Source organism: Myxine glutinosa, chromosome 8 (assembly GCF_964187855.1).
Source record: "Myxine glutinosa chromosome 8, kmMyxGlut1.1, whole genome shotgun sequence".
Taxonomy (NCBI): Eukaryota; Metazoa; Chordata; class Myxini; order Myxiniformes; family Myxinidae; genus Myxine; species Myxine glutinosa.
The window spans coordinates 64,084,178-64,372,535 of record NC_136268.1 but is presented as its reverse complement, the minus strand read 5'-3'; the positions used below and the strand labels follow the sequence as shown (position 1 = coordinate 64,372,535).

The following is a 288,358-nucleotide window of genomic DNA, read 5'->3' as shown; positions in this document are numbered from 1 at the left end:
AGGCTACCTCATGGCCACTTAGTATACCTATTGACAATAAGTCATAACAATATCGAATAATCATTGAACAATTAAAAAATCGCTTCCACTGCTCCAGCCGCAGCATTCGTCATTTTGTCTGCTCATCCGCGTGACCAAAACGAAATAAAGGGAGCTCAACCATTACACAGCGCTTTTAATGGCGCATGCCATAGGAACTCAACGCAATTTCGACTCGGCCAGCAAACGAGCAAATTTTGCAGGATGTTAACTGGAATTAGTCGTGAAAATATATCCAAAATACACAAAAATACACACCCACACAAATAAACAACATTTATTCCGTTCAACAGAACAAACATTTCCTATATCATGACATGCATGTCTTCAAAATTATATGACCAAGAGAAAAAGTAAAACTAATTAAAACTGCGGGCAGTGATAATCCGGGGACCATACCGCTCCATCCTGATTGGACGGGTGCGTGCTAGAGTCGTTAACAACGACAGTCCAGATCCGATTGTTCAAAATTTCAACTCAATCGATCGAAAAATGAACGCAGGGATGCATTTTAAAGGTGCAGTGGCACTAACTGAGTTGCCACGAATATGGCCACGAAATTGCCAATATAGCCATCACAAAATATTTTCCTTAATCAATTGGCTCATAGCATAACCAATCTGCAAGTATTTCATCCGAAGATGTATCTCTGAGGAATTTTAATTAAATAAGTCATTTATAAATCAACGAGTTAATTTATTAAATGATTAATCAATAAATCAAAATTTTCCTTGACAGCCACATCACTTGGTCAGTGTCATGTCCAAATATCAGCTTCCTTACTCAAAAGGTGCCTGAGTTAATGTAATGTAATTACTGTAATAAGATTACTGCAATTACTGTAATGATTACTGTAATTACTGTAATTACCGGAACTGTAATTACTGTAATTACCTCAGGTAATTACTGTAATGTAATTACTGTAATGTAATAAAAAATGTAATTAATTAAATAAGTACTTCATTAATCGCTAATAATTAAATAACTCGTGAATTCTTATCCGATTTACTTAACATTTGAGTGTCCCCAAAACGTTGGAGCAAAACGTTGCAACAACGAAAGTGAAACGTTGTAGCGACGTTGTGGAAACGTCTTACAACAACATTATTTCAATGTTGTAGGAAACTAATGTGAAAAACGTTGAAACAACGTTGTGGAAACGTCAGCAAAACCCAACAAACAAGAACAGTACACATTTCCTGTAATTATCTCTCATAATCACCAAACAAGAACAGTACACATTTCCTGTAATTATCTCTCATAATCAACCAACAAGAACAGTACACATTTCCTGTAATTATCTCTCATAATCACCAAACAAGAACAGTACACATTTCCTGTAATTATCTCTCATAATCACCAAACAAGAACAGTACACATTTCCTGTAATTATCTCTCATAATCACCAAACAAGAACAGTACACATTTCCTGTAATTATCTCTCATACTCACCAAACAAGAACAGTACACATTTCCTGTAATTATCTCTCATAATCAACCAACAAGAACAGTACACATTTCCTGTAATTATCTCTCATACTCAACAAACAAGAACAGTACACATTTCCTGTAATTATCTCTCATACTCAACAAACAAGAACAGTACACATTTCCTGTAATTATCTCTCATACTCAACAAACAAGAACAGTACACATTTCCTGTAATTATCTCTCATAATCACCAAACAAGAACAGTACACATTTCCTGTAATTATCTCTCATAATCACCAAACAAGAACAGTACACATTTCCTGTAATTATCTCTCATACTCACCAAACAAGAACAGTACACATTTCCTGTAATTATCTCTCATAATCACCAAACAAGAACAGTACACATTTCCTGTAATTATCTCTCATAATCACCAAACAAGAACAGTACACATTTCCTGTAATTATCTCTCATACTCAACAAACAAGAACAGTACACATTTCCTGTAATTATCTCTCATACTCAACAAACAAGAACAGTACACATTTCCTGTAATTATCTCTCATAATCAACCAACAAGAACAGTACACATTTCCTGTAATTATCTCTCATACTCAACAAACAAGAACAGTACACATTTCCTGTAATTATCTCTCATAATCACCAAACAAGAACAGTACACATTTCCTGTAATTATCTCTCATAATCACCAAACAAGAACAGTACACATTTCCTGTAATTATCTCTCATACTCAACAAACAAGAACAGTACACATTTCCTGTAATTATCTCTCATACTCAACAAACAAGAACAGTACACATTTCCTGTAATTATCTCTCATAATCAACCAACAAGAACAGTACACATTTCCTGTAATTATCTCTCATACTCAACAAACAAGAACAGTACACATTTCCTGTAATTATCTCTCATACTCAACAAACAAGAACAGTACACATTTCCTGTAATTAGCTCTCATAATCACCAAACAAGAACAGTACACATTTCCTGTAATTATCTCTCATAATCACCAAACAAGAACAGTACACATTTCCTGTAATTATCTCTCATACTCACCAAACAAGAACAGTACACATTTCCTGTAATTATCTCTCATAATCACCAAACAAGAACAGTACACATTTCCTGTAATTATCTCTCATAATCACCAAACAAGAACAGTACACATTTCCTGTAATTATCTCTCATACTCAACAAACAAGAACAGTACACATTTCCTGTAATTATCTCTCATACTCAACAAACAAGAACAGTACACATTTCCTGTAATTATCTCTCATACTCAACAAACAAGAACAGTACACATTTCCTGTAATTATCTCTCATACTCAACAAACAAGAACAGTACACATTTCCTGTAATTATCTCTCATACTCAACAAACAAGAACAGTACACATTTCCTGTAATTATCTCTCATACTCAACAAACAAGAACAGTACACATTTCCTGTAATTATCTCTCATACTCAACAAACAAGAACAGTAAACATTTCTTCAACATAGGCCAAAGTCAACAACAATTTCAAAAAATCCTTAATTTTCATTTGATCGCCATCTTTCATATTAATTCTGGACCGGCATGAGATGGCGTTGTCTGTCATTAATTTATATGTTGATCGAACGATTTTTTTATTTTTTTATTTAGGTGTTATAAAAATGGCGGGAAAAAATTGGCGAAAATTTTTCCTCTCCTCCACCCTTTTTTTTTTTTTTTCTTTCTTACTTTGGACCCACGGCTTTTGTCCTACACAATTCCGTTTAATTTGTCTAAATCCGACCAGTCGTTCCAAAGATATAAGCCGTTTTGTCGCAATACCATCAATTGGAATGAGGTAAAATATATATATATATATAAATATAACTCCATTTCCCGGCTCCCTGTCGCACGCCGAGCAAGTCGCGTGCTTTGAGCAAGTGCAAAAAAACAAGTGTAAACTACTTTACACGTGTACGGGTGTGTAAACGAGTGTACCGGCCTTACACGACTTGGAAGCAGATGGTCTCATGGTGCACTCACGGGCCATCCGCTCCCAGTTCACAGCAAGGCCCTTAATAACCAGCGTATTCGTGTGACTATGCACTAATCTTCGCAAAGACGCAGTCTCAATCACACAGGCGAATGCAGGCAGACATTCGTTCGCTTCGCGCACATCAGTGGCGCGTGTCAGAAGAATTACACAGCGCAGGAAAAATACGTATTTTACAGAAATCATGAGAAAAAAACACGAATAATAGCTACAATCGTTTAAAACGTTCCATCCGTGACTTTGTCCGCTTATTCACTATTCCTGATTTGCCATCAAGGACCTCGATCATTCCCCGGCGTACTAACTTCCGCTTTTGTAAATGAGATTTCAACAGGATTACGACTCAAAGGAAAAAGAACGAGCAGACATTTTGTAGGACGTTACCTCGGACGATCGTTAAGATCGTTACATCTTAATCATACAAAAAATGGTTCTTTGGGTAGTAGCCACAGCACCCGGGAGTACCAGCTCAGCAATGGTTCTTTGTGATCCACTACCCAGCACCCTAGACCAACTCAAATGGATCTCTGTGTCGCGAGCACATCACCTGAGCCAAAAGGTCTCATCTATATCTTCCTTCTGAGGGCTCTCCTGCACCAATAGTGCGTGGAGAAGCCCAAACACCACTTTCTCCATATACATACAAAATAACTATACACAGGTTCGTATATCATAATGGACAATCCACAAGAAGCCATGCTTACCTTGGCGATGTCCACTTGATCCACGTACGGTAGCCACCAAGTTGTCCGGGAATAACGGACAATCTACAAGACGCCGATGACTGAGACAGTTTTTACAAAGTAAGGATTTATTAACTAATAATTCACTTGTTTCAATATATTGTTGCGGATATGGGATTTGGCCTCCATCCATATCCGCTTGTAAATATTCCCCTATTTCCCCAATACTCCCCAACTATCCCCAATCCCCCATTCCCTAGTCCCATTGTCTGTAAACAACACTCTGTAGCCCCGACCTTCCCCTTTTTCCCCCATTAAATGTCGTGCCCAGGTTCACCGCATCTCACGTAGACAACTATAGGACATCTTGCTAGTTATTCTTAGTCTATGTCAGTTAAGGACTCGTTTCCATTAATTCTGACTCTTCGTTGCACCAGAATGTGATTGTATGGCACCAGTAGTAAGTTTAGGACCTCCCAATACCTCCCCGCATCTCTTCCTCATGAAACAACAACACCAACAACAACAACAGCGGCGCGGGGAGTGCGCGTCCTCACTCCGGCTTGGTTAGCCGCCATTGACCATGTGCTCCGACGGGGTTACCACGCAGGGGCTCACTGTCAGCTCCTCGTCAAGGGCGGAGCCCGGTAACCCCCCGCACCCAATAAGAAGCGGCGGACCGATTCCATCTGGGGCGGAGCTAACGAGCCGAGGGCGTGTCACTCCCCGCTGGACATGCGCAGGAAGACGGAGGTGACGTCAGATGCGCCTGAGCTTGAAGAGAAACGGACGCCACCTCCAGCGCTGAGAAAATACCTCCCCGCCTCTCTGGACCGGACCGGGTCGATTCTGCCCCTGAGCCAAGGTGCACCTTGAGCTATCGACTACCTGCCCTCCCTTGCCATCAATCCCTGTGTGAGTCAGTCTTGTCCCGTTTGTCTGTGGTCTGTCGGGGCTAAGATAAGACCGTGTCTAAGTGCCCATCTTTCTGTGCTGTACCTCTGTGCCGTGTAATCTAAACGTTCTGCATAACCCTTATTATATCCTCCTCCGGAGGTCTTGAGAACTGTACCCCTGGTGTCGTGTCATTTAACCCAGCCGTTGTGTCCTTTCCTTCATTGATTTAGCATAGCGCGATTCGGCCAACGTTCGAGTGTAATCGGGTAACTTGTGCGAACACGGCGGCCATTCCGCTCGGTCAAGCAACATCTAAGTCGTGTCCGTAACAATTGGTGTCGGGAAGTGGGATCGGTCCCGGAGCGCGTTTCACGCGCTCGAAATTATAACGGCGAAATTTGATTGTGTTTTACAAAAAAAATAAAAACCCGAATTTTGAAAGTCGCGCTATGGCAAATCAAGACGGCTGGGTTCCGGTAGAGGAGAGTGAGGCAGGGTCGATCCAGGACCAAAATGAGGGACATGAGGAGGGCGAAGCAGTGAGGGTAGCAGGGTCGCAAAATGGCGTCGTCGCGCACGAGGTTACGGGCGCGCAAAATGGCGCCTCGCACATGGCCACGGCGACCGCGCCCGCGACCGTGGTAGCGCCACCGGTGGATTTGAACCTGTTTTTAATACAAATGAAGGCCCTTATGGCCCAGAATAGTGAGCAAATGAGGGCTGATAGTAAGCGATTGGGTGAGCGATTGGAGGGCCAAATGGGGGTAATGAGGGACGAAGCGAGGGCTCAGAGTGAGCAATTGGGGGTAATGGGAAACCAAATGGGGGTAATGAGTGTTGTGAAAATCAAGATACAACAGCAACCCAAAGTAGGTTTAATCGTAATTCGTTCTCAACATGATCTAGAGAGAAACCAATAAACATGGTATTAATAATACATACAGGTGAATACAGGTGCGGACAGGCTGTATGACTATAAAAGCTTTGATACATATTGCAGACACGTTACCTTTCTATGGGAAGCCCAGAGAAGCTCTAAAGGTACATCGCTAGGGTTACATCGTGGTGATGGATCTACATCGCCTGTCCGCGCTGATATATATATAGGAACCGAGAAAGGGTCGCGTAGCGGCCATGAGGCGAATAACATCAGTGTCGTAATTTGGATGACGATTTCATTACATTCTCCCCGCGCTTAGATCCAAACTCGGCGGTGAAGAACAGCAGACACATACAGAGGAATACATAGGAATGCAAAGAACGAAATACATTGGAAAGATGTCTGCCGGTCGAACGTCCAAGGGGCCATCAATCCCGATGGCAGGGTTACTGCATTTCAGCCTGTTAGCCTGGTTAGCAATCAATCTCCAGCTATAGATATATCGAGGAGGAAGTCCCAGTCAAGAAGATATCGGACCGAGCAAGCAGTGGTCATCCCAGGGAGAAGACGTTGAGCCCGTGGGTAGTAGTAGTCTTCCTGTGGGGTAGTCTGAGTAGATAAGTGTACCTCGTTGAACAGTGAGAAACGGCACAGTAGCTAGATGGATAAGGTGTACCTTTGAGATTCGCAACTCATTACATAAGGTGTGCCATGACGAAGAGCGACTGTCCATACGACGCAAAGCAACGCATTACAGGCAGATGTCGGTGTGGCAGATGTGTAATTCAGTAAACCATAACAGTAAGTAAGAAGACCATTACAGGCAGATGTGTCGGTGTGGCAGACGTGTAATTCAGTAAACCATAACAGTAAGTAAGAAGACCATTACAGTAGGTCTGTACCCGCCCTGGCTCCCAAGGGTACATACGCAGTACAAGCGCATGTAGCGGCATGCGAATCTACCGTTGGCAGCGATCGCACGAGACACGAGCGGCCTCTGAAGGCTGCCTGGACGACCGGCATGGCCGATTACGACGACGCACAAACGGTCGAAACGCGCCTCTCCAGCGAAGCGCGCAGGACCGCCGGGATGCATATGGCAAGCTTGTCCATCTGCACCGCGCGCGGAGGAACGGAGAAGATCGGCAGACCGAGAGAGTCCCGGCTGGACAAACCATGTTTGTCCCAGCGTCGTCCCGGATCGTTATGATTGATTGCCATGATTGTCACGCCAGATGGCCCGGATGGATTGGCCATCCCGGATGTCCGACCGATCCATCCAGTTAACGCCATCGTTGCATGGCACGGATCCAGCCGGACCGCGGATGGATCGACCATCCACGGACGCAATGGCACAGAGATGGCCCGGATGGATTGGCCATCCCGGATGTCCGACCGATCCATCCAGTTAACGCCAACGTGGCATGGCACGGATCCAGCCGGACCGCGGTTGGATCGTCCATCCACGGACGCAATACCGCAGTGCAGCTCATTGAGGCTGCATTGGGAGGGAGAGGTGTACACTAATTGATTGATTAATTGTATATTTAAAATCAATAAAAGATTATCACAAAATATTTTCATAATCAATTGGCTCATCGCATAACTAAACCACAAGGGGCGAGGAGGGAGTCGCCACCCGGGCGAGCAACAAGAACCTCCCGGGTCCCCACAAGAGTCGAGGTGGCCCGATCACAGGGAGGGGCCATGTCGAGAAAAGGTCGCAGGGGCCATGGGTCACGGTGTACCCCAGAAAACTATCCATCGTGCGTAGGGAGTATGTGCACGTATCCTCGTGCATAGTTAAGTGAGGCCAGCGCGACCTCAAGGAAGCGCGACAGATTAGCTACATAGTAAAGTGAGACCAGCGCGACCTCAAGGAAGCGCGACAGATTAACTACATAGTAAAGTGAGACCAGCGCGACCTCAAGGAAGCGCGACAGATTAGCTACATAGTAAAGTGAGACCAGCGCGACCTCAAGGAAGCGCGGCAGATTAGCAACATGGTCATATCCCTTGGACATACTATCCACAAACCGCAAGAATATCGTGGTAGACTAAACATCTGTTAAGGAGGTGGCTGCAGCGCGCTGCATACCGAAGACAGACGACCTTCACAGTCTGGGTCAGGCTGAGTCACAGTCAGACTGGGGCAGAGGGAAATGGAATCAGACGAGGCGTCTCGCAGTCTCGAAATGTACGAGGCAAGAGCTCTGTCCGATAACAACGAGCCCAGAGTCAAGGGCTAGCAGGCAGTACGGTGTCACCGTGTACTCCCTAAACGGTGCTGGCGCTCGACCCTGAGGTCACGTCGTTACGTAAAGGTCAATTGGTACGTAGTTATCAAGGTACATTGAAAGGTAAACGAATCCCCGATGAGATCGCGGGAAGCACGCCATTACGTTATTGACGCTGTAAAGCGAACGCGTGATATAGTCGATGACGTCATCAATTAGGTCGGGCGGGTTTAACGGCGAGTTCTAGCTGAGCGGTATCCCCCAGACGGAGTACAGTAGCACACCGAAATCTAACGTCTCGCGTGCAGCAGCATTCGAGCGAGCTCGAGATCGGCATACGAACCCGGCCGACGGTGAAAGTAACAGTAACATCTAGGGCGCACCGCGTACGAGGGAAACCGAAAGTTGAGCTCGGCCTGTTGATCCGGTGCGGGTGAGCCCGCCGAGTCGAGGGGCGAGCACGCTTGGCAGCGATAGACTGCACGACGAAGGAGCGAATACATATAACGCCCTGAAGTAGCATCTCATTTGAGGTGCATTGAGCATGAAGGATGAAGAGGGGCCTTTCGGTCCGTCAAGCCTGCTCTACATCACATTAACTCACATTAACATTAACATCACATTAACACCACATTAACTCAATCCAACAGCTTATCAAATTAAATTAATTGGGTGAAACGCGGGGTGTGTAAAAAGGAACGATAGCATTCGGTCAACATACATTCCATGCACAGCATGTTTACAATGGTCGCAGGTGTTTAACGAGAACGCCGTTTGAGAGCGGGAACACGAAATCAAGTAAAACAAAGGACGAAGACGAACGAAGAAGAACGAACGAAGAACTACACATGGTAGCCAGGTATACGAACAACCATCATAAGCAGAACCCGAGTGCCGTGAAAGGCTATGAAGGTCCCGCTCGACGTCCTTAGAAATTCATCCGTGCTGCGACGAGTCCTCGCATGGTGCCAAGCGAGCCTCCATTGAGGCGATTCCGGGCAGCGGTCCGTAGAAATTCATCCGTGCTGCAACGAGTCCTCGCATGGTGCCAAGCGAGCCTCCATTGAGGTGATTCCGGGCAGCGGAGTTCGTCGGCCTCGGGAAGTAGCCACATGCAGGTGGGACTGCGACGGCCGCGATCAGAATCACCGGCCTCACAGAGTAGGGCCCGCGAGAGGAACCGCATGCAAAGGGGTTCATCCAGCGAAGATGCGGCGCGCGCAACTGGCGCGTCGTGCATTGTAGTGATTCCATCCAGCGAAGGTGCGGCGCGTGACTCGCGCGTAAGAGGGGTTCCGTCGATCGGCGATAGGAATCGCCGGTGTTGGGCCGCAGAGAGGGCCGCGATGGGTTTTGGAACGTGCCACACGTCGCCACGTGTGGCTTCTTTTGATCCACGCGTAGCAACGTTCGGATTCGCGGCGAGGAGGTGCTCGGAAGCAGGATGGGATCGCGGGCCTCCCAGAGTATTGGCACACGATGGGTGCAGTGCACGACGATTCGCGTGGAGGAGGTGGTTCCACCGAGTATCGAGTGGTCGGAGTGAGCCGGTCGTGACGGCGTGATTCCGACGAGCAGTGCGCGCTTCGCGCGGAGGAGATGGGCCACCGAGTAGCGAGTGGTCGGAGTGAGCCGGTCGTGACGGCGTGAGTCCGACGAGCGGTGCGCGATTCGCGCGGAGGTGATGGTTCCACCGAGTAGCGAGTGGTCGGAGTGTGCCGGCCGTGTGGAGGCATGGCCGACATGGGAGACGTGATCACTCGCGTGGGAATCTCAACTCGGGCCGAGGCACGCATATCTAGGATGAATCCCTCGGACGGAGCCGTTAGCGCTTCCGAGCTGCGATCGGACGGGTAGGCCGGCGGCTCCAAGCGGGTCCGCCGTTCCGACGGGGTTTCAGCCGCAGGACGTTGCCCAGTAGCATCGTGCTCCAGGCATCGAGCCGGAGTCCGTCATGCCTGCTCTGGCGTTCGGGTCTCATGAGAGCAGGTCGCTTTTTGACGACGCGGTCCCGCGAAAAGGCTTGCGACGTCCCGTCTTTCGAGGCAGGCCGGCAGCGAGAGTAGTCGGAGCTCCGTTGCTGGAGCTAGCTCGACGGGTCCTCCGCTGGGCATTCTTCTCCGAGGCGAGCAGTGCAGGAGCGATGTCAGGAGAGGAATTACGATTAAGTGTTGTGAAAATCAAGATACAACAGCAACCCAAAGTAGGTTTAATCGTAATTCGTTCTCAACATCATCTAGAGAGAAACCAATAAACATGGTATTAATAATACATACAGGTGAATACAGGTGCGGACAGGCTGTATGACTATAAAAGCTTTGATACATATTGCAGACACGTTACCTTTCTATGGGAAGCCCAGAGAAGCTCTAAAGGTACATCGCTAGGGTTACATCGTGGTGATGGATCTACATCGCCTGTCCGCGCTGATATATATATAGGAACCGAGAAAGGGTCGCGTAGCGGCCATGAGGCGAATAACATCAGTGTCGTAATTTGGATGACGATTTCATTACATTCTCCCCGCGCTTAGATCCAAACTCGGCGGTGAAGAACAGCAGACACATACAGAGGAATACATAGGAATGCAAAGAACGAAATACATTGGAAAGATGTCTGCCGGTCGAACGTCCAAGGGGCCATCAATCCCGATGGCAGGGTTACTGCATTTCAGCCTGTTAGCCTGGTTAGCAATCAATCTCCAGCTATAGATATATCGAGGAGGAAGTCCCAGTCAAGAAGATATCGGACCGAGCAAGCAGTGGTCATCCCAGGGAGAAGACGTTGAGCCCGTGGGTAGTAGTAGTCTTCCTGTGGGGTAGTCTGAGTAGATAAGTGTACCTCGTTGAACAGTGAGAAACGGCACAGTAGCTAGATGGATAAGGTGTACCTTTGAGATTCGCAACTCATTACATAAGGTGTGCCATGACGAAGAGCGACTGTCCATACGACGCAAAGCAATGCATTACAGGCAGATGTCGGTGTGGCAGATGTGTAATTCAGTAAACCATAACAGTAAGTAAGAAGACCATTACAGGCAGATGTGTCGGTGTGGCAGACGTGTAATTCAGTAAACCATAACAGTAAGTAAGAAGACCATTACAGTAGGTCTGTACCCGCCCTGGCTCCCAAGGGTACATACGCAGTACAAGCGCATGTAGCGGCATGCGAATCTACCGTTGGCAGCGATCGCACGAGACACGAGCGGCCTCTGAAGGCTGCCTGGACGACCGGCATGGCCGATTACGACGACGCACAAACGGTCGAAACGCGCCTCTCCAGCGAAGCGCGCAGGACCGCCGGGATGCATATGGCAAGCTTGTCCATCTGCACCGCGCGCGGAGGAACGGAGAAGATCGGCAGACCGAGAGAGTCCCGGCTGGACAAACCATGTTTGTCCCAGCGTCGTCCCAGATCGTTATGATTGATTGCCATGATTGTCACGCCAGATGGCCCGGATGGATTGGCCATCCCGGATGTCCGACCGATCCATCCAGTTAACGCCATCGTTGCATGGCACGGATCCAGCCGGACCGCGGATGGATCGACCATCCACGGACGCAATGGCACAGAGATGGCCCGGATGGATTGGCCATCCCGGATGTCCGACCGATCCATCCAGTTAACGCCAACGTGGCATGGCACGGATCCAGCCGGACCGCGGTTGGATCGTCCATCCACGGACGCAATACCGCAGTGCAGCTCATTGAGGCTGCATTGGGAGGGAGAGGTGTACACTAATTGATTGATTAATTGTATATTTAAAATCAATAAAAGATTATCACAAAATATTTTCATAATCAATTGGCTCATCGCATAACTAAACCACAAGGGGCGAGGAGGGAGTCGCCACCCGGGCGAGCAACAAGAACCTCCCGGGTCCCCACAAGAGTCGAGGTGGCCCGATCACAGGGAGGGGCCATGTCGAGAAAAGGTCGCAGGGGCCATGGGTCACGGTGTACCCCAGAAAACTATCCATCGTGCGTAGGGAGTATGTGCACGTATCCTCGTGCATAGTTAAGTGAGGCCAGCGCGACCTCAAGGAAGCGCGACAGATTAGCTACATAGTAAAGTGAGACCAGCGCGACCTCAAGGAAGCGCGACAGATTAACTACATAGTAAAGTGAGACCAGCGCGACCTCAAGGAAGCGCGACAGATTAGCTACATAGTAAAGTGAGACCAGCGCGACCTCAAGGAAGCGCGGCAGATTAGCAACATGGTCATATCCCTTGGACATACTATCCACAAACCGCAAGAATATCGTGGTAGACTAAACATCTGTTAAGGAGGTGGCTGCAGCGCGCTGCATACCGAAGACAGACGACCTTCACAGTCTGGGTCAGGCTGAGTCACAGTCAGACTGGGGCAGAGGGAAATGGAATCAGACGAGGCGTCTCGCAGTCTCGAAATGTACGAGGCAAGAGCTCTGTCCGATAACAACGAGCCCAGAGTCAAGGGCTAGCAGGCAGTACGGTGTCACCGTGTACTCCCTAAACGGTGCTGGCGCTCGACCCTGAGGTCACGTCGTTACGTAAAGGTCAATTGGTACGTAGTTATCAAGGTACATTGAAAGGTAAACGAATCCCCGATGAGATCGCGGGAAGCACGCCATTACGTTATTGACGCTGTAAAGCGAACGCGTGATATAGTCGATGACGTCATCAATTAGGTCGGGCGGGTTTAACGGCGAGTTCTAGCTGAGCGGTATCCCCCAGACGGAGTACAGTAGCACACCGAAATCTAACGTCTCGCGTGCAGCAGCATTCGAGCGAGCTCGAGATCGGCATACGAACCCGGCCGACGGTGAAAGTAACAGTAACATCTAGGGCGCACCGCGTACGAGGGAAACCGAAAGTTGAGCTCGGCCTGTTGATCCGGTGCGGGTGAGCCCGCCGAGTCGAGGGGCGAGCACGCTTGGCAGCGATAGACTGCACGACGAAGGAGCGAATACATATAACGCCCTGAAGTAGCATCTCATTTGAGGTGCATTGAGCATGAAGGATGAAGAGGGGCCTTTCGGTCCGTCAAGCCTGCTCTACATCACATTAACTCACATTAACATTAACATCACATTAACACCACATTAACTCAATCCAACAGCTTATCAAATTAAATTAATTGGGTGAAACGCGGGGTGTGTAAAAAGGAACGATAGCATTCGGTCAACATACATTCCATGCACAGCATGTTTACAATGGTCGCAGGTGTTTAACGAGAACGCCGTTTGAGAGCGGGAACACGAAATCAAGTAAAACAAAGGACGAAGACGAACGAAGAAGAACGAACGAAGAACTACACATGGTAGCCAGGTATACGAACAACCATCATAAGCAGAACCCGAGTGCCGTGAAAGGCTATGAAGGTCCCGCTCGACGTCCTTAGAAATTCATCCGTGCTGCGACGAGTCCTCGCATGGTGCCAAGCGAGCCTCCATTGAGGCGATTCCGGGCAGCGGTCCGTAGAAATTCATCCGTGCTGCGACGAGTCCTCGCATGGTGCCAAGCGAGCCTCCATTGAGGCGATTCCGGGCAGCGGAGTTCGTCGGCCTCGGGAAGTAGCCACATGCAGGTGGGACTGCGACGGCCGCGATCAGAATGAGTGGTCGGAGTGAGCCGGTCGTGACGGCGTGAGTCCGACGAGCGGTGCGCGATTCGCGCGGAGGTGATGGTTCCACCGAGTAGCGAGTGGTCGGAGTGTGCCGGCCGTGTGGAGGCATGGCCGACATGGGAGACGTGATCACTCGCGTGGGAATCTCAACTCGGGCCGAGGCACGCATATCTAGGATGAATCCCTCGGACGGAGCCGTTAGCGCTTCCGAGCTGCGATCGGACGGGTAGGCCGGCGGCTCCAAGCGGGTCCGCCGTTCCGACGGGGTTTCAGCCGCAGGACGTTGCCCAGTAGCATCGTGCTCCAGGCATCGAGCCGGAGTCCGTCACGCCTGCTCTGGCGTTCGGGTCTCATGAGAGCAGGTCGCTTTTTGACGACGCGGTCCCGCGAAAAGGCTTGCGACGTCCCGTCTTTCGAGGCAGGCCGGCAGCGAGAGTAGTCGGAGCTCCGTTGCTGGAGCTAGCTCGACGGGTCCTCCGCTGGGCATTCTTCTCCGAGGCGAGCAGTGCAGGAGCGATGTCAGGAGAGGAATTACGATTAAGTGTTGTGAAAATCAAGATACAACAGCAACCCAAAGTAGGTTTAATCGTAATTCGTTCTCAACATCATCTAGAGAGAAACCAATAAACATGGTATTAATAATACATACAGGTGAATACAGGTGCGGACAGGCTGTATGACTATAAAAGCTTTGATACATATTGCAGACACGTTACCTTTCTATGGGAAGCCCAGAGAAGCTCTAAAGGTACATCGCTAGGGTTACATCGTGGTGATGGATCTACATCGCCTGTCCGCGCTGATATATATATAGGAACCGAGAAAGGGTCGCGTAGCGGCCATGAGGCGAATAACATCAGTGTCGTAATTTGGATGACGATTTCATTACAATGAGGGACGAAGCGAGCTGTACCGGTGAGGGATTAGACAAGAAATTAGAGGGGTTAGACAATGGGATAGAAGGGGTGAAACATGGGTTAATGGGGGTGGAAAATAGAATGGCTGCCCAGGAGAATCAGATAGAGGGAATGAAAGAGGGGTTAGAGGGGTTAGAAAACAGTATGGAAAGCAAATTGAGGGACATGAGGGACCAAGCAGAAAGGGAAGTTAAACAAATGGGGCAGCAGATAGAGGGGGTTAGAATGGGGGTAGAAACTAAACTGGATGCTCACAGGGAGGAAATGGAGCAGATGAGGGTGGCATCTGGGCAGGAGATGCAAGTGATGGGAGAGGAGATCAGAAGAGGAGTGAGTGAGGAGGTGAGGCACTGTAAGGAGCGCATGGAGAAGGAGGTGAGAAAGGGGACTGTAAAATTGCAAGGTGGTATAGAGGAGTTGACGCTGGGAGTAGAACAACTGACAGTGGGACAAAAGGAGTTGGGGGACCAGGTAAAGAAGAACACAGCGGTAATAGAGGGTTTAAAATCGACACAGAAGGAGATGAAAAAGGACGTAGGGGTAATTAAAAAAGAGTGTCAGACGGTACATGAGGACCTGACGAGGAAAATGGACAAGGTGGTAGAGGTGATGGAGGTTAAAGAGCGGGAGGTGCGGCAGCACATAGAAAAAAATAAAGTGGAGTTAGAGGAAGAACTTAAAGGGGCGCACGAGGAGATGAAGGAGGTGAAGCAGAAATTAGAAGACGTGGAAGAAGGGGTGAGCGAAATTAAGAAGCGACGGAGAGAGGATAAGAAAGAGATAAAGGAGGAAGTAAAAGAATTGGTCCAAAGTCTGTGTTCGGATCGTGATGATGTGCTCATTAACCGGATGAGGGATTCGCAGGTGATGGAGGAGAAGCGAAGAGAAAGAGGACCCGGTGTAAGTGGTGACCAATATGGTCGTGCGTATGATGCGCCAGGTGATTTAATAAGCTTGGGGGTCGAGATAGACCCGGATGTTCGTGAGAGGCCAAGAGTGAGGTGTATGGCTGGTCCGGAGGGTATGGAACGAGAGGTGCGAGGTGTGGGTGAGCAAGGTTGTGGTGGTATGGAATGGGTAGCGGGTTGCGGAAGTGTGACCCATGCATCGACACCAACGGGGGTAGTTGTTAGAGGGACAGGGGAGGCACGAGAGCCCCTTGGGGGTAATGTACTGTGGGGGCCCGGCCGGTTCGGCCCCGCGCTGACCCCGCAAGGGGCGACGCACGGGGTCCGGCAGGCGGGCAACGACTCGCATACGAGGTGGTCCCACAAGGTCCCACTCGCGCCGTATGACGGCAAGAGTGATCTACGCGCGTACCTGGCGCAGTTTGACTGTGTGTTTAAGGGCAACGGTTGGGGTGAGGACGAAGGTGGAGTACACCTGGTGGCCGCATTGCGCGGCGCGGCGGCGGAGGTGCTGACGGCATTACCAGCGGGTGCTCTCACCCTGCCAGCCCTCCGCGACGCCCTAATTAATCGATTCGGCATTGAACAGCAGAGCGAGCTTGTTAAAGCTCAGCTCGCGCTGCGAAAACGCAAGCCCCAGGAAGCCATCGGGGAACTTGCCCACGACATTCGCCGCGCAGTGGGGATCGCACATGCTAGCATGGCAGCGGATTCCCGGGAAAGCCTGGCGCTGGACCATTTTATCCAGGCCCTCCCGGATATTGAGCTCCGGCAACAGCTCGCCATGTGGCGCCCGCAGACTCTGAGCCAGGCGGCTGACGCTGCGGCCCGTTGGGAAGCAGCGAGGCCCCTGGCCCGGGGGGGGGGCGAGCATCTCGCAATGGCGGTCCGCCAGGTGGGACCCCCGATGGAGGGCGGACCCCTTAGGGGGCCCGCCCCCGACGTGAGTCCTGACCTGGCGGGCATGGTCCGGAGGCTGGTGGACCAGCGCCTGGCGGGACCTGGACCATGGCAGGCGGCCCCGGAGGTGGCCCACGAGCGGGTAATCCAATTCAGACCTACAGGGGGGGAAATTTGGAATTCCGGAGACAAGCACCTTATCAGGTGAGGTGCTATACTTGCAACCGTCTGGGTCACCTGGCGCGGCACTGTCGAGCCACGCGCCGGGATGATCCCCGGCGGTTGAGGTCCTCAACTCCACCCAGGGGGGAGCGGGTTAGCCGACCCCAGACACCCCCCCGCCAGACCCCGGGAAACTAGAAGGTGTCGGGCACGTAGGGCGGTGTTCGGCAGAAGAGGATGGAGGAGAGCCCTCATTGACGCGACAGGTCATTTATTGTGGCCAAATTGGAACCGGTAGCCTGACAATCAGATGCAAAATTGCCGGCGTGGGGGTAGACGCCGTAGTGGACACAGGAGCTAGCGCCACGATCATCAGCCCTGTGGTCCTTGATTCGAGCGCAGGTGGCTGGGATAAGATCCAGCGCCTGCAAAATTATAGTTTGCAACTTGCTACCGGGGTAACGGCCCCGATCATAGGGCGTGGTTCTGTGACCCTCAAGTTAGGGTCGGTAAGGAGGGAGATAGATGTTTGGGTGGCGGAGGTGTGCGACCCATGTTTAATAGGGTTGGATTTGTTGACTGCCAGCGGTTGTAAAATCGACTTGTGCCGGGGGATCCTGCAGGTGGGAGTAGAAGAGCTGCCGTTAGGGGGAGTGAGCACGGCCGAGAGAGCGGAGCTGGAGGCTTCCGAGGCCGTGACCATTCCCCCAAGGGCCGAGGCGATAGTGCCGGCCCGGTGGGCGGCTCGCCCAACATGGCAGGAGTCCTGCGGCCTGGTCGAACCGGTGGCAGCGCAGTCCATACCGGGTTTAATCGTGGGCCGCACCCTTGTAAAAACGGACGGACCGGTAGTGGCCGTCCGAGTAATAAATATGAGTACAGAACCACGCACTATAGTAAGGGGCACGAGGGTAGCTGGCTGCACCCCAGTTGAGGAAGTCGCGACAGTGAGGGGCGAGAACGTCCAGCCGAGCCGACCCCGGGGGGAGCCTTCAATAAGAAGTAGGAATTGGCCCGATCCCATTTGCGAGATGGTAAATCGTAGTAGCGTAGAGTTGGGAGGTACCCAGAGGGAGGCCTTACACAAACTGGTTGGGTCCCATTTGGACCTCTTCTCCCTGTCCACCGAGGATATTGGACGTACGGGCCTGGTGAAACATCAGATCCACACCGGTGAGGCCCGGCCTATTCGTCAGGCCGCCCGACGGCTCCCTTGGAGCAAGAGGGCGGAAGCTGACGAGCAGGTTGAAAAAATGCTCGACGCAGGCGTGATCGAGCCCTCGGGAAGTCCTTGGATGTCACCTGTTGTGCTGGTCAAAAAGAAGGATGGGACCACGCGGTTCTGCGTGGACTATCGCCAGCTAAACAACGTGACACTCAAGGACTCATATCCCCTGCCAAGGATTGATGACACCCTCGATGCCGTTGCGGGCTCAAATTGGTTCTCAACTTTGGACCTCAAGAGTGGGTATTGGCAGGTGGAGATGGATAGGGCAGGGAAGGAGAAAACGGCATTCTCCACAGGTAAGGGACTGTATCAGTTTACTGTGATGCCGTTTGGTTTGTGTAACGCCCCCGCCACCTTTGAAAGATTGATGGAACATGTACTAGGCGGCATGCCATGGCAATCATGCCTGGTGTACCTGGATGACGTCCTAGTACATGCCAAAACGTTCCCCCAGGCAGTAGCTAATTTGGACCAGGTGTTCGGGTGCCTCAGACAGGCAGGGTTGAAGCTGAACCCGAGTAAGTGCACCTTGTTTGCCAAGGAGGTGGCCTATTTAGGCCACGTCATCGGTTGCGAGGGGGTAAAAACGGACCCAGACAAAATTAAAGCGGTAGAGGAGTGGCCCGCACCACGTACCATCAAAGAGGTGCGGGGATTTTTGGGACTCTGCTCCTACTACCGGCGCTTTGTGGCGAAATTTGCGGAGTTGGCCCATCCCCTCCACCGGCTTACGGAGAAGGGGACGCGATTTAATTGGACACGGGAGTGCCACGAGGCCTTCCAAAAATTGAAGGGGTGTCTAACATCCGCACCCCTTCTAGCTTACCCCACTAGCAACGGGGCATTTACCCTGGACACGGATGCGAGCCAGGAAGGATTGGGCGCTTGTCTCAGACACAGGAGGGCGTGGAGAGAGTGATTGGTTATTATAGTCGGGCCTTAAGTAGGCCCGAGCGAAATTATTGCGTCACTCGCAAAGAGTTATTGGCTATGCTGGCTGCCATGAACCATTTCCACCCGTACTTGTACGGGCAGAAATTTTTGGTTATAACTGACCATTCCTCCTTGCAATGGCTCCTTCGGTTCAAGGAACCAGAGGGCCAAATTGCCAGGTGGTTGGAAAAGTTGCAGCAGTACGATTTTGATGTGGCCCATAGGGCCGGGAAGGCCCATGGTAATGCGGACGCACTCTCTCGGCGTCCTTGTCTGGGGGAAAACTGCAAATTTTGTGCGAGACACGAGGAGAGGGAACAATTGGGCGATTCGGACCTGACCCTCGTTGTCCGGGCAACCCGGGTGAGAGGGCCAATTTTGCCACTAACCGCAGATGAGGAATTCGGAACTTTGGCATGGAGCACGGCCCAGCAGGAGGATCCTGTCCTGGGGCCAGTGTTCAATTGGGTCAAATTGTGGCAAAGACCTAAGGGGGAAGAGGTTACCCCCCTCAGGGCACAGACCAAGGCGTATTGGGCTCAGTGGCAGACCCTGGAATTGAAGGATAACATCTTGTATCGCAAGTGGGTGGAGGTTCCCTCGGATAAAACTTCCTGGCTGGTGGTAGTCCCAAATAAATTTAAGACCGATATATTGCAACAGGTGCATGGTACCCGCCCCGGCGGCCATTTGGGCAGGACAAAGACGACATCGCAGGTACGCCGGAGGTTTTATTGGGTGAATATGGGGCGCGACATACAGGACTGGTGTCGGAGATGCGACGCCTGTACTGCCAAAAAGGGACCAGCACGGAGGATGAGGGCCCCCCTTCAATTACACCAGGTGGGGGCCCCCCTAGAGCGGGTGGCCATGGATATCCTAGGCCCACTACCCCGCACCCGCCTAGGTAATAAGTACATCCTCGTTGTGATGGACTACTTCACCAAGTGGCCGGAGGCCTACGCCCTCCCCAACCAAGAAGCAGGGGTGGTAGCGCAGGCCTTCGTGGAAGGATTTGTGTGCCGGCATGGGATTCCACAGGAGTTGCACACCGACCAGGGACGAAATTTTGAGAGCAAATTGCTAAAAGATGTGTGCAGTCTCCTGTCAATTCGGAAAACCAGAACAACGCCTTTAAGGCCTCAATCTGATGGGATGGTGGAGAGATTCAACCGAACTCTAATCCAACAACTGGCACTGTTCACCGCCACCCGTCAGGATGACTGGGACGAACATCTCCCTTATTTGCTCATGGCCTACCGAACCAGCCAGCACGGGGCCACCGCATGCAGTCCAGCGTTGCTTATGTATGGGCGTGAGTTACGGGCTCCCGCCGACTTGCTATGCGGTCCCGTGCCAGACACAGTGGTTAACCCGCCGAGGGAGGGGTACGCACGTCACCTAGAGGAAGGCATGGAGCTAGTCCATGCCTTCGCCCGCCGCCAACTCCATCTGGCGGGGGAGAAGATGAAGCGCAGGTACGACCACCGGAGCCAGGGGAGTCAGTACACTCCGGGGATGAAGATTTGGTTCTTCAATCCCCGGAGGAGGAAGGGTAGGTGCCCGAAACTCACCTCTCCCTGGCAAGGCCCGGGGGTCGTCCTGTCGCAAGTCTGTGACGTGGTAGTAAAGATCAAAATGGGGCCACGAGCCCTCCCTCGGATCGTCCACGCCGACCGGATAAGGCCTTACACCGGCGAGCAGGCACCCCCGTGGATTGCCTCGGCTTTAGATGCCGAGGCGGGACCCAGTACCTCTGAATAAGGGGGGCTTATTAGTGCCAGAGGACTGGGGGATTGATGAGCGATGGGCCCGGTGGGTAAGGGTGGCATCCCTGCCACCCTTCCCATGGTGGGGGCAAATGAGCAATAGTTATGGGGTTTATGGCAGTGAAAACTAGCCCGGGTGGGTTAGGATATTGATAGGGATCTAGCGAAGATGACATTAGGTAACGTTAAGTTTAGATAGTGACTGATACCTGTAGTGGGGACGCAGGTAGATTAGTGCGGATGATAATGACGAGGGAGCGCAATAGTTTAAAGGGACGACTGGGAAGCGCAAGTTTCAGAGGGGAGTAGTTAGATGAGATGATGCTGTGTGAGAACTGGACAGGTGTGTGGAGCAGTGAGTGTTGTGGATCAGCGCGAATGCGCTTGGGGAGAGAAGGGTCCAGGTGGCACCAGGTGTGAGAGCACAGGTGTGCAAGTACAGGTGTGTGGAATATATGGAGCAGAGAATGAGTGGTGTGGAGAGAGTTGGAGTAAGTGGTACGGAGTGGTGTGCATGGTGCGAAGGTGTGGATGGGGGAAGAGTGGACCCCTTTCACGAGTACCCGGGGCGGGTAGTGTAAGTGTTAGGTAGAGGGTATAGGTAAATTGTGGTTGGATATTGGCATTTGTGGTGCGGTTGCAGAATGGTATTGTGGATGGGTGCATTAGTGTTGTGGAAATGGCTGGGCGTGTAGCCTGTTAGTGTGTGTAGTTGGTTGGGCACTCCACCACTGTGAGGATGTCGGCCAGGTGAGGCCGCAGGTGGGCTCTGGGAGCCGTTAGTGTCAGTGGGGCCCGAGGATCCGGAGGACGGACCCGGGTAGCCCAGTGCCAGAGAGGGCACCGAGTGGGGAGAGCGCCAGAGGGCCTTCCCCAGTTAGTTAGGTTAGGGTAAGGAGCAGGTAAGCTCGGAGGCAACTGCAGTGGTGGAGGTGTGTAGGTGGGTAGACCTGCTGGGAGAGCTACACGTCGCAGCCCAGAAATTGTGCGAGGCACCGGGAGATGAATCGGGGGAGTGAGACCCCAAATTGAGAGGCACCACAGTTTGGTCAATGGGAATTGGTTTTTAGAACCCATAGTGTAAGTTGGCCAATGGATTGGCAGGGAAAGACCCCGGGTAATGTAAAGTTGTTAAAGTCATTTAGGAAATCGTTAGGATTGATGAACCTGTCGCACCATATGCAGCCACTTACCTGTGGTGATGATGATGACTCCACACCTGTGTTTTCTTTGTTCTGTGTTGCAGGAAATGAGAATTGCTGGTTGGAGTGGTGAGACGCATCACGACGTGGATGAGACATTGGGGTGATTCCATCTCTCCCTCCTTAGGAGGGACTGATGATGAATTGGTGATGGCAAATTTTGATGTTGAATTGGAGATGGCAAATTTTGATGAGAATTGGAAATGGCAAATTTGATTGGTTAGGAGGGAGAGAGGACGAATTTGGTTTATGGGAGGAACGGGGAAGACAGTAGGGACGTTTGTGATTTGTAAAGTAGATGTTTATGGGTAGTGTTGTGTTTTGTGGATACAGTAAGGGGTAAGGGAGGGGCAATGTAGGTTACCTGGTGGGGGGGGGGGGGGGGGCGTACCGTAGGAACGTACCTGTCTCACCTGGTTCCCATGTGCCCCCAGTGTGCATTACCTTATATTGCGTGCACTTTTGCGCCCTTACCACCTTACTCACTTGTCTTCTTCTTTTGTCTCCCACCTCCGAGGATCTGGCTTTGGGGCAGAGAGAGAGGAGAGAGAGGTGCTGGCTCCGCAGTTGTGGGCCTGTACTTTCGCTGCTTGCTGCCTGGATCGATACACCATATGGACCGCAATGTTTGTGGCCGCCCACCATGGACCGCAGTTCTTTTGCGGGCAAGCACCACCCGTTGATGGACCTATGGGTCAACGTGGCACCTATGCCATACAGGTGAACCACTAATAGTTGGCCCCTGACGGCCACAATTTAGAAATGGACGCGGTTGGCGCCTTTCTTTATTTTTGAAGGAAGCCAGAACACCAAGTGGGCTCCAAGGCAAGACCAGCGGCAGAACATCGGCCGGCTGCGACACCACCGGTGACGTTGAACATTTTATTGGTGCACCGGATGGTGCTGACTGTGTGATGGGGTGGTGCTTTTGGTGCTTGGATGGGGTGCTCTGCACATTATTAAAGGCCGTAAGGCCACAGAGCACTCGTGGGTTGGTGTATCGATGCTGGCATGCGTGCTCTCTCTCTATGCATAACATCTGCATGTGTTCCTCCAAAAACAGGTCCTGGATCGTAGTGTAAATATCAGTGTAGTCTTGTGTAAATAATGCTCCCTACCGGCTGTATGTTTAGTTTGAGGATTCTTTCCGCGATTCGGTTATCCTGTGGGTGTGTTTCTGTGAGGAGAAGGGTGCAATGTCGCAGGGGGACATATTTACTCATTTGTGAACATCTGTAAAACTGTCGCACTCAGGGTTGAGTTAATAGTAGAGGGAACTACATCTGAGTGCCACACTAACGTAGGTAAAGATTTATCGGGTCGGGACGCCCCGAGGTAGAGAAGGGTGCAATGTTGCGGATATGGGATTTGGCCTCCATCCATATCCGCTTGTAAATATTCCCCTATTTCCCCAATACTCCCCAACTATCCCCAATCCCCCATTCCCTAGTCCCATTGTCTGTAAACAACACTCTGTAGCCCCGACCTTCCCCTTTTTCCCCCATTAAATGTCGTGCCCAGGTTCACCGCATCTCACGTAGACAACTATAGGACATCTTGCTAGTTATTCTTAGTCTATGTCAGTTAAGGACTCGTTTCCATTAATTCTGACTCTTCGTTGCACCAGAATGTGATTGTATGGCACCAGTAGTAAGTTTAGGACCTCCCAATACCTCCCCGCATCTCTTACTCATGAAACAACAACACCAACAACAACAACAGCGGTGCGGGGAGTGCGCGTCCTCACTCCGGCTTGGTTAGCCGCCATTGACCATGTGCTCCGACGGGGTTACCACGCAGGGGCTCACTGTCAGCTCCTCGTCAAGGGCGGAGCCCGGTAACCCCCCGCACCCAATAAGAAGCGGCGGACCGATTCCATCTGGGGCGGAGCTAACGAGCCGAGGGCGTGTCACTCCCCGCTGGACATGCGCAGGAAGACGGAGGTGACGTCAGATGCGCCTGAGCTTGAAGAGAAACGGACGCCACCTCCAGCGCTGAGAAAATACCTCCCCGCCTCTCTGGACCGGACCGGGTCGATTCTGCCCCTGAGCCAAGGTGCACCTTGAGCTATCGACTACCTGCCCTCTCTTGCCATCAATCCCTGTGTGAGTCAGTCTTGTCCCGTTTGTCTGTGGTCTGTCGGGGTTAAGATAAGACCGTGTCTAAGTGCCCATCTTTCTGTGCTGTACCTCTGTGCCATGTAATCTAAACGTTCTGCATAACCCATATTATATCCTCCTCCGGAGGTCTTGAGAACTGTACCCCTGGTGTCGTGTCATTTAACCCAGCCGTTGTGTCCTTTCCTTCATTGATTTAGCATAGCGCGATTCGGCCAACGTTCGAGTGTAATCGGGTAACTTGTGCGAACACGGCGGCCATTCCGCTCGGTCAAGCAACATCTAAGTCGTGTCCGTAACAATATTAAAGAACTACAATACTATAACGAATCTAGTAATTCAAGTCGTTGGTTCCTCTTCGTTCGCCGGTGATCTCCTGGTGCTGTTTCTCGTTGGTACTCGTTCGTTCCGTCGGGCAGAGGTTCTGATGACAAGTCTCCTGACTCATAGTTTGCTCTGGTTTATATGGGCCTTGTCGCGCTAATCCCTTCTCCGCAAATGCCCCGAGGTCATGCATGCTCGCCCCCCTGCTGGGGAGTTCCTTCACCCTCTTTGCATCCCGATGTCCCAAGTCAATAGTGAAGGCTTGGGAATGTGTGTTAGCCCGGGGCCGTGCTAAAGCTACACAACAGGACTCCCAGCTTCGACAGGGCGAGATGCATTCCTGACATTCTTACGACCACCTGCTCGTACCTTGGTTCGTTACCAGTTCCAACCAATGAGTTACACTGAGTTACACTTCCACAGTAGCCAAGTTTTTTCCACACTTTGAGAAAGTGGCTCGACAGTTAAACTGGCCTGAGGAGTACTGGTCCATACTAGTGCAAATTGTTCTGGTGGGTAAAGCTCAAGAGATTTATTCGGCTTTACCGATTGACCAGTGTGCAGATTATGAGGTATTGAAGAAACACCTTCTCAAAGCCTATGAATTGGTCCCGGAAGCTTACCGGCAGAAATTCCGGAATGCCAGGAGGAGGGAGAATGAGACCCACGTGGAGTTTGCCAGATTGAAAGAAACCATGTTTGATAGGTGGTGCGATTCAAAAGGAGTTGGGAAAGACTTCGAACTATTGCGACAATTGATCCTGGTGGAGGAGTTCCAACAGTGTGTCCATGAGGACATTAAAATACACCTGGAGGAAAGGAAAGTACCAAAGTTGTATGAGGCAGCGACCATGGCAGATGACTATGCCTTAACCCACAGGATGGGGTTCCACAACCCTAACTTCTCGCCTAGACTTAGCCAGGGGAGCTGTGGTACGGCAGGGGTGGAGAACGAAAATTCATGGGGGCGGCCTCGAGGGGAGGACCACTCTGGTATCACGACTTCTAGAGGTCAGAAGTCAACGGTTTCAAGGCAGATGTATCCTCCGTGGGCCTCGAGGCTGACCACGAGGTTCTCCTCCGGGCCTACTTGCGCTTTTTGCCATAAACCAGGACACGTGATGTCCCACTGTCATGCTTTGGGAAAGGAAAATCAGGAGCGGAGTCCGACTAGTACAACTCCGAATGCGATGGCAAACGTGAGAAATCGCCAGCAGAAGAGTTATCAACCATTTATTTATGAGGGGGTTGTCTCACTGGAGGGAGCCTCGACTAACCCAAGACCTGTTAGGGTATTGAGGGACACAGGAGCACATCAATCCTTAATGCTTGAGGGCATTTTGCCATTGTGGAAGAGTACAGCAACTGGTGATAGTGTTCGGTTACAAGGGATCGGTGGCTGGGTTAGCGCTCCCCTTCATGTCATCAATCTAGAGTCTAATTTGGTGTCAGGACCGGTCACCGTGGGGTTACAAGCCACTCTTCCTGTAAAGTGTAGAGGGAGTATCAGTTGTGGTTGAGAATGATTTGGCCGGGGGCCAAGTTTATAGTAACCTGATGGTTGTGAAAAAGTCCGATATGGGAAATTACCCCACACCAGTCAGGGATAGAGGCAAAGTTGGCAAGCTTTTTGTAGGTGGACTGAACTTCAAAACAAAGGAAGAGGTTCTGGAGTCTATCTTCCACAAATATGGACCGCTTTTGGAAGTGCTGCTGGTAAAAGACAGGGAGAGCCAAAAGTCAAGAGGGCTCTGGCTCTGGCTAAGTCAGTTTCTGGTGTGGACCAGCCGTTATGGCTGGCTCTGACAATGTGCCTTGTCACATTTGAAAACTCAAAGGACGCCAGAAATGCAGAAAAGGATCTGAATAACCAGGAGTTGGAGGGTCGGACCATAACAGTAGGGAAGGCATTTCGTCAGCATCGAGGGGGCTGCAGAAGAGGAAAACTTGGCGGTAGTGTTGGTGGTGGCCGCAGCCGATATTGCTATGGAGGCTCTCAGAGTTACGGCATCTCCCGAAAGAATGATTGTCAGAGCACTGGCCGAGAAGGAGACCGCCCGTCAGGTGACTACTGTGACAAGTGGTCCCACCGTAATTATTAGGAGTCCGGAGAGGTTGAAGCACTGAATACGGCGGAGCTCCGCCGAGCCCAGATTCCTACACGGACTAACCGTGAACTCCACATTCCTAAAGGCGTCCATGTAGTGAATACTCGGCTTGGCCTCCCGGAAAAAGTGCTATCGAGTTGCTTAACGTGGGATTTTTGATCAAACCCTTAACCTTCAGTCAAAAAATGAAAAACAAAAATCCGAGGTTGATGAGATGGAGTTGGCTTTGCAGGAGTTCAACTGGGAAATTGAGCACATAAAGGGCAGGGACAATGTCGTTGCTGATGCCTGGTCCAGAGGGAATTAACTTTGGAAATCTCTGTGGGTTGTGTAGAATATTGTTGCTTTATTTTTGGGAACTATGGATTGTTGTTGCTCACAGGACTTGATGATCTGGGGGTGAGGTTACTTTTGTTTGTGTAAAGAATTTTGCCTACAACGAAAGTTTTCCCTATGTTCAAACTTTCTTTCTTGAAGGGGGGAAGTGTTACGGATACCGGCCCTAATAATGGTGGTTCTTGTTGTCAGGGTTGATGCTTCATGCTTATTGATGATGCGGATGTTGATAATGCTTATTGTGGTTAAAAGGGTTAAAAGCGCTCCGGGTAAAAGGTGGCCGGAAATCGGATCGTGACCCGGAAGAGATAAGGAGAGGGGGAGGGGAAGCGGGGAAGATCGTGAGGAGACGTGTTTGGATTGCAGCTCCAGACCGAGCAGTCAAACGTGCAGGACAAGGGAACTTTGCCTCCTTGAAAAGACGTCCGCACGATCGGACATTGCCGAATTGCTGCGGCTCCTGCGTAGTTGGGTATTCTCGTGGAGGTTGCCGAGTATCCTCACCTCCCAACCCAGGTGGAAGAGAAAGCCGACCGCCATCTTCGCCACGTGCATCACCGGCAGTGACTGGGGTTTTGCGGCGCGTCGACCAGGCGTTACTCTCCGGCGGGCTGCCGGGGACGGCTGTAGAAGTCAGTGGCTGTGGGAGGGTTATTGAGGAGACTCGCGGATTGAACCGCAACCGGGTACGTACCCAAAATCGTCTTTGGGGAGGTTTCCCATTCTACCGCCATCATGCTGGAGATTGGACCACGTGGCCTGCGGGTTGGTTCGATCGACTCCGCTTCCCCAGATTGTAATCGGAAATTGATTCCACGATCGCTGGAGCGAATCGACGTCACCTTGGAGGCGTACAGAGACATTGGGGCAAGGGCCGTGAGTTTCGGGGTTAACGGGCTCGATAAGGTGGCGCCACATCTAGATAGGAATTATATTGTGAAGTGCTGTATTAAGTGGGTCGTGATTCCTGTGTGGGATTTATAATATATTGTGGTTTGTTCGTAACCCTTGGTGTGGACTCGTTATTGATTGGCTTGTTTTCAACCAAGGACAACACATCTTTCTGCCGGGGACTCCCTCGGGGTTCGGAGGTTTACGGAGACCAGAGGATCAGGGAAGACCCCGTAACACTCTGGCTAAATCAGTTTCTGGCTCTGGCTAAATCAGTCTCTGTCTCTGGCTAAATCAGTTTCTGGCTCTGGCCAAATCAATCTCTGGCTCTGGCTAAATCAGTCTCTGTCTCTGGCTAAATCAGTCTCTGGCTCTGGCTACATCAGTTTCTGGCTCTGGCTAAATCAGTATCTAGCTCTGGCTAAATCAGTCTGGCTCTGGTAAATCAGTCTCTGGCTCTGGCTAAATCAGTCTCTGGCTCTGGCTAAATCAGTCTGGCTCTGGCTAAATCAGTCTCTGGCTCTGGCTAAATCAGTCTCTGGCTCTGGCTAAATCAGTCTCTGGCTCTGGCTAAATCAGTCTCTGGCTCTGGCTAAATCACTTTCTGGCTCCAAACTATGGAATATATTGCCAGATGGTAAGGCAATGTGTCATATCTTCAATTTATCTTTAAATAAAGGCATTTTCCCAAACAAATTGAAACTCGCTGAGGTCACACCAGTTTTTAAAAGTGGGGACAAAAGAGAACTGACAAATTACAGGCCCATATCAGATCTTTTAATCTTTTCCAAAATACTGGAGAGAATTGCTTATAAAGGGTTATTCAAATTCCTTGAGAAACATAATATTATTTTCCAGTCACAGTATGGATTCCGTAAAGCTTACTCAACATCTTTGCCATTAATTGATCTTACCAATAGAATAATTGATGCATTTGAAAATAATTCATGCCATCGGCGTTTTTGTTGACTTATCGTAAACGTTTGACACCATTAATCATAAAATATTGTTATCCAAGTTATACTATTATGGAATCAGGTGTGTTGCACATGACTGGTTTTCTAGCTATCTTAACAATCGTTCTCAATATACTAGGTATAAATCCTCTTTGTCAGAGTTTAAGCAAGTTACCTGTGACATTCCCCAATGTTCTTTAGTGGGTCCATTACTGTTTATTTTGTATGTTAACGACATTCATAAATCTACTGAACTGCTTTCTTTTATTTTACATTTATGCTGATGACACTAATATTTTGTATTGCGATAAAAATTGGATTCTTTATCCAAAATTGTAAATTTGAATCTCTTAAAATTAGGGGAGAGGCAGGTTAGTTGATACAGTATGTTCGTTGATACAACCTTCCTCCTAGCCCTCAGAAATGAAACTTGTGTAAATGCTGCCCTCTGTTGTTAGCTAGTTGCCTTACATATCATTGATAAGTAGGTCAAGAAGTTACAGACAAAGAAAGGGTGTGATTCTCCAAAAAACCTGATTTGTGTCCTCCTGAGTAAAAACGCCAACAAAAGGTAAGATCATTTATTGTGATAATACTACATAGATTTCACAGGAGTTCTCATTGGTTGATTATACCTTGTGAAAGTGGCTTTCAGCCTTCGCTGCTTTGATTGCCAGGATAATACACATAAGCATGTGGGCAACATGTCTTGCAAAAAACCCATGGATGGGTTCGATGATACAGTCTGAGTAGGTTAGTTGATACGCGTATCAACTAACCCATTCATTATTTATTTTTTACAAGACAATGCTGTAGCCATTTGTAACTGGACTTCATACATCATAATATATGTAGGCCTATATAGCCTACACCAGGGGTCGGCAACCTTTTTGACATGAAGTGCCAGTTTGAAATGTTCTTGTTAATTAGTGTGCCATATCAACATTAAGTTTAACATTAAGTTTAATTATGACACCACATCAAAAAAATACTTCCAACAGACATGGAATTTTATTCCATCCATACAGGCTACATGCATAGCAACAACATCCATACAGGCTACATGCATAGCAACAACATCCATACAGGCTACATGCATAGCAACAACATCCATACAGGCTACATGCATAGCAACAACATCCATACAGGCTACATGCATAGCAACAACATCCATACAGGCTACATGCATAGCAATAACATCCATACAGGCTACATGCACAGCAACAACATCCATACAGGCTACATGCATAGCAACAACATCCATACAGGCTACATGCATAGCAACAACATCCATACAGGCTACATGCATAGCAACAACATCCATACAGGCTACATGCATAGCAACAACATTTTAAAGAAACATTTATCTCTCATAATTAGGACATTGTAATGATCATTTTATCATTGTAAAATTTGTCCCCAATGAGGTTACAAATTATATGCACGGACCCCATTTCAAAACACTGCTTTCAGTAACTCATTTACAAAGTATTGCATTGGAAACAAATGTCAAAAAGTGAGAATAAACTGTATCAAATAGAAATACCAGTACTATACAAGAATGCTGCCATCCTCATGAAAACATCCACATCTGAGTTGGAAAAAAGAGATGGACAAATAGCGACATATGCAAACCCATGTGTACTACAAATAAACAGATGCCTACCAGTCAGTGTGATCCCTGGCCCTGCTTTCCTTTGCTGAGCTCAATTATCTGGGGGTTGTCGTTAGTCACTTTAAGTTGCAAACATGCTTCGGAGTGGTCGGTTGTCAAACGACTGCGGGAGGCCATTTCTTCAATGCGTCGCTCAACACTTCTAGCTGACATGGGAATATCTTTTATTCTTGATTTGATTGTCTCTTTGATGGTAAGCCTTCAAACAGAACCTCTGAGCTACAGAGAAAAGCCTCCTTAATATATTCGCCATCCGTGAATGGCTTTCCACGTTTCGCAATGCAATGAGCAATGCGATAGCTTGCTTCAGTCGCTTGGTTTTTAGCAGTGGCAAAGATTTTGAGGGTGTTGGCTTGCTTCCCATACCTGGACACGGCACGTTTGATGGATTCTGCCTTGTCTGCCTGATCTTTGAAAGTTTTCTCGTGCTTTGTCTCAAAATGGCGCTTAACACTCAACGTTCGACAAACAACATTTTCAAAACATAAAGTACACACAGCACAGTCCTTCTGAAAAACAAAACCCCACTCTTCTGTCCATGAGGGCTGGAATGCTCGAACCTTTACTTCAGCTTTCTTAGCTAGCGGGGTTGCCATCATCTACCGAACCTGAACCGCTTCACTGCACTGTGGGAAATGTGAGCGGGAGGCCGTACCGTCAATCAAACTAAATAAGACAGGCCGCGCAACAGCCAATGGCTGTTCAAGAAGTGATTTGTCATGCAACTGAGAGGGCACTGCTTTCGCCAGTGTGCCAATGATTACGCTGCCGCGTGCCAATGGTGGCACGCGTGCCTAAGGTTGCCGACCCCTGGCCTACACTGTACATCTTTAGAATATAAGAGTTGTGTCCATCTGAGTTGTGAATCTTGTTCCTTTCCTGATATTTGATGCTTTCTGAATCATTTGTTTGGCAGATCTTTTTTTTCTCTCTAACTTAACCTTTAGCCCTATTGTTAGATATACTTTAGATTACCTATCTATACATATCAGGTATACAACTGAATAAATAACAAACAAACAGCTTTAATTAACAGTGCTCATTGACTCTGAAAATACCATTAGCACAAATATTATACAGAAATGATGGTATGTAGCCTAGTTTGATGTGTATCTGTAATTATGTGCATGCTAATTTGTTACCATTGGCAGAAATACCATGTAAATCGATGTATCATCGAACTCATTCACCATGTAAATCAATGTATCATCTAACCCATTCACACCTACCAAGGTGTATCAACTAACCCACTTGGTCAGGTCAGATGATGATACGTTTGACAAACAGTTTTTTTGTGAGCCACCATCCCAAGTTTGATAATGCAGCGGATCTGGCATGCTTTACAGATATGGACAAGACCCTGATATTACTTTTGGACAATTCATGAATCCTGTCGAGCTAACAGTCTTCATTATAGGCCAACATAACTGAAAAGTGTATCAACTAACCTGCCTCTCCCCTATGTGATTGGTTTAAAGCTAATAGGTTGTCTGTTAACTCAAATAAATGTAATTATGTCGTCTTTAGTAAAAAATGAAAATGCACTCATTCGACTACTGCAAATGTTTGTATCAATTCTGATTCAATGTTGAGAGTTGAAGAGACCAGGTTTCTCGGGCTATATATTGATTCCAAACTTTCTTGCAAATGTTATATTCAGGAAATTGCAAACAAAGTCACAAAAATATTTGTGTAATTTTTTGATTGAATTATATGCTCCCAAATACAATACTTAGATTGCTTTATTGTTTACTTGTACTTCCATATCTGTCATACAGTAATTTAGTCTGGGGAAATACATTTCAATCACATCTGAATAAATTGGTAATATGGCAGAAAAAATTATTCTAATCATATTCAGCAAACCTCCAAGAACTTGTACAAACCAATTATTTAATCACTTAAATATTTTGAAATTGTGCGAATGTAACATCACATCAGCAACGTTTTTTCATGTATAAATGCATTAATAGACTACTTCCTTCTAAATTTTGTGCGCTTTTTGAATTTAATTGTGAAATTCATAAGTATTGTTACGCAACTGTGATTAACACCACAGTTACGGATGGCCGATTTGCGAGACTTTAACTCCCGAGGCGAAACTCAATGGCGGACTCAAGTTCAACACAAACGCGCGGAATGGCGGGACACAGCGAAGGCTCCGCAACCTTACCTATTAAAATCAAACACCCAGGAAAACTGCGTTCAGATATATATACAGAAAATAATATAAGGATTTATTATCGAATAGTAATACAGTGAAAAAGCCGCGCCGGTAAATCTAATAACTCTAAATCGGGACGTCCCCACACGACTGACAGCAAACACGATACGAGGGAGATTATGAATACAAAAATAACACGTCACGTCGTTCAAATGTACGCGGATGCGGCTTATCTGTCTTTTGGTTGTCTTGGTGGCGGCCGTCCACACCGCTCCTTTTGGCCCGATCGCACACCACCAGGTCCTTCGCTCCAAGCTCCACGAGGCCCCGCTCCAAGCACCACGCGTCCGACGCGTGGCCAGCAGCTTCACACGAGGACGATCTCCACAAGGCCCGTGCACCAATGGTTCAACGGAGGGCTCGACTTGCAACGAACTGCTGCGAACTGCCGCGTGCTCTGTGTGCTTGGTGTTCTAACGAACTCTCCACCAACTGCCTTCGGGGAGCTTTTCCACCAACTGTCTTCGGGGAGCTTTTTCCACCAACTGTGTCTCCGCGTCGACTGTGTGCTCCAACGAACTCCCTGTGTACTCTCTGGACTGCCACGAACTCAACTCAACTGCCTGAAATGGCGTCCGACCGTCGCATATATTGGTGGCCGATGACGTCACATTGGCGCACTCCTCAGCCAATCACAGCCTCCCAACTCGCCCAGGTCACGCCCTCTGCGGCATGCGACTCCTGACATCTCCCGTCCGTGACCCCGCGGTCCTGGTGTAACACGTGCCAGCGAGGTTGGTAGGCCTTTTAGGTGCGAACGGCGGCGGCCAACCGTGGCGGTGTTTTTGGCCTGGTTTCCTGTCTATTTATTACGAAGTCAATGTCAGGGAAAGGGAATTATTTAATGTTGCGCTAAGGACCTAACTAATGTTTATGTGGTTTGCAGTGCCATAATGGACAGAGGTTTGACTACCAGGTGAGACTCACAGGGGCGTTACCTTTAATCCCTCACTATTTAACACTCGGACCTCCAGGTAGATCCACAATCATACATTTTACCCCGACAAACGCCTAAACATCAAGAACTTATTACATGTAGAGTCCCTGTCACGACAGCCGAATACCTACCTATTCAGATCTACCTAGCTCTAGATATTGCTCTACCAAATTCATAACACAGCCCCCCCCCTGGAACCGTAGCTCCTGCAAGGTTCACCGCAGGCGCTACCATTCCAGCCTTAACACTTACTGTCACACACTTAATTAACCTATTAAATAAATCAGGAAGGGCTGTGGGAAGTGAGTCGGACTACCTACCTACACTTCCTTAACATGCTGAACCCCTTAACCATCATGCAAGTATGTACATTTTCTTCGTTGTTCCTGTGGAGGGAGGAAACAACAACACACAACACTAACTTAACCACAAAACTTAACCATCTTTCCAAACTCAAAACTCTAACCTTAGTACATACCCCGGTCTACAGACCGCGTCCCCCGGTGGATGCCACAAGACACAACCTTACCTGCGGGGCCATCCCCAATGCATCCCCCTAAATTTCCACGGCCCTGTCCAGATGTTACAGGTGAGTGACACGGCTCGGTGCATTTCGCCCACATTCATGCAACACAGACCCCTTAACCACTCATTCTCATTCCATAGGTCATCAAGGCATTTCAAAAATCAACAAAGCACTTATTTCAATACACCCCCTGCAGGACCATGGCATTGATGTCATTCCCGTGTGTGTGCATTCCTCAACTAGGCAGCGGGGAGGTACCGCACAAAAAGATGGTGGGGGCGCATCAGGCTGTGGTGCCCGCAGTCCCAAAAACAAGTCAACCGACTTACAAGTTCATTGCCCCCCCCCCCTTTACCTCTTGGCCCCGTGACAGCCCAACAGCCCCTTTCCGCCGTTACCTCGCCGGTGAGGGTCTCCACACACACCAGGCTCCTTTGCCTCCTGCTTTCGCGCAGCAACACGGGTCACCGGGGGACTTCCTCACCCCGCGGCGCCCAACCAGACCCTCCACCGACGAGCTCCAATTTCCAGTTACCACCGGCTGCCAGGGGTAATTGCCGCAGAGAGGGGCCCGCAGGCATCGCTCCTCAGAGCTTGCTCTGTACCTGCGGACACACACACCTTCCCCACCCACAAGACCCCAAAACACACTTCCTCCCCCGCTGCCATTCAATTCTCCACACAACTCAGCACAATTCAGTACAATTCATAGATGGTGTAAAAAGTGTTACAAGGCTTGCCATGGCCTGCCAATGTGAAATCCCATTCACAGTTCGAATCATTGAATCCTTACACATTTCCATTAGCACATTTCCAAAAAGCACAATTATCGCCCCTCATTATCTCCAATAATCATCACTCACTCTCCAGGTTCCACTCTCACGACCACATCAAAACACCTAACCACAACACAAAAACATACGCCACCCACAAGACACTGTGGCTCCCATTCCATCCCCTCACCGGCCATGTCATCACTCGCTCTCACCTCCCAACTCCAAATTACATGTCCCCAATTTCCCAAAGCAAATCCTGAAGCCTGGGACAGTACTCCTTAAAACACTCACCTCAAGTGCAGGTAGTTGCAGGTTGGTCAGGTTCAAGAGCGTCATCCACCCTTCACAATCCCAAAATTTCACATTGGGCCTACCAAATACTTCCAAATTTCTCTTTTGTCCCCACTACACTGGCAGGTATGTGGATCCGCATCCATCGATGATCATCACTACACAACTACCTGTGGCCACGACAGCTCTGCACCTCTACCGTGCAAGGGTCACCGGGACAAGGTGAGCAGTCAAAACGCCAACATGGCCCATGAGTGTCCATAAGGGTGCGACCCACCATCCATCCTTCGGCCCCCCTGCGAGGAACACAGCTGCAGCAGCCCCAGCTGGCCAATGTGGTGAGCACTTGCTGCCACAACACACACTACCGCACACACAACCTCGGCCCTGGGGGGCACGGTCGCAGTGCGTGGCATCCCTACAGCCACGTCCCCTGCACCTCCCCATCATCCCCCAGTCCGACTACAGAACTGCAGCCCCCCAGTGCTCACCCACACTTGACCACACCAAGGTCCAGTCAACAGCCATGCTCCACCAGGAGACTCACCCAGAAGACATGGTCCACACACCTCGGACACGCACAGCACCACGTTGACCCTCAGGCTACACAACTACATCCCCAGGATCCCGCGTCCCAAATATCAGCACAGTTGCCCCCGCAACCAGTTGAAAGCTGTGTCTTACTACCCTATTAATTTCATCACAGCCTCCAACACTTTGGTCTACACACCTGGATCAATAATGGCGTCACTGTACAGTGTCCACCATGGCATTTCAAAATCCACCCTTAAATTTCCATCTAACCCACAGATTACCCATGCCAACCATTTGTCACATTTTACTAACCTCACCAAAGAAAGATGCTTTGCCATACACATGCCAGCCGAGCATGGCCCATATGCTCGGCTCGTTCTAGTTTCCTGCACACTCTATTGCTATTGGCCCAGGCCGAGGTGGTGGTCCTCTGTCTGGCGCCTGTGGACCTACTGGGGGCCCCCTCCTTTCTGGACTGCGAAGCCTCTCAGGAGGTGGGGGCCCATATGGTTGCCGACAATTCCTCTGACTGTGCCCTCTTCTCCCACATCTAAAACAAGTCCCCAAGAACGGACCCCTCTGGTAGCCAGGCGGAGCCCCCCTTTCTCCCGGCCCAGCCCGATAAAAATCAGGCCGTCCCGATGGCCAACCTGGACCACCCTGTCGTGACTCGCTCCCTGCAAATTGTCCCCCCATCAAATTTGTCAGCTGGCGGCTGATTCCCCTTAACATTCGCCCGATGTCATCCTCTGGCTTTTCCTGATCCCGCACCTCGGCCTGCCGTACCGTCACAGGTGCCCTCTCCGATGCGCGGTTCGACCTTCTCAAAAAGGTCAGTCTCGCCGCGCATTCCGCTGCCCGGTGCACCGTGGGTGGGTCCTGTAACTCCACCAACGTCCGGACCTCAGGATCAGGGAGAGCCGCCATAAATTTTTCTATCGCCAGTTTGTCCCACGCCTGTGCTGGTAGGTCCCTGTATGCTATCCTCACAGATTGGTATATATCCTGGGCCAGCTCCTGCAACGTCTCATTAGGCTTTTGCCTGCGATGCAGCAGCTGTGCCCTGACCAGGTCGCACCTTGCGCCTGTCCCGTACCTGTTATTCAAGGCCTCACAAATGGCCTTGCTGGTCAATATTCCCTCTGGGACTACGTTTAACACGTCGGCGGCTGACCCCCGCAGTGTCGCCACCAGATTCCCCATGCGCTCCCGCTCTCCCCAACCATTGAGCTGAGACACGCACTCAAATTGTGTCAGGAAAGCCTCGAGGCTCCCTGATCCGTCAAAATGTACGAGGGGGATTGTTTTTCCAGAGACTCTATTCCCCGATTCCTCTCTGTCCAAATCCAGTCCGGGGCCAAAACACCCCCCCAACTGGGTATTCCGTTTCGGAGCCTCTGGTGTCCAAATGTGGCTCGTGGTGAGGGTCTCCTGGGTCACCTTAATCTGGTCCTGAAGATGTTTAACTGACTTACTCACCTCTTCCTTCAGGCTCTCTTGAACCCGACCAACCTCCTTCTTGATGGTATTGTCCCAGATCTCCAGTCGCTCCTGCATAAAATCACTCACCCTTTCATTATCCATTAGTGGCCCCCACAGGCCTTTCTCAATTAACCCTTGCTCCTGCTCTTTTATGCGGGTTTCCAACCCCCTCACCTCCTCGGCCAATTTGCCCCCCTGTCGGTTGAGCAGTCCCCATTCCTCACTCTGCTGTAGCATTCTGGCATCCACCCGGCCCCGATAGCCTTCCAGGTCCCCATTTGCTTTATCAATTCGAGCATTTGTGGCACCAATCTGACCCTCCAACTTTTCCCCCATTTGGACAGCCTGCGTCACGCCCTCCTCTATTTTTGACATTAATTCTTCCCGTTTCAATTCAATTTCCACCCCTATGGCTTTTTCCATCTCCCCCATTTGAGTTTCTACTTTACCCTCAAATTTCCCCAGTCTGTCCGTAATTTGGTTTTGCACTCTCCCTTCTATGCCATCAATTCGTTCCCCCAGCTGCTGTGCCATTTCCCCAATTTTTCCTTCCAATTGTTCATTCCTTTCCTTTATTTCATTCCCTTGTTCATTCATTTGTTCATTCATCACCTCCATTTTTCCCTCCAATCCATCGATTTTGCTGTCCATCCCTTCGATTTGTTCTTTCAATCCCTCCTTTAATCCTTCAATTTTATCACTCTGGGCATTCAGTTCCCCTTTTAACCCATCAATTTTATTTCCCATTCCTTCAATGTGTCCCTCCAATCGATCACTCCTTCCCTCCATTCCTTCCCCTGTGACTTCATTTGTTCATTCAATTCCCGACTGGCTCGCTCACTCTGTGCGTTCATGTCTCCCCGAATTTCTGCAAGGTTTCGCTCACCCTGAGCATCAATTAATTCCTTTAAAAATTTCATTAAAGCCTGGTCGTCTCTCGGGGCCGTCCCATTTGTTCCCGACTCCCCGGTAGGGGAGGGGGATAAGTTGGTGCTCGGGACGGGGGAGGTTCCAAGGCTCACCTCGACATTTAATTCCCCTATTTCCGGCTCACTCCCAACGCTGACGGAGGCCTCGCTGCGTACTTCCATTTCGTCGACCTCCGACATCCGCTTTTCGGAAGGTCGTTCCCCGCGCGGGTATTTATTTTAATAATTCCTGAAACACAATTTAAATTTGACGAAGACGCGATATCGCGCTCCGTTTGCCCAATTGATTATCAAATTTCTCCGCCTCAACTATAACAATTTTTCGTTCGAACGTCGGGCGCAATGTACGCCCGACCGTGTCGATGTCGCCCCGCGGACAAAAAAATTTGTCCGACCGTGTCGATGTCTCGCCGCGGACAAAAAAATTTGTCTGACGGGTTCAAATCCTACACTCCTGACACCACTTGTTACGCAACTGTGATTAACACCACAGTTACGGATGGCCGATTTGCGAGACTTTAACTCCCGAGGCGAAACTCAATGGCGGACTCAAGTTCAACACAAACGCGCGGAATGGCGGGACACAGCGAAGGCTCCGCAACCTTACCTATTAAAATCAAACACCCAGGAAAACTGCGTTCAGATATATATACAGAAAATAATATAAGGATTTATTATCGAATAGTAATACAGTGAAAAAGCCGCGCCGGTAAATCTAATAACTCTAAATCGGGACGTCCCCACACGACTGACAGCAAACACGATACGAGGGAGATTATGAATACAAAAATAACACGTCACGTCGTTCAAATGTACGCGGATGCGGCTTATCTGTCTTTTGGTTGTCTTGGTGGCGGCCGTCCACACCGCTCCTTTTGGCCCGATCGCACACCACCAGGTCCTTCGCTCCAAGCTCCACGAGGCCCCGCTCCAAGCACCACGCGTCCGACGCGTGGCCAGCAGCTTCACACGAGGACGATCTCCACAAGGCCCGTGCACCAATGGTTCAACGGAGGGCTCGACTTGCAACGAACTGCTGCGAACTGCCGCGTGCTCTGTGTGCTTGGTGTTCTAACGAACTCTCCACCAACTGCCTTCGGGGAGCTTTTCCACCAACTGTCTTCGGGGAGCTTTTTCCACCAACTGTGTCTCCGCGTCGACTGTGTGCTCCAACGAACTCCCTGTGTACTCTCTGGACTGCCACGAACTCAACTCAACTGCCTGAAATGGCGTCCGACCGTCGCATATATTGGTGGCCGATGACGTCACATTGGCGCACTCCTCAGCCAATCACAGCCTCCCAACTCGCCCAGGTCACGCCCTCTGCGGCATGCGACTCCTGACATCTCCCGTCCGTGACCCCGCGGTCCTGGTGTAACACGTGCCAGCGAGGTTGGTAGGCCTTTTAGGTGCGAACGGCGGCGGCCAACCGTGGCGGTGTTTTTGGCCTGGTTTCCTGTCTATTTATTACGAAGTCAATGTCAGGGAAAGGGAATTATTTAATGTTGCGCTAAGGACCTAACTAATGTTTATGTGGTTTGCAGTGCCATAATGGACAGAGGTTTGACTACCAGGTGAGACTCACAGGGGCGTTACCTTTAATCCCTCACTATTTAACACTCGGACCTCCAGGTAGATCCACAATCATACATCTTACCCCGACAAACGCCTAAACATCAAGAACTTATTACATGTAGAGTCCCTGTCACGACAGCCGAATACCTACCTATTCAGATCTACCTAGCTCTAGATATTGCTCTACCAAATTCATAACAGTATGATACCAGATTTACCAATGGTATACATTTTCCGAAACACAGAACTCTTGCTTTTCAACATAATATTCCTTTCTCTTGCCCAAAACTATGGAATGACTTTCCCAGATGGTATTTAAAAAATCTCCGTCATTGAATAATTTCTCATTCAAACTTTAGTAATATTTTACTTTACGGTATTGTACATAGGTCATTTAAGAAATCTATTGAATTTTTCACACTGGTGCTTTCCATTGATTTCATTGATTTATTCATCTACTGATCCAATCACTGATCCACTGATCTTAGCGACTGGCTAAGATGGATACAGAGAGCGATGGGTTTGGGACACAAGATTTTGAAGTAGACACAGAGTTGAGGCATTCAGCCTTTTCACGGGCGGTGGAGCCATTTGAGGTAAGGGAGGGGATGGAGGGAGAACAAACACCAGAAACAGATTTCATCAGACATGCCAGGATTTGGAGGAGGGAGACAGGTTTGAGAGTTTAGTCTATAGAGTAGAGAGATATTGTTTCCTGGTTCTGCTGGGGGTAGACACACACTTGTTCTGAGCTTTGTGGAAGGAACTGAGATTACCTTCAGTTGGATTTGCCTTCCATGAGGTGAAGGCAAGTTGTTTCAGGGCAACTGCCTCACCACAGGCTTCAGTGTACCTTGGGCGAGAAGAAGGGTATGACAACTGAAGAAGAGATGGGATAAATCTGTGCATGAGAGAGCAAATTTCTTTGGAAAGGTTCCCAAGATGAGTTGATGTCTGACACAGTAGAAATGGGATACCAGTCCAGATGATTGGTGGCTGCTTGATCACCCTGTCAGTCGGCCTGAGTGAAATGTAAGGCTCGTCGGTGCTGAGGTGGCTCTCTGAAATTGGCCAGAGAGATGTTCACTTCAACAAGCATATTGTCAGATGAACCAATTGGAGCAGAGGAAGAACAGCAGACATTTACAGCAAAGTTAGTCATAACCAAATCCAGAAGAGATGATGTTCTGTTCACTGAGTTCCGCGTCGGTAAATTGACAGATTGTGTCAGTCCCAATGAGTCACAGAAGTCCTTTGGTGAGGTGACAATGCAGGTGAGAGAGGTACCCATTGGAAATGATTTAGAACGAAACACGCCTTTCTATAAAAGGTCCACTCTTGACAGTGCATGTCAGAGCAGAAACTCTACCATGAAGTCCAAAGAACTGTCCGTAGAACTCCAAGATAGAATTGTGAGTAGGCATAGATCTGGGGAATGAAACAAAAACAATTTCTAGAGTGTTGATTTATTTTTCTTTCTGGAGTTTCCAAGAGCACAGTGATCTCTATCATTAGGAAATGGAAAGACTATGGAACTACCCAGACTATTCCTTGAGCTGGCTATCCGAGCAAACTGAGCAACCGGGCAGAAAGGGACCTTGGTCAGGGAAGTGAACAAGAACCCATTGACCACTCTCTCACATGACAGCGCACCTGAAGTTTGCAAAAAGGCATGTGAAAGCCTCTTCCGATTGAGGCAAATGACATGAGGCAAAAGATTCCGTGGTCTGATGAGTTGAAAACTGAACTCTTTGGCCTGAATGCAAAGCGCTATGTCTGGCGGAAACCGAGCACAGCTCATCACCCATCTAACACCATCCCTCATGTGAAGCATGGTAGTGGCAGCATAATGCAATGGGGATTTGTTTTAGCGGGCAAGGACTAGGAGACTTGTAAGGATAGAGGGAACAATGAATGGAACCAAATACAGGAAAATCCTTGATGAGAACCTGCTTCAGAGTGCAAAAGACTTTAGACTTGAAGACTGCTGTTCACCGACACTCCCCATCCAACTATATAGAGTTGGAGCAAATCTGCAAGGAAGAATGGGAGAAACTCCCCAAATCCAAATGTGCAAAGCTGATACAGACATACCCAAGAAGAATCAAAGCTGTAATCGCCACCAAAGGTGCTTCTATGAAGTATTGACTCAGGGGGCTGAATACTTGTGTAAATTAGATATTTCTGTATTTCATTTCATTGAGTTTCTAAAAACATGTTTCACTTTGACATAATGGGTTATTTTCTGTCAGTGGGCGACAAATGTTTTTTTTAAATGTAATCCATTTTAAATTGAGGCTGTAACACAACAAAATGTGAAAAAGTCAAGGGGTGTGAATACTTTCTGAAGGCACTGTATATGATACATTATATTACAACAGATTATAAAAAAGATATAAGGTCAGACCCACTATTCGCGGTTCCGCTATTCGTGGGTTCCACATATTTGTGGGTGATAAAACGCGACCTGTTTCTCCATTCGCGGAAAGTGTTCCGCAAATTCGCGGGTTTTTTTTTCTATTCGCGGCCGTGTTCTGTAAATTCTCGGTTTTTCAGGGGCATTGAAACAATGCCGCAGCATACATTCGCGGGATTTTCATTGACATTCGCGGATTATCGTCGACATTCACGGGATTTGCCTCGCCATTTGCGGGACTTTCATCGACCTTCGTGGATTTTCGTCGACATTCATGGATTATCATCTCCATTCGCAGATTTTACCTCAACATCCGCAGATTATTATCGCCATTCGCGGATTTTACCTCGCCATTCGCGGTTTGGTCCTCTTTATTCGTGGATTTTTGCGACTCGGGAACCTATCCCCCCCTTTTCCATTGAAACAATGCCCCGAATTTGCCGTTTCGCTATTCGTGGATTTTCCAGGAGCATATCCCCTGCGAATAGCGGGGTCCGAGGGTATATAATTATAGTTGGCCATTTTATCAAAATGTTTTTGTAAACGTAAAAACTATATAATTCGTTGAAGCATTCTAAAAACGTTTTGTTAATAAAAACAAAACAATTCCAGGTGCAATGATTGTTAGCCAACTGTTAAAATAGTCATTGTAACTCGTATTATAGCATTTCATTCACACAAGAAGTAAACAGGCAGAAATGTTTTATATTTTGCTTTTCACATGGTATCCAACATGCAACGGCACCACAGTGCAGTACATAATGAAAATTAAATATATGGTATGCTAACTGAACAAAACTTGCAGCTGGTCTGACTACAACAAAAATTTAGAGATCCACAAGGGGGAGCAAAATAGCAATGAATAACCCATGGCAGAGTTGGCATAATCAACACAGTTGTCAAAGTCGACACAGTAAGTTGCTGATGTCAACAGTCAGTGTCGACACAGTACGTTGTTAGAGTCGACACAGTATGTCGTCAGATTTGACAGTAAGTTATTGGAGTTGACACAGTAAGTTGCCAGAGTTGACACAGTAAGTTGCCAGAGTTGACACAGTAAATTGCCAGAGTCGACACAGTATGTCAACAAGAATTGACACAGTGAGTTGTCATCATCGACACAGTTGTCAGTGTCAGCCAATTAGAGGCTTCTGAAGTTCAGTGATATGAGAACAGCAATGCATCACAACTTGGTCCTTGACACGTGACCCTACAAAAAATAATGTAGATACTTTGAGTCCTCGGAGGACTCCATTCCACATTCTGAAAACCGCAAACGGAGGCTACAACCAACAGGAGCCAAAGAACGAATTATTAATTTTCATCATCCGCGAGTGCAGAAGTGCAAAAAAAGGAAATGCTGCACAAGAGTTACCATGTGGTTACCGTTCATCAGCACACCGATATAGAGGTGTATGTGGACGAATTAAAAGCTAAGTAATAAATAACTTCAAAATTTCAGGCTGAATAGCATTGTGTGGAGCAAACCGCTCATGTCAGTAGTTCATTTGCTAAAAACCAGGATTTTGTAGAGAAGTGAACTCAATTTGAAGTGATATTCTACATATATGGCTTTATCAGTTTGCAGGGAGAAGGCACTCGATGTTTCGAGTTAAAGGAGTCAACATGGTTGCCTTTATTTTGAAACCAAACTTGCTACATCAGAACGCCATTTCAATTACTTTTGTACAATGGAATCTTCAAACTTTCGTTCCACAATATAAATGTTGGGAAAACACCCAAAGCTGTTATTGGAAGGTATTCTTATAGCTTATTACTTGAATAACAGCGCGAGAGGAAGTGCATTGAACTGAGAAAACAAGCCGCAGCGGTTCCAACAAAATGTGCTGCGTAGATGCCAACGCCACCAACTGGAGCCCGGATCAGTGTGCATTGGCACCGCGGTCAGTTGACCTCGTTGGAGTTTTCTTTACTCCAATTCTGAGCCAGACACAATGTGTGAATGTGCACCATCTTTTCGCCAAAATAGAAGCATGAAATATCCTTAAATGCAAGCTTTTATAAGCGGTGAGGGCATACATTAGAGACCTGTGTTTAACGGATAAGACAAGGATATTGTATCTGCACTGCACTTGTTAAAATTGTTTCGTTGAGAGCAGGAAAACGACTTCAACAAATACTTTTTTTTATTAACTCTGCCAACAAAGGTGGACGAAGGTTATGTTTTCACTTCTGTCTGTCTGTTTTTCTGTGAGCAGGATATTTCAAAAAGTTGTGGACGAGTTATGACTAAACTAGGCGGATGAGTTGGTTAGGTGACATCAACGAGCCAATTAGATTTGTGTTCAGGTCCAGATCCATGAGACAGCTAACAACTTGGTGAACTGTCTTTTACCTAACGTTCAGAATAAAATTAGAGCATGCAATTGTAGTATCTTAGGAGTATAAACTGTGGGACATTACACATGTCGTGCCATTATGTGCGTTACCATTAAACAATTATGATCCGAAAGGGTGGTAAAAAAGTAGCGCAGTTACCTTTGAGCTTTCTAGTTTGGATTTGACTTTCCAGATGACTGTAAACTGTCAGATTGGTGCAATTGCAGACAGGGTGTTTACTCATGAAATCCCTCAGACAAACATTAAGCTGACCCATTGGTGACCCATTTTCTAGCATTAGTCGGTTGAGGATAAAGATCCGACAGTGTCTTTTAATGGTGAGAATGCGAGTTGTCACCAAACTGTAAGGCCAATGACTTCATGGAACCATATGTGAGCCATAAATTTAGGTGGTGTCCAAGCAGTAAATTCAGGTGGTGTCCATCAAGTGTCCAAGCAAATTCACTCAAAGTCAAGTCAAGTCACTCTAAGTCAAATAGTTATACCGACCTCTTTCCTGGAAGTCCTAGCAGTGTCCATGTGTGGATGGCGACACAGAATGGAGGTTTTTACCTCTCCCAACCCACCCCCCCCCCCCCATCGCATGCCTTCTCCCCCCAAGCCCTCTCCCTCCCACAGATCTCCCGATGTCCCTGCTCTCCATCTTGTCTCCCGCTCCCTTTATCATATGTTTTATGTGTCAGTTTGTGTTTTTGTGATCAATGTTAGCTCTTACACGAGCCTCGATCTTGTATACAAAAAAAAAAAGTCCCTCTAAGTCTAAGTCAAGTCCCTCTAAGTCTAAGTCAAGTAAAGTCACTCTAAGTCTAAGTCAAGTAAAGTCACTCTAAGTCTAAGTAAAGTCCCTCTAAGCAAGTAAAGTCACTCTAAGTCTAAGTCAAGCCACTCTAAGTCTAAGTCAAGTCACTAAGTCTAAGTTAAGTCATTAAGTGTAAGTCAAGTCACTAAGTCTAAGTCAAGTCACTGTAAGTCTAAGTCAAGTACCTCTAAGTCTAAGTCAAGTACCTCTAAGTCTAAGTCAAGTCCCTCTAAGTCTAAGTCAAGTCACTAAGTCTAAGTCAAGTCACTAGGTCTAAGTCAAGTCACTCTAAGTCTAAGTCAAGTCACTCTAAGGCAAGAGTGGCCTGATATCTGCCTCACAATCAAGTGTGCATTGCATGGGAATCACCTGTGAATAAGCTCAATGGCTGGCCAAGGATGGGATATTGAGCCAGGGATGGGAAAGCAGTGAAATAACCTCAATATTTGTTTCAATATCCCGGATCTTCAACCAAGAGTTGCCTCGAGTTTACTTTACAAACATGTGCATGCTGCATGGGATCCGCCAACGGATAACTTTGATTTACTCTGAGTCAAGCTCACCCATAACCTCCGCAGTTTAGAATTGGCTGGTAACAAAAACAAATGTAATTAAAACTTCGAGCAGTGATTATCTGAGGACCAAGAAGCCCCACCCTGATTGGACAAGTGCGCGCCAGAGTCATTGACAACGGCAACCTGGATCCGATTGTTTAAAGTTTGAACTGAATCGATTGAAAAATGGAGGAGATGCATTTTAAAGGTTTTCATGAAATCCAATATGGCCGCCATGTTACGTGACCTATGACATCATATTTAGGATATGCATCTAATCACATGGCATACTATAAGTGGTCAAAGTTTCAACTCACTCGATCGAAAAATGAACGCAGTGATGCATTTTAAAGGTTTTCATAAAATCCAATATGGCCGCCATGTCACGTGACGTATGACATCATATTTAGGATATGCATCTTATCACATGGCATACTATAAGTGGTCAAAGTTTCAACTCAATCGATCGAAAAATGAACGCAGTGATGCATTTTAAAGGTTTCCATGAAATCCAATATGGCCGCCATGTCACGTGACGTATGACCTCATATTTAGGATATGGATCCAATCAAGTGACATACCATAAGTGGTCAAAGTTTCAAGTTCCCACGATAAGCGGTTTGACCTGAAGGTCGCCAACACATTTCATGGCATCGTAATAATAATAATAATTATAATCTGAGCAATTTCAATAGTGTACCAATGGTCCAATGATCCCCTAATGAGGGAGTTAGCTTGCTTGTTGCAATGTATTTTGGTGTTCAGCATTTAGTTGTGGCATCTTTTGAAAGAGTAAATATTCTGGAAGGGCTAAACAAAGAGTAAACACTTTACCTTGATGCCTAATAAAGTTCATTTTGAACTTTGTTATTCCATTTCAGGTTGTGTTACTTTCCAATAGAAGTCCTTCTGGAATAAATATATTGTGACGATGACTGTGGATCACTTGAAATACTACAGAAATGGTTTTTAATCATTCTGAGGAATTAGTCAGGTGTCGTGTCGCCTTCTTGAGAGCATTTAACAACCCGAGTTTCCATGCAGGAAGCTATGTATGACAGTAATGTCGATTTAGGTATCCTGAAACGTAATCGGTAATAGTGTTGGTGTAAGTGTCAGCATTCCCTCTGAATTCCCATCCACCTCCTCCTGCCTCTTCCTATACATCCACCCCAACCCTCTCTTCCTAACGAGCAGTGACTTAAACTGCCACCATTCCTGTTGCCCAGGCACCAGTCATCACACCACCAGCTGACCATGGTAATGCTGTAAGGCCTTTTGTGATGCTTCAAGCCTTATCCAATTTGTACAGTCACAATTGATATTTCTCTGAATGGCTTCCACTCTCTCCTTGATTTGATCATGTCCAACTTCACATCCAATCGTTCCTGGTATTCTTCAGCTCCTCTGGGCTTCTGAGATCACTTAATGTCGATAGTTCCTGTCTCTGGCATCTTCCGGTAAGTATCGAGGTGTGTCTAGCGGTTTAAACGGGCACTTTGGCCTAGCCTGCAATGCAGCGTCTCTTTTACTGACTGGGTCACAACTTCTCTATCCTTAGACAAAACCGTGACATGGACAGGTTTCTCCATAACTACGTTCTTTGTCTCTCTCTCCCCTTCGTCAGTTCATATATCATCACATCTCCACCTATCCTGCCCAACATCCCATCTCTCGAACAACAGCAGTGAGAAAGCAGCTTGCATTTTCTGTCTGGAAAGCCAACGTCAGAGACGAGAACCTGCAGTGTCTCTGTAAATTAGCAGTAAAGACTCACAACCATTGTGGTATTTCTGCCTCAGATTTAACAAAAATCAACAACAGGTCAACCGAGGTCTAAATTCATAGCTCTCTATCCTTCTACAAAAACATGGTGGGAGTTGGTTAAGTCTGTCACTGGAAAATGCTCCTCATTGCTTCCCCCATCTTAAAGGATGGGATCAAGATGAACCACCTTTAGGGGCCATTTTTCCCCACAGGGCAGGGGTTGCCCTTTTTCGGGCACCATGGTCCCCTTTTTGAAACAATGTTTTACTGCCGGATGCCCTTCCTGCCACCAACCCTGTTAGTCGCCTCTTGCGACACACAGGGAATTACCAGTGAACTGGTACTCAATTTGCCGACCTCGGAAGGATGACAGGCTGAGTCAACCCCCCTGGTGTTAATTCAGCGATCGACCAGGATTCGAACCCAGGATCCCAAGCCAACACCTTAACCGCTAAGCCAACACCAGGCTAATCGGATCAAGATGGATACTTGTCATTTTTTTAATACCCCCAAAAAACAAACAAGAAGACGTCATGCAGAGCACAATACTTGCAAAATCCGCCCCCCACCCCCAAGAAAAAAAAAATCCATCGATACAGCAAATTGTCCATTTCATCAAGATTAAAATTGACAATCTTGATCAAAGCTCGGATCAACAGGAAGAAAAGTGTCGATTTTTCAGATGAAAAATGATTTTGGAAGGTTGACCTTGAGTTGACGTTTGAACTTTTGACCTCAAAATAGTTAGTTTCTCTATTTAGTGATTCAATGTGCAAATGCTGTTCAATTTTCAAGTCAATCGGATGAAAATTGAAGATTTTAGAAATTTGGCCTATGTTGACCTTTTGGCCTATGTTGACCTCAAAAATACTTGGTGGTTGAATTCAATGACCAGATATGCAAGTCCTTTTCAAATTTCAAGTAAATCGGATGAAATTTGAGGATTTTAGAAATTTAGCAAAGTTGGTGACCTTTGGCCCATGTTGACCTTTTGACCCCAAAAACAATAGGCTTCTCAATTGGGACGACCTATACAACTTGGTGAAGTCTCGTGACGATCGGTTTAGAATTGTGACCTGTAGGCCGGTGACAAACAGACAGACAGACAGACAGAACCACAAACGCAACCGACCAATATTCTTGAAAAATCTTCGATTTCGCAAGTAATAATCAATCTCATCATGCATTGAATAATAATAATAAACTTGTCATATACATATATGTGATACACATACAATGAGAAGTACTTTGACAGTGCGTGCTGAAAATTTTTCATTGAAAAAGAAGTAGATTAATTTTGAGTAGAGAGCCTTAAAACAACATTTGGTGATGAAATGAAAAGAGAAAATGAAATGAGTGGCATGGTTTAAAATATCCCGAACCATGCTTTAGATGTTCACAAAACTTTAGACACGTGTTACGTGGTCCTCCCGGTAACTACCTGGTCTTGGTGACCCCCGGACCGTGGGAGGGACCCCGCCAGAAAGATATATGGTTTATCCGCTTTCGTAACGCAATCAATATGAATTCCGGTCAAGAAGAAACCCCACACCAAGGATCCGGAATAATCAATAATATATTCACTGAGCAATCAACAACCATCAACAATGCACAATCAATATTACAACCATGTGAACTCATCTACACAAACTCTAAGATGGCCATCTTAATCTTATACATTCCTCACGTGAGCCCCACTCCTGACTCCCTCCGTGGTCAATGTCTCTCCTCTCCGCACACGGGCGGTTGAACGAGCCCCGGGCGGACGTGCTCTAAACGTGCCGTCTCGGACTGGGGCCGCGGCTGCAGCGCACCTCCTTGCCAAGCCACGGGGCAAACCCAGCGCGGCGTCCAACGTGCGCGAGGCCCCAAGTGCGACCCTTACGCGTCCTTGTAGGTGGGCAAAACCCAGCGCGGCTTCCGACGCGAGCGAGGCCCAACGTGCGGACCCGTACGCGTCTTTGTAGACGGGGCAAAACCCAGCGCGGCTTCCGACGCGAGCGAGGCCCAACGTGCGGACCCGTACGCGTCTTTGTAGACGGGGCAAACTGTCCCGGACGCTTGGTTTCGTGCACGAACTCACGGTGACTGGACGTGTCAAAAGGTATTTACCGCCCAGGTAACTCCTCTCGCCAGACGTTTCGCAACGGCGCGTTTTCCGCGCAGCGTAAGGTCGATAACACCTTCTCGTCGTCGCGGGGCGAGGAAGAAGAAACCTTCCTTTCCCTCGTGTCTTTTTCCTCCGTTTCCCGTCACTTCCGCTTCCGGCCACTTCCGTTTCCTGCCACTCTTTCAGAAGGGCTCCTGACCCTCCAACCACAACAACTACACAACAACTTAATATACTACACACGGAAGCAAAGACCTGCATGGTAATTTACATACATTCACCTAAATATGTAACACTCCCCCCCTTCAAGAAAGAAAGTTTGAACCCAGCGAAAACTTTCTTTGCCGGCCAATTTGGAGAAACAAACCAGATAACTCAACCCCCCCACATTATCAGTTCCCCCCGGGCACAGTTATCACTTAAAAATAAAGCCAGTTAAGCCACTCGATAGCACTTTTCCGGGAGGCCAAGCCGAGTATTCACTACATGGATGCCTTTAGGAACGCGGAGTTCACGGTTAGTCCGTGCAGGAAAGTTCTCTACATGGGCGCCTTGAGGAACGTGGAGTTCACGGTTAGTCCGTGCAGGAAAGTTCTCTACATGGGCGCCTTGAGGAACGTGGAGTTCACGGTTAGTCCGTGCAGGAAAGTTCACTACATGGACGCCTTTAGGAACGGCGTTCACGGTTAATTCGTGTAGGAATCTTGGCTCGGCGGCTCCGCCGCCTTCAGTGCTTCAACTTCTCAGAACGTCCCTAATAATTAGGGTGGGACCACTGGTCCCTGTAGTCCCCTGAATACCGGTCTTCTTCTCGGCCACTACTTTGCCAATTCTTCCTTCGGGAGCGGCCGTAACTCAGGGAGCCTCCATAATAATATTGACTGCGGCCACCACCAAAACTACCGCCCAGTTGTCCTCTCCTGTAGACCTCTCGACGCCTACGAAATGCCTTCCCTACTGTTATGGTCCGACCCTCCAAATCCTTGCCATTCCAATTCTTCTCTGCCTCTCTGGCGTCTTTTGTGCTGGCAAACGTGACAAAGCCGAACCCTCTTGACTGTTGCGTTTCCCAGTCTCTTACCAACCGCACTTCCACCAGCGGCCCATATCTGTTGAAGACAGAGGTCAGAACTTCTTCCTCTGTTTTGAAGTTCAGTCCCCCTACAAATAACTTGGCACTTTTGTCACCATCCCGAGCTGGTGTGGTGTTATTTTCCCTGCTGGGCTCTTTATCAACCCTCAGGTTACCATAAACTTGACCCCCGGCCAAATCATTCCCGAGAACCACAGATACACCCTCTACAGGAAACGTGGCTTGTAAACCGACGGTGACCGGTCCTGACACCAAATCGGACTCCAACTGGATGACCTGAAGGGGAGCACTAACACCGCCCCCGATCCCCTGTAAACGAACACTATCCCTCGTTGCCGTCTCCTCGGACCATGGCAAAATGCCTTCAAGCATTAAAGATTGATGGGCCCCTGTGTCTCTCAATATCCTAACCGGTCTCCGGTTAGTCGAGGCTCCATCCAGTGACACAAACCCCTCGGAAATAAATGGTTGGTAACCCTCTTGATGGCGATTTCTTACGCTAGCCATCGCATTCGGAGTTGTAATAGTCGGACTCCGCTCTGGGTTGTCCCTTTTCATGAGGTAACAACTGGACATCAAGTGTCCAGGTTTTTTGCAAAACGCGCAAGTAGGCCCGGAGGAAAAACTCGGGGTCTGCCTCGGGCCCCCCGAACTATAAGTTTGTCTTGGGCCCGCATCCCTCTGATTTCGAACCGGTGGGGTATCATAGTTGTCCCCATAATCATCTCGAGGCCGCCGCCATGTATGGTCGTTCTCCGCACCTGCTGTTCCCCACCTCCCCTGCGGAGATCTAGGCGAGGAGTTAGGTTCGTGGACCCCTATTCGGTGGGTTAAGGCATAATCATCTGCCATGGTGGCTGCGTCCCACAACTTTGGTACTTTCTTTTCCTGCAGGTACACTTTGATGTCCTCGTGGACACACTGCTGGAATTCCTCCACCAGGATCAAGTCCCGCAATGTTTCGAAGTCTTTCCCGACTCCTTTTGACTCACACCACCGATCAAACATGTTTTCTTTCACTCTGGCAAACTCCACATGGGTCTCACTCTCCCTCTTCCTGGCATTCCTGAATTTTTGCCTGTAAGCTTCCGGAACCAACTCATAGGCTTTGAGGATGTGCTTCTTCAGTACCTCATAATCTGCACATTGGTCCATTGGTAGCGCCGAATAAATTTCCTGAGCTTTCCCCACCAGCACACTTTGCACGAGTATGGTCCATGCCTCCTCCGGCCAGTTTAATTGTCGAGCCACTTTCTCAAAGTGTGGAAAAAATTTCGCGACTTCTTTTTCACTGAACGGTGGAACCAGCCTCACATGTCTGCCCACATCCCAGGTTTTCTGGTTAGGTGTCGACCCCGTCAGCAAGGGTGGTGCCTCTCCCCGTTCTCTCATTAACTCCAGCTCCTTGAATTTGATTTCTTGCTGAAGCTGCATGTCACGTTCCTTTAATTCCCTTTCCGCTTTTCTCTCCTCTGCTTCGAGGTCCCTTGCAGCTCTCCTTTCCTCTGCTTGTTCCTTTTCTCTTCTTTCCTGGAGTTCTCTTTCCACTCTCCTTTCCTCTGCTTGTTTCTCTTCTCTCCTCTCCTCTGCTTTCCTTTCTTCTTCTGCTCTTTCCTTTTCTGCTTTCCTTTCTTCTTCTGCTCTTTCCTTTTCTGCTTTCCTTTCTTCTTCTGCTCTTTCCTTTTCTGCTTTCCTTTCTTCTTCTGCTCTTTCCTTTTCTGCTTTCCTTTCTTCTTCTGCTAACCTTTCCTGGAGTTCTCGTTCCACTCTCCTTTCCTCTGCTTGTTTCTCTTCTCTCCTCTCTTCTGCTTTCCTTTCTTCTTCTTTTAACCTTTCCTGGAGTTCTCGTTCCACTCTCCTTTCCTCTGCTTGCTTCTCTTCTCTTCTCTCTTCTGCTTTCCTTTCTTCTTCTTTGATCCGTTCCTGGCTCCGTAATTGCAACTCCAGTTTCCGGAGCTCCACGTCTTCTGGTTCTTCGGGTAGCCACTCCCAGGCTAACTCGTCCCATGTTCCTAATCCCACCATAGATTGTATCACCGTGGCCTGCAACTCTGCCTTCCTCAAATTAGTTCGGACCTCCAAGTTAAAATGTTTGGCCAATTTCAAGAGATCCGACTTTAGCAACGCTCGGAACTGTGCCTCACTCGGGGTTACCCCAAAGTTCTGTGCCACAAACGCCATGGTGCCTATCGTTAACACCTGTTAACCTTCACCCCAAGACTTTCCCCAATTTCTCAAAAAAAAAGATTACCAATTAATAATTAATTAATAAATTTTAATTACCAAAAATATTATTATTTTATTATTTTATACACTTTTAGATCCCGGACGAGCCCCCAATTCTGTTACGTGGTCCTCCCGGTAACTACCTGGTCTTGGTGACCCCCGGACCGTGGGAGGGACCCCGCCAGAAAGATATATGGTTTATCCGCTTTCGTAACGCAATCAATATGAATTCCGGTCAAGAAGAAACCCCACACCAAGGATCCGGAATAATCAATAATATATTCACTGAGCAATCAACAACCATCAACAATGCACAATCAATATTACAACCATGTGAACTCATCTACACAAACTCTAAGATGGCCATCTTAATCTTATACATTCCTCACGTGAGCCCCACTCCTGACTCCCTCCGTGGTCAATGTCTCTCCTCTCCGCACACGGGCGGTTGAACGAGCCCCGGGCGGACGTGCTCTAAACGTGCCGTCTCGGACTGGGGCCGCGGCTGCAGCGCACCTCCTTGCCAAGCCACGGGGCAAACCCAGCGCGGCGTCCAACGTGCGCGAGGCCCCAAGTGCGACCCTTACGCGTCCTTGTAGGTGGGCAAAACCCAGCGCGGCTTCCGACGCGAGCGAGGCCCAACGTGCGGACCCGTACGCGTCTTTGTAGACGGGGCAAAACCCAGCGCGGCTTCCGACGCGAGCGAGGCCCAACGTGCGGACCCGTACGCGTCTTTGTAGACGGGGCAAACTGTCCCGGACGCTTGGTTTCGTGCACGAACTCACGGTGACTGGACGTGTCAAAAGGTATTTACCGCCCAGGTAACTCCTCTCGCCAGACGTTTCGCAACGGCGCGTTTTCCGCGCAGCGTAAGGTCGATTCCACCTTCTCGTCGTCGCGGGGCGAGGAAGAAGAAACCTTCCTTTCCCTCGTGTCTTTTTCCTCCGTTTCCCGTCACTTCCGCTTCCGGCCACTTCCGTTTCCTGCCACTCTTTCAGAAGGGCTCCTGACCCTCCAACCACAACAACTACACAACAACTTAATATACTACACACGGAAGCAAAGACCTGCATGGTAATTTACATACATTCACCTAAATATGTAACACACGGATTCATTGAGGGTGCAGATTGCAGTTGGGTAAAAACTGTTGTGCAAGCGATTAATGTTGGTTTTGATGGAGCGATAACGTTTACCCGAACGGAGAAGTTCACAAATGTCATGGATTGGTGGAACTCATATCGGATAATAACTTTTGCTCTTTTCACTGCTCGACTGGAGTACAGGCTCTCGATGGAAGGCAGATCACACTGACTAATGTTACAAGCAGTCTTTACTCTCCTGTCCAGCTGGGATCGGTCGTCCTGAGTCGAGCTGCCGTACCAAGCAGTGAATGACAGTGTAAGGACACTCTCTATCACTGCCCGGTAGAACCTGATCAACACAGGACGACCAACATCTCAACTTTTCAACCTTCTAAAAAGGCCTGTGCACGAAGCGCTATTGAATCCTGCTGTCACTTGCCTCCCATCCCTGCCTGACAGGAAGGAGCATACAATTCACAGTCTGAGCTCTACACCAACCTCTATCGGTATCAACACTGCCAGGATATGAAAACAGGATGAATTAGCCGACCATCTCCCGCTTAACAATGGGAGCATCTATCCTACTCGAGCACACAGACTATACTATATAAACAGTTCTAACCAAGGGTCCAAACACACACACACACACAACAAGATGAGCATGTTGAGGAATGAGGTGATGTGGATTGGGCAGGAGAGAAGAGAATGAATATCAGGTGAGAGGTGAAGAAGATCAGTCAGGGGAATAGGCGTGAGTATCTGAGGAGAACACTGACCGGGGATGGTAGGTTGGAGGCAGAGGTGCGGAGGAGTATTCAAATGGGTGCAAATAAATGTGTGGATGAGCATGGAGGGATCGATGGCAGACAGAAAAACATCAAGAAAATTGAAAGGCAAAGTTCTGGTGCCTTGTGTAAAGCCGGCCTACGCTTAAGGTCTGGAGAGTGGCAATGACAGACAGACAACAACAGAGGTTGCATTTCTGCAAGAATAGCTGGGTTAGGAGGATTGCATGAGTGAAGCAGATGGATAGAAGGAGGATGGATGAACTGATGGAGGAGAGTCATGTGCAAATAAGCTTGACGGGGAGATTGGTAAGAATCTGGATGAATTGGGAAGGTCACAGTGTGGGTAGGGGAAGAGAGAAATGCAAAGAACAGAAAGGTTGAGAAGGTAGGAGGAAAGGAAGAAGAAGAGTGAAGAGAGTTGGCTTAGGACACAGGGAAGTGGAGGAGTAACATGGGCAGAAGATTTTTGTATCATTGGATCTCACTCATTATAATATAAAGGGAAGAGGAGAAGAAAAAATAAAATAAACGTACAGTCACGTGAAAAAGTAAGTACACCCCATGTAAAGTTTTGACTTTTTCAACATATTTCAACATACAGCTATTTGATCTTCATTTCAACAATATTGACAGATAAAGGTGATATAATATAACAAATATCATGAAATATTTACATTTTGTAGTCCATTGTATAATTTAAATAAACATAAATGCAAATTTCGCATGTGGAAAAAGTAAGTACACCCCTACATTTATCACTACTGGTCAGGGCCCTTAGGGATATTTTGGTTCAAATTCTTCCAAAAGCATCAAATTTGGCGCAGATGTTGCCCATGCCATACTCTTTCGATTTTTGACGGGCGCCAAGACGGGCACCCCCCCTCCCCCCCCAGGCCGCCATATTGGCGAAATACAAAATGGCTGTCACCCGGATTAGAGGAAAACAGTTAAATAAACAAAAGGGTTGGAACCATGTATGATACCACTTTTCTGGGGTTTTCGAGGTCGAGGAATCCAATTGTTATTTTGATGATTTGAGGTCAAGGTCAACCCTCAAGGTCATCTTAAAGGTCATTTTTGGGTCAAAATAGTCATTTGTAAAGATTTACAAGCAGTACCTCATTTTATCTGCCTCCGGGGCGGGTAATCTAACCCTGACCTTGATGTGATGTTTCAAGATAATATGACATGCTCGGGTCATGCATTATAGAGATCCCATGAACCAGAAATTAAGCAGAGGTCGTCATATTCATTAATAGGTAAAAAACGAAATGAGTTAGAATCACAAATAATACCACTTTTATGTGATTTACGGTATAGGAGAATCCTATTCTAAAGTTATTTCGATGGTTCGAGGCGATATTTTGCCACCCCATTTTAGGCTCCAAGGTAAAAAACAGCAGTTTTCACTAATAAAACACAAACATTATTCAGGAACAATTTTATTAAAGTACTTCAGAAATAACATCTGCAGACAAAATAAAGTAACTACAAGTATGCAGCACTGCATGACTAATATGCTTTCAAATGTTGAAAATACAAAAAAATGGAAAGTTTAGCAACAATATGTACATTGTAACAATGATTGTCAGTGATTGATATTGCTTCCTATGTGTCTCTGGCGTATTCTCTATGAATCGCCGCCATCATTGTTAATGCACCCTCCTTCGCATTGGCAGAGGACCGTACATCGGACACCAGCACGGTTGCATTTACACCTTCCCGTGCAGGCCTTTTTGCAACCAGTGTAGGAGAATGGCGCATGCCATTGAAGCATCGCTGAGTGTGGTCCATAATGGTTGCCAGTTATTGCTGCCATCCTTTTTCCAGCCCCAGTCACTGAAGTCAGGGATTTCCTGTTGGACTGTGGTGGCCTGATTCCAGTAGAAACTCGCCTGTGGTAGAGCTCGTTTCACATGCTGGAACAGCGCGGCTTGGGTAGGTGGGATGTTTTCCAGTGATCTGCTTCCAGTGGTGAAGAGATGATGCCTTGCTTTTAAAGCAACAAGCTCCTGGCTTGTTGCAAGGAAGGGGTTGCCCAGTTGCTCTATCACCTCAACAAATGATAGTATATCCTTCTGAAACTTGACTTGCAAACAGTGTCCTTCCTCATGATGAGCAGTAGATGGGGATGAAAGGTCTTGTGCAGCCTCTAACTCCTTAAACATCCGCACACAGTCAGGTCCAGCAAGCATGTACAGTGTAAGAGCCTCAGGGTTCTCATATAGACCAGTCGCTCCGCCATGTGCCTGGAGGCTTTTGTTGGACTGTTCATGGGCTTGATCCTTGGCCATCAGGCTGAACTTGGCCATCAAGTCAAAACTTTACATGGGGTGTACTTACTTTTTCACGTGACTGTATATACAGTATTATAAAAATATACATATACGAGTAAAAAGCCCATCAAAAATGATGAATTGGAACAGTTTAATCAAGGGTGCAGCCTCGGAGCGTGCCAAAGTCTGAAGCCTCGGCGTAGTGGCAGGTGTGCTTATATCTTCTTTATTTATTGGACATCCTAAAGATGTAAATTAACACTCGTTTTGCTCTGCGCACGTTGCACATCATGTGCAACGAATTTCGACTCCCTGCGCATTTGTATTTATTATTAAAAAAAAAAAAAGAAGCTTCTGTACATCGCCATTGAGGCTCGGTTTGCAAACCACCATCTACAATTCTAATAGAAGATACATAATTACTCTTTTATGGAAAATGTTTTTCGAGTTTGTTTTATCCTCAAAAATAGTGTGAACACATATTTGTGTTAAAAGATTGGCCTTTAAAACCTACCCTCATGAAGGGGGACAGACATCTGTATAAGCACACAAACTAACTGTGTTTTATATGGTAGACACACAGAATATAATATATTGTCATGTGACAACTCTGTAGTGAACACCGCAGGGCGACACGGATGACCAAACGAGCCTTACTCCAAGGCGTTCAATCCAAAAATGATGGTATTCTTCACACGCCAGGGAGAGGAGGATGACGAACTTACCTGGGCGGCTTCCACCCGACGTCTCCACACCTGGATAATCAATCAACTCAATGACACAGAATTAAAATGTACAAAAATACCAGCTTTATTGAATAAATGCCGGTAACCAAATGATGCACGATAAAATAAAGTCCTAACTGCAGCATCCCCACACAGCCTTTAAATACAAACAATGGGAAAAACAACTGTGAAAATAAATATGTGTTTGTGTGGCACTTAGCTATAATCGGCTCTTGAACCTCGTCAGGAATCGTCCCGGGCCCCGATCCTGTGCCTGTGTGCCTGTGTGCTCGGAAACGGACCTCCTGTGCCTGTGTGCTCACCAGTTCGGTGTTATCAGCGGTCGTGCTTAATGTCCTGCTTCCGGTTGGTTTTTATTTTGTGTGGTAAATGCGCGTTTTCCTGGCTAGGTGTGTGTGCTGCATGTGTCATAAGGAAAAGCGGAAAAATAACAGAGGCCATTACATACAGGGGATTAATTACCCATGATCCCTAACTAATTAACATAATTCCACCCCTCGTGATGGGAACGAAGATACGTGCTTACACGACATACGGTCTCTGACTTATGTACATCAAGATGGCTACACGACATTAGGAGCATACTACCTATGCAATTATACCTGGATTAAGGTAATCACTGCCTACCCCCTACAAACGTAACAATATATATATATATGTACAGGAACATCAAGATCTCTAGAGATGGACTTGTAGGCTTGAGATTGTCCATGCTTGGCTACAATCTTGTGTCTGACCTCCTCAGACCATTCTCTGGTTTTCTTTCTTTTCGCCATGCTCATTGAGGTACACACAGTGACACAAAACAGCAGAATTACTCCTTTTCTCCATTCAAACTGGTTGAATGAGTGATTTTTATATTGCAGGCACCTGCAACTCACCACAGGTGAGTTCAATTCCAAAGTAAAGGAGAATCACCTGCTTGAAATCTAATTATTTCTCACAACTTCTAAAAGGTGCCCTATTGTCTGGGCCATTATAGGACTTCTGTGTGGAATAACCTAAGATATAGTAATTATTTCAGCTTTTTTTGTTTTGTTCCACTGCAAACCATAGAAATACATATGTGGATACCAAAATATTTTTTAATTTCAACAATTTTCTGGAAGAAATGGTGCATTATTTGAAAAAAGTGCAATGGTGCCAATATTTTTGGCCACGACTGTATATATATATTGTTACGGAACGCGGTTTAGATGTTATATTTGCTGAGCGGAGGCTCCGCGACCGAACAGTTATTCCCCGACTAACACCCGATTCACCCAGACGTTGGCCAAATCGCGCTATGCTAAATCAATGATAGAAAGGACACGACGACTGGGATAGATGAAAGGACGCAAGGGGTACAGTTCTCAAGACCTCCGGAGGAGGGTATAATTACAGTGGTGGAGAAAAGGGGGTAGATTACAAGGCAGAGTGAGGTAAAGACACAGAAGAGATGGGCACTTAAATACAATCTTATCTATTCCCGGACAGACTACGGACAAACGGACAAGGTAGACTCACACGGGGATTGATGGCGGGGATGGGCAGGTCGGTCGATGGCACAAGGTGCACCTTGGCTCGGGGACAGGATAAAGCACGGTTCAAAAGATGCAGGGAGGTGTCACAGCGCTCGGAGGGGACGTCTTGCTTTCTCTCAGCTCGGCGCGCATCTGACGTCACCTCCCTCTCACTGCGCATGCTCAGCGGGGAGTGACACGCCCTCGGCTGGTTGGTTCCGCCCCACTGGGGCCGGTCCACCGCTTCAATTGGGTGCGGGGGTTACCGGGCTCCGCCCTTGACGAGGAGCCGACAGGGAGCCCCTGTTTGGTAACCCCGTCGAGCACATGTCCGATGGCGGCTCGTTGGGAAGGTCTGGTGCCCTCCCACCACCACTACCAACCAAGCCGGAGTGAGGACGCGCACTCCCTGCGCTCATTGTTGTTGTTGTTGTTGTTGCTGAACTGTGAGGTAGAGCTGCGGGGAGGTATTGGGAGGTCCTAAACTTCCTAACGGTGCCATACAATCACATTCTGGTGCAACGAAGGGTCAGAATTAATGGAAACGAATCCTTAACTGACATAGACTAAGAATAACTAGCAAGATGTCCTATAGTTGTCTTACATGAGATGCGGTGAACCTGGATGTGACATTTAATGGGGGAAATAGGGGGAGGTCGGGTCTACAGAGTGTTGTTTACAGAAAATGGGACTAGGGAATGGGGGGATTGGGGAGAGTTGGGAAGTATTGAGGAAATAGGGGAATATTTACAAGCGGATATGGATGGATGCAAATCCCATATCCGCAACAATATATATATACAAGCCCGATCACATCTCTCTCCCGTAATAGAAGGGAATAGCCAATCAGCCCTCACCAGATTAATTACCCCAGGTGGCTCAGGTTGACAAATGAATTAGCTGCCATGCACTTCTAGCCAAGGAAGGCTGCCTGAAACAACCAGGAAAAGCTACACAAGGTAAGCCCTTTACTGTTTCAAACCCGACCCGGATTCCTCCACAGTTGACATTCACAAGTAGTACATACATGAGAATCCCAATGCTTCATGGGTTTTTAAAAAACTACAGAATATTGAGTTTAAACATTTCAATTTGTTTCTAATCCACTTCTCTCCTTCCCATTTTGCTCCTCTTATTTAATTCATTACTTAATCTTTCCTTTCTCTCTCTATTCACTCTAACTTTAAAAAGGAACTAATCACCAAACCCTTTTATAATTTCGCACAGACGAGCAAGCCCAACATCGAAGATCCTCGTGAATAACAAAAACTTTGCAGTGTGCGCATCTCTTGCAGGTGGTAAAGAGATAAAATGGTTTGAAGTATAATGTGACGGCCGTGGAGCTTAGTGCAGGCTGCGCACTTGCAGCAAAGTGCAACATCGCTCTCGTGGCACATCGTTTTCATCTTCATCCACGTGCAGCAACAGTAAAAGATGAAAGTGCTGCTCACCAGCTGCCACAAGCGATAAGCAGAAGTCTGCCAGAAGTTCTGCATAGGTTGGTTCACCAGGTCGGCCTGCTCAATGATTAAGGAAAATGAAGGGAAACCAAGGTTGCTTTGACGTCGTGAATAATGTAACATCTCAAAACAACAACTAACATCAAAATACTGTGTAACACATTTGCTCTATGAATTAAATTGGATATCTATATACATAAAACCGAAAAACACGGTCGGTGCGGATGTTGGCAGGTGGTTTTAGAGCAGGGGGTTGGTCTGATCTAACCTGTTATGTTCCCTCTGGGGAGAAAATGATGGTTGTAGCGAGAAAAGATAATGGGCTGATGTGTCTTAGCCAGCTAGAGGGAGGGTGGCCAAGTGGCAACTACCCTCATTGAACAATTTGGGACTCAATGGGTCGTCTTCAATGCCAATTACCTATTCTGTCCTTACCAGCGGCAGGCGCTCATTCTGTGTGCAAACAAGAGAATCTAATGTAAATCCGAGTACATAATCAAAACACCTGGAGGCAAAAAAAAAAGGGAGTGGTTCTTCTTCTTCCTAGCTGGCTGGCCCAATCCTACGTATTTTGGAATGGCCCTGAAAAATTCCTCCTAACTCTGTACTGTGGGGTTACAAAACACTTACGCTAACAATCATTATGAGATGACTAATTATAGTAAGGGAAACATATGAAAATCTGTTAACTAAATTGTTACCAAAAAATTTCTTCACCAATATGTTTGTAAAGGTGTGTAATAACATGTGTTAAAATGTTGAAGGTCAACTCCCGTGGGAAACCCGTGGGAAACCGTGGGAAACCCACGTGGGAAACCCAATCTTCTACCGACTCCTCTCCGGCCTTGCTCCCCCAGCTCTCTCTGTGCTCTGTCCCCCCAATATTCCTTCAGGTCGCACAAGATCTGCCTGCAACCCTCTTCTGGTTAAACTGCCAAAGTCTAGGCTCTCTGCTCACCTTCACTCTTTCATTCCCCTTTTCTCCCGCCTCTGGAACAAACTCCCCCACTCCCTTCAATCCCACTCCTCCCTCCAGGTCTTTAAAACAGCTGTTCACCACCATCTCTTATCTTCCCCCATCGAAAACCTTGATCTTTTCTACCCCCGGTAATTCACCCCAGAGTCCTTGCAGTGTTCATATGTTTTAATCCTCTCCCACCTCCCCCCAAGTCCTCCCGATGTCCCTGCTCTCAAATGTTGTGTTTGTGTCCTTCCCCCTCTCTTTTGTGTCCTTCCCCCTCTCTCCCCATCTTGTCTACCGCTCCCCTTGTTTTTTTTGTGTTTTGTGTGTCGGTTTGTCTTTTTGTGTGATTAATGTTAGCTCTTTCACGAGCCTCGATCTTGCATACAAAAAAAAGAAAAAAAAAAGAAAAAAAAAACCCAGAAAAAAAGCTGTTGAATTCGGGTACCGAAAAATTATTTTCGAGAATTTTTATTTTTTAAAATCGGCCCTTAAGTAACTTATGAGGGGTCAAATAAGGGTTTTTCATGATTCTGAGTTGATTGTTAACATTTATATTTCACCACAGACACTCCTTTGTGGAAAAATAATTTCTAAATATATCTCATTTTCTACTTTGCAGGACATGGAGTCTAGCAATATGGATGAAGACGTTACTCCACCTGTGCTCAATTGCTTCATCTGTGCACGCTCGGATACACCAGCTGAAAGGCTCATACAGGCAACTCCAAAGGGATACTCAACTTTATTGAAACAAGCAGAAACTGTCGAAAATGTTACTGTTGTGGAACGTATGAAGGAGGCTCAAAAGGAAGGAAAACTGAGGTACCACCAGAAGTGTTAAAATGATCTGTACAACAACTTTGTTGCAACCACCAAGAAGTCAGCTCAAGCATCAAAGGCAGAGAAAGAGTCATCAAAGTTGAAGAGAAGATGCACTACTTGTGAGTTCAGTTCATCAACTGGCTGCAGTTCTAGAAGATCACAGTCAGTTGACCTCCTGTATAAGGATGTATGCATTCTTTGCAACCAACCAGCCCAGCTCTACAAAAATAATCCAGCACAAGCTAGAAAGAAATACAGAGTGCCAGATAATTTGACTGCAGATACACTGAAGGCAAGCTTGCTGAAGACAGCACGGAGTCGCGGGGATGACTGGGGCACTGAAGTCACTGGACGCCTGGAAGGGATCAACGACTTGGTAGCAGAAGAAACACTGTACCATTTGCGATGCAAACTTATGTTTGCGAGAGGTGACAGTTTGTCCAAGACTGATGAGGAAGGAAAAAGGAAGAGAGGACAGAGGAGTATTGATGAGGAGCGAGAGGCAGTTTTTATTGAATTCTGCGAATGGTTAGACTCAGAATTAGAGCATGGGGTAATGAACATGGACCAAGTCCATGAAAAGCTGCAGGAGTTTGATCAGTCACCAGAGAAGAGCCTTTCTTATTCAAAGCATTGGCTAAAGATAAAACTTCTAGAGAAATACGAAGACACCTTGTATTTCACAACACAGGAAAGAAGGGCAGATGTACTCTGTCTCAAAGATGGCACCGACAATATTCTGCGAGCGCATCATGCTAATCTTGACCATGGAGATGAGAAGACTCAGATCATAAAGACGGCACTCAAGTTCATATCCAATGATATTGCCTTGATTGATTTAGGTCCAAAGTCATACCCCACCACACACAGTATGACTGACATCGATAGTCAGCTGACACTTGTTCCTGCAAGCCTTCAGATGTTCTTGAGACCGATTGTCAAGACAGACGAAAGAGTTGCCGTTTGGGGGCAGAATTTTATTAAGGCCTGTCGACCTCGGTCTGGAGTATTGCCACACCAAATGGGGCTTGCCATACAACTTGATCATAGATTTGGGTCAAAATGGATGCTCAACAAGTTCCACCGGCTGGGATACACTGAGTCTTACACGGAGACACAAAACTACAAATACTGCTTCCTTAATAGTAGGAGTGGAGATGATGTTCCAGATACTTCTGGCACTCTTGACACCATTGTGGAGGAAACCGATGAACAGATCAATGATGAGGTTGCGGTTGATGCTGCGCTTGAGGATCTATCAGTGATGACAGCCAAAGTGCCAGCCAGTGAAAGTGAATTGTCAAGTAATGATCAGGTGGTCTTTATGGAGGTTGGGGAAACAAACAATGCAGTCACTCAGTTTGTTGGAGACAATATAGATTTAAACATTGTCTCTATTCACGGAAACACTCCCTTTCACTCAATGGGTTGGATCGAAGTCACCTCTCCGGCACCACCTTTGCCAGATCCACAGACAACAGCAGCTTTCCCCCGGGTGAAGTTGAAGGCACTCGACAAAGCTAAGATCCTGAGAGGAACTGAAGTAAAGATTATTCCATTTACGAACAGGAAACAGATAGGAACGAACGCGATCATGTTTCTCCCCCTCGCTGAGCTTTCCTCCTCCCTGGCTCATGATCAGCCACTCCTCACTCCAGGTGACACACTCTGGGCAGCGGGGTGGGTGATCAAAGCCAACGATCCTGAGTTCCCACACTCCAACTGGAATGGCTGGATGAAGAGAATCCATGCTAATGATGCAAAGCAGAGCACACAGATCGAGTTCCTCCCAGTTATTGAAGGAGACCCTAATGACCTCAACACCATCTTCACCACTCTGAAAGAGTGCATACGGCGCGCTGGGGTCGCTATAGTGACCTTTGATCTTCCGATTTGGCTGAAGGCTGTGAATATAATAAAGCAGGCAAATCTACCCGTCATTCCAAGGTTGGGTGGTTTTCACCTGCTGAAGTCTTATCTTGGATCAATGGGTAACATCATGGAAGATTCTGGACTACTAGATGTGATCCAGTTGATCTATCCTGGAAGTACGACAGCCAACCACATCATGGATGGAGGATGTTTTGACAAGGCAATCCGTGTTCACCTCCTCATCGATGCAGCCATCTATCAACACATCATGAAACTTGCCTTCACTGAGGAGGAGCGTGGTGACATGAAGACCTTCATGGAGAAGGTGGCTGATGGGAAGATGGGAGCCAGACACTCAGACCCAGTAGTGCCAGTGTTTGAGCAAAGGTTTGAAGAAACCTTCAAACGACTGGCAAAAGGAGGAAGAACACCTGCACTCTGGGTGGAGTACCACCACATGGTAGATGTGATCAAGGTCTTTATCAGAACCGAGCGACTTGCAGACCACAATGGGCATCTGTCCTGCATTGTTACCAAGATGCTTCACATCTTTGCCGCTGCAGGCCATCATCAGTATGCCAAGGGCGCACGGCTGTACTGTCAACTCATGAAGGAACTAGAAACTTTGCCTGCTTACAAAGACACCTTAGAACGTCTCACTGCCCACGGGAACCACGTTGTCCGTTACTCAAGTCATGAGTGGTCTGGCACATGGTGTGACATTTGCATTGAGCAGACATTAATGAAGGCAGCCAAGTCACAAGGTGGACTGAGCAGAGGAAGAATGAGAAACAGTTTTTCTGGCCACAAATGCTGGGTGCTCACCCTCAGTCACCTGTCTGATGTCAACCGGCGGATGGAGGAGGACGTCAGTAAACATGTTCCAGTCCACAGAGACCTTGCCAAGACACAGATGAAGCGAGATGCAGAGGCAGTTGAACTTGTTGGCAGTTGAACATAGACCTGGTGCTTTTTTTTAGGTTTTGCGAAGGGGACACGGCTGAGTACATCGACATCTTCCTTGACACAGAAGCCACCAAGGAAACAGTGATTCAGGCTGGTACTGCGATTTTCAAGTACATTTACCATGGACGAGATACTACATTGGGTGAAATTCGGTACAACATGTTCTCAAGGAAGGCAGCGGCAGGAGTGATCAAACCAGAGACTCTACCTCCAACAGAGGGTGCAGCTGCACAACATTCACTCCGTGCCTACCTGCAGACCCGGGACTGGATCCTTCTACAGAGCATGTCTCTGAACCCCAGTGACTATGGATGGACAATAGGTGTGCATGGGTATGAGCCAGTTCCAACACTGGACCCCACGGCTCCTGAGGAGCTATTGCAGTTCACGAGCTGTAATTGTCATGGAGATTGCAGCAACCGGCGATGCAGCTGCAAGAAGAATGGGGTCACGTGCATCTCGGCCTGTGGAGTCTGTAATGGCATTACATGCAGAAACTGCAGTCATGATGTTGTTGAGTCTGAAGAAGACATAGACAATGACTGTTGAAACTTCTGACATTGTGAATGAGAAATAACTCTTGAGTATTATATATGTATGTGAAATAAAAGCTACTTTGTGTGTAAATGTAAAAGTGAAAATATAAATGTTAACAATCAACTCAGAATCATGAAAAACCCTTATTTGACCCCTCATAAGTTACTTAAGGGCCGATTTTAAAAAAAAAAATTCTCGAAAATAATTTTTCGGTACCCGAATTCAACAGCTTTTTTTCTGGGTTTCCCACGGGAGTTGAACTTCAACATTTTAACACATGTTATTACACACCTTTACAAACATATTGGTGAAGAAATTTTTTGGTAACAATTTAGTTAACAGATTTGTGAAATATCTCATAAAATGCCCTTACTATTAATAATTAGCCCCTCACTAACCCATAAATAGGTTTCGTAACAATATTTTTTTCATTTTATTTAAACCCAGTTAAATTACAAATTAACCTTTTAAAAACAGAAAATGGCATACGTATTGTGATCGATGGCCTAGTGGTGAGGAGACTTGCATGGGTTGGCCTGTTTGGTATTTTCATCCAGGAGCATCACAAATGTTTAAATCCCTGGTTCTAATCACATATTTTGTTGGTGTATGGCTATTGTCCCTTAACGACGTTGTAGTTCATGTGATAGTATGCCAATGTCTCTTAATGTTCTTGTCCGAGATGTAGTATATGTACAACATCTTCCACAAGACTAAGATTTGTACTGTAGAAACCGAAATGCACCCCAGATGTTGTAACTTCAGACCGGCTGAAAGCAGAAGTACTCATAAGTTGTATTCTAAGCTTCGACAACCAAAGAGATAATACAACCTTCGACAACAAAGCCATCTCACTGATGATCAAGAGGTAATACACACATACACATGACATGCCTCAATCACAAACAAGAAAAAGAGCAATCAGATTGCAAACCCTCGCCAGGATGTATTTGCGGTTTTTAAGGCTTTTGTGTTAAAACAAATATGGCGGCCGAACCACGTGCCCGATGACGTCATCATTATTATTTTTTTCTCCACCAATTTATGCCTACATGACACTTAAGAAATTTCATCTTAATTGGATGAAGTTTTGTACTTGTCGAATTATGACGTCATAATGGAGGCACCTATGACATCATCATTAACATATTTTATTCCCCATGGAGAGTTCTTTACAATGAGCCATGTCTCAATTTTTTCTATTTAGCACTTTTGGATATAGAGGTGCAAAGTTTTTCGGTTTTTCCAAGATGGCGGCCGAACCATGTGACCGATGACGTCATCATTTATTTTTCTCCACCAGTTTATGCCGACATGGCGCTCAAGAAATTTCATCTTGATCGGATGAAGTTTTGTACTTGTCGAATTATGACGTCATAATGGAGGCACCTATGACATCATCATTAACATATTTTATTCCCCATGGAGAGTTCTTTACAATGAGCTATGTCTCAATTTTTTCTATTTAGCACTTTCGGAGATATAGAGGTGCAAAGCTTTTTGATTTTTTCCAAGATGGCGGCCGAACCACGTGACCTATGACGTCATAATTATCATTAAAAAATTATACAGGTGGAGTTGCACCTATGGTGAAAATTTCCTGTCAATCGGACCAACGGTTGCAGAGAAAATCACATTTATTCTGTGCGGACAAACAAACAGAGAAACAGACAAACAAACAGACAAACAAAGACAAACAAACCGACTCAAATGCAATACCCTCTCCTCTGGCGAGGGTAATAAACTACAACTGGCTTACTAGGCAAGGGTTCAAGGAGAGAAGCTGGGATAGCACAGTGAAAGTTACAGATCACATGTTAGAGGGAAAAATAATGCTGAACGTGACTGTACCTGCACACTTCTGCAGCCAACCTGGTGGGATGTTCAGAAATACTTTTTCCACCATTCGTGGGGACAGGCGAATGGAAAGCATTCCGCTTTCATCTTGTGCTTGTAGAATAGCAGGTCTGCAAACAAGGAAAAAGGGATATACCACTGAGCAAACAATGTTCACAGATAAACCTGACTGTATTGCGCAACTGAATGGCAGAGAAAACGCAAAGAACAAAACACTTCTCAATATGCACATGTAAAGATGTTTTGTAGTAAATCAAGATGGCAAAGAACCAGCCAAGAATCATTTGGCAATGCTATGCATTTGTATGTCTCGCTGGAGCTGCAATGGGGCCAAACATTTGCCACATGTTGAACGGCTACAAAACATGAAACGACACAGAATGGCCAACGTGGTTAAAACCTTCGAAAACGATGCAAATATGGACACCTGATAACACTGACCGAAGGGGACTGTAGTGAAATTATACCAAGGTGAACCCAGGGTGTGCTCGCTACAGAAGGGGCGTCTATAAGACCCGGGACAACCGGGGCGCGCGGACACTCCAGCGGAACTCACTGTGACATAGTCCTGTAGTTTGAATGGTATGTACGCCCCTAAATGCTGCGCTGACTGTCCTCTCTGTTGGACCATTGTTATATTGAATCGACCATTGCTCATGAAATACTCTGATTTTAATGCCTGTTGCATGCATGTATTCTTACAGGATGTACTACAGATCTAAATGATATTAAACCTACCCAGAGGTCAAGTCGTGTCTGAGCTTGATTTTCACGACATTTAATATCATTTAGATCGCCGGAATGGCTGACCACAAGATGATCGTGGTACCGATTCTCGGAGCCGACCCTCAAGCTGAGGGATCAGCATCGGAGTTCACTCACTGGCTCAAAACGCTGGAGAATTACTTTGCTGCTCACGAAACAGAGCCCACCGCTGCGATAAAGCTGTCCGTGTTACAGTCGAAGGTCTATCACACCGTTTTCCGGAACATTTCTCGATTTGGGACGTACGCTACGGCTCTAGCCGAGCTGAAGCGCCTCTACGTAAAGACACGGAGTGCTGTGCACGGCCGGCATCAACTCTCTCAGCGGCGACAGCAACCATCTGAATCGATCGATTGCTTCGCGCAGGAGTTGCGCTACCTGTTGGCAGACTGCGTGCAGGACGTCCGGACCCACGAGCAAGTGCAGGACGACTTGCTCCGAGATTCATTCATCTCCGGAATTAATTCTGGAGTCTTGCGGCTCCGACTCTTGGAGGTCGCGGATCTGACATTTACAGAAGCACTACGGCTGGCACGCGTATACACAGATGCCCGAGAACAATCCACCGCATATGATCACCCACGAGTCGTGGCGGGGACCTCACAACTCGCGCGACCGGAGAGGGCTACCGCCGAGGATACGGAGGAGGACCAGACCACTACGGCCGAGTCTCTGGGAGCTCCTGAAGCGGACTCCGCTTCCGGCCTCACTGCTGCCGCCGCTGCCCGGCCACGGCCTGACCGGTATGCAAAATGTTATTTTTGTGGGAATCGGCAGCACCCTCGCTCTGAATGCCCGGCCCGGGAGGCTACATGCCACCTGTGCTCCACCAAGGGCCATTTTGCAAAGGTCTGCAGAAAGGCCGCTCGGGGCACGCGTCCCCGCGCGACCTTGAATGGGCTCATCGGGGAGCCAACGGATGGAGCGCCGGACGGGGCGCCTCACTCGGCTTTGAAGAGCCGCTCTCCGTCTAGCGGGCCTCTGGTTATACGCCCGACCTTGGTGAGATACACCGGGCCGCCGAAACAAATGGCGCGAACGCGACCGGCCACAGCGCGACCGACCTTGACTGGCGTTCGAATGCCTACTTCAAACAAGCGACATGCTCCTGCTTTGGAAACTCCTCTCGATGTGCGGCAAACGCAGCACGTGACTCGAGCCCCATCTGACGGCGGCTTTTACGAATTACATGCACCCACTTTGGCATATGAATCTGCAGACGGCAGAGATCTTTCTCACGTGACGCGAGCGCCATCTGGCGGCGGCTCTTACGAATTACATGCACCCACTTTGGCATATGAATCTGCAGACGGCAGAGATCTTTCTCACGTGACTCGAGCGCCATCTGGCGGCTGCTCTTACGACCTACACACACCCACTCTGGCAAATGAAACTGCTGATGAGCCAACTGACTTCAATGCTCCTGCTGAGGCCCAACCTGCCGACACTGCCCGAAGGATTGCAGCCGGCGTTGGATCCACCCGCGAGGCGCGATCTTCTCGCCCGGCCGGTACAATACCTGCCGGGTCTGCCGGCCTTGCGCAGGCCATCATTCCGCTCACGGTCGCGGGCGTTTTTGCGCAAGCTTTGATTGACACGGGGTCCACGGATAGTTTTATCGATCAGCGACTCGTGCAACAACATGGGTGGCCAGTTCTCGGGACAACCTCTGAGGGACTTCGGTTGAGCACAAAAGGGGCGTGTCGATTGAAACTTGTGATAAAGGGACGCACGTTCCCGGATGTGTATCTCATGGTATTACCTGCGTTATGCGCTGACGTTCTGTTAGGACTTGATTTCCTTAAGCGGCATGGACGTTTGGAAATAGACTTCGGTGGGCCGGACACGCTCGCTGTGTGCGCCCTCGCTCAAATGGACATGGAGCCACTCTCACTGTTCCCCAACCTGACCACTGATTGTACCCCTGTAGCCGTCAAATCGCGGCGCTACTCTCGCGCGGACGCGCAATTCATTGCGGAAGAAACGGCCCTGCTCTTAAAGGACGGTATTATAGAACACAGTAGGTCACCGTGGCGGGCCCAAGTCTTAGTGGTGCGGAGTGAGTCCCACCGCCGGCGCATGGTAATCGACTATTCGCAGACGATTAATCGTTTTACACAGCTGGATGCCTACCCCTTACCGGGGATGGACGCCCTGGTACGCCAGGTGGCCCTGTATTCCGTTTATAGCACTCTCGATCTGCGTAGTGCGTATCATCAAGTCCCCATCTCTAGGGCTGATCGCGTCTTTACAGCCTTTGAATCGGGTCAGCGGTTGTACCAGTTCACGAGACTTCCCTTTGGGGTAACTAACGGAGTCGCTCGTTTTCAGAGGGCTATGGATGACCTCGTTGCGAAGGAGAATTTGACCGATGTCTTTGTCTATCTGGACAATCTTACGGTATGTGGGTATGACCAGGAGCATCACGACGCTAATCTGAAACGCTTCCTCGAGGTCGCGCGGAAATATCGCCTAACCATGAATGCGGCTAAGTGTCGATACTCTCTACGCACGGTAGACCTTTTGGGGTACACCGTGACCCATGGCTCCGTCTCTCCGGATAAGGAGCGTCTGCGCCCTTTGCTCGATATGGCTCCGCCTAGCGATCGGGCTTCGCTGAAACGCGCTCTAGGGCTGTTCGCCCACTACTCAAAGTGGGTGCAAAATTTATCCGTGAAGCTCCGCCCCCTCGTGGCCTGTGACACTTTCCCCATGGGCCCGGCCGCCCTGGCGGCCTTCGAGGGCCTTAAAGTCGACATCGCTGGCGCCGCTATCGCGACGATTGACGAGAGTGCCTCTTTCGTTTTGGAGAGTGATGCCTCGGATCATGCGATAGCGGCGACTCTCTCCCAAGGAGGCCGCCCTGTGGCTTTCTTCTCGCGGACTCTCACCTCCGCCGAGCGGAGGCATTCGTCTGTCGAAAAGGAAGCGTACGCGATCGTCGAATCAATTCGGCGATGGCGGCCGTATCTGCTTGGGCAGAGTTTCCAAATCGTCACGGACCAACAGAGTGTTGCGTTTATGTACGACACCTTACATGCGCAGCGCATTAAGAATGAGAAAATCACCCGTTGGCGTATCGAACTCGCCGACTTCTGCTACACCATCAAATACCGCCCGGGGAAGGATAACCTGGTCGCTGACGCCTTATCGAGGCCGGCCACTTGCACGGGGGTTGTAACTTTGGAGGGGCTGCGCACTTTGCACGGCACTATGTGTCATCCCGGGGTAACGCGCTTCGCGCATTTTGTGCGCGAGGGCAATCTGCCGTACTCGATTGAGGACATCCGCCGCATCTGCCGTGATTGCGCGATCTGTGCGGAACTCAAACCGCGTTTTTATAACCCTCCTATGGGGACACTCGTTAGGGCTACTAGACCGTGGGAGCGCTTGGCGATGGACTTCAAAGGGCCGCTGCCAATGTCGAGCAACTCTCGCTATCTGCTCACTATCGTCGATGAGTATTCCCGATTCCCCTTTGCTTACACGTGCGGGGATATGTCGGCTGCCACGGTTATTCGGTGCCTGCAGAATTTGTTTTCTATGTTCGGGTATCCGGCCTATGTGCATACCGATCGGGGTGCGGTGTTCCTGTCCCAGGAGGTGAGGGGCTACTTGCTCCAGCATAATGTCGCTTCGAGCTACACCACCCCGTACCGGCCCCAAGCGAATGGGCAGATCGAACGCTTTAATGGGATTATATGGAGGGCCGTCATGCTAAGCCTTCGGACCCTCGGCCGAGGCCTCGATAAATGGGCGTGGTCACTACCTGCCGCTCTAAACTCGATCCGGGCTCTCCTATGTACTGCCACCAACCAGATTCCTCACGAACGACTGTTCCACCACCCTAGAAGCTCCGGCAGTATCCAATCTTTACCCAGCTGGCTCGCTGAACCGGGGCCCGCCTATCTCAAACGAGCGGTTCGCGCTAGCAAGTATGACCCCCTTGTTGACAAGGTGCAGGTCCTCCAGGCTAATCCCGAGCATGCTCGCGTGTTAACGGCGGATGGCCGCGAGTCTACTGTCTCCGTACGCCATCTCGCCCCATGTGGGGACGACGACAGGGATATCGACGAACCCGTCTACGAGTCTATGGACTCTATCGAAGCTTCCCCTATGGAACTACCACCGTTACTCCCGTCGTCCCCCACTCCCGTGCCCGAAGGCGCAGGGGCGCCCCCTCCGACTCCCACCTCCGGCGGCTATTCCGACGCGGGGGACTCCGGGCTTGGGGACGCCGTGCCCGGTAGATTCCGAACACGAACTGGCAGGGAAGTTCGCCGCCCCGACCGCTACGGGTGGACCGACTGACGTGGATTGACGTGACCCATTCGTTTATTGCTGATGCTTGCTTGCAACCTGCCGAGCGGCAGTATAGTTCTAACGGCGGGGAGAATGTAGTGAAATTATACCAAGGTGAACCCAGGGTGTGCTCGCTACAGAAGGGGCGTCTATAAGACCCGGGAAAACCGGGGCGCGCGGACACTCCAGCGGAACTCACTGTGACATAGTCCTGTAGTTTGAATAGTATGTACGCCCCTAAATGCTGCGCTGACTGTCCTCTCTGTTGGACCATTGTTATATTGAATCGACCATTGCTCATGAAATACTCTGATTTTAATGCCTGTTGCATGCATGTATTCTTACAGGATGTACTACAGATCTAAATGATATTAAACCTACCCAGAGGTCAAGTCGTGTCTGAGCTTGATTTTCACGACAGGGACCATGATGTGTTGCAGAAGTGACCGTCAACGCCCAGGTAGGAATTTACAATTTGCAAAGGTACTGGCACATAGTGGCCTACTCATTTTGAAATATCCTGTGGGATCTTTCACAAATGTCGCCAGTTCAACTTCATATCCATTGAAAAGGACAGCATATTCACTGATACAAGACTCCGCATGCAAAGCATTGCGATAACATTTCACGATCGGTTTGGGAAGTTAACCCAGATCAGACAGCACGAAAGCACAAGTACGAGCTCTGAACTATTCTGTTAGCCCTTGGGACCTGTTAGCATGTGGATTTATGGCTGCATCCATACAATCTAACCAGTTGGGGGCATTGAGGAGACATTGAGGAGTTGGGGGCAAATGTGTTTTTGGTGTATTTGGCTGGACAATGCAAAAAAGTCGATTTATTAAACTAATAAAAACCTTGGCACAAATAGTAGCTGGAATTAGGCCTCATACATTATGAGGATGTTTTTTGGTATACGTAGTCGAGGATCGTGGAGGAGCTGGAACACAGGATGGATTAGGACGTAACAGAACAAAAGGAACAGTAAAATGAGAAGGGGGAAGAAACACCAACAGCAGGGTTGAGGGACAAAATGGAGGGAGACTTGGATAAATAATGGATGTGGTGAAGAATGAGGGTTTCGGGAAGGACACAAGGGGTGACATAGATAAATACATACAGTCACAAACTCTATGAAAGGAAAAACTGGAAACTTGGAAGAAATGGGTTTGTGGAGGGTCAGCAGGGGTAGAAAAGATCATGGTTTTGGATGGTGGTAATAAACAACTATCTTGAAAACCTCGAGGAAAAATAAGATTGAAGAGAATGTGGAAGTTGGTTCGATAGGTGGGAAAAAGAGGAACAAATTAGTGGAGGTGAGCAGTGATTCTGGATTTTGGGACTTTCTCCAGAGAGGGGTCACTGGAAGACCATGTGCACTCTGCATAGACCTGGGGGAGGGGACAAAGCACAGAAAGAGCAAAGGGTGCAAGACCAGAAAGGATGAGGTAGAAGACAAAGAGACCACCGACCAGTCTGCTATGTGAAAGTGATAGGCCCATAGACAGCTTCGTTGCGGGAGATTCCAATGATCTTGAAGGCCTTGGTTTCCATGGCATCAAACTGCGCAAGATGTGAGGTAGGGGTGCCTGCCCAGAGGGAAGAGCAGTACTCCATCAACCTGCCGATGAAGGTCTTGTAGGTATGTAAAGTACAGGTGTTCCAAGGAAGGACTTTGCACAACGGAGGATGCCCAGTCAATTTAGAAGTGTGGTTGATTTTCCAAGAAAGACCATGGCTGATAGTGAGGCCCAAATGTTTGAGTGACTGAACTTCGACAAGAGGATTGTTAAGAAATTGGATGGAGGGTTTGTCCGACAGTTCTTTTTGGAGAGACAGAATGAGAGTGTGAGATTTGTCAGGATTGAAAGACATATTCCAAGTGTTTGACCAACTCGTGATTTGAGGAAGGGCTGCAGAGGGAACATGCTGCTGCATACCTATCTGAAAGTTATGGCAGAAGGTGGCTGCATCAGCAAAGAGATGAAGAGGATTTCCCAGAGAGTCAGATAGATTGTTGATGAAGATTAGGAACAGGACTGGGCCCAGAACACTCCCTTGAGGCACTCCAGCCTTGACAGAGAATGAAGATGAGAAGATTTCGTTGAGAGCTACGCATTGGCTATGAGTGGAGGAAGTCAGTAAGCCATGTGTGAAGGTTACCTGAAACTCAATAAAATACGAACGTAATGCCTGAAATTGAGGTTCATAAATGCGGTTTTGAAATACAAATGCACTGTAAACTAGAGAACTCATAGAACACGATACCCGGCGCATAGTCTCTAATATCTTAACCTAGCCTCCTTAACCGTTAAGCCAACACGAGGATTATTTTCCTGCATTAATAACATAAAATAAAGTTTATTTTCCTGCATAAAGTTTTATTCCTTGAGTTGTTAAGATCATGAAACGTAGGTTTAATAATAATTATGATAAACTTGATCCAATAACGTGATGGCGATGTTGATGGTGGCGACGGTAAAGACGAGTTGATGGAGATGATGATGTTGGAGGGTTTGAATGGGTTCTTGTGGTGATCGACCATGTTTAGGAGATGGAGGATTTATTGATGACCATAGAACACAGCAGTCAGTTAGCATCATGCATAGCCATATTGGCGGCCTCTTCTTCACTTCAAAACACATGCCATACCCTCTCATGCTATATATCGATAGTAATGCATAGTTCTTGGAAGTAGAATGAAGGACACTTGTGTTCTCCAGTCTTCAAGTATATAATTCAATTTAAATAAAAGGTTTAAAGGTGTACAAATAAATTAATTCTGGGTTTTACCATCGTTTTACCCAGTGTCTATTGCATCACCCGATCTAACACATTAACACATTACATTAGTTCTTCGTGCATGTTGTTTGTGTCATTTATAATGTCCTTAAAACAGTAAGTTTCATGTTTGAAATGATTTTCAATTTTGTTTTACTGCCATTGAGCGTAAAAATGTTATCTCGTATCTCTCTGCACAAGTGTGGTCGGTTCAATGTTAAAACAACAGACTTGTCTACCTATTCATGTTCCGATTTGTATAACATTCAATTTGGATAAGTTTTTCCTCTATCATAAATTGACGATCATAAACTGATAAGACAGACAGACGGATGGACATGAACCAATTTCTTAACCCCCGCTTTTCGCTTTGCGTGCGCAGGGTACAATTTATAGCTAAATGGTGAGCCAAAAATGATGAGAGCTTTCATTTGAATTACAATCAAACAAGAAAAAGAGCAATCAGAGATTGCAAACCCTCGCCAGGATGTATTTTCAGCGGTTTTTAAGGCTTTTGTGTTAAGATAAATATGGCGGTCGAACCACGTGACCGATGACGTCATCATTATTTTATTTTCTCCACCAGTTTATGCCGACATGGCGCTCAAGAAATTTCATCTTGATCGGATGAAGTTTTGTACTTGTCGAATTATGACGTCATAATGGAGGCACCTATGACGTCATAATGGAGGCACCTATGACGTCATAATGGAGGCACTTATGACATCATCATTAACATATTTTCGTCCCTATGGAGAGTTCTTTACAATGAGCCATGTCTCACATTTTTCTATTCAGTGCTTTCAGAGATATAGAGGTGCAAAGTTTTTCGATTTTTCCAAGATGGCGGCCGAACCACGTGACCTATGACGTCATAATTATCATTAAAAAAATTATGCAGGTGGAGTTGCACCTATGTTGACAATTTCCTGTCAATCAGACCAACGGTTACAGAGAAAATCATATTTATTCTGTGCGGACAAACAAACAGACAAACGGACTCAAATGCAATACCCTCTCCTCTGGCGAGGGTAATAAAAGTTATGATCGTTTTATGGACCACCCTGTAAGAAGATGCTGCTACAAATTGTTGAAAAGTATTCCCAAAGGGAAGGATAAGACAAAATATTTACAGAATTAAGGGGTACAATATGGACACCAATAAACAGACTGGTCAATTAGGAGAATTAAAGATGTACAAAGTGACCTGTAGAAAAGATGTGGGTGGCCTTCAGGGATGCAGGAAAGACACTGGCTGTAGATTCCATTTGAATCTGCCCAGAGTTCCTTTGCACAGCTCGCACAGCCACGATAAACCAGGTCTGCAAGGGCTGTTGCCAAGGAAGCCAAAGACGTGGCAGTGTTGACAGTGAGCAATGGCCTCTGGTTGCCGAAAGAGTTCTTGTAAAAGTTTAGCGCAACAATCTTAGCTTGAAGCGTTGCACAGCCTGAAAAGCACGTCACAATAATGCAAGGTGTTAACAATAACAAGCAATGCAGTACAAAGAATAATCTCGAGGAAATCGCAAATAAACACGACAAGGTAGCAATTAATTAATAACAATAAACATGCCAGAAATAACTCATTTTCACAGCAACGAATCATAAAGTATTGTTTCTGAGCTACGATGCAAATGAATTAGCCACTTTTTAGTGCTTTGACAAGGCTTTCCGAAGGCCTTTGACAAGATAATCGATTTCCTTCCGAAGAATAAATATTTTTCGAAAAAAATTTCTGCCAGCCAACTCGAGGGTCATTTAGGAGCTAAATGCTCTACCAGCTACTAATGCAACTTCAAATCCGAATGCTTCCTTCCTGGCATTGTGTGTGCTGATGGGTCACACATGGATTTCGTGAAATATTGATCAAATGTATCCTGCTTTTCCTTTGGAAACACTCGCCCTTAGTTGTGCTTTAAGTTTATAACTTCAACATGACTGTGCTGCTTATAAAAATGGTGTTTCAAAAGAGGTGCAAACAAAATGAGCGAATGTTGCTTATTTATTACTTTTAGTAGAACACGCATACCTTTTGCCTCTCTTGTGTAGTTATGAAAAGCAAGTGGTGACTCTTCCGACTCTGTTCTAAGAAAGTCAATCATTCCTGCCAAAGTTTTATGGAAACAATAATGGATCGCGAGCATTCTTATTTAATTATTACTCACCAAATTTACTGTGATTTCCTTCTGACGAACAAATATTTTTCTAAAAATATTTCTGCCAGCCAACTCAAGGGTCATTAGGTGCTAAATGCTCTGCCAGCTATTGCAGGAACTTCAAATCCGATGGGTCCATTTAATCCTTTTCAAGACGTCATGTCCGTTTCATCCGTTTCAAGACGTCATGTCCATTTAATCCTGAAACTGCCTTTTAGCAGGACTTGGAGGTTACTCTAGGTTCACAGAAACTTGTGGCCAGTATAAACATCTGAAGTAAAGAAAGTGCATATCTGATGAAATTCTGCTTTAAATGGAACTGATACATTACCGCTAACAACCAGACAAACTTTTCTTGCGTGCGCATGTGTGGCAAATGGTTAGAGACAACAATCTGGCCAAAGAAGCCGTGTTACCCAAGCTATATCACATAAACAGCATCATCTAAGAGATGCCTGTTGAAACAAAACAGCTCAGCAAAATGATACAAACCGGCATTGATTTCCACAATATTCTATTACCAAAAGCAGCAGCGACCGTCAGTGTGTCACGCTTTATGCTAAAGGATTCCTGCTGTTGTAGAATAATAAACATAGGGGCAATACCCCTGGCGCTCACCTGGTAGAATAAACAGTATACTGCACTGGCTAAAGGTATTTTAAACCAATATCAATGGTTGCCAGAAGACAGGGCAGCATGTAGAATCATACGAACATAATCATAAGACTTTAAATAAACAAACAAAAAAAATACTATTTTGGGGGTGCAACCCCCCCCCCCTCCCACCCCATGTACTTCCTCAGACCCCAATTTTTCCAATGCCTTGAACAAACATTGGAACATCATGGATGATGAAGGTTGTGGTGAAGTTTCATCAAAATTGTGTGTGTAGGTTCTGAGAAAAAAAGCGAATACCTATTTCGGGGGGCAAGTCCCACCATAGACCACGTTAGACCCCGATTGTTTAAAGGCCAGGCACAAACTTTGGTACAACATAGGTGATGAAGGTTGTGGTTAAGTTTCATCGGAATTGCATGTGTAGTTTCTGAGAAGAAAGCAAACACCTATTTTGGTGGTCAACCCCCCCAAAGGGGCAGATTTTTTTAATGCCGTGAACAAACTTAGGTACATCATGGGTGGTGAAGGTTGTGGTGAAGTTTCATGGAAATTGTGAGTGTAGTTTCAGAGAAGAAAGCAAATACCTAATGTGGGGGGGTCAAACCTGGACCCACTTTGACCCCCCATAGACCTCCAAAGGGGCAGATTTTTTTAAAATGCCATGAACAAACTTTGGTACATCACGGGTGATGAAGGTTGTGGTAAAGTTTCATCGAAATAGTGTGTGTAGATTCAGAGGAAAAAGCAAATTCCTATTTTGGGGGGTGGGGTGGAACCTGGATCCACTTTGACCCCCGGTAGACCCCCTTAGACCCATTTTTTTTTAGTGCCGTGAACAAACTAGTCACAACACAACAAATATCATTTGTGCCAAATTTGGTCACAATCCCATCAGCGGTTTCAGAGAAGAAGTTTCAAGTGTTTACGGACGGACTGATGAACTCACGGACGGACGGACTGACAGACTGACGGACGCACGACGCACCGTCGCATTAGCTCCCCTGAACTCCGTTCCAGGTGAGCTAAAAATGGAACCATTGGAAAGGAAATGATCGATTTACTTGGAACAAAAATTTCAAAGTTGTAAAACACCGTGTCCGTTTAAGTACAAAGTGCTTTTAAGCAGGACTTGGAGCTTAATGTATTGGTTCCAACAGTACCATTTTTATTATTCTATGACAGCAAGAACCCTTTATAATAAAGCATGACAGGCATGGAAGGAGCACACAAAATTATATGTAGTAATACTCCTCAAAGCATTAGAAAAACATATAAAAGTACACCGAAGGAACACACAAACAACAACCACAGCCATGAAAACACCAAAAACAACTATGTATTATAAAAGATCCTTTTTCACATGTTTCACTTAATTTCACATTCTCATTGAGACTCACTGGTAGACGTGCAATATGTTTGTGAAGTGCAACATTCTGTCCTTTCATTAAACCTGTCGGTGAAGCGACGGGTCTTATATGTGAGTGCTCAAAATTTGAAATGTTGAACTGTCTCACTTTACTACTAATTCACGAATGATCTTCAATTAAATATGGAAGCCTCAGTGAGAATAGTGCCCAACACTTTCACCAGAAATAGAACACGTTAGAACAAAGAGTTCACAAATTTGTTGAAAGATAAAATAAGTATAAAAGTCCTCATCAAAGACACAACAAACAAATAACAACAAACAAATACTACAAATAATCAACAAAGCCCCCAACCACACTGAAAAATTGATATGTTTCGGTTTGACATTTAAATAAATGTATAATAATAATAAAAAACAATATGTGTCAGTCTCCCCCTTCGCACCCCTCCTATCTCTCAATCCCCCATCAATCTGCCCCCTCCTCTCCACCCCTCTCCACCTCTCCCCCTTGGTAGTGTTGGTAGTTAAGAAGGTAAAGCGTATAAAAAATTCAAAGTGGTATGTAGGTAGGTAGCGGTGATAGTAAAGTTGTATAAATAAATAAGCTATGAAATGTTGAATGTTGGTCATGAAGATGGCAAAGTGTGAGAATTAAAAAAATTCAAGGTGGTATATAGGTAGCATTGATAGTAAAGTGTATATAAATAAATGAATAATTCAAGTTAATATACAGGTAGTAAAGATGGTAAAATGTATAAAAAAATAACTAAATCATTCAAAGTGGTGAAGAACGATGAGGGTTAGATAAATAAATGAATAAGGTGGTACTGGACATTGATGGTAAAGTGTATAAAATAAATAAATAATGAAATATGTGTACGGAGTAAAAGTTTATATAAATAAATACTTCAAAGTACTGTGTTGGGAGTTGAGATGGTAAAGTGCATAAAACTTTCAAGGTGGTATGTAGGTAGTGGTGATAGTAAAGTGTATATCAATTATATAAATCAAAGTCGTGTTTCAGTCGTTGAGATGGTAAATTTTATGCAAATACAGCAAATAAATATTTTGAGGTGGTATGTTTGATAAATAATTTGAGGTTGAACAGTTTGTTGTAATGTGTATGTAAAGAAATAAATAAGTGTTATGTTATAATGCTTATGTAAACAAAAATTCCACATTGGCTCCGAGCCAAAAATCATTTGACCTGCATCATGCTCATATTATTGTGTGGATGCACCGAATATGAAAGAGATGCATTTAGTCATTGTTGAGTAGAGGCTCTGAAATGGAAACACGGACGGATGGACTTGGATAGACTGAAAAGGTGCAAAAACAGATCCTTGCAACTACAGACCAATCAGCCTGCTCCCAATTATCAGCAAAGTCATGGAATCCATCATTGCTTCGGATATCAAATCCTTCCTCTTCTCCAATGGCTTGATCTCCGATCATCAATTTGGATCCAGACCAGGTCATTCTACTCTGGACATGTTGCTTCTGCTGTCTCAACAATGGATGGAGGTCCTCAATGCCAAACAGGATATCAGAGCTGTCTCCCTTGACATATCACGTGCCTTCGATACGGTCTGGCACCCAGCTCTGCTCACCAAACTCTCCTCCTATGGTATCCATGGAAATCTCCTCGCATGGCTTGCGGACTTCCTCTCTGGTCGTAGTCAATGTGTGGCCCTGAATGGATTTCTCTCATCTCCCCTTCGTGTTCTGGCTGGAGTTCCCCAAGGTAGTGTTCTGGGCCCTGTGCTATTTCTGGTCTTCATCAATGATCTCTCTGACTCTCTGGAAAATCCTCTCTATCTCTTTGCTGATGACTCCACTCTCTGCCGCTCCATTCCTCATCCCTCAGATCGGCAGTCTGCAGCCTCCTCACTCTCTGCAGACCTGGACAAAATCACAGACTGGTCAAACAAATGGAACATGTCTTTCAATCCTGACAAATCTCACACTCTTACTATGTCTCTCCGAAAAGACCGACTGGAAAACCCGCCCATCCACTGTCTCAACAATCCTCTCCAAGAAGTTCTGTCGCTCAAGCTTTTGGGTCTCACTATCTGCCATGATCTTTCTTGGGAAAACCACATTTCCAAGCTGGCCTCCAAAGCCAGTCGCCGTCTGGGCATCCTCCGTCATGTGAAGTCCTTCCTTGGCACACCTGAGCTCCTCACCACATACAAGGCTTTCATCCGCAGCTCAATGGAATACTGTTCCCCCCTCTGGGCCAGTGCTCCTGCCTCACACCAAGCCCGGCTTCACGCTGTTGAAACCAAAGCTTTCAGAATCATTGGAATCTCCTGCGATGAAGCTAACTCCGAGGGCCCTTCACTCACTCACCGCAGGCAGGTTGGTGGTCTTTCTGTCTTCTACCGACTCCTCTCCGGCCTTCCTCCCCCAGCTCTCTCTGTGCTCTGTCCCCCAAATATTCCTACAGGTCGCACAATATCTGCCAGCAACCCTCTTATGGTTAAACTGACAAAATCAAGGCTCTCTGCTCACCTTCACTCTTTCATTCCCCTTTCCTCCCGCCTCTGGAACAAACTCCCCCACTCCCTTAAATCCCACTCCTCCCTCCAGGTCTTTAAAACAGCTGTTCACCACCATCTCTTATCTTCCCCCATCCAAAACCTTGATCTTTTCTACCCCCGCTAATTTTCACCCCAGATACACTTTTTTGAAATTCCAACTTCGTTCCTGGAAGTCCTTGCAGTGTCCATATGTTTTATACCTCTCCCACCTCCCCCCAAGCCCTCTCCCTCCCACAGATCTCTCAATGTCCCTGCTCTCAAATGTTGTGTTTGTGTCCTTCCCCCTCTCTCCCCATCTTGTCTACCGCTCTCCTTATATGTTTTATGTGTCGGTTTGACTTTTTGTGTGATTAATGTTAGCTCTTTCACGAGCCTCGATCCTGCATACAAAAAAGAAAAAGAAAAAAAAGTGCCTGGAAAGTTGACTGTTTATTGCTGGTATCTTTGTACCTGTCCAGGCTGTCCCTTGCATTGAAAAGGGCTGGGCCTTTCCCGCAGGCAAACGATATATGACTGCCAATGGGGCTTAATAAGACTGTATGCTCCAGGACATAGTTTGCTGTAGAAAGACAAAAGCAATGGTCGGAGGCTTCGTGCCTCAAGTCTTGGGATTTATTCAGGATCACTCCCACTGTGACATTACAAAAACATCCCAGTGCAGAATGGCGATTCAAATGTTTATTGTTAACGAGTAAGTGTACATATTATATAAATACAGCATCAATGTGTACGATTTCAGAGTGTTGCCATTTTCAATCACAGTGTCATGACTGTAAATACATCAGCCTGCTTTCTTAATATCTGCTTTCAGAAGAGGACCCCATTGATTAATTTATTGCTGTTAAACAGCTCTTTCAGATTAGTCTCTGTCATCCCAAATGGCCACGTTGGGAAATCTGACAGCACGATTCCAGAACAATGAGTGGATGTCTGAGAACCAGGGTTTAAAATTGGCGATTTATTTTCCAAATAAATCATCAAATATGAAACAATCACTTGATAATTTAAACAAATGCTTTTCAATATCAATAAGAATGAATGATGGCGGCTTTGTCAAAGTCAACAACCATGTTTGTTGAATTTTAATGCGAGTTTCAGACAATAAAAAGTTGGAGCACAATGAAACAGGAAGAAAAATAAATAATAAGGATGAAACACCATATACTCGTATATATAATTACCCAGGGGGCAAACCCCCCATTTTTTGTGAAAACAGACACGGTCTGCTATAAAAGGTTGCTGTATATGGTTGGATTCCTCAGACCCCCAGCAACAACTTCCAGGTGGACAACCTTTCCAACAGGCGACTGTAACTGTGCAATTCAAGATGGCGTCCAAGATGGTCGCCATATTTTTAAATCTCCATATTGTCGTCAATTGTTATCTTATTTTCATGTGTAATACTTTGTTTCTCTGGTTTTCAAGGTCAGGGAATCTATTTATGATGGTTTCAGAGTGATATGATGTGTTTTATGCCATTTGTCTCATAAAAATCATGTGGGCAGAAATGTCCAAAACTGTGTGATCTGTAGTGGTGTGGCCATTGTGTAGTGTGCATGTAGTCTAGCATATCAGAAATTTGCATGTAGTGTAGCATATCAATAGCTTGCATGTAGGCCTACTCTAGTTGCTAGTATGCATAACATGGTGGTGGTTTTGCTGTTGCAGGTGATTGCATGAGAGGTACGATGATGACCCAGGCAGAGAAACGGGTGGTGGAAGGAAGCTTGTCACTGAAAAAGGAACCAAAGAGGAGACGCCAGGACAGTGACATTGACTACACAAAGTGCATAATATGTCAAGGACTTGGTGCAAAGGGACTATATAATATTACAACTACAGACAAACTAGTTTTGGCCATGAAGGCTCGACAAGATGAGACATTTGAGAGACTCAAATATGATTTGGCTACTGGTACATGGCTGACAGACAAAATGCCCAAATGGCACAGTAAATGTAGAAACTGGTACACGAATGAAAAGAGTTACAAACTTGCTGAAAAGAAGAACATTGGAAGCAGTGATGCTGAAGACTTGAAACAGCCTGGGTGCAGTACCTCTTCCCAGCATTCAAGGTTAACCAGGACCAACACACCAACATTTGATGCGAAGAATGCATGCCTCATCTGCAACAAACGGTGGATGCTTGGCAAAGAGCCAACATGCAGAGTATCTACAGAAAACAGCAGCAAAACATCCATGTTTCATACCCATGATTCAAATGCCTCCCAGTAGATACGCCATATGGCCTCACTGAGGATTCTGATGGCATGCATAGTCTGGTAATAGTCTCCTTTCTCACCAAAAATCTTGTTTGCTGTCCTTTTCTGGCACAGACCAGCTGTCACAAGAAGATCTGCTGCACCCGAGTCCCTGATGATCTTGCAGATTGCCTTCACATAGTTGTGTGCTTGGTGAAAGCCTCCTTGGAGCAAAACTACATTGGAGAACTCCTGTCTGTGTTTGTCCCTGATCACAGGATCACCAGACTATGCACGCCATCAGAATCCTTAGTGAGGCCATATGGCGTATCTACTGGGAGGCATTTGAATCATGGGTATGAAACATGGATGTTTTGCTGCTGTTTTCTGTAGATACTCTGCATGTTGGCTCTTTGCCAAGCATCCACCGTTTGTTGCAGATGAGGCATGCATTCTTCGCATCAAATGTTGGTGTGTTGGTCCTGGTTAACCTTGAATGCTGGGAAGAGGTACTGCACCCAGGCTGTTTCAAGTCTTCAGCATCACTGCTTCCAATGTTCTTCTTTTCAGCAAGTTTGTAACTCTTTTCATTCGTGTACCAGTTTCTACATTTACTGTGCCATTTGGGCATTTTGTCTGTCAGCCAAGGAGCAGTAGCCAAATCATATTTGAGTCTCTCAAATGTCTCATCTTGTCGAGCCTTCATGGCCAAAACTAGTTTGTCTGTCGTTGTAATATTATATAGTCCCTTTGCACCAAGTCCTTGACATATTATGCACTTTGTGTAGTCAATGTCACTGTCCTGGCATCTCCTCTTGGGTTCCTTTTTCAGTGACAAGCTTCCTTCCACCACCCGTTTCTCTGCCTGGGTCATCATCGTACCTCTCATGCAATCACCTGCAACAGCAAAACCACCACCATGTTATGCATACTAGCAACTAGAGTAGGCCTACATGCAAGCTATTGATATGCTACACTACATGCAAATTTCTGATATGCTAGACTACATGCACACTACACAATGGCCACACCACTACAGATCACACAGTTTTGGACATTTCTGCCCACATGATTTTTATGAGACAAATGGCATAAAACACATCATATCACTCTGAAACCATCATAAATAGATTCCCTGACCTTGAAAACCAGAGAAACAAAGTATTACACATGAAAATAAGATAACAATTGACGACAATATGGAGATTTAAAAATATGGCGACCATCTTGGACGCCATCTTGAATTGCACAGTTACAGTAGCCTGTTGGAAAGGTTGTCCACCTGGAAGTTGTTGCTGGGGGTCTGAGGAATCCAACCATATACAGCAACCTTTTATAGCAGATCGTGTCTGTTTTCACAAAAAATGGGGGGTTTGCCCCCTGGGTAATTATATATACGAGTATATGGTGTTTCATCCTTATTATTTATTTTTCTTCCTGTTTCATTGTGCTCCAACTTTTTATTGTCTGAAACTCGCATTAAAATTCAACAAACATGGTTGTTGACTTTGACAAAGCCGCCATCATTCATTCTTATTGATATTGAATAGCATTTGTTTAAATTATCAAGTGATTGTTTCATATTTAATGATTTATTTGGAAAATAAATCGCCAATTTTAAACCCTGGTTCTCAGACATCCACTCATTGTTCTGGAATCGTGCTGTCAGATTTCCCAACGTGGCCATTTGGGATGACAGAGACTAATCTGAAAGAGCTGTTTAACAGCAATAAATTAATCAATGGGGTCCTCTTCTGAAAGCAGATATTAAGAAAGCAGGCTGATGTATTTACAGTCATGACACTGTGATTGAAAATGGCAACACTCTGAAATCGTACACATTAATGCTGTATTTATATAATATGTACACTTACTCGTCAACAATAAACATTTGAATCGCCATTCTGCACTGGGATGTTTTTGTAATGTCACAGTGGGAGTGATCCTGAATAAATCCCAAGACTTGAGGCACGAAGCCTCCGACCATTGCTTTTGTCTTTCTATAGCAAACTATGTCCTGGAGCATAGACTTATTAAGCCCCATTGGCAGTCATATATCGTTTGCCTGCGGGAAAGGCCCAGCCCTTTTCAATGCAAGGGACAGCCTGGACAGGTACAACGATACCAGCATTAAACAGTCAACTTTCCAGGCACTTTTTTTTCTTTTTCTTTTTTGTATGCAGGATCGAGGCTCGTGAAAGAGCTAACATTAATCACACAAAAAGTCAAACCGACACATAAAACATTTAAGGAGAGCGGTAGACAAGATGGGGAGAGAGGGGGAAGGACACAAACACAACATTTGAGAGCAGGGACATTGAGAGATCTGTGGGAGGGAGAGGGCTTGGGGGGAGGTGGGAGAGGTATAAAATATATGGACACTGCAAGGACTTCCAGGAAAGAAGTTGGAATTTCAAAAAAGTGTATCTGGGGTGAAAATTAGCGGGGGTAGAAAAGATCAAGGTTTTGGATGGGGGAAGATAAGAGATGGTGGTGAACAGCTGTTTTAAAGACCTGGAGGGAGGAGTGGGATTTAAGGGAGTGGGGGAGTTTGTTCCAGAGGCGGAAGAAAAGGGGAATGAAAGAGTGAAGGTGAGCAGAGAGCCTTGATTTTGTCAGTTTAACCATAAGAGGGTTGCTGGCAGATCTTCTGCGACCTGTAGGAATATTTGGAGGACAGAGCACAGAGAGAGCTGAGGGAGCAAGGCCGGAGAGGAGTCGGTAGAAGACAGAAAGACCACCAACCTGCCTGCGGTGAGTGAGTGAAGGGCCCTCGGAGTTAGCTTCATCGCAGGAGATTCCAATGATTCTGAAAGCTTTGGTTTCAACAGCGTGAAGCCGGGCTTGGTGTGAGGCAGGAGCACTGGCCCAGAGGGGGGAACAGTATTCCATTGAGCTGCGGATGAAAGCCTTGTATGTGGTGAGGAGCTCAGGTGTGCCAAGGAAGGACTTCACACGACGGAGGATGCCCAGACGGCGACTGGCTTTGGAGGCCAGCTTGGAAATGTGGTTTTCCCAAGAAAGATCATGGCAGATAGTGAGATCCAAAAGCTTGAGCGACAGAACTTCTTGGAGAGGATTGTTGAGACAGTGGATGGGTGGGTTTTCCAGTCGGTCTTTTCGGAGAGACATAGTAAGAGTGTGAGATTTGTCAGGATTGAAAGACATGTTCCATTTGTTTGACCAGTCTGTGATTTTGTCCAGGTCTGCAGAGAGTGAGGAGGCTGCAGACTGCCGATCTGAGGGATGAGGAATGGAGCGACAGAGAGTGGAGTCATCAGCAAAGAGATAGAGAGGATTTTCCAGAGAGTCAGAGAGATCATTGATGAAGACCAGAAATAGCACAGGGCCCAGAACACTACCTTGGGGAACTCCAGCCAGAACACGAAGGGGAGATGAGAGAAATCCATTCAGGGCCACACATTGACTACGACCAGAGAGGAAGTCCGCAAGCCATGCGAGGAGATTTCCATGGATACCATAGGAGGAGAGTTTGGTGAGCAGAGCTGGGTGCCAGACCGTATCGAAGGCACGTGATATGTCAAGGGAGACAGCTCTGATATCCTGTTTGGCATTGAGGACCTCCATCCATTGTTGAGACAGCAGAAGCAACATGTCCAGAGTAGAATGACCTGGTCTGAATCCAAATTGATGATCGGAGATCAAGCCATTGGAGAAGAGGAAGGATTTGATATCCGAAGCAATGATGGATTCCATGACTTTGCTGATAATTGGGAGCAGGCTGATTGGTCTGTAGTTGCAAGGATCTGTTTTTGCACCTTTTCAGTCTATCCAAGTCCATCCGTCCGTGTTTCCATTTCAGAGCCTCTACTCAACAATGACTAAATGCATCTCTTTCATATTCGGTGCATCCACACAATAATATGAGCATGATGCAGGTCAAATGATTTTTGGCTCGGAGCCAATATGGAATTTTTGTTTACATAAGCATTATAACATAACACCTATTTATTTCTTTGCATACACATTACAACAAACTGTTCAACCTCAAATTATTTATCAAACATACCACCTCATTAAGACCTGGGGCTCCACCTCATTAAGATCTCATTAAGATCTGCGCCACCTCATTAAGATCTGCGCGCTCTCTCCTCCCCACATTGCCATCACCTTTGAATGGAGTTCACTCTGACACCATTCCTGTACACAACACACGGCCACTTCTCAGTTCTTTCCACCTCACCACATGCTTTACCACTTTCCATCACCTTCGTCTTTCCGAAATTCACCTTCAGACCTTTTGTCTCCATACATTCCTTCCACTTGTTCATCTTATCCTTCAGTCCATCCATACTCTCCCCAATCAACACCAGATCATCTGCATGCAACAACTCCCACAGTAAACCCTCCTTTACATTCTGAGCAAGCACCTCCATCACAGCTACAAATAGTAGTGGACTTAGTACCGACCCCTGATGCACTCCCACCTTCACCTCAAACTCACCACTGTTCCGGTTCTTCGTCCTTACAGCTGTGCACGCTCTCTCATACATTGCCATCACTAGTCTGATCAACCATTCCTCCACTCCTAACTTCCTCAATGCCCATGTTGCTACTTCGCGTGGAACCCTATCGAATGCTTTCTACAGATCAATAAACCCAACAAACAACTTCTTCCTCTTCTCCATGTACTTCTCCTGCAACTGCCGTACAACAAAAAGTGCGTCTGTCATTCCTCTTCCTGGCATAAATCCAAACTGCATTTCGTCGATCTTCGCTTTCTTCCTTATCCTCTTCGCCAACATCCTTTCCAATACCTTCATTCCATGCTCCAATAACTTTATCGCTATGTACGAGCCACAGTACAGAGGGTCACCTTTCCCCTTGTATAGAGGGACGAGGGTACTCAGTTCCCAATCCACTGGAATGCGGCCTTCTTTCACCACCAGATTACAGATCTGTCAATCCCTTCACACCCCAACTTCCCGCTGCCTTCAACATATCTCCCAGAATTCCCGTAGGTGCTCCTGCTTTTCTACTCTTCCTTGATTTTATCCCTTCCTCAACTTCCTTCTCAGTTATCTTCTCTGCCGGTCCTAAAACTGGGTTATTCTCGATGTTGCCGTCCCATTCATTCTCTGCATTCAACAGCATTTCCATATATCTCTTCCATCTTCTTTTAATTCCATCTGGGTCTACAACGATTTGTCCCACTTCATCCGTCAAGCAACTCACCCCCATCACATCACACCTCTCTTTCGCTATCTGCTTTGCAATCCTGAATACTGCTCTCTGACCCTCTTCCGAATCCAAGCGTTCTCCAAACATTTTCCAACATGCCTCCTGCGCCTTTGCTACCTCTTTCTTTGCAGCCTTCTTGGCTGCCTTATAACTTTCATGCTCTGTCTCTTCTGCCCCTGTACCCTTCACCTTCTGCCACTACTTGAACTTCTTCCTCTTCTTGTCAATACTCTTTCCAACTTCATCATCCCACCACCATGTTTCTGATTGCCTCGGTTGTCCTTTTGTCCGTCCACATACCTCACCAAAGGCTCCCAACAGACTATCTTTCATTGACATCCAATCACTTTCAAGCTCAACCACATCATCCTCTACCATACTCAGCCTCTCTTTTAATGCCTCCTTCACTGTCACCTCTTTCAACCGCCACACCTTCATTCTCGGTTGATACTTCACCCGCCGAGCTCTCCTCGCACCTTTCACCCTTATGTCGCAAGCAACCTAGTGGTGCTGTGAAACAGCCTCCCCCGGGATCACCTTTGTGTCCCGGAGGTGCCCCCTATCTCGCTTACGCACCATCAGGTAGTCAACGGTTGTCCTCGACCCACCTGACGTGTATGTAACAAGCTTATTGTCCGCTTTCTGGAACTGAGTATTACAAATCAACAAACCAGCTACATCAGCAAACTCCAAAATCCTTTCACCTTCTCCATTCCTCACACCATATCCTTAACCCCCATGAACTCCCTCAAAACCGTCTATAATACTTCCCGCATGTCCATTTAGGTCTCCTCCGACCACAACAACTTCCTCATCTTTCACATTTTCCATCAGCTTCTCTATCGCACTCCGACCGATCTGCGGAGCATATCCCGAGATGACGTTCACCAAGAGCTTTCCAATCATCATTTTCACCATCATCAACTTTTCACTCACTCTTGTCACACTCATCACACTGTCTACAAACTCCTCAGAAAACATGACACCAATACCATTCACGCCTTCTGGGCACCCTTGCCACACAAACTTGTGTTTCTGTCCCTGCCTACCCTTCACCATTCTCACACCACTTCCCTTCCATCTCGTCTCCTGCACACAACATATGTCCACTCTTCTTCTGACCAATACTTCCACCACTTCTCCTGATCTCCCTGTCATTGTCCCTACATTCCATGTCCCAAACCTCAGAAACCGATCTCCACGTCGGGCATCAGAAGTTTCGTCGTCATAAATGGAGTGATTTCCACCCTTGCTTCGATCGGGTTCCCCACCTTGAGTTTTGACGAGAGGGAGTGGGGTCCCCCACGGGGTACATCGGGCTGTACCCTGCCCATATGTTGTTGCAATTGTCATGGTTCCCTTTTTGAGACAATGTTTTATGGCCGGATACCCTTCCTGACGCCAACCCTTTTAGTCACCTCTTACGACACACAGGGATACGGTGTACCTATTCTAAACCGGGGTACACACCGGGAATATGCACCGCTTATGTAATAGTTAAAACCAACTCTTCAAGAAAGGACATCATCGAGACATGAAAATACACAATGTTTGTGACAGTTATATATACATGGTAGCAAGAGGTACCAGATAGACTTCCATAAGGGAAACACTGTATCTGGTTTGGGTGCTTCTGAACACTGATGTGGAGGACATATCTGGGGCTTGTGAATGCTCAGGGTAAGTTTAAAATCTACTTTTAAAATTATCATATTTATCATTAATCATGTTGGGGTGTCAGCTGTGAAAGCTGTTATAAATATTATTTTTGTTTGCTACCAGGGCCACAAGAGCAATTATACAATATTTTTGCTTATATTGCTAAAAGGAGAAGTGTGTGTGTGTGTGTGTGTATGTGTGTGTGTGTGTGTGTGTGTGTGTGTGTGTGTGTGTGTGTGTGTGTGTGTGTGTGTGTGTGTGTGTTACGGATTCGTCACTTCTGTTGTTGTGGTTTTCATCCACTTGAAACATTTCTGGTTCCATGTACTATTATTGTTTTCAAAAGGTGAAAAAGTTGGTGTTGAAAGAAACCGGAAACCAGATCGGGAACCGGACGACGACGAAGAAGAAAAAGAAAAGGAAGGCGGAGCGAGTGAGTTCGACAAGAAGGCCGAGCTGCTTCGAGTTCTGGAGTGAATGTTGTCGGACGAGAGTCGCTAGTGAACTTCGGGTTTCCCGGGAAAGGGATTCCTGCGACAGAGTTGTTATCGCTGTGACAGATTCACCTGCGTGTCAGGTTTTGTGATTGATTCCGAAGAGAATCCTCGTCGTGCTGTTACGTCTCGAGTACGGGCCGTCGGCCATTTTGACTCGCGCGCTTTGCGCGTCGAGCAAGGTTTCTTTGCTTTGCTTATGCCATTTTCACCACATTCAGACGTATCTGGTGTGTGTGTGTGTGCAACGTGGCTTTTGAAGCTTAATTTGCGGTTCGCCGACTGTGAGCCATGAAACGTCCATACCTGAGGGTGAGATTTCCCGGTCGCCTGGAGGGCGCCTTGTGATTTCCCAGTCGCCTGGAGGGCGCCTTTGCACAGCTTTGGCAGCAGGACTGTAACTGCCAACCCAACGGGATTCTGGTCTCGATTGGACATTGATCTGACGATCGCTGGAGCGGATCGACTTTGGCTTGAAGCCGGGGATTAGAGACATTGGGAATCTTCTTCTTTTCGCTCACTTGGAGCACAGTGAGTTATATTGTACGAACCTGATGGTACCATCATAGGAATGATATACTATTTGTTGTACAATTGATTACTATTGTTTTTGTGTTCTTATTCTTGTGTGATCTTAATACAATATTTGTTGGTTGGTAACAATTGGTGTGGCTTCACCATTGATCTTTGACATACAGGATAACACATTTTTCTGCCGTGACTCCTCTCGGGGCTCCAAGGTACACCGTGACCAGGGGGTTGGGGAGGAGCACATAACAGTGGTATCCACTGCCCCCACTCGCTTGTACACATATCAGGAAATGGTAGGAACTCGACACCTCTCATCTACGGCTATTTCTCGTATTTCCGTGAGTCCGATTTACATCGAGAGACACAAAAATTATGGTTAAACACCCTAAAATTCCCACTCTTTCCCTTAAATCCTGAAAATTATGTTAAAAGACTATTTGAATTGCAGATTTTGACCAAGCAGGTTAAACGTATCCCATCTATCAAAAGTGAGTTACTGAAAACACACACACAGCGCATGTAGGAAAGGCCTCGCGAACATTCACACATCATTTTGAAAGTCCCGTATTGTATGATATGAATGTGATTTAAACAGTGCTTCCACGTACCTCGATAAGATGACGTCAACATGCTACGGATGTCAGGCGCTTCAAGGATGGGTTCTTTCTGTGAAAAACAGGAAATGAAGTGCACCGTCCTACTGTCATCATTGAACAGGAGTTCACACGTGGACAGCGGGGTACTATGAAACTCTGTGGCTGAAGTCATCGGGCCTTCAGATGCAACAACGTAAAGAAAAGCCCAAATTCTTCCTGAGAAAAACAGAAAAATTAAATAATTCAACCAAATTTCTGCAAGTAGACAGACATAACAAATAAAAAGTTAAATCAATAAAGTTATTTCAGTTTTTTTTATTTCAGGTGCCATAATTATTTATAACAAATGCATAAACAACAAGAAAAAGAGCAATCAGAGATTGCAAACCCTCGCCAGGATGTATTTTCAGTGGTTTTTAAGGTTTTTGTGTTAAAACAAAAATGGCGGCCAAAAACGTGATCGATGACGTCAGCATTATTTTTTTCCCTCCACTAATTTATTCCTAGATTATGCTCAAGAAATTTCATCTTGATCGGATGATGTTTTATACTTGTCAAATTATGACGTCATAATGGAGGCACCTATGACATCACCATTCACAGATGTTATTCCACATGGAGAGTTCTTTACAATGAGCCATGTCTCAATTTTTCTATTCAGCGCTTTCGGAGATATAGAGGTGCAAAGTTTTTCGGTTTTTCCAAGATGGCGGGCGAACCACGTGATCTATGATGTCATAATTATCATTTTTAAAAAATTCTACAGGTGGAGTTACACCTATGGTGAAATTTTCCTGTCAATCGGATCAACGGTTGCAGAGAAAATCATATTTATTCTGTGCGGACAAACAGACAAACAAACAGACAGACAAACAGACTCAAATGCAATATCCTCTCCTCTGGCGAGGGTAATGAGAAGAGGATGTTAAGGGTGGCTAAGAGAAGGAAAGGAGGGTCGGGGAGTGTGGTGAGAAGGGAAGGAGGATTGGGGAGGATAAAGGTGAAGGGAAGCCGGTGCGGGTGGCTCGTAATATAGTACCTAAATGCCTGCGCAGATGCTCAAAATAGACTTTAGCCTGGCCCCAGAGCAGTAGCCAGTATACCTCTCCCTTCTCTTGCTGCAGCCTCACCACGACACGTTGAGGCCTAGTTTCCATGTGCGGATCTAAAATGGGGAGCAGGAAAGTTCATCAGGTTTTGACGCATCAAAGCCATCGCTGTGCAAATGTCAGCAGGAAAAAGACCAATTTGCACACATGCAACATCCAACTTGGCCTTAGGGGAAAAGTATTAAGGATTTCCAGCCAACAATATGTCTTCACACAAAAAAGAGTAAATAACTATGAAGAACAAGCAATGGACTGAAAAAAAAAAGTTATCAAAAAACTTGCACTGCTGACCCTTGCTTTTGGTTTTATGTTCTGTGAATTGTAAGAATTTTTTTATTTTTTTTGTGCACAAGATCGTGGCTCGAGTAAGAGCTAACATTACTCACAAAAAGACAAACTGACACATGAAACACAAGATAAAGGGAGCGGGAGACAAGATGGGGAGAGAGAGGGAAGCACACAAGGACAACATTAGAGAACAGGGACATCGGGAGATCTGTGGGAGGGAGAGGGCTTGGGGGCAGGAAGCATGGGAAGGGGGGGGGGGGGGGTAAGGGGAAGTAGAAAACACATGGACACTGCAAGGACTTCCAGGAAAGAAGTCAGTATTTCAAAAAAGTGGATCTGGGGTGAATTCACTGGGGTAGAAAAGATCAAGGTTTTGGATGGGGGAAGACAAGAGATGGTGGTGAACAGCTGTCTTAAAGACCTGGAGGGGGGAGTGGGGTTGAAGAGAGTGAGGGAGTTTCCAGAGGCGGGAGAAAAGAGGAATGAAGGAGTGAAGGTGAGCAGAGAGTCTTGATTTTGGCAGTTTAACCAGAAGAGGGTTGCTGGCAGATCTTGTGTGACCTGAAGGAATATTTTTGGGACAGAGCACAGACAGAGCTGGGGGAGCAAGGCCAGAGAGGAGTCGGTAGAAGACCAAAAGACAACCAACCTGCCTGCGGTGATTGAGTGAAAGGCCCTCGGAGTGAGCTTCATCGTGGGTGATTTCAATGATTCTGAAAGCTTTGGTTTCAACAGCGTGAAGCCGAGCTAGGTGTGAAGCAGGAGCACCAGCCCAGAGGGGGGGAACAGTATTCCATTGAGCTGCGGATGAAAGCCTTGTATGTGGTGAGGAGCTCAGGTGTGCCAAGGAAGGACTTCGCACGACGGAGGATGCCCAGTCGCCGACTTAGTCAGGTTCACTATGTTTTTTCGTTCAAAATTTTGGTAGATTAGCAAAACTATACATTTTTGGAATATTCAGAGCATGAGGAATCCAAAAATTAATGTTGGCATTTGCGTAGACACCTTTGCGAAAATGACACTAAGGACAGTGATGAAGATCTGTAAAAGCATATTCCTGAACGGTATAGACCTCGTAGATCCTGTGTGTAGGACTTATAGTTCAATCTGATACTACCTATAACTTCCTATAACAACCTATAACTTCAAAGGACTTGCAATATCATGTATTATGTAATACAGTTATATCACAAATATATGGACAATGGTTTTCAATTACCTTTGTTTGTTGCTTTTCTATAATCCTGAGCACTATTTTGAGGCCTTTATTGGATTCCTTGACCCAGAAAACATAGGATTAGCATATTTAATTAAGTCTCTAGGTTGACTAGAAGCCGAGATCGCGCAAAATATGTATTTTATGGCGGCCATTTTCAAAATCCAAAATGGCGGCCATGCAGGTGTCTGTAAATGCCAACATTGATTTTCAGATTCTCCATGCTCTGAAGATTTCAAAAATGTACAGGTTTGCTAATCCCAAAATTTTGAAAGAAATTATATTTAGTAGGGGAGCTCCCAATAGAGTTCGTGACCATTTTCCCGTGATCAAGGTTTGAAGGTTGATTTTGAAAGATAAAAATATATATAAAAAAATAAGCTTGGGTATCTTTTTTTAAAATGCGGGCTAACTCGGCCAGAGGACAAAATCCAAGATGTCCGCCAAAACCGCGAAATCGGGCATATTTCCGCCTACGTGAATGCTACATATACATATTGGGTGTCCATATGTGGGTTTTTCTGGGCCCAGATCTTGCATCTTACATCAGTCAAGTGATATTGTGACTTACAATGATATTAAATGATTAATGTTGACCAAAATCCAAGATGGCCGCTGCAAAAAACCATGTATTGTATATGTTCATAATTGTGCATACCATAGATTCATCGCTGGCGTCTAAATACAGTTTTACATGACTAGTGTTTTCATTTATAACCTTATTGTTACTATGAATGACTTTTTGAGCAGGTAACGAACCAAGATTGCTGCCTTATCTACAAGATGGTTTGATTAAGTTTCACAGGTATTTGTTCACAGGTAGTTGTTAGTATTAATTTCCAGGGAGTACCAGGGTGGACAATGGATCAAGGCATTACAGTTAAGTATATTCAACTAATAATAGTTAAAATATTAGTTAAGTCCCTTTCTTTAAGAGATAAAGATCTGTCCTGTTCAATATTTAAGTTCAGTTAAGTATTAACATCATTCATATCATGCTGTCTGATGTACGGTATGTACAGTAAGTAATAGGTTTTATTTTTCATTGCAGAGTATACCATGGCGACACCACCCATTCAAGGAAAGAAGAGAAAGAGTGAAGATGAGGACCAGCCTCCAGGACTATCAAGCTCCAGTGAGTGTATCCTCTGTCATAAGCATTGTGATGAGGAAAAGAGTAGCTTAAGCCCAGAAGCCTGGCAGCATCTCCAACAACAAGCAGAACGATGGAGAGGATTGGACAAATACGGTCAAGTCTTTGATGCAGTGCCATGGCACAATGGACCAGCTGGAATATATTTCCACAAACTGTGTAAAGTTCAACTGGCCAGTAACTATAAATTGGAGCAGGCACTAAAGCGACAAAAGGAATGTTTTGAAACAGAAATCTCTCGCAGCGATGATGTAGCTGACGAAGCACCTGGACCATCTTGCGCTCAGAGACAATCACGATCACAAACCGGTATTATACAAGACAAACATTTGTGTATTTGGTGTATGAAGGGAGAAGACCTGAAACACCCTGGACGGGACAAGTGGCACATCATGCAACAAATGGATGCATGGCATGTCTTCAAAGGTCACACAGTCCATCTGGACGACGAGAATATGCGGGATCGCATTTTGACACTGATTGATTCCACGTCAGATCCATTTGCCACAGAGATCCGCTACCATCGGTCATGTTGGACGAAATACATCAAAGTCCATGATTATAATGATCAACATTTGCACATGCACAATGTACGACTGGCAGAAGTACGTCAAATGTTTTTCAAACATGTGCGCACTGTAATTTTTGAAAGACATGAACTCCGAACACTACAGAGCCTTCTACAAGACTACACGCAAATGCTGGTGAACTTTGGCATGACTGTGAACACGGTGAAGTCTAGCACAATAAAATCTATGCTCCAAACGGAATTCAGCGACCAAATTGGTTTCCACGAAAGAGTTACAAAAAACAAGAGCTCAATGGTTTTTGACACGTCAGCTGGTGGAACATACATAGAAGCTGCTGTAAATTGCCTAGGTGCAACTGATGACCAACTCGTCTCAATTGTAGCGCAACGAATTAGAGCTGAAGCAGCAAAAGTATCGCCAATGATCTGGCCACCTCACATTGACGATTTACTCAATGAGGACGAAACAAGCAGCCTACTGAAACAGCTCATTTCCCGTCTAAAGTCTTCAAAACCTCAGCGTGACCTTGATATGGAGGATGACGACTCTGCAGTTATCGCTTTGACTGCCTTGCTCTCTTCATATATGACAGGCAAACGAACTTCATTTGGAACAAGGTTGTCTGTTATGATACACGGACTAACCAGAAGCCGGGAACTTGTCGAGTTATTGAAAAAATTCTCAATTGGGATCAGCTACAAAGACGTGCTACATCTCTATGATGCTTGGGCCAAGTACGATATTGAGCAGAACAAAGCATGTCCAGAGGAGCTTGCACTGGGTATGCCAGGGACAGCAGTAATGGACAATGATGACTTTTCTGAGGACACGCTAACTGGCGCGAACACTTCACACCGTACAAATGTTATGTTTGTCCAGCCACTTGATTTGGTTCATGCTCCAGAGGAATCGGCCCCAGAATTAACAATTCCCAAGTCTAAAGAAATGAAGCATCTTTGCATCGATCAGCATAAAGTCCATCCTTACAAGACTGTCCAGCGTGGAGCTCCAAGTATGCGAACAGGTGTTGACATTACTCCTTCAGATACTAAAGTCCAGAGGCAGCGAGGACTCATTCATGCCATGGCACGTCTAGATGAGACTCATACACCACCTGCACCATGCAGTCAAACAGTTGGGGGATTTGCAGGTTTCCAGTCAACAGTTCAGCCGCATGTTGTCAAAAGCAAGCCGTATTACTTATTGACTTTTCCAAATCCTCCTGGAAAATCTGTAGTGCACGAAATAATGTGCCGGATGGTTGATGCAGCAGGCAAAAAGGACATGCCCTTCATCCAGTTGGTAGGAGATCAACCAGTGTATGCCTTGATAGTGCAAATGAGATACGAACACCCTGATAAATTCAGTGTCGTGTTGCCTTCTATGGGCCCATTTCATATTCACATGTCTTACATTTCTGCCATGAATAAGCGTTTTCACAGGTCTGGCTTGTCTGACATCCTCGTTGCGGCAGATGTTATTGCAGAAGGGTCTGTGGACCAGGCATTACGGGGCAAACACTACAAGAGGAGCATACGATGTCTCCGATTGATGTATGAAACTCTGCTGAGAAGAATCATACAACAGTCACTACAGAATGGGGGAAGCATCTCAGATGAACTTGAAGCTCACTTGACTGTCCTGCGGAATCCTTCCTCAACAGCAGAAGAACGGCAGGAATGTTATGCACTTCTGGAAGCCAACCAAGAGATTATTTCATTGGTGGTAGATGAGTTCAATAGAATTGAGGAGTCCGGTGGTTCAATGGCAAAGTACTGGATCACATTTATGGAGATGACTGAAATATTGATGATGAATCTGCATGCGTTGAGAATCCAGAACTGGGAACAATTCAAGTCGACATTACGTTTAATGCTACCATGGATCCAGATTTATGACAACGATAAATATGGACGGTGGTTGGTTGAGTATTGGCTGGAAATGGAATCCCTCCCAGAGGATGTAGCACAATACATGCGAGATGGCTTATTTGCTCAATCCATGTCGGGAAAGCCTTACTCATGTTTGCCATTGGATCTCTGGATCGAGATGACAATGAACAAGGGTTCAAAGATGAAAGCTGGCTGGCTCAAAATTTTGAAGAACGAAAAGATGCTGCTGTCACATTCCCGAAATGCTAACAATGTTAATAGAGTCCGATCCTCACTGCATGATCTTGCCAGCACATCAGAATCAAAACGACATCACAGTGAAAATGCTCCCACTCGCATGAAGGAAGACGAACAAGCTGTACAAGATATTAACAACTGCATCACTGAATTCGGCTGTGACCCTTTCAATGAAGAAAACAAGGTCTTGAAGGCACTACAGTCTGGAATGGTAGCTTCTGATGACCTCATTCAAGATTTTGAATCGGTCCACACCGATGGCGAGAAATGCTTGAAGGCATTCTGTGAAGACAGAATGTTCAGCAGCAACAAACCTTTCCATGCAACCATTCACAGGAATTTGAGACGGAACTTCAGCAACCCACCTTCAGTCAAGACTGGCGAGCGCATCATGAAGTCAGACGCAATGGAGAACAGAGCGATGGCAGCAGTTGTCTCACTTGCTGAAAATGACACCGAAAATTTCACCTTGTCAGAGATAATGTCGTACCGAGTCACAGATGAATGTCTGCCAATATTCAATATCAACGGCACCATGAAGAAAGTGCAAAAGTCTAAGTTGGTAGAAAATTCAAGCTACATGCGTTGGAACCAACACCAGACAAGTACACGGCGATCCTGGACATGGGATTTATATGGCGTTTGTCTACGCCATCGGTAGAAGACAGGGAAAAGGCTGATGGAATTTCCTACACCTGGGGAGACTACGCATCGAAGGTGTTCGCCGTCATTATGAGCAGACATAAATATGCATCACAAGTTGTGTTTGTCAATGACAGATATGATGTTTCCCTGACCGTCAAGGATAGCGAACGCAAGCTTCGAAAAAGCACTTCTGGATTTTCAGATGGCTCCAAGAATGTATTTTTCAAGCAGTCGGACAAATTCCCATCTGCCAAAGGATTTCAAGACTTCTTCCACAATGCAACAAACAAGCAGCACCTACAGATCTTTCTCAGAAACGAGTTCAGCGTGTTGTACCGAAACTATTCTAACACTGAATTTGTCTACTGCGTTGGGCCCACATGTGTCAATCTATCGACAGGTTTGCCTGTTACAGACTTCCAGTGTGAACAGTTAGAAGCAGACACATGCATGTTCTTCATCTACTCACAAATACGTAAAGCTGGAATAGAAACACCTGTTATCATCGACGCAGAAGATACGGACGTGCTTGTATTGGCATCGTATGTTGCTCATATAACTGAAGGGGTGCTCGCAATGAAGTACAAAAAGCAGTTCATAGATTGTACAGCTTTCTGCCCGAAGGAAATAGCAGATATCATAGTTCCTCTTCACGTCCACAGCGGCTCAGACACAACAGCAGCATTCTTTGGACATGGGAAGAAAACCATCTTCGACATATCATCCACTTCACCTGAAGCTAGAGCGTTCCTCAGTGAAGTAGGGAAACACCTACCGGTCCCTCAGCAGGTGCTTGATCATATGACGCTGTACACCATACGGTACATATACAAGGACAAACAAAGTACCACTCTGTGTGATGCTCGGGCCAGGAAGTGGTGACAAATGAAAAGGAAATCAATACTGCGGCTTCCACCAGACAAAGAATCCCACGATTTGAAAGTCAAGAGAGTGAACTATCAAATCTACGTGTTGCTCAACTACGAAAAACCTGATGCGCCACCGTCTCCTTTATCTCATGGCTGGCATCTCGAGGAAGGCATGTGTCTTCCATTGAGGTACATTCACCCAGCACTCCCAGAAAAACTAACTCAGGCTTTGGAAAGCAGCCCAACTATGGATGATCCAGTCGAGTCTGGGTCCGAGACGGACGATTCGGACAGTGAATAACAATTTCAATCTATCCAACACAAACAAACTGTTATAACAACTATTGTCATTTTCAACCCTACCGTATATGCTACTTGTGCAATGTGTATCACTGCTTGTAAATGTAATGTCATGTCACTGTAAATATAATATAACAAAATAGAGAAAGATAAATTCTTTCTTACTGATTGCAAATGAAAACCTTGAACATTGTGTCAAATAAAAGACGTTGCAATAGATACAATGTACAGTAGCCATAACTGCTTATCTAACGGGCGAGAGGCAGCCATCTTGGTTCGTTACCTGCTCAAAAAGTCATTCATAGTAACAGTAAGGTTATAAATGAAAACACTAGTCATGTAAAACTGTATTTAGACGCCAGCGATGAATCTATGGTATGCACAATTATGAACATATACAATACATGGTTTTTTGCAGCGGCCATCTTGGATTTTGGTCAACATTAATCATTTAATATCATTTTAAGTCACAATATCACTTGACTGATGTAAGATGCAAGATCTGGGCCCAGAAAAACCCACATATGGACACCCAATATGTATATGTAGCATTCACATAGGCGGTAATATGCCCGATTTCGCGGTTTTGGCGGACATCTTGGATTTTGTCCTCTGGCCGAGTTAGCCCGCATTTTAAAAAAAGATACCCAAGCTTATTTTTTTATATATATTTTTATCTTTCAAAATCAACCTTCAAACCTTGATCACGGGAAAATGGTCACGAACTCTATTGGGAGCTCCCCTACTAATTTGTTAACATCGTGAACCTGACTATCTTCATCGCTGTCCTGAGTGTCATTTTCGCAAAGGTGTCTACGTAAATGTAAACATTAATTTTTGGATTCATCATGCTCTGAATATTCCAAAAATGTATAGTTTTGCTAATCTACCAAAATTTTGAACGAAATTGTTAACATAGTGAACCTGACTAACTGGCTTTGGAGGCCAGCTTGGAAATGTGGTTTTCCCAGGAAAGATCATGGCAGATAGTGAGACCCAAAAGCTTGAGCGACAGAACTTCAAGATGATTGTTCAGAAAGTAGATGGGAGGGTTGTCCAGTCGGTCTTTTCGGAGAGACAAAGTAAGAGTGTGAGATTTGTCAGGATTGAAAGACATGTTCCACTTGTTTGCTCAGTCTGTGATTTTTGTCCAGGTCTGCAGAGAGTGAGGAGGCTGCAGACTGCCGATCTGAGGGATGACGAATGGAGCGGCAGAGAGTGGAGTCATCGGCAAAGTTACATCAAAGACCAAGAGATACATTGTCAGCTGGAGAAACGTGGCCTTGATTTCAATCCTCTGTGGAAATGGAGGTGCTGGGCCCAAGCGCAAAGATTCAGCAGCCAAGAGAAACACAAAAAAACGCTTTGCAAAGCAACATTTACTGGAAGTTGAGATCCTATCTCAAAACAATCTTCAAAATGCAGTTACATTAAAAACAATTGCCGGTACACGAATGTGTAAACGACTTGAAGTACAAAGTCAGAACAAAAGGAAAGGTTTAATTGTCTATTCATATTATATTCCGAACAGATGGAGAGTGATGCCCAAATCCCAGGTTCGCATCCCATCGACCACGTGTACCACCGTCCGAGCGAGTCATGTAAAAGTGCATTGTCTTTTAGTGTCTGTGTCTTGCTTGCAGTTTATATAAAGGCTCCACCATGAGCTTTAGATCAAGGTTAAAAAAGAACAATCCAGTAAGTGGGGAGATTTGCTGTTGTTGAAAGAAATAAACGACAAAAACCAGACGCTCACATGTGTGTACATAACTGATAAGGAAATTATGAACTTTGCACGAAATTGATCCATCAATAAAAAAATAATAAGAAAATATTATTCAAGACGAGTCCGACTGGATGGTACAGAGATTGTACATTTACCTTTGATCGGTGTCGTATGAGTTGGATTATATATCAACCTGATAATAAATTGTCAGATTGGTGCTTCATAGTCAGGGCATTGCATCATAAAGTGCACCGTCCCTCAGTTTGGTGTCCCACGTGGTAGCATTAATTGGTTGATGTTAAAGATCCATAAACTATGTCCTTTGAGAAGAGTATGTGAGTTATTGTCATACCATTCACGCCCTCCGGGCACCCTTGCCACTCAAACTTGTATTTCTGTCCCTGCCTACCCTTCACCATTCTCACACCACTTCCCTTCCATCTCGTCTCCTGCACACAACATATGTCCACTCTTCTTCTGACCAATACTTCCACCACTTCTCCTGATCTCCCTGTCATTGTCCCTACATTCCATGTCCCAAACCTCAGAAACCCATCTCCACGTCGGGCATCAGAAGTTTCGTCGTCATAAATGGAGTGATTTCCACCCTTGCTTCGATCGGGTTCCCCACCTTGAGTTTTGACGAGAGGGAGTGGGGTCCCCCACGGGGTACATCGGGCTGTACCCTGCCCATATGTTGTTGCAATTGTCATGGTTCCCTTTTTGAGACAATGTTTTATGGCCGGATACCCTTCCTGACGCCAACCCTTTTAGTCACCTCTTACGACACACAGGGATACGGTGTACCTATTCTAAACCGGGGTACACACCGGGAATATGCACCGCTTATGTAATAGTTAAAACCAACTCTTCAAGAAAGGACATCATCGAGACATGAAAATACACAATGTTTGTGACAGTTATATATACATGGTAGCAAGAGGTACCAGATAGACTTCCATAAGGGAAACACTGTATCTGGTTTGGGTGCTTCTGAACACTGATGTGGAGGACATACCTCGTCTCCTGCACACAACATATGTCCACTCTTCTTCATAGAAGAGTACGCCAAATACGGTAGACTACTTAGGGAAGAGTACGCCAAATACGGTAGACTACTTGGGGAAGATTACGCCAAATACGGTAGACTACTTCGGGAAGAATATGCCAAATACGGGAGACTACTTAGGGAAGAGTACGTCAAATACGGTAGACTACTTCGGGAAGAATATGCCAAATACGGTAGACTACTGAGGGAAGGGTACGTCAAATACGGTAGACTACTTCGGGAAGAATATGCCAAATACGGTAGACGACTGAGGGAAGAATATGCCAAATACGGTAGACTACTTCGGGAAGAATATACCAAATACGGTAGACTACTGAGGGAAGAGTACGCCAAATACGGTAGACTACTTAGGGAAGAATATGCCAAATACGGTAGACTACTTAGGGAAGAGTACGCCAAATACGGTAGACTACTTAGGGAAGAGTACGCCAAATGCGGTAGACTACTTAGGGAAGAATATGCCAAATACGGTAGACTACTGAGGGAAGAGTATGCCAAATACGGTAGACTACTTAGGGAAGAGTACAGCAAATACGGTAGACTACTTAGGGAAGAATATACCAAATACGGTAGACTACTGAGGGAAGAATACGCCAAATACGGTAGACTACTTAGGGAAGAGTACGCCAAATACGGTAGACTACTTAGGGAAGAGTACGCCAAATACGGTAGACTACTTAGGGAAGAGTACGCCAAATACGGTAGACTACTTAGGGAAGAGTATGCCAAATACGGTAGACTACTTAGGGAAGAGTACGCCAAATACGGTAGACTACTTAGGGAAGAGTACGCCAAATACGGTAGACTACTTAGGGAAGAGTACGCCAAATACGGTAGACTACTTAGGGAAGAGTATGCCAAATACGGTAGACTACTTAGGGAAGAATATGCCAAATACGGTAGACTACTTAGGGAAGAGTACGCCAAATACGGTAGACTACTTAGGGAAGAGTACGCCAAATACGGTAGACTACTTAGGGAAGAGTACGCCAAATACGGTAGACTACTTAGGGAAGAGTATGCCAAATACGGTAGACTACTTAGGGAAGAGTACGCCAAATACGGTAGACTACTTAGGGAAGAGTACGCCAAATACGGTAGACTACTTAGGGAAGAGTACGCCAAATACGGTAGACTACTTAGGGAAGAGTATGCCAAATACGGTAGACTACTTAGGGAAGAGTACGCCAAAAACAGTAGACTACTTAGGGAAGAGTACGCCAAATACGGTAGACTACTTAGGGAAGATTTTGCCAAATACGGTAGACTACTTAGGGAAGAATATGCCAAATACGGTAGACTACTTTGGGAAGAATATGCCAAATACGGTAGACTACTTAGGGAAGATTACGCCAAATACGGAAGACTACTTAGGGAAGAATATGCCAAATACGGTAGACTACTGAGGGAAGAGTACGTCAAATACGGTAGACTACTTCAGGAAGAATATGCCAAATACGGTAAACTACTGAGGGAAGAATATGCCAAATACGGTAGACTACTTCGGGAAGAATATACCAAATACGGTAGACTACTGAGGGAAGAGTACGCCAAATACGGTAGACTACTTAGGGAAGAATATGCCAAATACGGTAGACTACTTAGGGAAGAGTACGCCAAATACGGTAGACTACTTAGGGAAGAGTACGCCAAATACGGTAGACTCCTTAGGGAAGAATATGCCAAACACGGTAGACTACTTAGGGAAGAATATGCCAAATACGGTAGACTACTTAGGGAAGAATATGCCAAATACGGTAGACTACTTAGGGAAGAATATGCCAAATACGGTAGACTACTTAGGGAAGAGTACGTCAAATACGGTAGACTACTTAGGGAAGAATATGCCAAATACGGTAGACTACTTAGGGAAGAATATGCCAAATACGGTAGACTACTTAGGGAAGAGTACACCAAATACGGTAGACTACTTAGGGAAGAGTACGCCAAATACGGTAGACTACTTAGGGAAGAGTACGCCAAATATGGTAGACTACTTAGGGAAGAGTATGCCAAATACGGTAGACTACTTATGGAAGAGTACGCCAAATACGGTTGACTACTAAGGGAAGAGTACGCCAAATACGGTAGACTACTTAGGGAAAAGTACGCCAAATACGGTAGACTACTGAGGGAAGAGTACGCCAAATATGGTAGACTACTTAGGGAAGAGTACGCCAAATATGGTAGACTACTTAGGGAGGAGTACGCCAAATACGGTAGACTACTTAGGGAAGAGTACGCCAAATACGGTAGACTACTTTGGGAAGAGTACGCCAAATACGGTAGACTACCTAGGGAAGAGTATGCCAAATATGGTAGACTACTTAGGGAAGAGTACGACAAAAACAGTGGACTACTTAGGGAAGAGTACGCCAAATACGGTAGCCTACTTAGGGAAGAATATGCCAAATACGGTAGACTACTTAGGGAAGAATATGCCAAATACGGTAGACTACTTTGGGAAGAATATGCCAAATACGGTAGACTACTTCGGGAAGAATATGCCAAATACGGTAGACTACTGAGGGAAGAATATGCCAAATACGGTAGACTACTTAGGGAAGAATATACCAAATACGGCAGACTACTGAGGGAAGAGTACGCCAAATACGGTAGACTACTTAGGGAAGAATATGCCAAATACGGTAGACTACTTAGGGAAGTGTACGCCAAATACGGTAGACTACTTCGGGAAGAATATGCCAAATACGGTAGACTACTTCGGGAAGAATATGCCAAATACGGTAGACTACTTGGGGAAGAATATGCCAAATACGGTAGACTACTTAGGGAAGAATATGCCAAATACGGTAGACTACTGAGGGAAGAGTATGCCAAATACGGTAGACTACTGAGGGAAGAATATGCCAAATACGGTAGACTACTTAGGGAAGAATATACCAAATACGGTAGACTACTGAGGGAAGAGTACGCCAAATACGGTAGACTACTTAGGGAAGAATATGCCAAATACGGTAGCCTACTTAGGGAAGCGTACGCCAAATACGGTAGACTACTTAGGGAAGAGTACGCCAAATACGGTAGACTCCTTAGGGAAGAATATGCCAAATACGGTAGACTACTTAGGGAAGAATATGCCAAATACGGTAGACTACTTAGGGAAGAATATGCCAAATATGGTAGACTACTTAGGGAAGAATATGCCAAATACGGTAGACTACTTAGGGAAGAGTACGCCAAATACGGTAGACTACTTAGGGAAGAGTACGCCAAATACGGTAGACTACTTCGGGAAAAGTACGCCAAATACGGTAGACTACTTAGGGAAGAGTACGCCAAATATGGTAGACTACTTAGGGAGGAGTACGCCAAATACGGTAGACTACTTAGGGAAGAGTACCCCAAATACGGTAGACTACTTTGGGAAGAGTACGCCAAATACGGTAGACTACCTAGGGAAGAGTATGCCAAATACGGTAGACTACTTAGGGAAGAGTACGCCAAAAACAGTGGACTACTTAGGGAAGAGTACGCCAAATACGGTAGACTACTTAGGGAAGAATATGCCAAGTACGGTAGACTACTTAGGGAAGAATATGCCAAATACGGTAGACTACTTTGGGAAGAATATGCCAAATACGGTAGACTACTTCGGGAAGAATATGCCAAATACGGTAGACTACTGAGGGAAGAATATGCCAAATATGGTAGACTACTTAGGGAAGAATATACCAAATACGGCAGACTACTGAGGGAAGAGTACGCCAAATACGGTAGACTACTTAGGGAAGAATATGCCAAATACGGTAGACTACTTAGGGAAGTGTACGCCAAATACGGTAGACTACTTCGGGAAGAATATGCCAAATACGGTAGACTACTTCGGGAAGAATATGCCAAATACGGTAGACTACTTGGGGAAGAATATGTCAAATACGGTAGACTACTTAGGGAAGAATATGCCAAATACGGTACACTACTGAGGGAAGAGTATGCCAAATACGGTAGACTACTTAGGGAAGAGTACAGCAAATACGGTAGACTACTTAGGGAAGAATATACCAAATACGGTAGACTACTTAGGGAAGAGTACGCCAAATACGGTAGACTACTGAGGGAAGAGTACGCCAAATACGGTAGCCTACTTAGGGAAGAGTACGCCAAATATGGTAGACTACTGAGGGAAGAATACGCCAAATACGGTAGACTACTTAGGGAAGAGTACGCCAAATACGGTAGACTACTTCGGGAAGAGTACGCCAAATATGGTAGACTACTTAGGGAAGAGTATGCCAAATACGGTAGACTACTCAGGGAAGAGTACGCCAAAAACAGTAGAGTACTTAGGGAAGAGTACGCCAAATACGGTAGACTACTTCGGGAAGAATATGCCAAATATGGTAGACTACTAAGGGAAGAATATGCCAAATACGGCAGACTACTTTGGGAAGAATATGCCAAATACGGTAGACTACTTAGGGAAGATTACGCCAAATACGGTAGCCTACTTAGGGAAGAATATGCCAAATACGGTAGACGACTGAGGGAAGAGTACGTCAAATACGGTAGACTACTTCAGGAAGAATATGCCAAATACGGTAGACTCCTGAGGGAAGAATATGCCAAATACGGTAGACTACTTAGGGAAGAATATACCAAATACGGTAGACTACTGAGGGAAGAGTACGCCAAATACGGTAGACTACTTAGGGAAGAATATGCCAAATACGGTAGCCTACTTAGGGAAGAGTATGCCGAATACGGTAGACTACTTAGGGAAGAGTACGCCAAATATGGTAGACTACTTAGGGAAGAGTACGCCAAATACGGGAGACTACTTAGGGAAGACTACGCCAAATACGGTGGACTACTTAGGGAAGAGTACGTCAAATACGGTAGACTACTTAGTGAAGAGTACGCCAAATACGGTAGACTACTTAGGGAAGCGTACGCCAAATACGGTAGACTACTTAGGGAAGAGTCCGCCAAATACGGTAGACTACTTCGAGAAGAGTACGCCAAATACGGTAGACTACTTAGGGAAGAGTACGCCAAATACGGTAGACTACTTAGGGAAAACTACGCCAAATACGGTAGACTACTTCGGGAAGAGTACGCCAAATATGGTAGACTACTTAGGGAAGAGTACGCCAAATACGGTAGACTACTTAGGGAAGAGTACGCCAAGTACGGTAGACTACTTCGGGAAGAGTACGCCAAATACGGTAGACTACTTAGGGAAGAGTATGCCAAATACGGTAGACTACTTAGGGAAGAGTACGCCAAAAACAGTGGACGACTTAGGGAAGAGTACGCCAAATACGGTAGACTACTTAGGGAAGAATATGCCAAATATGGTAGACTACTTAGGGAAGAATATGCCAAATACGGGAGACTACTTTGGGAAGAATATGCCAAATACGGTAGACTACTTCGGGAAGAATATGCCAAATACGGTACACTACTGAGGGAAGAATATGCCAAATACGGTAGACTACTTAGGGAAGAATATACCAAATATGGTAGACTACTGAGGGAAGAGTACGCCAAATACGGTAGACTACTTAGGGAAGAATATGCCAAATACGGTAGACTACTTAGGGAAGAGTACGCCAAATACGGTAGACTACTTAGGGAAGTGTACGCCAAATACGGTAGACTACTTCGGGAAGAATATGCCAAATATGGTAGACTACTTAGGGAAGAATATGCCAAATACAGTAGACTACTTGGGGAAGAATATGCCAAATACGGTAGCCTACTTAGGGAAGAATATGCCAAATACGGTAGACTACTGAGGGAAGAGTATGCCAAATACGGTAGACTACTTGGGGAAGAATATGCCAAATACGGTAGACTACTTAGCGAAGAATATGCCAAATACGGTAGACTATTTAGGGAAGAATATGCCAAATATGGTAGACTACTTAGGGAAGAATATGCCAAATACGGTAGACTACTTAGCGAAGAATATGCCAAATACGGTAGACTACTTAGGGAAGAATATGCCAAATACGGTAGACTACTTAGGGAATAATATGCCAAATACGGTAGACTACTGAGGGAAGAGTACGCCAAATATGGTAGACTACTTAGGGAAGAATATGCCAAATACGGTAGACTACTTAGGGAAGAATACGCCAAATACGGTAGCCTACTTAGGGAAGAATATGCCAAATACGGTCGACTACTTCGGGAAGAGTACGTCAAATACGGTAGATTACTTAGGGAAGAGTACATCAAATAGGGTGGACTACTTAGGGAAGAGTACGCCAAAAACAGTAGACTACTGAGGGAAGAATATGCCAAATACGGTAGACTACTTAGGGAAGAATATACCAAATACGGTAGACTACTGAGGGAAGAGTACGCCAAATACGGTAGACTACTTAGGGAAGAATATGCCAAATACGGTAGACTACTTAGGGAAGTGTACGCCAAATACGGTAGACTACTTCGGGAAGAATATGCCAAATACGGTAGACTACTTAGGGAAGAATATGCCAAATACGGTAGACTACTTGGGGAAGAATATGCCAAATACGGTAGACTACTGAGGGAAGAGTATGCCAAATACGGTAGACTACTTAGGGAAGAGTACGGCAAATACGGTAGACTACTTAGGGAAGAATATACCAAATACGGTAGACTACTTAGGGAAGAGTACGCCAAATACGGTAGACTACTGAGTGAAGAGTACGCCAAATACGGTAGCCTACTTAGGGAAGAGTACGCCAAATATGGTAGACTACTTAGGGAAGAATACACCAAATACGGTAGACTACTTAGGGAAGAGTACGCCAAATACGGTAGACTACTTCGGGAAGAGTACGCCAAATACGGTAGACTACTTAGGGAAGAGTACGCCAAAAACGGTAGACTACTTAGGGAAGAGTACGCCAAATACGGTAGACTACTTAGGGAAGAATATGCCAAATATGGTAGACTACTTAGGGAAGAATATGCCAAATACGGTAGACTACTTTGGGAAGAATATGCCAAATACGGTAGACTACTTAGGGAAGATTACGCCAAATACGGTAGACTACTTAGGGAAGAATATGCAAAATACGGTAGACTACTGAGGGAAGAATATGCAAAATACGGTAGACTACTGAGGGAAGAGTACGCCAAATACGGTAGACTACTTCAGGACGAATATGCCAAATACGGTAGACTACTGAGGGAAGAATATGCCAAATACGGTAGACTACTTAGGGAAGAATATACCAAATACGGTAGACTACTGAGGGAAGAGTACGCCAAATACGGTAGACTACTTAGGGAAGAATATGCCAAATACGGTAGACTACTTAGGGAAGAGTACGCCAAATACGGTAGACTACTTAGGGAAGAGTACGCCAAATACGGTAGACTCCTTAGTGTTACGTGGTCCCCTCGGTGAATACCTGGTCTCGGTGACCCCCGGACCGTGAGAGGAACTTCGCCAGAAAGCTGTATTAAATATGCGCTTTCGCCACGCAATCCATATGAATTTCACCCCAGAGACAACTGACGTTCAAGGATATATTTCAATGGGAATGACCATACAATTGCAATGACACAACCACGGAGATTTTCCCCGAGCAATTAACAATACATAATCATCACCAATTCCCAATTCACAATCAATTCCCTAGGATTAAGATGGCCATCTTATACATGTGTGTCCCGGTGAGTACTCACGACACCCTTTTGGTCTCGGTCCCGCACAATGTCTCTGGGCCCCTCCTGACCAAGATGATGGTCGCCGTCGCCGCACTCGGGCGGTTGAACGAACCCCGGGTGGACGTGGTTCCACCGGGCAGGTATCGTACCAGGCACCGTGGCTGCAGCCCCTCGTGGCCACGCGAAGCGGATACGGTAGAGCAAGCCAAACCCCACGCCGCTTGCAAGGCACGGTAGGCCCCAACGTGCGACCCGCACGCGTCTGTTTGGACGGTGCCGCGAACGAAGCCAGCCGCGGGGTCGATGCACGGCCCCACGTCAACTTGACGTCTCCACCGGGCAGATACACGTCCCGGTAATTCCTCTCGCCAAACAGGCTTCGGAACGCCGCTTTTCCACGCAGCGCAAGGTCGATCCCACCTTTTGTCAGAGCGGGGCGAGGAAGAATAATACTCGTCCTTTTTTCCTCGTGTCTTTTCCTCTTCCGTTTCCGGCCACTCCGTCAGAAGGGCTCCTGACCCTCCAACCACAACAACTACACAACAACTTAATATACTACACACGGATAAGCAAAGACCTGAATGGTAATTCACATACATTCACATAAATATTGTTACAGACACGACTTTGATGTTAAAGTGGGCCGAGCGGAATGGCCGTCGTGTCCGCACAAATTACCCGACTATACTCGACGTTGACGAAGTCGCGCGATGCTGGCTCAATAAGAAAAAGAAGACACCCGGCTGGATTACAATAACACAATACGACACCAGGGGTTCAGTTCTCAAGACCTCCGGAGGAGGTTATATTAAGGCGGAAGGTTAGATTACAACTACAAGAGGGACAGCATAGAAAGACAAGCACTTAGACACAATCTTATATTATTCCCAACAGACGACAGATAAACGGGACAAAGCTGACTCACACGGGGATTGATGGAAAGGACAGGCGGGTAGCGATGGCTCCAGGTGCACCTGGGCTCAAAGGTCAGAATCGACTCGGTCCGGTCCAGAGATGCGGGGAGGTCGCAGCGCTCGGATGGCGTCTTGTCTGCTCAAGCTGGGGGCGCATCTGACTCAGCGCTCGCAGGTGGCTTTCCTTCTCCAAGCTGGGTGCGCATCTGACTCAGCGCTCGCAGGTGGCTTTCCTTCTCCAAGCTGGGTGCGCATCTGACGTCACATCCGGCGCGGGGCCGCGTATATCCGGCGGGGAGTGACACGCCCTCGGCTCGTTAGCTCCGCCTCGTGGAATCGGCACGTTGCTTCTCATTGGGTGCGTGCGGGGGGGTTTACCAGGCTCCGCCCTTGACGAGGAGCTGACAAGGAGCCCCTTCGTGGTAACCCCGTGGAGCGCATGGTCTATGGCGCTAATCGAGCCGGTGTGAGGACGCATCCTCCCCCGCTCCGCCGCCATCTCCTCTGTTGTTGTTGTAATTGTTGGGGAAGAAGATGGAAGGAGGTATGGGAAAGGTCCTAAACTCACTACTGATGCCATATAATCACATTCTGGTGCAACGAAGAGTCATAATTAATGGAGACGAGGCCTTAACTGACATAGAATAAGAATAACTAGGAAGATGTCCGAAAGTTGTCTACGTGTGGTGCGGTGGACCTGGGCACGACATTTAATGGGGGAATAAGGGGAAGGTCGGCTCTACTGATTGTTATTTACATGCAATGGGACTAGGGAATGGGGGATTGGGGAAAGTTGGGGAGTATTGGAGAAAATAGGGGAATATTTACAAGCGGATATGGAGGCCAAATTCCATATTCGCAACATTGCACCCTTCTCTACCCTCGGGGCGTCCCGACCCGATAAATTTTTACCTACTTTAGTGTGGCACGCAATGTAGTTCCCTCTACTATTAACTCTACCCTGAGTGCGACAGTTTTACAGATATTCACAAATGAGTAAATATGTCCCCCTGCGACGTTGCACCCTTCTCCTCACAGAAACACACCCACAGGATAACCGAATCCGGAAAGAATTCTCAAACTAAACATACAGCCGGTAGGGAGCATTATTTACAAGACTACGCTGCTATTTACACTACGATCCAGGACCTGTTTTTGGAGGAACACATGCAGATGTTATGCATAGAGAGAGCGCGCTTGCCAACATCGATACACCAACCCACGAGTGCTCTGTGGCCGACGGCCTTTAATAACGTGCAGAGCACCCTTCCCGAGCATCAACAGCACCACCCCACCACCAATCGGTGCAGTCACCATTGTTCATTGGAATAAAAATAAATTCGACAACCCCTAACCCTGCAGGTGTCTCTTGCTCTTCTTGTGGTGCACTTGGTGGTGTTAACTATTAGTGGTTCACCTGTATGGCATAGGTGCCACGTTGATCCATAGGTCCATCCCCGGGTGGTGCTTGGCCGCAAACGAACTGCGGTCCATTGTGGGTGGCCACAAACATTGCGGTCCATATGGTGTATCGATCCCGGCAGCAAACAGCGAAAGTGCAGGCCCACAACTGCGCAGCCAGCACCTCTCTCTCCTCTCTCTCTCTACCCCAAAGCCAGATCCTCGGAGGTGGGAGACAAAAGAAGAAACAAGTGAGTAAGGTGGTAAGGGCGCAAAAGTGCACGCAATGTAAGGTGATGCACACTGGGGGCACATGGGAACCAGGTGAGACAGGTACGTTCCTATCGTACGCCCCCCCCCCCCCCCCCCACCAGGTAACCTACATGGCCCCTCCCTTACCCCTTACTGTATCCACACAACACAACACTACCCATAAACATCTACTTTACAAATCAACAAACATCCCTACTGTCTTCCCCGTTCCTCCCATATACCAAATTCGTCTTCTCTCCCTCCTAACCAATCAAATTTGCCATTTTCAACTCTCATCAAAATTTGCCATCTCCAACTCAACATCAAAATTTGCCATCACCAATTCATCATCAGTCCCTCCTAGGGAGGGAGAGATGGAATCACCCCAATGTCTCATCCACGTCGTGATGCGTCTCACAAATCCAACAGCAATTCTCATTTCTGCAACACAAACAAAGAAAACACAGGTGTGGAGTCATCATCATCACCACAGGTAAGTGGCTGCGTATGGTGCGACAGGTTCTTCAATCCTAACTATTTCCTAAATGACTTTAACAACTTTACACTACCCGGGGTCTTTCTCCGGCCAAACCATTGGCCCTCTTACACTATGGGTTCTAAAAAACCAATTCCCATTGGCCAAACTGTGGTGCTCTTCAATTTGGGGTCTCACTCCCCCGATTCATCTCCCGGTGCCCTCGCACAATTTCTGGGCTGCGACGTGTACCTCTCCCATTGGGTCTACCCACCTGCACACCTCCACCACTGCGGTTGCCTCCGAGCTTACCTGCTCCTTACCCTAACCTAACTACCTGGGGAAGGCCCTCTGGCACTCTCCCCACTCGGTGCCCTCTCTGGCACTGGGCTACCCGGGTCCATCCTCCGGATCCTCGGGCCCCATCCACAACTCTACCGGCTCCCAGAGCCCACCTGCGGCCTCACCTGGCCGACATCCTCACAGTGGTGGAGTGCCCAACCAACTACACACACTAACAGGCTACACGCCCAGCCATTTCCACAACACTAATGCACCCATCCACAACACCATTCTGCAACCGCACCACAGATGCCAATATCCAACCACAATTTACCTGTACCCTCTACCTAACACTTACACTACCCGCCCCGGGTACTCGTGAAAGGGGTCCACTCTTCCCCCATCCACACCTTCGCACCATGCACACCACTCCGTACCACTCACTCCAACTCTCTCCACACACCTGTACCTGCACACCTGTGCTCTCACACCTGGTGCCACCTGCACCCTTCTCTCCCCAAGCGCATTCGCGCTGATCCACAACACTCACTACTCATACACTGCTCCACACACCTGTCCAGTTGCACACCTGTGCAATCACACTTGTTCAATCCTCACACACACAGCATCATCTCAGCTAACTACTCCCTTCTGAAACTTGCGCTTCCCAGTCGTCCCTTTAAACTATTGCGCTCCCACGTCATTATAATCCACACTAATCTACCTGCGTCCCCACTACAGGTATCAGTCACTAACTAAACTTAACGTTACCTAATGTCAATCTCTTCTAGATCCCTATCATTATAACCTAACCCACCCGGGCTAGTTTTCACTGCCATACACCCCATAAGCTATTGCTCCTTTGCCCCACCACATGGGAAGGGTGGCAGGGATGCCATCCCACCACATCGGGGGTCTCTCACTACCAATTTTGCACATCAAATTTCAACAAATCAAAAATTTGCCAATCATCTGCCAATCACTGTACCATTACCAATCATCACTCTGCCAATCCTTTGCCAATCATCAAATTTCGCCTTTTTCTAATTTTGGGTCCAAAACACTAACCTCATCACCCAGTCGACTCACTAATACCTCTCGGTGCGCCAATCCCTGTCCAAAGCCCGGCTTCGTAAAGCCAAGCAATGGATGCTGGTTGTTTTGTGCCAGCGGCTGGATGCGTCCGGCACTCGGTGCAGGGACGGGGGCTTACCCGGGCCGAGATCCCACGCATCACCTCGGCGTGGAGCCATCCAATGTCCCGATCTCGACCTGCCGGAATGCCTCAACAAAAAGTGGTCGCCATGACGACCCTTTCTATCGGGCCGCCCGCTCCGCCTAGTGGAGCAAGGACGCGGCCGTTCAAAGCGAGGCCCAGCACGCACCGAGGGCCTGCTTCGGCTAAAAGTCGCTCTAACCTCTAACCCGTTTAATGTCGATGCTTCACCTGCATGCTTACACCCCGAAGCCCGTTCCTTGCTCACACATCCAGCCGTGCTCATGCTCCTCGTACCTTTCCTTACACACCCAGGCACACCCATTCCACTCACAGCCTTGGTCACACACCTGACCACCGAACACTTTGGCACACATTCGTTGCTCGCACACCTCACCAATACACCGCTTCGCGCCCCCTCCTCGGTCACCTCCTCTGTGACAATCACAGGTGTGCCCTCATTCGCACACCCAACCACGTGCCTCACCACCAACTCCAGCGTGCATTCCCACTCACGCTCTACCATTCCAGGTGTGCATCCTTTCATCCCAGGTGTACATCCTCGCTCACCTGTCACAACTAACTCACGCTCCATGTCACTCTCACTACTTTCACCTCCATTCCTGACAACGCACTCACCCTTACTCTTGACAGCACACTCTTTCCCCATGCACCTGTCCATCACACACCTTTCTCGCGCACACTCTCCCGTTACACCCTCTGTAACACTTACCACAGGTGTGCATTCTTCCTTGCCTTTGACAGCGCACTCTTTCCCCATGTACCTGTCCATCACACACCTTTCTCGCGCACACTCTCCCGTTACACCCTCTGTAACACTCACCACACCGCGCTTCCATGTGCTCCCTCGCACACACGCTACGACCGACTCATTCTCGCCAACACCCTCACTCCTTGGCACACACTTTTTCCTCACACACCCCAGAGTCGGACTTTCTCGCACACCTCCTCTTTCGCACACCAGACCTGTCACACACCTCACCAACGGCCTTTCACGAACACCCGGATCCAAACCAATCCCCAAGCTTTTTAAATCCCCTGGCGCATCATACGCACGACCATATTGGTCACCACTTACACCGGGTCCTCTTCCTCTTCGCTTCTCCTCCATCACCTGCGAATCCCTCATCCGGTTAATGAGCACATCATCACGATCCAAACACAGACTTTGGACCAATTCTTTTATCTCCTCTTTTATCTCTTTCTTATCCCCTCTCCGTCGCTTCTTAATTTCGCTCATCCCTTCTTCCACTTCTTCTAATTTGTGCTTCACCTCTTTTATTCCCCGGTACGTCTCCTCAAGCTCATCCTCTAAGGCTACCTTGACCGTTTCCAGGTGCGTCCTCACCTGCCGGTCCTTCGTCTCCATTACCTCTATCACCTCGTCCAACCTCGTTGTCAGTCCCTCACGTACCATCTGACATTCCCTCTTTGTCGCTATTAAGTCGTTTTTTATGTCGTTTTGTGTCGCTTTTAAACCTCCTAATACTGCAGTGTTCCTTTGAACCTGCTCCGTTAGTCCTTTTTGTCCCTCCGTCAGCTGTTCCACCTCCTGCGTCAGGTCCTCTATGCCCCCTTGTAACTTTACAGTCCCCTTTCTCACCTCCTTTTCCATGTGCTCCTCACAGTGCCTCACCTCCTCGCGCACTCCTCCGACCTCCTCACTCACTCCTCTTCTGATCTCCTCTCCCATCACTTGCATCTCCTGCCCAGATGCCACCCTCATCTGCTGCATTTCCTCCCTGTGAGCATCCAGTTTGGTTTCTACCCCCATTCTGACCCCCTCTATCTGCTGCTCCATTTGTTTAACTTCCCTTTCCGCTTGGTCCCTCATGTCCCTCAATTTGCCTTCCATACTGTTTTCTAACCCCTCTAACCCATTTTTCACTCCCTCTATCTGATTCTCCTGGGCAGCCATTCTATTTTCTACCCCCTCTAACCCATGTTTCACCTCTTTTATCCCGTTGTCTAACCCCTCAAATTTCTTTTCTAATCCCTCACCGGTACCCCTCATTTGGCCCTCTAATCGCCCACTATCAACCCTCATTTGGCCCTCCAATCGCTCACCCTGAGCATCCATCCGGTTCCCCAATTGGTTACTCTGCAGTTTGAGGGACGCCTGCATTTGCGCCATAAATTGCTCCATGAGGACCTGCATCTGGGCCATCCCTCCCACTTGTGCAGCGGGTGCGGCCGCCGTAGCTATGTGCGAGGCGCCATTTCGCGCGTCTGCTACCCCCGCTGTTTCGCTCTCCTCATGTCCCTCATGTCCCTCAATTTGGTCCTGGACCGACCCTGCTTCACTCTCCCCTACCGGACCCCAGCCGTCTTGATCCGCCATAGCGCGACTTTCAAAATTCGGGTTTTGTAAAACAAAACGAATTTCGGCCGCTCCAAATTTTGACCAAATTTTTTTTTCCTCTATTCGTTTTTTTTTTTTCAAAATTTGGTCGGGCCTCGAATCCCACTCCTGACACCAATTGTTACAGACACGACTTTGATGTTAAAGTGGGCCGAGCGGAATGGCCGTCGTGTCCGCACAAATTACCCGACTATACTCGACGTTGACGAAGTCGCGCGATGCTGGCTCAATAAGAAAAAGAAGACACCCGGCTGGATTACAATAACACAATACGACACCAGGGGTTCAGTTCTCAAGACCTCCGGAGGAGGTTATATTAAGGCGGAAGGTTAGATTACAACTACAAGAGGGACAGCATAGAAAGACAAGCACTTAGACACAATCTTATATTATTCCCAACAGACGACAGATAAACGGGACAAAGCTGACTCACACGGGGATTGATGGAAAGGACAGGCGGGTAGCGATGGCTCCAGGTGCACCTGGGCTCAAAGGTCAGAATCGACTCGGTCCGGTCCAGAGATGCGGGGAGGTCGCAGCGCTCGGATGGCGTCTTGTCTGCTCAAGCTGGGGGCGCATCTGACTCAGCGCTCGCAGGTGGCTTTCCTTCTCCAAGCTGGGTGCGCATCTGACTCAGCGCTCGCAGGTGGCTTTCCTTCTCCAAGCTGGGTGCGCATCTGACGTCACATCCGGCGCGGGGCCGCGTATATCCGGCGGGGAGTGACACGCCCTCGGCTCGTTAGCTCCGCCTCGTGGAATCGGCACGTTGCTTCTCATTGGGTGCGTGCGGGGGGGTTTACCAGGCTCCGCCCTTGACGAGGAGCTGACAAGGAGCCCCTTCGTGGTAACCCCGTGGAGCGCATGGTCTATGGCGCTAATCGAGCCGGTGTGAGGACGCATCCTCCCCCGCTCCGCCGCCATCTCCTCTGTTGTTGTTGTAATTGTTGGGGAAGAAGATGGAAGGAGGTATGGGAAAGGTCCTAAACTCACTACTGATGCCATATAATCACATTCTGGTGCAACGAAGAGTCATAATTAATGGAGACGAGGCCTTAACTGACATAGAATAAGAATAACTAGGAAGATGTCCGAAAGTTGTCTACGTGTGGTGCGGTGGACCTGGGCACGACATTTAATGGGGGAATAAGGGGAAGGTCGGCTCTACTGATTGTTATTTACATGCAATGGGACTAGGGAATGGGGGATTGGGGAAAGTTGGGGAGTATTGGAGAAAATAGGGGAATATTTACAAGCGGATATGGAGGCCAAATTCCATATTCGCAACAATATGTAACACTCCCCCCCTTCAAGAAAGAAAGTTTGAACCCAGCGAAAACTTTCGTTGCCGGCCAATTTGGAGAAACAAACCAGATAACTCAACCCCTCCAGATTACTCCCTCTGGACTAAGTACCAACAACGACATTGTCCCTGCCAAATCAAACTCCATCTCATGACCCTCTGACTTTGACCGTCAGTTTCTTGGGAATGAAGGTTAAGGGGTTGATCAAAGATCCAAAGTTAGGCAACTCGATAGCACTTTTTCCGGGAGGCCAAGCCGAGTATTCACTACATGGATGCCTTTAGGAACGCGGAGTTCACGGTTAGTCCGTGCAGGAAAGTTCTCTACATGGGCGCCTTGAGGAACGTGGAGTTCACGGTTAGTCCGTGCATGAAAGTTCACTACATGGACGCCTTTAGGAACGGCGTTCACGGTTAATTCGTGTAGGAATCTTGGCTCGGCGGCTCCGCCGCCTTCAGTGCTTCAACTTCTCAGAACTTCCCTAATAATTATGGTGGGACCACTTGTCCCTGTAGTCCCATGAATAGCGGTCTCCTTCTCGGCCACTACTTTGACAATCCTTCCTTCGGGAGCTGCTGTAACTCAGGGAGCCTCCATAATAATATTGATTGCGGCCACCACCAAAACTACCGCCCAGTTGTCCTCTCCTGTAGACCTCTCGACGCCTACGAAATGCCTTCCCTACAGTTATGGTCCGACCCTCCAAATCCTTGCCATTCCAATTCTTCTCTGCCTCTCTGGCGTCTTTTGTGCTGGCAAACGTGACAAAGCCGAACCCTCTTGACTGTTGCGTTTCCCAGTCTCTTACCAACCGCACTTCCACCAGCGGCCCATATCTGTTGAAGACAGAGGTCAGAACTTCTTCCTCTGTTTTGAAGTTCAGTCCCCCTACAAATAACTTGGCACTTTTGTCGCCATCCCGAGCTGGTGTGGTGTTATTTTCCCTGCTGGGCTCTTTACCAACCCTCTGGTTACCATAAACTTGACCCCCGGCCAAATCATTCCCGATAACCACAGATACACCCTCTACAGGAAGCGTGGCTTGTAAACCGACGGTGACCGGTCCTGACACCAAATCGGACTCCAACTGGATGACCTGAAGGGGAGCACTAACACCGCCCCCGATCCCCTGTAAACGCACACTATCCCCCGTTGCCGTCTCCTCGGACCATGGCAAAATGCCTTCAAGCATTAAAGATTGATGGGCCCCTGTGTCCCTCAATATCCTAACCGGTCTCCGGTTAGTCGAGGCTCCATCCAGTGACACAAACCCCTCTGAAATAAATGGTTGGTAACCCTTTTGATGGCGATTTCTTACGCTAGCCATCGCATTCGGAGTTGTAATAGTCGGACTCCGCTCTGGGTTGTCCCTTTTCATGAGGTAACAACTGGACATCAAGTGTCCAGGTTTCTTGCAAAACGCGCAAGTAGGCCCGGAGGAAAAACTCGGGGTCTGCCTCGGGCCCCCCGAACTATAAGTTTGTCTTGGGCCCGCATCCCTCTGATTTCGAACCGGTGGGGTATCATAGTTGTCCCCATAATCATCTCGAGGCCGCCGCCATGTATGGTCGTTCTCCGCACCTGCTGTTCCCCACCTCCCCTGCGGAGATCTAGGCGAGGAGTTAGGTTCGTGGACCCCTATTCGGTGGGTTAAGGCATAATCATCTGCCATGGTGGCTGCGTCCCACAACTTTGGTACCTTCTTTTCCTGCAGGTACACTTTGATGTCCTCGTGGACACACTGCTGGAATTCCTCCACCAGGATCAAGTCCCGCAATGTTTCGAAGTCTTTCCCGACTCCTTTTGACTCACACCACCGATCAAACATGTTTTCTTTCACTCTGGCAAACTCCACATGGGTCTCACTCTCCCTCTTCCTGGCATTCCTGAATTTTTGCCTGCAAGCTTCCGGAACCAACTCATAGGCCTTGAGGATGTGCTTCTTCAGTACCTCATAATCTGCACATTGGTCCATTGGTAGCGCCGAATAAATTTCCTGAGCTTTCCCCACCAGCACACTTTGCACGAGTATGGTCCAGGCCTCCTCCGGCCAGTTTAATTGTCGAGCCACTTTCTCAAAGTGTGGGAAAAATTTCGCGACTTCCTTTTCACTGAACGGTGGAACCAGCCTCACATGTCTGCCCACATCCCAGGTTTTCTGGTTAGGTGTCGACCCCGTCAGCAAGGGTGGTGCCTCTCCCCGTTCTCTCATTAACTCCAGCTCCTTGAATTTGATTTCTTGCTGAAGCTCCATGTCACGTTCCTTTAATTCCCTTTCCGCTTTTCTCTCCTCTGCTTCGAGGTCCCTTGCAGCTCTCCTCTCCTCTGCTTTTCTCCCTTCTAACCTTTCCTGGAGTTCTCGTTCCACTCTCCTTTCCTCTGCTTGTTTCTCTTCTCTCCTCGCTTCTGCTTTCCTTTCTTCTTCTGCTAACCTTTCCTGGAGTTCTCGTTCCACTCTCCTTTCCTCTGCTTGTTTCTCTTCTCTCCTCGCTTCTGCTTTCCTTTCTTCTTCTGCTCTTTCCTTTTCTGCTTTCCTTTCTTCTTCTGCTCTTTCCTTTTCTGCTTTCCTTTCTTCTTCTGCTCTTTCCTTTTCTGCTTTCCTTTCTTCTTCTTTTAACCTTTCCTGGAGTTCTCGTTCCACTCTCCTTTCCTCTGCTTGTTTCTCTTCTCTCCTCTCTTCTGCTTTCCTTTCTTCTTCTTTGATCCGTTCCTGGCTCCGTAATTGCAACTCCAGTTTCCGGAGCTCAACGTCTTCTGGTTCTTCGGGTAGCCACTCCCAGGCTAACTCGTCCCATGTTCCTAATCCCACCATAGATTGTATCACCGTGGCCTGCAACTCTGCCTTCCTCAAATTAGTTCGGACCTCCAAGTTAAAATGTTTGGCCAATTTCAAGAGGTCCGACTTTAGCAACGCTCGGAACTGTGCCTCACTCGGGGTTACCCCAAAGTTCTGTGCCACAAACGCCATGGTGCCTATCGTTAACACCTGTTAACCTTCACCCAAGACTTTACCCCAATTTCTCAAAAAAAAAAATTACCAATTAATAATTAATTAATAAATTTTAATTAATAAAAAAAAATTATTATTTTATTATTTTATACAATTTTAAATCCCGGACGAGCCCCCAATTCTGTTACGTGGTCCCCTCGGTGAATACCTGGTCTCGGTGACCCCCGGACCGTGAGAGGAACTTCGCCAGAAAGCTGTATTAAATATGCGCTTTCGCCACGCAATCCATATGAATTTCACCCCAGAGACAACTGACGTTCAAGGATATATTTCAATGGGAATGACCATACAATTGCAATGACACAACCACGGAGATTTTCCCCGAGCAATTAACAATACATAATCATCACCAATTCCCAATTCACAATCAATTCCCTAGGATTAAGATGGCCATCTTATACATGTGTGTCCCGGTGAGTACTCACGACACCCTTTTGGTCTCGGTCCCGCACAATGTCTCTGGGCCCCTCCTGACCAAGATGATGGTCGCCGTCGCCGCACTCGGGCGGTTGAACGAACCCCAGGTGGAGGTGGTTCCACCGGGCAGGTATCGTACCAGGCACCGTGGCTGCAGCCCCTCGTGGCCACGCGAAGCGGATACGGTAGAGCAAGCCAAACCCCACGCCGCTTGCAAGGCGCGGTAGGCCCCAACGTGCGACCCGCACGCGTCTGTTTGGACGGTGCCGCGAACGAAGCCAGCCGCGGGGTCGATGCACGGCCCCACGTCAACTTGACGTCTCCACCGGGCAGATACACGTCCCGGTAATTCCTCTCGCCAAACAGGCTTCGGAACGCCGCTTTTCCACGCAGCGCAAGGTCGATCCCACCTTTTGTCGGAGCGGGGCGAGGAAGAATAATACTCGTCCTTTTTTCCTCGTGTCTTTTCCTCTTCCGTTTCCGGTCACTTCCGTTTCCGGCCACTCCCTCAGAAGGGCTCCTGACCCTCCAACCACAACAACTACACAACAACTTAATATACTACACACGGATAAGCAAAGACCTGAATGGTAATTCACATACATTCACATAAATATGTAACATTAGGGAAGAATATGCCAAATACGGTAGACTACTTAGGGAAGAATATGCCAAATACGGTAGACTACTTAGGGAAGAATATGCCAAATACGGTAGACTACTTAGGGAAGAATATGCCAAATACGGTAGACTACTTAGGGAAGAGTACGTCAAATACGGTAGACTACTTAGGGAAGAATATGCCAAATACGGTAGACTACTTAGGGAAGAATATGCCAAATACGGTAGACTACTTAGGGAAGAGTACGCCAAATACGGTAGACTACTTAGGGAAGAGTACGCCAAATACGGTAGACTACGAAGGGAAGAGTACGCCAAATACGGTAGACTACTTAGGGAAGAGTATGCCAAATACGGTAGACTACTTAGGGAAGAGTACGCCAAATACGGTAGACTACTTAGGGAAGAGTACGCCAAATACGGTAGACTACTTAGGGAAGAGTACGCCAAATACGGTAGACTACTTAGGGAAGAGTATGCCAAATACGGTAGACTACTTAGGGAAGAGTACGCCAAAAACAGTAGACTACTTAGGGAAGAGTACGCCAAATACGGTAGACTACTTAGGGAAGATTTTGCCAAATACGGTAGACTACTTAGGGAAGAATATGCCAAATACGGTAGACTACTTTGGGAAGAATATGCCAAATACGGTAGACTACTTAGGGAAGATTACGCCAAATACGGAAGACTACTTAGGGAAGAATATGCCAAATACGGTAGACTACTGAGGGAAGAGTACGTCAAATACGGTAGACTACTTCAGGAAGAATATGCCAAATACGGTAAACTACTGAGGGAAGAATATGCCAAATACGGTAGACTACTTCGGGAAGAATATACCAAATACGGTAGACTACTGAGGGAAGAGTACGCCAAATACGGTAGACTACTTAGGGAAGAATATGCCAAATACGGTAGACTACTTAGGGAAGAGTACGCCAAATACGGTAGACTACTTAGGGAAGAGTACGCCAAATACGGTAGACTCCTTAGGGAAGAATATGCCAAACACGGTAGACTACTTAGGGAAGAATATGCCAAATACGGTAGACTACTTCGGGAAGAATATGCCAAATACGGTAGACTACTTAGGGAAGAATATGCCAAATACGGTAGACTACTTAGGGAAGAGTACGTCAAATACGGTAGACTACTTAGGGAAGAATATGCCAAATACGGTAGACTACTTAGGGAAGAATATGCCAAATACGGTAGACTACTTAGGGAAGAGTACACCAAATACGGTAGACTACTTAGGGAAGAGTACGCCAAATACGGTAGACTACTTAGGGAAGAGTACGCCAAATACGGTAGACTACTTATGGAAGAGTACGCCAAATACGGTTGACTACTTAGGGAAGAGTACGCCAAATACGGTAGACTACTTAGGGAAAAGTATGCCAAATACGGTAGACTACTTAGGGAAGAGTACGCCAAATATGGTAGACTACTTAGGGAAGAGTACGCCAAATATGGTAGACTACTTAGGGAGGAGTACGCCAAATACGGTAGACTACTTAGGGAAGAGTACGCCAAATACGGTAGACTACTTTGGGAAGAGTACGCCAAATACGGTAGACTACCTAGGGAAGAGTATGCCAAATACGGTAGACTACTAAGGGAAGAGTACGACAAAAACAGTGGACTACTTAGGGAAGAGTACGCCAAATACGGTAGACTACTTAGGGAAGAATATGCCAAATACGGTAGACTACTTAGGGAAGAATATGCCAAATATGGTAGACTACTTTGGGAAGAATATGCCAAATACGGTAGACTACTTCGGGAAGAATATGCCAAATACGGTAGACTACTGAGGGAAGAATATGCCAAATACGGTAGACTACTTAGGGAAGAATATACCAAATACGGCAGACTACTGAGGGAAGAGTACGCCAAATACGGTAGACTACTTAGGGAAGAATATGCCAAATACGGTAGACTACTTAGGGAAGTGTACGCCAAATACGGTAGACTACTTCGGGAAGAATATGCCAAATACGGTAGACTACTTCGGGAAGAATATGCCAAATACGGTAGACTACTTGGGGAAGAATATGCCAAATACGGTAGACTACTTAGGGAAGAATATGCCAAATACGGTAGACTACTGAGGGAAGAGTATGCCAAATACGGTAGACTACTGAGGGAAGAATATGCCAAATACGGTAGACTACTTAGGGAAGAATATACCAAATACGGTAGACTACTGAGGGAAGAGTACGCCAAATACGGTAGACTACTTAGGGAAGAATATGCCAAATACGGTAGCCTACTTAGGGAAGCGTACGCCAAATACGGTAGACTACTTAGGGAAGAGTACGCCAAATACGGTAGACTCCTTAGGGAAGAATATGCCAAATACGGTAGACTACTTAGGGAAGAATATGCCAAATACGGTAGACTACTTAGGGAAGAATATGCCAAATATGGTAGACTACTTAGGGAAGAATATGCCAAATACGGTAGACTACTTAGGGAAGAGTACGCCAAATACGGTAGACTACTTAGGGAAGAGTACGCCAAATACGGTAGACTACTTCGGGAAAAGTACGCCAAATACGGTAGACTACTTAGGGAAGAGTACGCCAAATATGGTAGACTACTTAGGGAGGAGTACGCCAAATACGGTAGACTACTTAGGGAAGAGTACCCCAAATACGGTAGACTACTTTGGGAAGAGTACGCCAAATACGGTAGACTACCTAGGGAAGAGTATGCCAAATACGGTAGACTACTTAGGGAAGAGTACGCCAAAAACAGTGGACTACTTAGGGAAGAGTACGCCAAATACGGTAGACTACTTAGGGAAGAATATGCCAAATACGGTAGACTACTTAGGGAAGAATATGCCAAATACGGTAGACTACTTTGGGAAGAATATGCCAAATACGGTAGACTACTTCGGGAAGAATATGCCAAATACGGTAGACTACTGAGGGAAGAATATGCCAAATACGGTAGACTACTTAGGGAAGAATATACCAAATACGGCAGACTACTGAGGGAAGAGTACGCCAAATACGGTAGACTACTTAGGGAAGAATATGCCAAATACGGTAGACTACTTAGGGAAGTGTACGCCAAATACGGTAGACTACTTCGGGAAGAATATGCCAAATACGGTAGACTACTTCGGGAAGAATATGCCAAATACGGTAGACTACTTGGGGAAGAATATGCCAAATACGGTAGACTACTTAGGGAAGAATATGCCAAATACGGTACACTACTGAGGGAAGAGTATGCCAAATACGGTAGACTACTTAGGGAAGAGTACAGCAAATACGGTAGACTACTAAGGGAAGAATATACCAAATACGGTAGACTACTTAGGGAAGAGTATGCCAAATACGGTAGACTACTGAGGGAAGAGTACGCCAAATACGGTAGCCTACTTAGGGAAGAGTACGCCAAATATGGTAGACTACTGAGGGAAGAATACGCCAAATACGGTAGACTACTTAGGGAAGAGTACGCCAAATACGGTAGACTACTTCGGGAAGAGTACGCCAAATATGGTAGACTACTTAGGGAAGAGTATGCCAAATACGGTAGACTACTCAGGGAAGAGTACGCCAAAAACAGTAGAGTACTTAGGGAAGAGTACGCCAAATACGGTAGACTACTTCGGGAAGAATATGCCAAATATGGTAGACTACTAAGGGAAGAATATGCCAAATACGGCAGACTACTTTGGGAAGAATATGCCAAATACGGTAGACTACTTAGGGAAGATTACGCCAAATACGGTAGCCTACTTAGGGAAGAATATGCCAAATACGGTAGACGACTGAGGGAAGAGTACGTCAAATACGGTAGACTACTTCAGGAAGAATATGCCAAATACGGTAGACTCCTGAGGGAAGAATATGCCAAATACGGTAGACTACTTAGGGAAGAATATACCAAATACGGTAGACTACTGAGGGAAGAGTACGCCAAATACGGTAGACTACTTAGGGAAGAATATGCCAAATACGGTAGCCTACTTAGGGAAGAGTATGCCGAATACGGTAGACTACTTAGGGAAGAGTACGCCAAATATGGTAGACTACTTAGGGAAGAGTACGCCAAATACGGGAGACTACTTAGGGAAGACTACGCCAAATACGGTGGACTACTTAGGGAAGAGTACGTCAAATACGGTAGACTACTTAGTGAAGAGTACGCCAAATACGGTAGACTACTTAGGGAAGCGTACGCCAAATACGGTAGACTACTTAGGGAAGAGTCCGCCAAATACGGTAGACTACTTCGAGAAGAGTACGCCAAATACGGTAGACTACTTAGGGAAGAGTACGCCAAATACGGTAGACTACTTAGGGAAAACTACGCCAAATACGGTAGACTACTTCGGGAAGAGTACGCCAAATATGGTAGACTACTTAGGGAAGAGTACGCCAAATACGGTAGACTACTTAGGGAAGAGTACGCCAAGTACGGTAGACTACTTCGGGAAGAGTACGCCAAATACGGTAGACTACTTAGGGAAGAGTATGCCAAATACGGTAGACTACTTAGGGAAGAGTACGCCAAAAACAGTGGACGACTTAGGGAAGAGTACGCCAAATACGGTAGACTACTTAGGGAAGAATATGCCAAATATGGTAGACTACTTAGGGAAGAATATGCCAAATACGGTAGACTACTTTGGGAAGAATATGCCAAATACGGTAGACTACTTCGGGAAGAATATGCCAAATACGGTACACTACTGAGGGAAGAATATGCCAAATACGGTAGACTACTTAGGGAAGAATATACCAAATACGGTAGACTACTGAGGGAAGAGTACGCCAAATACGGTAGACTACTTAGGGAAGAATATGCCAAATACGGTAGACTACTTAGGGAAGAGTACGCCAAATACGGTAGACTACTTAGGGAAGTGTACGCCAAATACGGTAGACTACTTCGGGAAGAATATGCCAAATATGGTAGACTACTTAGGGAAGAATATGCCAAATACAGTAGACTACTTGGGGAAGAATATGCCAAATACGGTAGCCTACTTAGGGAAGAATATGCCAAATACGGTAGACTACTGAGGGAAGAGTATGCCAAATACGGTAGACTACTTGGGGAAGAATATGCCAAATACGGTAGACTACTTAGCGAAGAATATGCCAAATACGGTAGACTATTTAGGGAAGAATATGCCAAATATGGTAGACTACTTAGGGAAGAATATGCCAAATACGGTAGACTACTTAGCGAAGAATATGCCAAATACGGTAGACTACTTAGGGAAGAATATGCCAAATACGGTAGACTACTTAGGGAATAATATGCCAAATACGGTAGACTACTGAGGGAAGAGTACGCCAAATATGGTAGACTACTTAGGGAAGAATATGCCAAATACGGTAGACTACTTAGGGAAGAATACGCCAAATACGGTAGCCTACTTAGGGAAGAATATGCCAAATACGGTCGACTACTTCGGGAAGAGTACGTCAAATACGGTAGATTACTTAGGGAAGAGTACATCAAATACGGTGGACTACTTAGGGAAGAGTACGCCAAAAACAGTAGACTACTGAGGGAAGAATATGCCAAATACGGTAGACTACTTAGGGAAGAATATACCAAATACGGTAGACTACTGAGGGAAGAGTACGCCAAATACGGTAGACTACTTAGGGAAGAATATGCCAAATATGGTAGACTACTTAGGGAAGTGTACGCCAAATACGGTAGACTACTTCGGGAAGAATATGCCAAATACGGTAGACTACTTAGGGAAGAATATGCCAAATACGGTAGACTACTTGGGGAAGAATATGCCAAATACGGTAGACTACTGAGGGAAGAGTATGCCAAATATGGTAGACTACTTAGGGAAGAGTACGGCAAATACGGTAGACTACTTAGGGAAGAATATACCAAATACGGTAGACTACTTAGGGAAGAGTACGCCAAATACGGTAGACTACTGAGTGAAGAGTACGCCAAATACGGTAGCCTACTTAGGGAAGAGTACGCCAAATATGGTAGACTACTTAGGGAAGAATACACCAAATACGGTAGACTACTTAGGGAAGAGTACGCCAAATACGGTAGACTACTTCGGGAAGAGTACGCCAAATACGGTAGACTACTTAGGGAAGAGTACGCCAAAAACGGTAGACTACTTAGGGAAGAGTACGCCAAATACGGTAGACTACTTAGGGAAGAATATGCCAAATATGGTAGACTACTTAGGGAAGAATATGCCAAATACGGTAGACTACTTTGGGAAGAATATGCCAAATACGGTAGACTACTTAGGGAAGATTACGCCAAATACGGTAGACTACTTAGGGAAGAATATGCAAAATACGGTAGACTACTGAGGGAAGAATATGCAAAATACGGTAGACTACTGAGGGAAGAGTACGCCAAATACGGTAGACTACTTCAGGACGAATATGCCAAATACGGTAGACTACTGAGGGAAGAATATGCCAAATACGGTAGACTACTTAGGGAAGAATATACCAAATACGGTAGACTACTGAGGGAAGAGTACGCCAAATACGGTAGACTACTTAGGGAAGAATATGCCAAATACGGTAGACTACTTAGGGAAGAGTACGCCAAATACGGTAGACTACTTAGGGAAGAGTACGCCAAATACGGTAGACTCCTTAGTGTTACGTGGTCCCCTCGGTGAATACCTGGTCTCGGTGACCCCCGGACCGTGAGAGGAACTTCGCCAGAAAGCTGTATTAAATATGCGCTTTCGCCACGCAATCCATATGAATTTCACCCCAGAGACAACTGACGTTCAAGGATATATTTCAATGGGAATGACCATACAATTGCAATGACACAACCACGGAGATTTTCCCCGAGCAATTAACAATACATAATCATCACCAATTCCCAATTCACAATCAATTCCCGAGGATTAAGATGGCCATCTTATACATGTGTGTCCCGGTGAGTACTCACGACACCCTTTTGGTCTCGGTCCCGCACAATGTCTCTGGGCCCCTCCTGACCAAGATGATGGTCGCCGTCGCCGCACTCGGGCGGTTGAACGAACCCCGGGTGGACGTGGTTCCACCGGGCAGGTATCGTACCAGGCACCGTGGCTGCAGCCCCTCGTGGCCACGCGAAGCGGATACGGTAGAGCAAGCCAAACCCCACGCCGCTTGCAAGGCACGGTAGGCCCCAACGTGCGACCCGCACGCGTCTGTTTGGACGGTGCCGCGAACGAAGCCAGCCGCGGGGTCGATGCACGGCCCCACGTCAACTTGACGTCTCCACCGGGCAGATACACGTCCCGGTAATTCCTCTCGCCAAACAGGCTTCGGAACGCCGCTTTTCCACGCAGCGCAAGGTCGATCCCACCTTTTGTCAGAGCGGGGCGAGGAAGAATAATACTCGTCCTTTTTTCCTCGTGTCTTTTCCTCTTCCGTTTCCGGTCACTTCCGTTTCCGGCCACTCCGTCAGAAGGGCTCCTGACCCTCCAACCACAACAACTACACAACAATTTAATATACTACACACGGATAAGCAAAGACCTGAATGGTAATTCACATACATTCACATAAATATGTAACACTCCCCCCCTTCAAGAAAGAAAGTTTGAACCCAGCGAAAACTTTCGTTGCCGGCCAATTTGGAGAAACAAACCAGATAACTCAACCCCTCCAGATTACTCCCTCTGGACTAAGTACCAACAACGACATTGTCCCTGCCAAATCAAACTCCATCTCATGACCCTCTGACTTTGACCGTCAGTTTCTTGGGAATGAAGGTTAAGGGGTTGATCAAAGATCCAAAGTTAGGCAACTCGATAGCACTTTTTCCGGGAGGCCAAGCCGAGTATTCACTACATGGATGCCTTTAGGAACGCGGAGTTCACGGTTAGTCCGTGCAGGAAAGTTCTCTACATGGGCGCCTTGAGGAACGTGGAGTTCACGGTTAGTCCGTGCATGAAAGTTCACTACATGGACGCCTTTAGGAACGGCGTTCACGGTTAATTCGTGTAGGAATCTTGGCTCGGCGGCTCCGCCGCCTTCAGTGCTTCAACTTCTCAGAACTTCCCTAATAATTATGGTGGGACCACTTGTCCCTGTAGTCCCATGAATAGCGGTCTCCTTCTCGGCCACTACTTTGACAATCCTTCCTTCGGGAGCTGCTGTAACTCAGGGAGCCTCCATAATAATATTGATTGCGGCCACCACCAAAACTACCGCCCAGTTGTCCTCTCCTGTAGACCTCTCGACGCCTACGAAATGCCTTCCCTACAGTTATGGTCCGACCCTCCAAATCCTTGCCATTCCAATTCTTCTCTGCCTCTCTGGCGTCTTTTGTGCTGGCAAACGTGACAAAGCCGAACCCTCTTGACTGTTGCGTTTCCCAGTCTCTTACCAACCGCACTTCCACCAGCGGCCCATATCTGTTGAAGACAGAGGTCAGAACTTCTTCCTCTGTTTTGAAGTTCAGTCCCCCTACAAATAACTTGGCACTTTTGTCGCCATCCCGAGCTGGTGTGGTGTTATTTTCCCTGCTGGGCTCTTTACCAACCCTCTGGTTACCATAAACTTGACCCCCGGCCAAATCATTCCCGATAACCACAGATACACCCTCTACAGGAAGCGTGGCTTGTAAACCGACGGTGACCGGTCCTGACACCAAATCGGACTCCAACTGGATGACCTGAAGGGGAGCACTAACACCGCCCCCGATCCCCTGTAAACGCACACTATCCCCCGTTGCCGTCTCCTCGGACCATGGCAAAATGCCTTCAAGCATTAAAGATTGATGGGCCCCTGTGTCCCTCAATATCCTAACCGGTCTCCGGTTAGTCGAGGCTCCATCCAGTGACACAAACCCCTCTGAAATAAATGGTTGGTAACCCTTTTGATGGCGATTTCTTACGCTAGCCATCGCATTCGGAGTTGTAATAGTCGGACTCCGCTCTGGGTTGTCCCTTTTCATGAGGTAACAACTGGACATCAAGTGTCCAGGTTTCTTGCAAAACGCGCAAGTAGGCCCGGAGGAAAAACTCGGGGTCTGCCTCGGGCCCCCCGAACTATAAGTTTGTCTTGGGCCCGCATCCCTCTGATTTCGAACCGGTGGGGTATCATAGTTGTCCCCATAATCATCTCGAGGCCGCCGCCATGTATGGTCGTTCTCCGCACCTGCTGTTCCCCACCTCCCCTGCGGAGATCTAGGCGAGGAGTTAGGTTCGTGGACCCCTATTCGGTGGGTTAAGGCATAATCATCTGCCATGGTGGCTGCGTCCCACAACTTTGGTACCTTCTTTTCCTGCAGGTACACTTTGATGTCCTCGTGGACACACTGCTGGAATTCCTCCACCAGGATCAAGTCCCGCAATGTTTCGAAGTCTTTCCCGACTCCTTTTGACTCACACCACCGATCAAACATGTTTTCTTTCACTCTGGCAAACTCCACATGGGTCTCACTCTCCCTCTTCCTGGCATTCCTGAATTTTTGCCTGCAAGCTTCCGGAACCAACTCATAGGCCTTGAGGATGTGCTTCTTCAGTACCTCATAATCTGCACATTGGTCCATTGGTAGCGCCGAATAAATTTCCTGAGCTTTCCCCACCAGCACACTTTGCACGAGTATGGTCCAGGCCTCCTCCGGCCAGTTTAATTGTCGAGCCACTTTCTCAAAGTGTGGGAAAAATTTCGCGACTTCCTTTTCACTGAACGGTGGAACCAGCCTCACATGTCTGCCCACATCCCAGGTTTTCTGGTTAGGTGTCGACCCCGTCAGCAAGGGTGGTGCCTCTCCCCGTTCTCTCATTAACTCCAGCTCCTTGAATTTGATTTCTTGCTGAAGCTCCATGTCACGTTCCTTTAATTCCCTTTCCGCTTTTCTCTCCTCTGCTTCGAGGTCCCTTGCAGCTCTCCTCTCCTCTGCTTTTCTCCCTTCTAACCTTTCCTGGAGTTCTCGTTCCACTCTCCTTTCCTCTGCTTGTTTCTCTTCTCTCCTCGCTTCTGCTTTCCTTTCTTCTTCTGCTAACCTTTCCTGGAGTTCTCGTTCCACTCTCCTTTCCTCTGCTTGTTTCTCTTCTCTCCTCGCTTCTGCTTTCCTTTCTTCTTCTGCTCTTTCCTTTTCTGCTTTCCTTTCTTCTTCTGCTCTTTCCTTTTCTGCTTTCCTTTCTTCTTCTGCTCTTTCCTTTTCTGCTTTCCTTTCTTCTTCTTTTAACCTTTCCTGGAGTTCTCGTTCCACTCTCCTTTCCTCTGCTTGTTTCTCTTCTCTCCTCTCTTCTGCTTTCCTTTCTTCTTCTTTGATCCGTTCCTGGCTCCGTAATTGCAACTCCAGTTTCCGGAGCTCAACGTCTTCTGGTTCTTCGGGTAGCCACTCCCAGGCTAACTCGTCCCATGTTCCTAATCCCACCATAGATTGTATCACCGTGGCCTGCAACTCTGCCTTCCTCAAATTAGTTCGGACCTCCAAGTTAAAATGTTTGGCCAATTTCAAGAGGTCCGACTTTAGCAACGCTCGGAACTGTGCCTCACTCGGGGTTACCCCAAAGTTCTGTGCCACAAACGCCATGGTGCCTATCGTTAACACCTGTTAACCTTCACCCAAGACTTTACCCCAATTTCTCAAAAAAAAAAATTACCAATTAATAATTAATTAATAAATTTTAATTAATAAAAAAAAATTATTATTTTATTATTTTATACAATTTTAAATCCCGGACGAGCCCCCAATTCTGTTACGTGGTCCCCTCGGTGAATACCTGGTCTCGGTGACCCCCGGACCGTGAGAGGAACTTCGCCAGAAAGCTGTATTAAATATGCGCTTTCGCCACGCAATCCATATGAATTTCACCCCAGAGACAACTGACGTTCAAGGATATATTTCAATGGGAATGACCATACAATTGCAATGACACAACCACGGAGATTTTCCCCGAGCAATTAACAATACATAATCATCACCAATTCCCAATTCACAATCAATTCCCTAGGATTAAGATGGCCATCTTATACATGTGTGTCCCGGTGAGTACTCACGACACCCTTTTGGTCTCGGTCCCGCACAATGTCTCTGGGCCCCTCCTGACCAAGATGATGGTTGCCGTCGCCGCACTCGGGCGGTTGAACGAACCCCAGGTGGACGTGGTTCCACCGGGCAGGTATCGTACCAGGCACCGTGGCTGCAGCCCCTCGTGGCCACGCGAAGCGGATACGGTAGAGCAAGCCAAACCCCACGCCGCTTGCAAGGCGCGGTAGGCCCCAACGTGCGACCCGCACGCGTCTGTTTGGACGGTGCCGCGAACGAAGCCAGCCGCGGGGTCGATGCACGGCCCCACGTCAACTTGACGTCTCCACCGGGCAGATACACGTCCCGGTAATTCCTCTCGCCAAACAGGCTTCGGAACGCCGCTTTTCCACGCAGCGCAAGGTCGATCCCACCTTTTGTCGGAGCGGGGCGAGGAAGAATAATACTCGTCCTTTTTTCCTCGTGTCTTTTCCTCTTCCGTTTCCGGTCACTTCCGTTTCCGGCCACTCCCTCAGAAGGGCTCCTGACCCTCCAACCACAACAACTACACAACAACTTAATATACTACACACGGATAAGCAAAGACCTGAATGGTAATTCACATACATTCACATAAATATGTAACATTAGGGAAGAATATGCCAAATACGGTAGACTACTTAGGGAAGAATATGCCAAATACGGTAGACTACTTAGGGAAGAATATGCCAAATACGGTAGACTACTTAGGGAAGAATATGCCAAATACGGTAGACTACTTAGGGAAGAGTACGTCAAATACGGTAGACTACTTAGGGAAGAATATGCCAAATACGGTAGACTACTTAGGGAAGAATATGCCAAATACGGTAGACTACTTAGGGAAGAGTACGCCAAATACGGTAGACTACTTAGGGAAGAGTACGCCAAATACGGTAGACTACTTAGGGAAGAGAACGCCAAATACGGTAGACTACTTAGGGAAGAGTATGCCAAATACGGTAGACTACTTAGGGAAGAGTACGCCAAATACGGTAGACTACTTAGGGAAGAGTACGCCAAATACGGTAGACTACTTAGGGAAGAGTACGCCAAATACGGTAGACTACTTAGGGAAGAGTACGTCAAATACGGTAGACTACTTAGTGAAGAGTACGCCAAATACGGTAGACTACTTATGGAAGAGTACGCCAAATACGGTAGACTACTTAGGGAAGAGTACGCCAAATACGGTAGACTACTTAGGGAAGAATATGCCAAATACGGTAGACTACTTAGGGAAGAATATGCCAAATACGGTAGACTACTTTGGGAAGAATATGCCAAATACGGTAGACTACTTCGGGAAGAATATGCCAAATACGGTAGTCTACTGAGGGAAGAATATGCCAAATACGGTAGACTACTTAGGGAAGAATATACCAAATACGGTAGACTACTGAGGGAAGAGTACGCCAAATATGGTAGACTACTTAGGGAAGAATATGCCAAATACGGTAGACTACTTAGGGAAAAGTACGCCAAATACGGTAGACTACTTAGGGAAGTGTACGCCAAATACGGTAGACTACTTCGGGAAGAATATGCCAAATACGGTAGACTACTTAGGGAAGAATATGCCAAATACGGTAGACTACTTGGGGAAGAATATGCCAAATACGGTAGACTACTTAGGGAAGAATATGCCAAATACGGTAGACTACTGAGGGAAGAGTATGCCAAATACGGTAGACTACTTAGGGAAGAATATGCCAAATACGGTAGACTACTAAGCGAAGAATATGCCAAATACGGTAGACTATTTAGGGAAGAATATGCCAAATACGGTAGACTACTTAGGGAAGAATATGCCAAATACGGTAGACTACTTAGCGAAGAATATGCCAAATACGGTAGACTACTTAGGGAAGAGTACGCCAAATACGGTAGACTACTTCGGGAAGAGTACGCCAAATACGGTAGACTACTTAGGGAAGAGTACGCCAAATACGTCACCCCTAACGTGAGTTGAGGGAGGCCTTCGTCCTGCAGTAGATTAAAAACAGCTGCGTGATGTGACGAAATATATATGTACGTAACAGCATAGGAGATTGGTTAGTCATCCTCAATACTGGAAGAGGTATTCTGAGTGTTAAACAAGACCGAAAGTCTAACAGCGGTGTAGCTGGGCTTCTTTGATACTTTAGTTGAAGAGGATAGTATCACCTGGGTGGAGATACCAGTTAGTAAATAATGTAAGTATTAAATTATTTTTGAAGTACTCCAAGTCTCTAAGCTTTCTGTCACAATAGAAATGAAGAATTTGCATTGAGACAACGGTTTATTATCTTGCCAAAACGAAGTTTTTGCAAGATGTATTAGTCAGCTTGTATGTTTGTTTTTTTGTTTGTTTTTTTTTTTGTTTTTTTGTTTGTGGTTAATCATTTTTTTTCCACGTTTAGATCACTCTGTAGACCACAGTTATTATTGGAAACTCCTGTAACTTCGCATATCAGAGTCCTATAGAGATACCCTTCAGCACCCAAAATTTTGAAGGTCAAGGTCAAAGGTCAAGGTCACTTTGTGGTCAATCATGGAGGTCGACGAAACCCTTATTTTTTGAGTAACTTTGATCGGATCGTCTCCAAACTTCATGGGAATCTAGTATATGGTCCGGCGCTCAGCTGATTAGTTTTTGGTGGCGATCGGCCTTGACCTTCATGGTTAGCGCTGGAGGTCGAAAATTATTGACCCCAAGGTCAAATGTTGAAATCGTTATTTTTTGAGTAACTTTGATCGGATCGTCTCCAAACTTCATGGGAATCTAGTATATGGTCCGGCGCTCAGCTGATTAGTTTTTTGTGGCGATCGGCCTTGACCTTCATGGTTAGCGCTGGAGGTCGACCTTGACCTTTGACCTTGACCTTCAGATCACTCTGTAGACCACAGTTATTATTGGAAACTCCTGTAACTTCGCATATCAGAGTCCTATAGAGATACCCTTCAGCACACAAAATTTTGAAGGTCAAGGTCAAAGGTCAAGGTCACTTTGTGGTCAATCATGGAGGTCGACGAAACCCTTATTTTTTGAGTAACTTTGATCGGATCGTCTCCAAACTTCATGGGAATCTAGTATATGGTCCGGCGCTCAGCTGATTAGTTTTTGGTGGCGATCGGCCTTGACCTTCATGGTTAGCGCTGGAGGTCGAAAATTATTGACCCCAAGGTCAAATGTTGAAATCGTTATTTTTTGAGTAACTTTGATCGGATCGTCTCCAAACTTCATGGGAATCTAGTATATGGTCCGGCGCTCAGCTGATTAGTTTTTGGTGGCGATCGGCCTTGACCTTCATGGTTAGCGCTGGAGGTCGAAAATTATTGACCCCAAGGTCAAATTTTGAAATCGTAGGTACCATATCGAGTAATACCTCATATGAATGCCCTTGATGAGTGCTTCCCAGATCTGTAAACAGTTTGACGCTATGACGTCATTTGATGACGTCATGACGAAAAAACGGAATTTTCATGAAAAAATTATTTCCTCAGTTCTCATCAAAATCTTTCAATATCTCGTGGGCAGACATTCCTCAAAGAGTCGCTTCTAGTGGATAGCAGTTCTGTTCACCTCAGTGTGACCTGAAGCAAGTCACTCATGTTCACATTTTGGCAAGATACGGTTCACCCTGTGGGTGACATAGGTTTATTTTTTTTTTTGTTTTTTTGTTTGTGGTTAATCATTTTTTTTCCACGTTTAGATCACTCTGTAGACCACAGTTATTATTGGAAACTCCTGTAACTTCGCATATCAGAGTCCTATAGAGATACCCTTCAGCACCCAAAATTTTGAAGGTCAAGGTCAAAGGTCAAGGTCACTTTGTGGTCAATCATGGAGGTCGACGAAACCCTTATTTTTTGAGTAACTTTGATCGGATCGTCTCCAAACTTCATGGGAATCTAGTATATGGTCCGGCGCTCAGCTGATTAGTTTTTGGTGGCGATCGGCCTTGACCTTCATGGTTAGCGCTGGAGGTCGAAAATTATTGACCCCAAGGTCAAATGTTGAAATCGTTATTTTTTGAGTAACTTTGATCGGATCGTCTCCAAACTTCATGGGAATCTAGTATATGGTCCGGCGCTCAGCTGATTAGTTTTTTGTGGCGATCGGCCTTGACCTTCATGGTTAGCGCTGGAGGTCGACCTTGACCTTTGACCTTGACCTTCAGATCACTCTGTAGACCACAGTTATTATTGGAAACTCCTGTAACTTCGCATATCAGAGTCCTATAGAGATACCCTTCAGCACACAAAATTTTGAAGGTCAAGGTCAAAGGTCAAGGTCACTTTGTGGTCAATCATGGAGGTCGACGAAACCCTTATTTTTTGAGTAACTTTGATCGGATCGTCTCCAAACTTCATGGGAATCTAGTATATGGTCCGGCGCTCAGCTGATTAGTTTTTGGTGGCGATCGGCCTTGACCTTCATGGTTAGCGCTGGAGGTCGAAAATTATTGACCCCAAGGTCAAATGTTGAAATCGTTATTTTTTGAGTAACTTTGATCGGATCGTCTCCAAACTTCATGGGAATCTAGTATATGGTCCGGCGCTCAGCTGATTAGTTTTTGGTGGCGATCGGCCTTGACCTTCATGGTTAGCGCTGGAGGTCGAAAATTATTGACCCCAAGGTCAAATTTTGAAATCGTAGGTACCATATCGAGTAATACCTCATATGAATGCCCTTGATGAGTGCTTCCCAGATCTGTAAACAGTTTGACGCTATGACGTCATTTGATGACGTCATGACGAAAAAACGGAATTTTCATGAAAAAATTATTTCCTCAGTTCTCATCAAAATCTTTCAATATCTCGTGGGCAGACATTCCTCAAAGAGTCGCTTCTAGTGGATAGCAGTTCTGTTCACCTCAGTGTGACCTGAAGCAAGTCACTCATGTTCACATTTTGGCAAGATACGGTTCACCCTGTGGGTGACATAGGTTTATTCTATATGTTGGTCAGTTAGTCAACACTATCAAAGTGACCTCAGTACCTCGACGGTTGGGGACTGGAAGAGCAGTGGGGGCTAGAATGGCGTTTGGTAGAGTGCATACCTCCACACAGCTGAACACTTTAGGTTTTGTATCCCACTGATAGGCCAGATATAGATCTGGACATGAACCAAAATCAAACCGGCTTGTTATTGTCACCGACCCACACATCCACCTAGTTTTGTCATAACCCGTCCATAACTTTGAAATATCTTGCTATATATTAGCATTTTTGGCCCGATCTCTTAATTGTGAAGAATCACTTCAAAAATTTTATCCTATCCGGATACACATTGGGATCTTCAGGAATATTTATTCGATTTGTCCTTGTCACACACAACCTGTCCACAAAGTTTCGTCTAAATCTGTTCATAACTTTTTGAGATATCGTGATATATATCGGTTTCAGACCTATCACTCAACAACAACAACAACAACAACAACATGCATTTTAAGGCCATTTTCTGTGCCAGAGCGGGGGTTAGCCTTGCGGTCCCCATGACAATCTTCTCCATTTTACCCTATTTTCTGCATCTCTCCTTGTTAACCCCCTTGCCCGCATTTCTTCTTCCACCATCTTTAGCCAAGTCTTTCTTGGTCTTCCCCATCCTCTACTTCCTTCTACATTCATTTCCATCACTCTTCTCAACCAGTCACTTTCATCGTTCCTCAACACATGACCAAACCATCTCAACCTGTTCCTCTTCACAGCATCAATCACAGGCTCTATTCCCATCATCTTTCGCAATTCATCATTTGTCTTCCTCTTTCTCAACAATACTCCGCACATCCAACGAACCATTCGCATTTCCACCCTTTCCAGCCTTCATTGCTGCTCTACGTTCATTACCCATGTCTCGCTCCCATAAATCATAACACTTCTCACACATGCAGCATACACCTTTCCCTTCAGCTTCAACGACACTCCCCTCCTCATCAGCACGTCACTCAGTTCCTGAAACTTCTTCCATGCACATCTCACTCTAGCAACCGTTGCCGAGTCTGATCCACCTTCTCCATTCAGCATGTCCCCTAGGCAGCAAAATGTTTTCACACCTTCCAGCTTCACGCCGTCTCCAAGATCCAACTCAACATTTCCTCCATCTGCAGCTCCCTCTGGGCACACCTTACATTTGAATGTAGCTGCCACACTGGTTAATGACCCTCTCAGACCACTGCATTTTTGATGAACCCACTCAGCGCACATTGTACATTGAATGGAGTTCACTCCGACACCCTTCCTGCACACAGCACATGGCCACTTCCCAGTTCTTTCCACCTCACCACATGCTTTACCAATTGCCATCACCTTCGTCTTTCCGATATTCACCTTCAGACCTTTTGTCTCCATACATTCCTTCCACTTGTTCATCTTTTCCTTCAGTCCATCAATACTTTCCGCAATCAACACCAGATCATCTGCATACAACAACTCCCACGGTAAACCCTCCTTTACGTTCTGAGCCAGCACCTCCATCACAGCTACAAATAGTCGTGGACTTAGTACCGATCCCGGATGCACTCCCACCTTCACATCAAACTCACCACTGTTCCCGTCCTTCGTCCTTACAGCTGTGCGCGCTCTTTTGTACATTGCCATCACTACTCTGATCAACCATTCCTCCACTCCGAACTTCCTCAATGCCCATGTCAATACCTCACGTGAAACCCTATCGAATGCTTTCTCCAGATCAACAAACCCAAGAAACAACTTCTTCCTCTTCTCCATGTACTTCTCCTGCAACTGCCTCACATTAAAAAGCGCGTCTGTTGTTCCTCTTCCTGGCATAAATCCAAACTGCATTTCGTCGATCTTCACCTTCTTCCTTATCCTCCTCTCCAACACCCTTTCCAATACCTTCATTCCATGCTCCAATAACTTTATCGCTCAGTACGAGCCACAGTCCAGAGGGTCACCTTTCCCCTTGTATGGAGGGACGAGGGTACTCAGTTCCTAATCCACTGGAATGCGGTCTTCTTTCACCAACAGATTGCAGATCTCTGTCATTCCCTTCACACCCCAATTTCCCGCTGCCTTCAACATATCTCCCACAACTCCCGTCGGCCCTCCCGCTTTTCTACTCTTCATTGCTTTTATCGCTTCCTCAACTTCCTTCTCAGTTATCTTCTCTGCCGGTCCTAAAACTGGGTTACTCTCTATGTTGCCATCCCATTCATTCTCTGTATTCAACAGGATTTCCATATATCTTTTCCATTTTCCTTTAATTCCATCTGGGTCGACAACGATTTGTCCCACTTCATCCTTCAAGCAACACACCCCCATCACATCACACCTCTCTTTCGCTTGCTTTGCTTTGCAATCTGCTTTGCAATCCTGAATACCGCTCTCTGACCCTCTTCCGAATCCAAGCGTTCTCCGAACATTTTCCTCCATGCCTCCTGCGCCTTTGCTACCTCTTTCTTTGCAGCTTTCTTGGCTGCCTTATAACTGTCATGCTCTGTCTCTTCTGCCCCCGTACCCTTGACCTTCTGCCACTCCTTGAACTTCTTCCTCTTCTCGTCAATCCTCTTTCCAACTTCATCATCCCACCACCATGTTTCCGAGTGCCTTGGTGGTCCTTTTGTCCATCCACATACCTCACCAACGGCTCCAAACAGACTATCTTTCATTGACATCAAACCACTTTCAAGCTCAACCACATCATCCTCTACCCTACTCAGCCTCTCTTTTAATGCCACCCTTACTGTCACCTCTTTCAACCTCCACACCTTCATTCTCGGTTGGTACTTCACCCGCCGAGTTCTCCTCGCACCTTTCACCCTTATGTCGCAGACAACCAAGTGGTGCTGTGAAACAGCCTCCTCCCCCGCGATCTTCACTCAATGGTGAAGAATCTCTTTTAAAATATCGGATCCAGATCCAAAGCCAGATCTTCACTAAAATCTAACCATTTCATCATTGTGACATACCCAAGCTTTCCACCAAATTTGGTCCAAATCCGTCCACAATGTTGCGAAATATCTGGTTCACAAACAAACAGACAGGTGTGAAAATATAACTCATCCATCTTCGGTGGAGGTGGTAAAAATCAAAGGCCTTGCTGTGAGTATTTGTGATTTTCAAGCAATGACTTAGAACGACTTAGGGTGCCCATTCTACAGCTTTGGAGCTCAACTTAGCAATATGGTCAGCCCAGGAGAGGGATTCAGGAGAGGGATACTAAATCAGCAGGGAGGGATTCAGCCTGTCGTCAACCTGTTAGAGGGATGGGGGTACTGTATGACACAATGTAGTACGATCTGCAAGTCTGTGCCAAGTCCTTTATTATTTCTTCCCTTCCTCTTACAAAGCATTACAAATTCAATGCAAACAATGCAAGGAAACACAGATGCAGGATCGGGATGTTGGGTCTCACACTTTTTTTGCTAATCTATTATTTGTTTATGTGCACAAGTGCCATATCATATTTGAACAAACTGTTATGCAAACAGTTATATACCAATTGAGTTCCAGCATCAGCATAAATAACTCTTGTACTTGGTGGGAACTACAACAAGTGGAACTGAAATGTCATGTATGTTTGAGGTGGTGTGGACATTGCATGATCATTACAGTTATCATTGCAGGACATAAACCCAGTAGAGAACATACCTCCGCCTGGTGAACAGTTTGTTTTGTATCCCACTGATAGGCCGGATCTACATTCAGACCTGAACCAAAATCGAATCGGCTTATTCTTGTCACCGAACCAACTCGTTCACCAAGTTTATTCATAACTCGTCCATAACTTTTTTTAATATCATGTTATTTATCGTTTTTCACCCGATCTCTCGATGGTGAAGAATCACTTCAAAAATTAAATAATTTTTGTAGCCGAATCTATATTCAGATCTTCACCAAAATCGAAACGATTAGTCCTTTTCACACAAACAACCTCTCCACCAAGTTTCGTCCAAACCCGTCCACAACTTTTTGAGATATCCTGCAATGTATCATTTTTGGCCCTATCTCCCAATGGGGAAGAATCACTTTTAAAATTCTACCAGCCGGATCCGAATCCGAATCTTCACCAAAATTGAATCGATTCTTCTTTGTGACACACACAACCACTCCAACAAGTTTCGTCCAAATCCGTCCACAACTTTTTGAGATATCCTGCAATGTATCATTTTTGGCCCTATCTCCCAATGGGGAAGAATCACTTTTAAAATTCTACTAGCCGGATCCGAATCCGAATCTTCACCAAAATTGAATCGATTCTTCTTTGTGACACACACAACCACTCCAACAAGTTTCGTCCAAATCCATCCATAACTTTTTGAGATATCCTGCTATATGTTGGTTTTAGCCCTATCTCCCACCCAATGGGGAAGAATCACTTAAAAATTAAATAATTCTCATATCCGAATCCATATTCAGATCTTCACCAAAATCGAATCGAATCGTCCTTGTCAGAATAGGTCCACCAAGTTTTGTCCAAATCCATCCATATCTTTTTGAAATATCCCGCAATGTATCCTTTTTGGCCCTATCTCCCAATGGTGAAGAATCACTTAAACATTCTACTAGCCGGATCCGAATCCAGATCTTAACCAAAATCTAATAATTTCGTCCTTGTCACACATACTCGACCTCTCTGCCAAATTTCATCTGAATCCATCCACAACTTTGTGAGACATATTGTTCACAAACGGACAGATAAACAGACAGACAGGGGTGAAAACATAACCTCCATCCACCTTTGGTGGCGGAGGTAACCAGTTGAGTTCTTATATCTCCTCCAGACATGCACTGGGACACCTTACTCCACCTGACTTGATTAGTTACAGCAGTTCCAGTTAGTTACCCTCATGTTACAGTTTAGTTTTCCCTTGAGAGTGACTACCTTTCCCCTCGCCATCACATGGTCTGCAGCCACCGTCATTAACGTCTGGGCCCAACTCACTGCCAAATGTTCACCTTGAGTGAGCTTGCAATAATTGCCGTTCCCTGAGCCATTAAGAGTTGTTGCTTCTCGGCTGCAGATACGGTGTGCCCACAGACTATGCAAGCGATGGGAGCCATATATCCATGCCAGTCCATGCCTACAGAGATCCGTACAGAAACCAAATGTTAAACCTACCCAAACACACCTACCAACATCACCTACTGGAATGCCAATGCACAGAGTGAAGCGGTGATGGAAATGATGTGCATTTCATCATCTATCGTGGGCATTTGACCTCAACTGCCCCCAACTACTTACCACACTCCTCCTCTTCCCCTTCCTCTCTGGGAATTTTAGAACACCTTGTTTATGGTGGCTACCTAATCATCAATGAAGACCACTCGTTGATCAAAACAATGGACCGTAGCCATGCCCTCCCACACATTGCTGAAGATGGTGGTGGTGCTTCACACTTCAGTATCTAAACCTTTTTTGTATAATTAATTATTTAAACTTTCTTCTACATTACAAAGTTTTTCCTATTAAATCCTGAAACTGAGCAATGTGACTCCAACCGATGTTATTTACTGTTAATACATTCAGAGCAACTAGGTTGTCGCAGTAAAATGCTATCTAAGAAATCCCTCAATGAAAAAAAAAGTTATTTATTTATTCTGCATGAAACAAAGAACTTTTCACAAGCTCCACAAATACCTATTCATGTTACCCAGACACAGCAATCAAATTATTCAATCATGTTTTCAATGTGCTAAGTGACAAATACCTTTGAAAGTCTATGAAGAGTGGCTTCCAGGTAAAAACCTTTCCTAATATAAGCTGGACAAACACTTCAAAGAGGAACTTAAATTCCTTCAAGCTCATTTAAAAAATACTTTCCACTCAACCACCGTCTCCATTATGTTATTGAGTTTTAGTTTCTAAGTAAAAGTGAGATTATTGAATGATCGCACATCATCATTATTTTTTTTGGCTGGAGTCAATACAAGCAGTCACTCATATGACTGGATCTTGCTGTAAATAATCAGTTTGAATGTCCTCTAACCTGATGACGTCACAATAAAAACTGTTTTTAAATACTGGAGAGAAGCAAGAGAATATAATAGTGCGAGGGAAAGGAAAAAAAGAGGATAAGGGGAAATGGGTGGTGGGTAAGATAGCCTGTACAAAAACACTTCCTATTACCTTATTTGACCTCGTCAAATGGGTAGAATCCAGTGAATGGGGCGGAAGGAATAAACCAAATCAAGAAAGAAGGCAATGCACCGACATGCAGGATAAATAGCAGGGGTAATGGATGACCAGGAAAAGAAGAAAGGGAGGAAACAGCAACAAACCTGAATGAAGCCCACAGGAGCACACTGCACGAACAAGGCCAAATGTACCTGGCACCAAAGCTCACACTAAGGAACTCATTGAGGAGCTCGAATACATTCAAGCAACACCAACAATTACCAAAAACTGGTAAACAACACAGGTATCTTCAATTTCCGGATTTCCCCTTAGTCACCTATGTTATAAATGAAGATGAGGTGGATATGTTCAAAAACCCCAAAAATCAAACATATTCATGGCCCTTGTGAAATCCTGATCATTTAGTCTAAACCTTATAGCAGAGGCTGAAGTATCTCCCACCACAGGTGAAAATGCTGATTTGAGCCAACAGTGCAATATTACATTGCCAGGACTATTGTTCCTTGTTTACAAAACGAAAAACTCCGAGATGCACTATGATCAAAAATCATGACTTCATTCAACCATCTCACAGACTATTGTTTGAAGAGGCTGGGCAATAATCAGTTAAAAAACACACAAGAAGAGCACGGCTGAGTGAGCATCACCTGTACAGATCCGAACAGACAGGACACGAGCAACACAGTGCAGGACCGTTCCAGGTATGACGTCACACAGCCTGGCATATTCCACAGCTGAAACGTGTGCTAGGCCTGATCCGGAACGTCCAAGGACCTGGGGGCACCGAGTAGCTGCACAGGTCTTGAGCAATTCCAAGAGTTCAGGCTGCACGATGCTAAACCCTGCACATCATCAGCCAGACACTTAGCTTTAATAACCAGTCATTTACAACGCACATTGTTGTTATTAAGGAGCAAGAGGCAAAACTACTAATAATGCTAAACAATCAAAACATCACAAAATGTCATTTAACTCTGCAGATAGTTCTTTGCTCAATCAACGGACAAGTCTCATGATCGTTTTCTACAGAGAAACATCATGTATGTGCTACTATTTGTGCAGTTGGTACATCTCCGTGGCTTTCAACGACCAGCGGGGAATATCATGCTCACAGTTCTGTGGATTTAGTGCTTCACAGGCTCCCAGATGAAGCATGCGGCTGCGAGCCGTGGAGGTGAGCACCTTTGTGTTCTGGACATGTTTACTCCCTTTTTGGGATCGCACATCTGAAATAGGGAGAGGAAGAGCGACAATTTCAAACGATGAGAAAGGGCACAAGAAGGGCAACACAGGTAATAGGATCACCAATTCTTTCATTATGTTTGGGCTTACAAAATGGTTGCACATTAATCTACCATTAGCCTGACAACTGCAACTTGACGACTTCATTCTTCTTCTTCTTCTTAAACGGCCGCAATTATTGCCACGTTGTTGTGGGGTTGGCTGGAGGAAGGTAGATCGAAATCTCTCATGAACAGCCTGATGTTCGACTAATCACTAAGGTTAGGGTAGGAATTTGTAATTGGGCCAGGGTGCTGGTGATATCTCACCTACTCTTCACAAATGACACCATGAGATCTTTAAAATCATCTCACTAAGGCCGGAGATGGGTCGCCCAGTTTAACGTCCACCCAAGGGACAGCACACACAATGATGAATCAATGTGTGTGGAACACCTGGATGACAGTTTATAGCTGGGTCGGGATTCAAACCCAGGCAAGACAATTTAGAGGTGAGTGTGCGTACCTCTAGGCCATCCTGAAAACCCAATCTGATGCTTCATTACATAATGCTTTTATCAACTCTCTGCCACTGGTGTATCTATACATCCATGAACATTTTATAATGATCGTTTTCCAGTATGAATTAAATAATTAATTAGAAAGAGGATGTAGGCACACGAAATTCAAAACAAAAACTACACTGACAATATTCAATGTTGCAACTCTAATGTTCAATAATATAATGGTAATTGTCTGGTATTGCTGCTAAAAAGTTTTTAACAGAACTTTTGGCTAGTGTCAGGCTGAGAAAGACCTGGAACTGCCAATGCTAAAGACACACACACACACAAAGACATACACACAAACACGAAGGTGGATACTTTGAGACCTGGGCGGACTCTGTTCCACCTTCTGAAACCTGCATATGGAGAAAACAACCAATGACACACACCTACCTTTAAGAAGGCCTCCAGATCAAACTGACTTTTATGTCATACTAACAAAGGTACCCAGCGCTGGCCTCCTCCCATATGACACAACATAACCTATTCCTACATGGGATGTTCGTGAGTGGGGGAAGAAGCGTAAAAATACGTGTATAAGAACAAAAAAGCCCAGAGGGTCAGGCTGAAAAGGTCATTCTCAGAAGGGTGAAGCAACGGATGTTATTTCTGTGGTTGGGTGGAGATAGAAAATCACAAAGGAAGGTTTCGATTCTGGGATGCAAACTTGCATGCCACATGTGGCCAAATGCAACAAGGTAGTGTAAAGTCGATTTTTTAAAGTAGATATTCCTTTCCAGTACTTTAAAAGCTACAACACATCTTATTATAATAGAGCAAACGTATATGGTTATGTCGTTATGTCGCTATGTTTGTCGCTATGTTTATATGCGACTAAAGCCTCTTCTTCTTCTTCAAAAAAATTACCACCCTCTTAATTAACCCTCTTAATTGCGTTAAGACTGCTGAGACTGCTGAGACCCCTCAGACCTTTGACGACCCTTTGAATTCCCCCAAGACCCTTCAGACCACCAAGACCCCTGAAGACCCAAAATACCCCAAAAACCCAAAACACCCCGAAGACCCAAAACACCCCGAACACCCAAAACACCCCGAAGACCCAAAACACGCAGAAAACCCAAAACACGCAGAAAACCCAAAACACGCAGAAAACCCAAAACACCCCGAATACCCAAAAGACCCTGAAGACCAAAAAGACCCTGAAGACCAAAAACACCCCGAAGATCCAAAAGACCCCGAAGACTGCAAAAAACCCAAAGACCCTTAAAGACCAAGAAGAACCAAAAGACCCTTAAGACCCAAAATCCCCTGAAGACCCCAAAGACCCAAAATACACCGAAGACCCTTAAGACCCAAAAGCCTCTGAAGACACCAAAGACCCAAAATACCCTGAAGACCCAAAACACCTCAAAGACCCAAAATACCCTTAAATGCCCAGAGGATCCAAAAAACCCTGAAGACCCAAAACACCATGAAGACCCAAAAGACACCGAAATGGTCAAAGATGCCTACCCCTCTGAAACGACGTGCGGAACGTGCCGAGTCACGCTAGTTCATCCAATCAAGCAATAGGTCAATTTCAAAAGATCGAACAAGTTATATATAAAAAAACTTTATTATTAAAAGGGATGAACAAAGTGAAGGTATGAGCTAACTGAAGAGTGATCACTCTTCAGCATTTAAGTTTATGTAATAAATGTATTTATTCACATGCATTTCAATTAAAGGAAAGAAATCATTAAGGTATGAAAACAGCACTCTCTTTATTTTTCTGCTGACATAAATAAAAGTAATTATTAAAGCTGAGCTCAACGTTTTTCTTTGAAATGATATGCTGTTGCGAAGACGGGTCTCGGCACATTCCTAGAGGACCAATTCCCAACCCAAAACAATGATGTGCCGTAGGCCTCAATAGTCCAAAAGAGCTTTTGCTGTGATCCCATTACAAGGATTAGCAGAGCACTAACCTCTTGGAATTATGACCAAAATTTTCCTTTATGTAAGCTCAGCCATCCTTGTAAGAGGAAAAGAAGAAAATGGAGGTGTGGGGCCTGGTTTCCATAATCTGACAAAATGCCCAAAATACCTGACGTAATATATTGTAAAATTTCACTCTTATTGTACAATTCGATTTTAAATAAGCCAGACAGTTTTCTGTATTAGTAGTAATGTTAAGGAGGTTTATGCAGTATGACTGATAACTAATCCTGAGTTGATATCAATAGAGAAATCCCTGTTTTAATTTAAAAAGTGTAACTTAGGAGAAACAGGTTTACTATTCGATTACAGGATTTTAGGTCAACACAATAAAAATTGCCAAGTTTTGAGTCTGCCTGTGTTGTCAGAAGTGGTGCTGGAGTCGAAAGGAGTGAAAGTACGCTGGACAAGGCCTCATCTCACTCCTCTCTGCGCATGAGCAATCGGGACAAATGCAGAGCCAAAGTACTACTAAATGACAGGTTCGTTTTCTAATTCATGTTCTGATTTGTGTTCAAAATATAATATTCAACTGAAATTAAGTTGGGCATCGATCATAAATTGACGTTTGTAGACAGAATGACAGGAGGCGAAAAGGCCCATCAAAGCCTATGCTATTATAACCAACTTATGGTTGTTTGTCCGTGCTCTCTCCTTTTGAAATGCTGAAAATCAAACAGGGAAGCAGCACATACAGTCACGTGAAAAAGTAAGTACACCCCATGTAAAGTTTTGACTTTTTCAACATATTTCAACATACAGCTATTTGATCTTCATTTCAACAATATTGATAGATAAAGGTGATATAATAAAACAAATATTATGAAACATTTACATTTTGTAGTCCATTTGAAAATAACAATGTAGTCCATTTAAATATAATTGAAATAAACATAAATGCAAATTTCGCATGTGGAAAAAGTAAGTACACCCCGACATTTATCACTACTTCAAATACCTAAAATTAGAATCAGGTGCACCAGCTCAGGTGCAAATGATTAGAACATCGTTAGAGAGGATCTTGGAGGAACCTGTCTTATTTAAACCTCAGACATTTAGTTTGGTTTGCTCTTTGTTGTTGAAGTGTGTGGCGTCACCATGCCTAGATCAAAAGAGCTCTCTGAGGCCTTCAGAAAGAAGGTTATAGATGCCTACGAGTCTGGGAAGGGATTTAAAAAGATCTCCAAACAATTTGAAATCAATCATTCGACTGTCCGGAAGATCATTTACAAGTGGAGAAGATTCCAAACAACTGCCAACTTGTTTAGGCCAGGCCGCCCCAGCAAGTTAAGCCCGAGAGCAGACCGCAAGATGCTGAAAGAAGTCTCTAAGAACCCCAGAATGTCATCACGGGACCTACAGGTAGCTCTTGCCACTGTTGATGTCAAAGAGCACGAGTCTACCATTATAAAGAGGCTGCACACATTTGATCAACATGTGTGCCAGGAGGAAACCTTTGCTGTCCAGAAAGAACATCAGGGCAAGACTAAAGTTTGCCAATGAACACCGAGGCAAAGACCAGCACTTCTGGAACAATGTGCTCTGGACAGATGAGTCAAAGGTAGAGCTATTTGGCCACAGTACCAGAAGACATGTTTGGTGAAAACCAAAGACAGCATTTGACCACAAGAACCTGATACCAACTGTAAAGCATGGTGGTGGAAATATTATGGTTTGGGGCAGCTTTGCTGCATCAGGGCCTGGGCAGCTCACCATCATAGAATCCACTATGAATTCTTCATTGTACCAGAGGGTGCTTGAGGATAATGTGAGGCCATCTGTCAGATCGTTGAAGCTCAACCAAAGGTGGACCTGCAAAATGACAATGACCCTAAACATACCAGTAAATCCACCAAGGAATGGCTGAAAAGAAAGAAATGGAGGATTCTGGAATGGCCAAGTCAAAGCCCAGATCTAAATCCCATCGAGATGTTGTGGGGGGATTTGAAACGAGCTGTGCATGCAAGAAACCCCTCAAACATCGCACAGCTCAAAGAATTCTGCATGGAGTTGACAAACATTTCTCCCAGTCGATGTCAGAGACTGGTGACAGTTATAAGAAACGCCTACTTGAGGTTGTTTCTGCCAAAGGGGGCAATACCACCTATTAGAGCCAAGGGTGTACTTACTTTTTCCACATGCGAAATTTGCATTTATGTTTATTTAAATTTTACAATGGACTACAAAATGTAAATACAACAACACACACAACATGCATTTAAAGGCCATTTTCCCTACTAGAGCGGGGGTTCTGGACTACAAAATGTAAATGTTTCATTGTAAATGTAAAGGTTGCAGATCCAAATATATTATATCACCTTTATCTATCAATATTGTTGAAATGAAGATCAAATAGCTGTATGTTGAAATATGTTGAAAAAGTCAAAACTTTACATGGGGTGTACTTACTTTTTCACGTGACTGTACCATTTTAAAAGTCTTTGCTATGAACTTGATCAGGGTTTGGACCACTGACCTCCTAACCTAGACTCAGAGAGGATGCTCACACCATTATGTCACCAAGCTTGGTAAAATGATTAATGTAACTGCAAGATCAAGCCACGAAGACAACATTAAATGTAATTCATTTGAACATTGATATAAAAGCAGCAACGTAAGCAAACTCACATTCAAACTTTTATTCAAACATGTGGACACTGCTTATAAAGAGCTTTCGAGAGGAGGAGGTTGCAGATCCAAATGTTACATTCAGCATTCTGCGATTAAAGGTGCAAGTGGTAAAATTGCCAGACATTTAAACATTATTTTAAAATTTAGCATTAGATATTTTAAAACTTTTTTGGACAATATGTATTCAGCTGATGCACAGCAAATCATGTAAAATATATAGATGATGAAATATAGGAAATAGAGGGCAGAACATATCTGCCTCTGTGGATATTAAAGAGAAATTCACTGAAATTTCATCAATGGCTTTTTGGATGGGTTTCATACATGAATATAAAGGGAGAAAAACAGTAATGATCAAATCTAATACTGAAATTCACAACTTCAGAAACATGTTCTGTTTTATTTTAGGTAACCGAGGCAGAACCAAACCCGACTTGTCCTTGGCCAAAGTAAAAAGGAAGTTTGAGTCTTGCTGTAAGAAGAGCTATAAAATGAATCCGCTGTAACTGCAATCATGTTGGGGTCATGTGATTGTTTCTTATCTTCTTCTTTTATTACTACATTGATAGCTGCTCTCACTGGTCTGTCACCGACAGCAGATTTCCTTTTCAGGGAAGTCATAAATGATATTTAGACTGTCCCCCAAAAAAGAGGGGGCACGGGGTTTTGCAATAGGTTACCAATTGAGCTTTTGCCATAAAATTTTCAAACCTTTATTATGAGCAAGGGTGCTGGAAGTGGTGGGGCAAGTACCCCTAAAAATATTTGTGGGGGGTGGGAGGGGGAATGTTTTTTTGTGGTTTTTTTTTTGCTCCACTTCCCACAAAAAAGAGAAACTCGGCACATTCCTAGAGGAATGAAAATTACTGAATTATTGAATTTGAAAAAAGAGAAAAAAAGAAGTGTTTTTTTCACGTTTGTTTTTTGCCCCCCCCCCCCCCCCCCAATCCTGGAATGCTTCAGACATGCTTCATCATATAAATATGGAGAATACTAATTATTAAATTTTACATTTTTTTTAGCTGTTGTTTTCATCGTTTAGTTTGAGTACAAAGCAGACGCAGACAGGTTTTGCATTTCGAGCTGCTTTTTACTTAATGGTTGCAATGTGTTGCAATTTATCAATGCAGTGGTGATTGTGTCTGTATATAAAACTCAAAGGTGCACACATTTTCTAATTATATTTAATTATTTCGAGAAGTGGGATTGTCATGAACAAAAAATAAAAGTTAGGTATTATATGAGTCATCCCTTGCACTCAAACGTCCAAGATCTCGGTTGGTCTTCATCAGGTAAATCTTACAAAAGTTATTTGATATGTACTTTACAAGATAAATACAAAGCACCTGTTAACTGTGAGAACTAACCATTACATCAACAGTGCTCAAATATGGTTTTAATGCAATCAGTAGTAGGAAGAGGCCATCCAACAATATACAAGTGAGACACAATAGCAGGAGAATTCAAACAAGCAAAGTCGGAGACTCGGTGCAATGTGAGAAGTCGGCTGTAGAAACCAAACTAAGTTTACGTTATTCCTGTGCCCGTTTCATTGTGATATGGTTGGAAAGTCACACTTCAGGCCATTTCCTTCCATTTGCTGCAAGATTTTTTTCCATGAGCGGTGCTGCCAAGAATTACATGACACACCCCGATTCAGATCATTAGCATGTGTAGTGTAAAAGTTTGAACTTTGGGCTTAACACTGAGCAACTCCTATTTTACTGATAATAGCAGAACTAAATGCAGATATAAAGCACTGGAAAAACTCCATGTCCCATGATTGATGTATTACCAATGTCATTCAATAGTTCACCATGAAGCAAATGTTTTGTAGCAGGTAAAATAAATAACTAAAATATTAAATGGGCTTTGTCCATTTATTTCTACACGTGGTCAATAAATAAATCAAGTGGTTTCACCTGTTTATACAAGCATGAATGTTCAGTTAACATCTTTCAAATCTACCCAATCACATACTGGTCAGTCATTCCATAACCGACTCAACCAGAGCCGTGGCCAAACCCTCTCAGATTTTGCTAGAATAATTCACATGGGGGTTTTCAAGTCCACTGAGGTCAAAAATGCTAGTCATTCTTTCTATTTTAATTTATCTTTGACCTGTGACTAGGCAAAGGTCAACCTAAAGTGGAAAGGTGGATTTGACCAGAAAAATCACGCTGGGCTCAACTTATATGCTACATTCATGTCGAACACCTCGTTCGATTCGCAATGAATAAGGCTTTCAAGAAAACAATATCAGGAGCCCCGAACTCACTTTTGGCAAGTTTTCAGACAAGGGGTAAGTGACGAGGCTTATTTAACCTTCAGCCCAACCGTTTACCCTGTAGTGTTGAGGATGCAGATCCTAAAATGGTGGTATTGCTGCAAGAACCTTAGTAACCAGTCTTCCAAAATTTGAGACACACTTTTACCTCTGCCACCAAAGGTGGATGGAGGTTGTTTTCACCGATGTGTTTGTTTGTTTGTCGTCTGTCTGTGAACAGGATATCTCAAAAGTTTGTGGACCGATTTAGATTACATTTGGTGTAGAGGTTGGGAATGTGATGAGGACGAAATGATGAGATTTTGGCTTGAGATGAGACAACAACAACAACAACATGCATTTTAAGGCCATTTTCCCTGCTAGAGTGGGGGTTAGCCTTGCGGTCCCCATGACAATCTTCTCCATTTTGCCCTATTTTCTGCATCTCTCCTTGTTAACCCCCTTGCCCGCATTTCTTCTTCCACCATCTTTAGCCAAGTCTTTCTCGGTCTTCCCCATCCTCTACTTCCTTCTACATTCATTTCCATCACTCTTTTCAACCAGTCACTTTCATCCTTCCTCAACACATGACCAAACCATCTCAACCTGTTCCTCTTCACAGCATCAATCACAGGCTCTATTCCCATCATCTTTCGCAATTCATCATTTGTCTTCCTCTCTCTCAACGATACTCCACACATCCACAAAACCATTCGCATTTCCACCCTTTCCAGCCTTCGTTGCTGCTCTACATTCATGACCCATGTCTCGCTCCCATAAATCATAACACTTATCACACATGCAGCATACACCTTTCCCTTCAGCTTCAACGACACTCCCCTCCTCATCAGCACGCCACTCAGTTCCCGAAACTTCTTCCATGCACATTTCACTCCAGCAACCGTTGCCGAGTCTGATCCACCTTCTCCATTCAGCATGTCTCCGAGGGAGCAAAATGTTTTTACACCTTGCAGCTTCATGCCGTCTCCAAGATCCAACTCAACATTTCCTCCATCTGCAGCTCCCTCTGTGCACACCTTACATTTGAATGTAGCTGCCACACTGGTTAATGACCCTCTCAGACCACTACATTTTTGATGAACCCACTCAGCGCACATTGTACATTGAATGGAGTTCATTCCGACACCCTTCCTGCACACAGCACATGGCCACTTCCCAGTTCTTTCCACCTCACCACATGCTTTACCACTTGCCATCACCTTTGTCTTTCCTATATTCACATTCAGACCTTTTCTCTCCATACATTCCTTCCACTTTTTTTTTTTTTTTTTTTTGTATACTGAATCGAGGCTCGTGAAAGAGCTTTCTTGTTCATCTTTTCCTTCAGTCCATCCATACTTTCCGCAATCAACACCAGATCATCTGCATACAACAACTCCCACGGTAAACCCTCCTTTACGTTATGAGCCAGCACCTCCATCACAGCTACAAATAGTAGTGGACTTAGTACTGACCCCTGATGCACTCCCACCTTCACCTCAAACTCAGCACTGTTAAGGTCCTTTGTCCTTGCAGCTAGAGCAGCACTCTTTTGTACATTGCCATCACTACTCTGATCAACCATTCCTCCACTCCTAACTTCCTCAATGCCCATGTCAATACTTCGCGTGGAACCCTATCGAATGCTTTCTCCAGATCAACAAACCCAAGAAACAACTTCTTCCTCTTCTCCATGTACTTCTCCTGCAACAGCCTCACAATGAAGAGAGCGTCTGTCGTTCCTCTTCCTGGCATAAATCCAAACTGCATTTCGTCGATCTTCACCTTCTTCCTTATCCTCCTCTCCAACACCCTTTCCAATACCTTCATTCCATGCTCCAATAACTTTATCGCTCGGTGCGAGCCACACTCCAGAGGGTCACCTTTCCCCTTGTATAGAGGGACGAGGGTACTCAGTTCCCAATCCACTGGAATGCGGCCTTCTTTCACCACCAGATTACAGATCTCTGTCATTCTCTTCACACCCCAACTTCCTGCTGCCTTCAACATGCTTGAGATGAGACAAAATGATGAAAAATGATGAGACGAAATGATGAGAGTTGGTGACTGGGTGAAGGTGTCGTTTGACAAGAAATGTTCCCTGGAGAAGTTGTGACCTATCAGATGATACTTCAGATGATGATATCAGATATCAGATGGTACTTCACCCGCCGAGCTCTCCTCGCACCTTTCACCCTTATGTCGCAGACAACCAAGTGGTGCTGTGAAACAGCCTCCTCCCCCGGGATCACCTTTGTGTCCCGGAGGTGCCCTCTATCTCGCCTACGCACCAGCAGGTAGTCAACGGTTGTCGTCGACCCACCTGACGTGTATGTAATAAGCTTATTATCCTCTTTCTGGAACTGAGTATTACAAATCAACAAATCAGCTCCATCAGCAAACTCCAAAATCCTTTCACCTTCTCCATTTCTCACACCATATCCGTAACCCCCATGAACTCCCTCAAAACCGTCCATACTCCTTCCCACATGTCCATTTAGGTCTCCTCCTACCACAACAAAGTCCTCATCTTTCACGTTTTCCATCAGCTTCTATATAGCACACCAGAACTTGTCCTTCTCTTCATCGCTCCGACCAACCTGCGGAACATATCCCGAGATGATGTTCACCAAGAGCTTTCCAATCATCATTTTCACCATCATCAACCTTTCACTCACTCTCGTCACACTCACCACACTGTCCACAAACTCCTCAGAAAACAGGACACCAACACCATTCATGCCCTCCGGGCACCCTTGCCACACAAACTTGTATTTCTGTCCCTGCCTACCCTTCACCATTCTCACACCACTTCCCTTCCATCTCGTCTCCTGCACACAACATATGTCCACTCTTCTTCTGACCAATACTTCCACCACTTCTCCTGATCTCCCTGTCATTGCCCCTACATTCCATGTCCCAAATCTCAGAAACCGATCTCCACGTCGGGAGACGTTAAACTATATTAAATTATGAGATACTATATTAAAGAACCCCCTTTGAAATTTGGGGGGTGGGGGAGGAAGGGAAGGGGAAGAGTGGAGGGAGGGAGAAGGTGGGGATGAGAGAGAGAGGAGAGAAGAAAGGGGAGAGAGAGTGGGGGTGGATGGAAGGGTAGGAGTAGGAGGAGGGACCCAGAGTTCCCAGGCAATGCCGGGTACCTTTGCAAGTAACAAATAAATCTAAGTTCCACATGCAAGTTCATCACCCCTCAGCTCAAAGCAAGCACCACAGGAAACACACACACACACACACACACACACACACACACACACACACACACACACACACACACACACACACACCTTTTATTCTAGATATAACCCCAGTCAATGTAAAATTGAAGAAAAATGCTAGTTTAGTTAGGACTATGTGGTACTTTAACCTGTCCAAAGTGGAAATAAGCAATGCTTGGATGCATGACAAATGTAACTTCAAAAATCCTCCAAAAATCCAAGGATACCAAAATATTTTGCTTGATTGTTGCAGCTCTCATCATCTTTGGGTGATTTTGGAGCCCTTCCCTCCACCCCTCCCTCCAGATGAGTTATTTTGGCCAAAACATGGTAAAAAAAAATAGCAAAAACTTCAAATTTTAGAGCAGGTCAATGACCAGGACAAGTGGGGAGACTTGAAACCACAAGTTTGGTCCTCAGGTTCTTACAGCAATACTAACATTTTAGGACCTGCATCCTGTACAAGCCCTGGTGTTGGGCTAGAGGCTAGGGTGCCGGCTTAGGATCCTAGGATCCTGGGTTCGAATCCCGGTCGATCGCTGAATTAACGCCAGGGGGGTTGACTCAGCCTGTCATCCTTCCGAGGTCAGCAAATTGAGTACCAGTTCACTGGTAATTCCCTGCTTGTCGTTAAAGGCGGAAAAAAGGGTTGGCGTCAGGAAGGGCATCCGGCCGTAAAACATTGCTTCAAAAAGGGGACCAAAAAACAACAACAACCACGGTTCCCGAAAAAGGCCAACCCCCGGTTGCGGGGAAAAATGGCCTCTAAAGGTAGTTATTTTTTAAAATTATTATCCTGTACAAGGTAAAGGGTTTGGCTGAAGGTGAAATAAAGCTCATCACTTACCACTTGTCTGGAAACTTGCCAAAAGTGAGATAGGGGCTCCTGATATTTTTTTCCTTGAAAGCCATATTCAATGTGAGTCGAACGAGGTGCCACACATGATTGTAGCATATAATTTGAGCCCAGCGTGATTTTTCTGGTCAAGGTCACTTTTTCACTTTAGGTTGACCCACAGGTCGAAGGGAAATAATAATAAAAAGAATGAATAGCATTTTGGAACTCAGCATGCCTGAAAGCCCCAGTACAGGTGAATTTTGTTTAGCAAAGTATGTGAGGGATTGGTAACAAAATGCCCTCTTCTGTTTGAGTTAGCCTTGAATGGCCGTGGTAAGGTAAAGTTTTTATACCTGGAATATATTCCTAAAACCCGACAATGACATATTTCTGTGCAGTCTATTTAAAATGCTACAATCAACTTGAAACATGCACACACCTGTGATGACAACCACATCTCCTGGTAGCAGCATCAGAGCCCAAAAGGCAGCAGTTCTCCAAAGCTCCACTGTGGCTGTGTCACCAAGCCAATCCATCAACAGAAGTGAGGAAACAGAGAACGAGCGGCCTGCACAAAATCCTTTCCTGGCTTGCACGTCGCGTACACCTCGTGAGTTTAAGACCACGGCCAAGAGATGTTTCCCTGGCCCAAAACGATCAGAAAGGCAAACCCGGATTGTATCGGTCTTAACGTGTCCAGAATCTGTATTCTTCATACCTTTGCTTGATGACTGCCATGACCCCCCAACTTTATCTGCAGACCATTGTTGGCAAGCACCTTTCAGTGTCCTTTGGGCAATGACTGTGTTTTGTGAATCCTTATTTTGGACATGGGATTGGCAAGAGCTTTTTTGAGGTCTGGCTGTTTCTGTTTGTTCTTCCGACTTCCTGTGAAAGTGTGTGGATGTCACACTTCTTTTTAAATCGCTTTGCTCCGTGGAGGCAACTGCATGATAATCCCTCAAAGAGCTCTCACAATTGATCGAAAGTGGAAAAGCTGTTCCAAATGACTTTTCTTTCATGGCGACAGATTGCACAACTTCGCGTTTCGAATCTCTGCCTTGGTGCAATCTTCTGCCATCCACAGTGGCTGGTGGTTGAGAGACTTGAGAACAAAGCAAGCCTGAGCCAACACATTCAAACATCATTCCTCCAGTTTCATGCGGCAAACTACTGTGGAGATGACACAAGGAACTTTCTTGGTATTTGCACTCAACATGCTTTGGAGGTTTCTTCAAGACCTTAAAGTTTCTTTCTTGCTTATGTTCATCAGAAGATACCCGTTTCAAAGTGGTACTCCTTGAGGAATCCTGAAGTCCATCACAGTCTTCAGATAAAAAAGATGGAAAAAGAGTTTGCGATTCCTTGGCATCATCAAAGATTTCGCTGCAAACAAATTTCCCTTGTTTTGCTTCGTGTATTTGGCAATATTTACCTTCCTCCATTGGAAAAGGGTTTTCAAACTGCTCCTCTGAGGAAACATCAAGATCAAACAACTCTGGCGATAAAGGTTCGTGGTTAACGTTGCTCCTTGCAGTCCAAAGGCTATCCGTAAATTCAGCCACTTGGGGGCAGTTTTGCACCAGGTAGCCCGACACAGCTTTTGTTGACATTCGCAGGACATCTGCGGCATATTCACTAGTCAGATTGTCTCTTTGTAGGCCATCAGTATTCTCTCCATTCAAAGCTTCGTGCTTGTTCCTAACAACACTGTTTTCACATGTACTTAGGGGTATCTGCTTCCCCGTTGGCAGACATGCGGGGTCAGAATGACTGCTTGCTCCCCATGGGTGAACATGCCAAAGAGGAGCATGGTGCTCTTCCTTCTGAACACTGTCCTCTGGAAGTTTGATGTCCCAAAGGTCAAGGCTGATGCTTGGTGCCCCGACGAATGCGTATATTCTTTTTCTCATTAGTTCTCTGACCGACCCTGTGTTGATCCATTATTTCCTGAAGAAACCTGCACACAAAAAAAAGGAACAGTGGCTTGGAAAAGATTACCTCAGACTGATTATTCAGTCAATTGTAAAGACTTGTAAAAACGGAAATCAAACGATAATGTTGTAAAACGGGTGTACTTCAACCCAATTCAAATAATTCATACATCCAAATGTTGGAAGAGTATCGCCGATTGTAATATTAAAAGGGTCATGGGGCTGCACACCATTGATGTCGCATGACCAGGGTACTGACACACAAATTTGTAATTTGGACAAGCGAACAGCAAAGTCTTTTCAGAATGAATCAAGTGATTTTAACAGTCAAAGGCAAAATGCTAGCAAACAGGCCCAGTTAACACAACACCGTTAGGCCAACGTTTGCCCAACGGTGTTGTGTTAGCTGGGGGGCCACTGTCTTAACATCCCTCCAAAAGGATGGCAAATTGTAATAAAATGGCCTAGCGATGAAGCACCGATATATAGTCGCATTCTATTCCTTCAAGGATGCAGTCCAGATGAGACAAGTCAAATGTGGGAATGCCATCTCAGAAAAAAAATCTTGCTTAAAAAATGGCTGCTGTGTGTTGCTAAGACTTGCCATTTTGAAGAGACTGATGTTTTCACTCATAGAAGCCATTTTCACCTTGCAAAACCCTTTTTTCTTTTCCGCAGTGTAAAAAGGAAACCGTGACACTGACTCATCTTCCATACTGTCGTCACTCAAACAACCTACTTCCTGCCAATCCTGTCAATGAGGACACAATTTCAAAGCAATGTACTCAAAGCTCCTCATTGAGTTTATCTGTTGTAAAACCTTATTAACCCTTGGATGCAGTGATTGGGCCTCGGAGGCCCACAAGGTTTTTTTTGCAAAAACTATGCTGTACAATTTTTTTTTGGAATGAGCCTCATTTTCACCGACTTTCATGTTGTTACACAAAATTCAGTGACATAGATAAATAAAAATTTCATTCAGGCTCGTGGGAAAATCTTCATTCTTCACTTATAACCCGAAAATCCGACACGAATGCAGGCCTGGGGCCTTCGAGGCCCCGCATAAATGTTGTTGTACTACTATGTTATATCATTATTTTCTTGATACGAGCCTCATTATATGCTCCTATAACTTGGTTACAAATAATTCAGTGACAAAAATATGAAAATTTAAAAACTTTACACGAATACATTTGTGGGGCCTACAGCCCAATGGCTGCAAAGGTGTAGGATTTTTGACAGTTGTGGACATATACATTCTAAATAATAGGATTAGTGAATCGTATTTTTTGAGCAAATGCTCCTCCATGAGCCTCAACGTTTTAGAGAAAAAAAAGTTGAAAAACCAAGAACAAAATTTTTTTTTTTGCAAAAAAAAAAAAGGATTCATCACTTGTATGGGATTCTTCCAACTAATAGGATCAATGATTCACATTTTCTGAGCAAATACACATCCATGAGCATCGACTTGGATTGAAAAAGGATATGAAAGAAAAAAATCTATAAAAAAAATAAAATAAAATAAACTACACGAATACATCCGTTGGGCCTCCGAGGCCCAATGGCTGCGTTTATGTAGGATTTTTGACGCCTGCATCTAAGAGTTAAAAAAAAAAAACTACCAAATGCATACTCCTAATGGCAAATATTCAAGATTCTGGCTGCTCGTTCATTGCAAATTTGCACATTTTAACAGTCATCTCAAATGTTCAATGCCTGGCAATAATAATTTGTGCACAATTTGAATGTGTTGGACCAATACATCACCTGCTGATGAACTGCAACGGAGAAGGAAAGATCATTTCAAACTGCATCACATCGGTGCTTTGTGAGATACAAATGTATGGGGTAAGAAAACACCAGGAAGCGACATCTAGCCATCAATTATTTAAAATCTCAACTGAATTGGCTGATTGTTTTGCAGGTCATGCCACAAAAGCAAGTCAATGCAGTTTCCACACGCTGCGATACACTATAAACTGAAACTGTCGGGTAACATTTTGGAAATAAATTTAGCTAGAGAACAAATGCGGACAACAATTCCATCTCTCGTCGAATCCTAGGTTACTGGCAGGGCCGAAAGAGGGCTTGTGGGCGAGAAAGCAGAATTTATAGCAAAGGTGTCAGGCACTGTTGTATCCAGCAGGTGAGATCTGGCAAATGGGGTATCATCGTTCAGTAAAGCATGTGAATCACAAGCACATCCAATTGCCTACATACATTAGCAGGATTCCAGAATCATTGGAATCTCCCGCGATGAAGCTAACTCCGAGGGCCTTTCACTCACTCACCTCAGGCAGGTTGGTGGTCGTTCTGTCTTCTACCGACTCCTATCCGGCCTAGCTCCCACAGCTCTGTCTGTGCTCTGTCCCCCAAATATTCCTACAGGTCTGCCTGCAACCCTCTTATGGTTAAACTGCCAAAATCAAGACTCTATATTCACCTTCACTCTTTTATTCCTCTTTACTCCCACCTCTGGAACAAACTCCCTCACTCTCTTCAATCCCACTCCTCCCTCCAGGTCTTTAAAACAGATGTTCACCACCATCTCTTATCTTCCCCCATCCAAAACCTTGATCTTTTCTACCCCTGTTAATTTCACCCCAGATCCACTTTTTTGAAATACCGACTTCTTTCCTTGAAGTCCAAGCAGTGTCCATGTGTTTTATACCTCAACCTTCCCATACCTCTTCTGCCCAAGCCCTCTCCCTCCCACAGATCTCCCGATGTCCCTGTTCTCTGCTGTTGTACTTGTGTGCTTCCCTCTCTCTCCCCATCTTGTCTCCCGCTCCCTTTATTGTATGTTTTGTGTGTCGGCTTTTTTTTGTCATTGATGTTAGCTCTTACACGAGCCTCGATCTTGTACACAAAAAATAAAAAATAAAAAATAAAAGACATCAAACCAGTGATGTTTGATAAAAAGAGATGCTACAAAGCCGGACAAGACAAAGAGCAATCAGAGATTGCAAACCCTCGCCAGGATGTATTTTCAGTGGTTTTTTAAGGCTTTTGTGTAAAAACAAATATGGCGGCCGAACCACGTGACCGATGACGTCATCATTTTTTTTCCCTAAACCAATATATTCCTAGATTATGCTCAAGAAATTTTATCTTGATCGGATGTAGTTTTATACTTCTTGAATTATGACGTCATACTGGAGGTACCTCTGACACCATCATTAACATATTTTATTCCCCATGGAGAGTTCTTTACAATGAGCCATGTCTCAATTTTTCTATTCAGCCCTTTCGGAGATATAGAGGTGCAACGTTTTTCGATTTTTCCAAGATGGCAGCCGAACCAAGTGGCCGATGACGTCATAATTATCATTTAAAAAATTATACAGGTGGGGTTGCACCTATGGTGAAAATTTCCTGTCGATCGGACCAACGGTTGCAGAGAAAATCATATTTATTCTGTGCGGACAAACAGACAGACAAACAAACAGACAAACAAACAGACAGACAGACTCAAGTGCAATACCCTCTCCTCTGGCGAGGGTAATAATGCACAAAACAAAAATGCTATTTACTCATCTCCTGAATGTACTTTGCCTTCAGGAGATGAGTCGGCTTCAGGAGAAAAAGAATCGGCTGAAAAGTATATACAGTATACCGCTCCCACAACCCAAGCCCTCTCCAACTCGATCATATAAGCCATAACAAGCTCAACGCACTTAGAACATAAAATAAAATAAATGTTCCAGGGATGAGAACATTGATCCAAATGACACAACGATGGGTGACAAGCAGAAATTAGTTTTAAAATAACATTAATTATGAATATCTGGGCAGTTTGTCAAGTCAATGTAGAGACAAATGGCAATTTACCAAGTCTGATTACCATAAAGGGATTTGGGTGAATTATCATATGTAGCTATTCATTCAGTCCATTGGCTTTGGGAAAATGACACTGTGGTCAAATATTATTGATACAACATTGACATTTTACTTGTTGCAGTTTCCCAATCAATTCTGTTCACCATCCTGTGATGGTTTTACCATGAAAGGCACTGTATTAAAAAATTTGGTTTGATTTTTTTTGGGGGGGGTTGTTCATAAAAAGGCCATATTTATGGTAATTGACATATTACTATAAGACACCGGTTCACATTGGGAATGCGTTACGGAAAAGTGTGAAGAATATCGACACGACGAAAATCAAATCCGTTTTTCTCATAAGAATTAATGGAATAAGTGGGGGATGTGTTCCTAACAATGCCACTTCAGGTGTTATATTTCGCTTCTTACCTCCACCACCAAAGGTGGATGTAGGTTATGTTTTCACCCCTGTCTGTCTGTTTGTTACTTGCCGGAAAAGATTCCAGCAAAAATGTTGATCGGTTGGTTTGTTACTTGCCGGAAAAGTTTCCGGCAAGTATGTTGATCGGTTGGTTTGTCTGTTTGTCTGTCTGCCTGCCTATCTGTCTGTCTCTGTCTGTTTGTTCACAGTACTACGTCTACACCGTTGCACGTAGAACCACCAAACTTTACAAACATATTTGTCTTGCCCTGGAATACTGTGCCCAATTGATGACGTCATCGGTCACGTGGTTCGGCCGCCATCTTGGAAAAAACGAAAAAATTAGCACCTCTATATCTCCGAAAGTGCTGAATAGAAAAAATTGAGACATGGCTCATTGTAAAGAACTCTCCATGGGGAATAAAATATGTTAATGATGACGTCATCGGTCACGTGGTTGGGCCGCCATCTTGTAAAAACCGAAAAACGTAGCACCTCTATATCTCCAAAAGTGCTGAATAGAAAAAATTGAGACATGGCTCATTGTAAAGAACTCTCCATGGGGAATAGAATATGTTAATGATGATGTCATTGGTGTCTCCATTATGACGTCATAATTCGACAAGTACAAAACTTCATCCGATCAAGATGCAATTTCTTGAGCGTCACGTCGGCATAAACTGGCAAAGAAAAAAAAAAAATGATGACGTCATCGGTCACGTGGTTCGGCCGCCATCTTGGAAAACCCGAAAAACTTTGCACCTCTATATCTCCGAAAGTGCTGAATAGAAAAAATTGAGACATGGCTCATTGTAAAGAACTCTCCATGGGGAATAAAATATGTTAATGATGATGTCATAGGTGCCTCCATTATGACGTCATAATTCGACAAGTACAAAACTTTATCCGATCAAGATGAAATTTCTTGAGCATCATCAAGGAATAAATAATTCGTTTAGAAAACAAATAATGATGACGTCATCGGTCACGTGGTTCGGCCGCCATATTTGTCCAAAATGGCCGATAAAAAAGTACATTCCGGCAAGTCCTCGGTCTCTGACCGATTTTTCATCTGTCTGTTTGTCTGTCTGTCTGTCTGTCTGTGCGCAGCACTACGTCTACACCGTTGCACGAAGAATCACCAAACTTTGCACACATATTTGTCTTGCCCTGGAATAGACTGTGCCCAATTGATGACGTCATCGGTCACGTGGTTCGGCCGCCGCCCTAGAAAACCCAGAAAAATTTTTGCACCACTATATCTCCGAAAGTGCTGAATAGAAAAAATTGAGACATGGCTCATTGTAAAGAACTCTCCATGGGGAATAAGATATGTTAATGATGATGTCATAGGTGCGTCCATTATGACGTCATAATTCGACAAGTACAAAACTTCATCCGATGAAAATGAAATTTCTTGAGCATAATCTAGGAATAAATTAGTTTAGATAATGATGACAAAATAGATGATAGTAAACAAATAATGATGACGTCATCGGTCACGTAGTTCGGCCGCCATATTTGTCCATAATGGCCGATAAAAAAAAGTATATTCCGGCAAATCCTCGGTCTCTGACCGATTTTTCATCTGTTTGTTTGTCTGTGAACAAGATATCTCAAAAAGTTGTGGACGGATTCGGATGAAATTTGGCAGATGTAGCGATTGCGACAAGGACGAAATTATTAGATTTTGGTGAAGATCCGGATTCGGATCCAGCTACTAGAATTTTTAAATGATTCTTCACCATTGGGAAATAGGGCCAAAAACTATACATAGCAGGATATCTCAAAAAGTTGTGGACGGATTCGGACGAAACTTGTTGGACTGATTGCGTGTCTGACAAGGACAAATAGATTCATGTCCGTGAAGTTAGCACCCTTCACCCGATTCAAAGTTAGGGTTGTACCATTACAAAAATGGGGGGTGTTGGGGATTTCTTTGTACAAAAGGCAGATGCGAATACGCAAATAGGGTAAATTATGGACTATGGTAATCTGATAATGGTTCGAATTCTGTAAAGGCCTGAATTGGTTAATTGTTCGAATGCAGTAATGGTTTGAATCAGGTAAAATAAAATCGAATCCAGTAACAATCCGGTAAAATAAAATTGAATCCGGAAAACGTTTGAATCGGTTAATGGTTCGAATCCGGTAAACGTTTGAATCGGTTAATGGTTCGATCCCCCCCTCTGGCGTCAGGAAGGGCATCCAGCCATAAAAACATTGCCTCAAAACAGGGAACCATGATTGTCATGGGGCCCGCAAGGCTAACCCCTGCTCTGGCGGGGAAAATGGCCTTAAAACGATCATTCATTCATTCATTCAATGGTTCGAATCCGGTAAACGTTTGAATCGGTTAATGGTTCGAATCCGGTAAACGTTTGAATCGGCTAAAGGTTCGAATCCGGTAAACGTTTGAATCGGTTAATGGTTCGAATTTGGCAAACGTTTGAATCCGGTAAAATAAAATCGAATCCGGAAAACGTTTGAATCCGGTAAAATAAAATCGAATCCGGAAAACGTTTGAATCGGTTAATGGTTCGAATCCGGTAAACGTTTGAATCGGCTAAAGGTTCGAATCCGGTAAAGGTAAACGTTTGAATCGGCTAAAGGTTCGATTCCGGTAAACGTTTGAATCGGTTAATGGTTCGAATCCGGTAAACATTTGAATCGGCTAAACCAAAGGTTCAAATCCGGTAAACGTTTGAATCGGTTAATGGTCCGAATCCGGTAAACGTTTGAATCGGCTAAATGTTCGAATCCGGTAAACGTTTGAATCGGCTAAAGGTTCAAATCCGGTAAACGTTTGAATCGGCTAAACGTTCGAATCCGGTAAACGTTTGAATCGGTTAATGGTTCGAATCCGGAAAACGTTTGAATCGGCTAAAGGTTTGAATCCGGTAAAGGTAAACGTTTGAATCGGCTAAAGGTTCAAATCCGGTAAACGTTTGAATGGGTTAATGGTTCGAATCCGGTAAACGTTTGAATCGGCTAAACCAAAGGTTCGAATCCGGTAAACGTTTGAATCGGTTAATGGTCCGAATCCGGTAAACGTTTGAATCGGCTAAAGGTTCAAATCCGGTAAACGTTTGAATCGGCTAAAGGTTCGAATCCGGTAAACGTTTGAATCGGTTAATGGTTCGAATCCGGAAAACGTTTGAATCGGCTAAAGGTTCGAATCCGGTAAAGGTAAACGTTTGAATCGGCTAAAGGTTCGAATCCGGAAAACGATTAAATCGGTTAATGTTTCGAATCTGGTAAACGTTTGAATCGGTTAATGGTTCGAATCCGGTAAACGTTTGAATCGGTTAATGTTCGAATCCTGTAAACATTTGAATCGGTTAATGGTTTGAATCCTGTAGACATTTGAATCGGTTAATGGTTCGAATCCGGTAAACATTTGAATCGGTTAATGGTTCGTATCCGGTAAAAAGGTTGAATCGGGTAAAGGTTCGAATCCGGTAAACGTTTGAATCGGTTAATGGTTCAAATCCGGTAAACGTTTGAATCGGTTAATGTTTCGAATCCTGTAAACGTTTGAATTGGGTAAAGGTTTGAATCGGGTAAAGCTTTGAATAGGCTAAACGTTTGAATAGGCTAAACGTTTGAATAGGCTAAATGTTTGAATAGGCAAAACGTTTGAATAAGCTAAAGGTTTGAATAGGCTAAAGGTTTGAATAGGCTAAAGGTTTGAATAGGCTAAACGTTTGAATAGGCTAAACGTTTGAATAGGCTAAACGTTTGAATAGGCTAAACGTTTGAATAGGCTAAATGCTTGAATAGGCTAAAGGTTTGAATAGGCTAAAGGTCAGAATAGGTGAAAGGTTTGAATAGGCTAAAGGTTTGAATAGGCCAAATATTTGAATAGGCTAAAGGTTTGAATAGGCTAAATGTTTGAATCAGGTAATGGTTTGAATAGGCTAAAGGTTTGAATAGGCTAAAGGTTTGAATCGGCTAAATGTTTGAATATGCTAAATGTTTGAATAGGCTAAACGTTTGAATAGGCTAAAGGTTTGAATAGGCTAAAGGTTTGAATCAGGTAATGGTTTCAATAGGCTCAATGTTTGAATAGGCTAAACGTTTGAATAGGCTAAACGTTTGAATAGGCTACACGTTTAAATAGGCTAAAGGTTTGAATCAGGTCAACGTTTGAATAGGCTAAATGTTTGAATAGGCTAAATGTTTGAATAGGCTAAACATTTGAATAGGCTTAAAGTTTGAATAGGCTAAACGTTTGAATAGGCTAAACGTTTGAATAGGCTAAACGTTTGAATCGGATAAAGGTTTGAATAGGCTAAAGGTTTGAATAGGCTAAACGTTTGAATCAGGTCAACGTTTGAATAGGCTAAATGTTTGAATAGGCTAAATGTTTGAATAGGCTAAATGTTTGAATAGGCTAAATGTTTGAATAGGCTAAATGTTTGAATAGGCTAAATGTTTGAATAGGCTAAAGGTTTGAATAGGCTAAACGTTTGAATAGGCGAAATGTTTCAATAGGCTAAATGTTTGAATAGGCTAAACGTTTGAATCGGATAAAGGTTTGAATAGGCTAAAGGTTTGAATAGGCTAAACGTTTGAATCAGGTCAACGTTTGAATAGGCTAAATGTTTGAATAGCCTAAATGTTTGAATAGGCTAAATGTTTGAATAGGCTAAATGTTTGAATAGGCTAAATGTTTGAATAGGCTTAAAGTTTGAATAGGCTAAACGTTTGAATAGGCTAAAGGTTTGAATAGGCTAAACGTTTGAATCAGGAAAACGCTTGAATTGGAAAGGTTTGAATGGGGTACGGGTAGGGGGGTGGTGAGTGACATGTTAAATGACATGGATAAATATTAAAAGGATAAATGACGTTGATTACCATTCAATATGCTAATGTAGGTCAGCAGCTGTTCCGCTTGCATCTCAAACGGATCTTTTTTTCCTTGTGTCCAGAAGCACAGCGAGCATCCTTTCTCATGCATTTTCAATCTCTGAAGCAGACATTTGGGAGAACTGCATTATTTATGTTTAAATATTGATGGGAAAACAGCTTTGTAATCACATTGTGGCCATGCTACACCTGCATGCTCGGGTAATGCGAGGAAATGAAAACTATTCGTGCCAAGGTCATTCAACTGATGAATTTCTACAAACAACTAATTAACACCTCATGTACATGTTTATTTATTTATTTTGCTGGTACAGGTATATCAAAATGACCTTTCTTGTTCGCACAATTATTGATACAGCTTGATTGGGACATTTGCATTGCAGTTAGGAGACATTCAAAATTGTTACATTTTCACAACAATTTGCAGTGACGATGAAAGATGAAAAAGTTGAAAGGCTCGTTTCTTTCTCCACTCTCTTTTGTGTTATAAATTTCCATGGCTGGTCATCTTACTATAATTCACCAAATGTCTGTCTGTCTGTCTGTCTGTCTGTCTGTTTCCAGGTACCGCGAAAACGGCTGAACCGATCGCAACGAAATTTTGGGTGGGTAATCCTGGGCCCCCCTGGAGAAAAATTGGCTATATTGTTTTTCCAATTTTTTCCCAATTTTCCAGTTTTTCCAAACACAATGGAATAATATTTACCAATATGAACAGTGATGTGGCTTTTATTGAAATTCTAAAAGTACTGTTTAGATTTTGATGAATCTCACTATAAATCACCAAATGTCTGTCTGTCTGTCTGTTCCCAGGTACCGCAAAAACGGCTGAACCGATCGCAACGAAATTTTGGGTGGGTAATCCTGGGCCCCCCTGGAGAAAAATTGGCTATATTGTTTTTCCAAATTTTTTCCAATTTTCCAGTTTTTCCAAACACAATGGAATAATATTTACCAATATGAACAGTGATGTGGCTTTTATTGAAATTCTAAAAGTACTGTTTAGATTTTGATGAATCTTACTATAAATCACCAAATGTCTGTCTGTCTGTCTGTTCCCAGGTACCGCAAAAACGGCTGAACCGATCGCAACGAAATTTTGGGTGGGTAATCCTGGGCCCCCCTGGAGAAAAATTGGCTATATTGTTTTTCCAATTTTTCCCAATTTTCCAGTTTTTCCAAACACGATGGAATAATATTTACCGATATGAACAGTGATGTGGCTTTTATTGAAATTCTAAAAATATTGTTTAGATTTTGATGAATCTTACGAGAATTCACCAAATGTCTGTCTGTCTGTCTGTTCCCAGGTACCGCAAAAACGGCTGAACTGATCGCAACGAAATTTTGGGTGGGTAATCCTGGGACCCCCTGGAGAAAAATTGGCTATATTGTTTTTCCAATGTTTTTCCAATTTTCCAGTTTTTCCAAACACAATGGAATAATATTTACCGATATGAACAGTGATGTGGCTTTTATTGAAATTCTAAAAATAGTTTAGATTTTGATGAATCTTACGATAATTCACCAAATGTCTGTCTGTCTGTTCCCACGGACCGCAAAAACGGCTGAACCGATCCACAAAGAAATCCAACGAGAAGGTGGTGTGAAAAAAACCTTCTCTGGAGCTCGGTTTCTCAGGCCATGTGAGTATCTTGTTCACAGTACATTTTGAGAATGAAGCTCCTTATCTGTGATCCAAAGAGAATGTCGAACAGTCTACCTAACTATGTACAAGAGACTGTGAAATCTGACAATGTGGACAGAGGGGGACATTCAGATAGTTTCTCTTTGTCTCCTTGTGCTTGCACTTTAGTTAAAAACACAACAACTCCTAAGAAGAGTACAACTCATTTAGACCCTTTACAACCCCGAGACCCATTAAGACCACGAAGACCCATGAAGACCATTTAAGACCCCTAAAACCCCAACGATCCTTTAGAACCCTAAAACACTTAAAGACCCCGAAGGCCCAATAGACCCAGAGGACCCAAAAGACCCTAATGACCCAATACACCCTTAAAGACCCAAAAGAGCCAGAGAACCCAAAAGACCCTGAAGACCCAAAAGAACACGAATAACCTCAAAGATCCTGAAGACCCAAATGCCCCAAAGACCCAAAAAACCACAAAGACCTAAAAGACTCCAAAAGACCCTTAAAGACTCTGAAGACCCAGAAAAACCGAAATACACCAAAGACCCAAAATCCCGAAGACTCTTAAAGAACCCGAAGATCCACAGGATCCGAAGATCCAAAAGACCTCGAAGACCTAAAACACCCCAAAGACTCTCAAAGATCCCGAAGACCAAGAGGACCCAAAGGATTCAAAACACCCAAAGGACAAAACCACACAAACATATCCTGGCGAGGGACTGCAATCTCTTATTGCTTTTTCTTGTTTAATATGTACTATTAAACACTAATTAAATCACTATATTAATGAAGCAGTATAACTAGAGAATACTCTCAGGTTTAGAGGATACAAAACAACAAAAACATAATTGGAATGAAAATCGATTGCTGCTCAAGTCAATGTTTAGATAATTCACTCTCTATTGTCTTTATACATTTTAATAACATTTTAAAATGCTTCATTACCCTGCGCTCGCGAAGCGAAAAGCAGGGTTAGGCATTTGGTTGCGTACGTGTGGCGTACGTATGTCTGCATTTGAAAAATTAATTTTCTCGGCAACTGTTGCTCCGATTGACACGAAAATTTACCATAATTCGACAGGGACAACGCTTAGTCTGATCAGTTTGAAATGTATTGAGCGTGATCTATGCAACAATTATATTTAGAGAATATAAACTTATGATGTCATCGCTCACGTGGTTTGGCAGCCATATTGGATCAAAGCAAAAAAAAAAAACCCTTCAAAAACAGAAGTTTGCTCACACCAAGTTGACTGCACAGGATGAGTATTCTATGAATAAATACCATCTAGTTACCTCCGCCACCAAAGATGGGTGGAGGTTATGTTTTCACCCCTGTCTGTCCGTTTGTTTGTTTGTGAACAAAATATCTCAAAAAGTTGCGGACGGATTCGGTCTAAACTTGGTGGAGAGGTTGTGTGTGTGACAAGGAAGAATCGATTCGATTTTGGTGAAGATCTGAATATGGTTTCGGATATGATAATTATTTAATTGTTAAAGTGATTCTTCACCATTGGGAGATAGGGCCAAAAACTATACATTGCGGGATATTTCAAAAAATTATGGATGGATTTGGACAAAACTTGGTGGACCAGTTATGTGTGTGACAAGGAAGAATCGATTCAATTTTGGTGAAGATCCGGATCCGGATCCAGCTATTAATTTTTTTTTTGTGATTCTTCACCATTGAGTGATATGGTGGTGGTAGGTAGGTAGTAGTTGTACTTTGGATGGTACGTACATGCAGACATTCTAGGCTTGCTTGCATTGACTAATATTATCGATCCTTCCTATACGATGCCACGATCCTGATATATCTATCTATCTATCTATAATTCCAGTAATCTCTGTCTGTCTGTACGTTTGTCTGTGACCGCTGTTTCTCGACAACCACGGGTCCGATATACTTTTAACTTGCCAGGTATATTGCTGGGGACCCGAGGATGTGCCTTTTCAAGGTTTCATATTAATCGGACAATTACTTACCGAGCTATGTCCAAAAAACGATTCAACCAATCAGAGAGCAGCGAACGATCGCGTGTGCCGAACGTGGCGGGCACACTCTGCCTCGGATGGCACATTTGACAGCGTATTCATTTATTTCACGTTTGCAAACTATGTTGGCGTTAAACTATGTTTTACAACTAATAAAAACGAATTTGCGATTCATTCGCTTTCCTGCGCGTTTGTGCACGCGATGGCGATTTCTTTACCAAACTCCGGAAGCCGTTCGCTTTGGACCAAACCATTGCATGTAAATAGAGGGGGGGGATTGTCACCACTCGCAAGCCGTTCGCTTTGGACCAAACCATTTCATGTAAATAGAGGGGGGGGATATAATTTTAGATATAGATATAGTACGGGCATGCCCTAGTATTAGTCAATGCAAGCAAGCCTAGAATGTCTGCATGTACGTACCATCCGAGTCTACATGTCATAGAGTAAATGCTGCAGGAGTGGTCCGGAGCCGCGGACGTCCGAGGGCTTATAGACGCCTCTCAGTGGTTTAAGGGAGCATCACACCTGGGTTCAACTTTGATACATTTTCACTACAACTAGTAGAGGTGATGGTGGTGGGTATTAGTAGTAGTGGTGGTGGTGGTGGTGGGTGGTGGTAGTAGTAGTAGTGGTGGTGGGTAGTATTAGTAGTGGTGGGTAGTCCTAGTAGTGGTGGTGGTGGGTAGTAGTACTAGTAGTGGTGGTGGTGGTGGGTAGTAGTACTAGTAGTGGTGGTGGTGGTAGGTAGTAGTAGACCTAGTAGTGGTGGTGGGTAGTAGTAGTGGTGGTGGTAGTAGTAGTACTAGTAGTGGTGGTGGTGGTGGTGGTGGTGGGTAGTAGTAGTAGTGGTGGTGGGTAGTAGTAGTACTAGTGGTGGTGGTGGGTTGTAGTAGTAGTAGTAGTGGTAGTAGTAGTAGTAGTATTAGTAGTGGTGGTGGTGGTGGTGGTGGGTAGTAGTAGTAGTAGTAGTAGTAGTAGTAGTAGTAGTAGTAGTAGTAGTAATAGTGGTAGTGGTGGGTAGTAGTAGTAGTGGTGGTGGTGGTGGGTAGTAGCAGTGGTGGTGGTGGGTAGTAGTAGTAGTAGTGGTGGTGGTGGTGGGTCGTATAAGTAGTAGTGGTCATGGGTAGTAGTAGTAGTAGTGGTGGTGGTGGTGGGTAGTAGTGGTGGTGGTGTGTAGTAGTAGTGGTGGTGGGTAGTAGTAGTGGTGGTGGGTAGTAGTAGTGGTGGTGGTGGTAGTAGGTAGTAGGCGTGGTGGTGGGTAGTAGTAGTAGTAGTAGTGGTGGTGGGTAGTAGTAGTACTAGTAGTGGTGGTGGTGGGTAGTAGTAGTACTAGTAGTGGTGGTGGTGGTGGGTAGTAATACTAGTAGTGGTGGTGGTGGTGGGTAGTAGTACTCGTAGTGGTGGTGGTAGGTAGGGAGGTAGTAGTAGAACTAGTGGTGGTGGTAAGTAGGTAGGTAGTAGTAGAACTGGTGGTGGTGGTAGATAGGTAGGTAGTAGTAGAACCAGTGGTGGTGGGTAGGAGTCGGGGTGGTGGTGGTGGGTAGTAGTAGAGGTGGTGGTGGTGGTGGTGGTAGGTAGGTAGTAGTAGTAGTATTATTAGTGGTGATGGTGGTGGTGGGTAGTAGTAGTAGTAGTGGTGGTGGTAGGTAGTAGTAGTAGTGGTGGTGGTGGGTAGTAGTAGTATTATTAGTGGTGGTGGTGGGTAGTAGTAGTAGTATTAGTAGTGGTGGTGGTGGTGGGTAGTAGTAGTAGTGGTGGTGGTGGTGGTGGCAGTAGGTAGTTAGTAGTAGTAGTAGTAGTAGTATTAGTGGTGGTGGGTAGTAGTAGTAGTGGTTGTGGTGGGTAGTAGTAGTAGTAGTGGTGGTGGGTAGTAGTAGTAGTAGTGGTGGTGGTGGTGGTGGGTAGTAGTAGTAGTGGTGGTGGTGGTAGGTAGTAGTAGTATTATTAGTGGTGGTGGTGGTGGTGGGTAGTAGTAGTAGTGGTGGTGGTGGGTAGTAGTAGTACTAGTAGTGGTGGTGGTGGTGGGTAGTAGTAGTAGTAGTAGTAGTAGTCGTGGTGGTGGTGGTGGTGGTAGGTAGGTAGTAGTAGTAGTAGTAGTATTATTAGTGGTGGTGGGTAGTAGAAGTAGTGGTGGTGGTGGGTAGTAGTAGTAGTGGTGGTGGTGGTGGGAAGTCCAATCCCGGCTCCAGTTCAATCTTGAATCCATCCTCCATGTCATCAAAATTTGATTTTTCGTCAAAACAATTCATATATAAATCAGTAAATTTCTTCTGATGATCTTGGCATAACAATAATAACAACAATAATAATAATCTATCTATAATTCCAGTAATCTCTGTCTGTCTGTACGTTTGTCTGTGACCGCTGTTTCTCGACAACCACGGGTCCGATATACTTTTAACTTGCCAGGTATATTGCTGGGGACCCGAGGATGTGCCTTTTCAAGGTTTCATATTAATCGGACAATTACTTACCGAGCTATGTCCAAAAAACGATTCAACCAATCAGAGAGCAGCGAACGATCGCGTGTGCCGAACGTGGCGGGCACACTCTGCCTCGGATGGCACATTTGAGAGCGTATTCATTTATTTCACGTTTGCAAACTATGTTGGCGTTAAACTATGTTTTACAACTAATAAAAACGAATTTGCGATTCATTCGCTTTCCTGCGCGTTTGTGCACGCGATGGCGATTTCTTTACCAAACTCCGGAAGCCGTTCGCTTTGGACCAAACCATTGCATGTAAATAGAGGGGGGGGATTGTCACCACTCGCAAGCCGTTCGCTTTGGACCAAACCATTTCATGTAAATAGAGGGGGGGGATATAATTTTAGATATAGATATAGTACGGGCATGCCCTAGTAATAATAATGAGAAATAATAACAATATTTACAACATTAATCAATTTGAATCCCGACACACCAAAAAATGTCATTCCGGTGTTCTTTTTATTTTTTGGTTTTTTTGTATACTGAATCGAGGCTCGTGAAAGAGCTAACATTTATTTCACAAACAAATCAACCAGACAAACAAAATATATAAAAAGAGGGAGCGTAAGACAAGATGGGGAGAGAAGGGGAAGCACACAAACACAACATTTGAGAGTAGGGAGAAGTGTGGGAGGGAGAGGGCTTGGGGGGAGGAGGTGTGGGAAGCGGTGGGGGGGAGAGGTATAAAACACAAGGGGACCAAGGACTTCCAGGACAGAAGTTGGTATTTCAAAAAAAAAAAAAACTATAGGATTTTTGGTGAAATTAGCGGGGGTAGAAAAGATCAAGGTTTTGGATGGGGGAAGATAAGAGATGGTGGTGAACAGCTGTTTTAAAGACCTGGAGGGTGGAGTGGGATTGAAGAGAGTGAGGGAGTTTGTTCCTGAGGCGGGAGAAAAGAGGAATGAAGGAGTGAAGGTGAGCAGAAAGTCTTGATTTTGGCAGTTTAACCATAAGAGGGTTGCAGGCAGATCTTGTGCGACCTGTAGGAATATTTGGGGGACAGAGCCCAGAGAGAGCTGGGGGGGCAAGGCCAGAGAGGAGTCGGTAGAAGACGGAAAGACCACCAACCTGCCTGCGGTGAGTGAGTGAAAGGATCTTGGAGTTAGCTTCATCGCGAGAGATTCCAATAATTCTGAACGCTTTGGTTTCAACAGCGTGAAGACGAGCTAGGTGTGAGGCAGGAGCACCAGACCAGAGGGGAGAGCAGTATTCCATAGAGCTGCGGATGAAAGCCTTGTAAGTGGTGAGGAGCTCAGGTGTACCAAGGAAGGACTTCGCACGATGGAGGATACCCAGTCGGCGACTGGCTTTGGAGGCCAGATTTGAAATGTGGTTTTCCCAGGAAAGATCATTGCAGATAGTGAGACCCAAAGCTTGAGTGACAGAACTTCTTGGAGAGGATTATTCAGAAAGTGGATGGGAGAGTTGTCCAGTCGGTCTTTTCGGAGAGACATCGTAAGAGTGTGAGATTTGTCAGGATTGAAAGACATGTTCCACTTGTTTGCTCAGTCTGTGATTTTGTCCAGGTCTGCAGAGAGCGAGGAGGCTGCAGACTGCCGATCTGAGGGATGAGGAATGTAGCGCCAGAGAGTAGAGTCCTCAGCAAAGAGATAGAGAGGATTATCAAGAGAGTCAGAGAGATCGTTGAAGAAGACCAGAAAAATCACAGGGCCCAGAACACTGCCTTGGGGAACTCCAGCCTGAACAGGAAGAGGAGATGAGAGAAACCCATTCAGGGCCACACGTAGATTACGACTAGAGAGGAAGTCCGCCAGCCATGCGTAGAGATTTCCATGGATACCAAAGGAGGAGAGTTTGGTGAGCAGAGTGGGGTGCCAGACCGTATCGAAGGCACGTGAAATGTCAAGGGGGACAGCTCTAATTTCTTGTTTGGCGTTGAGGACCTCCATCCATTGTTGAGAAAGCAGAAGCAACATGTCCAGAGTGACCAGGTCTGAAACCAAATTGATGGTCAGAGATCAAGCCATTGGAGAAGAGGAAAGATTTCATGTCTGAAGCAATGATGGATTCCATGACTTTGCTGATAATTGGGAGAAGGCTGATTGGTCTGTAGTTGCTAGGATCTGTTTTTGCACCTCTTTTGTGCAAAGCGGTGACGTTGGCTGATTTCCAAGCAGATGGCAGATGATCTTGAGCAAAAGAGAGGGTGAAGAGAACAGAGAGAGGGAGTGACCAGAACATGATTTTAGGACCCGTGGGCTGATGCCGTCAGGACCAGTTGCAGAATCAGAGTCGAGGGTTGACAGAAACTTTTCCACCTTGTCAGGAGGAAAGGACACAGAGTCCAGGAGCAGCTGGGTACGACTGGGTACAGAGAGGGATGGGTTTGGGACACAAGATTTAGAGGCAAACACAGAGTTGAGGCATTCAGCTTTGTCACGTGCTGAGTCAGCCGTGTAGCCGTTTGAGGTGAGGGAGGGGATGGAGGGGGAACAAACACCAGAAACAGATTTGACCAGACGCCACCAGGATTTGGAAGAGGGAGACAGATAAGAGAGTTCGGTCTTGAGAACGGAGAGATATTGTTTCCTGGCTCTCCTGAGGGTGGACACACACTTGTTTCGGGCTTTGTGAAAGGAAATGAGATTTCCTTCCGTTGGATTTGCTTTCCAGGAGACGAAAGCAAGTTGTTTCTGGGCAACAGCCTCACCACAAGATTCCGTGTACCATGGACGGGAGGAAGGGTATGACAACTGAAGACGAGATGGGATAAATCTGTGCATGAGAGAGAGCAATTTACTTTGAAAGAATTCCCAGGATGAGTTGATGTCAGAGGCGGTAGAGATGGGAGACCAGTCCAGATGATTGATGGCTGCTTGAAGACCGTGCCAGTTGGCCTGAGTGAAATGCCAGACTCGTCGACGCTGAGGAGGCTCTCTGAGAATGGTCAGAGAGATGTCCACTTTAACAAGCACATGATCAGATGAGCCGATTGGAGCAGAAGAAGAGCAGCAGACATTTTCAGGGAAGTTAGTCATAACCAAGTCCAGAAGAGAAGATGCTCCGTTGACTGAGATCCGGGTCGGGAAATTGACAGATTGTGTCAGTCCCAGTGAGTCGCAGAAGTCCTTTGCTGAAGAGCCATGGCTGGTGAGAGAGGTACCCACACCCAGCCAACTGGCATGGTGACAATTGAAATCACCACATATGAGGAAGAGAGTTGGGATGGGTAGATAGAAGTTGGTCCATATTATCAGACAGCGAGATGTAGATGGAGTCATCACTGTTTGGTGGACGGTACAACACACATATGAACAAAAGGTGGGAGCGAAGGGGAAGCCGTAGCCAGAAGGTATTCCTGGGGGTGAGGTGGAGAGAGGGCAGTGGAGGGTGAGTGAGGAAGAGAGTTTTTTTAATAAAGATAGCAACCCCACCTCCAGGACGAGGCTCAGGTCTATCATACCGGAGGAGGGAGTAACCTGGGAGAGATACCAAGGAATCAGAGACATCATGAAGGAGGAAAGTTTCTGTTAAGCAGATCACATCTGGTTTGTCAGAAGCAACCTGTATGGAGAGATCAGTCAAGTTTGAGCGAAGGCCCCGGATGTTTGAGGTCCATACCGTTAATGAAGAGGAAGGGGGAGCATCGGATACAGAACGGGGGGGGGAGGGGTAGGGTAAGATGTGGAAGAGGAGGAAGAGGTAGGGAGAGCTGTTGAAGGTGTGTCAGAGATTTCAGAGATTTCAGAATAGCTTGGAGAAAGGGAAGAATGGGGCGGACAAAAGGTTTGATGGAGATTGGGTGAGGCACAGTGAGGTGTTATTTGAGGAGGGGGAAGAGCGAGGCAGAAGGTTGGGGGAGATGAAGGTGAAAGTTGGAAGGGGTAAGAAGCAGGGAGGACGCTTTGAGGAGGAGGGGTGAGAGGGGAGTCTAGGAGGGGAGGAGCAAGGGAGAGTCTTGGAGGGGAGGGGTGTGGGGGGAGTTTAGGAGGGAGGGGAGGGAAGGGGCAAGGGGGGAGATTTGAAAGGGATGGGTGATGGGGAAGATTTGGAGGAGAGGGGCAAGGGGGTAGATTTGGAGGGGAGGGGTGATGGGGAAGTTTTGGAGGGGAGGGGTGATGGGGAAGTTTTGGAGGGAAGGGGTGATGGGGAAAATTTGGAGGGGAGGGGCAAGGGGGAAGATTTGAAAGGGATGGGTGATGGGGAAGATTTGGAGGGGAGGGGCAAGGAGGAATATTTGAAAGAGATGGGTGATGGGGAAGATTTGGAGGGGAGGGGTAAGGGGGTAGATTTGGAGGGGAGGGGTGATGGGGAAGTTTTGGAGGGGAGGGGTGATGGGTAAGTTTTGGAGGGGAGGGGGGATGGGGAAGTTTTGGAGGGGAGGGGGGGATGGGGAAGATTTGGAGGGGAGGGGTGAGATTGGATTTTGAAAAGTACGATTCATGGGAAACGAACATTTTTTGCAAAATGAGTTTGAGACCTTCGAGTCAAAAATACGTTTGAGGACGCTGAAGGAGGGGTGGAGGGCTGGAGAGTTTTGGGAATGTAGAAAAGAGGAACTGTAAGAGATGGAATTTTTTTTTTTTGGAATAAATAGATTTGGTGAGCAAGACGAAAGCATCCTTTGATAGGAGAAGAACAAAAAGGTGTTATAATATATGACAGAATGCAGTTCTTCAGGGGAGAGATTAAACATTTCTAACCACGTGATCGCGTGATCACAAACAACGTGAACGAAGAACGAACGAACAAATAAGAACAAATAAACGAATAAGAACTGAGAAGGAAATATTTTTTGGGGGTTTTTTTTTTTGAGTAGAGATATTAAACAAGGAAGTATGGGGTGAACGACTCTGACGAAACAGAGAACGAAAGTAATTGCAGTGCATTCGACGAACCGCTGAGAGAAAACAAAACCACAAGGTCGGAGACGGTAGCCTAAGCCTACTAGTACTAGTACTAGGCCTCAGAATACGCGACACGAATTAACCGACGATTGTGTATACATGTACGACCATGTACAACCCTGGTGTTGGGCTAGCGGCTAGGGTGTCAGCTTAGGATCCTAGGATCCTGGGTTCGAAACCCGGTCGATCGCTGAATTAACGCCAGGGGGGTTGACTCAGCCTGTCATCCTTCCGAGGTCGGCTAATTGAGTACCAGTTCACTGGTAATTCCCTGCTTGTCGTTAAAGGCGGCAAAAAGGGTTGGCGTCAGGAAGGGCATCCGGCCGTAAAACATTGCTTCAAAAAGGGGACCGAAAAACAACAACTACCACGGTTCCCAAAAAAGGCCAACCCCCGCTTGCGGGGAAAAATGGCCTCTAAAGGTGGTTTTTTTTTTTTGTGTATACATGTACGAAAAATTAACACCGAAAATTTTCCTAAAGAAATGTGATTTCAAAGAAATTTTCCTAAAGGTGTGATTCATTCACCAGTGTGCCGTCCCTAGGATGGTTTGTCCAACATTCGTTCGTGGACTGACATTAAATTCCTTCACGAAGAGTAGGCGTGACATCGCCGGCATCATGAACAAGCAAGCGTTACGCCTAGGTCCCCCGTCGGTGAAGTGATGCGAGTTGACAAAGTGGAAGACGCAAGGCGGCCATCTTGGATTTTGACGTGGTGACCCAATTTTCAATAGCGTTCTTCCTTATGCCGAGATACACCCACACACCAAATTAGAAGTTGGTACTTCGCTTATTATTCAAGATATTCATCTCACAAGGTTCAGACATACATGGCGGCGGCCATCTTGGATTTTGACGTGGCGACCCAATTTTAAACAGCTTTCTTCCTTGTGCCTAGATACACCCACAGACCAAATTAGAAGTTGGTACTTCGCTTATTTTTCAAGATATTCAGCTCACAAGGTTTAGACATACATGGCATCAGACATACATGGCGGCGGCCATCTTGGATTTTGACGTGGGTTGCACCCGCACACCTAATTCGAATGCAGTCCTTCGCTTACGCACGCACGCACGGACGGACGGACGCACGCACGCACGGACGGACGGACGCACGGACGGACGGACGGACACACGGACGGAGGGGAAAACCATAGTCCCCCTTTCGCTCCGCGGTGCGACGGGAGACAATTACAAATTCCTGCTCTAAACTTAATCGAACGTCAGGTCTGGTCAGCCGGTTCGTGAAAGACTTGGGCCCATCTTCCCCCGACCAACCCCACGAGAACGTGGGTAATAATTGTGGCCATTAAATAATAACGATATTATTATTATTATTATTAGCGCACCGGAGTCCGCATGGCGCGCACGACCCGATCCCATCGGGAGCTTCGAATCCCCTGAAGTATAAATCCCCATTGAATTTAACCATATTCATACGTGTGAGTTCAGGACCGTGAAGAGCAAATCGGCATCGCTTCCCGTCTCCCCATCCAGTAAATAATTCAAACAAATGCACTTGTAATATGTTCGGTACGTAGACACCACGAGTTATGATCTATTAATATTCAAATAGAATTAGAATCCAACTCCAACTTGGAGTCCAAGTCACCAACATTCAAAGCCACGTCAGTATCTACCTTTATAACCTCATGCCGTACTTCCGGGTGTGCTGCGCATGCGCATTTTGTCGCGCTCGCGACCAGTTCAATTTGTGTGGTGATGTCACTTGAATAACCAACAACGGCAATGATTATTCCATTTAATCAGGAAAGTAAGTCGTACAGACAGGATTTTAAGAGAGAGACGAGCATTTCGTTCGTCTACGATCTGAAGCGACATTCGACATCGTAAATCCCAGTAAGTCACCTGTGATCGATATTGATGACAGAGCGCATCGGAGCGATCGCATTACCTTTCCCACAACCTCGTATACTATTCAATACACTACGTATTCCAATATTGAAAATTAATATGATTCGTAGCTGGACTAGGTCCCACAGGCAAGTGTGGTATTTAGGCGATGTATGTAAAAGTGGAGTATTGTTTGCTTCGCTGATGAATTTTTTTTCCCCATTTTCTTCTTTGCTGGTGTGTTCCTGTTTTACATTAGGGATTCGTTTAATACTGTTAAACATTGAGGCAAATATGTATTTCATAAACGCGATAGAATAAGACGACGCCGTTAAATTGTCAGGCCACTATTCGTTGCCAGGGGCAACGGCAAAGAGCGTGGCTGCATAAGGAACCACAAGAGGAAGAGGATGCCGTGCGCAATCTGTGATTAGGGGAAGTAGAGGTGGAGGAGAAGGTGGTGTGAAGAAAGCAGGAGAGGAGGGGGGATATCAGAGAAGGAGGCGTGGGTTTTGGGTTCAAGAGTAATCTGTGTGGGTTAAAAGAGAGGAGGGAGTCGTGCTGCATGATAAGCGAATGCGGGTCACGGGATTCACATACGAGCCAAAAGAGAAATAGACAGTAGGAGAAAAGAAGAGTGTGGAAGGCTGGGAATCAAACGTTAGCCGAATATAGAGGAAAATCCTCGGGACAGAAATCATCATGTATCCTCGTGTTGTCACCTGCGTTCAAAAGGTGCATACGTCTCTGCGACCAACCGTACTCTCTTGTTCTTCCAGACATAGCACTACTAATAGTAGCATTAACGACAAAGATGACCCCGATTTCTTCAAAATGGTCGAGGGATTTTTCGATAATGGAGCGGCCATAGTGGAGGACAAGTTGGTGGACGATATGAAGACGAGGGAGTCCTTGGAGGACAAACGTAAACGGGTTCGGGGCATTTTGCGCATCATCAAGCCCTGCAACCATGTGCTGAGCATTGCTTTCCCCATCAAACGAGATAATGGAGAATGGGAGGTCATCGAAGCATATCGAGCCCAGCACAGCCAACATCGACTGCCATGCAAAGGAGGTGTGTGTGTGTGTGTGTGTGTGTGTGTGTGTGTGTGTGTGTGTGTGTGTGTGTGTGTGTGTGTGTGTGTGTGTGTGTGTGTGTGAGTACGTTTGTGCACGTGTGTTTGTGTTTGTGCGTGTTAGTGTGTGATTGTGTGTGTGTCCTTGTGTGCGCGCGTATGTGTGTGCCCCTGTCCGCTTTTGATTGTCCATTCTTGCTTTGTATTTTTTTTAAATAATCCAATTTGTGCTAACCCGTATTAATGTTACGTCTCCTGCAGATGTTATATGCTTTCAATGTGCATTAAATATAATTGGTGTTCTGAGGTCTGTTTGTGGAAAGCTTGTTTTTCAGTTTTGCTTATTTCGACGGTTAGAGTCCACGAAAGAGTTTGTTGTGTCCTAAAATTTCATGTCGACTTTAGGTGTTGTCCTACCTTCGTACTGAACAGTTATTTCACAGTAGTCTCTTGCAATCTAATAAATATAATTCATCGGGTGTCTATCAGTCTGTCTGTCCGACAAAGACCGCTGGGCCGACAACCACCAAATTTGGCACACATACAAAGTCCGACCCGAGGATTGTCCTCAGGGTATGTTCATCCACCACCTGCTCAGCCTTTTAAATACCTCCAAGATCATTCTTTACATTATTTTTACATGTTTGGGAGATAAGACCCTAAATATCCCTAAGACCCTCAAAGACCCTTGTTACCCCTAAAACCTTTAATACCCCTAACATCCCAAAGACTCTTAAGACCCCAAAGACCCGAAGGCCCTTAAATTGAAGACTCATCTAAGACTCTTGAAGATCCTTAAGACCCTTTTTGCCTTTCAGACTCTTTCGACACTTTTAGATAACTTTAGATCCCTTCACCCTTCAGACCTTTAATACTCTTGAGACCCCAAGAACCTTTAGACTTTTACACCTCTTTCGTCACTTTAGACCCCTTAGACCTTAACACCATTTAGACTCCTTGCATCCTTCACACAAATTAGACAGTTTGGACTCTTGACCATTTTGACCTTAGGACCCTTTTTACATGCTTGAGAGATTACACCATTTCGACACCTGAGACACTAACTACTTTTAGAATGAACCCTTTATTGTTTAGAGCATCCATAGCCTTTTAAGTGAACGCCACACAAACATCTATAAATATTCTTGCAAAACACAGACAATACTATTTTCAGCAAATAATGCGCAAACTCAGAGGGTTTGCTATCTAATATATAAATGTCAAATATATAAAGAAGAAAGTTTGTTACTTGCAACATCGAAAATTTTCAAGTATACTGGTCAGTCCAATGTTATTCTGTCTGTGTATCTGTCAATCACCGATAGGTCACAATTCTAAACCGATCATTATGAAACTTAACCAAGTTGTAGAGGTAGTCACAACTGAGAAGCCTATTGATTTTGAGGTCAAAGGGCATCTTGAGGTCAAATTTCAAAAATTGTCATTTTTCATCTGCACACACACACACAAAAGAAACAAACACAAACAGCTCACTTACCAACAGCTCACTTATACTTGCCTACAGGTCACAATTTTAAACCGATCTTCACGAAACTTCACCAAATGGTAGAGTTCGTGGTCCGACAAAATCCTATATATTTTTGAGGTCAAAAGGTCAATACAGGCCAAAAGTCAACCACTTTTTTTTTTCAAATCTCTAAAATTCTCAATTTTCATCCGATTGACTTGAAATTTGAATAGGATTTACATATAAACTAACTGAATTCAACTACCAACTATTTTTGAAGTCAACATAGGCCAAAAGGTCAACAACCTTTTCAAATTTCTAAAATCCTCAATTTTCATCCGATTGACTTGGCTTAGCGGTTGGTGTTGGCTTAGCTCCGAGTGCCGGCTTTGGATCCTAGGATCCTGGGTTAGAATCCCGATTGATTGCTGAATTAACGCCAGAGGGGTTGACTCAGCCTGTCATCCTTCCGAGGTCGGCAAATTGAGTACCAGCTTGCTGGGATGAATGATCACGGTGTGTACCCTGGTTTAGAATAGGTACACCGTATCCCTGCGCATCATAAGAGGCGACCAAGGGTTGGCGTCAGGAAGGGCATCCGGCCATAAAAACATTGCCTCAAACAGGGAACCATGATTGTCATGGGGCCCGCAAGGCTAACCCCCGCTCCAGCGGGGAAAATGGCCTTAAAACGATCATTCATTCATATTCATTCATTCATTATTCATTCATTCATTGACTTGAAATTTGAATCGGATTAACATATCCGCTAAATGAATTCAACCACCAACTATTTTGAGATCAACATAGGCCAAAAGGTCCACATAGGTGAAAATGTCAACAACCTTTTCAAATTTCTAAAATCCTATGTCAGTCGCCTACAGATCACAATTTTCAACCAATCTTCACGAAACTTCACCAAATGGTAGAGTTGGTCATAAGCAAGAAGCCTATTGTTTTTGTGGTCTAAACTTCAATAAGTCAACGTAGGCAAAAGGTCACCAACTTTGTCATATTTCTAAAATCCGAAATCTTCATCTGATTGACTTGAAATTTTAAGAGGATTTGCATACCAGATCACTGAATTCAACCACCAATTAATTTTGAGGTCATCAAAGGCCAACAACTTATTTTAGGGATATTTCACAAGTATCGTGCTATGCATGACATATATCTTGTTTGTTTGTTTATGCATTTGGAACCTGCAGGAACCAGTACGACCAAACTTTGCATGGCCTCCTCTTTCACCCAAAGGAAGGTCGAGGGCTATGTTTGGTTTAAAAAAAATTGCACCCATGTCCGAAGGAAGCGGTTCAGTTTGGCATTTTAAATATGAAATAGGCAAAGCCGAGAAACGAACGAAGCCCTTTAGAATCACCCTTTAGAATCCTTTAAAATTACCCATTATAATCCTTCACAATTACCCTTTAGAATTACCCTTTAGAATTACCCTTTAGAATTACCCTTTAGAATTACTCTTTAGAATTACTCTTTAGAATTACTCTTTAGAATTACTCTTTAGAATTACTCTTTAGAATTACTCTTTAGAATTACTCTTTAGAATTAGTCTTTAGAATTAGTCTTTAGAATTAGTCTTTAGAATTAGTCTTTAGAATTAGTCTTTAGAATTAGTCTTTAGAATTAGTCTTTAGAATTAGTCTTTAGAATTAGTCTTTAGAATTACTCTTTAGAATTACTCTTTAGAATTACTCTTTAGAATTACTCTTTAGAATTACTCTTTAGAATTTTCCATTAGAATCACCCTTTAGAATCACCCTTTAGAACCGTGGTTCTTAACCTGGGTTCGACCGAGCCCCAGGGGTTCAGTGAGCCAGTCTAAGGGGTTCGGCGGAGGTCCTCCGAAACGCATTGCAATTTTTATTTTTTAAATTTTTTTTAAAGTTTTGTATCAATTTTGAATCTATGTGTAATTACGCTTATTATCAATATTATTATTATTTTGCTATGTATGTTACGAACGAATGGAAATGTTATTTGTAATTGTATTCACATCCCATTCATGGTTTCTCTGGTCTGTGTTTAAGATAAGTTGTTTCACACTGACTGTAGTAAGTTGAATCAATGAGCAACTTGCTAATTATTCTGTTGATGGTGCTTACTTGCTTACTTACTTACTGGATTTTGGACTTTGAATTGAATTACTCAGAAAATTAGGTGGAGGTGATATAACCCCTTTGGTCGCAATTCAAAACTAGCAATTCGCAGTTTTCTATGTAATATTATAATGGGATTTGAGGTGACACAGAGTTGAGTAGATAATAAATCCTGTCATCGTAACTATAAGTTATGTTTTCTTCGTTAAAATTTCTCAGTTTTCAGAGGGGTACTGATTATATTTAAGCATGTTCCTTTTTTAATTTTTGTCATATAATTATTTGCCCGAACTCAATTAAGATCAGTTTGTTACTTTTTGGGTTTTTTTGCAGTATGTCGAGCAAAAAAAGGAAGTGGTCGGAGGATTATGTGCGGTACAGGTTCACGTGTTTGACGGAACGGGACGGAAGTCAGCGTCCTCAATGCATGCTTTGCAATGTCAAGTTGAGCAACTCCAGCCTAGCACCAGCAAAACTACGGGAACACTTCAAAAAACTGCACGGCGAGGGGCAGTACAAAGACGCAACGCTGGATGAATTCAAATTGAAGAGAGTCCGATTCGACGCAAGTGCTACCTTGCCCACTCCCGGCTTCGTTCCAATTGACAAACCGATCCTCACCGCGTCGTATGAAGTTGCGTACCTGATCGCAAAGCAGGGCAAACCGCACACCGTTGGCGAGACACTCGTCAAACCGGCCGCGTTGAAGATGGCCAACATCATGCTGGGAAAAGCTGCTGAAAACAAGTTGTCTCTCGTTCCACTCTCAAATGACACCAACAGATGCAGAATCGACGACATGAGCGACGACATCCTCGCCCAGGTAGTTGCAGATTTAGTCGTGAGCCCCACGAAATTCAGCCTTCAACTCGACGAGACCACCAACGTTTCGAATTTCAGCCAGCTCATCTTATTTGTGTGTTATGTCAAAGGAGACGAGATCAAGGAAGACTTTCTGTTCTGCAAGCCTCTCACAACAACGACGAAGGCAGCTGACGTGAAGAAGCTTGTGGATGACTTCTTCAGAAGCAACGGCCTCTAATGGATCATGGTGTCTGCAGTTTGCTCGGACGGAGCTCCAGCCATGCTGGGATGCAACTCCGGTTTTGGAGCGCTGGTGAAGGCCGATGCACCACACATCGTCACGCACTGCGTCCTGCACAGACACGCGCTGGCATCAAAAACCCTGCCTCCAAAACTGGCCAATATTCTGAAAATCGTCGTTGAAACTGTGAATTACGTGCAAAGCCGTGCTCTGAATCATCGCATCTTCAAAGAGCTGTGCAATGAAATCGGCTCTGAATTTGAAGTCCTTCTCTACCACTCCAACGTTCGATGGTTACCACGAGGGAAGGTAGTGAGCCGTGTTTTTGCCTTGCGTGTAGAATTAGACCTGTTTTTGCGAGAACACCAGCATTGCCATGCAACGCACTTTTAAGAGTCAGAGTTCATCCTCGCCTTGGCGTACTTGGCTGACATCTTCAATGCACTCAATCATCTCAATTGCCAGATGCAGGGCGGTGGAGTGAATGTCATCGAATCTGAAGAAAAGCTGAGTGCTTTCCGAAAGAGGTTACTGTTGTGGAGGCGGCGAACAGAGAACGATAACTTCGCGAACTTTTCGCTACTGGACGAGTGCGTGAGCGGGATCGAAGATGAGTCTGAAGTTGGAGGCACTGCTGTACCGGGGGAGCTGAAGCAAGCGATTGCCACGCACTTGGATGAGCTGGGAAAGTCATTCGACGGCTACTTCCCCGACCAAGAGCAATAGCCAGCATGGGTGCGGCAGCCATTTACTTTCGACGTTGCAACGGCAGATGTCAACGACCAATACCTCAACGACCTCATCGAACTTCAGCAGAGCCAGACTCAACAACAACTCTTCGGCACAACAACGCTCAACGTTTTGGTGCCGCCAAATGGAAGGGTATCCTCACATCGCTAAAATTGCCCTTGAGATCCTCACGCCGTTCGTTACAACGTATCTCTGCGAGCATGCGTTTTTGAAACTGGTGGACATTAAAACAAAGAAAAGGAGCAGGCTTGCATGCGAAAATGATTTGAGGGTGGCCCTTGCCAAAACAAAACCACGCATTTCCCAGATCGCCTCCCGAAAAGAAGAACAGAAAACGCATTAAGATGCAATTCTTCTTAATTTATTTCTCAAATTTGAGGGGTTCCGCGAGTGTTCGGTGGGTTTCATTTGGGTTCAGCGCCTTTAAAAAGGTTAAGAACCACTGCTTTAGAATCACCCTTTGCAATCACCCTTTAGATTTACCCTTTAGAATTATCCTTTAGAATTACCCTTTAATAATAATAATAATAATTCATTTATTTTGTATAGCGCTTTTCATGAAGCCCAAAGGCGCTTTGACAGAGTGCAAAACATAATGCATAACAAAACATGAAAACAACAATTGCAAAAAGACAAGAATCAATAGGGAAATATTTAAAGCAAAAGGAGGGAGAAGGAGAAGTGATAGTCAGGGGTTAAATGCTGTGGGTTGAATGTTGAATGCAGTGCTGAACAGGTGGGTCTTTAGTGATGTTTTGAATGTGGTGAGTGAGGAGGAGTCTCTGATGGTGTGAGGTAGTGAGTTCCAGAGGGTGGGAGCAGCGATGGAGAAGGCCCTGTCCCCCCAGGATCTGAATTTGGTCCAGATGGGGGGGTTTAGGAGGTTGGTACCAGCAGAGCGGAGGTTGCAGGTGGGAGTGTGTCTGGAGAGGAGGTCAGCCAGGTAGGATGGGGCCAGGTTATGGAGGGATTTGTAGGTCAAGAGGAGGATTTTGTACTGGATTCTCTGGGGGATGGGGAGCCAGTGAAGCTTGTAAAGGACGGGGGTGATGTGGTCACGGGTCCGGGAATGGGTGAGTAGACGGGCAGCGGAGTTCTGAATGTATTGGAGTTTATTGGTGATTGTTGAGGGTGAACCATAGAGGAGGCTATTGCAATAGTCCAGACGGGAGGTGATGAAGGCGTGGATGAGAGTTTCTGCAGCCATGGAGGAGAGGGATAGGCAGAGACGGGCGATGTTTTTCAGGTGAAAGAAGGCTGTCTTTGTGATCTGTTTAGTGTATTTGTCGAAGGAGAGGGTTTGGTCAAAGATGACGCCAAGATTCCGGATGAGAGGGGAGGTGGATACTGGGATACCGTCGATGTTGAGGGCAAAGTTATGGGTGGATTTTGTGAGCGTTTTTGGGCCAATGATGATTATTTCAGATTTATCACAGTTAAGTTTGAGGAAGTTAATTTGAAGCCAGGATTTTATTTCAGAGATGCAGTTTGTCAGGATAGAGTGGGTGTCGGTGGAGACGGACTTGGTGGAGATGAAAAGCTGGATGTCATCGGCGAAGCAGTGGAATTGGAGACCATGACGGCGGATTAAGTGACCGAGGGGGGACAGGTAAAGGATGAAGAGGAGGGGGCCAAGAACTGAACCTTGGGGGACACCTTGGGGGAGGGGAGCAGTGGGGGATTTGCAGTTATTGATGGAGATGAACTGGCGTCTGTCAGAGAGGTATGATTTAATCCAAGAGAGGGCAGTGCCGGTAACGTTAAAGGTGGATTCAAGTCGGGTGAGGAGGATGGTGTGATCGATGGTGTCAAAGGCAGCGCTGAGGTCGAGGAGGACGAGAATGTTGAGGTTGCCAGCGTCGGAGGAGAGGAGAAGGTCGTTGGTGATTTTGAGGAGAGCAGTTTCAGTACTGTGGTTGGAGCGGAAGCCGGATTGGAATGTTTCATACAGGTTATTGGCAGAGAGGTGATGTTTGAGTTGAGCGGCGACAGCGCGTTCCAAAACTTTTGACAGAAAGGGTAGGTTGGAGATGGGTCTGAAGTTATTTAGGGTGTCAGGGTTGAGTCCAGGTTTTTTCAGAATGGGGGTAACAGCAGCAATTTTGAGGGATGGTGGGACGATGCCTGTAGACAGGGAGGAGTTTATTGTTGCAATGATAAGTGGAGAGAGAGCAGGGAGGGAGGCCTTGACAAAGCTGGAGGGGATGGGGTCAAGTGTGCAGGTGGCAGTTTTCATTCCTATGAGGAGTTCAGAGAGGTCAGTAGGGAAGACCGGGGAGAATTGAGACAGGGGAAGGCAGGATAAGGGGGGGCAGGTGGTTGGAGGGGGAGCGGGTGCGGCGGTGGTCAAGCTGTTGTAGATGTTGTCAATTTTGCGTTGGAAGAAAGAAAGGAAGGAGATGCAGTTGTCTACTGTGAATGACTGGGTGGTGGTGTCCAGGGGGCGGAGGAGTTTGTTTATTGTCGAGAAGAGTGCTTTTGGGTTTCCGGAGCCAGAGTGGATAATTGGAGAGTAGTAGGCGGAGCGGGCGTGGGAGAGGGCATCTTTGTAGTGTTGTAGGTGGTCCTTGTAGGCTTGGGAGTGAACTGTGAGACCTGTTTTATTGCGGAGTCTTTCAAGTTGGTGAGCACGAGTTTTCATCAGGCGGAGTTCAGGGGTAAACCAGGGAGCAGAATGGGTGAAAGAAACTGTTTTGGTTTTTACAGGCGCAAGCTGGTCAAGGCAGGAGGAGAGAGTGTGGTTGTAGTAGTCAGTGAGGTCGGAAGGGGTGTGGAGGTCAATGAAGGGAGAAGTGGACATTTTTTCAGAGAGGGTGGATGAGAATGAGGTAGGTGAAAGAGCGTTTAGCTTACGGAAGTTGATAGTGCGATAATGTCTTGGTGTTGGGGTGGGGATGTTGATGGTCATAGTGATGGCTAAGTGGTCAGAGAGGGTGAGGTCGGAGCCAGAGAGATGGTGCAAAATTAATCCAGTGGAGCAGACAAGGTCCAAAAGGTGACCACGGATATGCGTAGGAAAGTTGACATGTTGAGTGAGCTTAAAGCAGGTGAGTAAATCAGTGAAGTCAGTGGTTATTGTGGAGTCAGTGGAGTCCATGTGGATATTGAAATCACCAAGGAGGAGGATTGAGGGGGAGAGGGAACATAGCTGGGTCAGAAAGTAGGAGAAGTCAGACAGGAATAATGGGTGTGGTTTGGGAGGGCGGTAGACGACAGCCATGACTGACTGCGTGCGACCAGAGAGTTTAAAAGCCAGGTGTTCAGAGGATGAGGCGATGGGGATGAGGCTGGTGCTGATGTCTTGACGGTGGATAATGGCAATTCCACCACCTCGGCCCTCCGAGCGTGGTTTATTGATGTAGGAATATCCATTGGGTGTGGTGAGGTTGAGTGTGTAGTAGTCCAGAGGTTGTTGCCAGGTTTCGGTGAGACAGAGAAAGTCCAGTTTGTTATCCAGGATGTATTCGTTCAGGATGAGGCTTTTGTTGTTAAGGGACCGGGTGTTGAACAGGGTGAGCTTGATGTTGTTTTGAACAGCAGGGATGAATTCAGGTGATTTAGCCAGGGTTCGCAGGCAGGAGGTGCGATTTTGTGCGTTGCCGTGACGAGGTGCGCTGGGACGATGAGTGGGAGTGCGCTGAGCCGACCAGAGGACGGGGATGGAGTGACCTGATTGTACATACTAGGGCATGCCCGTACTATATATATGCCCGTACTATATATCTATCTAAAATTATATCCCCCCCCTCTATTTACATGAAATGGTTTGGTCCATTCGCAACGCCAAAGCGAACGGCGAACGGCTTGCGAGTACAGTGACAATCCCCCCCCCCTCTATTTACATGAAATGGTTTCGTCCAAAGCGAACGGCTTGCGAGTGGTGACAATCCCCCCCCTCTATTTACATGCAATGGTTTGGTCCAAAGCGAACGGCTTCCGGAGTTTGGTAAAGAAATCGCCATCGCGTGCACAAACGCGCAGGAAAGCGAATGAATCGCAAATTCGTTTTTATTAGTTGTAAAACATAGTTTAACGCCAACATAGTTTGCAAACGTGAAATAAATGAATACGCTCTCAAATGTGCCATCCGAGGCAGAGTGTGCCCGCCACGTTCGGCACACACGATCGTTCGCTGCTCTCTGATTGGTTGAATCGTTTTTTGGACATAGCTCGGTAAGTAATTGTCCGATTAATATGAAACCTTGAAAAGGCACATCCTCGGGTCCCCAGCAATATACCTGGCAAGTTAAAAGTATATCGGACCCGTGGTTGTCGAGAAACAGCGGTCACAGACAAACAAACGTACAGACAGACAGAGATTACTGGAATTATAGATAGATACAAACTTACGACCGGAGCCACGGTGAATGTACCTGGGTCGTCGGAGGAGTCCATTAGATTTGATGGCAGAGATGCATGATGGGGTGGAGCGGGTATTGAGCAGAAGGAGCCTTGCGGCGGAGTACCGCAGAGCCATGCCAGGCAGGAGCGGAGAGACGAGATGAGGCCAAGGTTGAGGAGGTGAAACAATGGTCCCAACCCACGGGAGCAGGCCCAAGGAAACGAAGGAGACGAAGGAGCCAGGTAGGTGAAGCCAGGAGCAGAGTCGGGACCAAGCAGAGGGCAGACAGGAGCAAAGAGACGATCACGAGGCCAAGGTTGATCACGGCAAAGCGGGAAATGCAGCGGCAATCAACCGCCGCCGCTACAAATCAAGATCATGGCGGGAAAACCGCCGCCACACCGCTGCGAAGGACACAACCCACGAGAGCGTGCCCGAGGAAACAGCGAGCAGGCGAAGGAGCCGGGTAGGTGAAGCAGGGAGCATAGCCGGGACTATGCGGAGGGCAGACTCAATGGCCAAAAAATCCGCACGACCACCAAAAAAGCAAGCCACAGACAGTGGCCCGGTCGAAGAAGCGGCGAGCATGTGACGCCTGCGTCCTCTTCAGACCGGACCAGAAGCATAATCCATCACCATCACCACCTCACCCCCTAACCCTTTAGAATTACTCTTTAGAATTACTCTTTATAATTACTTTAGATTTACTCTTTCGAATTACTCTTTCGAACTACTCTTTAGAATTACTCTTTAGAATTACTCTTTAGAATTACTCTTTAGAATTACCCTTTAGAATTACCCTTTTAGAATTACCCTTTTAGAATTACCCTTCACAATTACCCTTTAGAATTACCCTTTAGAATTTTTATTTTGTTTTGTATACAAGATCGAGGCTCGTGAAAGAGCTAACATTAATCACACAAAAAGTCAAACCGATACACAAAAAACAAGGGGAGCGGCAGACAAGATGGGGAGAGAGGGGGAAGGACACAAACAACATTTGAGAGCAGGTACATCGGTAGGACTCGGGGGGGGGGGGGGGGAGGTGGGAGAGGTATAAAACATATGAACACTGCAAGGACTCTGGGGTAAATTAGCGGGGGTAGAAAAGATCAAGGTTTTGGATGGGGGAAGATAAGAGATGGTGGTGAACAGCTGTTTTAAAGACCTGGAGGGAGGAGTGGGATTGAAGGGAGTGGGGGAGTTTGTTCCAGAGGTGGGAGAAAAGGGGAATGAAAGAGTGAAGGTGAGCAGAGAGCCTAGATTTTGGCAGTTTAACCATAAGAGGGTTGCAGGCAGATCTTGTGCGACCTGAAGGAATATTGGTGGGACAGAGCACAGAGAGAGCTGGGGGAGCAAGGCCGGAGAGGAGTCGGTAGAAGACAGAAAGACCACCAACCTGTCTGCGGTGAGTGAGTGAAAGGCCCTCGGAGTTAACTTCATCGCAGGAGATTCCAATGATTCTGAAAGCTTTGGCCTCAACAGCGTGAAGCCGAGCTAGGTGTGAGGCAGGAGCACCAGCCCTAAGGGGGGAACAGTATTCCATTGAGCTGCAGATGAAAGCCTTGTATGTGGTGAGGAGCTCAGGTGTGCCAAGGAAGGACTTCGCACGACGGAGGATGCCCAGTCGGCGACTGGATTTGGAGGTCAGCTTGGAAATGTGGTTTTCCCAAGAAAGATCATGGCAGATAGTGAGACCTAAAAGCTTGAGCGACAGAACTTCTTGGAGAGGATTGTTGAGAAAGTAGATGGGAGGGTTTTCCAGTCGGTCCTTTCGGAGAGACATTGTAAGAGTGTGAGATTTGTCAGGATTGAAAGACATGTTCCACTTGTTTGACCAGTCTGTGATTTTGTCCAGGTCTGGAGAGAGTGAGGAGGCAGATAGTGGAGTCATCAGCAAAGAGATAGAGAGGATTTTCCAGAGAGTCGGAGAGATCATTGATGAAGACCAGAAATAGCACAGGGCCCAGAACACTACCTTGGGGAACTCCAGCCAGAACAGGAAGGGGAGATGAGAGAAATCCATTCAGGGCCACACGTTGCCTTCGACCAGAGAGGAAGTCCACAAGCCATGAGTGGAGATTTCCATGGATACCATAGGAGGAGAGTTTGGTGAGCAGAGCTGGGTGCCAGACCGTATCGAAGGCACGTGATATGTCAAGTGAGACAGCTCTGATTTCCTGTTTGGCATTGAGGACCTCCATCCATTGTTGAGACAGCAGAAGCAACATGTCCAGAGTAGAATGACCTGGTCTGAATCCAAATTGATGATCAGAGATCAAGCCATTGGAGAAGAGGAAGGATTTGATATCTGAAGCAATGATGGATTCCATGACTTTGCTGATAATTGGAAGCAGGCTGATAGGTCTGTAGTTGCAAGGATCTGTTTTTGCACCTTTTTGTGTAAAGCTGTAATGTTTGCTGATTTCCAAGATGCTGGCAGATGACCTTGAGCAAAAGAGAGGGTGAAAAGAACAGAGAGAGGGTGAGATAGAGCGGCAGATCAGGATTTTAGGACCCGTGGGCTGATGCCGTCTGGTCCAGTTGCAGAATCAGAGTCGTTGTTTGATTTAAAAAAAACTTCTCCACCTTGTCAGGAGAGAAGGACACAGAGTCCAGGAGCAGTTGGATGCTACTGGGAAAGGTGGGAACAGAGAGAGATGGGTTTGGAACACAAGATTTTGAGGCAAACACAGAGTTGAGGCATTCGGCTTTGTCACGTGCGGTGTCAACTGTGTAGCCATTTGAGGTAAGGGAGGGGATGGAGGGGGAACAAACACCAGAAACGGATTTGACCAGATGCCACCAGGATTTGGAGGAAGGAGACAGGTTTGAGAGTTCAATCTTGAGTGTGGAGAGATAGTGCTTCCTGGCACTCCTGAGGGTAGACACACACTTGTTTCGAGCTTGGTGGAAGGAACTGAGATTGCCTTCAGTTGGATTTGCCTTCCAAGAGGCAAAGGCAAGTTGTTTCAAGGCAACTGCCTCACCACAAGATTCAGTGTACCATGGACGGGAGGAAGGGTAAGATAACTGAAGACGAGATGGGATAAATATGTGCATGAGAGAGAGCAGTTTGCTTTGGAAGAATTCCCAGGAAGAATTGATGTCAGAGGCAGTAGAGATGGGAGACCAGTCCAAATGAATGATGGCTGCTTGCAGACCGTGCCAGTCGGCCTGAGTGAAATGCCAGACTCGTCGGCACTGAGGAGGCTCTCTGAGAATGGCCAGAGAGATGTCCACTTTAACAAGCACATGATCAGAAGAACCGATTGGAGCAGAAGAAGAGCAGCAGACATTTGCAGGGAAGTTAGTCATAACCAAGTCCAGAAGAGAAGATACTCCATTGACTGAGATCCGGGTCGGGAAATTGACAGATTGTGTCAGTCCCAATGAGTCGCAGAAGTCCTTTGCTGAGGTGCCATGGCTGGTGAGAGATGGACCCACACCCAGCCAGCTGGCATGATGACGGTTGAAGTCGCCACATATGAGGAAGAGAGAGTTTGGATGATTTGATAGAAGTTGCTCCATGTTGTCCGACAGCGAAATGTAATTAGTATCGAAATGTAATTTCCCTTTGGAATTACCCTTTAGAATTACCCTTTAGAATTACCCTTTAGAATTACCCTTTAGATTTACCCTTTAGAATTACCATTTAGAATTACCCTGTAGAGCCCACTAGAATTACCCTTTTGAACCCATTATAATTATCCTTTAGAACCCATTAGAATTACCCTTCGAACCCTTGAAAATTACCCTTTAGAATCCTCTAGAATTACACTTTAGAACCCTTTAGAATCAAATACGGTGGGTTAGAAAGGTTTGTCTTCTTCATTATTGACAGATGGATGGAAGGACACAGCCAATATGAAGTAGCTTCACTGCTTAAAAATTTGACTCCAGATAAAACCAGATAATTGGCCTTCAGACCTCGATCGAGTCTTGTGCCTATACACTTCTGGGTTTTTTTTCCTGGGAGCAATCAAGTAATATGTATTGTGAAGATCATATGTTAAGGTTGTAATGATTTGTGAACAACAAAAATTTTAATATTTGAGTATTTTATTGGATTTCCCCCGTGCAGCGGCATGTACTCTAGCTGATAAACAATATTTAGTATCATGATCGTATATCAGTCCTTAAAGGCAACTGTCTTAAAATATCAGCATGGTGGTTCTTTCTGCAAGACACTGCTTGGTTTTCAACGAGGAATGCTTTAAATATAAATATTTCGGCTGTTTTCAGCATTCCAAAATTATATGGATATCGGTGAAAGGGTTCTATTGTCCATATTGAATAAAACGCCTCCGTTTTAGATAACTGTTATTTGCAGATCTACTGTGTTGGCCATTTTGGTTTCATTACAAATTCATGATTGTTGGTGTATTGTTGAAGCTACTTCTGAAGTGCTTGTCAATGAACCTAACCCCCAATGATGTCATACCTTGTTTACGTTGGGAAAAAACTGTAATGGATTAAAATTACTGGTATATACTGTACTAGCCTGTGAATCTTTTAAATCCTACGAGGATATTCTTCTTATCTTTAACTACCCCTTCACTGGAGGATGATAATACGATGATATATGTCACCTGTTATCATGACACTATGCTAACCCTGGTGTTGGCTTAACGGTTAAGCTGGCTGGTTTAAGATCTTAGGGTCCTGAGTTTGAGCCTCCGTCTAGCCGTTAAATAGGTCTTGAGTTTGAACCCCCTATCTCGCCACACCAGGTGGGCTGACTCAGCCTGTCATCCTTCTGATGTCGGAAAAATGAGTGCCAGATTACTGGGAATAGGGAGCACTACAACAGCAGCACAGCCATGCTCCCAGAAATGATGTAACCAGCAGCTGCAAGCTGCATCGGAAAAAATGACACAATGATAACTTTTGATAATTGTATTATTAATTTCCCAGGAACTTAGAAATAGACAGGTTTAACTGACAACATCCGCAACATCCACAACATCAACATCATCATCCACACCAAGCTCAGCCGCACTTACCTCATCCACTTCTACCTCATCCACAACATCCACCACATCCACCTCGTCCACAACAACATATGTGCGTTTAAGCAAGTGAGGCAAACAAATCGCCAATATTTTCTGTGGTTTTTGTTCACAACCACATTCGTAGATCATCTGACTAGTTGTTGGTCATCACCGAACATGGTAAAATACCACTACTGATTTCTCCTCTCCCGTTAAAAACCATCCTAACACCCCTCATTGAAATATGCTGACCCTGGCCGTAACCCACAATTCCCTGCAGTAAAAATGTGACGTCGTTAGGTATGGGGGTGTGTGGGGAAGGGTGCAGTAGGTGATGGTTGTAGCTCAATAGTAAAGCAATTGGGAGGAGGCAACACGACATGCATATTACAGTTTGTAAACCCCTCACGTGTGAATCAAAACTTGTTTTGAGATTGATATGTTTTCTAATATAACTAACACCCGGTTATTTTGTGCACAGGAATCCGTTACAGTTCAGATGTGAGTGTGAATGAGGTGAAGGCATTGGCATCGCTGATGACATACAAATGTGCTGTTGTCGGTGAGTTGCTTGTATGATAAACTATTCTATAAACGAGTTATTTTTCCGCCCCGCAGGAAATGGGGTTTTGCAATCATGTATCTGTGTCTGTCTGTCTGTCTGTCCAGGCCATAACTCTTTTTACTGCATTTGAGCTTTTGTCATCAAATTCTCAACAAACCTTTATTATGAGAATATGAAGAAGACTAATTCAGAGTTTGGTCAAAATGTTAAAGAGCAAAGTCACAGTGAGGAAGTACAAATCACCCTTATTAGCCCGTCCGCCGCGAGACAGTTGGGTTTTGTAACCACTTCCGTGTTTCTTTATTTTGTGTGCTTGCATTTTGAGATGCTTTCTATTTTACCATTTGTGCTGTTTTCATCGAGTTTTCAGCAATCCTTTATTATGAGAATATAGAGAATACGATATGAAAAAAAAAATCCAATTTTGTTTTTAGCTGGTGTTTTCCTCAAGTTTAGCTAGAGTACAAAGCGGATGTGGACGGGCTTTGCGGTTTGGGATGCTTTCTAGTTAGTCTCGCATTGCCATCGTGGCGAGTCTATTGGTGTGTGTGTGTGTGTGTGTGTGTGTGTGTGTGTGTGTGTGTGTGTGTGTGTGTGTGTGTGTGTGTGTGTGTGTGTGTGTGTGTGTGTGTGTGTGTGTGTCCACGTCTTCTTTATATTTTCGCTCTAAAAATGTTTATCTTTGCAACCTGGTTGGTCCGATCAATGTAAAACTCTAAATATAGGAGGGACTACCCATGGAGAATATTACATTGATAACTCTGACGTCATAGATCAAATGACAAGGCAACCAAATTGGATTAAAGTTTTAAAAAAAATTAACATTTTTCTCTGAAACGCCTCAACGAAAAAAATTGCAACTTGGCAAGTGTCATATTTGTCATGTCATAAACTCCTCATGAGGTACATAGTTTGGAGGGGTGATAACAATGATAACGAGTGGTGATGACTTTACTGGGTGGTGAAAACGATTATGTTATCGGTGAAGTGGTATTCCAGCCATAATTGGTTGAATCAAAATGCTTATCCGATAAATCTGAAACCCCAGATATCTGTTCTACGACACGATGTGAGTGAATGAATCAAATTTATGATGTAATCGGTCACGTGGTTTTTTGTTTTTTTTTGGTTTTTTTTGTATACAGAATCGAGGCTCGTGAAAGAGCTAACATTTATCACACAAACAAATCAAACAGACAAACAAACAAAGTATATAAAAAGGGGAGCGGTAGACAAGATGGGGAGAGAAGGGGAAGCACATAAACACAACATTTGAGAGCAGGGACATCGGGAATGTGTAGGAGGGAGAGGGCTTGGGGGGAGGCGGCGTGGGAAAGGGGGGGGGTGGGAGAAGTATAAACACAAGGACACCAAGGACTTCCAGGAAAGAAGTTGGTATTTCAAAAAAGTGGATTTGGGGTGAAATTAGTGGGGGTAGAAAAGATCAAGGATTTGGATGGGGGTGATGGTGGTGAACAACTGTTTTAAAGACCTGGAGGGAGGAGTGGGATTGAAGAGAGTGAGGGAGTTTGTTCCAGAGGTGGGAGAAAAGAGGAATGAAGGAGTGAAGGTGAGCAGAGAGTCTTGATTTTGGCAGCTTAACCATAAGAGTGTTGCAGGCACATCTTGTGTGACCTGTAGGAATATTTGGGGGACAGAGCCCAGAGAGAGCTGGAAGAGCAAGGCCGGAGAGGAGTCGGTAGAAGACAAAGACCACCAACCTGCCTGCGGTGAGTAAGTGAAAGGCCCTCGGAGGTAGCTTCATCGCGGGAGATTCCAATGATTCTGAACGCTTTGGTTTCAACAGTGTGAAGACGAGCTAGGTGTGAGGCAGGAGCACCAGCCCAGAGGGGAGAGCAGTATTCCATTGAGCTGCGGATGAAAGCCTTGTATGTGGTGAGGAGCTCAGGTGTGGCAAGGAAGAACTTCGCACGACGGAGGATGCCCAGTTTGAGGGACTGGCCCTGCTCTCACATGTTGTGTTTGTGTCCTTCCCCCTCTCTCCCCATCTTGTCTACCACTCCCGATGTTATTTGTTTTATGTGTCTGTTTGTCTTTCTGTGTGATTAATGTTCGCTCTTTCACGAGCCTCGATCTTGTATACAAAAAAAAAAAGAAAAAAAAAAACAACAAAAAAAAAAAAAAAAACAAAAAAAAGTGCACGAGGCAAGACTATGTGCTCTACGAGTGCCGTTTTTGGTTCTAGTTTAACCATATTATTGTTTGCAAAAAATACAGCCAGGAGGCTGAATTTGTACAGTATAGGTTTGGAGGGTCACAGGTGGTATTTTGACAAAAGTCGAGCGATTTGTCGACAATTATCACATTTCATGCAACTGCCTTTTTACTGGGTGGTCCCTAATTTATTTGATGGTGGCAGACAAATGATAACTTTTAGCCTTTTTATTGTGAACTAGTGGAGTCTACCCGTCGCTTTGCTAATGGACCAATTAGTTGTCCTGTTTGCCAAAATATTTTTCCCGTGCGAAGAATGCTTTAGCCTCAGCATTGCCCACGTAAAAAAATTATTATACCCTCTATAAAAAGGGAAATACCCTACCACCAACAGGTGGCGCTACACGGTACAAATTTACATAGATACTTTATGCCCCCACCCCCCACATCGTCGCGTGAGGCCGAGACCACATTGCCTATGTTAACCCCCAACACAAAGTTGTATTTGTACACCGAGTTTGGAGTTTGTAACTTAAGAGATGTGGATGTGCATAGAACACATCCAACCAGAGAGAGAGAGAGAGAGAGAGAGAGAGAGAGACAAACAACAGTGTTTATATATATATATATATATATATATATATATATATATATATATATATATATATATATATATATATATATATACATCCTGTCTCTGAGCTCTGCAGGGAGTTCCTTCGACCTCATGGCTTGGTTTTTGCTCTGATATGCATTGTCAGCTGTGAGACCTTATATAGACAGGTGTGTGGCTTTCCAAATCATGTCCAATCAATTGAATTTACCGCAGGTGGACTCCAATCAAGGTGTAGAAACATCTCAAAGATGATCAAGAGAAATGGCAGGTACCTGAGCTAATTTCAAGTGTCATAGCAAAGGGTATGAATACTTATGTAAATGTGATATTTCAGTTTTTTCTTTTTAATAAATTCGCAGAACTTTCTAAAAGCCTGTTTTCTCTTTGTCATTATGGGGTATTGAGTGTAGATTGATGAGGGAAAAAATGAATTTAAACGATTTCAGCATAAGGCTGCAACATAACAAAATGTGAAAAAAGTGAAGGGGTCTGAATACTTTCTGAATGCACTGTATATATTAAATTAGCAGAAGTTTTGTGTCCGGCCGTCATTCTACGTCATTACGTATATGATGTCATTACGGCGTAAACACCTGCTCACTTCGAGAGCAGCAGGAAAGGTCATTCCTCTTTGGGGTATATAGATTACAGTCTCTCTATTGTCGGGTCTCAAGAACATTGGGTGTGTGTTCATTTACCAAGTTTCTTGTGGAGAGATCGCCAAGTGGTTAAATCATTCGAGCAAGCACTCCATTCAAAACCCTTGAGGAACGGCTGGCTTGGCAAGCGTTAGCTAGCTCCTTGGTAAATGAGCACACGTCCAACCCTTGTGGGGTATATAGATTACAGTAGATCTTCGCTCAGTTCTGTAAGTAAAACTTACCTCATGTTTGTATGGATTCCTCCAAATTTCTTTCTTAAATGTTATAAACAGCATTAGCAGCTGTTAAAAAAGGTAATCATGTGTGTTTGTGGTTTATAATATTTTACAAGCCCAGCTACGCTGCTATTAGACTTTTGGTCTTGTTTATTTTGCATTTCTTGTGGAACTGACAGATGTACCATTCGGTGGGGCAAAAGCTGGTGTGAAAATAAATCCAAGGAATTACTCGGTAAGCCAACTGTTTTACTTTCCATGTACACGTAGCTTGGAGGCTTGAGTGCACTCACTTGCATTCTTTATTAATTTGCACTGCAGCTGATGTTATTCCTCTTACCCCTCTTCTTCTTCTTCTCCTTCTGTTTCTTTCGGCTTCCCCCATTTTACATTGGGTCACCTCAATGCTGGTTAATCACCATTCTCCTTCTCCTGGCAGTCGCCCATTCTTCTTCCAATCCCACAACTTCTAAGTTTCTCGGAAACGCATTCTTCCACCGCATCTAAATATCTCGCCACCATCCTGATGCCTTTCTCTTCTTCTTCCTGGCAGTCCCATCTCCATCACTCACCTCAACACCACATACTCTCTTCCCTCCCTCCCCCCTCCCCCCCAACTCTCTCTCCTTCTCATGAGATGATCAAACCAATTTAGTCTCTTCTCGGCTACGTTCTTCATTGCTTCCACCATCTTCATTGACCCCCTGATGTACAGTACTAGTTCCTGATATTGTCCTTTCTTGTCACTCGACACATCCATCTCAGCATCAGTTTGCCATTTTTATCCACTTTATGTTCCTCTGCAGTGCCGGATTAAGCCTCGGCTGGCCCTAAGGCACATTTTGAAATTTTAGAGGATGACCTGAACAATTTAAATTAGATCTCGGGCTCATGGAAATGGACCCCAGGGAAAAGATGAACTGATTCATGAACAAAATATTTAACACAAAAAAAGACAAATATTTAATGTGAAAAGAAACTACTTTCAAACTAGTTTAGTCTATACAACTTGCAGTGTATGAATATATGCATGACAAAACACGCACAGATTTGGCACTTTGCTTTACAGTTTACTAGACCTTAGATTGTAACCTTGCGCACGTTTACAACTGCAAACTCTTCAATTACGGAACTGAAGTCCAGTTCTCGGAGCAAATCACTTTCAATGCACAAAAGGGCCAACGCACCAAGATGCTGTTGATGCATGGTAGAACGCTTCACATCTTTGATTCTCTTTAGCTGCGAAAATGAGCGTTCTCCTGAGCAATTGGTGGCCATCAGTGCTAAGTATATTCGGAGATTTTTTTAAATAATAAAAATTGACGAAAACTGCTTGTCCATTTTTGTGGCCCGAATTTTTGGCTGACCCGAAGGCACATGCCTAGTCTGCCTAATGGTTAATCCGGCAATGTTCCTCTGTCTTTGACGTTGCCCAAGTTTCTGCACTATATAACAAGGCCAGTCTCACAACTGTCTTGTAACTTCTTCCTTTCAGTTTCAACGGTACTTTTCTATCACCCAACTCTCCACTGCACTTCCTCAAATTAATCCAACCAGACACGAATCTGTTGCTTAATTTTCATTCCCATATTTCCATCTTCTGCCACCATTGACCCCATGTACAGTACTTGAAGCTACTCCCTTTCTCCAGATCTTCACCCATAATCTTTACACCTTCATCCCGATCCTCTTCTCTAAACTCAAATTGACAATCCATATATACAGTCACGTGAAAAAGTAAGTACACCCCATGTAAAGTTTTGACTTTTTCAACATATTTCAACATACAGCTATTTGATCTTCATTTCAACAATATTCATAGATAAAGGTGATATAATATAACAAATATCATGAAACATTTACATTTTGTAGACCATTGTATAATTTAAATAAACATAAATGCTAATTTCGCATGTGGAAAAAGTAAGTACACCCTTGGCTCTAATAGGTGGTATTGCCCCCTATGGCAAAAACAACTTCAAGTAAGCGTTTCTTATAACTGTCTACCAGTCTCTGACATCGACTGGGAGAATTTTTTGCCCACTTCTCCATGCAGAATTCTTTCAGCTGTGGGATGTTTGAGGGGTTTCTTGCATGCACAGCTCGTTTCAAATCCGCCCACAACATCTCGATGGGATTTAGATCCGGGCTTTGACTTGGCCATTCCAGAACCCTCCATTTCTTTCTTTTCAGCCATTCCTTAGTGGATTTACTGGTATGTTTAGGGTCATTGTCATGTTGCAAGGTCCACCTAACCCTAAGAGAAGTCTCGCGAGATCATGGCGAGGTCACGTCTTTTCGAAGCTGCTCCATGCGCTCACGCTTTCGAAGCTAAGTGATATTTCTCAATCGTGTTTTTGTCGAGACTGTATCTATCTTTCGGTGTATGTACCTATAGCGTATCTTTTGGAAAATTTTCGGTGCTAATTTTTCGTACATGTATACACAATCGTCGGTTAATGGTATCGAGTATTCTGCGGCCTAGTACTCGTAGGTTTGGACTACTGTACCGTCTCCGACCTTGTGGTTTGTTTTTCTCTCAGCGATTCGTCGAATGCGCTGAAATTATTTTCGTTCACTGTTTCGTCCCAGTCGTTCACCCCGTACCTCCTTGTTAATATCTGTACTCACAAAAAAAAAAAAAAAAACCCCCCCAAAAAACAATTTCCTTCCCAGGTCTTATTCGTTTATTTGTTCTTTTTGTTCGTTCGTTCTTCGTTCGCGATCACGCGGTTAGAAATGTATAATCTCTCCCCTGAACAACTATTTTCTCTCATATATTATAACACCCTTTTCTTCTTTTCCTACAAAAGGATGCTTTCGTCTTGCTCACCAAATCTATTCATTCCAAAAAATATATATAATACCATCTCTTACAGTTCCTCCTTTCTACATTCCCTAAACTATCCAGAACTCCATCCCTCCTCCAGTGTCCTCAAACGTATTTTTGACTCGAAGGTCTCAAACTCATTTTGCAAAAAATGTTCGTTTCCCATGAATCGTACACTTTTCAAAATCCAATCTCACCCCTCCCCTCCAAATTCTCCCCATCACCCATCCCTTTCAAATCTCCCCCCTTGCCCCTTCCCTCCCCTCCCTCCTAAACTCCCCCCACACCCCTCCCCTCCGAGACTCTCCCTCGCTCCTCCCCTCCTAGACTCCCCTCTCACCCCTCCTCCTCAAAGCATCCTCCCTGCTTCTTCCTCCTTCCAACTTTCACCTTCATCTCCCCAAACCTTCTGCCTTGCTCTTCCCCCTCCTCAAATAACACCTCACTGTGCCTCACCCAATCTCCATCAAACCTTTTGTCCGCCCCATTCTTCCCTTTCTCCAAGCTATTCTGAAATCTCTGACACACCTTCAACAGCTCTCCCTACCTCTTCCTCCTCTTCCACATCTTACCCTACCCCTCCCCCCCCCCCCCCCCTGTTCTGGACCCGATGCTCCCCCTTCCTCTTCATTAACGGTATGGATCTCAAACATCCGGGGCCTTCGCTCAAACTTGACTGACCTCTCCATACAGGTTGCTTCTGACAAACCAGATGTGATCTGCTTAACAGAAACTTTCCTCCTTCATGATGTCTCTGATGCCTTGGTATCTCTCCCAGGTTACTCCCTCCTCCGGTATGATAGACCTGAGCCTCGTCCTGGAGGTGGGGTTGCTATCTTTATAAAAAACTCTCTTCCTCACTCACCCTCCACTGCCCTCTCTCCACCTCACCCCCAGGAATACCTTTAGCTACGGCTTCCCCTTCGCTCCCACCTTTTGTTCATATGTGTGTTGTACCGTCCACCAATCAGCGATGACTCCATCTACATCTCACTGTCTGATAATATGGACCAACTTCTATCTACCCATCCCAACTCTCTCTTCCTCATATGTGGTGATTTCAATTGTCACCATGCCAGTTGGCTGGGTGTGGGTACCTCTCTCACCAGTCATGGCTCTTCAGCAAAGGACTTCTGCAACTCACTGGGACTGACACAATCTGTCAATTTCCCGACCCGGATCTCAGTCAACGGAGCATCTTCTCTTCTGGATTTGGTTATGACAAACTTCCCTGAAAATGTCTGCTGCTCTTCTTCTGCTCCAATCGGCTCATCTGATCATGTGCTTGTCAAAGTGGACATCTCTCTGACCATTCTCAGAGAGCCTCCTCAGCGTCGACGAGTCTGGCATTTCACTCAGGCCAACTGGCACGGTCTTCAAGCAGCCATCAATCATCTGGACTGGTCTCCCATCTCTACCGCCTCTGACATCAACTCATCCTGGGAATTCTTTCAAAGTAAATTGCTCTCTCTCATGCACAGATTTATACCATCTCGTCTTCAGTTGTCATACCCTTCCTCCCGTCCATGGTACACGGAATCTTGTGGTGAGGCTGTTGCCCTGAAACAACTTGCTTTCGTCTCCTGGAAAGCAAATCCAACGGAAGGAAATCTCATTTCCTTTCACAAAGCCCGAAACAAGTGTGTGTCCACCCTCAGGAGAGCCAGGAAACAATATCTCACCATTCTCAAGACCGAACTCTCTTATCTGTCTCCCTCTTCCAAATCCTGGTGGCGTCTGGTCAAATCTGTTTCTGGTGTTTGTTCCCCCTCCATCCCCTCCCTCACCTCAAATGGCTTAACGGCTGACTCCGCACATGAAAAAGCTGAATGCCTCAACTCTGTGTTTGCCTCTAAATCTTGTGTCCCAAACCCATCCCTCTCTGTACCCACCGTACCCAGTCGTACCCAGCTGCTCCTGGACTCTGTGTCCTTTCCTCCTGACAAGGTGGAAAAGTTTCTGGCAACCCTCGACTCTGATTCTGCAACTGGTCCTGACGGCATCAGCCCACGGGTCCTAAAATCATGTTCTTCTGCACTTTCACTCCCTCTTTCTGTTCTCTTCACCCTCTCTTTTGCTCAAGGTCATCTGCCATCTGCTTGGAAATCAGCCAACATCACCGCTTTGCACAAAAAAGGTGCAAAAACAGATCCCAGCAACTACAGACCAATCAGCCTTCTCCCAATTATCAGCAAAGTCATGGAATCCATCATTGCTTCAGATATTAAATCTTTCCTCTTCTCCAATGGCTTGATCTCTGATCATCAATTTGGTTTCAGACCTGGTCACTCTACTCTGGACATGCTGCTTCTGCTTTCTCAACAATGGATGGAGGTCCTCAACACCAAACAGGAAATTAGAGCTGTCTCCCTTGACATTTCACGTGCCTTCGATACGGTCTGGCACCCTGCTCTGCTCTCCAAACTCTCCTCCTTTGGTATCCATGGAAATCTCCACGCATGGCTGGCGGACTTCCTCTCTGGTCGTAGTCAACGTGTGGCCCTGAATGGGTTTCTCTCATCTCCTCTTCCTGTTCAGGCTGGAGTTCCCCAAGGTAGTGTTCTGGGCCCTGTGCTTTTTCTGGTCTTCATCAATGATCTCTCTGACTCTCTTGAAAATCCTCTCTATCTCTTTGCTGACGACTCTACTCTCTGTCGCTCCATTCCTCATCCCTCAGATCGGCAGTCTGCAGCCTCCTCACTCTCTGCAGACCTGGACAAAATCACAGACTGGTCAAACAAGTGGAACATGTCTTTCAATCCTGACAAATCTCATACTCTTACAATGTCTCTCCGAAAGGACCGACTGGACAACCCTCCCATCTACTTTCTCAACAATCCTCTCCAAGAAGTTCTGTCGCTCAAGCTTTTGGGTCTCACTATCTGCCATGATCTTTCTTGGGAAAACCACATTTCCAAGCTGGCCTCCAAAGCCAGTCGCCGACTGGGCATCCTCCGTCGTGCGAAGTCCTTCCTTGGCACACCTGAGCTCCTCACCACATACAAGGCTTTCATCCGCAGCTCAATTGAATACTGTTCCCCCCTCTGGGCTGGTGCTCCTGCCTCACACCTTGCTCGGCTTCACGCTGTTGAGGCCAAAGCTTTCAGAATCATTGGAATCTCCTGTGATGTAGTCAACGCCGAGGGCCTTTCACTCACTCACCGCAGGCAGGTTGGTGGTCTTTCTGTCTTCTACCGACTCCTCTCCGGCCTTGCTCCCCCAGCTCTCTCTGTGCTCTGTCCCCCCAATATTCCTTCAGGTCGCACAAGATCTGCCTGCAACCCTCTTCTGGTTAAACTGCCAAAGTCTAGGCTCTCTGCTCACCTTCACTCTTTCATTCCCCTTTTCTCCCGCCTCTGGAACAAACTCCCCCACTCCCTTCAATCCCACTCCTCCCTCCAGGTCTTTAAAACAGCTGTTCACCACCATCTCTTATCTTCCCCCATCGAAAACCTTGATCTTTTCTACCCCCGGTAATTCACCCCAGAGTCCTTGCAGTGTTCATATGTTTTAATCCTCTCCCACCTCCCCCCAAGTCCTCCCGATGTCCCTGCTCTCAAATGTTGTGTTTGTGTCCTTCCCCCTCTCTTTTGTGTCCTTCCCCCTCTCTCCCCATCTTGTCTACCGCTCCCCTTGTTTTTTGTGTTTTGTGTGTCGGTTTGTCTTTTTGTGTGATTAATGTTAGCTCTTTCACGAGCCTCGATCTTGTATACAAAAAAAAAAAAAAAAACCCTACAAAAAAGAAAATCAAGAAACAATCCTGAGTTTCCAACTAAATTGATAGCTCAGATGGATGCACATAATATGCACCCATAATATAAACCACCGTGCCAATGAAAAAAATATGGGATAAAAAGTTTCTCCAAACTGTCCCTATTTCCTGATAATTATTTTTTTCTATTAGTGACTGTCCCTATTCATGCGTAAAACGGGGTGAATAGGGACAGCCATAAAAATCCTATTTATTCCTATTTAACCCATATATGGGGTTAATAGGGACTATAAGTTGCTTTTTAAAAAAACAAGAGAACACTTTCAACCCAAATATCAACAAATCAGTATGGTTATCAATTTTCAGCGAAAAAAGTTTCCGAACTTTTTTTCAGTTTGTGTCCCTATTCACCTTGCTGTCCCTATTCACCCCATTTTACGGTAATATTAATAATAATGTACATGTTCACTTTCAAGGCTTCAAAGAGGCCTTTAGGCCCATCAAAGCTTTCGCTACTATTGCCAACCAATGGTAGTTTGGCTGCGTTCTTTCCTTTTAAATGCTGAGCTCCAAGAAAGGAAGCAGCACATATATTTCTTTAAGTCCTTGGTATGACCTTACTGGAGTTTGAACAACCAACCTCCCAGACTCGGAGCAGATCCTTTAACCATTATACCACCGAGGCTTTGCATGCAAGCAAGCATGCTGGCAGGGTTGGTGTTATACAAGTACAGTACATAAACACTAAAGTACAAGGCATGTTATTGATTGCTATACTGACCAGAAATAAACCACGCTTTTAGCAGATGCCCATCTTTTCTGGTACTCTGAGTCCATCGGGAATCAGCAGAAACTGAGCCCTGGCTTATCTCTCCTTCGATTAGTTCAACCATATGCACAACAAGACTTAGGCATTGTAAATTGTAGCAGTAATTTTGGGCAATAAAAAACTGTGTGCCGGTCAAGTTTCACCTACAGGATGGCGGATAAACAAAGGCACATGACCTTGTGTCATCGTGTGAGAAACCTTTATACAATGTGGCACATGCATAGTTTACATTCTGGTGACGATAGCTATTTGCGCAAGTTCTCATTGTTTCACCTCCACAGGATTTGGAACTAGAAAAGATTACTCGACGCTTCACCATTGACCTGGCAAAAAAAGGTTTCATTGGTAAGTACAAGCTCACCAATATATATATATATATACACACACACACATCATGGCTAATGTTGGAAGTATTGTGTTGAGAGAGAATGGCATCCTGAAGTATCAGAGCTAGTCAATAGCAGGAAGCACTAAAAACCTGCGAATGAGACAAAGTTAATGAGCTTTAAAAGCTTGCCTGGATGTGGCATGGGAACGCTTGTCCTCTTCATAATAACAGCTGAATGGTTCAGCAGCATAGCTGCTCGCAAGTTGCCCTGCACCCCCAAAAATGATGCAACCAGCAGCCAGCTACTACAGACCTAAACTGAAGAAACTCAACAATGCAATGGAATTGCAACGTTTATTGCATTCTCATCTAAATGTTATCTGTAAATCCTGTTTAAAATCTTGCACAACAAATTATTTGCCTAGAAATGCCTTTCTGCTGCAGTGATGAAAAGGAAGGGCTTTGAAGAGTATGGTCATCCTTGAAGCATGCTGCTCTTCTTTGCAATGTGAATGTGAACATCCTATTGTATATTTCAGGTTTTTTCATCACTCTTTTCCTCTTCGCTTGTCCTTTGGTGTTAATTGCAGTTGTTGTTGTGACTTGGTTTATTTTTTGCCAATGCCCCCTTAATATTTTCAATTCCTGTGGTCTGTTACATATTCAGAATATTCCAAAAATAAATAAAATATTCCAAATTTACAAAAAAGTGGCATAACGAGTTTGCCTTTGTGAGTGTAAAGTAGAACAGACAGAGTGTGAAAGTGGTGCATATTGACTTTCTAAAGTTGCCAACAAAACATTTCCCCCAATCAAGATGGTGGGCGCGCTTCAGGCTGTGCTGCTCGCAGTCCCCAAAACAAGTCACTTGATTTACAAGTTCGTTGCCTCCCCCCACCCCCCTTTACCTCTTGGCCCCGTGACAGTCAAGCAGCCATTTCCGCCGTTACCCCGCCGGTGGGGGTCTCCACACACCAGGCTCCGTGGCCTCCTGCTTCAGCGCAGCTACACGGGTCACCGGGAGTCTTCCACCCCAAGGCGCCCAAACAGACCCTCCACCGACGGACTCCATTTTCCAGATACCACTGGCTGCCAGGGGTAATTGCCGCAGAGGGGGGCCGCAGTCATCGCTCCTCAGAGCTTGATCTGTACCTGTGGACACGCACACATTCCCCACCCACAAAATCCCCAAAACACACTTCCTCCCCCGCTGCCATTCAATTCTCAACACATTTTCATGAGCTGGTACAAAGAGTTGTTTCCAAAAGTTGCCATGGCCTGCTATTATGTGAAATCCCATTCACATTTAACCAATACTTTTCATCAACACATCTCAATAATCACCACTCACTCATATTTCAATTTCCAAACTCACGACCACATGAAAACACAACCTCCACACATAAACAAACGCCACCCACAAGACACTGTGACACACATTCCATCCCCTCACCGACCATGTCATCACTCTCACCTGCCCCCAACTCCAAATTACATGTCCCCAATTTTTCAAGCAAGTACTGAAGCCTGGGACAGTAACCATCAAGGCCTTACCCCTGCCTTGATGTGCAGGTATGTACCAGATGGTCAGGTCCAAAGTGCCATCCACCCTACAAAATCCCAAAATTTCTCATTGGGCCTACCAAATTCTTCCAAATTGCACTTCTCTCCCCACTGTACTGGCAGGTATGTGGATCCGCATCCAACGGTGAACTGTTCTAAACAACTACATGTGGCTACGACAGCTCCGCACCTTTACCGTGCAAGGGCCACCAGGACAAGCCGAGTAGTCGAAATGCCAACATGGCCCATGAGTGTCCATAAGAGTGCGACCCACCGTCCATCCTTCAGCCCCACCTGCGAGGAACGCAGCTGCTCTAGCCCCAGCTGGCCAATGTGGTGAGCACCTGCTGCCAACAACACTACCACACTCACAACCTCGGCCCTGGGGGAGACGGTCGCAGTGCGTGGCAGCCGTGGCATCCACCCTCATGTCACCTACGCCGCCCTCATCCCCCAGTCCACACAACTGCAGCCCCCAGTGCCCACCCACACTTGACCATGCCAAGGTCCAGTCGACAGCCATGCTCCACCAGGAGACTCCTCCAGAAGACATGGTCCATACATCTCGGACACGCACAGCACCACGTTGACCCCCAGACCCTCCAACTACAAATCCATAACCCCGCGTCCCAAATATTGGTGCAATCACCCCCGCAACCAGTTGAAAGCTGTGTCCTGCTAACCTGTCAATTTTTATCACAGCCTCCAACACTTTGGTCTAGCACACCTGGATCAATAATGGTGTCACTGCTGTCAGTGACCACCATGGCATTTCAAAATTCGCCCTTAAATTTGCATCTAACCCTCAGATTACCAGTGCCAAATATTGTTCACATTTTACTAATCTCACCAAAGAAGGATGCTTTTCCATACACATGCCAGCCGAGCAAGGCCCATATGCTCGGCTCGTTACACATTCCCGATCAACACTCCCATGGCTCTCTTCCCAAGCCGAGAGTCCACAAATCGTAACAGAACATCTGTGGAAGATCACTCTCACACCATCACGTTCCACAGATGCCCTAATGGTTGTCCGGCAGGCTATAATCCATCCCTGTCCATGCGGTTCGACCCATGTCCATAGACCAGCACAGCATGGCAGGTCACCACATGCTGGCTGTCCCAGAGTCTCAGGGAGAGGGTGCCAGGCCACATGCCCGGGCGGTCTCCACATCAGGCCCAAGTTGGCCGTCCGCGATGCCACCACCACAGCTCGACCCACAACACCTCCCCCTTGTGGTCCTCAATATACGCCATCCCAGGCTTGAGAAACCACCTCGGACCTCCTGGAGGTCTTGACCCCCACCAGGATCCGGTGACCCTGCCAGCCCGAGCCACCCGCTTGGGCGGTGCTCCGATGGACAAGCGACGCCACACTCCACCAGACCCCCCTTGGGGCCCAGGTCGTACCATGGCACCCATGGTCGAACCCCACGTCCAAATCTGCCAGCACAGCCCCCCAGCTGACTGGCATACCCAAATTTTGAAACAGGCAAATTTTTCCCGAGGCCATCCCCAATGACCTCTCCTGGTCCATATTCCACAGCCCGGGGACCAACTCCCTCCAAGGCTGTGCCAAATCAAATTCCCATTTAAACATAAATTTATTTTTCCTTTTAAAATTTTTGACTCCAGGTGTCCAACAACCCCTGCCTCAGGTTGTTCTGCCCCTCCCTGAAGCTGTTCCAAATTCCCTACGGGGACCAAATTTCCCGAAGCTCTAGCTCCCGACTCTTCTGTATCCAAGTCCAGCTCGGAGCCAACACACTCCCCCTGCTGGGTATCCAGTTTCAGAGCCTCTGTTACCAAATTGTAGTGCATGGTGAGGGTCCCCTCGATCACCTCAACCGCCTCCTCGGACCGACTCACCTCAACCCCTAAGCTCCGTTGAGCCTGGTCAAACTCTACCTCGATGCTATTGTCCCAGGACCCCAGCCGCTGGATCAAATCATGCTCATCATTCACATTCCCAATAATTTCTGGCCCCCACAGGCCTTGATCAATAAATACCCGGTCTGGCTCCATTAAACTGACCCCCAATATTGTTACCCCCTCATGCTTTGAACCACCGCCCTGGCACTGCACAAATTCAAATTTCTCCCCCTGTTGGAGTGTTGCGGCATCCACCCGGCCCCGATAACTTTCCAGGCCGTCGTGCATCAAACATTCCCCCATTAAATTTTGACACTCCCCATTCAAATTTTCGCACTCCCCATTCACCTGTAAACATTCCAAATTTCCTTCCAAAACTTCCCCATTTACCTCCACACATGCAGTCTCCCCCCATTTTAATTCAATTTCAATTGCAATTCCCTGCTTCTGAGCCCGATGCGCATCAGCATGGGCCGCGCACTCTTTCATTCCCATTTTCCCCCAATTTGCTTCCAATTCTGCCACCCTTGGCTTCTCCTGTGCCCCATGTGAATCATTCTTTTGTTCTTTCTTTATTTCATTCGTTTGTTCACATGGGGTTCCCGTTTCTTTAATCTGGGCTCTCCTCTGTTCACCACTGGCATCCTATTTGTCATTAAATCTCTTCCTTTCTCCCCTCCATTCATTCCTTTGGGTATCCATTGTTTCATTCAATCCCCCCCCCCCCCATCTGCTCACTCTGAGCATCCATTTTGTTTTCCATTCGCTCACTCTGAGCTTTAATGCTGTTATTCATTCCTTTCATTTTGTTATTTATGCCCTTCATTTCGTTATTCATTCGCTCATTCTGAATGTCATTCTTCATTACCTTCATTCCCATCATTATTTGATCAATTGCGGCCATGAAAGCTAGCGGGGCCGTCTCGGTAGCGAGAGAGGTTCCATCTCTATGCTCCTCCCCACTATTTGGCCCACTTCCAATCCCGGCGACATCTCCCTCACGCTTGTCCAAATCAGCGTCCGCCATTACCCTGCTGGCGGAAGCGCTTCCCGCTCGCGTATTTTATTTCAGAAAAATCAAAAGCTTTTAAATTTGCGAACCATGATGCCGCGACTAAAAAAATCGACTAAAAAAGTCGATCGACTAAAAAAATTTTATATCGTCCTACGCTATATTTTATAGTGCCTCCGCTCCGCTATTTCTCCCCTAACCCTCATCATTACCTGCAGATTCCATCCACCTATGATTGCGTCCGAATGCTGAGCGCAATGTACGCCCGACTGTGTCGATCTCCCGCCGCGGACAAAAAAATTGTCCATCCGGCCCAGATCCCTACTTCCTGACACCAGTTGTCGTGTGGTTTGCTCAGTTAACACCGAGCGTTACCACGGATGGAATCGAGATTTAATGGAGGCGTTTATTCAATTGATGGTGGATCATACATGAGACAGAATGAACAGTGCCGACTTACCTTCACGGCCTGATGTCTTCGACTTGAACTCACACGAACATGGGATTTTGAACAGAACAGGAAATAATAAAAGGGTTCATTTAAAATAACTATCGGGACAGGGAAACGCGATGATAAAACTAAAACCTAGGTTGGGGTCCTGCACACCTCACTTCACATACAGGACAATGGGAGGATAAATAAAAGAAATGTTGTGTGCGCGTTTGTGTCGGGCTTATCTCAGTCTGTATGTCGGGTTGGTCCGTTCAGGCTCCGTCCGACGCGGCTCTGGTCGGCGCGAACTACTCGGCCCCATTTGCTAGCGCGAACACCGTCCTCCTGCACGGTCCGTCCCACGCCACACAGCACAGCATTTGCACGCAGGCACCAGGCTAGGATGACCGTCGGCGCCCACCATCTTTCCAACGTCCACCAAGCGGAACAGGTCCAACACGTAGGGACAGTCAAGGGAAGGCAAGAGGCAAAGGGAAGAGAGAGGAAAATGCCGGCGAGCGAGAGGTTTTACTCGCTGTCATGTGACGTCAGTCCTCCTCTGCCCCAACCAGCGCGGTGCCCTTCAACTTCTCGAATCTTCTCACCGCGTTGGTGTCCTCTCCTTGGCCGAGCACTTTTTTTCCTTCATGTCATGCCATCAGTCGGTGGCCAATCAGTCTGCCGCTTCCTTCCACCTATCAGTGGCCAGCTTCTTACCCCATAGTGTGATCTTCCCATCAAACCCTCTTGACCAATCATGAGCGAAGTGGGCGTGGCCCCAGCCTGCCTTGCACGATGTTCCATCGCCATGGTGGCGTACTGCGCGCCCGCTGCCTGTTAGTTCCTCCGGTCAGTCTTATCGTCTTGTGGCGGAGGGGGGAGTAATTAATGTGGTGCACTAATGGGCCTATCTAATGTCTACAAGAGTGCGTTGCTATAAGGGACACAGGTATGATCACCAGGTCTGACACACAGGGGAATTATCTTAGTCCCTAGAACTATTTTTCACACGATCATCCTTGTATGATCAGAGGTACACACTTGATCTGACAAACCGGGCTAAACACAGAACTTATTACAGGTGAGGTTCCCTTTCACGACAGCCGGACACCTACAGTCACGTGAAAAAGTAAGTACACCCCATGTAAAGTTTTGACCTTTTCAACATATTTCAACATACAGATATTTGATCTTCATTTCAACAATATTGATAGATAAAGGTGATATAATATAACAAATATCATGAAACATGTACATTTTGTAGTCCATTGTATAATTTAAATAAACATAAATGCAAATTTCGCATGTGGAAAAAGTAAGTACACCCCTACATTTATCACTACTTCAAATACCGAAAATTAGAATCAGGTGCACCAGCTCAGGTACAAATGATTAGAACATCGTTAGAGAGGATCTTGGAGGAACCTGTCTCATTTAAACCTCAGACATTTAGTTTGGTTTGCTCTTTGTTGTTGAAGTGTGTGGTGTCACCATGCCTAGATCAAAAGAGCTCTCTGAGGCCTTCAGAAAGAAGGTTGTATATGCCCAAGAGTCTGGGAATGGATTTAAAAAGATCTCCAAACAATTTGAAATCAATCATTCGACTGTCCGGAAGATCATCTAGAAGTGGAGAAGATTCCAAACAACGGCCAACTTGTTCAGACTAGGCCGCCCCAGCAAGTTCAGCCCGAGAGCAGACCGCAAGATGCTGAAAGAAGTCTCTAAGAACCCCAGAATGTCATCACAGGACCTACAGGTAGCTCTTGCCACTGTTGATGTCAAAGTGCACGAGTCTACCATTAGAAAGAGGCTGCACAAATTTGATCTACATGGGAGGTGTGCCAGGAGGAAACCTTTGCTGTCCAGAAAGAACATTAGGGCAAGACTAAAGTTTGCCAATGAACACCTAGGCAAAGACCAGCACTTCTGCAACAATGTGCTCTGGACAGATGAGTCAAAGGTAGAGCTATTTGGCCACAGTACCAGAAGACATATTTGGCGAAAACCAAAGACAGCATTTGACCACAAGAACCTGATACCAACTGGAAAGCATTGTGGTGGAAATATTATGGTTTGGGGCAGCTTTGCTGCATCAGGGCCTGGGCAGCTCACCATCATAGAATCCACTATGAATTCTTCATTGTACCAGAGGGTGCTTGAGGATAATGTGAGGCCATCTGTCAGAAAGTTGAAGCTTAACCGAAGGTGGACCTTGCAACATGACAATGACCCTAAACATAACAGTAAATCCACCAAGGAATGGCTGAAAAGAAAGAAATGGAGGGTTCTGGAATGGCCAAGTCAAAGCCCAGATCTAAATCCCATCGAGATGTTGTAGGGGGATTTGAAACGAGCTGTGCATGCAAGAAACCCCTCAAACATCGCACAGCTGAAAGAATTCTGCATGGAGAAGTGGGCAAAAATTTCGCCCAGTCGATGTCAGAGACTGGTAGACAGTTATAAGAAACGCCTACTTGAGGTTGTTTCTGTCAAAGGGGGCAATACCACCTATTAGAGCCAAGGGTGTACTTACTTTTTCCACATGCGAAATTTGCATTTATGTCTATTTAAATTATACAATGGACTACAAAATGTAAATGTTTCATGATATTTGTTATATTATATCACCTTTATCTATCAATATTGTTGAAATGAAGATCAAATAGCTGTATGTTGAAATATGTTGAAAAAGTCAAAACATTACATGGGGTGTACTTACTTTTTCACGTGACTGTACCTATGCAGATCTACCTAAATCTAGATATTCCGATACCCAAAAATTCATAACAATATATATATATATATATATGGTGTCGGGTGCTGTGGAAAAGGCCAAGAACATTACAATGTCACATCACCACCCTATAGTCATTCCCTTTTCATTTGTCAACTATTACACCTGGTTGTCAAAAGTTTTGCGATAGACTTGAATTATGATTCTATTCACAGGTTCAGCTTGTACTACGATGATTTGAATAAGTCATGGAAGGATTTGGACGAAACGTGGTGGGAACGTTTGGTGTGTGACGAGGACAAATTTATTAGATTTGCTGAAGATCCGAATCTGGATCCAGACAATATATAATTTCACTCTCTCCAAAATCTATAATCTGCACTCACTCTCTCCAAAAGGACCTTTCTGCAAACCCTCTCATCTAATTTCTCCACAACTGTCTCAAAGATGTCTAGTCACTCAAACTCTTGGGTCTCACTCTCAGCAATGATCTCTCTTGGGGAAGCCACATTTCAAAGTTGGCCTCAAAAGCCAGACGCCGACTGGGCATCCTCCATTGTGCAAAGTCCTTCCTTAGCACACCTGTGCTCCTATCCACCTACCTACAAGGCTTTCATCCGCAGTTGATGGAGTACTTCTTTCCTATCTGTGCTGGCTCCCCTGCTTCACATCTTGCTCAGCTTGATGTCGTGGAAACCAAGGCTTTCAATATTGGAATCTCTCGAGATGAAGCTGAGTCTCTGGGCCTATCATTTCGCCATCGCCGAGAGGTCGGTGGTCAGTCTTCTTCTGCCTCATTTCTGGTCTTTCACCCTCTGCCCTCTCCATTCTCTGTCCCCCTCAAGTATCTGCAGTACCCACGTGGTCCACCAGGAACCCTTTCCTCGTGAAACTGCCTAAATCCAGAACCACTGCTCACTTCCACTCATTTATTCCTCTGTTTTCCCACCTGTCGAACCGCCTTCCCCACTCTCTTCGATCTCATTCTTCCATCCCGGTGTTCAAGACAGCTGTTCACCACCATCTCAGGTCATCCCCCATCCAAAGTCATGATCTTTTCTACACCCCCGCCCCTACCAAAATTTTGCTTATGTATCCATCTTGTACACCCCTTGCTTTCTCCCCTAACCCTCATCATTACCTGCATCCCTTGTTTGTCCATCTATCTCTGTGTACCTTGTCCCTGCACCCTGTTATTGGTGTTTCCCTTTCTCCCGCTGTTCCCTTTGTGATGTTGTATCCTGATCTGTTATGTCTCCTAGCTCTTCCACGAGCCTGGACCATGTATTAAAAAAGAATGTGCAGATTTTGACATTCTCATTTTTCTCTTGATGTTCTCCAAATTTCATGATCACTGCATTGTTCTTAATCACAAATATGAATCTTAATTTTCTCGTGAGAATTTTTATGCTTGACAACTTGGAGCCCAACCCTACCCGTCATCTAATCGAATGCCTGCGGGATAGTTGAAAATAAACTCATGCCAGTAAGATGTTTGAGCAAACCAGCCCCTGTCGCAGTTCTACTGGTGATCAAGTGTGGGTGTAAGGGCAGCTGTGAAGGCAAAAAGAACTGCTCCTGCATGAAAAATGGATTTGTTTGTACACCTCTTTGTAAATGCACCGATTGCTCAAACGTGCTGGATTACCGGGTTGTTGATGATGATGGTGTTTAAGATTGTCCATACATAGATGGCTTAACATGATGATCAGATTTAATTGTTGGTTAACATGATGACGAGGCTTCATGATTTAAGGCATTAGGAGATGATCAGTTGATATGATGGATGATGAATGGTAGATGATACCATGTATATGATATGGTGATGAACATGTCACTGAATGTTTGATGGTCTCACTCAAATTTATCATGTTTTTATGTTCACTATAATTGGACTTATGATGATAAATAATGCTCCAATCAACACAATGTTATCTTTAATCAACTCCCCATACCTGGAAAACTATGATTAGATACCAAAACCGTATTTCTATATCCTTTGCTTCAAAAGTTATAAGAGATTACCCATATCGGTTATCCATCGCATGTATCATACGGCAGCCATATTGGATTTATACTAATGAGGGATGCTCCAATAGCAAAAGGTATTGCATAATTTAATTCCCCAACCTGAAAGCCGATATTGGGACACACAAATCATCATTCCATTTCTACCAATTTGGTAGTTATGAGAAATCTTCTGTATCACGGGGTTTGTGGGGGGGGGGGGGGGCGCAGCTAGGATTTATGCTGATAAGGAGTGTTCCAATCAGCAAGATTTTTATTGCAATCAATTCCCTGTACCGAAAAACCTATATTTAGGCACCAAATTCATCCTATGTCCATTGAGCCACCTTTAGAGGCCACTTTTCCCCGCAGAGCAGGGGTCGGCCTTTGTTGGGCACCGTGGTCCCCTTTTTGAAGCAATGTTTTATGGCCGGATGCCCTTCCTGCCACCAACCCTGTTAGTCGCCCCTTGCGACACACAGGGAATTACCACTGAACTGGTACTCAATGTCCATTGGTTCAGAAGTTATAAGGCATTCCCTATATCAGGTAATCAGTTACGAGTACCTTACATGAAATGCCTAATTAAGGTACGTGGACGTCATTTGTAAATTGGACACACACCCTCAAGTACCCAAATCAACAGAGAAATCAAAAGTATCAGCAAAATCGAGCCAGCGGCCCTATTTCTTCCTTCCCAAACCTCACTGCATGCTCACCAACCTACAATTGGCAAGCGTGATGAGATTGCTAAACAGCAAACATCCCTCAACATTAGTTGAGAGAGGCCTTCGTCCTTCATTCCAAAATAGCCCAGTTTGAGGTTTTGATACAAGCCATTGTGCTAATTTCCACCATCGACCTCCTTGTACGTTGTTGAAGAGAGCTGTTTCTCGCATGCAATGTTGGTTATCTTGTTGGCCTTTTAACAATATGACATGACTTCTTGCCATGTTACAGGACCCGGCATTGATGTTCCTGCCCCAGACATGAGCACGGGCGAGCGTGAAATGTCTTGGATTGCTGACACTTATGCCAATACAATGGGTCACTCGGTACGCCACAAGAAATCAATTGCTGCGCTGTGGAATCTTCATGTTAATAAATGGCCAAAAAAGAATGCTACAAGTAAATTGTTGAATTGCCAAAATGTTTTCCCTTTTTGATTCCTCCACCAACAGTCATTTTCAGAGCTGCAAGAACGAATCTTCTTTTTCGAGTTATTTGTACTCGTATTGAGATGCATCGCTGTTTTTGGCAGTGGTCTATTTCACAAACGGCCAAATGTGTGATGATATCGATTAAATGGATGCGTTTCTGCCTGACGACTCGAGCAGTGGTTTTCTAAGTCTCACAAACCAAGCTTCTCTTTGTGCCCCATAGGAAATCAATGCCAATGCCTGTGTCACCGGCAAGCCTATCAGCCAGGGTGGCATTCATGGCCGCACCTCTGCCACAGGTCGTGGAGTCTTCCACGGCATTGAGAATTTCATCAACGAGGCAACATACATGAATTCCATTGGATTCACACCAGGCCTGAAAGATAAAACATTTGTAATACAGGTGAGGCTACCTCACGGGCTGAGTGAATACCTGTTTTATGGTTTCGGTAATGTTACTGTATCAGTGTATCATGTAAAGGTTGTTGTGACACACATTCTCTTTCGCATCTTTGCAGGGTTGTGGAAATGTAGGACTGCACACAATGCGATACCTACATCGCTACGGTGCACGTTGTGTGGGCATTGGCGAGATTGATGGTGCGATTTACAACATTGGAGGCATTGACCCCAAGGAACTGGAGGACTACAAACTGGTGCGGTTCTGATGTGCATTCGCTGCTATTGCTGCTGCTTTCAACATTGTCTGACTATTGTCAAATTTTTCAACAAACCGTTATGAGAACATGAATAACACGAATGAATAAATTTTACTTCTTTATTTAAAATTTTTTAGCTGTTATTTTCGTCAAGTTTAGTTTGAGTACAAAGCGGATGCGAACAGTCTTTGCATTTTGAGATGCTTTATTGTGTCTTTTGCAAAGGCTGGGTGAGCATATGCACATGCTGTGCATTTATTTCAATGCCTCCGCCAACGAAGTCGCCAGAAGCATTATGTTTTCGGGTTGTCAGTCCATCTGTGCGTCCGTCCGTCCATGCGTCCGTCCGTCTGTCCATCCGTGATAGATTTTCGTTACCCCAATAACTTAAGAATGGCTGACAGGATCCAAGTCAAACTTGGTACAGGTTGTATGTACAGGATAATGATCGCAAAGATGAATGGATTCGATTATGGGGTGAAGAGGTCAAAGGTCATAGGTCCCATTCGGTAAAAAATTCTGTGACTGTGCTAACTTGTGAACCAGTGATGGGATTTTGACCAAACTTGGTACTGTACATGTATATATCATGCCGATGCAAAGATGAACCGATTAGATATTGGTGTCAGAGGTCAAAGGTCATGTCAGGTAAAAATGTGATACTTGAGAACAGCTGAAGGGATTAAAATCCAACTTTGTACAAATTTGTATATTGATCAAATAATGTGGGCGGAGGCATGTCAGTTGACGTCGCGACGTCAAAGAGTGCCGTTCTAGTTATTAGTAGATGATAGATAACACTGGCCAGCAAGTCATTTTCATCAGATATAATTATCGGTGGCCGAGATAGCTCTTGATAAGGTGGCCTAGATAGCTCTTGAGAAGGTGGCCTAGATAGCTCTTGAGAAGGTGGCCTAGATAGCTCTTGAGAAGGTGGCCTAGATAGCTCTTGAGAAGGTGGCCTAGATAGCTCTTGAGAAGGTGGCCTAGATAGCTCTTGAGAAAGTGGCCTAGATAGCTCTTGAGAAGATGGCCTAGATAGCTCTTGAGAAGGTGGCCTAGATAGCTCTTGAGAAGGTGGCCTAGATAGCTCTTGAGAAGGTGGCCTAGATAGCTATTGAGAAGGTGGCCTAGATAGCTCTTGAGAAGGTGGCCTAGATAGCTCTTGAGAAGGCGGCCTAGATAGCTAGACACTGATTCTAACTCTGTTTTTGGTGGGGTTTTTTTGTTTGTTTTTTGCTTTTTGTATACAGCATCGAGGCTCGTGGAAGAGCTAACATTAATCACAAAAAGACAAACTGACACATAAAACATAAGATAAAGGGAGCGGGAGGCAAGCTGGGGAGAGAGGGAAGCACACAAGTAGAACATTTGACAGCAGGGACATCGAGAGATCTGTGGAAGGGAGAGGGCTTGGGGCGAGGAGGAACAGGAAGGGAGGGGGGGGGGGGTGGGAGAGGTATAAAACACAGTTCATTTTCCTCTAGCACGTAGAAGTTTTGTGATATTTGAAAGGTTAAAATTGCCTTTCAAATTTGATCTGTCTCATCATGAAAACTTGACGTGCTGGAGGAGATTTGAAATGGGCGTGCAAAACTGATCGAGAAAAGTGTGTTTACATCTTTGATGTTCGAGAAAAATGTTCGATTTTGTCGACCAGTGTAATAGATGGGTGGTTTGCCTCTTCTTTTTCTTTCCTGGCTCTTTATTGGTATTGGTCTTTATTGGAAATATTTTTCACACTGTTCATGGACCCATGTAAAACCAAAATAGGAAATACATAATTCTTTCTTCCATAAAATAAGATACTGTAGCGACCCATGGGTCCCCCAAGCAAGACCAGCAGCAGAATCTCCTTGCTCCAGCCGGTGACGTCACCGGCGGACAACCTCGGCGCCGGAGTGACTGGTCACGTGACCACCAAAGCGTGCCGCGCGTGCGGTTATGATCCTTTGCACCTGTCAGTCACGTGACCACCGAATCACGCCTCGCCTGAGAGGCGTGGCTTTCGGTTTCGGTTATGCTTTCGGGTTTTGGATATACTAGGACGTGCCCGTACGTGGGTGCCCGTACGTGCGTGCAAAAAAACATGCGTGCAAACAACAACAACAAAAAAAAACTTTGAAACCACGTGGCAGTAACGACCACAGAACCCCCCCCCCCTCTATTTACATGAAATGGTTTGGTCCATTCGCAACGACCACAGAACCCCCCCCCCCCCCCTCTATTTACATGAAATGGTTTGGTCCATTCGCAAAGCCAAAGCGAACGGCGAACGGCTAAATCGCCATAGCTCGGTAACTACTTGTCCGATTAATATGAAACCTTGAAAAGGCACATCCTCGGGTCCCCAGCAATATACCTGGCAAGTTTCAAGTATATCGGACCCGTGGTTGTCGAGAAACAGCGGTCACAGACACACAGACACACAGACACACATACAGAGATTACTGGAATTATAGATAGATATGCAGCCCGATAAACGGGCTTTAGAGAGTTCCCGAGTTGGTTTTTACAATAAACATCTTCTCGGACGAATTTGTGTCTTGCCCGTCACTTCGTCCGTCTCAAGCAAGAGCCCCGGCTCTTACACTGGTGACCCCGACGTGATTTGAACACGCTACCTTCTGATTGCCCCCGCATGGATGCGGGGGCTGCAAACGGACACGGCAAGTGCGCCCTAGCCAGGGAAGCCACCTAGGCTGGTGACGCCGGCTTCTCCCGCACGGCTTCGGGCGCAGTTTCGACCGCGGTTTCGACATGCCGGAGTTTCGGTAACGACGACGGCCATGACTATGAGGTTCGCGCACCGCGCTCGGCTCCTCCTCTATGCCCGGAGGGGCGAACCTATTCCAAGACCCTCCGAAGGCACGGCTGCTTCGTCACCTTCGCGCGCACTGACGTTGGCGGAACGGCTGCTTCGTCACCTTCGCGCGCACTGACGTTCGCGGCACGGCCGCTTCATCACACTCACGCACCTACAACTACAACCGCAACTACTTCTCCGACCCTGCATCCTCGGGAGGCCCGCGAGGAACCTCGGCAGCCTCCCCCGAGGCCTGGACCAGCCCCTCGGTTGGCTCACCCGCTTTTCGCGTGCACCGCTCGAGCCTTCTCGGCACTGCACCCGCGAAATGCAACCTCGGGAGGCCCGCGAGGAACCTCGGCAGCCTCCCCCGAGGACTTGCCCGGCCCCTCGGCCGCCCCCCGTCCACTGCATCCCACGAGGCCTTGACCAGCCCCGCATCCTCGGGAGGCCCGCAAGGAACCTCGGCAGCCTCCCCCGAGGCCTTGACCAGCCCCTCGGTTGACTCACCCGCTTTTCGCGTGCACCGCTCGAGCCTTCTCGGCACTGCACCCCACGAACTGCAACCTCGGGAGGCCCGCGAGGAACCTCGGCAGCCTCCCCCGAGGACTTGCCCGGCCCTTCGGCCGCCCCCCCATCCTGCACCCCCCGTCCGACCACCCGCCACCACACCGGACCCCCCCCCCCGTCCCCCCCCCCCCCCCCCCCGCGACTGGCCAGGGGTCGTTTCGGTCGGGTCATCCGGACCCCCCTCAGGTTGACCTTCCTGGATCAAGTCCATTCTGGGGGGGCATGTGTAGCGACCCATGGGTCCCCCAAGTGAGACCAGCAGCAGAATCTCCTTGCTCCAGCCGGTGACGTCACCGGCGGACAACCTCGGCGCCGGGGTGGCCGGTCACGTGACCACCAAAGCGTGCCGCGCGTGCGGTTATGATCCTTTGCACCTGTCAGTCACGTGACCAGCGAGGCGTGGCTTTCGGTTTCGGTTATGCTTTCGGGTTTTGGATATATATGCAGCCCGATAAACGGGCTTTAGAGAGTTCCCGAGTTGGTTTTTACAATAAACATCTTCTCGGACGAGTTTGTGTCTTGCCCGTCACTTCGTCCGTCTCAAGCAAGAGCCCCGGCTCTTACAATACTAACATTTTATTTGGTGGTAGAAGCTTAAGATTTATATTGTAATAAATGATAGGGTCATGAGAGTGTGGTGGGTTTTCAAGACTGATGGTCTGTGATTTTTATTTCGAAGGTTTTACTTGCATTGTTTCTTCAAGCGCAATTTATTACATACTTTCGTATGAAAACTGCATTTGCAGCGCATTTCCAGTGGCTGGTCAGTTCCTCTTTTTCCACTCAAAGCACTTTATTTAACCAATACTTTTATGGTTATTGCATCTGTCTGCACATTTGTGAGCTTGCATTACTGTACAAAAAAACAAGGATGAGTCACAAGGTAAAAAAACATCTAAGAATGCAAGAAAACATGTAAAATGCAAACAACGCAAAAAATAAAAAAAATAAAAAATAAGAATAAACAGCTGAAGTGCAAGGGAAAAATTCAGTTGAGAACTGGTAAGGTAAAAGGATTCGGGGGTGTTGTGGCAGGGTGGTGAACGATCGAGGAGGGCAGAGCAGTTGGGAAAGAATGTAGAGCAAAATGAAAGATTGGGAGGATAGAATATCAATGGGAAAAAAGGATTTCTCGATATATAAAATATCCGTGGGAAGAGTGGTGGGATCTGAAAATCACTGGAAAAATTTAAACGAAAGCGTATCAGGATCTTCACCCAAAATCGAAACAATTCTTCCTTGGCACACATCCAAACCTGTCCACCAAGTTTTGTCCGAATCCATCCACAACTTTTTGAGATATCCTGTTCACAGACAAACAAACAGAGAGGCAGGGGTGAAAATGTAACCTCAGCCATCTTTCGGTGGTTCAGGTAATAAACGAGAAACATGCAAAGCACAATATAATACAACATGGTGTATGCCTTCTCAGGAACACAACACCATTGTGGGTTTTCCTGGGGCTCAGCCCTACAATGACCATGATATTCTGGAAGCACCATGCGACATCCTCATCCCAGCAGCCGGTGAGAAGCAGCTGACTCGACACAATGTGCACAACGTCAAGGCCAAGGTATGCCCACCGTCGATCTCAGATCTCAATGCCGAATGTTCTTTTGACATCCTCACCGTCGCCTAATGCCCTTATAGCTTGGAGTGAGGTTCAGAAGCTCCAGAGATTGCACAAATACCAAAGGCCGACCACAGAAATACATTGTGGGGATATACCTGTATTTTTATGGAGAGATAGAGTGAGACTATGGGTCTTCTGTTACCACTAAATGACGTGTTTCGGTGTTTACATTGTCGTTCGTTTGGTTTTGTGTGCACACGCACTCTTAGATAATTAATACAATACTCTCTTAATGCCTCTGCTGCCGAAGGCACCTGAGACTTTATTTGGGGGTTGTTCATCCATCCGGCCCATCCGTGCTTAGCAGATTTTCATTACCATGGTAACTTGTGAACCACTGAAGGAAGTTTGACCAAACCTGGTACAATTGTTACTATGATGCAAAGATTAACTGATTAGATGTTAGGGTCAAATATCAAAGGTCATGTGACGTTTAACTGATTGTTACTATGATGCAAAGATTAACTGATTAGATGTTAGGGTCAAAGATCAAAGGTCATGTGACCTTTCGCTGAAAATGATAAATTTCACATAACTCCTGATAGGATAATCTGATGTTGACATGGATTGGTTGAGTGGTTTTCCCATTGTGAGTGGAGGTATGATGTGAATCACAAGATGACAGGGTCAAAGGTCAAGGGTCATGTGACCTTTATTTGACAATCTATTTAAATCGACTAAACTCTGGAACTACATCACTGATTAAGGTCGAGTAAAATGCCTGTTTTTGTTGTTCCTGCTCACCAGTTCTTCATCCTGCCTCCCTGGTCATTGTGCCAGCTGATCTGTTTCTTGTCCTGCCTTCCTGTTTCGTCATTCCTGCTCGCCTGTCTCCCTGATCGTCATTGCTGCCTGCTTGCCTGTTCATGGTCTGTTTCGTCGTTCCTGGCCGTTTGTTCCTCGTCCTGCTTCCTAGGGCATCATGCCTGCTTGTCTGTCCCTGGCCTGTTTTGTCATGCCTGCTTGCCTGTGGCCTGTTTCATCATTCCTTTTCCCTTGTTCCTAGTCCTACATCCCTGTTTCGTTCCTCCTGCTCACCTGTTCCTCATCCTGCCTCCCTGATCGTTGTGCCTGCTCGCCTGTTCGTGACCTGTTTTGACATTTCTGCTCGCCTGTTCCTCGTCTGGCCTCCCATTTGGCTGTTGGGTGTCCAAGCATGGGAGTCGAGGAGAACAGAGTGTAGGAGTCAAGGAGCATATTTGTGCGAGCGTGCTAAAGGTCGAATTGAGTGGCTTTTAAACTGAGTGATTTTTGTGAAAAGTATTTGCTTGTAAGCTGAATAAGCATAACTTTAAGTTATTATGGAGAGCGGGAAGAGTGGGACATAAGGAAGGGGAGAGGAGTAGGTGGTGGGAGGAAGAGAAGAGAAGAGAAGAGAAGAGCTAGGGAGTGGGGTGGAGGTAGGGATGAGTGCCTCGAGGGTGGGGGAGAGGAGTTGGGTGAAGAGGGAGGGGGCAGGAAAGTGAAAGGGAGGGGAGGTGAGTGGAGAAAGAGCGGTGTTATGTGTGCGTGCACACAGGATTATGATAACAGGCTAGGGTAGTAGGTCCAGTCGGTCAGCCCGGGCAACGCTGCTGATTGGTGACCTGAGCGTTCAAAACTGAATAAACTGGTACTGGCTCTGCCAAGTGGCCAGCGGTTCAGAAGTGAGGTCCGGCTAGATAGTTTGAATGTGGGATTGATGGAGAGGAGACAAGGTGGTGGGGATGATGCAGAGAAGGAGGTTTGAAGTGTTGTGTGTACAGGAGACCAAAGGGAAAGGAGACAGGACGAGGAGGTTGGTAGGAACATGCAAGCTGTTGCACTTGGGTGGGGAAGGAAGGAGTAATGACATGGGAATAATAGTATCAGAAGAGATCAGCAAGCAGGTGTTGGAGTGGAGAGATGGGAGGGATGGATAGTTTTGGCATGGATGGTGATAGAGGCAAATAAAATAAAATAAAACCCTTTTACAGGCCATTTTTCCCCGCTACAGCGGGGGTTAGCCTTGCGGGCTCCAGGACAATCATCATGGTTCCCTTTTTGAGGCAATGTTTTATGGCCGGATGCCCTTCCTGATGCCAACCGTTTAGTAGCCTCTTACAACATGCAGGGATATGGTGTACCTATTCTAAACCGGGGCACACACCGGTACATTCATCCCAGCAAGCTGGTACTCAATTTGCCGACCTCGGAAGGATGACAGGCTGGGTCAACCCACCTGGCGTTAATTCAGAGATCGACCCGGATTCAAATTCAGGATTCTAGGATCCCAAGCCAGCACCCTAACCGCTAAGCCAACACCAGGCTTGATACAGAGGCAAATGGTGTGTGTTATGTCGGTATATGGGCACACTCAGGAAGGACTGGGATGGAGAAGCAGCAATTCAGAGGCGCACTGGAGAGGATGATGAGAATAGTTGAGCTGAAGGTGATGCTGTGTATTGCGGGGGGACTTTAACATGCATGGCGGAGTAGCGGAGCTGGGTGAAGAAGAATGTGTTGGTAAATTTGGTTGGGGAATGAGGAAAATAGAGGGTCAAGAGCTGGTGGAGCAGGTGGTGAGGTATGGCACGGCCATAGCCGGTTCATTCTTTCAAAAGCCCGAAAGCCACAAGATTACCTATAGGAGTCGACTGCATAGAACATAATTGGATTTGGTGGTGGTAAAGAAGCGACAGCTGTGGAGTGTTAAGGCTAGTAAGGTAGTGGTGGGAGAGCATGTTACATAAGGCCCATCATCTGTGCATAAGGTAGCCTGTGGTGTTTGTGGCGAGGATGAAGAAAACGGCAGGGGTTAAAAGCAGGGGTTGGAAGGTTAATAGGTGGGGGAAATGTAGGGGCAACGTTGTCATAGAGTGCAAGGAGTGGATGAGGGCCAGGTATGAGCAACTTAGTGAAAAAGAGTAGGGTTGGAGGAGGAGTGGAAGAAGTACAGATTATTATTATTATTATTATTTTTGTATACAAGGTCGAGGCTCGTGTAAGAGCTAACATTAACTCTTGGATGCAGGCGTTAAAAATCCTACATAAACGCAGCCATTGGGCCTCGAAGGCCCAACGGATGTATTCGTGTAATGTTTATATATATTTTTTTTTTCTAGATTTTTTTTCTTTCCTATCCTTTTTCAATCCAAGTCGATGCTCATGGATGTGTATTTACTCAGAAAATGTGAATCATTGATCCTATTAGTTGGAAGAATCCCCGACAAGTAATGAATCGTTTTTTCTTTTTTTTTGCAAAAAAAATTTTTGTTCTTGGTTTTTCAACTTTTTCTTTCTCTAAAAAGTTGGGTCTCATGGAGGAGTATTTGCTCAAAAAATATGATTCACTAATCCTTTTATTTTGAATGTATATGTCCAAAACTGTCAAAAATCCTACACCTATGCAGCTATTGGGCCTCGGAAGCCCCACGAATGTATTCGTGTAAAGTTTTTAAATTTTCATATTTTTGTCACCGAATTTTTGTAACCAAGTTATAGGAGCATATAATGAGGCTCATATTAAGAAAATAATGATTTAACATAGTAGTACAACAACATTTATGCGGGGCCTCGAAGGCCCCAGGCCTGCATTTATGTCGGATTTTCGGGTTATAAGTGAAGAATGAGGATTTTCCCACGGGCCTGAATGAAATTTTTATTTATCTATGTCACTGAATTTTGTGTAACAACATGAAAGTCTGTGAAAATGAGGCTCATTCCAAAAAAAAATTGTACAGTATAGTTTTTGCAACAAAAAAACCTTGTGGGCCTCCGAGGCCCAATCACTGCATCCAAGGGTTAATCACAAAAAAAACAAACGGACACTTAAAAAAAACATATAATAAAGGGAGCGGGAGACAAGATGGGGAGAGAGAGGGAAGCACACAAGTACAACAGTAGAGAACAGGGACACCAGAAGATCTGTGGGAGGGAAGGGGCTTTGGGGGAGGAGGCATGGGAAGGTTGAGGTATAAAACACATGGACACTGCTAGGACTTCAAGGAAAGAAGTCGGTATTTCAAAAAAGTGGATCTGGGGTGACATTAACAGGGGTAGAAAAGATCAAGGTTTTGGATGGGGGAAGATAAGAGATGGTGGTGAACAGCTGTTTTAAAGACCTGGAGGGAGGAGTGTGATTGAAGAGAGTGAAGGAGTTTGTTCCAGGGGCAGGAGAAAAGAGGAATGAAAGAGTGAAGGTGAGCAGAGAGTCTTGATTTTGGCAGTTTCACCAGAAGAGGTTTGCTGGCAGATCTTGTGCGACCTGCAGGAATATTTGGGGGACAGAGCACAGACAGAGCTGGGGGAGCTAGGCCGGAGAGGAGTCAGTAGAAGACAGAAAGTCCACCAACCTGCCTGCGGTGAGTGAGTGAAAGGAAAGGTTAGCTTCATCGCGAGAGATTCCAATGATTCTGATAGCTTTGGTTTCAACAGCGTGAAGCCGAGCTAGGTGTGAGGCAAGAGCACCAGCCCAGAGGGGAGAAAAGTATTCCATTGAGCTGCGGATGAAAATCTTGGATGTGGTGAGGAGCTCAGGTGTGCCAAGGAAGGACTTTGCACGACGGAGGATGCCCAGTCGGCGACTGGCTTTGGAGGCCAGCTTGGAAATGTGGTTTTCCCAGGAAAGATCATGGCAGATAGTGAGACCCAAAAGCTTGATTGACATAACTTATTGGAGAAGATTGTTGGAGAGGATTGTTGAGATGGGCATTTAGGGGAATTGCAGAAGTTGTGTGTGACAGGACATCAGGAAAGGGTGCATCATCGAGGGATAGAAACCAGATATGGTAGACGGAAGAAGTAGCAAAGGTAGTTGGTGAAAAGAAGGTTTGGAAGATGATACACAAGATCAAGCATAGAGGGAGGCTTCCAGATGCAGGGTGGCTGCACCTGTATTGGCAAAAGCAAAAGGCAGAAAGGAGAGCTGTGGATAAGGTGAGAAATGGTATGGATGAGGAGGTGTAAAACAAGTTGGAAGAGGATGGTGTGAAGAAGATGATCTATAAATTGGCTCCGGACAGGGATAAGGATAGTGAAGACATGAATGGAGGGGGGGGGGGGGGAATGGGGGCAGTGGGATTGTGGCAGGGGGCTCGTAACAGAGGAGGCAGTATTGAATGTGTGAGGAGAATATTTCAAAGAACTGTTGAACCTGGGAGGAAGCAACGGCAAGCTGGAAGGGAAAGTGGAGCTGGTGGAGATCACAGAGGAGGAGGTGTGGACAGCATTGAAGAGGATGAAGAAGGGAAGAGCGCCAGGCATTGATAAGGTGTGTACAGAGATGATAATTGCAGAAAGACAAGTCAGAGTCAGTTGGGCGAAGAGGCTATTGAAGGTATATTTTGGAGAGGGTTCGGTTCTGGAGGATTGGAGGATAGGGTTAATTGTGCCGATTTGGAAGGGGAAGGAGGATGTTCAAGATCCGGGGAAGTACAGGGGCATTATGCTCCTAAGTCATGTCATGAAGTTGCTGGAGAGCATTCTGGATGGGAGGATAAGGAAGAGTGTGCAGATTGAGATCAGAGAAGAGCAGCAGGGGTTTAGAATTGGGAGGCAGCTGGTGGAGATGGATGTTCACCCTGAGACAGCTGGTGGAGAAGAGAAGAGAAGAGAAGAGGTTGGAGGTGAAAGGTGAAATGATATTGGTATTTGTGAACCTGTAGAAGGCATACGACACTGTTCCAAGAGAGATAGTGATGGCGAAACTGAGATGAATTTGGAATGCCGGAAGCAGAAGTTAGGTTGGTGGAAGGGATGTACGTGGGAACGAAGGAAAGAGTTTTGGTTGGTCCTGGGATGTCGGAGGAGTTCAGCGTGAACATTTCTTTGAGGAAAGGAAGCTCTCGCTCTCAGCCCATTCATGTTTATCATAGTGATGGAGCTGGTAAGCAGGAAGGTAAATATAAGGGGTATTCTGGGGAGGATGCTGTCTGCAGCCAATCTGCATGTTGTGGTGGAGAGTAGGCGGGAGATGCAGGAAGTACTGGGGGACTTGACAATGGCATTTGAGAAACAAGGCCTGAAGATGAGTATGGAGAAGACTGAGGTTATGTGGGTCGGGCAACAGAGAAAATAAATGAATATCAGCTTGGAGGTGAAGGATATAAGACAGGGAAATATGTTTGAGTATCTGGGCAGAACAGTGCCTCAGGATGGTAAGTCGGAGGCAGAGGTGCGGAGGAGGATTCAGGTGGGTGTGAATGTGTGGATGAGAGTGGAGGGAGTAATTGCAGATATAGAGACATCAAGAAAATCTAAAGGGAATGTTCTGATGTCGTATGTAACGCTGGCCTACCTTTACCGTCTGGAAATGGTGGCACTGACAGAGAGACAACAACAGAAGCTGCAGGTTTGCGAGAACAACTGGGTCAGCAGGATTGCGGGAGTGAAGAGGGTGGATGGATGAACTGAGGGAGGAGATTGGTATGCAGATGAGCTTGATGGGCAGATTAGTGAAATATCAGCTGAGATGGGCTGGACACTTGGTGCGGATCGGGGAAGAGAGAATTAGGCCATAGGGCATGCAGTGTATATGCGCTTAATTTTCAGTTTTTGTGCAACAACGATGAGGGCAACTTAAAACTTTAATGGGTTTGTAGAAAATGTGTCACTGATTAAGAATATCCATGTCCCCACGCACAAGGGGTGCTCAAATCTATAACGAGCAGTTGATGAATATGCATCTATCTATAATTCCAGTAATCTCTGTGTGTATGTATGTATGTATGTATGTATGTATGTCTGTGACCGCTGTTTCTCGACAACCACGGGTCCGATATACTTTAAACTTGCCAGGTATATTGCTGGGGACCCGAGGATGTGCCTTTTCAAGGTTTCATATTAATCGGACAAGTAGTTAGCGAGCTATGTCCAAAAAACGATTCAACCAATCAGAGAGCAGCGAGCTATCACGTGTGCCGAACGTGGCGAACAGACTCTGCCTCGGACGGCACATTTGAGAGCGTATTCATTTATTTCACGTTGGCAAACTATGTTGGCGTTAAACTATGTTTTAAAACTAATTAAAACTACTTTGCGATTCTTTCGCTTTCCTGCGCGTTTGTGCACGCTATGGCTATTTCTTTCCCAAACTCCGCAAGCCGTTCGCTTTGGACCAAACCATTTCATGTAAATAGAGGGGGGGGATTGTCACCGTACTCGCAAGCCGTTCGCTTTGGACCAAACCATTTCATGTAAATAGAGGGGGGGGATTGTCACCGTACTCGCAAGCCGTTCGCTTTGGACCAAACCATTTCATGTAAATAGAGGGGGGGGGATATAATTTTAGATATATATATAGTACGGGCATGCCCTAGTATTAACAAATGGCACATGAAGTGTATGATGGCTTCCTGGCTTTTTAATCGGATTGTTCAGTGAACATGTTATTATCTGTTGGGCTTCATAAATTAATAACTTGCATTTATAATAATAATAATACTAAGAGTATTAATGATAAGAATATATTATTGTTATTATTATTATTATGATTAACATTTATGCGCTTAATCTCGTTTGAGCCATAAGCACCCACACAAACTGAAACAGAAACCACAAACTAAACCACACACAACACCAACACCGAGAGAAAAAGAGGCAGGGAAATTGGGAAAAGTCCTGACTGGAACAGATGTTTTAGATTTAATGAAAACCCATCAACAAATGATACTCCAAATGTATGATGTGATATTAATTTTCTCTGGCCAAATGAAAAAGTTTATGTTGGTAAAATATTACCATAGTTACAAGCTCTCAATATTCTAACCTCATTTTTTATTGAAATGCAGGGAGGGGGGGGGGGGGGGGGGGGGAAGTGTTACATACTTTGAGTGGATGTTAAGAAAGAAATTGTAAATTAAATGTCCACTGTTGTAATGTTGCATAACTGTAAGTTTCACACACTAATTTTTATCCATCTCAAATTATCACTTCGCAGATGTTAAGACCCAGGGCATGAGAGACCCCAGTGAGAGCATGATCTTCCAGTACATGTAAACACAAATATGACATACATATAATGCATCATATTTTGTTGTGTTCACACAGAACAAAAATGTTAGTATAATGCAAAGTATTTAAATCTGTATAATCATCTTTCTTGTATTATTTTATGGGTATTGTACATCAGGATTACTGTAGACACAAAAATGTGAGTCAAATGATCAACACTGACAAGTTCTCTCCAATCACATTGCTATTTGCAATTTTCATGTTATTTATATCTCATACAATACGATGTTTAATATTGTTTAGTTATTAAGTACATGCATAGTCACTCATATTAATTATTATAATCTGTACAATATTGTTCATCATAATTACATCATTGTACAGTTGACATATCCTTCACAGTGAACACTACAAACAACAACAACAGGCATTTTAAGGCCATTTTCCCTGCAAGAGCGGGGGTTAGCCTTGCGGTCCCCATGACAATCTTCTCCATTTTGCCCTATTTTCGGCATCTCCCCTTGTTAACCCCCTTGCCCACATTTCTTCTTCGACCATCTTAAGCCAGGTTTTTCTCGGTCTTCCCTGTCCTCTACTTCCTTCTACATTCATTTCCATCACTCTTCTCAACCACTCGCTTTCATCCTTCCTCAACACATGACCAAACCATCTCAAACTGTTCCTCTTCACAGCATCCATCACACGCTCTATTCCCATCATCTTTCGCAATTCATCATTTGTCTTCCTCTCTCTCAACGATACTCCACACATCCACCGAACCATTCGCATTTACACCCTTTCCAGCCTTCGTTGCTGCTCTGCGTTCATTACCCATGTCTCGCTCCCATAAATCATAACACTTCTCACACATGCAGCATACACCTTTCCCTTCAGCTTCAACGACACTCCCCTCCTCGTCAATACGCCACTCAGCTCCCGAAACTTCTGCCATGCACATCTCACTCGAGCAACCGTTGCTGAGTCTGATCCACCTTCTCCATTCAGCATGTCTCCTTGGTAACAAAATGTTTTCACACCTTCCAGCTTCACGCCGTCTCCAAGATCCAACTCAACATTTCCTCCATCTGCAGCTCCCTCAGCACACCTTACACTTGAATGTAGCTGCCACATTGGTTAATGACCCTCTCAAACCACTACATTTTTGATGAACCCACTCAGCGCACATTGTACATTGAATGGAATTCACTCCGACACCCTTCCTGCACACAGCACACGGCCACTTCCCAGTTCTTTCCACCTCACCACATGCTTTACCACTAGCCATCACCTTCGTTTTTCCGATATTCACCTTCAGACCTTTTGTCTCCTTTCATTCATTCCTTTCACTTGTTCATCTTCTCCTTCAGTCCATCCATACTTTCTGCAATCAACACCAGATCATCTGCATACAACAACTCCCACGGTAAACCCTCCTTTACGTTCCGAGCCAGCACCTCCATCACAACTACAAATAGTAGTGGACTTAGTACCGACCCCTGATGCACTCCCACCTTCACCTCAAACTCACCACTGTTCCCGTCCTTCGTCCTTACAGCTGTGCGCGCTCTTTTGTACATTGCCATCACTACTCTGATCAACCATTCCTCCACTCCTAACTTCCTCAATGCCCATGTCACTACTTCACGTGGAACCCTATCGAATACTTTCTCCAGATCAACAACCCAAGAAACAACTTCCTCCTCTTCTCTATGTACTTCTCCTGCAACTGCCTCACAATAAAAAGCGCGTCTGTCATTCCCCTTCCTGGCATAAATTCAAACTGCATTTCGTCAATCTTTACTTTCTTCCTTATCCTCTCTCCAACACCCTTTCCAATACCTTCATTCCATGCTCCAATAACTTTATCGCTCGATACGAGCCACAGTCCAGAGGGTCACCTTTCCCCTTGTATAGAGGGACGAGGGTACTCAGTTCCCAAGCCACTGGAATGCGGCCTTCTTTCACAACCAGATTGCAGATCTCTGTCATTCTCTTCACACCCCAATTTCTCGCTGCCTTCAACATATCTCCCACAACTCCCGTCGGTACTCCCGCTTTTCTACTCTTCAGTTATCTTCTCTGCCGGTCCTAAAACTGGGTTACTCTCTATGTTGCCATCCCATTCATTCTCTGCATTCAACAGTATTTCCATATATCTCTTCCATCTTCCTTTAATTCCATCTGGGTCCACAACGATTTTGTCCCACTTCATCCTTCAAGCAACTCACCCCCATCACATCACACCTCTCTTCCGCTATCTGATTTGCAATCCTGAATACCGCTCTCTGACCCTCTTCCAAATCCAAGTGTTCTCCGAACATTTTCCAACATGCCTTCTGTGCCTTTGCTACCTCTTTCTTTGCAGCCTTCTTGGCTGCCTTATAACTTTAATGCTCTGCCTTTTCTGCCCCCATACCCTTCGCCTTCTGCCACTCTTTGAACTTCTTCCTCTTCTCGTCAATCTTCTTTCCAACTTCATCATCACACCACCATGTTTCCGAGTGCCTCGGTGGTCCTTTTGTCCATCCACATTCCTCACCAACGGCTCCCAACAGACTATCTTTCATTGACATGCAACCACTTTCAAGCTCAACCACATCATCCTCCACCATACTCAGCCTCTCTTTTAAAGCCTCCCTCACTGTCACCTCTTTCAACCTCCACACCTTCATTCTCGGTTGGTACTTCACCTGCCGAGCTCTCCTCGCATCTTTCACCCTTGTGTCGCAGACAACCAAGTGGTGCTGTGAAACGGCCTCCTCCCCCAGGATCACCTTTGTGTCCCGGAGGTGCCCCCTATCTCACCTACGCACCAGCAGGTAGTCGACAGTTGTTGTCGACCCACCTGACGTGTATGTAACGAGCTTATTATCCTCTTTCTGGAACTGAGTATTACAAATCAACAAATCAGCTCCATCAGCAAACTCCAAAATCCTTTCACCTTCTCCATTTCTCACACCATATCCGTAACTCCCATGAACTCCCTCAAAACCGTCCATACTCCTTCCCACATGTCCATTTCGGTCTCCTCCTACCACAACAACTTCCTCATCTTTCACGTTTTCCATCAGCTTCTCTATTGCACACCAGAACTTGTCCTTCTCTTCATCGCTCCGACCAACCTGCAGAGCATATCCCGAGATGACGTTCACCAAGAGCTCTCCAATCACCATTTTCACCATCATCAACCTTTCGCTCACAATCGTCAAACTCACCACACTGTCTACAAACTCCTCAGACAACAGGACACCAACACCATTCATGCCTTCTGGGCACCCTTGCCACACAAACTTGTATTTCTGTCCCTGCCTACCCTTCACCATTCTCACACCACTTCCCTTCCATCTCGTCTCCTGCACACAACATATGTCCACTCTTCTTCTGACCAATACTTCCACCACTTCTCCTGATCTCCCTGTCATTGTCCCTACATTCCATGTCCCATACCTCAGAAACCGATCTCCACGTCGGGCATCAGACGTTTCGTCGTCATAAATGGAGTGATTTCCATCCTTGCTTCGATCGGGTTCCCCACCTTGAGTTTTGACGAGAGGGAGTGGGGTCCCCCACGGGGTACTTCGGGCTGTACCCTGCCCATATGTAGTTGTAATTGTCATGGTTCTCTTTTTGAGGCAATGTTTTTATGGCGGGATGCCCTTCCTGACGCCAACCCTCTTAGTCGCCTCTTACGACACGCAGGGATACGGTGTACCTATTCTAAACTGGGGTACACACCGGGAACCGGTTCACTTCACAGTGAACACTGATGTATTTAATATGATGTGAAAATTAGTATATATAGTAAAAGTATATATAGCCTCACTATAGAGGCTACAAAGAGATATGAGGTGAATTTGAAGGAAACACACATGGAAGGCTGTTGTATGCACCTGCTTCGCTGATCCCCAGTTAACAGATTTGCAAAAGTTCCTGTAGTCTATGTCCGCCCCCTCCAATAATGGCTTTAAGTTTAATATCAAATCATTGACATTTATAATTCCCTGAATAACCATGATTCCAAAATTATAGTAAAATTGTACTACGACGGCAAGTTGAACATGATACAAATTCACTAACTTAGTCTTCCACCAAATCATCATCATCATTCACATGTCCAATCTAACGTTACATAAGTTAATTTTAAAGTCATTCTCAATGCACGGTGCATGAGTTTACACCTACCTTGTCCTTGAGAAGTAGATTTCTTTGCAAATGACTTCTCTTTTCTTCTGATTTTACTGATGTCACAGAAGCGCTTATAGCAATTGTAGTGGTAGCCAATGTTACTCGACGGCGAGGGCTGAGCCGCAATGCATGTATCAGTATCGTGAAAACCAATACCAAGCTTTTTTGCAATCTCGGTAACTATATCACTCTCTTTGCAGTCGTAATTCACCCATTTGCTAGCGAAATCAACAAATCGTTTCCACGATTCATTATTGAACACGATGAAGTTACTTTTTGTTGTACAATGTACGTGCATAACGCAAAATTTTGAAGAAAATGTACGATCCGCCGTAGAACTGCATTCCGTGGGCGCCGCCATCTTTGGTTCGCAGTGCAATGGCACGGCGACCGTGATTAGATTATTCTGGGAAACTACGTCATCAATTTCACTGAGCGTCAAATACGGTAACGCTGATTGGCCTATTTCATCACGTGCATCGACTGGTCAGCAAAATTTAATGTGACATTATTTACTGAAATTATTCGATTTTTATGCTTTTATGAGCAATTTTGAGGATTGGGGACACACATTTTCTGAATGCTTATAATATTTTTGGAATTATTGATCTAGAATAAAGTTGGCCCCAGTAATGTTACACGAAACAGAGTTAGATACTGACGTATTGTGGTCTAAATGGTAAAGAGAGCAGATAGGTTGAAGGAGCAAGGTAGGTGGAAAAGAGGTGGACCACGGTTGAGATGGGAACATTGTGTGAAGAGGGATATCAGTAATAGTCAGGTTCACTATGTTTTTTCGTTCAATTTTTTTGGAGATTAGCAAAACTATACATTTTTGGAATATTCAGAGCATGAGGAATCCAAAAATTAATGGTGGCATTTGCATAGACACCTTTGCGAAAATGACACTCAGGACAGTGATGAAGATCTGTAAAAGCATATTCCTGAACTGTATAGACCCAGTAGATCCTGTGTATAGGACTTATAGTTCAATCTGATACAAACAAGGCTGCTTCCTTGCTTTATTAACCCTGTAGCGGTTACCGCTGGGTATACACAATCGCCTTGCACCTACCGAGAACGCGGCCAGGGAGCGATCACCAGGCCGCGCTCGTCCAGGCCGCCCGGACAGGCCCAGACGCGCCTCTCCCGGGCATGCCCGGACTCGCCGTTCCCAGGCTCGCCCGAGCCGCCCGGGCAAGCCCGGTCTCATCTTTCCCGGGCTCGCCCAGGATGCCCGGGCATGTCCAGACTCGCCTTTCCAGGACTCGCCCGGGCATGCCCAGCCTCGCCTTTCCAGGGCTCGCCCAGGACGCCCGGGCATGTCCAGACTCGCCTTTCCAGGGCTCGCCCGGGCACGCCCGCTCTCGCCTTTCCCGGGCTAACGCTCCGGCATGATGTGTATATATATTGCTGCCCGATAAACAGGCTTTTCAGAGTACCCGAGTTTGATACGTGCAATAAAGCAACTCGGACGAATTTCCGTCTTTGGTCGCGTCAAACCTTTCGACTCACGTTGGAGCACAGCTCCTTCATTGGTGACCCACGACATGGACACGGCAGTTGCCCTTAAACTGCCTAGCTTCTGGGAGGCTCACGCGGCGGTTTGGTTCGCCCAGGCGGACTCCCAGTTTGCCCCGCGAGGCATCACCACCGACGACACCCGCTTCCACCATGTGGTAGCGGCGCTCGGCTCCGCCACCGCGGCCCGCGCCCTGAGCCTCCTCCAGCGCCCGCCAGCCGCTGACAAGTATGGCGCGATCAAGACGCTACTCCTCGACGCATTCGACCTCCCGCCGGCGGAACGCGCATGACGCCTGCTCGACCTGCCCGAGCTCGGCGACACGCACCCATCCGAGTGAATGGATTACATGCTCTCGCTGCTCGGGACGCACTCGTCGGATTTTATTTTCCGAGAGCTGCTCCTCCGCCAGCTGCCTAGCCAGGTCCGCTTCGCCCTGGCAGGCACGCAGATCGCGGATCCCCGCGCCCTTGCCAGGGAGGCCGACAAGATCTCCTCGGCAGGCCAGCACATCGGGGCGGCTACCTGGAGCCCGCCGCCGTCCGAGGCGACGCCCATGGCGCCCGAGCGCCCTGCGCGGTTGGAGGCCGAACTGGCGGCCGCGTCGCCGCGCCGACCGCTTCCAACACGACGGCCAGGGCCTCCACCTGACCAGGAGTGGTGTTATTACCACGCCAGGTTCGGACGGAAGGCTCGGACATGCCGACCCCCGTGCACTTTCGGCAAGTCGGGAAACGGGCGAGCCGGCGTTCATTACCAGCCATGAGCGCCGGCCACTCGGGCAACTTGCTTTTTATTAAGGACAAAGCGTCCGGGCGGCGTTTCCTGTGTGACACCGGCGCCCAACTGAGCGTCATACCCGCCTCCGAGCAGGACAAGCAGACCGCCGTTTGCGGCCCCTCCTTGGTCGCTGCCAATGGATCAGCCATACGCACCTTCGGCCCGCGCAACGTCACCCTATGCTTCGGCAGCCAGCGCATTAATTGGACCTTTGTGACCGCATGCGTGCCCATGGCTTTGCTGGGTGCCGACTTCCTCTGCGCGCACGGGCTGCTGGTCGACGTCAAACGGCGTCGCCTTGTCAATGCCGAGACCTTCAGCTCCCTGGCATGTACGATGAGCAGCTCCACGCCGACCGAACTAGCATGCGCCCTCCCGGTGGCGAACGAGTTCGCTCGCCTGCTCGCGGAATTCCCGACCCTCACGCGGCCGACGTTTTCGGCCGTCGCAGTGAGACATGGTATCGAGCACCACATACCAACTACGGGCCCGCCGGTCTGTGCCAGAGCCCGCCGCCTCGACCCGGCCAAGCTCGCCATGGCCAAAGCCGAGTTCGACGCTTTAGAGCGCCTCGGCATCGTGCGGCGCTCCGATAGCACGTGGGCGTCACCACTGCACATCGTGCCAAACCCGGGGGGCGGATGGCGCCCATGTGGTGACTACCGCCGCCTCAACGACGCTACCACCCCAGACAGGTATCCGATCCCGCACATCCAAGACTTTTCCGCCCGTTTGGCGGGACAGGTCATTTTTTCAAAAATTGACGTGATACGGGGATACCAACAGGTACCTGTCAGGCCGGCCGACGTCCCAAAAACGGCCGTCATCACGCCGTTCGGCCTGTTCGAATTTTTGAGGATGCCGTTTGGCCTCAAGAACGCGGCCCAGGCGTTCCAACGCTTGATGGACGGCGTGCTGCACGACCTGCCATTTCTCTTCGTCTACCTGGACGACATCCTCGTCGCCAGCACGTCCCGGGCCGAGCACCTCCTCCACCTCTGAACACTGTTCGGACGCCTCAGTGAGCACGGCTTAATCGTCAACCCGGCCAAATGCCACTTCGGCATGATGGCCGTTGACTTTTTGGGCCACCGCATCACCAAGACCGGGGCCGTGCCGCTGCCAACCAAGGTCGAGGCCATCACCAAGTTCCCGCGTCCCCGCTCCATCAAGGCCCTGCAAGAGTTCCTCGGCATGGTGAATTTTTATCACCGTTTCGTGCCCCGCGCTGCTCAGCTCATGCGGCCCCTTTACGAAGCCCTCCGGGGCAAGCCGGCCAAGCATGACATCGTCTGGTCCGCAGCCATAGACGCGGCATTCACGAGCGCGAAGCGGGCCCTCGCCGACGCTATGCTGCTGGCTCACCCCGGTGCTCGACGTTCCCATCGCCCTCACTACGGACGCCTCCGACTACGCGGTGGGCGCCGTACATGAACAATGGGTGAACGGGGTTTGGCAGCCACTCGCTTTTTTTAGCCGGCAACTCCGGCCGAACGAGTTAAAATACAGCACGTTTGACCGCGAACTCCTCGGTCTATTCCTGGTCGTTCGCCATTTCCGGCACCTCCTGGAGGGCCCGCCCATTCACGGCTTTCGTTGACCACAAGCCGTTGGTTTACGCAATGGCCAAAGTCACGGAGCCGTTGTCGGCCCGCCAGCAGCGCCACCTCTCCGCCATGTCGGAATTTACCACGGACATCCGGCACGTCGCCGGCAAAGACAACGCCGTGGCCGACTGTCTCTCTCGGGCCAGCACGAACGCGGTCCACCTCGGCGTGGACTTCGCGCTCATGGCGGCCGACCAGACCACCGACACCACGGTGCAAGCCCTCCGGGCGGCGGACACGGGCCTCCGCCTGGCCAACGTCCCCTTCGCGGACACTGTCCTGCTCTGCGACGTCTCCCAAGGCCAGCCTCGCCCCATCGTGCCCGTTACCTGGCAGCGCCGCATTTTCGCCTCCATCCACGGCCTTTCCCACCCGGGCCGGAAGGCTTCCCAGAAGCTGGTGTCGGCGCGTTTCGTCTGGCACGGCCTTCGACGGGACGTCCACGATTGGGCCAACGCCTGCACGGCCTGCCAGCGGGCCAAGGTCCACCGCCACACCCAGGTCCCGCTGGCACCTTTCACCGTGCCCGAACGGCGTTTCGACCACGTCAACGTGGACCTGATGGGCCCCCTTCCCCCATCGCGGAGTTTTACACACCTGCTCACCATGGTGGACAGGACCACCAGGTGGCCGGAGGCCCTTCCCCTCGTTTCCACCACCACAGCCAACATGGCACAGGCTTTCATCGCCACCTGGGTCGCCCGTTTCGGCGCACCAGCGGACATCTCTTCGGACCGCAGTCCGCAGTTCACCTCCGAGCTGTGGGGCGCGGTCACCCGCAACCTGGGAGTCCAGCTCCACCGTACCACGGCCTGCCACCCCCAAGCCAATGGGTTGTGTGAGCGTTTTCACCGCTCCATGAAGGCCGCGCTCATGGCCGGCCTCCAGGACGACGATTGGGCCGACCGGCTGCCGTGGGTCCTTTTGGGCCTCCACACGGCCCCCAAGGAGGACCTCCAGGCGTCCACCGCCGAGCTCGTCTACGGCCAGCCGCTCCGCGTCCTGGGCGAGTTCGTGCCTGACGCTAACAGTCCCTGGTCCGCAGCTCGCCAGCGCTCGGACCTCCAGGAGGCCGCCCGACGGTTTGCCCCCGTGTCAACGTCCCGCCACGGTGGCCCCCAGTCCTACGTCCCCCCAGCGCTTCGCACAGCGGAGTACGTTTTTGTGCGTCATGACGCACACCGGGGGCCACTCCGGCCGCCGTACGACGGGCCCTTCCGGGTCCTGCGACGGGACGACAAGTCGTTCGTCATCGACATCGGCGGCATGTCGGACCGGATTTCGGTGGACCGCCTCAAGCCGGCGCACGTGGACGTCGACCAGCCACCACGGTTGGCCCTTCCTCCGCGGCGAGGCCACCCCCCGTCCACAGTTCCCCCCGCTCGACCACCCGCCACAACACCGCCCCCCCCCCTCCCACGACCCTCCAGGGGTCGCTTCGGCCAGGTCATCAGGACCCCCCTTAAATTGACCCTGCCGGTGCAAGTCGATTCTGGAGGGGCGTGTGTAGCAGTTACCGCTGGGTATACACAATCGCCTTGCACCTACCGAGAATGCGGCCAGGGAGCGATCACCAGGCCGGGCTCGTCCAGGCCGCCCGGACAGGCCTAGACGCGCCTCTCCCGGGCATGCCCGGACTCGTCGTTCCCAGGCTCGCCCGGACACGCCCGGTCTCGTCTTTCCCGGGCATGCCCAGACTCGCCTTTCCAGGGCTCGCCCAGGACGCCCGGGCATGTCCAGACTCGCCTTTCCAGGACTCGCCCAGGACGCCCGGGCACGCCCAGCCTCACCTTTCCAGGGCTCGCCTTGGACGCCCGGGCATGCCCGCTCTCGCCTTTCCATGGCTCGCCCAGGACGCCCGGGCATGTCCAGACTCGCCTTTCCAGGGCTTGCCCAGGACGCCGGGCACGCCCGCTCTCGCCTTTCCCGGGCTAACGCTCCGGCGTGATGTGTATATATATTGCTGCCCGATAAACGGGCTTTTCAGAGTACCCGAGTTTGATACGTGCAATGAAGCAACTCGGACGAATTTCCGTCTTTGGTCGCGTCAATCCTTTCGACTCGCGTTGGAGCACAGCTCCTTCAACCCCATACCTATAACTTCAAAGGACTTGCAATATCATGTATTATGTAATACAGTTATATCACAAATATATGGACAATGGTTTTCAATTACCTTCGTTTGTTGCTTTTCTATAATCCTGAGCACTATTTTGAGGCCTTTATTGGATTCCCTGACCCAGAAAACATAGGATTAGCATATTTAATGAAGTTTCTAGGTTGACAAGAAGCCGAGATAGCGCAAAATATGTATTTTATGGCGGCCATTTTGAAAATCCAAAATCTGTGTCTGTGGAAATGGCAACATTGATTTTCGGATTCTCCATGCTCTGATGATTCCAAAAATGTACAGGTTAGCTAATCTCCCAAATTTTTGAACGAAATTATATTTGTTAACATAGTGAACCTGACTCTAAGGTGTGGGTGGTTGGAGAGAGGAAAGAGTTGGCTGAGGACAGAGCGGAGTGGAGTATCGTGGTCAAGGCAGGGCAGAAGGTTGGTGCCATTGAACCTCACCCCTTATATAAGGTGGAGGCGGAGGAGAAGAAGAAGAAACTATCTCTGAACATCTCATGTTGACATGGGTCGGGTTTTGGGTAGAGACTAGAGGTGAGCAGGAGTGATGTTTGGGATGAAACAACTATAACATCAAAGGTTAAAGTTCGAGGGTTTGTGCCTTATTTCAAAATCCTATTGCAGACCATTCATGTTACCTGACAGAAATGCATCTGATTTTGACTTAGGTGAGTGTTGGTTGGTCAAACATCATAGATCTGGTACCTTCTTCACTGTGTTGTTGTTTTTTTTGGAATAAATTGGACTATTTGTTTTGCCTCCACAGCCGAAGGCATTATGTTTTCGGGTTGTCTATCCGTCAATGTATTTTTTGCTACCACGCTAATTTGAGAACCACTGGAGGGATTGCAACCAAATTTGGCACAAGTATGAACTGTCGTACACAGATGAACTCATTAGATTTTGGGTTCAAAATGTCAAAGGTGACGTGACCTTTAATTGAAAATCTTTGTTACTGCAAAAATGTATGAACCACTGCAGGGATTTCAACCTGGCACAAGTATGGACTGCAATCCAAAGTTGGACCTCAATAGATTCAATAGGTCAAAGTTAATGTGCCCTTTGAGAATTATATTTCAGACCATAACTCAAGTTAGAAGCATTTAATTTTGTCTCTCTTTTACTTATCTCTCTTTTCTTCTTCGTGGTCTCTCTCGTTTTGATTTATATTTTGTATACAAAGTCGAGGCTCACGGAATAACTACAACACTCAATGGATCAGGACGCAACAGAACAAAAGGAACAACAGAAAGAGGTGGAGAAACACTAACAAATGTGTTGGAAAGTGAAATAGAAGAAGACTTGGACAAATAAATGATGTGGGGAGGAGATGGGTAGGGGATGGCAAGATGTATACAGAAGAAAACTCTCAGAAAGAAAAACTGGAGATTTGGAATGAGGCGGGCTTGGGGGTGGGGTAGAAAAGATCATGGGTTTTGGATGGAGAATGATCAGAGATGGTCGCGACAGCTATCTTGAAGGACGGAATAACAACAACACGGAAGAATAAGAATGAAGAGAATGTGTGGCAGTTTATTCCACATGTGGGAACGAATTAGTTGAAGCGAGCAGTGATTCTGGAGTTTTCCCAGAAGGGGATTGATGGTGGACCACGTGCGCCCTGTAGTAACCTGTTGAGAGGGGTTGGGGGACAAAGCACGGAAAGAGCAGCAGGTGCAAGATCAGAACGGAGGAGGTAGAAGGCAGAGACACCACCGACTTGTCTGTGATAGGCCCATAGACTCAGCTTCCTCGCGAGAGATTCTAATGATCTTGAAGGCCTTGGTTTCCATGGCGTCAAGCTAAGCAAGGTCGAGGCAGGAGCTCGACCCTAAAGGGGCGAGATGCACTCCACCAACCTGCAGATGAAGGCTTTTTCGGTGGATAGGAGTTCAGGGATGCCAAGGAAGGACTTTGTATAACGGAGGATTCCAGTCGGCGACTGGCTTTGATGTTTCGACTTTGATTTTAAAATGTGGTTTCCCCAAGAAGACCTTCATTTTTATGCCTCCGCTGACAACGTCGCCGGAGGCATTATGTTTTCGGGTTGTCCGTCCGTCCATCCGTCCGTACAGGCTAAACCTCGTTTTTCTCAGCAACCATATGTCCGATTGAGACTAAACTTTCAGGGTAGGAGTGACACACATGCACAATGTTTTTTATGATAATTGTGACGTAATAGGTCACGTGGTATGGCAGCCATCTTGGATTAAAAGCAAATAATTAAAAATGTATTTCTTGGAAACCGCTGAATGAAAAAATTTGAAACATGGCATATTGTCAAGTACTTCCAATGGGGAGTAAAAGCATGATAATGATGACATCATGGGTGAAGTGGTATAAAAAACCACCTTTAGAGGCCATTTTTCCCCTCAAAGCTGGGGTTGGCCTTTTTCGGGCACCGTGGTTGTTGTTTTTTTTTGTTGGTCCCATTTTTGAAGCAATGTTTTACGGCCGGATGTCCTTCCTGCCGCCAACCCTTTTTGTCGCCTTTTTATGACAAACAGGGAATTACCAGTGAACTGGTACTCAAATTAGCCGACCTCGGAAGGATGACAGGCTGAGTCAACCCCCCTGGCGTTAATTCAGCGATCGACCGGGATTCGAACCCAGGATCCTAGGATCCTAAGCTGGCACCCTAGCCGCTAGCCCAACACCAGGGGGTGAAGTGGTATACCAGCCAAAAATGTTTTAATCGAATTCCTTATCCTAAAAATCTGAAATTGCATGCACATGATCTATGACCCATTTGTATTGAAATATTAAATTTATGACATCATAGGTCACATGGTTTAGCAGCCATTTTGGATTGAAGGAAAATATAAAATAATTATATCTCTGAAACCACTCACCCTATCGATGCGAAATTTTACAAATATCATCTAACAGCACTGTTGCATATAGTTTGAAAATGATGATGTCATTGGTCACGTGGTTTGGCAGCCATCTTGGATAGAAAAACGAAACTTTTCGATCAATACGAAACTTCACAAACGTGACCCGCTACCCATACCTATGCAGAGTGATGGCATCTACCCATTGTGGGACTATGCGGAGGCATATTGGCGACACAGTCGCATTGTTCTTTTTTTTCATGTGACATTCAGTTGAGATGAAACGTAAGTCGTTAAGCATCAAATGTAGGTGGAGGCAGATGCATCGACACATTCATGTCAAATTATAATTTCCAGTTAGCCCGTCCCCTGCAGAGTGGGAGACGGTGTTTTGCAATCACGTGTCTATCTGTCTGTCTGTCGGTCTGACCAGGGCATAACTTTTGTTTTTACCATTTGAGTTTTTGACATCAAATTTTCAACCAACATTTATTATGGGAATATGGAGAAGACTAATTCATTATTGGATCAAATTGTCAAAGGTAAAATTCACAGTGAGTAGAAATAGGCCTTATCAGCCCATTCACCACTGCGCGCTTGATGGCTGCGTTTTTAAAAATAACCTTCGTGTTTCTTAATTTAATTACCATTGAGCTCCAGTGTGTCTTTCCATGCCATAACGTTTTTACCATTTGAGCTTTTGCCATCAAATTTTCAACAAACCTTTATTATGAGAATTTGGAGAACACTAATTAATACTAATTAAGAGCAGAACACTAATTAAGAAGAGCACTTGGCAGAGTGATTACCTTCCTTAGCTAGGCTGAACAGTTTGTTTTGTAGGCCACTGATAGGCCGGATCTGCATTCGTACCTTAACCAAAACCTAATCCGGTTGTTCTCGTCACCAACCAAATATATGCACCTAGTTTTGTTGTAGCTCGTCCACAACTTTTTGAAATACAAGGCTACATATCGTTTTGGCCCCATCTCGCAATGGTAAAGAATCACTTAAAAAGTATAAAGAAATTTGTATCCGGATCTTCACCAAAATCAAAAAAATTCTTCCTTGTCACACATCCATCCTGTCCACTATGTTTCATCCGAATCCGTCCTCAACTTTTTGACATATCCTGTTCATAGTTGTATATAATTGCACTGACAAATACTGAGGTCATATGCCATATCTATGGGTAATATCCTATGTTGAATTTCAGTTTTCCCTACTAAGGACATATGTCATATCTGTTGGTAATATCCGATGTTGAATTTCAGTTTCCCCTGCTTTGGACATATATCATATCTGTGGGTAATATCCTATGTTGAATTTCAGTTTCCCCTGCTGAGGACATTTGTCATATCTGTGAGTAATATCCCATGTTGAAATGCCGTATCCCCTACTGAGGACATTTATCATATCTGTGGGTAATATCCTATGTTGAAATTCAGTTTTCCCTACTAAGGACATATATCATATCTGTGGGTAATATCCTATGTTGAAATTCAGTTTTCCCTTCTAAGGACATCTAAATATCTATAAAGCTCAGTTGACTTTTTGCTCCACCAAATAACAGCGGAACGGATTTGAGTAAAAGGGTGAAAATTCTACAGATGTTGTGATAAATAACTACCTCTGTCGGTTTGAATGTTTGAAAGAGAATAGACGTCTAGATCAATTTATGAATTAAATTTAAATCCCGATTCATCTTCTCTCTGTATTATAAAAGAAAGTTTTTGTTTGTTTGTTTGTTTGTTTGTTTGTTTGTTTGTCTACGCAAGCTAATCTCCTGAACGGTGAAAGATGGGAGGAAACCTCTGATACAAAAAATGTCGGGACGGGCCCCGGGAAGGTTATCGGCTAGGTGGCGAGGCCGGTCGAGGCCCACCTCGGCCGGGCTGGGCCTATTTCACAATTAAAAGCTAAGCTGAATTATGGTAGTCAATCTTCTACGGCCACGAGTAAAAGCTGAATTATAGTAGTAAATTCATTCAAAAAGAACTAAAAATGTTGCGACAGGCCCCGGGAAGGTTATAGGCTCGGTGGCGAAGCCGGCCGAGGCCACTTCGCCCGAGCTGGGCCCATTTCACAATTAAAAGCTGAGCTGAATTATAGTAGTCAATCTTCTACGGCCGTGAGTAAAAGCTGAATTATAGTAGTAAATTCATTCAAAAAGAACCCGGGCAACGCCGGGTGCTTTCGGCTAGTATATATATATATAAACGCGAGTTGTCTGTGTGTGTGTCCGCGTTTTATTCAGAGATGGCTGAACGGATATTCATCAAACTTTCAGAGGTCCATCAGTGAGTGCCTGGGAGTGTTCTAAAAATTAATGACAGTTATACACAAGTACACATTCGCATAAATAAATACAAAACAATTACCAGACATTTGAATACATATAAATCAAACAATTCCGGAAGTGTATGAATTTGGCAGTATGGCGTCTTCTTATTCCTGATCGGCATTACACTTAACTCAAACGTGAGCCACATTCACTCAGAAACGTGAGTCACATTCATTCAGAAACGTGAGCCACTCCTCTTCCTCTCCTGCCGCCCCCCTCCCCTCCCCTTCCCCCCTTTCCCCCCTCTCCCCCTCCCCCCTCCCCCTCCCCCCTCCCCCTCCCCTCCCCCTCCCCTCCCCCTCCCCCCTCCCCTCCCCTTCCCCCCTTTCCCCCCTCTCCCCCTCCCCTCCCCCTCCCCCCTCCCCCTCCCCTCCCCCTCCCCTCCCCCTCCCCCCTCCCCACCACTTCCCCCTCCTCCCCTCCCCTCACCTCCCCCCTCCCCTCCCCTCCTCCTCTCCCCTCCCCTCCCCCCCTCCCCCGCCCGGCAACGCCGGGTACTTCTGCTAGTATATCATATCTGTGGGTAATATCCTATTTTGAAATTCCGTATCCCCTACTGACATATGTCATATCTGTGGGTAATATCCTATGTTGAATTTCAGTTTCCCCTACTGAGGACATATGTCATATCTGTGGGTAATATCCTATGTTGAATTTCAGTTTTCCCTACTGAGGACATATGTCATATCTGTGGGTAATATTCTATGTTGAAATTCAGTTTTCCCTACTGAGGACATATGTCATATCTGTGGGTAATATCCTATGTTGAATTTCAGGTTTCCCTACTGAGGACATATGTCATATCTGTGGGTAATATCCTATGTTGAATTTCAGTTTCCCCTACTGAGGACATATGTCATATCTGTGGGTAATATCCTATGTTGAATTTCAGTTTTCCCTACTGAGGACATATGTCATATCTGTGGGTAATATCCTATGTTGAAATTCAGTTTTCCCTACTGAGGACATATGTCATATCTGTGGGTAATATCCTATGTTGAATTTCAGTTTTCCCTACTGAGGACATATGTCATATCTGTGGGTAATATCCTATGTTGAAATTCAGTTTTCCCTACTGAGGACATATGTCATATCTGTGGGTAATATCCTATGTTGAATTTCAGGTTTCCCTACTGAGGACATATGTCATATCTGTGGGTAATATCCTATGTTGAATTTCAGTTTCCCCTACTGAGGACATACGTATGTCATATCTGTGGGTAATATCCTATGTTGAATTTCAGTTTTCCCTACTGAGGACATATGTCATATCTGTGGGTAATATCCTATGTTGAATTTCAGTTTTCCCTACTGAGGACATATGTCATATCTGTGGGTAATATCCTATGTTGAAATTCAGTTTTCCCTACTGAGGACATATGTCATATCTGTGGGTAATATCCTATGTTGAATTTCAGTTTTCCCTACTGAGGACATATGTCATATCTGTGGGTAATATCCTATGTTGAATTTCAGTTTTCCCTACTGAGGACATATGTCATATCTGTGGGTAATATCCTATGTTGAATTTCAGTTTTCCCTACTGAGGACATATGTCATATCTGTGGGTAATATCCTATGTTGAATTTCAGTTTTCCCTACTGAGGACATATGTCATATCTGTGGGTAATATCCTATGTTGAATTTCAGTTTTCCCTACTGAGGACATATGTCATATCTGTGGGTAATATCCTATGTTGAATTTCAATATCAACTACTGAGATCTCATTGTACTATTTCTGGGTGGCTACCCTTCTGAAATTAATCATTATGATGTGAGGAACATTCTTAGAAAATTTGGCACTTTTGTCCACCCGGTAAAGTGTTATCAAGTTGATTGTTTATTTAATTGGAAAACGTGTTTGTGTGTGTGTGTGTGTGTGTGTGTGTGTGTGTGTGTGTGTGTGTGTGTGTGTGTGTGTGTGTGTGTGTGTGTGTGTGTGTGTGTGTGTGTGTGTGTGTGTGTTGCTGTTATTAGCTGCTATGTCACACGTAGGTCAGTTTCAAGAGATGGGATGCACACCTACCTCTTTTTCTTTTTCTTTTTTAGATCATCGCAGAAGGTGCCAACGGACCAACCACACCTGACGCCGACAAGGTTTTCCTCAACAATAACGTCCTTGTAATACCGGTGCGCATTTCGAATTCATAAAACACACTAGGATCTTCATTGGTACCTGCAGAACTCTGCCTGACTCTTGAATAAATTGTATTTATTCGGTAAAATCTTTCATTACCAGTACCTTATTATTCCAATTGTGTGTTTGTGTTAATGCTGTTACGAATTTCCTTTTTAGCTTTTTGCATAACTCTTCCGAGTAACATGAAACTTTGTTGCACTTGCAATTTAATTCAAATATATATCCTGTTTTCTTTTTCTCTGGTGATTATTGGTCTCTGGTGACCACCATTTACACCAATGGCCTAATTTATGACATACTTTAAATATCCTTCCTTCATGGCTTCAAGCAGGTAGTGCACTACCATCTCATGGCATTTCCATTTTCCATCTTTACCCACAATATTTTTCTACCCCCATTAACCATACCGAACCTAACCGAACCTTCATGCTTACAGGATACTGTGTCATTCCCTTCTCTTTCTCTCTCTTCCTGTTCATGCATTCCCTTGCTTATTGTGTCCAACTGTTATGCCACAGTCCCACTGCCAATCACATTCTTCTTCCCTCTGTCACCTCACTCTACCAAGAGCCTCCATTTTATATAAGAAGTCACCTCCCAAATGTATTGTAAACAAGGAAGTGTTTGTTATTTAACTTTCATTCTTTTTAATCTTTATTTTTAATTTCTGCCATTGTTTCTTTCTTCCTTTGACAGTAATGTTTGTTGAAATTTTATTACCTTTTTAAAATAAAAGGTTATGTTTTCACCCCTGTCTGTTTGTTTGTCCGTTTGTCTGTCCGTTTGTCTGTGACCAAAATATCTCAAAAAGTTGTGGATGGATTCGGACGAAATTAGGCAGAGATTTAGCGTATGTGACAAGGACGAAATGATTAGATTCGGTGAAGATCTGGATTCGGATCCGGCTACTGGAATTTTTTAAGTGATTCTTCACCATTGGGAGATCGGGCCAAAAACGATGCATAGCAGGGTAATCCAAAAAGTTGTGGACGGATTTGGACGAAACTTGGTGGACCGGTTGGGTGTCTGACAAGGAGGATTCGATTCGATGTTGGTGTAGATCTGAATGTGGATTCGGATATGGGAATTATTTAAATTTTTAAGTTATTCTTCACCATTGGGTGATCGGGCCAAAAAGGATACATAGTGGGATATCTCAAAAAGTTATGGATGGATTTGGACAAACCTTGTTGCACAGGTTGTGTGTGTGACAAGGAAGAATCGACTCAATTTTAGTGAAGATCCGGATCCGGATCCAGCTAGTAGAATTTTTAAAGTGATTCTTCATCATTGGGAGATAGGTCCAAAACGATACATAGTGGGATATCTCAAAAAGCTTTGGATGGATTTGGACAAAACTTGGTTCACAGGTTGTGTGTTTGACAAGGAAAAATCGATTCAATTTTGGTGAAGATCCGGATCCGGATCCAGCTAGTATAATTTTTAAAGTGATTCTTCACCATTGAGTAATATGGCCAACCAGGCAGAGATATGCTCTCTACTGAGTGTCGTTCTAGTTAATCCTGTGTTAGTTTGCACCTGTGTGTGTTTTTGGACGTGCTTTGCTTTTGTTACGTGATGTTACCCCACACACGCGAAGCGAGTAGCGGGGTTAAGCAATTGGTTCATGTCTGTCTGTCCGTCCGTCCTTCTTATCAGTTTATGATCGAGGAACAACTTATTTAAATTGAATGTTATATTTTGAACACAAATTGGAACATGGATCGGAAGACAAATTTGCCGTTTTACAGTACGTTGTCTCTGAATTCTTCCCATTCGCACATGTACAGAGAATAGTGAGAAAATATTGTTACTCAATCTGCCTACCTGGCAGTCAAACCAAATTGAAAATCATTCCAAACAGGAAACTTACTGTTTTTAAGGATGTTATAAAGGACACAAACAACAGGCACGAATAACTAATGTAATGTGTTAGATAGAGTGGTGTGATAGACGCTGTGTAAAAGGACGGTAAAACCCGGAATTAATTTACTTGTACGACTTTTACAGTCTTTATTTTATTTAAATTGAATTCTATACTTGAACACTGTAGAACACAAATCTCCTTTTAAATACTTCCAAGAACCTCCAGTTTTGCAGTACTGTACTTGGACATGTTCTATAGGGTGGTGTATAAGGGTGGTTGGGGTGTAAGATTGCTTCAATAGCGCTGAACTTCTGGATTTTTTAAACAATCTTTAAAATCATTATTGTATTAAATTTGAAATACTTACTTGAACACTGTGTAAGTACATATTGTATTTATCATCTATAATTCTATATATTAAAGTAGCGGCAGTTTTCTGTCCGTCTGTTTCTCTTTCCACCCATTGGTTGGACAGCCTGACTCCACCCACAATGACGTATTTAGTAGGAAGGCTGACTCCACCCACTCGCATTTAGATTTTCACACATTTCGGGTCAAACACATTGTCGTCGAACCTGTCATATTCACAATCTTGCATTATTAGCCATGCCCTACATTTATATTGCTAAACATAAACTTCCGTAAGCATGTGAGGCAGCACTTCGTTGCCTATACATCGCCTAAAAAGGGGAGGGTTTTCTGTGGAACTATGTTTTGCGGGTCCCTGCTAGTATTCAATAAAATCATGTACAAAATATTTGAATTGACCTCCGTAGTTATTCTTTTCTGGGTTTAAAAAAAATTGAAACAAAGATGTTATAAATTCCCTTTGCTTTTTCATATTTAAACATTGCATTAACACAACAAATATCACAAGTGAAGGAACCAAGCCCCACACTATAATTTTTAAATTTAATTTCAGATATTATATAGCATTATAGGAAGGATGCACTATATAGCAGCCTTGTTGTGTCCTGTTTATATATTTACAATGTAATTGCTAATCCGATTTTGGGCGCACGACGGCGTTTCCACAATGATATATGGCATTGGGTGAACAAGAGGAGGAGCGAGGGTGAAGATTTTAGAATAAATCCTGTTGTTGTACAACTGTGTGCTAGACCTTGATTTTTCTCAAACACAACACCATTATTAACCCCTTCTTCCCTCACCCCTTGATGTTAATCACTTGTTTTTATAATAACCTAGCAGGGACTACCCAGGGTGGGGAGGGGTTGGGGAGTGGGGAAGAGATATTCGGTGCTAAAGCTGGGTGAGATTTTCCCTGCGGCGGTTCCGGGATCTGTTAGACATTGAAAATCTATGGGGTTATTGGCCTCATGGTGGTTACCTCTTTCCTCCGGGCCGGCGGCAGGACTGCCTGACCCCGCATCCCAGTATGCACTATATAACAGCCTTTGGTGGCCTCGAAACAGATGTCAAGGTCAATGTGTGGTAGCTTAAAACCTTGCCCAGATTCTGAAGTACCTACACCCCAAATTTGGGGCCTCTTTGTGCTACGGTTTGGCCATGAAAGCATAACATACAAACACACAAACTCTTGAAAATATTGTTACGGACACGACTTATTAAGATGTTATGCTGGGCCGAGCGGAATGGCCGCCGTGTTCGCACAAGTTACCCGATTATACTCGAACGTTGGCCGAATCGCGCTACGCTAGATCAATGAAGGAAAGGACACAACGGCTGGGTTAAATGACACGACACCAGGGGTACAGTTCTCAAGACCTCCGGAGGAGGATATAATATGGGGTATGCAGAACGTTTAGATTACACGGCACAAGAGGTACAGCACAGAAAGGTGGGCACTTATACACGGTCTTATCTTAGCCCCGACAGATCACAGACAAACGGGACAAGACTGACTCACACAGGGATTGATGGCAAGGAGGGGCAGGTAGTCGATGGCTCAAGGTGCACCTTGGCTCAGGGGCAGAATCGACTCGGTCCGGTCCAGAGATGCGGGAGGTATCTCTCAGCGCTAGGAGGTGGCGTCTTTTCTTCTTCGTAGCTCAGGCGCATCTGACGTCACCTCCGTCTTCCTGCGCATATCCAGCGGGGAGTGACACGCCCTCGGCTCGTTAGCTCCGCCCCAGATGGAATCGGTCCGCCGCTTCTTATTGGGTGCGGGGGGTTACCGGGCTCCGCCCTTGACGAGGAGCTGACAGTCAGCCCCTGAGTGGTAACCCCGTCGGAGCACATGGTCAATGGCGGCTAACCAAGCCGGAGTGAGGACGCGCACTTTCCGCGCCGCTGTTGTTGTTGTTGGTGTTGTTGTTTCATGAGGAAGAGATGCGGGGAGGTATTGGGAGGTCCTAAACTTACTACTGGTGCCATACAATCACATTCTGGTGCAACGAAGAGTCAGAATTAATGGAAACGAGTCCTTAACTGACATAGACTAAGAATAACTAGCAAGATGTCCTATAGTTGTCTACGTGAGATGCGGTGAACCTGGGCACGACATTTAATGGGGGAAAAAGGGGAAGGTCGGGGCTACAGAGTGTTGTTTACAGACAATGGGACTAGGGAATGGGGGATTGGGGATAGTTGGGGAGTATTGGGGAAATAGGGGAATATTTACAAGCGGATATGGATGGAGGCCAAATCCCATATCTGCAACATTGCACCCTTCTCTACCTCGGGGCGTCCCGACCCGATAAATTTTTACCTACTTTAGTGTGGCACTCAGATGTAGTTCCCTCTACTATTAACTCTACCCTGAGTGCGACAGTTTTACAGATGTTCACAAATGAGTAAATATGTCCCCCTGCGACGTTGCACCCTTCTCCTCACCGAAACACACCCACAGGATAACCGAATCGCGGAAAGAATCCTCAAACTAAACATACAGCCGGTAGGGAGCATTATTTACACAAGACTACACTGATATTTACACGACGATCCAGGACCTGTTTTTGGAGGAACACATGCAGATGTTATGCATAGAGAGAGCACGCATGCCAGCATCGATACACCAACCCACGAGTGCTCTGTGGCCTTACGGCCTTTAATAATGTGCAGAGCACCCCATCCAAGCACCAAAAGCACCACCCCATAATGTACAGTCAGCACCATCCGGTGCACCAATAAAGTGTTCAACAATCACCGGTGGTGTCACAGCCGGCCGATGTTCTGCCGCTGGTCTTGCCTTCATGTGGTGCACTTGGCCTTCTTGCTTCTTTAAAAATAAAGAAAGGCGCCAACCGCGTCCATTTCTGTATTGTGGTGTCAGGGGGCCAACTATTAGTGGTTCACCTGTATGGCATAGGTGCCACGTTGACCCATAGGTCCATCAACGGGGGGTGCTTGCCCGCAAAAGAACTGCGGTCCATGGTGGGCGGCCACAAACATTGCGGTCCATATGGTGTATCGATCCAGGCAGCAAGCAGCGAAAGTACAGGCCCACAACTGCGGAGCCAGCACCTCTCTCTCCTCTCTCTCTGCCCCAAAGCCAGATCCTCGGAGGTGGGAGACAAAAGAAGAAGACAAGTGAGTAAGGTGGTAAGGGCGCAAAAGTGCACGCAATATAAGGTAATGCACACTGGGGGCACATGGGAACCAGGTGAGACAGGTACGTTCCTACCGTACGCCCCCCCCCCCCCACCAGGTAACCTACATTGCCCCTCCCTTACCCCTTACTGTATCCACACAACACAACACTACCCATAAACATCTACTTTACAAATCAACAACCGTCCCTACTGTCTTCCCCGTTCCTCCCATAAACCAAATTCGTCTTCTCTCCCTCCTAACCAATCAAATTTGCCATTTCCAACTCTCATCACAATTTGCCATCACCAATTCATCATCAGTCCCTCCTAAGGAGGGAGAGATGGAATCACCCCAATGTCTCATCCACGTCGTGATGCGTCTCACAAATCCAACAGCAATTCTCATTTCCTGGAACACAAAACAAGGGAACACAGGTGTGGAGTCATCATCATTACCTCAGGCAAGTGGCTGCATATGGTGCGACAGGTTCATCAATCCTAACTATTTCCTAAATGACTTTAACAACTTTACATTACCCGGGGTCTTTCCCTGCCAATCCATTGGCCAACTTACACTATGGGTTCTAAAAACCAATTCCCATTGACCAAACTGTGGTGCTTTTCAATTTGGGGTCTCACTCCCCCGATTCACCTCCCGGTGCCCTCGCACAATTTCTGGGCCGCGACGTGTAGCTCTCCCAGCTGGTCTACCCACCTGCACACCTCCACCACTGCAGTTGCCTCCGAGCTTACCTGCTCCTTACCCTAACCTAACTACCTGGGGAAGGCCCTCTGGCGCTCTCCCCACTCGGTGCCCTCTCTGGCACTGGGCTACCCGGGTCCGTCCTCCGGATCCTCGGGCCCCACTGACACTAACGGCTCCCAGAGCCCACCTGCGGCCTCACCTGGCCGACATCCTCACAGTGGTGGAGTGCCCAACCAACTACACACACTAACAGGCTACACGCCCAGCCATTTCCACAACACTAATGCACCCATCCACAATACCATTCTGCAACCGCACCACAAATGCCAATATCCAACCACAATTTACCTATACCCTCTACCTAACACTTGCACTACCCGCCCCGGGTACTCGTGAAAGGGGTTCACTCTTCCCCCCATCCACACCTTCGCACCATGCACACCACTCCGTACCACTTACTCCAACTCTCTCCACACCACTCATTCTCTGCTCCATATATTCCACACACCTGTACTTGCACACCTGTGCTCTCACTCCTGGTGCCACCTGCACCCTTCTCTCCCCAAGCGCATTCGCGCTGATCCACACACTCACTACTCATACACCTGTCCAGTTCTCACACAGCATCATCTCATCTAACTACTCCCCTCTGAAACTTGCGCTTCCCAGTCGTCCCTTTAAACTATTGCGCTCCCTCGTCATTATCATCCACCCTAATCTACCTGCGTCCCCACTGCAGGTATCAGTCACTAACTAAACTTAACGTTACCTAATGTCATCTTCGCTAGATCCCTACAATATAACCTAACCCACCCGGGCTAGTTTTCACTGCCATACACCCCATAAACTATTGCGCATTTGCCCCACATGTGAGGGATGACAGAGTTGCCATCCCCCCACATCGGGCATCACCCACTACCAATTTTGCACATCAAATTTCAACAAATCAAAAATTTGCCAATCACTACTCATCATGTGCCAATCATTACTGCCAATCCTTTGCCAATCATCAAATTTTGTTTTTTTCTAATTTTGGGTCCAAAACACTAACCTCATCACACAGTCTACTCACTAATGCCTCTCGGTGCGCCAATTCCTGTCCAAAGCCCGGCTTCGTACAGCCAAGCCATGAATGCGGGTTGTTTGGTGCCAGCGGCTGGATACGTCCCACATTCGGTGCAGGGAAGGAGGTTTACCCGGGCCGAGATCCCACGCACCATCTCGGCACGGAGCCATCCCATGGCTCGATCTCGACCTGCCGGAATGCCTCAACAAAAAGTGGTCGCCATGACGACCCTTCCTATCCAGCCGCCCGCTCCGCCTAGTGGAGCACGGACGCGGCCATTCAAAGCGAGGCCCAGCACGCACCGAGGGCCCGATTCGGCTAAAAGTCGCTCTAACCGCTAACCCGGTTACCGTCGATGCTTCACCTGCACGCTTACATGCATACGCTACCCCTTTCTTGCTCATACGTGCAGCCGTTTCCATGCTCCTCGTCGTACCTTTTCTTACACACCCAGGTACACTCATTCCACTCACAGCCTTGGTCACACACCTGACCACCGAACACCTTGGCACACATTCGTCGCTCGCACACCTCACCAACACACCTCTTCGCGCCCCCTCCTCGGTCACCTCCTCTGTGACAATCACAGGTGTGCTCTCACTCGCACACCCAACCACGTGCCTCACTACCAATTCCAGCGTGCATTCCCACTCACGCTCTACCATTCCAGGTGTGCATCCCTCCATTCCAGGTGTACATCCTCGCTCACCTGTCACAACCAACTCACGCTCCTTGTCACTCTCACTACTCTCACCACCACTCTTGACAACGCACTCACCCTTACTCCCGACAGCGCACTCTTTCCTCATGCACCTGTCCGTTACACATCTTTCTCGCACACCCTCTCCCGTTACATCCTCTGTAACACTCACCACAGGCGTGCATTCTCCCTTTACACCCTCCGTAACACTCCTCACTACGCGCTTCCATGTGCTCCCTCGCACACGCGCTACGACCGACTCACTCTCGCCAGCACCCTCACTCCTTGGCACGCACTTTTTCCTCACACACCCCAGAGTCGGACTTTCTCGCACACCTCCTTTTTCGCACACCAGACCTGTCGCACACTTCACCAACGGCCTCTCACGAACACCCGGGTCCATCTCGACCCCCAAGCTTCTTAAATCCCCTGGCGCATCATACGCACGACCATATTGGTCACCACTTACACCGGGTCCTCTTCCTCTTCGCTTCTCCTCCATCACCTGCGAATCCCTCATCCGGTTAATGAGCACATCATCACGATCCAAACACAGACTTTGGACCAATTCTTTTATCTCCTCTTTTATCTCTTTCTTATCCCCTCTCCGTCGCTTCTTAATTTCGCTCACCCCTTCTTCCACTTCTTCTAATTTCTGCTTCACCTCTTTTATTTCCCGGTACGTCTCCTCAAGCTCGTCCTCCAAGGCTACCTTGACCGTTTCCATGTGCGTCCTCACCTGCCGGTCCTTCGTCTCCATTACCTCTGTCACCTCGTCCAACCTCGTTGTCAGTCCCTCACGTACCATCTGACATTGCCTCTTTGTCGCTATCAAGTCGTTCTTTATGTCGTTTTGTGTCGCTTTTAACCCTCCTAATACCGCAGTGTTCTTCTTTACCTGGTCCCCCAACTCCTTTTGTCCCACTGTCAGTTGTTCTACTCCCAGCGTCAACTCCTCTATACCCCCTTGCAATTTTACAGTCCCCTTTCTCACCTCCTTCTCCATGCGCTCCTTACAGTGCCTCACCTCCTCGCGCACTCCTCCGACCTCCTCACTCACACCTCTTCTGATCTCTTCTCCCATCACTTGCATCTCCTGCCCAGATGCCACCCTCATCTGCTCCATTTCCTCCCTGTGAGCATCCAGTTTAGTTTCTACCCCCATTCTGACCCCCTCTATCTGCTGCCCCATTTGTTTAACTTCCCTTTCCGCTTGGTCCCTCATGTCCCTCAATTTGCCTTCCATCCTGTTTTCTAACCCCTCTAACCCATTTTGCACTCCCTCTATCTGATTCTCCTGGGCAGCCATTCTATTTTCCACCCCCATTAACCCATGTTTCACCCCTTCTATCCCATTGTCTAACCCCTCTAATTTCTTGTCTAATCCCTCACCGGTACCCCTCGCTTCGTCCCTCATTACCCCCATTTGGTTTCCCATTACCCCCAATTGCTCCTCCAATCGCTCACTCTGAGCATCCATCCGGTTCCCCATTACCCCCATCATTCTGCTTTCCATTTCTTCGCTATTCTTGTCCATAAGGGCCTTCATTTGTATAAAACAAAGGTTCAAATCTACCAGCGGCGCTACTACGGTCGCGGGCGCGATCGCCGTGGCCATGTGCGAGGCGCCATTTTGCGCGCCCGTAACCTCGTGCGCGACGACGCTATTTTGCGAGCCTGCCACCCTCACTGCTTCGCTCTCCTCTTGTCCCTCAATTTGGTCCTGGATCGACCCTGCCTCACTCTCCTCTACCGGAACCCAGCCGTCTTGATCCGCCATAGCGCGACTTTCAAAATTCGGGTTTTTATTTTTTTTGTAAAACACAATCAAATTTCGCCGTTATAATTTCGAGCGCGTGAAACGCGCTCCGGGACCGATCCCACTTCCCGACACCAATTGTTACGGACACGACTTATTAAGATGTTATGCTGGGCCGAGCGGAATGGCCGCCGTGTTCGCACAAGTTACCCGATTATACTCGAACGTTGGCCGAATCGCGCTACGCTAGATCAATGAAGGAAAGGACACAACGGCTGGGTTAAATGACACGACACCAGGGGTACAGTTCTCAAGACCTCCGGAGGAGGATATAATATGGGGTATGCAGAACGTTTAGATTACACGGCACAAGAGGTACAGCACAGAAAGGTGGGCACTTATACACGGTCTTATCTTAGCCCCGACAGACCACAGACAAACGGGACAAGACTGACTCACACAGGGATTGATGGCAAGGAGGGGCAGGTAGTCGATGGCTCAAGGTGCACCTTGGCTCAGGGGCAGAATCGACTCGGTCCGGTCCAGAGATGCGGGAGGTATCTCTCAGCGCTAGGAGGTGGCGTCTTTTCTTCTTCGTAGCTCAGGCGCATCTGACGTCACCTCCGTCTTCCTGCGCATATCCAGCGGGGAGTGACACGCCCTCGGCTCGTTAGCTCCGCCCCAGATGGAATCGGTCTGCCGCTTCTTATTGGGTGCGGGGGGTTACCGGGCTCCGCCCTTGACGAGGAGCTGACAGTCAGCCCCTGAGTGGTAACCCCGTCGGAGCACATGGTCAATGGCGGCTAACCAAGCCGGAGTGAGGACGCGCACTCCCCGCGCCGCTGTTGTTGTTGGTGTTGTCGTTTCATGAGGAAGAGATGCGGGGAGGTATTGGGAGGTCCTAAACTTACTACTGGTGCCATACAATCACATTCTGGTGCAACGAAGAGTCAGAATTAATGGAAACGAGTCCTTAACTGACATAGACTAAGAATAACTAGCAAGATGTCCTATAGTTGTCTACGTGAGATGCGGTGAACCTGGGCACGACATTTAATGGGGGAAAAAGGGGAAGGTCGGGGCTACAGAGTGTTGTTTACAGACAATGGGACTAGGGAATGGGGGATTGGGGATAGTTGGGGAGTATTGGGGAAATAGGGGAATATTTACAAGCGGATATGGATGGAGGCCAAATCCCATATCCGCAACACAAATTTGGGGCCTCTTTGTGCTACGGTTTGGCCATGAAAGCATAACATACAAACACACAAACTCTTGAAAATATTTATATATACACTGTATACCATTGAATTTGTTTTACAAGAAACATCTAGAGTAAATACTGCAAAACTATAATATCTCAACATTTCTATTTATACTTGAGGGCTGTTCTTTATTGTGACCACAAGACTCTGCACACCTCTGATCCTTCCTTCTTTCAGGACCTGTACTTGAATGCTGGTGGTGTAACTGTCTCCTACTTTGAATGGCTCAAGAATCTAAACCGTGTTAGCTATGGCCGACTCACCTTTAAATATGAGCGAGATTCAAACTACCACCTTCTGAGTAAGTTTTGGGGACATTTCGCATCAATGTTTAATATTTGAGGTTCCTTGGTATTGGAGTTTATTTTGGCTCATATTGTGTTGTAGTAATGGAATGAAGATGGCCTCTTTGTAGACGTTTTGACTTATTATTATCGTCCTTATAATCTAATAATTTCATTTGGTCTTGTCAAAACAGTGTCTGTGCAAGAAAGTTTGGAGAATAAGTTTGGGAAGGAAAATGGTACCATTCCAATTGTTCCCACGGCAGAGTTCCAAGCACGTGTTGCGGTGAGTAGTCACTAGATTTGAGAAGGTGGAGTCCAAAACAGGAATACTTCGGTTAATGCTGCCCCATAGAATGCTGATTCATTATAGAGTTTTGGCCTGGAAAAAAGTTTTACAAAATAAAATGAAAAAATTCCATTTTGTAAAATTCCTCTCCGAGTAAGCACACCTGTCGCCATTGTTTGTACTATGCACAATGCACATATGCTCAAAGTCAATCAGCGCTGTTTATTCCGCCTTTTTGCAGCAGATTGATCCTCCTTCCACCTCATCTCCCACCGCTGCCATGTAGGAGGTGTAGGAACAGAGAATGAGCAACAGCAATTATTCTTTTTAATGACGCTTGCACATATTTCATGTTTTTGTTAATGCTTACTGATGTTATTATGATAAAAAATATTTATAATTTTTATTTACAAAATTAGGTGTTTACCACCCATATTATTATTAGAGCTATTACTGATACCCCAGTGAAGCACCTCATGTACTGCTCATGCACAAGAAATACAGCTGTTGGGAACACATCTCCATATTGTTACGGATTCGTCACTTCCGTTGTTGTGGTTTTCATCCACTGTAATCATTTTTGATTCCATGTACTATTATTGTTGTCGTTTAAGGGAAAATGAGATTACTATTTTCAAAAGGTAAAAAAAGTTAGTTTTAAATGAAACTGGAACCGACCGACGACGAAGAGGAAGAGGAGGAAGAAAAGGCGGAGCGAGTGAGTCGGACAAGAAGCCTAGCTGCTTTGAGGTCTGGAGCAAACAATTGGCGAACGAGGGTCACGAGTGAACTTTGGGTTTCCTGTGAAAGGGATTCCTGTGACAGAGTTGTTATCGCTGTGACAGATCAACCTGCGTGTCAGGTTTTGCGGTTGATTCCGAGGAGAATCATCGTAGTGCCGTTACGCCTCGAGAACGGGCCGTCGGCCATTTTGACTCGCGCGCTTTGCGCATCGCTCAAGGTTTTTCACTTCACTACAACCATTCTCACCACATCCAGACGTTAATTTGGTGTGTGTGTGTAACGTGGTTTTTGAGTGGGAAATCTGCGGTTCGCCGATTGAGAGCCGTCAAACGTCCATACCTGAAGATGTGATTTCCCAGTCGCCTTGAGGGCACCTTTGCGCAGCTTTGGCAGCGGGACTGTGACTGTCATCCGAACAGGATTCTGGTCTCGATTAGACATCGTTCTGACGATTACTGTAGCGGATCGACCTTGGCTTGATGCCGGAATAGAGACATTGGGAATGTTCTTCTTTTCGCTCACTTGGAGCACAGTGAGTTATATTGTACGAACCTGATGGTACCATCGTAGGAAATATATATTGGTTGTACAATTGATTACTATTGTTGTTGTACTGTTATTCTTGTGTGATCTTAATACAATACTTGTTTGTTGGTAACAATTGGTGTGGTTTCACCATTGATCTTTGACATACAGAATAACACATCTTTCTGCCGTGACCCCTCTCGGGGCTCAGAGGTACACCGTGACCGGGGTTTGGGGAGGAGCACGTAACAGAAATTGGGGGCTCGTCCGGGATAGAATTCCCTACAATTCCCAAATTCGGAATTTTCTAACATTCCCAAATAATAAAAAAAACAAATTGGACTTTTTTTTTTTGTGTGTGTAGGTCACCATGGTGTTTGACGTAGAAAAGTTTGCGGCGTCCCCTAATGAGGCACAGTTCCAAGCGTTAAAAAGATCGGAACTCTTGATATTGGCCAAATATTATAACTTGGAGGTCCGAGTTAATATGAAGAAAGCAGAGATGCAGACATTGGTGGTAGATCTCTGGTGGGACAAGGAACATGAAAAGAGGTAGCCTTGGATTGGTTACCCGAGGAAAAAGAAAATGTGGAGCTCCGGAAAATGGAGATGCAACTGCAGAGCCAGGAACGGTTAAGAGCAGAGGAAAAGAAAGCAGAAAAGGAAAGAGCAGAACAGGAACGAGAACTCGAGGAAAGAAGAGCAGAAGAAGAAAGAAGAGCAGAGAAAAGAGCAGAGGAAAGGAGAGCCGAACGGGAGATAAAGGAACGTGACATGGAGTATCAGAAGGAACTTAAACTCAAGGAGCTGGAATTCATGGGAGAACGGAGAGAAGTAGTATTGTTACATATTTATGTGAATGTATGTGAATTACCATTCAGGTCTTTGCTTATCCATGTGTAATAGATTAAGGGTTGTTGTGGTTGGAGGGTCAGGAGCCCTTCTGAAAAGTGTCCGGAAACGGAAGTGACCGGAAACGGAAGAGGAAAAGACACGAGGAAGAAAGCGACGAGTAGTATTCTTCCTCGCCCCGCTCCGACGAAAGGTGGGATCGACCTTGCGCTGCGTGGAAAAGCGGCGTTCCGAAGCCCGTCTGGCGCGAGGAATTACCGGGACGTGTACCTGCCCGGTGGAGACGTCAAGTTGACGTGGGGCCGTGCATCGACCCCGCGTCTGGCACCGTTCGCGGCCCCGTCTATACAGACGCGTGCGGGTCGCACGTTGGGGCCTAACGCGCCTTGCAAGCGGCGTGGGGCTTTTGGCTTGCTCTACCGTACCCGCTTCGCGTGGCCACGAGGGGCTGCAGCCACGGTGCCTGGTACGATACCTGCCCGGTGGAAAAACGTCCACCCGGGGTTCGTTCAACCGCCCGAGTGCGGCGACGCCGACCAGTATCTTGGTCAGGAGGGGCCCAGAGACATTGTGAGGAGCAGAGACCAAAAGGGGGTCGTGAGTACCGAAGTGAACACACGTATATAAGATGGCCATCTTAATCATATAGGGGATTGATTGTGGATTGGGAATTGTGGATGGTTGTTTGCTATTGATTGCTCGGGGAAAATCTCCGTGGTTGTATCATTTAAATTGTATGGTGTCATTACCATTGAAATATATCCTTGAACATCAGTTTTCTCTTGGGTGGAATTCATATGGATTGCGTGGCGAAAGCGCATATATAATACAACTTTCTGGCGAAGTTCCTCTCACGGTCCGGGGGTCACCGAGACCAGGTATTCACCGAGGGGACCACGTAACAGAATTGGGGGCTCGTCCAAATTACGATTTGCAGATTCGCAATTGGGTCTACGTCCGGGATCTAAAATTGTATAAAATAATAAAATAATATTTTTATTAATTAAAATTTATTAATTAAGTATTAATTGGAAAATTTTGGGGGAAATTGGGGTAAAGTCTTGGGTGAAGGTTAACAGGTGTTAACGATAGTCACCATGGCGTTTGTGGCACAGAACTTTTCGGTAACACCGAGTGAGGCACAGTTCCGAGCGTTACTAAAGTCGGACCTCTTGAAATTGGCCAAACATTTTAACTTGGAGGTCCGAACTAATTTGAGGAAGGCAGAGTTGCAGGCCACGGTGATACAATCTATGGTGGGATTAGGAACATGGGACGAGTTAGCCTGGGAGTGGCTACCCGAAGAACCAGAAGACGTTGAACTCCGGAAACTGGAGTTGCAATTACGGAGCCAGGAACGGATCAAAGAAGAAGAAAGGAAAGCAGAAGAGAGGAGAGAAGAGAAACAAGCAGAGGAAAGGAGAGTGGAACGAGAACTCCAGGAAAGGTTAAAAGAAGAAGAAAGGAAAGCAGAAGCGAGGAGAGAAGAGAAACAAGCAGAGGAAAGGAGAGTGGAACGAGAACTCCAGGAAAGGTTAGCAGAAGAAAAAAGGAAAGCAGAAAAGGAAAGAGCAGAAGAAGAAAGGAGAGTGGAACGAGAACTCCAGGAAAGGTTAGAAAGGATGAAAACAGAGGAAAGGAAAGCAGAAGCAGAGGAGAGGAGAGCTGCAAGGGAACTCGAAGCAGAGGAGAGAAAAGCGGAAAGGGAATTAAAGGAACGTGACATGGAGCTTCAGCAAGAAATCAAATTCAAGGAGCTGGAGTTAATGAGAGAACGGGGAGAGGCACCACCCTTGCTGACGGGGTCGACACCTAACCAGAAAACCTGGGATGTGGGCAGACATGTGAGGCTGGTTCCACCGTTCAGTGAAAAGGAAGTCGCGAAATTTTTTCCACACTTTGAGAAAGTGGCTCGACAATTAAACTGGCCGGAGGAGGCCTGGACCATACTCGTGCAAAGTGTGCTGGTGGGGAAAGCTCAAGAGATTTATTCGGCGCTACCAATAGACCAATGTGCAGATTATGAGGTACTGAAGAAGCACATCCTCAAAGCCTATGAGTTGGTTCCGGAAGCTTACAGGCAAAAATTCAGGAATGCCAGGAAGAGGGAGAGTGAGACCCATGTGGAGTTTGCCAGAGTGAAAGAAAACATGTTTGATCGGTGGTGTGAGTCAAAAGGAGTCGGGAAAGACTTCGAAACATTGCGGGACTTGATCCTGGTGGAGGAATTCCAGCAGTGTGTCCACGAGGACATCAAAGTGTACCTGCAGGAAAAGAAAGTACCAAAGTTGTGGGACGCAGCCACCATGGCAGATGATTATGCCTTAACCCACCGAATAGGGGTCCACGAACCTAACTCCTCGCCTAGATCTCCGCAGGGGAGGTGGGGAACAGCAGGTGCGGAGAACGACCATACATGGCGGCGGCCTCGAGATGATTATGGGGACAACTATGATACCCCACCTGTTCGAAATCAGAGGGATGCGGGCCCAAGACAAACTTATAGTTCGGGGGGCCCGAGGCAGACCACGAGTTTTTCCTCCGGGCCTACTTGCGCTTTTTGCAAGAAACCTGGACACTTGATGTCCAGTTGTTACCGCATGAAAAGCGAAGACCCAGAGCGGAGTCCGACTACTACGACTCCAAATGCAATGGCCATTGTGAGAAATCGCCATCAAAAGGGTTACCAACCATTTATTTCAGAGGGGTTTGTGTCACGGGATGGAGCCTCGACTAACCGGAAATCGGTTAGGATATTGAGGGACACAGGGGCACATCAATCTTTAATGCTTGAAGGCATTTTGCCATGGTCCGAGGAGACGGCAACGGGGGATAGTGTTCGTTTACAGGGGATCGGGGGCGGTGTTAGTGCTCCCCTTCATGTCATCCATTTGGAGTCCGATTTGGTGTCAGGACCGGTCACCGTCGGTTTACAAGCCACGCTTCCTGTAGAGGGTGTATCTGTGGTTATCGGGAATGATTTGGCCGGGGGTCAAGTTTATGGTAACCTGAGGGTTGGTAAAGAGCCCAGCAGGGAAAATAACACCACACCAGCTCGGGATGGCGACAAAAGTGCCAAGTTATTTGTAGGGGGACTGAACTTCAAAACAGAGGAAGAAGTTCTGACCTCTGTCTTCAACAGATATGGGCCGCTGGTGGAAGTGCGGTTGGTAAGAGACGGGGAAACGCAACAGTCAAGAGGGTTCGGCTTTGTCACGTTTGCCAGCACAAAAGACGCCAGAGAGGCAGAGAAGAATTGGAATGGCAAGGATTTGGAGGGTCGGACCATAACAGTAGGGAAGGCATTTCGTAGGCGTCGAGAGGTCTACAGGAGAGGACAACTGGGCGGTAGTTTTGGTGGTGGCCGCAATCAATATTATTATGGAGGCTCCCTGAGTTACGGCCGCTCCCGAAGGAAGGATTGGCAAAGTAGTGGCCGAGAAGGAGACCGCTATTCATGGGACTACAGGGACAAGTGGTCCCACCCTAATTATTAGGGAAGTTCTGAGAAGTTGAAGCACTGAATGCGGCGGAGCCGCCGAGCCAAGATTCCTACACGAATTAACCGTGAACGCCGTTCCTAAAGGCGTCCATGTAGTGAACTTTCATGCACGGACTAACCGTGAACTCCACGTTCCTCAAGGCGCCCATGTAGAGAACTTTCCTGCACGGACTAACCGTGAACTCCGCGTTCCTAAAGGCATCCATGTAGTGAATACTCGGCTTGGCCTCCCGGAAAAAGTGCTATCGAGTTGCTTAACTTTGGATCTTTGATCAACCCCTTAACCTTCATTCACAAGAAACTGACGGTCAAAGTCAGAGGGTCATGAGATGGAGTTTGATTTGGCAGGGACAATGTCATTGCTGGTGCTTAGTCCAGAGGGAGTAATCTGGAGGGGGTGTGGTGAAATGTTGGTTGCTTTATTTTTAAGTGATAACTGTGCCCGGGGGGGAACTGATAATGTGGGGGGGTTGAGTTATCTGGTTTGTTTCTCCAAAGTGGCCGGCAAAGAAAGTTTTTGCTGGGTTCAAACTTTCTTTCTTGAAGGGGGGGAGTGTTACATATTTATGTGAATGTATGTGAATTACCATTCAGGTCTTTGCTTATCCATGTGTAATAGATTAAGGGTTGTTGTGGTTGGAGGGTCAGGAGCCCTTCTGAAAAGTGTCCGGAAACGGAAGTGACCGGAAACGGAAGAGGAAAAGACACGAGGAAGAAAGCGACGAGTAGTATTCTTCCTCGCCCCGCTCCGACGAAAGGTGGGATCGACCTTGCGCTGCGTGGAAAAGCGGCGTTCCGAATCCCGTCTGGCGCGAGGAATTACCGGGACGTGTACCTGCCCGGTGGAGACGTCAAGTTGACGTGGGGCCGTGCATCGACCCCGCGTCTGGCACCGTTCGCGGCCCCGTCTAAACAGACGCGTGCGGGTCGCACGTTGGGGCCTAACGCGCCTTGCAAGCGGCGTGGGGCTTTTGGCTTGCTCTACCGTACCCGCTTCGCGTGGCCACGAGGGGCTGCAGCCACGGTGCCTGGTACGATACCTGCCCGGTGGAAAAACGTCCACCCGGGGTTCGTTCAACCGCCCGAGTGCGGCGACGCCGACCAGTATCTTGGTCAGGAGGGGCCCAGAGACATTGTGAGGAGCAGAGACCAAAAGGGGGTCGTGAGTACCGAAGTGAACACACATATATAAGATGGCCATCTTAATCATATAGGGGATTGATTGTGGATTGGGAATTGTGGATGGTTGTTTGCTATTGATTGCTCGGGGAAAATCTCCGTGGTTGTATCATTGAAATTGTATGGTGTCATTACCATTGAAATATATCCTTGAACATCAGTTTTCTCTTGGGTGGAATTCATATGGATTGCGTGGCGAAAGCGCATATATAATACAACTTTCTGGCGAAGTTCCTCTCACGGTCCGGGGGTCACCGAGACCAGGTATTCACCGAGGGGATCACGTAACAGAATCCATGCCAGCTAGTTCGACAACTTGTCAGAACACTTGGGATGTTGGTAGGCATGTGAGGCTGGTTCCACCCTTCAATGAAAAGGAGGTAGCCAAGTTTTTTTTACACTTTGAAAAAGTGGCTCAAATGCTAAAATGGCCTGTGGGGTCCTGGACTATGTTAGTGCAAAGTGTTCTGGTGGGTAAAGCTCAAGATATTGTAACGGTTTTGAGAAGTGTGTAACGAATTTGAGAAGTGTAACGGTTTTTGAGAAGTGTAACAATTTTGGAGGAAGTGTAACGAATGTAAAAAGTATGGTTTTGTTATGTGTAACACCCTGTTAATGTAAATAATGGTCGCAGCCGTCCTCCTAGTTAATTCCATGAAACTTACACGCAGGTCACGATATATCTTTTTAAATAGTGTATTTCCTTATTCTATGTAGGCTAAATATGTGTTTCCCACTAGATTGACTTTGCATTGTATCAAACAAAATAAGCATAGGCCCTTGCAATTTCCCCAAACATCTCCGCTCTCCAAAGTTCCTTTAAAAAGGGTGCGAGTTGTGTTCAATCCCGCAAGCCGCCATTGCCCATGTGCTAATCTCGGAGAAGAAAGGCGTGTCTCCACCTCGTCATAGAGGGGAGGAGTGAGCCAGAGGGTCGCATGGCCAATCAGCACCGCGGTGAGCGACCCGGTAGGCGTGCCCTCGCAGCCGGCGGCTTGATTCCGCCCCGAGTTATAAAAGCGACTGTAAGGGACTGCTTCACCAGATGACCTGGGAGATGAGCGAAGAGGCGACACCAAGAGGAGCGGTGAGATGCGAAACGCTCCAAGCCAAAGAGGAGAGGTACTCGGAAAGGAAACCAGCTTTGGAGAGACGCGCTGAAAGGAGGGAGACGGCTCCACCAGAAGGAGAGGAGCAGGTGTGCCCGAGCCAGCGCGTGATGTCTAAAGCATCGGCAGCGGATGCGCGACAAAGGGTTTTCCCGCCAAAAACCGCGAGGAATTGAGAGCTGCTGCCTCCGACCCTCCTCCCTCTCCAGCAATCCACCTCAAGCCCTACCTGCCTGCAATATCCCCCGAGTAAGTGTGAACGTCGTCTGTCCTACTCGTTGTCTTGGGGTTAAGTAAAATGAATAGTGTAAGTTAACGATTCGCTGTGTGACTGCTTCTTCCATCCATTGCTTGTGTGTGTATAATAAATCTGTTCTTCCTCCGTACTCTGTCTTCTTCTCTTTTCATTCTCTTTCGGTCGCTTTAGAGGTTTCCCGATTGAATATCTGCGGTGCGATCTGGTCAACGTCGGGTGGAATCGGGTTCTAATCGGGGAGTAACTGTTCGGACGCGGTAATACCAACCGCTCGGTAAAATAACATCAAAACCGCGTCTGCAACAATATCTATTCGGCTTTACCGATTGACCAATGTGCAGATTATGAGATGGTGAAGAAAACCATTCTCAAAGCCTATGAATTGGTCCCTGAAGCTTACCGGCAAAAATTCCGGAATGCCAGGAAGAGGGAGAGTGAGACCCATGAGGAGTTTGCCAGAATGAAGGAATCCATGTTGGATCGGTGGTGTGACTCGAAGGGGATTGGGAAAGACTTCAACCTGTTGCGACAATTGATCTTGGTGGAGGAATTCAAACAGTGTGTCCACGCGGACATTAAAGTACATCTGGATGAAAAGAAAGTACCAGAGTTGTATGAGGCAGCAACTGTGGCAGATGACTATGCCTTGACACACAGGATGGTGTTCCACAAACCTAACTTCCCGCCTAGAGTTAGCCAGGCGAGTTATGGTAAATCAGGTGCGGAGAACAAATATTCATGGATGCGGCCGAGAGATGACTATGGGGACAAATCTGATACCGCAAATTTTAGGGATCAGAAGACTACAGTTCCAAGACAGACTTATCTTCCGAGGGGCCCGAGGCAGACCTCGAGTTTTTCCTCCGGGACTACTTGCGCTTTTTGCAAGAAACCTGGGCATTTGATGTCCCAATGTTACGCCCTGAAAAGGAAAAATCAGGAGCGGAGTCAAACTAGTGCAACTCCGAATGCATTGGCAAATGCGAGAAATCGGCCTTGGAGGACAGTGCCTTGTGAAGGTTCCCATGCCAAAGTTACGGCATCACAGAACGACCTTGTTCAAGAGGGTTACAAACCTTTTATTTCAGAGGGGTTTGTGTCACTGGATGGAGACTTAACGAACCAGAGACCTGTTAGGGTATTGAGGGACACAGGAGCACATCAATCTTTGATGCTTGAGGGCATTTTGCCATTGTCAGAGAAGACGGCAACTGGTGTTAGTGTTCTTTTACAGGGGGTTGGTGGCTATGTTAAAGCTCCACTTCATGTCATCCATTTGAAGTCTGATTTGGTGTCAAGACCGGTCACCTTTCCTGTCTTCCAAGCCTCTTTTCTTATCGGGAATGATTTGGCCGTTGGTCGAGTTTCTGGTAATCCAATGTTGGTTGAAAAGCCCAGTATGGAAAATAACACCGCACAGTTAGAGCAGGAGATTCCGGGTATCTTCCCATCCTGTGCAGTGACTCGTGCTATGGGTAGGAAGCGCTCTGAAGAGAAGGAGAAGGAAGGTGATGTGGATTTGGGTTCCTTAGAGGTATTGGAGGAAAATTCTGAAAGAGGTAATCGGAAAGGGAGTGACATCAAGGAACTTAAGGAAAAGGTGGCATCTGGAACCAAAGAGGAAATGGAGTGTCCGTCGTAGACATCTGGGAGTGAGGTTGAGCAAACGGTGCTGGTCCGAAAGAGACTTGTTGAAGAACAACACGGAGATTCGGAGATCCGGAGTTTAATTGGTAAAGCCGTTACAGAGGAAGAGGCTATGAAGATACCTGTTGGTTACTTCATGAAAGGGGAAATATTCATGAGAAAATGGAGACCACCGGAGGTGCCAGCAAATGATGAGTGGAAAGTTCATTCCCAAATTGTGGTGCCACCAACGTACCGGAAGGAGATATTGAGTTTGGCGCATGAGACACATTTGGCCGGGCACCTTGGAGTGAACAAGACCTGTGACAGAATATTGGTACATTTTTTCTGGCCAGGATTGCGACGTGATGTAGCGGATTTCTGTAAATCTTGCCACTCTTGCCAGCTGGTGGGAAAACCTAATCAGAAAATCCCATCCGCACCTTTGAAACCAATTCCAGCTTTTGAAGAGCCATTCATCCGTGTCATTATTGACTGTGTAGGCCCTTTACCTAAAACTAAGACTGGACATCAGTATTTGCTGACCATCATGTGCGCTTCCACAAGGTTCCCAGAGGCAGTGCCTCTTAGAAAAATTACTGCGGCAGTTATTGCGAAGGCCTTGATTAAATTTTTCACTTTGGTTGGCCTACCTAAGGTCATCCAGTCTGATCAGGGTTCCAATTTCATGTCAACACCTTTTCAGCAAGTGGTATACCTGTTGGGAGTGGAGCAAGTAAGTTCAAGTTCTTACCATCCCAAGAGCCAAGGAAAGGTTTCACCAGACATTGAAGAATATGATCAGAACGTATTGTTTTGAATGTGACAAGGATTGGGATGAAGGAATACCCTTATTGTTGTTTGCTACGAGGGAATCTGTTCAGGAGTCATTGGGGTTCAGTCCTTTTGAACTTGTGTTTGGATACGCAGTGCGAGGACCATTGAAATTGGTGAAAGAACAGTGGCTACAGGAGGAGTCACAGTCAACAGTGGTAGAGTATGTGTCAATGGTTAGGCACAGATTGACAAAGGCTTGTGAAGTTGCGAGAAGAAACTTGAAAGTGACACAGGATAAAATGAAAGTGAGACATGACAAGAAATCTCAGATAAGAAATTTCAGTCCTGAGGACCGCGTGTTAGTGTTGCTTCCTGTTCCAGGTCAGCCACTACAGGCTAGATATTTTGGTCCCGATGCAATCGAAAGGAGGGTTAATGAAACAGATTACGTGGTGACAACTCCCGACCGACGGAAAAAGCGTCAGCTGTGTCATGTCAACCGACTGAAGAAATATTATGAGAGGAAGCCTGTGGGGAAAATGGTTCCTGTCTCACCTGTTTCACCTGTAGTCGGGGTGCAAGAGAATCCAGAGGTTGAGGCCGGTGTGAGGTTTGATAACTTTGATGACCAGGCTTGTCCCAGATTGACGAACACAGAAGTGTTGAGTCATTTAGATGAGAAATTAGGTCATTGACGAGGGAACAACAAGGACAACAATCCAGCCTAATTTTTGAATTTGCACATTTGTTCACAGATGTACCTGGTCGTACTGACTTGGTATATCATGATATTGAGGTGGGGGAAGCCACTCCTGTGAAACAACACCCCTATCGGATGAACCCTGTGAAGATGGAGTATCTTCGGAAGGAGGTTCAGTATATGTTGGAGAATGACATCATCGAACCAAGCAGCAGTGAATGGAGCTCACCATGTGTGTTGGTTCCAAAACCCGATGGCAGTTTTCGCTGTTGTACGGATTTAAAACGGGTTAATGCAGTGACCAAGACCGACATATCCCATCCCGAGGATTGATGACTGTATTGATAGAATAGGCCCAGCTAAATTTGTAACTAAGTTTGACTTGCTGAAAGGGTATTGGCAGATTCCTCTTACTGATAGAGCCAAGGAAATATCGGCTTTAGTCGCACCAAATGGGTTGTATCAGTACAAGGTTCTTCCCTTTGGATTGAAAAACGGGCCTGCTACATTTCAACGGCTGATTAATAAGCTTATTGCAGATCTTGAGGGGGTGGAGGCTTATCTGGATGATGTCATCATCCACACTATGACCATGGAAGATCATATGAAACAAATTCAGGCATTTTTCAAGAAACTGACCGAGGCAGGGTTGACCATCAACTTATCTAAGAGTGAGTTTGTAAAGGCACAGGTGGTGTTCCTAGGCCATGTAGTAGGCCAGGGTCAGGTGCAACTGGTGACAGCCAAGATAGAAGCCATTGATCACTTCCAAGTTCCAAAAGGGAAGAAGGAGCTTATGAGATTCTTGGGTATGGCTGGTTGGTACCGGCGGTTCTGCAGGAATTTTTCTGATGTGGTGGCCCCTTTAACAAATTTGCTGAGGAAAGAGACCAAGTTTGTTTGGGATGACAAGTGTCAGGCTGCCTTTGCCCACGTCAAAGCAATATTAATGAGCTCTCCTGTCCTAGCAGCCCCGGATTTTCAAGCACCTTTCAAGTTGGTCATTGATGCAAGTGATGTGGGGGCTGGGGCAGTTCTATTACAGGAAGATGAGGATGGAGTGGATCACCCGGTGTGCTACTACTCCAGCAAGTTTAACAAACATCAGGCAAATTATGCCACTGTGGAAAAAGAGACCCTTGCTCTCCTGCTAGCGCTTCAGCATTATGAGGTGTATCTGGGAACTACTACCTTTCCTATAAAAGTCTTCAATGATCACAACCCCTTAACCTTCATTCAAAAAATGAAAAAATAAAAACCAGAGGTTGATGAGATGGAGTTTGGCTTTGCAGGAGTTCAACTTGGAAATTGAGCAAGCATGTAAAGGGCAGGGACAATGTCGTTGCTGATGCTTTGTCCAGAGTGAACTAACTTTGGAAATTTCTGTAGGTTGGTTGGAAGTTTTGTTGCTTTATTCTGGGGAATATTAATTATTGTTGCTCACGTGAATTGATGATTTGGGTGTGAGATTTACTTTCGTTTGTCAAGAGTTTTTGCATGCAAAGAAAGTTTTCACTATGTTCAAACTTTATTTCTTGAGGGGGGGAAGTGTTACGGATTCGTCACTTCCGTTATTGTGGTTTTCATCCACTGCAAACATTTTTGATTCCATGTACTATTATTGTTGTCGTTTAAGGGAAAATGAGATTACTATTTTCAAAAGGTAAAAAAAGTTAATGTTTTAAATGAAACCGGAACCGGATGACGACGAAGAGGAAGAGGAGGAAGAAAAGACGGAGCGAGTGAGTCGGACAAGAAGCCTAGCTGCTTCCATGTCTGGAGCGAACGATTGGCGAACGAGGGTCACAAGTGAACTTTGGGTTTCCTGTGAAAGGGATTCCTGTGACAGAGTTGTTAGCGCTGTGACAGATCAACCTGCGTGTCAGGTTTTGCGGTTGATTCCGAGGAGAATCATCGTAGTGCCGTTACGCCTCGAGAATGGGCCGTCGGCCATTTTGACTCGTGCGCTTTGCGCATCGCTCAAGGTTTTTCACTTCGCTTCAACCATTCTCGCCACATCCAGACGTTAATTTGGTGTGTGTGTGTAACGTGGTTTTTGAGTGGGAAATCTGCGATTCGCCGATTGAGAGCCGTCAAACGTCCATACCTGAAGGTGTGATTTCCCAGTCGCCTTGAGGGCGCCTTTGCGCAGCTTTGGCAGCGGGACTGTGACTGTCATCCAAACGGGATTCTGGTCTCGATCAGACATCATTCTGACGATTACTGGAGCGGATCGACCTTGGCTTGATGTCGGAATAGAGACATTGGGAATGTTCTTGTTTTCGCTCACTTGGAGCACAGTGAGTTCTATTGTACGAACCTGATGGTACCATCGTAGGAAATATATATTGGTTGTACAATTGATTACTCTTGTTGTTGTACTGTTATTGTGTGATCTTAATACAATACTTGTTTGTTGGTAACAATTGGTGTGGTTTCACCATTGATCTTTGACATACAGAATAACACATCTTTCTGCCGTGACTCCTCTCGGGGCTCGGAGGTACACCGTGACCGGGGTTTGGGGAGGAGCATGTAACAATATAAACAATGGTATAATGACCCCTTTTCGTGCATTTTTGATTAGCGCTCTCTTCTCCAGGAACTCATCTCCATATCAACAATGGTATAATGACCCCTTTTAGCACATTTTCTATTCACGCTCTCTTCTCCAGGAACGTATCTCCATATAAACAATGGTATCATGACCCTTTTTAGCGCATTTTCAATTAGCGCTCTCTTCTCCAGGAACACATCTCCATATAAACAATGGTATAATGACCCCTTTTTAGCGCATTTTCAATTAGCGCTCTCTTCTCCAGGAACACATCTCCATATAAACAATGGTATAATGACCCCTTTTTAGCGCATTTTCAATTAGCGCTCTCTTCTCCAGGAACGCATCTCCATTTAAACAATGGTATTATAACCCCTTTTTCGTGCATTTTCGATTCGTGCTCTCTTCTCCAGGTACATATCTCCATGTAAACAATGGTATAATGACCGCTTTTAGCACATTTTCTATTAGCACTCTCTTATTCAGGAATGCATCTCCATATAAACAATGGTATAATGACCCCTTTTAGCGCATTTTTGATTCGCGCTCTCTTCTCCAGGAAAGCATCTCCATATAAACAATGGTATCATTACCCCTTTTAGCACATTTTTGATTAGCGCTCTCTTCACCAGGAACGCATCTCCATATCAACAATGGTATAATGAATTGTTTTAGCACATTTTAGATTAGCGCTCTCTTCTCCAGGAACATATCTCCATATAAACAATGGTATAATCACCTCTTTTATCACATTTTCTATTAGTCTCTCTTCTCCAGGAATACATCCTGCCCTTGAAGTTAGGGATTACTGTGTATAATGCTGCCTTTCCTTCAAAGCTTTCAGCTAGTTCTGGTGCCAGACAGCTCATATTGTACTTGGCCAGCTATGGTAACTTGATGTCATGCTGGTCTGAAAACAATGGTGGAAACATTGAGACTCTAAATTGAACTCATTTTGTGTTGTTTTATCTCAAAAAGACTGAAACTTTTCACAGTGTTGTGTTATATACGTTGGACCCTTTTGGAATTGCATTTTAAAGCAAATAACCTCCACAATGTTTGTCAAATAACATTTACATTAATATTATGACTGCAATTTGGAAAATTTGTTTTGTTTGTAAAATTTATGAATCTGTTTCCTGCTGGATACAAGCAAGGCTTAGCTATAACAAGGCTGCCAGCATTCACTTAAGTCTTGATCCCACGAGTACGGTATTCATGGTGTTTCTTGTGCTGTCATTCTTTGTCATTCTCAGGGTGCTTCAGAGAAGGACATCGTGCACTCAGGCTTGGCTTACACCATGGAACGCTCAGCACGGGTAGGTTCCATGGTCATTTCCCTTTTGGCGTGCACACGAAAGAATCTCCTTTTTCTCTCCTAAGCTTGACAACTAATCACCATTCACTCCCATCCACTGCTTGCCACCAGGTGACCAATTTTGTCACCATCCATAAATCCTCTTCACCAGGGACATCTTTTATTTTAAAAAACAAAAAACATTTTCCCCACTTGTGTGACTGGCATCCATCATTATTTTCTTTGCTCACCCTTCTCTACCTGTCCGATTGTCGTTCATAAAGCAAATAATGCGGACTGCTGAGAAGTACAACTTGGGACTTGATCTACGCACTGCTGCCTATATCACCGCCATTGAGAAAGTCTTCAAAGTATACAGTGAAGCTGGTTTGACGTTCTCGTAATAACGTCGTCACGAATGGATTGGTTTTTTGCACAGTGTTTACCTGCTTGAGCCAAGATTGATGACACTAGTTATGGTTAGTTTCTTTCAAAAGTTTCTTCCGAACCTGTTGCTTTTTCCTGTCATGCTGTCTTGCTGTCTATTGACTATTGGTCAGTGGTGATGTTTTGTCTTAACTTTTACTGACTTGTAACATTCAATTATTTGCAATAACATGTGGATATCGGTCATCATTAACGAGTGCCAAATCCAAGTTGATTCCATTTGTGTTAATACATCTTTATGACTGTCCAATAATCTCGGAGATGTGGGATCAATCTGTCGGGATACACATACTGGGTACATAAAATCTGCTGCAATTAAACGGCATCAATTATTATTTGCACGACTGTTGCTTTCATATGTTTAATGGTGTTTGCATTGCTGCTGTGAATAAACCACCGTTTAGAGGCCATTTTCCCCCGCAAAGCGGGGGTTGGCCTTTTCGGGGACCGTGGTAGTTGTTGTTTTTTGGTCCCCTTTTTGAAGCAATGTTTTACGGCCGGATGCCCTTCCTGACGCCAACCCTTTTTGCCGCCTTCAACGACAAACAGGGAATTACCAGTGAACTGGTACTCAATTAGCCGACCTCGGAAGGATGACAGGCTGAGTCAACCCCCCTGCTGCTGCTGCATTGCTGTTGCTGCTGGCATTGCTGCATTGAATTGATTGATTGATTGATTGATTGATTGAATTGATTGAGGCATTGCTGCTGTGAATGCCCTCTGATATTTCAAATTATTGTGACCTCTGACAGTGGCTCCTTGATTCTGAAAAATTTCAGACTTGAGATTAAAATTATTTATATCGAATATTTAGCGATCTTATTTATGACAATTATTACTCATGTCAAACCTGTAAAGCAATGATTACAAAGTAAAGCCCGATGCTAAATGCAAGTTAAATGAATATGCAAATTGAACAGAAAGAATAATACAAACAAATTAAGATAGTCACACATGAATCACACTCAAGAGGGTGATTCATGAAGCTACCTCCGAGGGCCTTTCACTCGCTCACCGCAGGCAGGTTGGTGGTCTTTCTGTCTTCTACCGACTCCTCTCCGGGCTTGCTCCTCCAGCTCTCTCTGGGCTCTGTCCCCCAAATATTCCTACAGGTCGCACAAGATCTGCCTGCAACCCTCTTATGGTTAAACTGCCAAAGTCTAGGCTCTCTGCTCACCTTCACTCCTTCATTCCTCTTTTCTCCCGCCTCTGGATCAAACTCCCTCACTCTCTTCAATCCCACTCCTCCCTCCAGGTCTTTAAAACAGCTGTTCACCACCATTCAGAATTATTGGAATCTCCCGCGATGAAGCTATCTCTGAGGGCCTTTCACTCACTCACCGCAGGCAGGTAGGTGGTCTTTCTGTCTTCTACCGACTCCTCTCCGGCCTTGCACCCCCAGCTCTCTCTGTGCTCTGTCCCCCAAATATTCCTACAGGTCGCACAAGATCTGCCAGCAACCCTCTGATGGTTAAACTGCCGAAATCTCGGCTCTCCGCTCACCTTCACTCTTTCATTCCTCTTTTCTCCCGCCTCTGGAACAAACTCCCTCACTCCCTTCAATCCCACTCCTCCCTCCAGGTCTTTAAAACAGCTGTTCACCACCATCTCTTATCTTCCCCCATCCAAAACCTTGATCTTTTCTACCCCCGCTAATTCACCCCAGATCCACCTTGTTTGAAATTCCAACTTCTTTCCTGGAAGTCCTGGCAGTGTCCATATGTTTTATACCTCTCCCACTGCCCCCTTCCCACGCCCCCCCCCCAAAGCCCTCGCCCTCTCTCAGATCTCTCGATGTCTCCATGTCTCTCGGTCCCTGCTCTCAAATGTTGTGTTTGTGTCCTTCCCCCTCTCTCCCCATCTTGTCTACCGCTCCCTATGTTATATGTTTTATGTGTCGGTTTGTCTTTCTGTGTGATTAATGTTCGCTCTTTCACGAGCCTCGATATTGTATACAAAAACAAAAAAAAAAAAAAAAAAATCTCTTATCTTCCCCCTTCCAAAACCTTGATCTTTTCTACCCCCGCTAATTTCACCCCAAACCCACTTTTTTGAAATACCAACTTCTTTCCTGGAAGTCCTTGGTGTCCTTGTGTTTATACTTCTCCCACCCACGCCGCCTCCCCCCAAGCCCTCTCCCTCCCACACATTCCCAATGTCCCTGCTCTCAAATGTTGTGTTTTTGTGCTTCCCCTTCCCTCCCCATCTTGTCTACCACTCCCCTTTTTATATACTTTGTCTGTTTGTCTGTTTGATTTGTTTGTGTGATAAATGTTAGCTCTTTCACGAGCCTCGATTCTGTATACAAAAAAAAGAAAAAAAGAAAAAAAAAAGAGAGCAGAGAAGCTAGAGGGGAGTTCAAAAGTAGCTAGAAAGGAGATGTAAAATGTGATTGAAGTCGTAAATCAAAGCCACATTACTGTTATATGGGGCTGGCAGGATAACTTAGGCCTTAGAGGGTTGTGCACTTGTCTCTGAGCTGTCTAGCCTTGGTTTGAATCTCAACCCAGCTATAACTCCCCATGGTATTCCGCATGCAGGGCAATTTAACAATGTGTGCACCATCCATTGGAAGGATGTTAAGCCAGAGGACCCATCTGCCAGGATTGGCTGTTGGTGAATGTTAAAGATCACATGGTAGTTTTTCATAAAGATGAGGCGAGTTATCACCGCTTCCTTGAACAAATTACAAATTCCTGCCCCTTCAGTCGAGTATCCTTTGTCAGAATAGCAAATTCATCCAAAATTGGTTCCAGCCTAGAAACCTTTCTGACTGGCCTATATCCAGGACCAATGTAAAAGGTGTGGGCCTCGAATCATTATTAATACTGCAATACAGCATGAGCAACGTGACAATGTGGTAGTGCACTTGTCTTGAAGTCATTCGCTTTCCCACTGTGCCCTGTGCTTGATGGATTTGTGTGGGCGAAACAAGGGTTGTGGGTATTCGTCATCAGTTATCCTTTCAGGCTGTGCATCATTCGAGGCTGCGGGATGGTAGGATGGTCTGGAGGTACGCACACTCGCCTCTAAGCTGTCTAACCATGGGTTTGAATCCAGACCCAGCTATAAACTGTCATCCTGGTGTTTCACAGGCAGGGTGATTCATCAATGTGTGTACCTTCTCTCAGGTGGACGTTAACCTGAATGTCCCATCCGTCAGCATTAGTTGGTAGACGGTAAAGATCCCATGGTGTTCTTTCTGAAGAGTAGGCGAGTTATCACCGGCACCATGGACAAATTCCAAATTCTTGCCATAACCAGCAGAGGGCATTGCGTCAGCGGCACACCTGTGCCCTCAGCCAATGATGCTACCCCGCAGCCCTGTGCTGCATACTTTTGAAGAGGATCCGAGGCCGTGCTCGGATTGTAAACTTTTTGCTGAATGGAGATTTTTACATGACAACTTTGTTGATATAGTACATGTTAGATGTTCGTTTATTTCCTTTGTAAAACAGGATTTTCAAGTAACAATATTCCATGACGGTCTATATAAGGTGAAGGAGGGTGTTGTGAAATTAACCAAGTGCATCATTTTGTTCAATGATCTGAAAGCTTGCCAGACCTGTGAGACACAATTATGAATGGCATATATTGAATTGTTTTTATTAGTTAAGAGCAGGAACCAGTCATCTCTATGCAGTATTGTCAAGGGATCACCAAAAAATAATATGAGGGTCATCCCAAAAGTTTGTCAGGTGTTTGTAGATTTTTTTTAAAATAAAGCAAAAGGGATTACAAAATTGCACCTATACTCTGACGTAATTCACTGGCTTTTTCTGGTAAATATCAATTATATCGCCCATTGATTTCCATGGAGAATTAAAATAACGGCATCTGGTTACTGTACACGGATGCGGCCATGGCATGACGCTTTGGTTAAGAGGACATCTGAACTCTTGTTGCGTAATGCTATCGAAAATGCACACGAAATCGACTCGAATGTTCTGCGGATTTTTTCAGCGGGTTTAAGGGAACTTTTGCAAGTTCATTGATTGCTCGATGAAGTGCGTTGAAAAAGGTTAGATATCGCAGAACGATGTCACTGCATATAATACGTATGTGTGGTGACATTTGGGATGACCCTCATAGACCGTTGTACGTCCAGTAGGATGCATGAAGACCAAATGGCTTTAACCTGCCTTTCACTTGTGTATTTATTTGTAAGCAATTTCCAAAAACATTTGACGATATTTTTAAATGTTAAGCTCAACACAAACCGATTAAGTGACATAACATGTAAATTCAAAGGCCTACGGTTGCGTAAAGTTTAGGAATTGTAACTTCTATATTTAAGAATTAAAATTGATTGAAATAGAATTGATCTTTATGTGTCACTTGTACGATTTGCTCGAACATTTGAAAGAATCAGAATTAATAATAACCACAGGACCAAATGCAAACAAGATTATTTCCCAAAGCTGTTGCTGATGCCACACACTGCTTCTGTGGTTGCTTCGCCAGCTTTCTCTGCAGCCGACTGCACTCGCTTGCTGGCCTGCTGCACTGCTGGGGTGGGGTGGGCATCAGTGATATGAAAGTATCCAGTTATTCTTGAGTGCAGACTTCTTAGGCAGAGATGGCTTGTTAATCGTGCCTTGCTTTAAAAATTTGCCTTGTGCATGTAAAGCTTAAACCATTGAAGGCATTATACCATTGAAGGCAAAAAAATATATAGATTTAGTGAAAAATATATAAATAATGGAAAAACATTGTACGCAATTGTAATTTCAATGTATAGGAAACGGAATCCTGATTTCAATGGCCACTTACAGCAAATGTGTGTTTACATAATATTAGTTTACATTTTCCCCTATAACTTTGGAATTCTTAATTCTTTTCACTTCAAATTTGGCACAGATATTGATAATGACCCAACAAAGATATTAATAGAGTTTTATTGTATTATGACCTTGGGTTTTTAATTTAAAGGATGTCAATTCTCATTGGACGATTAATGGTTGCCATGGCAACACGAAATGCCAATTATGCAAATGCATCAATTAAAATGTTTGTTTCCTAGTATTGTATATATGTACCAAGTTTGAACGTAAATGGACTTGTCATAGAGAAGATATAAGCTGAAAAGTGGTAATTCATCATTTGTATGCATCTGGTTACCATGGTAACCATGCATAATATAATGCTATGTAATGTATACCAATGTAATGTTCATATATCAAGCAACATGTACATATATAGTTTTGCATATTTTCAATCAAGACATTTTATCAAAAAGTGCATTACTGTGATTCAGTGTTGTTTTTACTGTGTTCAGTGTAATGCTCCCTTAGGGAATTCGAATTTTATTATTGTCCATACTTTTCAACAGTAATTAGATATTGATTAATTTATTGGTGTGCACTGGTGACCTTCTGCAAGGGCTGTTAGACTGGATGTTCCGTCTGTCGGCATTATTTGGTAGACGTTAAATATCCCACTGTGTCCTTCGGGAAGAATCGGTGAGCCAGCACTGGCAGGCACCCTGTCCAAATTACAAATTTCTGCCCGAACCTTAGTCGAACGTCAGGCCTGGCCAGCTGGTTCGTGAAAGGCTTCAACCAAACTTCCCCCGGCCAACCCCGCAAAAACGTGGGAATAATTGTGTCTGTTAAGAAGAAGAAGAAGAAGAAGGTGGCTGACTTACAAACAGATGGAAGACGACATGGGGCAAATTGTATGGTGAATAGAGCAGAATAGTTATGAAGTACAACGTGTCTTTTGATTAGATCCATTGAAGCTGATTTTGAATGAATCTGCTCAGAAGCTTTTTTTTCCGAAGCAATAAGAAACATGAATGCTACTTCATCAACGGACGTGAGCAAGCGTCACCCAAGGGTGTGAGCAGGAGCAGCAGCTAGGATTAGAATACATCAATCAATACATCAATACATCAATGGCAATGAGTACCAGCTCAATGGTAATTCCCTGCTTGTCGTTAAAGGCGGCAAAAAGGGTTGGCGTCAGGAAGGGCATCCGGCCGTAAAACATTGCTTCAAAAAGGGGACCAAAAAACAACAACAACCACGGTTCCCGAAAAAGGCCAACCCCCGCTTGCGGGGAAAAATGGCCTCTAAAGGTGGTTTTTTTTGTTTTTTTTTTAATACACATCCTGAACTGTGACGTCGTTCATGAGGCATCTCCACTTACAATATTACTCTGACTATCCTGTCTATAAATTACATTCACTGCCCCCATCAGTATCACATAAGAGCAAAACGACGCTCTGACAGGTCCCTGTTACATGGCAATCGAACCTATTCAAAGCACATGGACCATGTTACACGTACCACAGTCTAGTTATGGATCCCAACCACTCTTACATGTAACACAATGTTGGTGATGCCTTCATTTTTTGTCTCTGTGAGTCGTTAGTGTGCATGCATAAGCTGTTTGGAGTGTGCATGCATAAGCTGGACACATCTAGCCAGAATGTGAACTTTACTTCAGGCAACACAGATCAATAGATGAAGCAGCTCCTCGAGGATAGGTAGCACAGCCTATCAGTGGGATACAAAACGTAAACTGGTCAGCCTGGTGGAGGTATGCACTCTATTTATTGAGTGCTGTTCTAGTTATTTCTGGGTTTGTTTGTGTGTTTGACTCCTATATAATCCTGAATCGTAGAACGGAACGAGTTAAAAACTGGGGGTGATTATACCCGGGGGTTCACATAAGGTTTTAGGTGGTTTGCAAGAAAATCAGAGTCCCGGGGTTTCAGGATTGAGGGAGCAGCCCAGTTTTCTGGTGTTGCAAGTCATACTAAAATACGCCAGTTCTGGGGTAATTATCCTGTACATAAGGACAGTTTCTTCGCTAATCAATATACCGGTAAATACACAGATATAAGTTTGTCCAAAAATTTTTCATTTAATGTCTATTAATAGACAATGTAAATGAAATAATTTTTCATGTGTTTTACCATCACAGGGTTATAGAGGATACTATGGAGGTTTCATTCCAGATTGGGTTTTCATGACACAAAAGAAGCTTAACATACTCAATGCGACTCCAGGTGAATCTCATGATACCCCAAGAACAATTGCTGCAAATTGACCAGAACAAATAATCTGACATGGACAAGAACAAAACTTCCAAAATGAAGAAAATCACTAAGTTTGAAGCAATACGTAACCTCGAGGGGCCGCACCATGGGGCAGTCTGGTTTGGGGCTGCATTACAGCTAGACTTCAGCTGGACATTGTTGAACATGAACCTGCTAAGATGAAGTGGGTGGTACCGTGACCACAACCAGAAAATCCTACATCACATGAGCAGCCTTTCAGCTGTATAGCGACTAAAGTGGGCACGATCAGTAGCACAGAGAAATTAGAAGCTGTCTTAGTGTTTCTCCCTCCCCCCTACCCCATTTTCCCCTAACCCCACCCTCCTGCACTGCTAACCAGTTGAAATTGAAGCTTAGGTCGGACAGCTTGGTCCAAGTGAAAGAACGAATTAACATTTAAATTGGAGCTCCAAACATGAATTTTCATGCGTATTCATCTGTTTGCAACCAATATGTCACATGGTTTACTTCTCCATGCAGCAAAGTCTACAGAGTTGGTAAATATTTTTATGATTGCCTAGCAGATAACCCGGTTCCACCAGGCTATTGTAAGGGAATTATTTTCCAACAGAGTATGGAATATTTTAGGAGTTTTACAGGAATGTCTTTAGACAGCATAATGGCAGTGACCCATTCAAATTCTGCCTAATGAAAAATGTCACAGTCTTCAACCTCTTTCGTCTTCAAGTCCGTATCCATCTAACCTCCCAACTCCAATTCCGCATCTCGGCACCCCTTCCAACTCCAATTCTGCTTCCCCCCCCCCCCCCCCCTCTCCCATCTCCAATTCCACATCCCTGCACCCCTTCCAACTCCAATTCAGCATCCCTGAACCACTCCCAACTCCAATTCCACATCCCTCTCCCAACTCAAATTCCACATCCCTGCGCACCTCCCAACTCCAATTCCACGTCCCTCTCCCAACTCCAAGTCCATACCCCTCCCATTCTTTCAACTCCAAGTGCGCATGCCTCCCTCCTCTCCCATTTGCAATTGCACATCCCTGTGCCACATCCAACTCCAATTCCGCATCCCTACACCCTCTCCCAACTCTAATTCCGCATCCTTCCCTCCTCTCCCAACTCCAAGTCCGCATGCCTCCATGCTCCCCCCTCTCCCAACTCCAATTCCACAGCCCTCCCCCCTCTCCCAACTCCAAGTCTGCATGCCTCCCCCTCTCCCAACTCTAAGTCTATGTCCCTCCCCCCTCTCCCAATTCTAATTCCACATCCATGCACCACTCCCATCTCCAATTTCACATCCCTCCCACATCCCAACTCCAAGTCTGCATCCCTCCCCCTCCCTCGCAAGGATTGACACACAAACGGATTGCACCTGTAGTGACCTTGAGCCATTATGAAAGGTAGCACCCTGGTTTCGAGTTTTTCACTACTTTTTTTTGTCTATTTTGGTTTTCAGTTTTTCATTATTTTCATTCCGTTGTTCTCCTAATTAATACCCCCAATTATTTGGGGGTATTTGGACAATATGCAAGGCTGTGTGGCGTCAAGAGCTTTTCCCTCACCAAAGGCCAAGATCACAACCCTCCAGGATTCCGTGTGCAGTGTCTCTTCACTTCCAATCACATATAAAAAAGAAATAACATACTCATTGTCACTACAGTCACGTGAAAAAGTAAGTACACCCCATGTAAAGTTTTGACTTTTTCAACATATTTCAACATACAGCTATTTGATCTTCATTTCAACAATATTGATAGATAAAGGTGATATAATATAACAAATATCATGAAACATTTACATTTTGTAGTCCATTGTATAATTTAAATAAACATCAATGCAAATTTTGCATGTGGAAAAAGTAAGTACACCCCGACATTTATCACTACTTCAAATACCTAAAATTAGAATCAGGTGCACCAGCTCAGGTGCAAATGATTAGAACATCGTTGGAGAGGATCTTGGAGGAACCTGTCTTATTTAAACGTCAGACATTTCGTTTGGTTTGCTCTTTGTTGTTGAAGTGTGCGGCGTCACCATGCCTCGATCAAAAGAGCTCTCGGAGGCCTTCAGAAAGAAGGTTATAGATGCCTACGAGTC

At 45.9% G+C, this 288,358-nt stretch overlaps 2 protein-coding genes and 1 long non-coding RNA gene across 4 annotated transcripts; 1 reads left to right on the top strand and 2 right to left on the bottom strand.

Moving 5' to 3' along the window:
- Positions 1-29,143: 29,143 nt before the first annotated feature.
- LOC144893285 (uncharacterized) lies at positions 29,144-40,878 on the bottom strand. Its single transcript, XR_013624319.1, has 3 exons — positions 39,735-40,878; positions 31,067-32,292; positions 29,144-29,442 (listed from the first exon to the last, which is right to left on the bottom strand). It is a non-coding gene; the product is annotated as an uncharacterized LOC144893285 (long non-coding RNA).
- Positions 40,879-57,786: 16,908 nt separating this feature from the next.
- Positions 57,787-182,408, bottom strand: SHLD2 (shieldin complex subunit 2). 2 transcript variants are annotated; one of them, XM_068124581.2, is made up of 12 exons: positions 182,367-182,408; positions 169,700-169,811; positions 162,364-162,420; positions 161,201-161,347; positions 159,102-160,622; positions 147,080-147,193; positions 146,615-146,809; positions 93,982-94,107; positions 92,955-93,158; positions 76,782-77,022; positions 67,721-67,836; positions 57,787-60,765 (listed from the first exon to the last, which is right to left on the bottom strand). In XM_068124581.2, the coding sequence occupies exons 5-12, from the start codon at positions 160,573-160,575 to the stop codon at positions 60,593-60,595; spliced, it is 2,643 nt and encodes an 880-aa protein (XP_067980682.2). In that variant the 5' UTR covers positions 160,576-160,622; positions 161,201-161,347; positions 162,364-162,420; positions 169,700-169,811; positions 182,367-182,408; the 3' UTR covers positions 57,787-60,592. The 2 variants fall into 2 exon arrangements, with proteins under 2 accessions (XP_067980682.2, XP_078639468.1); XM_078783342.1 differs by lacking the exon at positions 169,700-169,811 and having other exon boundaries at positions 182,367-182,402.
- Positions 182,409-182,894: 486 nt separating this feature from the next.
- On the top strand, positions 182,895-279,567 carry LOC137432548 (glutamate dehydrogenase, mitochondrial). The gene is made up of 13 exons (XM_068124578.2): positions 182,895-183,655; positions 198,851-198,931; positions 202,782-202,837; positions 210,255-210,318; positions 220,883-220,977; positions 221,306-221,485; positions 221,601-221,738; positions 226,550-226,690; positions 252,120-252,200; positions 263,266-263,389; positions 263,567-263,658; positions 278,745-278,807; positions 279,070-279,567. The coding sequence occupies exons 1-13, from the start codon at positions 183,283-183,285 to the stop codon at positions 279,187-279,189; spliced, it is 1,608 nt and encodes a 535-aa protein (XP_067980679.1). The 5' UTR covers positions 182,895-183,282; the 3' UTR covers positions 279,190-279,567.
- The last annotated feature ends 8,791 nt before the right edge of the window (positions 279,568-288,358 follow it).

Bases quoted from the DNA above. Each gene is read 5' to 3' on its own strand.
- LOC137432548 (XM_068124578.2), top strand. From the start codon at position 183,283: ATGTATCCTCGTGTTGTCACCTGCGTTCAAAAGGTGCATACGTCTCTG. The intron at 220,978-221,305 runs GTACGCCACAAG...TGTGCCCCATAG, and splicing joins CCAATACAATGGGTCACTCG to GAAATCAATGCCAATGCCTG. The intron at 278,808-279,069 runs GTAGGTTCCATG...TCGTTCATAAAG, and splicing joins CCATGGAACGCTCAGCACGG to CAAATAATGCGGACTGCTGA.
- SHLD2 (XM_068124581.2), bottom strand. From the start codon at position 160,575: ATGAGAAAAAGAATATACGCATTCGTCGGGGCACCAAGCATCAGCCTT. The intron at 94,108-146,614 runs GTGATGCTCACT...TCCCCATTTTAG, and splicing joins GTCTGTTCGGATCTGTACAG to ATCCGCACATGGAAACTAGG. The intron at 67,837-76,781 runs GTCACTTTGTAC...CCTTGTTTGCAG, and splicing joins CACCCACATCTTTTCTACAG to ACCTGCTATTCTACAAGCAC.